Source organism: Cyanistes caeruleus, chromosome 14 (genome assembly GCF_971803275.1).
Source record: "Cyanistes caeruleus chromosome 14, bCyaCae1.hap1.1, whole genome shotgun sequence".
NCBI lineage: Eukaryota > Metazoa > Chordata > Aves > Passeriformes > Paridae > Cyanistes > Cyanistes caeruleus.
Window position 1 is genome coordinate 5,439,031 of NC_141714.1, and position 288,358 is coordinate 5,727,388.

The 288,358-nt window shown below is 40.1% G+C and overlaps 3 protein-coding genes and 4 long non-coding RNA genes across 27 annotated transcripts; 4 read left to right on the forward strand and 3 right to left on the reverse strand.

The window, feature by feature from the left end:
- Nucleotides 1-1,028: 1,028 nt before the first annotated feature.
- LRCH2 (leucine rich repeats and calponin homology domain containing 2) lies at nucleotides 1,029-41,873 on the reverse strand. Of its 4 annotated transcripts, XM_086850051.1 has the most exons (22): nucleotides 41,535-41,849; nucleotides 28,398-28,542; nucleotides 26,179-26,305; nucleotides 25,257-25,362; nucleotides 25,010-25,146; nucleotides 24,632-24,765; nucleotides 24,420-24,507; nucleotides 24,027-24,138; nucleotides 23,621-23,718; nucleotides 23,438-23,505; nucleotides 23,103-23,207; nucleotides 21,356-21,433; nucleotides 17,875-17,943; nucleotides 16,511-16,559; nucleotides 15,273-15,389; nucleotides 13,249-13,293; nucleotides 12,794-12,844; nucleotides 11,671-11,728; nucleotides 10,919-11,031; nucleotides 9,611-9,748; nucleotides 9,235-9,312; nucleotides 1,029-8,024 (listed from the first exon to the last, which is right to left on the reverse strand). In XM_086850051.1, exons 1-22 carry the CDS (start codon nucleotides 41,818-41,820, stop codon nucleotides 7,905-7,907), a joined length of 2,322 nt encoding a protein of 773 aa, XP_086706177.1. In that variant the 5' UTR covers nucleotides 41,821-41,849; the 3' UTR covers nucleotides 1,029-7,904. The 4 variants fall into 4 exon arrangements, with proteins under 4 accessions (XP_086706177.1, XP_086706179.1, XP_086706178.1 ...); XM_086850053.1 differs by lacking the exon at nucleotides 21,356-21,433 and having other exon boundaries at nucleotides 41,535-41,873; XM_086850052.1 differs by lacking the exon at nucleotides 12,794-12,844.
- Nucleotides 41,874-50,594: 8,721 nt separating this feature from the next.
- Nucleotides 50,595-62,739, forward strand: LOC111942236 (UAP56-interacting factor-like). Of its 5 annotated transcripts, none has more exons than XM_086850241.1 (9): nucleotides 50,595-50,728; nucleotides 53,036-53,179; nucleotides 56,935-57,077; nucleotides 58,365-58,489; nucleotides 59,302-59,383; nucleotides 59,817-59,860; nucleotides 59,942-60,016; nucleotides 60,660-60,771; nucleotides 61,528-62,739. In XM_086850241.1, exons 1-9 carry the CDS (start codon nucleotides 50,647-50,649, stop codon nucleotides 61,621-61,623), a joined length of 903 nt encoding a protein of 300 aa, XP_086706367.1. In that variant the 5' UTR covers nucleotides 50,595-50,646; the 3' UTR covers nucleotides 61,624-62,739. The 5 variants fall into 5 exon arrangements, with proteins under 5 accessions (XP_086706367.1, XP_086706368.1, XP_086706369.1 ...); XM_086850242.1 differs by having other exon boundaries at nucleotides 59,820-59,860; XM_086850243.1 differs by lacking the exon at nucleotides 53,036-53,179 and having other exon boundaries at nucleotides 50,627-50,728.
- A 2,086-nt stretch (nucleotides 62,740-64,825) lies between these two features.
- Nucleotides 64,826-173,545, forward strand: LOC111929355 (leucine-rich repeat and calponin homology domain-containing protein 2-like). 10 transcript variants are annotated; one of them, XM_086850890.1, is made up of 10 exons: nucleotides 64,827-65,153; nucleotides 65,965-66,002; nucleotides 67,142-67,205; nucleotides 68,159-69,273; nucleotides 70,279-91,683; nucleotides 92,282-92,385; nucleotides 99,216-99,373; nucleotides 129,316-129,379; nucleotides 147,509-155,606; nucleotides 172,304-173,545. In XM_086850890.1, the coding sequence occupies exons 1-3, from the start codon at nucleotides 64,868-64,870 to the stop codon at nucleotides 67,151-67,153; spliced, it is 336 nt and encodes a 111-aa protein (XP_086707016.1). In that variant the 5' UTR covers nucleotides 64,827-64,867; the 3' UTR covers nucleotides 67,154-67,205; nucleotides 68,159-69,273; nucleotides 70,279-91,683; nucleotides 92,282-92,385; nucleotides 99,216-99,373; nucleotides 129,316-129,379; nucleotides 147,509-155,606; nucleotides 172,304-173,545. The 10 variants fall into 10 exon arrangements, with proteins under 10 accessions (XP_086707014.1, XP_086707015.1, XP_086707013.1 ...); XM_086850892.1 differs by lacking the exons at nucleotides 70,279-91,683; nucleotides 92,282-92,385; nucleotides 99,216-99,373; ... (1 more) ...; nucleotides 147,509-155,606; nucleotides 172,304-173,545 and adding an exon at nucleotides 69,404-69,978 and having other exon boundaries at nucleotides 68,159-68,264; nucleotides 68,659-68,774; nucleotides 69,166-69,273; XM_086850893.1 differs by lacking the exons at nucleotides 70,279-91,683; nucleotides 92,282-92,385; nucleotides 99,216-99,373; ... (1 more) ...; nucleotides 147,509-155,606; nucleotides 172,304-173,545 and adding an exon at nucleotides 69,653-69,978 and having other exon boundaries at nucleotides 68,159-68,264; nucleotides 68,659-68,774; nucleotides 69,166-69,273.
- Nucleotides 173,546-175,269: 1,724 nt separating this feature from the next.
- LOC111929406 (uncharacterized) lies at nucleotides 175,270-177,161 on the reverse strand. Its single transcript, XR_002864692.2, has 2 exons — nucleotides 176,928-177,161; nucleotides 175,270-176,782 (listed from the first exon to the last, which is right to left on the reverse strand). It is a non-coding gene; the product is annotated as an uncharacterized LOC111929406 (long non-coding RNA).
- A 34,210-nt stretch (nucleotides 177,162-211,371) lies between these two features.
- LOC147650523 (uncharacterized) lies at nucleotides 211,372-212,102 on the forward strand. Its single transcript, XR_015276494.1, has 2 exons — nucleotides 211,372-211,442; nucleotides 211,548-212,102. It is a non-coding gene; the product is annotated as an uncharacterized LOC147650523 (long non-coding RNA).
- A 49,027-nt stretch (nucleotides 212,103-261,129) lies between these two features.
- LOC111929353 (uncharacterized) lies at nucleotides 261,130-269,369 on the reverse strand. 5 transcript variants are annotated; one of them, XR_015276496.1, is made up of 3 exons: nucleotides 265,889-269,369; nucleotides 262,579-262,741; nucleotides 261,130-261,299 (listed from the first exon to the last, which is right to left on the reverse strand). It is a non-coding gene; the product is annotated as an uncharacterized LOC111929353 (long non-coding RNA). The 5 variants fall into 5 exon arrangements; XR_015276498.1 differs by lacking the exon at nucleotides 261,130-261,299 and having other exon boundaries at nucleotides 262,499-262,741; nucleotides 265,889-266,069; nucleotides 268,367-268,422; XR_002864669.2 differs by lacking the exon at nucleotides 261,130-261,299 and having other exon boundaries at nucleotides 262,499-262,741; nucleotides 265,889-266,069; nucleotides 268,351-268,411.
- Nucleotides 264,177-266,939, forward strand: LOC147650524 (uncharacterized). The gene is made up of 2 exons (XR_015276499.1): nucleotides 264,177-264,329; nucleotides 264,409-266,939. It is a non-coding gene; the product is annotated as an uncharacterized LOC147650524 (long non-coding RNA).
- Nucleotides 269,370-288,358: the final 18,989 nt, after the last annotated feature.

Below are 288,358 nucleotides of genomic sequence, written 5' to 3' on the forward strand. Positions count from 1 at the left end.
GAAGAGACCAATCCCCAGCTTGGTCCTGGCTCCACCCTCCCCTCGGGGAGCTGTAGAGAGTGATAATGTCTCCCCTGAGCCTCCTTTTCTCCAGGCTGCTCCTCCTCATTCCCGAATTTCATGGGGTTCAGTTTGGAACAGAGGCTTCTGAATGTGGTATCATTGCCCTCGAACAGCCAAAAAGCCTTTTCATAAGAGGAAAGTTTTCTTCAGAGATGAAAAATGAACAACAGACTCACAGAATATTTTAACTATAAACCCCTCATTGGCAATTACAAAAAAAAATTCCAGCTGCTGAGATGCTTTTGTCAAGGAATGGTGCTCACTTCCTTTGGAACTCTGTTCCTCAGTTTCTGCTTTACAGTCCTCAAATGTACCTCATCAGAAAACAAAAGCAGCTGGGTGTGTGCACGTGCAGAACAAGGTCTCTCAGGAAAAAATGCCTCTCAAAAGAGAGTTGTTTTCAATAGTCAGGTCTAAGACTAAAATTGTCTACATTTTTAAATAATCTAAAAGAAATTAAGGTAAAAAACTTGGTCATATGAACACTCTATTAACCTACATCTGAATAACCCAATTTAACAACAGCTCCAAAACGTGGCAGTTGTGCTCCCCAATGCTGGATCAAGCAATTGATGACTGCAAAGCACACATATTATCTGTGCTATTGCCAGACACAGCCCAAGGAACAGAAGTGAAACAGATCACCTCTGTCAGGAGGAATTTCTGTGCTGGTTTAAGGTCATCATTAGCAAGACTCAAAAATCTATGGTGTTCCAAATATATATGCAAGAAGACAGGGTTCTCACAGGAAAGTGTTGAAATGTATAAAGATTGCTACAAGTGAGGGCATCTTGATGCTCATATATTCTCACCACTGTTGGTCAAAACTGAAATCCCAGCATACTTCATATGTGGATGTGTCCTACTTCCCTGAACCAGGAGTTAGCTTTTCTTTTGTTTGTCAGAGGATGTATTTCCTGACATAATGAGGCAGTCACTTATCTATCAAAATGACAACACAGACATTTGAGAGAACATACAACAAATTCTCATTATTTACTACAAATATATAAACTGAAATGAAATCAAACTGAATAACTTGACTACATGAAAATTATGAAACAGTTTGTATTTTATACATTGTGTATGTACAATGGTTTTGGAAATGTAGGTTTTATCCATGCAAATTTAATACAAAACACTATTTACAAAAAAAAAAAAAAACAACAGTAGGAACATTTTTCGAAATAAACATGTATGTTGGAAGCTCCAGCAATAATGGAAATCCTGAAAAAAGGCTTAATACAGTATAGTACAAGCAGACAATCTTCAAAAGTATGAAAGATGCGCTTTACAAGAATATGAAATGCAAAATCAATTGAAATGCACTATCAAAAATTTTGCAAGTATATACACAATTTGAGCATCTATTTTTAATGATCATTCTCCTGCTGTGCCCTCAGAACTACTTTTGCCACATTCTGCACACATTTACATGTTGACCATTTGGTTACATGGCATCTTCTGAGTTTTATAACCACAAGTTACAAAATAAAATAACTGAATACCAACTGAATGATAATCATAAAGCACATTTTCATTGTTTTAGACATTCCATAACAGTAAAAAGTATTCACATGACTCCCAATGTATTCCACCAACCCACCCTTTTTCACTACACCTGTGTGCTCCTCTTGGGAATCTCAGCCTTGCCTTGCTGCTGGTGCCAAGAGCAGCCGCAGGCAGGAACTCCCACGGCTGCAGGAATGCTTCAGGTACCACATCCCTTCAGCAAACACAGCTGCATCAACAGCTCCACGAGAAGAGCACAGTCCTGCACAGCTTCAGAATGTGTATCAATACTCAACACTCACTGCAAGCTCCCGTGCCTGGGATGGCACAACCAAACCCTACGCAAATGCAGTAATTTTGGAAATATTTCACTGGTTCACTCATTTTAAAATGAAACAAAACAAAAAAGTATCCTTGTGGCATTTCCAAATATTCTCTGTTTAACAATCTGACTTCATAAAACTATGATGGAAAAAGTTATGTTTGCCTTATTTCCTGTAACTTTGAATGAAGTGAGGAAACCCTCCTTAGTGCCAAGAATTTACTTTAAATGACTGACTTTATGTAGCAACTGAGTTACAAAACTCTGGAGGGAAAATCCGGTCTCACTGAAACCTTACAATCATAGACTTATTTAGGTTGCAAAAGATTTTAAATGGATCAAATTCAACTAAAAATTCAACACTGCCAATATCAAAACTTTTCCAAAACAATTAAATTTGCTGTCAGTCTGAGCTATTCTTTTCCTTTAGAATTTCCTAAGATACTAGAGTAGCCATGGAAAAAATGTTTGGTTTTTGCTTAAGTTTAGGATTCTAAAATGTAAAAAATATTCTGAATATTCTTTTTGGAAAATGCAATTTGCTATATATAGTTTGAACTAAAAATGATTTATTAGATGTCATTTTATGATAACTGGTATTCCTTCCCTAGAAACTGACCAAGTAGCTTGCAGCAATTTTGCTGCCCTTTGCCTCTCATGCTGAAAAAATAATGATCAAACCCAATGAGGGAACAAACTCTTCATGTAAGTACAATTTTAAGATAATATATTGCCAAAATTGTACCATGTGAAATATTTAAAGACAAATAAAGGGCATATTATTATGTAACAAACACAGAACTTCTCCTGTGCAGAACTCCTGGGAAGTATAAACTGAATCCAATTAATCACATATATTCTCTATTTAAGCAGTGAAGATCAGCAGATTTTTTTTCACAGGAAAAAAAAAAATTATCTTTATATTTTACAAAACAAACCTGTACCATAACACTGCTCATTAAGAATAGACAGTTCACCTTTCCCTCTGTCTGTAAATGAATTACACATGACCCAGTGTGTTGCATATGGAACAAACCCAGCAACACTCTTTGCATTCCCCCATGGAAGTGCTCGAGGGCCACATTAATCAGTTCAGAGCCACAGTGCAATTTTCAGTCAGAAAAGGTCAGTAGTTCCCAGAGCAAAAGCTTCCTCTGCCTCACTACACCACCCACTGCTGTTGGAAGTTAAGTATTGGCGAGTATCTATTATTGAACACTCTCAAATTATCCTTTGGTGGTTCTGCTCAGGTTGCAGCATCTCTTTAAGAGCAAGGAGGTGTTTCTGCCAGCAGTTGTCCTGCCCAGGGCTGGGCACAGGCAGTGCTCCCTGCAAGGCCATGCTTCCTGCAGCACTGGGACACAGCTGCCCAAACCAAACGGGCTCTGGAAACACAGATGGAAAATTCCTCCTTGTTCTAAACTCTACTGGAAGCTCCATGCACTCAAGAATCCTCATCCCTCAGCTACAGAACATGCCTTTCTTTACTAAGACTGAATGCTTTTCCTGGTGAAGCGATTCAATGGGAAATCAACTCAGAGCACTCTCTGCTTGGGCAAGGCTACATCGCCTTTCCCACTGCTGGTCTTAATGACAGGTTTTTAATTCCAAATTTGTGTGTGTTGGGGTGTGTTTATTTGTTTTTGCTTTTTGAGTAGAGATCCTCTAACAGAAACACAGACATTAGCCTGACTTGGTGAGAGAAAAGTGACATTTGACTTGCCAATACCAAACCACATCTCCTGTCTGCAGAAAAAACTCCCACAAGGTTGCTTTCATTTGAAATCGGTGGAATCAGCCTTTCAAATAAACATTTAAGGAATCAGCAAAAGGAAGAAGTGCCAGACCTTCATCCTTCTCTTCAGTACCAACATGACATATGAAAGTTCCATTTTAGTGAAAGCAGATGTCTTCATTTTTGTTTGGATTTGGCTAGATTTATGTCAAAATCTGAGGAGACTACCACTAAATCATTTGATATTTGAAATAGTTTTTAGTGCAGTAAAAACCTAATGGTTGTCCTCACCTACAATTTTATTGAGATAACACACCTTCCCACCTCACTTCAGTGTAATTTTTCCTACCATTTAAATACTGTTTGCTTATCAGAAGATTTTTATTAAATGAATCCACGTAACATTTTACAACTTCATTTGACTTAGCAGAGGTCACTATTTTAGTCAAGAATCTGACACTTACGTTTGCTAGTGTCAAACAAGTCACATTTGCTATGGTCTCCAGCTCAGGTGTCCCACAAATCAAAAAGGCAAGAATCTACTGAAGTCAAAGCTAAAACTTGCCTTGACTTCAGTAAAGGCTAGGATTAAAAAAAAATAAAAAATGAATCTTATAATCTATGTCAGTTGTTTATTGTTTCAAATTAATTTCTCCCTATTTTATGCTCATAGTTCTTGGTTAGATTTTGAAAGGCCTCCAGCTGCAGCGGTCTGGGTGGTTTCTGCATCCCTGGCAGTGTCCCAGTGAGCACACTGGATTAGCAATGCTGGAGAACAGATGTAAAGCATTTCTGAGAACTCTCTGGGAAGACACTACAGTTCACAACAATTATTTTCCTGTCACTGCTTTAAGACCTCACCATAGCTGGAACATTATTGCTCACGTGAAAGATCAGTCATGTGTGACATACTGCATCCAGTGACATAAAACACAGAAAAAATACACAAGGCCAGAAGCCCTGCCACTATGCTGATTCACTCTAATCTACAGTTCATGCCACATTATTGCAAAGTTTATTAGGAAAACTTAATGCATCTCCCTTCATGTTGTAAGTGAAAATGGAGTAAGTGCAACAGGAACTGACCAGGCCTCTGTTTTTAACTATCCTATCAGCTGTATCAAGTACTAAGGAATGGCATCACATTCTAAACAAAATGGAAAATGGGCATCTCAAACCCTGGAAATGTTTGGAGCAGGGATTCTGGAATCACAATAGTTCACCAGTGCCACAGAACAATTTCTTGGAAAAATTAAAGAGGAAGGCGGAAAGTGACCCAAGGTAACCAATAACAGCGATCACCAGATCTGAGAATGAACAAAAATAAATAAGATGCTGGGAAACAAAGAGAAAGAGAGAAAAGAATAGAGTATGCAAATTCTTGTACAGAGAAGACACAACTATTTCCACAGGCTACCTGGATATGAAAACTTGAAATTCAAATCTTTTTAGCATAATTTTTGAAATTGCTCTTAAAGAAATCACAATGGGTACCAAAGCCAATGTCAGCACAGCTTTGGATTGTTATTTGTAAAACCAGTTAGAGATGACAAAAAGATTCATCCAAGCACAGTGAATCTTTTCTGAGACTGCTCCTAAGGGTACTTGAAGGTTTTAATCTTTGCCATGCTAAAAGAGAAGCCTTGGAAGAATCATGATTATCCTTCCCATAAGCAAGAAGGGAGCCACAATAATTTCCAAGGAATGGCAAAGCAAGACTGTTGCTGGCAAGTCTGTGGGGAAGAACTGCAGAGTACTAAAAAACCCAAAAAAGTTGTTTTAGTAGTTTTGAATTTAAAATGAGTACATAAGTTTCATATCCAGTTTTCAACTTACTAAGGAGTCTGAAAAACCCCTAAGTAGTCAGCAGCTGCCATGCTACATCAAAGGGAATTCTTAATGTTTACACTGTGATGTAACTTAATAAAATTAGTTCAAGTAGGAAAAATGTTACCTTAAGATCAGAAAATGTTTTTAAATATGACAATGAAATAGCAGTGGAGATCAGTTTTCACTAACTGAAAGTGACAATTTATAGTCAGCACTTCCATGGCTAAGACTGAACTAGAACTTTGCTCTGGTAGTAACAACAACAGTGAAATGAAAGACAAGGACTAATTCTTTTTGAGTGGCTGGATTTAAAAATCCAATATAATAATATGCAGCAGGCAAGCATTTTGCTTAGTGAATTATAGCTTTTTCATTAGTTTTTGCATGACTTTTCAGATAGTGCCTTTAATGAAAATAGAGATGGAAGTTGTTAAAATAACCATTAAGAAGAGATACAAAAACCAATTAGAGATAGATTTGAAATACAATATTTCAAATGTCAAAGCAATCCAGTTTCCTTAAACACGTACTTATCTAACCTAAGATTTATAGCTAGGACTTTGCAAATTAATTTATACACCAGCCTCTCCATAAGGTGTGTTTTAAGACAACACCATATGAACAATAGTGGATTTAAACTATTTCATGTACACGATCTCATTTCAATGGATTTAAAAATAAGTGGTAATTTTAAACTTATCATCAGAAAAAAGTTATTTTTCCTGTCAGCTATTGCCTATAAGGACTACAGTAGAAGGAATAGACAGTACTCCTCCCTTATTATTTTATGAATTATCTTACATGGGGTCTTGATCAATTGGAAAGAACAGAATCAAATCTTGTCACATGCTTGGCAAACACATCCCTCAACTGAAAATAACTTAGCCTGAAATAGAAAGTCTGTGGCAGTCAAAACATTTTTTTAATTGAGCTACCTATTCATGAGGAACTAACTAATACAAACAGATTTACTACCGAAAGTATGAAATTATTTGCAACTTGTTTAGAGAAGAACTCAACTGTGTATGGTTTCAAAATGTTCTCGAAACACCAAGAATTTGTGCAGAAGCAAACAAAATAAATGAACTCGGGAGTTTCAAAAAACCACCACAGTGGAAATGTTTTGTTTTCACATTTATCAATTGATCTAATGTCTCAGCACAGTGACATTTGTACAAACTGACCCGTGTGCTAATGCCACACTCATGTAAATTACACAATAAACCCTGCAAACACTAAAAAATAAACACTGATACTTCCAGCTAAATTATGGATCTACCTGTTGTAAAAATGTAATGTGAGATCAGGAGCAATTACACAAAATCCTGAACATCACAGCGTAAACCTGAGATTTTGGCAGTTTTATCAAAATGTCCTAAATTACTCTGTACGAATCACTAGTCCTCATGTCTTATTCATCATGTGTATTTGTTTGTCCCAAACAAAGAAGACAACTTTGTTTTTGTCCAACAATACATTAAACCAAAAGTAATTAGGTATTATCAAATTAAATATCATAAATAAAAAGTATTTACAGTATTTTCTAATTATTAGACAACAAATAACCGATTAAATTGTGCAACAAACTTAAAACACCCAACATCAAAAATGTGAAGTGTTACTTAAATCTTCACATACTGATTTTACAAAAAAACTATTAAAATATTAAAAAATTTCCATTTTATCTATTTTAAACAAATAAATTTCAAAAATGCTTAAGACTATTAAGAATTATCAATTACACAGGCACTTCACAGGTAAACAATCTACAGTAAAACTGAAAAAAAATATTTGGCACCAACCTAGAAGACTGGAAAAACTCAATAAACTGTGTCCTTTTCTCACTGTATCCTGTTCTGTGTAATCACCAGACACTCAGACTCAATACTGGCAATGTTAGAAGTGCGTAAGTTACAATCATGAGTGCAAAAAACAAAAAAACGCAAATATTAAGCTTTCAGAGAGTGAAAGGGGATTACAAGTGATCAGTTGCTCACATTTTTACCATCATACCATCGCTACATTTTTGTCTTATCTTTAAATCAAATTATTGACTCGAAAAATTAAAGTGACGGGGAGTGTGCTTTGTACTTTCCAAAGTAATTCAAACATTTTCAATGTAAAAAAAGAAATCCAGCATTTAACTCTAACACTGAGATGTTAAATGGCAGCTTTTAACTTAACTAGAAAGAGAACCTGATGCTACCACGTTCTCTTTGTACATCCAATTACAAGAGAAAAAAGAAAGAATAGTTAAGCTCTTTTAACTGTGAACTGACTCCAAGGCTTTCACACACAGCTCCAAAGTAAGGCTCTCTACAGCATCTGGACAGATTTTAGTTTTTGATGGCTTGGGTGTTCCCATGTGGGAGGCTGAAGTGCCTCAGAGCAATCCATATCAACAGAGCAAATGGGAAGCTGTCTAGCTGCCAAGAAGTTGTGTCACATAGAAGAAAGCTGAGATACTTTCAACGCAGGCAACTCAAGCAGAGCTTGAACTGTGAGGCCAACCTTCACCAGACCCCTTTCCTCCAGAATGTGATGAGGCAAGCAAAGTCTCTCCTGCAAAAGAACACAGGACATTTAACCAGTTCCATGCCTTGTCCTCAGGGCAGGTAACAAACACATTCTCTGAAGCCACACACACGTCAGGAAGACACTTGCAGAGAAAAGACCTTTGGCATTAAATGTCACATGTGGCTCTCTACAGCAACAGAATGGGCAGAAACTTGTTATAGCTACAATCTGTATAAAGTATTAAAATACAACAATGTCAGAAGATACATAAAAGACTGCTAAATTCATAAAGTAAACTTTTTTTTCATAAGCAGAGTATGAAAAACAAGCTGGTGGGTGCTGTTGGCTCAGTGGCCTTCTTCCCCCTTCCCCTGTTGTGCAGACTTATTAGCAATCTTTCTCTTGGGATAACTTAGAAGTGCTGATAGACTCAATAATAAACCATTCTCCAAGAAAGTCATCATTCAGTCTCAAAATTCAGCACAAGCTGGACAATCTTCCCAACTGCCAGCTAGCCTTACAAGTAATTTATGAGGTAAATCTCAGCACCTCTAGCTTCTGAATGGCCTGTGGCTCCACATGAGACAGAAGCGATGGCAGAGCAGTAAACCAGCTTCTAAATCTATCTTCTAATTTTCTTCTTGCACTAAAGAAGATCAAGGGAATTTTTTGTCTCATAATATGTAGGAAATAATTGAATTTTTAGTTTTTTTCCCCTCATCAAAGGAGGTAAGAGGATAAACTTGGGCAGCAGCAGCACAAGTAATGGGCTGCAACTACAGCCATGCTAAAAAAGACAGCTAATCATTCAGGCTACAGACTTCTCTAAGTGCAGGATGTTTCCCAGGCCAATTCATTTGGCATGAATTCATGCCAAGCAAGTTGCTAAACTCAAGACTTTCAAAACATCACCCTCAAGTCCATTCCTTTGTTTAGATGACAATATATTTTATAAGGAGGTCAGTGTTATTTTTACTATTAGAAAGTAAAAACTTTTATATAGTAAAAGTAAAATACACTGTATAGTAAAAGCGCTATACAGTGTTATTTTACTATTAAGAACTGACTAGAAACCCATAAAGTTCCTCAAGTTCACTTCATAAGCCTGGAATGGAATTTCTCTTCTGATCTTCAAGTTCTCTGGTCAGTGTCATAATCACTGTTGCTCCCTAAATAAAGCTCCCCTAGCCCCCCAACTCACTATCTGCTGACATCTTCCGTGGTTATAAATAAATCAATAAAGAAATTAGTGTACCTGTGGAACGCCCAATTTTTTACAAGCATCAAGAAAGTTTTCAACATTTCTTCGGCACTTTGCCATGCTGAGTTTAGGCTGTGAAGACAGGATATTAGATCTTCCTCAGACATTTATGAAAGAGTGCTGCATACTTCTGATATAAATTCACTTACAGTTACTAAAACACAAGACACATTCTATGAAGACTCAGTATGAGAAAAATAGCTCAAACTAAACTTCTGAGCCTTGTTTAGTGCTTCTCATAGAAAAACCAAAGTGAGTAATGTAGCAAATTAATGCGGTAAACATGAGTCACAATGTTTTAGTACTGAAATTCAAAAGCTTGTTTTCGTGTAAGATGAACCAAAAATGAGATAAATGATTTATGCCTTACCACTGCTGGCGATGGGACGTGAATGCTGGCAACAGAACGTGGCCTTATATGATTGGCTAAATGGCAAAGAACCACCCCATCCATCAACGCTGCTCCAATGTCATCTGGCAAAATTACCTTCAACCTGGATTCAAGATTCTAGGAAAAAGGCCATAAGTAAGTTACCCTCAACATGAGCTGATTTTTCATTTTAAATCCAGGGTATTTTAAAGCATGGAGATGTTTAAAAGGAACGTTTTAATACTAAAGTGAAATAAACAGAATAAATGTACACTGTACTCAGTATAAACATCCTTTTCTCCTTATAGTCTCTGTGTTCCTTTTGTTTGTATTGTTGGGGTTTTCTTGTGTTTTATGTTATTATGTGAGTTTTTTTTAAATGACACAACAACATACATTGAGAAAGACATTCTATCAACAGTGACCAGAATACACAGCTCTCAAGCCCATACAATAAACTCACTGCTCATAACAGGAAAGCACAGAACTTAAGGACAGAAATGTTATGCTGAATATGTCATCAGTGCAGAATCTGTGAATTGAAACCATACAGGATTTTATGAGAAGGAGGAAAAGAAAAGGAAGGGAACACAATTGTGGGAAAGGCTATTTCACTTGTACAGATGAAAGTTAAGCTGGGGTGGCCAAGGGCCCATGCAAAACAGAGAAGGCAAACAATGATTTTTTTCCCACTCCAACAAGACTTCACTTCTCAGGAAGTGAACCAGACAAAAAAAACGTCCTTCATAGAAATGACACCACAAATCAGCATTGCCCTGAAATGCAGATTTTCTTTAGAAAATCTAAATTCTTTAGAGTTAACTATGATTTAGTTAACTCTAACTGCTAAATGCCTTGAAAACAGAACTACACAAAAAACAATTTACTGGAAATCTGAAATGCAGATCCCATTCAGTATTATAGCATTTGTAGCAACTTCCTACAATCAAAAAGCATTTGGCCATTTAGAAAACAATAATCATTTTTCTTCAGATCTCAGGTCAAACAATATCAAACACAAGCAGATTTATTGTCTCCCTAGGAAAATTTAAAACCTTGGGGAAAAAAATTAATTTCTCTTTATTTTTTAGAAAGAAAACAACCCCAACTAATTTCCAGTCGATATTTTTGTTGGACCCAAACAAGTACCAGTGCAGGCTGCTACATAAAATTCCTTAGGAAGTAATACCACTACAGGAATGCGCTTGTACAACTGCAACAATTTGGAGCCTTTAAAATGAAAGTTTAAATTGTGGTACAGGACAAACTAAATGCACTGCACCCATTTTAGTGAATGATGGTACCTACACTGCGAAGCTGTCTGATTTGCTCCCTTTCTTCCCTTAAATGTTCCATTTTCCTCCTCATAGTAAACCCAGGATCCACTGCACCATAGTCCTGGCGTGAGGCACGGCTGAAAGCTATCAAACACGAGGGAAGTCAGTCAGCACAATTCAGATCAAGAACATTCAAAAACTAAAGATCTGTAAGTGAGGATAAAAACAGGAAAAAACTCTGGAACTTTTAAGAACAAATATATACAAGAAAAGATGCTGCCTATGAAACATCTTTCAAATAAAATGCAGAGATCATTTTACTTAAGTGTAAATGAATAATTAGAAAATACGGAGACGTATCAGTAAGGGACATACAACTCCATCTGCACTTCTTCAAGAACCTCAATCTAGCTTCGAAACTACTTGAATTGTGTTTTACTTTCAATCAAGTATAAAGCCTTTGAGCCCTCAAACCTCAAGAACAATTGTGTACCATTTCCCTGTTCCTTGACAGTGACTAAGTATGCAGAAAATAAAGGAGTGGGAAGAAAAAAAAATTCAAATAAACAACTCCCCCTCCCCAAAAAAAAACCCCAAACAAATCACTCTGCAACTTGAGAAGCTTCCAATTATTTACTTGCCAAAGCAGAGCTGTCTGTGCCTTTCCCAGTACTATGCAGTGATAAGTAAATTGAGTGAACTGCTGTACTGTGACATCTGCTATGCTTACTGCCTCTTGCAGCCTGGGAAACAAACACACTGTGTTAGAGAACAGCAGCTTACCTGACCTTGGTTTGAGACCAAATGGACCATGAGTGTTACTATCTGTCCTTTCATAATCCTGTTGAAAGAGATGAAGTCAGTTTTCTTCCACTCATTAGAACAAGTAACTTTTGTTCCCATCAAGACACTGTTTAAATTATTGCCTAAGGAGAGTCCTTCTGCTTAACTGTAAAAGTCTTCTGAAGAGGACAATATAAAATAAATGGAATAAACAAAACCTTACTACATACAGATAAAACTGTCATAATGAGAATGAAAAGCAGCACCAGATTATCTAAAATCTACTGCAAAATGTTTCAAACTACTGCAAACCATTCTGTAAACAGTTTAAGACAGCTGTAAGCAGATGTAAATATTCTCCCAATGTTTAGCATCAAAACATTTCTTAGAAACATCTACTTCCAACTATGAAGAGCAGGTTTTTCTCATTTCACCATCTGAAAAAAGAAATACACTCAATATCTTGGTATGTACATGAGATACTCTTGTTTCATTCCAGTGTATTTTGTGAGATGTTTTAATTCTGCTCTCTCGGGCTCCTTACTGACACGAGGTGGAAATGTTAATAATATTTGCTTTATTTTGAGCTAAGCAGTGCAGTGCTCTCACAGTGACACTCCATGCACAGCCACTCCTGAATGAAGCTGGAAGGCTGCACCACAAAGGTGACACCCAGGACTGAGAAGGATGAAACTCCTTGAGAAGTGTCAGCACCTTTGGGTTCCTGGTGATGTGTAAAGTACTAGACCATAAACGTCAAATCCTCTCAGTGACTATGTGCCTTGAAGAACAGTCTGCCTTAGGAAGGCCTATCAAATATGGCAAATCTGATTTTTGTTTCATTAGTATTTTCATCAGGAAAGATAATAGAGACAAAGCAATATACCTTTCCTCACACCAACCAAAAAGATGAACTCCAGGGGAGATCAGAGTTGCAAAGGTAAAACAAGTGGTAGTATCTGTCTCTAGTTTCTACCTCTTTTTGAATTTTTATTATGATGAAATAACTTCTAATTGTAATTTCAAAGGAAACTAACAGCTTCATATCTTCATGAAAACCCGGTGACAGTAATGAACACAAAGAAATGTTTGTTGAATGAAAAACAAACCCACAAACTTGTACCTCAGACGACACAGGAGACTGTGGGGACACATTAGTATTATCACTGTCTTGCTAAAAAGAAATCAAAGAGATGAAATTATAAAAATGAAAATGATGATGTAACAATAAACATGAAATTATGAAACACACAAGACATGTACCATTTGTCAAGTATGCTATAAACTGGCAGCAACTAAATTTTAAAATATGCAAGGTAAGGAACCACTATTCGCTGTGTACGTCAAATATTAGTTTTACATCACCTCTGCTTGATAGGTGAATTAATTTTGCTATTACCAAAGCAAGCAAATGTCCTACTGTTCCCCAGCAGGTAATCATTATCTTTTTTTTTTTCCCCAAATAAAGAAGTATAATAGTTATTTCTGCTATGGCTTTGGAATGCAAAGTTAATTTGTTCAAAAAAGACAAGAGAAAAAATATATTTTTTAATATTTCACACAATTACTACATCTCACCTCATCATTTTCATTTCCACTTGAACTCTTCCTGGAAGACTTATACTGCAAAACACATACAATTATTATTTTAAAATGAAAGCATGAGTTTCATTTGAACTAAAAGGCTTGCTTTTACTCAGATGTTACTTATTACTGATGAAGCTGCTGAGAAAAACAAGCCATGTTACAGAAAAAAAGGAGCAAAAAAGAAACAGACCAGAAAAGGACATGACATTTCTAGGTGAGACAAGATCTTCATTAGTTGAAGAGAGAAGTGCATTTTAAAACTAAACACTTTTATAATGTGAACTCTGCATGTGACAACTGATCCAAGTGAAAAGATCTTAACAACTGCTAACACAAAACATTATTTCTTAGAAAAAATTATGCAACCTGTGAAAGCTACTTTTGTAATACGTTTTATGTGACTAAGACTGCTTACACATCAGGAGACTGACCTGACATTGTAAAAAATTAAATTAAAAATGATTAAGGTTGCCTTTAAAACTTCAAAGTCTGATCACATCCTTTTATGTATTTAAGACAATGCTTTTCCCACAGGTCTGTCTGATTTGTTGTGTGTTGCCTTCATCACTGTCCCACTTCCCTGATTATGCTAAAAGTGGAGGAAATTAAGGAGGAACTGAAGGAAAAAATTTACAAAAGGGTTATTTAAAAAAATAAACTAATTTCATTGTTTACAGATCAAGTGTACTAAAAAGTAGGAAAAGTCCCACGCAGATCAAATTAAATAGATCATCACTACAGAAGTCTAAGTCTGTGGGGTGTATGTGGCCAGGTTACTCCTCCTCATGACATGACACAAATGCAGGATAAGCAAGGGACAACTACTGGCACTAGTTTCTCACAAGAGCACTGGTACCTATTTTTTTTTTTCCTACTTTGGCATGGCAGACAGGCTCTGTTTCAGCAGCTTTTTGCCTTGGTTTTGCAAATGGAACTATGAAACAGTGTATTTTGTTACTGGTACAGGCTGTTTAATTCACTTTAGGAGACCCATCTAGAGCTGTTTGGAATGTGACTTCAGGCATCTGCTTCCACCACAGAACTCACAACTGACTGGGGTAAGTTACCAGGAACCACTTCTGTATTGGTAGCACAGCTCTTTAACTAGGCAAACAATTGAATTCTATTTTACTTCAGAAGCTTTTCTCTCTTTCTCCTCCAATGCCACAGCAAAAAAATTAATTTCAGGATGAAATCCCTGGAAAGAGGATACAACTCCATAATCTCTCCAGGGGAAAAAGAAAAAAAAAAAAAAAAAAAGCTTCTATAATCACAACAATGTATCTGAACTGTATGGCATGCTCTGATCTCCCAAGAATTTAATTTCTTTGAAGTTCCCTGGCATTTCACAAAGATATTTGATGGCAAAGATCCAAGAAACTCATAAGTGATAAATTTAATTTTAATTCAACCTAGCATTGCTCAGAACTCTCCATTTCTCTACATAGCCCGAAACAAATGTTACCCAATGCTGCTAGAAATTCCCCTCTGTTCTGCAGAAAGCAGACACTGGCACCTGCTGACTGCGGGTGCACACTACAGCAGCAAGGGAACACTGAAAATTTTCCTTCTGTAATGCAAACTAATGTCATGAGACCCAAAAGGCATACATCATTCCTAGAACCATGCTGCACAAAAAAAAAAAAAAAAGGCAATGTATATTTTCTTTGCACTAAAAATAAGTACATAAATAGCCAAATAAAAATCCCTCCAAAGAGATGGTGAAGGATCAATGATAGGATTGATTTTTGCTTTTGCCAGAAAACAATGAATTACTCTTTTATTTAAAGGATAAACAAAATCTTTGATCATTTTTTTTCTCTTGATTTTCTCGCACTCTCAAATTAACCTAAATACATACATATATATATTAATGAAAGGAGACAGGTAAAAAATTATATGTTACATTCAAATTTAAAAGCATCACAACCTTTGAGGATTTACCTTTACTTGGTTTTATAGTTTCTTCTACTCATTAAAAACAAAAGCATCACCCACTCTCATTCCCCCATTACCTTGAAATACTCTTTTCTAATTTGTTTACTTCTCCTTCTTTCTTCATTCTGCCAGATTATTGGCTGTGTTTCTGGCCAATGCTGCTCATCCACTGAATCCTTCTGGTTTTCCAGTGGCTATAATGGTCAGAAATACTTTCATGTAAAATGTAAACATACCTCTTATGTATTAGCACAAATTATTATGAACTACAATTGTTAATTGTCTGCCTGGCTCAATCTGGATTTATGACTTAAATGTTTAACAGTCTTAATGGTGATTCTGGTAGAAACCACTAATTTCTTTTCAAATTCTAAAATATATTTCACAGAAGAAAAAGAATCTGTGAAATAATTCTTCAGAAAATAACACTTTTCAGCACTGAGACTAATTTTGTAGGTAGGTTAGGAAGCTGCCAAATGCTGCCACAAATACACCAGTTCCAAGTGTGGTTAGCCACTATCACATCTTATTTCTCACTGTGGATACTCATCACACAGAGAAAGGATGGCTACAAGAAGACAGTTTGAGTATTTGTTGGCTTTTCCTATCTAAAAGATTATACTCCCCCACAAGCTAGAAGAGAAATCTCTTTTTAAAGTACTGTACTATGCAATACGTACTGAGGAGACAGGTAAAGTAGATTGATTCTTAAATAATAAAAAATATATATGACTGTCTACTTTATGAAAACTGAAAGTAGACAATCTGATTGAACTGTTTCCTACGGGTACCACAACGTTCCTGTTTCTTCTAACAAGAATAGGAGGGCATATAAAGCAATTGTAGATAACTAATAGATTAAAATAATAAGGCACTCTCTACAGTTTAATTATAATTTTGTCATATTATGCAAGCTTCTCATTATGGTATGGGAAATGAAAAACCTACAAACTTCAACTCATCTAGAAGTTGCATCTATAAACCAAACTGAACGTTATGGTGAGGCAATACCTTTATATGGAAAAACATACTAAACCCAAGAAAATAAAATTTATGTTTCGTTAGTTTTAAGACCTTAAAGCTGGTACCACATGCTTTTAAAACAAAAGGCCTCCATTACAAACAAGTCAAATTGAGACATAAGATCTCCAAAGGGTTTGTATTTTCCACCATAATTAAGACACTTTCAAGAACTATGTGTATAAGCAACCATATGAATGCATAAAAGTTTTCTGCCATAGAAACAAAATCAAGGAAACAATAACAACAAAATCACTCAAATATAAAGCCACCACATTTACATTTGAATATTTACCTGCCAGCTGTATGGGGACACTGGGGAATTCACTTCATTTGTTGAGACACTAAAAAGTAAGATGAAAGGTATTATGAAGCACACTACATTTTTGTGTACTTTAAAACAAGTTACTGAAAAACATTAAAAAAATGAACCCTTAAAAAGTGGCTTCTCCAAAGCCATCTGTATAAGATGTCACAATGTGGCTTAGAAGTATGATCACTTATCTAAAATCTGAAATCATATTTTGCTCTTCCTTAATATAACTTGACAACTTCCACATGACAGTACTTTATTCAGATAAAGCTTCTTTTGAATTTTTTAGTTTGTTTTGGATTTAAGTCTCAGACCTGCCTGTTTCATTAACAAAAAAGGAAAAGGTAAATTTAATTATTCCTCAATTACCCTATAAAAAAGAAGCCCAACAGAGGTGTACACTTGAATAGGTAACAGCAACTCATAGAGAAGAACATGTGGGAAGTAAGCAAGGCCTGGAAAGTTCCAAGTAACAGCTGTAGCATGAGTCACACAACCACAGGACATGTGTGCAGCCAGCTGTGCAAAACCACAGGTACCACTGAGAGGGGAGACAGCCAAAATAGGGTGTGTCAAGCTGAAGGAGCTGCACTGGGTCAAGATGCTCTGCTGAGTTGTAGCTGAACAGCAGAGAGCCATCTCCACCCCACTGCTGTCCAGCACCACCAGCAGTTACAGCATTTTTCTCTCCAAATTGGGGAAATTAGGGAATTTCCCAAGTCCCTAAAGACAAGGATTTGGTTATTTTTGATTATTGACGGTTTCTGGGGTTTTTTTGCTTTGTTTTGTGTGTGGGTGTTGTGTTTTCTTTTATTTTTTTTTTAATTCAAACAAAAAGCCTAAGTACAGCTCCTGCAGACAGTGGATTCGTCAGTAACACACCCTCCACAAACAATAAAGGTGTTGTAGGCTGAGCTCCCAGCAACACTTTTCCAACAGCTCTTAAGAGCAGTAAAGGACTGCCAAGGAGGAAAATTTAGATGCCTAAGCACAGCTCCAGTGCCACCCTGTGTAACACAGGATAAGAGACCTGCACAGCACCGTCACCTATGGGAGAAGGTACAGCCTTCCACACTGGAATTGGAAGTCTGAAACACAGATGAATTGCTGCCATAATCTGACCTACAAATTTGTTTCTGGATGACATCAATTTTCCTAAATGCTCAGAAAAACAGATTTTTCTTTTTTTAATCTGAAAGAAAGAAGCTCAAGAATACATTACTCTTGTAGCTTCAATTTCATCATCAGCTAAAAGCGGTATGACGAGAGATGTGACAGTAGTGACACAAACAAAAATGAATCTAATAAAAGATTGAAAGTTGTGATTCATTAAAGTATATCAATACCATTTTTCAGATTCCATTGGCTGCTTTGGCCTGCTCCTTGTGTTTACTGAAACGGAATGATTAAGAAGCCTAGAGGAAAAAAAAAACCAACAAAACATATTTAAAACAATTTTCTTAGAACATGTTACTTTCAGTGCATCACATTTCCTGTAAATGAAAAAGTTTTGAACATTAAGTGGCATCTTCCATAAAACTGTGTGTGTACACACAAAATCCAAGCCCATTCCTGCTTCCATCTGAATTAAGAGTATAATTTCCAGCTCTTGAAGTATTTCAAGTTCCTTATCTTAAGGAAGCAAAACTTGGTGGTAATTCAAACCAAAATGAAGTCTCCTCTTATTTTTCTACCTAAATAGGTACTATTTCAACTGATCTCACACCTGTGTAAAGTCATGCTGCTCTCAACACAAAAGATCCCATTGTTCACTAAAATTAGAATACAAAAGACGCTCTACCTAAAGCAGCCCAGAAAAGATCGAGACAGACTGAGCACAAAAAAGTCAGTCAGGAGGGGCAGATGAGAAGGTGACTGAGAAAGAAACACTGCAAGTGCAAAGGAAATGTAGGTAATAAGGTAAGGTGGAAAACTGTGAAACAGGCTAAGAACTAAATGAAAAATTTAACATAGAATTTAATGGACATTCCATTTTTCTAAAAGGTAAACAGCCAAAAAAGCCTAAACTTACAGAGATTCAGAATGGTGTTTTCATCTACAGCAAGCACATACTGTGTGCATGTGCACAGGAAGATGATAGGAGCTACTGTGGATGTTTTAAGTGTTAAAAACAACAAAACTATTGGTAACACTTAAAACAAAATGTTTTCAAGTAATCATCACCTTGAACTTAAGTGACGAATTCTGAACTCTTGAAGGTAGCAATATTACACTTTGACATGAAGTTCATGTGCAGAAGTGTGATGACCATGTATTTACACAGAATTATGTTGAGAACTAGAATGTATTAAGAATCAGTACACAACCAACTATTCAATGGAAGAAAGTAAATCAGTAGGCCCCTTTTTATATTTTTTCACCATTACATAGCGCAGCACGGTCATTAACTTTAAATGATTGATGATTTTTCAATCAAACTTCTCTGATGACTGTGATAACTTTGAGCTCAGTAATCTCATTTGCAGTATAAACCTCTTGTTGTGTGACCCCCAGTTTAACAGGATTATGAGAAGTTAAGCCTGTAAACCTGTAAATGTCCGTAAAAGTTAAAGCCTGTAAAAGTTAAGCCTGTAAATGTCTGCTGCACTCAGTCTATAGCATCTGCTTCCTATATTTTGTGTTCAGAAACTAAGTTTTGAGGGTGCATTCCAGAATTAATTTATACTACAGCCTGAAAAGTTTAGCCAAAAAAAGAAATATTCAGAGGATGAGTTATCAATCCAGAGTATAAACATGCTATTTTAAAGTCATTACTTTTTATAGAGAATCCCTATTTAAACTACCTTTGCCTTCAAGTGAAAGCAACAAGAAATTCAGTGAGACTTTGTAGCAAGCAACGATTATAAGTTAAAAAAAAAAAATTAGAGTCAGTTTGATGCAGCAATTGCACTAAAACTGACACTGATAGTGTAAATGCAGTGATTGTATATATCTAGGCTATTCCTTTTTTTATACTTATATGAAATGCAAGGAAAAACTATTCAAGCTATTATATATATATATATATATATATATATGTATATACACACACACTTTTCAGCTACTTTTCACCATTTCTGTGCAAAAAGTGTATAATTAATGACTGAGTTTGTGAACTAAAATTATTTGAACAAAGTATATTCTTATACTTCCTAAAACAAAACCAGTAATTTTTGAAAGTTCCTGTTTAAAAACTGAAGAATATTGATGGGGAAGTAACAGCAAGTTCAGTATCTGACATGTTGCAAGCCCAGTTATAGAAATCTCAATTTCCTGTGGAATAATGACCTTGAAAGCTTTTAACTAAGGAAAACAGTGAAGAAAATTAAGCTGAATTTACTAAATTGCAGGCAATTGGCAAAATAATTTGTTCAGCTGGAAGGGGATCTAGGGGAATCATTGCAGGCATGTTATTACTGTCTTCCAGAAAATACAATTCAAAGCAGAGTATGTAACTTGAAAGTAGAAGTAGCTCAAGTTCAAAAGTTACACTCAAGTGTGGTGGTGATGGTCCAACAATTTCAGCAACCATTGCCATTCATACTATCACTTATTAAAGCCAAAAGTTTTATTGTACAGGTCAATTATGGGGACAAATACTGATGATCTGACTGGTGAACTAGGAACTTGCACAGGATGCCTGTGCTAGAACTGCATTTAATTTCCTACTTATGATTCCTGTATATCACACCAATTCTGTTGTTACAGAGGTAGCACACAAACTAATCCTCTGCAAGCGTTCTAAAACCCAACACAATTTTTAAAATCTAAATCACTCAACACCACATATTTATATATTCTACTTCAATATAGTGCAAGCACAGCATCTACTCCAAAGTGCTTGACCAGATGAGAGAAAAAGGCAATGGCAAGACCAAAAATGATACTGGAAAATATTTTCTCAAGTTCCAGGATTTAAAGAGCAGGATCTCTTCTCAGCCACTTATACTTTCAGATTTCATGCAATGATTAATGGACACAAATGAAGTGAACAATGGTAGTGTTATTTTAAGATTAGCTATCTTCAAGTTTAGACAAGCAAGTATGACCTTGAATCTATAAAGGGTAAAAAAGACACTAGAAATCCTGTGCAGTGAGACAAAGATGATTTATTTTCAACTTGTTCCAGAGCAATCCACTGACTTCACATCTGGCTCTGCTTTGTGACTGAAGCTGTGCTCTTCTGGATTTAGACAGTTTTAGGAAATCGCTGCTGCCAGGTAAGAACCCAGACTTAATTTTGACACAAATTCAAACAGGCTCATTTGGAACCAATGAAAATTACTTAATCTAAACTAATCTACTGTCTTTTTCAAAAGACAAGGAATATCCAGACCAAGTTACAGAGCTTAAATTTATAAAGTAACAAAGTCTGAAATCACTTCATTCAACACCTACATGGCTTGAGTATAGTCTACATTATACTCCAATTTTATGTTACTGGTGTGGTTCATGTTACAAATACTTCCACCATGGGTCAAATGCAAAACAAATTGTCAAATTTGTCAATTAACAAATTATCAAAGTAACAAAAACACCAAACAAACAAAACCCCAATAAACTAAATGCTTCACTTTGCCTGAGGTACTATATCTGAGATTGTACAGTTAAAGAAAAATAAGTTTTATGTTTGGACTCAAAGTGTTCTTTGGATAACTTCCTAATTAAATGTTTTTCTTAATATTTCATCCTAAAGAATAAGATTGCACTGCAAATGGATTTTGATAACAAAATATCTTAGGCTAACTCAGCCAACCCCTTTAACTCTGTTTTCGTTCAAGAAATGGCCAAGAGCATTTCTTTTGTCCACATTTGAACTCTTTATACCTTGATGCACGTCCTGCCGCCCTGGTCCTCTGGAAGAGCTTTTCACTGAATGAAGTTCTATAGTTTAGTGGCCTTCGTCTGTATTCACATTTCATGCACACCAAAGCCAAAGACGGAAGGAGGAAGCAGGATAGGTTGATGGGAGAGGACAGGGAAGTCATTAGCACAGCAAGCAAAAGGAAAGGAGACTGTATAATACTACAAAAACATAGACTGAACAAACAGAAACGTGATTAGTAAGGAATTACTTTGTGATGCTTGACTTTCCTGAGGATTCTGATCACTGATTGACCATATTTTTCACAAATAAGCATAGAAATATCTTCACTAAATTCTAAATAATATTCTTATTGCCAGTTAAAAAACCCCATGAATTCAAAATCAGGGCTCAATTTCCTATTAGAGGAGATTTTGAGCAAAAATTCCTAGAGATTCAAAAGCAAACTTTAAAATATAAATGCTAAACTAAATGTAAAACTTAAGAACTATTAAAAGATTGCACATCTGAGTAATTCAAGACAAAGCAGAACAATTAGCAAGACTGCATTAAGACACACCAACATATGATAAGCAAAATTCAAGTTGCAGTACTTCAGAAGAGGAGTGGCTTGGCATTTCAAATGATTAGATAACAGGGACATACGCAGTAACACAAGAGCCTCATGCAACATAAATAGCCATCATATAAAAACCTAATATAAGAAAAACACCCTCATTCTCTCTTCCTTAATAGGAGAAAATTATGCATTCTTGGCCTTATTTGCAGCACTTTTGGTACTGAGAATACACCAGCATTAAGATTTCATTCTTATTTTTCCCCTTCTTCTGAACAACAACCAATTCTTGAATGCACGGCTTGGAGTTCTAAGCAAAACCTATTTTATCTTTCACATATGCACACTATTGTTACTATATTTACCTAATATAAAATGCTGGTGAATTTTTAAGATCCTGCAATTCATAATATTGGGGGTCTCAGTTTCTCTGAGCGCGTCATATGTATTTCAACCATCTTAAAAGCAAAGCATCAGAGTCTTATAATTACACAGAAATTTCAAAGAAAAGAAAACAGTATTTAAGCTGATATGAACTTACATCCATTTTTGTGGGATACTGAATGAATGGTATGAACTATTTTAGTTGATGAAGTACTATTAAATACAATTTTCACCTCTCAGAGGAGCTTACTCTTGAAGTACCTTACAGCATCTGCCTTCTTGGTAAAGGAAGAGGACAGAAACTGCTCCTACACCAGCCTGGACATTTCTGGTGTGACTCCAGATATTCCCTCCTGTTCTTCGTTTTACACAGTTGCTAATTTGTTCTATTGCATTCCTTTAACCTGCTGCTTGTTCCATGGCTCCTTTACAAAAACTTTTCTGTTGAGATGCCCATAATGAAGCAGAGAAAGGCAGGCAGTTGAAATGATGTATCTTTATACACAGATACTGTCATTTGATAAAATAATGTTCAAACCAATTTCCCCTTCAGTCCACTGGATATATTGACTGAAGGAAGTATCACCTAAATTAGCTTGTATTTGAATAAAAATAACCAGTCACAAACAATCTGTAGGGAGGTTGTGTAATTCAGACAAGAAACAAGGACAGGTGTCTTGACAGAATCTGTCACTTTAGCAGCTGGACAAAACTGTTCTCAGAATAAGCTGTCAAAAGCTTTTGGGTATAAGAGACGTTAAAGAATAAATTAATTGTAACAAAAGTTATTTTAACTAATATTGTTATACCTGTGTTTTTGTTCTTGCTGCAACAATTGAGCTGCTATTTTTCTTAAGTCAGTCACTTCTTTGAGCTCATCATCATCTTCAGCCAGCAGCTGTTCTTTCTGAAGTCTGAAAAATTAAACATTAGTGACCTGCCTGACTTCAGTGAAGCAAGACACAGAAATGGCTCATTATGGCAGTAACTAAGCAGTGCTTCCTATAAGCTTATTCTCTGTCCAAGAGGAACACCCTGTTCAATGTAAGAATTATTTCCTTCATATGCAAGGACCTTTAAAAACCCCACTATCACCCCTGCCACTACTAGTAAAACCTACTCAAAAAAGACAAAGATGATTTACCTTTTTTCATCTCCCCAGTCCTCATTTTGTTCTATTTTCTGGGATTTCTCAGGATGTTTTCCCTGCTCCTTCAACAAAACAGAAAAAAAAAAAAAAAAAAAAAAAAGTTAGAATTTAATTAAGGGTAAAGAAAAGAAAAAAATCAAGGCTACTGAACAGTTTTTCTTTTGTCAGTCTCTGTACCTTGACATAGGAGAGCAGGGGCCCAATCTGTGCATCTCCCTGGTCAGGGAGAGCTCCCTCCTCTGTGTTTGGATCAATGTAGTCAAACGCCTCCTGGTCTAGGAATGATTTATGAAGAAAAAGAAAGATATTAAAACAGTTATCTTGACCAAATGTTATTCCTGAGATAAAGAAGTACTTAAGAAACATGTCAGATAAAGATAAAACATAGAAATTGTGCCTTAAGCTAGAAATAGTGGGTTTTTTTTCTCTCAAGCCTTTTCTGCTTGTGATTACCTTGTTTTCTGAACTGATGAAAATACAATATCAACACACAATCCTATAATTTTGTGCCATTTTCTTACATTAGATTACCTATGCAAAGTATCTCTGTTACCTAAAATGACAAATGCACAGCTGCTATTACCTTTCTGTGGATCGAGTTTACTTCCCACTACGTGATTGTCATTCCTTAATGTCTGTTCCCTTGTTGATTCTGATATCTGGGAGTGAAGGCTGATTGTATCATCATCAGATGGCTGCAAAGACACTCACATTTAGTACAGAACTGACATGCAAATGGTATTATTGTATGATTTTTTCTATTCCTGTCATATCATATTAATTAGAATCAACCTTAACCAGAAAAGTTAAAGAAATACATAAATAATTTGTGTCTGACATGGCAGTCTAAGGGTTTAAACTCAACTGTACCCATTAAATGCAACTTAGTGGGATATTTCTCAAATGATATAAAATACAAAGGAAAAAGTTCTAAAAAATGAGAAATTACAAGTTTAACAGTGAGAAAAATACTTACTTCTGTAGTGGACAACCTTTTATCCCCATTATCACTTCCAATGCCAGAGTCTGGTCCATGGTTTTTATTGGGATAAAAGTCCTCCATGCTACATTAAGCAAAACAAGACACAACCCACACAAGAATGAAAGTCACAGTAGCTTCACTTTCCATAAGAAAATAAACATACTTTTCAAAATATGCTCTCTAGACTCAAAAACCTCACTACTCACCTGTCTGTGAGTGGCTGGGAGGGGATTCGTTTACCTAACGATGGAAGATCCAAAGAATCTGGTTTTTTGTCTATTCTGAGGCACGCCTGAATACTGAGGAATTTAAATATATGTACTTTGCCCTTTAAACATATCTGTTGGGAAACAGGAACAAAAAGAAGTCTTAATTACACAGCACGTCTGCTGAGAATACACCGCAAGAAATGCTGCACTGCATTTACAGCCACAACACCTCAAAAGGAGAAATACAAGAAATACAGATTAAAAAAAGCAAAAAAAAACCCAAAAACCAAAACCCCAACTTGATTGGTATAACTTAGAACAGCTTCCTCTAAGATCTTAATGTCAATTTCTGTAGTTGTGTGCTTTAATACTAACCTGTGCTGGTGGTATCTGCATTGGATTGTTATCCAAAACTATAACTTGTAAGTGACGTAACTTTCTGTAACAAATGGGAATTTCTGTAATTTTATTACAAGAAAAATCCAGCTTTACCAAGGGAAGGTCTCCTAATTCTGCATTCAGGAAAAAAAACAAAGAACATCAACAACAAAAAAGAATCAGTTATCTTCTTAACATGTTACCTAATTTGCCTACATCAATGGAAAGAAGATGAGTAGCTCACCATCTGGCAACATATGGAGATTATTTCTTCTTATGTTCAATTCTCTAAGTGACTGCAATTTTCCTATTTGCTGAGGAAGAACTTGAAGTTCATTACAGCTAATATCCTAAGAAAGATATAATTAATAAATCAACTGAACATCTTAGATGAAATTACACAGAGGAATACTGAGATCAAAACTATTATAAAGCATACTATTAAAGGAAAAGAAATCCAAGAAAAGAAATCTAACTATCCTGGCTTTTCCATGGAGAAGATGTACCATAACAGATCTTGCTGGTTTATGAAGTGATTCCAGAAATTTAATTCAAGAAGTTAAATCAATGAATGATGAAATAATGGATTTGAAACGAACACTGTAGCCTAGGAATCTGGAGTTCCTGGTGTAGTTCCCAGATCTGTCAAAAACTTCTTGTGCTATTGCTGGCAATTGACTGGCATTCTGCTCCTCTTCTAAAAATTCTTTTTCCTTAATAAACCTTGAACCAACCCATAAAACTAAAAATGTACAGACAGCAATAGCAGGCTCACCAGCTGTTTGGATACAAGCACTAGAGGGTGACAAAGCTGCATCAAGTGAACACAGGCTACAGCTATTTCTGACACTAATTTAATATTAATTTATGTAGACCAGAGTGATTAAACAATCACATAGAGTCTTTCTAGCCTTCTTATATTCTAAACAGGTATGGAATGAAACTCTCTCTACTATGTCCTTAATCATCATCAAGCATGTATTCTGGGTTTGACAAACTTGAAATATAAACCAAAAATATCAATAAAACACAGAAACTGAATTTAAATGTTGTAGTTCTATATTTAAAAATATTAATAATTTATTGTACTGAATATATAATGAATATGTAGTATATATATAGTGCTTGTAAGAGTACTTACTACAAAGATTTGCAGTTGTACTTACCAACTCCATTAGATCTCTCAACTTCCCAATTTCTTCTGGAATGGAGACCAGCTTGTTATTACTGACAACCAGAACTTTCAGTGGAAGATCAAACAGGTATTTTGGCAATGTTGACAAAAGATTTCGACTTGAAAGCAAAAAAAAGGGACAAGCAAACCTGGATTATAATATCTTTTTTATGAATATTGTAACTTTTCTCCCATCCCAGATGACTTTCTCCACCTGTAACAACTTCACCTACACTGTCCATCACAAATTCCTTATCAGATACACAGCCTATTTCAGGTATGTGAATTTTAGATCCCCATTTCACAGGACAGAATCTAATACCAAAATGTTCAGAGAAATTTGTTAAAAGAAATAATGTTTGCCACTTGCTTTTATCCTGCTGGTACCTTCAGAAGAACCACCGGATCTGACAGTCTACCAAGCCAGAATTTTATATAAAGGCTATTGCCAAACATGCCATGTTGTTGTGTCCCTCCTGAGCCACCACAAAAGACCCTAAACATTTAATTATTTTGCTGAGCAACAGGCTGGAAAGTAAGTCTTAATTAAAATGTATTTCTTCTGTGTATACCATTTTCCAGCTGCATGCACATATACTTGCTTTGTACACATAAAATACACTGCTATCCACTACTGGGTTTAAATCTATACTGAAAAAACTACCCATATTGATGGACTTCCATTGCCAGAAGCACATAATATGTTTCTGATAAGGTACATTTTAAGAAGTCATTGGAAAACAAGCTTGGTCAAATGTGATACAGAAAAAAAATTCCTGTCACATATACTTTACAAAAGTAAAAAAATAAAAATCTGTAATTGCTGTTGATTTAGGTAGAGCTAGCTCTACTTCTGCAAAAAAAAATATAGTTTTAAGCACTGATACTTGGGTTCATACTACATTAAGAAAAATACTAGAAGTTTTAGTGTCTAATTGATATGTATTCAAAGCATTGTTTTTGTAATCTAAAAATCTTGGGGTTTTTTTAAGATTTTCTCCATGATTACAGTTTACAGAACTGCAACATTACACCATAAAATGAAAGGAAATTTCTAACAATACCTTTATAAAAGCAATGTATTCATTCTGTTAAATTCTAAGTGAACAATACAGGTGAGTTATTTATACAAGTATGCATAAAGTCTCTTTTTATGTTGCATTTCAAGCAGATATGCCAGGCTTTTTTGGTTGAAGGCATGAGAAGCAAAAATATAACATGCAAGTAAACTTTTTTTGACCTGACTGTAAGAACGTGGGAATGAAGCAGTCAGTCATGTCACTTACATAGATTTCCTCTGGTTTTTCTGGGTTTTGAGTTTTTTTAGGAGCTGCCTGCTTTACTGTGAAATGCACAATACCTTTTTTCCACCGTATGAAGCCCAAATTAGAATGTGAGACCATGTGGTTTTCTCCTGCAACAAAGCACCTGAGCTAGGAAGGCAGAATTTTAGCCTGTTCTCCAGTGCTACAGCCCACACGTTCCTGCACTGTAAAACTGGTCCTTGGCCAGAAGCACAGAAATGGGGACAAAGCACTGTTTGGCAAAGGATCATCAGGAGAGTCACCTCTTGAAAGAAGTTAGAACTACACAGCATTTCTGGGTAAAGAAATGTATTCAGCACCTCAAACACCATCAAAAGAGAAATGGGATGTTGCTGAAGAAAGTTTGGCCATATTTTAGAAAATCCTGTGGTTTTGTATCAAATTAATCCCCTTTAAAATTGTGACAGAGCACGTTACTTATGTATTTGTACTCTAAGAACTGATATTTGCAGGTTTTGAGACACAGTAGGTTTTGGGAATTTAAATAGCTCTTAACTGAGAAAACTGTTTTGGATTTGATGCAGCCAATATCAGAACCAAGGAGTACTGTGGAAAGCAGGGTCAGGAGAGCTTCCTAGATTCTCTCTCCTTCCAAAGCTCATATTCATCTTCTGTTCTAGTGAGAAAATCCAACCACATGTTTTCCAAGTTTAAAATGAGCAGTACAGCAGTGAATGTAAATGATGTGCAAAATGAGCAGGACTTTCTGGACAGTAATTTATCCTCTTGATAGCAAATTTTTATAGCTGTAGTTTCTGAACACTGTCTGTCAACATAACATCAGAAACAAAGAAAACTCTGCAAACACAATGACCTGATGAAGCAAAACACCAACTCCCTAAAGAGGTAAGTTATATAAAGACCAAGACCAACCACCATTACTCACCTAATGTTAAGGTAGGTGAGCATTTGCAGATTTTTAATAGATTCTGGAATGGATTTGATGCAGTTGTGATACAAATTTAAAGTTTCCAGTGGTGCAAACAGCCAGACATCAGGAGGAATTTCAGTAAATCTGTTCTTTGAAAGATCTAGAAGCAAACAGAAAAAAATTTCCTTTTTTAGTCAAGACTTTCCCTGCAGTAAAAGGAGATAAAAGTACCCACTGTTATTCTTGTCATGCTCTTAAAAATTAAGGTGTTGAAAGAAGTGTAAAATAATTCCATTTTACCAGATGCTACTGCATATAATTAATACACAAAAGAGTCTTAAAATACTAAAAGATTATTGCTCAATATGCAATTACAACAGAAAGTAGAGGAGTGACAGGAATTCAAAAATGCATTTCCTACTACATAGTTACAGTTACAATTACACTGAATATCAATCATGATTGTCCCTCCTCTATCAAGTCTTTGTTCTGTGCAATTCTTGGCTTTCTTCCCCTTCAACTCCAGGCACAGCAGTAAACCAAGGTAAAAACTCCAAGTCATTTCTCCAGTTTGACATTTTGATGTTTGTTGTGTACCAAACATGGTACAATGTTTGATACATTGTACCATGTATCTCCAATGCTAAAACCAAGCTCTCAAAGCACCCTTACATAGTAACTGACATTCTCCAGCTACACATTAGTAACTTAGCTAAAAGGAGGATAAAGTTGCAAAACCCAATGCCACAAGTATTTCTCTATAAAAGTCAAGATGCAATTTCGCACGGCCTAAAAGCAGAAAGAGGAGGTATCTTTAAGCATGGAAACACAATTCTTGAGCTAGAGTTATTCTGACACTGCATGACTGCATTATGCAAATCTGCATGCAAGAATTATGACAAAACAGAGCATTACCAAAACGCACAACACCTCTGACTATATGAAACCTTGAAAAAAACCAGAAAATACAAATGAAATGTGACCCAAAATTCTTGGAAATTATCAGCTAAACTACCAAAACCTGTGCCATCGGAAGCCTACCAAACCACCTTGGAAGAAAGAGATATTTACTTGAGAACAACTGCCTAGTCTTATGAAAGGAACTCTGGTTGCCAACCCAAGACATTTCAAAAGGATGTGGTTTCTCAGAAATGCTGAACAAACTCTTTTAACAGAGAAGTAATACAGATCCCTTGCTATTTCAGGATTTAGTTCTCAGTTTTTAACACTCATATGGAATAAATGTTTCTGTTTAACTCCCATCAAATTATCACTGGAACAAACAGTTCTGCAAAAAGTCTAGAAAAGGGTTGGAAAATTGGCTCCAAGTCATTGTCAGGTTCAAAGAGAGCTCAACAACCTGAAGTTTAACTGACAAACCAGATATGAGCAGCATTTCCCAGGGCCAACAGTGGAATCAATATTGCTTAGCTTCTTCATCACCAACCTGGCAAACAGGATAGAATGTGCCTTCAGGAGGTGCAGACAGCACCCAGCTGGAGCGATGGAATGAGAGCCAGGACCTCACCTGGCAGACACCCAGCTTGAATAAAGGCTGACCTGTGGCAGATCCCTGCTCACACCAGTGTGAGCTGCAGGACAGAAGGGTAGAGGAAGGCTGTGCAGAGAACACCCTGTGATGCTGCTACACAACAGGCTGAGTGCAGGACACCAGGGTACTGAGCAGAGGGAATGGCCTCCAGAGCGTGCTGCAGGTGATCAGCAAACAAAATGGACTGGCACAATGAAACACCATCTTCCTGTGGAGTTATTTTTGGCAGTAGCTATAACTTTACTTCTTGAAGTCTAAAATATGTGAAATTTCATGTGCTATCTGGCTGTAACTCCATTATTTCCAAAAAACATTCTCAAGCTTAAGTATCACAAAGTCTTCCTATAAATCAGGGTATCCACTGCTGATGCAGAATTCTGCAATCTCTACCTGCAAGAGGCAGAAAAATACATTCCTGGGTTCAAGGAGTGGTATTCCTAATGAACTGTGAGAAAAATGGAATAAAGTCAACTAAAACTTTTCAACAAAACCTAAAAAGCTTATTAAAAAAATCTCCATGCTTGAGAAAGTTTTCACAACCAGTGAAGTTCATTTTCTGTTTTCCATGACATCAGTTTTCAAAATGTTGTTGAAAAATAACAGCTTTCACATGGAAGTTTTCTGCAAAACCCTTCTTAAACAAATGCTCTTGTTCTAATATTCAGCAGAGCACAACACCTGCATGCAGAAGAGATGCCCACAGTTTTATTCCTGGCTCAGTTCTAAAACCTCTACCACATGCTGAAGTCTTTGACACAAACCCATTTGGAAAAAAAAAAACCAGCTTTAAGCCTCTTCCTGATTTGGTTTCATAAGCAGCTGGAACAGTGACTGAAGACTGCTACAAAGGTCTAGTCCACAAAACAAGTGACAGAATCCCACCCCACAGCCACTGGTCCCAGGAGCAGCACTGTGGGTTGTACATGAATGAGAAGGCTCAAGGCACCAGGAAAATTTTGCTGCTGTATTTGCTTCCAGCCACACCTCAACCACACATCTTGGAAAGTCCCAGGTTAAAAACAGCTTTGCTAGATCTTCTGCATAAATAAAATCCAGAGGCAAGGCCAGACAACAAGCAGAGGATGCAGCAACTCTGCCATGGACAAGGGGTGTAATACTCCACGGGGAACATAAACCAGCTGTGGTTTCCAGACTGGCCTGACACAAATCACATCAGCACAGTCTGGCTGGAGCCCCTCAGTGCACCTCGTACAGAACCCATACAGCTGCACATCAAAATACATACCAAAGTCACTTTATTTGTGTATTACTGTAGAAACCACTTCTCTGGAGACAATGCCTTTGAAGACACTGCGGGGCAAGGATTACACCTTTTTATTATGAAACCCAGAAATTTATTAAACTAGGAAATGACACCCACTATCTCTCAACAATAAAATAAAAAAAGGCAAATGAAGGACTTCTATTCCAAGCAATTTTTCATTCCATCATTGCAAAACAGCATTAGAATAGCTCCAGGGGTTGGTTCAGATTTTTATGAAGAGAAAAATTTGAGTATCTATAGTTTTCCACAACATTCTCATATTGTACTTACGTACTTATAGCCTTTTAAAATTAAGTAAAGACAGTTTTATCCACAGAATGATTTCTACTCCAAAAATGTTTTCATAACAAACAAGAAGTCTATGAGATAGTACTGTCTATTATGCTAAGTAAAATGTAGATGTGAAACTCACACAATTTAGGTACTTTGAAGTACTTTAGGTACCTTAATACAATGGATGACCAAGAAAATACAGTCTGAAAAAAGGACGAAACTCTAGGAATAGAGTGGTCCTCTATAAACAAGACAGCTTCAATCCCACTTGCAGTGAAAGCAGGCTGCTAGCACTTGAGAATGGCTTTGTCAGGGTTAACGGACTGGAGAAGTAAGGAAAGCTGCTAAATGCAGAACCACAGATGATTTAAGTTGACAACTCCTCTAGAAGTGATTATAGGAATCCTTCACTTAACCAGTTTAGACTGGAAAACTCAGTGGGAGTGTTATGTGAGGACTAAAGAGAAGACACTACCCATGCCTGCTCATGAATCAAGGGGTATTTCAAGTCACTATCTCTGCAGGAACAAGGAAAGTGAGAAGTACACTTACTAAGGTTACTAAGGTTAAACTGAAAGAGGAACTACAAAAATATGAAGAAGTCAGTTGCCCTTTAGTTTTTTTTTGACAGAAAAAGTAAAGTCATTAGTTACTATAAGATAGTGATTTAAAAAACAATATATAGAAAGATCAAAATGAAAGAATTTTAGGAAATCAGTCTGGAAAGGAAACTATAAGAAGTGAGAAGTTATCTTGTACAAATTTAAGCCATGATCAAGAGGGAAAACAATAAGCTCAATCTGTCAGGTTACAGCAGTGTGCAGCCAGATATTTAAGTAGTATTAACTTCATTTGTTGTTTCGTTAAGTAGTATTTGACTTTGTTTTGCATTTTTCCCTATGGATGCAGTACTGCTTACTGTCAGGAATGTGCTGAAAAAACAGACTAGCATTTTATTTAAACCAGTAGAACCCCTTTTATATTCAAATATTATGTACACTACATGTTGAGTTTGAAATAAAAGGCTCAGCTAGGAAACTTACACTTGAATCTCATCTTGATATTTTAACATTTTTCATAAAAATATGATGCTGATCCAGGATGTTGGTGTTCGGCTTTTGTTTGCTCCAAAATGGTATTAAGAAACCAGATCATAAAACCCCCACATTCTTCACCCCACAAAACCCAGAACCACACTCCTAACTCATCACAGATTTTCCAAGCCAGCTAGGAAAAGCTAGCAAGGCTTTAGCCTAAACCAACCAAAGTCTAAGAACAGTTTTGACTGTAAAATTAGTCCTACAGAAGACAACTGATGCTCCAAAACAAGTGTTCAGACCTGATCTCAAAGATACTCTTTTAGCCAATCTAAATGTAAATCTGAGATCACCCCACAGAACATGGGTAAAATTCATTTGTCTGTCAGATGCAAAATGATTCTGGAGCAGAAGAAAGTAGCCTCAAATGCTACAGAAACACCTGCATGTGGCATCTCCAGGAGACACAATCTGTCAATGTCCATAAACCACTGACTAAAGAAAGCTTTGTTACATAATCAATGAAATTGGTTTGTTCATGCTAAGGGCCATTTCTGTGGTTAGTCACAGCAGACAGATCTCTCCTGCCTTGATTAGTTTCTCAACAAATTGGAGAAGAAGCCTCAGGAGAAAGGAACTCTTAAGCTTCCCAAGCTCACCTCAAATGGGATGTCCCTCCAGTATTTCCCTCAAACTCTACACATCTACTTGTAGCTTCACAGTTCCAATCTTAATGAGTGTCTAGTGTTGTTAAACGTAGAAATGCTTTAAAATTTTCTCTTCAAAGGAAAAACCTGGATAATTAAATAATAAATATCAGAATTCTTCAGACTTAATTATGTTGCAAAATGAAGTACTGAACAATCAAAATGCATCCAGATGTAGGATGATTTCCATACTGATATAAAAAGTAACCATTTCAGTTGCAAAGGAGACCAAAAATTTTGAACTTAGTGGCAAAGAATGTTCAAGAATTACAGCACCATAAATCCAAAAATCCATGTAACTGCATTTCACATACAAATCAACAATTGCTCTCCAACATTAAGAGCAATGGTGAAGGACAATACAGAGAAACTGAGCACCCATCTGCCAAAACCCTGTAGCTGACCACAAATTGTCAAGGAAAGCTACATACATTTGAAGTTTATTCTTAAAAGCTTACGTAGAAATATTTAACTTGATTTTTATCTGTTATGTATATTCAAGTCAAGTAGAAGCAGTTTATCTTCTGTTTAAAAGAAAGAAAAAACACTCCCAGGACTAGAGGTGGCTACAAGCAGCTTTTACTTTTTTTCCAGCTGGGTGTTTGACAGCATGGAATAGCTTCTGGTTTTGTGAAAGGGTATTACAAACAGATATCAAAATGGAATTTGGATTCTAGATCCAACAACTGAACATCTATGAAATACCTGCTTTATGGTTATCCCTGCCAATAAGTTTAGTTACAGACTTGATCTGTGCAGTTAAAATGACAAACAAACTGTACAGAGGCACATAATTGAGGTTTCCCATTAAGAACAGAGGAAGGGTTGTACAGGCAACCAGAAATTACATTTGACAGGTTCTGAGTTCTTGGCTTTTCATTCTAATCAGAACTTCTGAAGAAAAACAAAATCCTTTTTAAAAATACACTTTTACTACTTTAGAGACTTCAGTAAAAAAAGAAAACATCCTGTCAGACTGAGCCACAGTTCTTCCACATGAAGGAAATGTTTCTGTAACTGGAATAGACCAGTGGTTGTCTCTCACACTTCTGCTACCAGGGAGAAAGAACTGAGATCCAGCACACTGGCTCTGAAATCAAATCAGTCTTAAGAAACTCACTGCCCACCCTCACTAAACCCACTCTCCAAGTCTACACTAGGTGCACCTACACTGAACATGTCTAAATTGCCTGTTTGGTTCAAGCAACTCTTGTTTTTCATGTAAGCAGCCTCTGCTCATCAAATGCTGGTTCAAGTATGTGAGGTTTCTCCTGCAATCTGTACCAGTAGAAAACTAAACCAAAAGCTCTGACATAAATGCTGGAACAAATGAGGAGCACACTGGTGCTGGTCTGCTGCACAGTAATGCCAGTGTTGTCCATACATATCAGATTTGTTACTTGAGAGAAACACTGATTATTTATTTCAGTTGTGCAAGTCTGGGTGCTCAGGGGTATTCCACAAGTTAAGCACATCTGCTATCAAAACTTCTTACTATTTATACGTTTTAGTGAAGAAAGGAATTAGTGTTCATTGACTACAAGTTACACAGTTCTGTTAATAATCAGTATTCTATCAGCTAATGACCTCTCTCGCTTCTCACACTAACTAGCCCGTGTGCTCCGTCTCTCTTTGTTTGGTCAGTGGGTTTCTTGGGTTGGTGGTCCATCAGTCATTGTTGTGATCTCCAGAATTACCTATTATCCACTCAGAACTGATTCAGCAGAGATGCTGAGTTGGCTTTATAGGCTCCATCCTTGTCTTGGGAGTCCTGCCATCTGTCCTTGTGGCCCATAATTTTGTTCTCCCTGTGCCCACTATTAGTGTTACATCCTTCTTCCCAAGCCTTGTTAGCCGGCTCCCACATCTGACATCACTGAAGCCTATCAAGCCCTAAATCTTAAGAAGGCAATTCTTAAACCAGTAATTTTTTTTTTTTAACACCTGGACATTGCTTAGGGCTTACCTGTTAGTTGCTATTTGTTTCCCTCCTTGTCAAGCAGACTTGAAAATACACAAAGAACATTCTTTCTCAAGAAAATTTTACACAATCCACATTTTGCAACATGAGGATGAACTGAACAGATGAATTCAGGGAATTCTTGACCACATTGCAACATTAGAAAGATCCAGACATTTCCAACACAAGGTAACACAGTGCTCCAGCTCTGGAGTGTGTTCAGCTATTTTAGCACAGCATGATTTAAATGGAAAAATAAAAACCACATCACCAGGATCACTCCTCAGTCTGGCAAATGAAGGTGTAAATTCACATACCACATCAAAAGGACATAATCCATTACTTCATATCAAGGATTATCTTCCTCTCCATTACTGAAACTGTCTTGGCTCCGCAAATCTTGCAGAGTTTGAACTGGTAAGCAGAAAATCCCACTGGAAGCTTTTTTGTTTTGGCACTTCAGTATTTAGTCTAGAGTATAATTGTTAAAATGCTTTCCTACCAGAAAGAGTGAAATGCATTTTCTTGACAAGTCAGCAAGACTTCTTAAGCTGGCATATTATACAGCACAGGGCATTTTCCTCCCTCTTAAACTCACCGTCACTTACTGATTTAATTATGACAATTTCTTTTTTGACTTCAAAATTTTTTAATTCCAAATTTCTGTTTCACAGACAAGTACTTTAAGGGAAAGTAATCCTCATTTGGCAATGAAGCAAAGCCTGGGTTTGTCAAATATACACAAAATTCCCAGGACTTATATCAGCCTCTGTGTGCTCAGTAACACAAAGCTACAACCAACCTGCAGTAATCAGTGTTTACTACATGACTTATCTTTTGTGCAGATAAAATGGCTTGTCACTGGATAAAACAAGCAGAAACATTTTTGAAGCAAGCTAAACTGCTGAAAGACAAAGAACACTGGAGAACAAGGCGACTGCACTAAGATGAAAGCAGAAAAAAAACCTGAAGAAACTGGGTAAACCACTAGTCCATGATCACTGAGTGAACAGGGTCTACCAACAATTCCAGCATGTTCTCCTGAAACCTGGAGGCTGCTGCTGTAGCAACTTCAGCATCTGTTCTTATTGGCTGCTTCCTCCCTCTGACTCTGTCCTACTCATGCCAGACCTCATGGCAGCATTTAAGAACAGCCGCAGTCTTTTCTATTAGCTTAAAAATAATTCCATGGTATCTCTCATTACTGCACGCAACAACTTCAAGCAAACACTCTCAGAAACCTTTCATTCAGGTCAGTCTTTAACAGAACAAGTTCTCCTCACTACATCCTGCTTCCACCTGTGGGAACAGTGCTGAAGGGACAAATGGCAGGAATGCTTGGTTTAATACCCAGATGGTCGGGGATTTGCTCCCTGTGCGGTTACACCTGCTGCTCAGCTGCCAGTGAACCTGGGCTCACAGCTCCCTCAAGCCTTTTAACTTCACAAACCTTTTTTCAGAAGTCATACCTTGACACTTGGAAACACATTTGTAATAATCATGTCTACCAAGCACAAAACTATTTTAGTTCTATACTGGAGAATAAGACTTTATTTTTTACTTTCACCTGAAGTGTGCAACCTGTCCGGACATTCTCCTAACAAGTGGAAGAACGATGAACATCAGACAGATGTGGACTGACACAGAAAATCAGAGAACACAGAAATCTCTTCACACTGTCATGTACAACTTTCATTTCAAGGAAAAAAAAAAAAAAAAAAAAAAGATTTATCAAATAACTTCGCATTTTCTGTGGAACTCCAGCCTTCAGTCCTGTTTTAATTACTTTTTTGCTAAGGATAGATTTCAGCATTAAGTGCCAGCCTTAACTGGGACTATAAGCATGTGCTTTTAAACCCACTCCAACCAAGCAGCACAACTAAAATGGGAAAATACACTTCACCAAAAAGAGCATCTCAAAAAGCAAAAGCTAGTCCATTTTTCTTTATTGCACAAGGTTTTACAATAGAATTTGCAATCTAAATTATTTGTCACCTTTGCAAAAATAAGTAACAAGTAGAAACATATATCAAAAGAAGTTCCTTAGTTGATCAAACAAAGAAACATTAGAGATGTTGGATATTACAAAACACAAAAATAGCCGATGCAATGGCAAATATCATTTTGATGGTTGAAGATGGTAAAAAGTCAAAAAATCATACATTCCATGTTTTTGTAGGTCAGTATTTCAGATAAGACTGTAACACTAAATTTACTGGGTTTTTTAAATATTAAATTAAGACATAAGTGGTATTCTTCATAATACAATCCTTTTAGGCAGGCAAGTAGTAATAACCAGCTCCTTGAACTTCAAGTCATTGAATTGAACTTGCCCATCACACCAAGTATCCTTAACAAGGATCCTTTACATGAGCCTTCAGCTTATTTCCGCTTTGCCCAAACACTGGACAGGCTGTGAGAACACTGTGGAAATCTTCCATAATTGTTTATAAACTGCATCACTTCCAGATTTTGCATCAGATGCATTTTAGAGCATAAACACCAGCCCCTCTCCCCGAAAAACCAGAATCTGAGTTCCTCTTTTTGCTCAAATCTGAAGGAAATGCTGCTGAAGAACCACATTTTGCAATGTATTTGATTGCCAGAATGTAATCGAGATTTAGGATATACATCATATATGAATGCTAATTTTTTAGGTGAATATTGGATTTATTGCTGCTCTTCAGTTACTGCTGTTCTCAATTTAATCAACGACTCCACCAACAGAAATAATTTTATTCAGAAAGGAAAATATAATTGGTTTAGAAATGCCTACTGTAGAGGCAGAACTGCATTATAAATTAACATTCTTATGCACTTCACACTCAATATTAAACCTTGGGGGTTTAATCTGTAATCACAAGAATGACAATATACCTTAGGAGGGCCAGAGATAGGATGTAAAAAAAGTGAAAGACATGCAAGTAATGGTGACAATGGTCTCTGTAACAACACCATGCCAAGACTGGTACTGGCCATGACAGGAGGGCTCGCTCTCAAGTCATACTGGAATACACAGTGCTACTCCTCCATGCTATGAGGAGGAAGCAGGGGTGAGAAAGCAGAAATTTCAACATTCATCCATTTACAGGCAATCACTCACCTACTTATAATTGCCTGGGAGTCCCCTTAGAATTAAAAAGTGGGAATTGAAGCTGTTGTGACAAAGCCATAAACAAATAAGCCTGATGGTACTGCATTTTTCTGGATCTGTCAGTCATGCACCTTTTGTATTCATTAAATTAATTTTTTAGAAGGCACTCACTAAAAACTGGACAAATTGCTAAAGGCAGAGGTTGACTTAGGTTCCTGTGCTATATTGTCAGACTGAACTATCTTTAAAAAAATAAAACAGCAAACACACAATTCTTCAGCTAAGCAGACTGTGATTACACTGATGTGATAGACTCAATTACTTAACTGCCAGGGGGCCTAATGCTGCTCATACAGACAGAAGCAAAATTACACATAAAATTATTGGAAAATTCAAGACATCTCTTGATATCTCAAGAATTATTTTATTATTTTATTTTCTCTTCAGATGCTCATTAAAAGCAAAACAAGATCTTTTTGGGCAGCCATAAGACAAATTCAGATAAATAATAAAATAAGGATTTCCTGGCCAAAGTGCTACAAGGACAATTCACAGTTAAAAATAAACAAACAAACAAAAAGAGCTAAACAGCCAGAAAGGGTTACTATGCTTTAGACACATAATTTAAAATACAGAAAATATGCCTCAGTATTTGCAAATCAAGTATTGGCAAGCCATTATGTAAGCTAGATGCAAAATAAAATCCCAAGCTATTTTTGATAAATCAACAGAAGTTGTGCTTCAACATAGCTCTTGCTGACTTTACTGATACAAAGATAGAATATTCTGGGCTTACAGTAATACTGCAGATCCTACTGCCTAAGGGTTGGTGATATGGAAAAGAAATTGTTTAAAAACAAACTGGCCAGAGACTGTTTTTTTTTAATATTTGTTTCATGTACCACAGAATTAGATTTCTGAGTCACTGACTTGAAACAGAAAGTGAAACTCTGCAAAGATTTGTGACCCAAGGCCCCATCTCCTACATCTCAGCCTTAGCCTAGAACCTTGCTCATGGGGATATTTGCATGGGAAACAGGGACAACTGCTACAGAAATACCAGTAACTACATGACTTGTCTCTGAGGCAGCTGCTAATTCCCCATCCAACTCCAGGCCACACTGACACTATCAAGGATGTCCATGATTCCAGCAGAACACCGTTTACCCACTTGACAAAAATTTCTACAGATCAGGTCAAAATACAGACTACAGGTCTTTTGTTTACAAGCATCTTTTGAAAGATGTTTAAAATTTGTATTTCACCAGGATTCATTCATAAACCAGGATCACATAAAATCAGGATTCTCCCAAGGTGGTGCTTACATAGATGCAGATTAACTATTTCAGTACAGGATTTTAGAGCGGCAAGCAATAAGGCTATTTCTGCCAGAGACAGCCCTTAAAACATTTTCACACCACCACTCACAATAACAATTCATGCCTGATGGGAATGACTGGGCTTTACTACATCCTAAAATACAGAGACAAGATCACTGCAAACAACTCTAACTCAAATGCTCAGATTCAAAATAAATGGACAAAAAAACCTACCAAAATGCACACAGCAATAATTAGAAGCAAACAAAAAGTACAGAACCTTGATGCTCCAACTTCAGAATACAGAATCGTTTTAATAACAGACTGCTTATATGCCTACAATGCTTCTTTCTTTCAGAGTGTTTTCGTTATTAAATATCAACACAAAGCACTGACCGAAACACTGCTAAATACATTTTTGTACTACTACAAGGAAACTCCAGCTTCCATTATTTCATGGAACCTCTTCTTATTTCCAGGTACCATCATGGACAGTCTCCTATTCTAAACAATATGCCAGCTATTCATAACCCATGGGGAAAGAAAAGAAAACAACCCCCCCCTACAGCATTAATTTACTAAAACAACATTTTCAAAAGCCACCTGTATTTCTGAACAAAAGATCCTGGGCATCTCAGTAATCTTTTCGTCTAGCACATTATTTTAAATTATCCCTTTTTGGCAACTACCCCGGCAGCAAGAAGACCCACAAGCAAATGAAGATGAGCCACAATATGAGAGAACCTCCATGGAAAATGTAGCTTTGTTTTCTAGGAACCGTACACAAAAATACCTCCACATTTACTTCACCTAAAAGCCAGGGTAAATCCAGGCCCACACTCACGATATCCAAGCATTTACCAACACAGTGAACACATCAAGCTCTCCACACTCACTGCTGGATGCTCACACATCCCTCGCACCCGGCACTTGGAACCATACCCCAGGCGATACAGCTTTTACTGCAAGGGATCCGACACCTCAGAAGGTACAGGCCAACCACAATACGGAGCTCTCGTTCCCACGAGCGCGAACTCAAGCGCTCCCCTCACGCTGCTCCGGCCACAACAGCTGCAATTCCCCATCCTGAGGGCACGTACAGACCGACACAGGGGACAGACAGCCGATTCCCTGAGACCGCCTCTCTTCCCCGCAGGCACACGGACCGCAGCACCTTCCCTCCGCCGCGTAGCGAGCCCTTCTCCTCCCCGCACAGCCCGGGCACACCGACAGCGGCAGCACGGCTCCCACGACCCCGGGGGACAGCGACTTCCACAGCCCAGAACACCGAGCACCACGGTGCACGGCCGGGCGGTGCAGAGCCCTCTGCCCGCACAGCCCGGAGCCCCCGCACACACAAACACACACACGGAGCCCTGTGCCCTTCCACACTCACTCACACACACCCCTGTGCTTTCGCTCAGAGCCGCTCACACTGAGCCGCTCGCCCCCCACCTCCCCAGGCACCTCCGGCTCCCCCGCTCCGCTCGCACACAGCGGGCTCAGCGTGCCCCGCTCACAGCCCGCACCTGCACGGACGCTCGGCCCCCACTCGCGCGGCACAACCGGCCCCCAGCGCGCCCAGCGGGGCAGCCCCGACACCGCAGCCCCGCATCCTCCAGAGCCCGTCCCGGTGCCCGCAACGGAGAGCCCCGCAAACGCGGAGCCTCCCCGCTGCCCTCGCACAGCGCGGTCCCCGCTCCTCACCCAGAGCGGCCGCTCCCGTGTCACCCCCTCGGCTGCCCCCACAGCCCTCCCCTGACACCGCGGGGACCCCCCCGCTGCATCCCCGCGCCCCGCACCCGCCACCGCCCGGCCCCGGCGGCCACCACAGCGCCTACAAGCCGCCCGCCCTCAGCGCCGGCCCCGCAGCGGCCCCGCACGACGCCCAAAGCCCCGGGCCGGCACTGCCACGGCCCCCTCACCTGCTTGCGTGGTGTCGCTCAGGTCGCAGCCGCTGCCGGGGAAGTCGCGCAGCTTCCTCCCGCTCAGGCACAGGATGCCCGAGCTGCCCGCCTCCTCCAGGGCCCGCTCCAGGCTGCGCACCGTGTGCGACTGCGGCAGAGCTGCCGCGCCCCAGTGCGGCCCGGACGAGAAGGAGAGAGTGAGGTGCGCGGGGATCCCGAGCCCCGCCGCTCCGCTCCCGGGCGCCGTCCCGCTCCCGCTCCCGGTGCCGTTGTTGCCGCCACCGCCCCCCTGCCCGGCCGCCATCTTGACCGGCCCCTCCACAACAACGGCCGGGGCCGCTGCGCAGGCGCCGCGGGGCCCGCAGGGGGCGCCGCGGGATGGGGCGGGCCTTCGAGGCGCCCCTCGCCCGCGCCAACCAATCCGCGGCGGCGACGGCGCCGAGGGGCGGGGCTTCGCGGGGATGGGCGGGGGCGTTCGGCTCCTGCGTGCCCGAGGGCTCGTGTGCCGCTAGGGGGCGCTGCGGGGGTTGAGGCAGCGGGCTCGGGCTCGGGATCCTCTTGGCGACGGGGGCATGCCGGGAGCGGAGGGAGCCCGGGAGGGAGAGTCCCGCAGCCGGGACGGGAGCGGGCGAGGGCGCGGGGGACCCGTTCGGGAGGGCGCGGCTGCGGGGAGGCTTCGGAGCCGAAGGAACACGGGGAACATCGGCTCGGCAGCCTCGGCGCCGCTGCGAGCGCGGCTCTGCCCGCTGCCCTCGGCCACCGCTGGGCTCTGCCCGCTGTCCTCGGGCACCGCTGGGCCCTGCCCGCTGCTCTCGGCCACCGCTGGGCCCTGCCCGCTGCCCTCGGGCACCGCTGGGCCCTGCCCGCTGCTCTCGGCCACCGCTGGGCCCTGCCCGCTGCTCTCGGCCACCGCTGGGCCCTGCCCGCTGTCCTCGGCCACCGCTGGGCCCTGCCCGCTGTCCTCGGCCACCGCTGGGCCCTGCCCGCTGCCCTCGGGCACCGCTGGGCCCTGCCCGCTGCCCTCGGGCACCGCTGGGCCCTGCCCGCTGCTCTCGGCCACCGCTGGGCTCTCTCGGCGCTGCGGTCGCTCCTGTCCGGACACCGCACTGCATCGGCCGCGCCTCAGGCCCGGAGCTCTCCTGCGCCGGGAGCATCAGAGCCTCCGTGGCCTCTGCCTTGCAAAGCCGGCACCGGCAGAGCCGGGCACGGACTCCGGATCACCGCGTGTGGCAGCCACAAAAATCACCCAGGAATCCTCCGTGCCAGAACAAAGGCAACAAGAGCGAGCGAGCAGCTCACCCTGAAATGGGTGAAGGAACACTCACAAAAGCCCCAAAGACACGAATGCCCATAGCTCGGAATGCAAAAGGCTGGTGTGGAGACATGAATCAGAAGCCCGTTGCAAGGTCCAGGGCCCAGTTACCTCAATGAAATACTACAGAACTGCTGGGATACTGGATGGATGGATGGATGGATGGATGGATGGATGGATGGATGGATGGATGGATGGATGGATAATTGCCTCCTCTACCACATAATCAGTTCTTGTTAGGTGCTGCATATTTATCTTCTAAGAATTGCTCTGGAGTTGTGATTAGGAAATGCCAAAGAAAACCTCATAGACCCCACATTTTAATGCAATTGCAGTGTGTTTGATGAGCAGAATCTGCTTTTAAGCCTTGAACCTCCTTAAGGTCTTTGCATTCTTGAATTGGTTTGGGTTGGTTTTTTGTTTATTTTTCCATACATATGTCATGCCTAATTTGGGGATCTAAAGGAAATTCCCTCTACATGGGGTATGGAAGAGACTGGCCGTCAGCCAGCAACACGTCACTGACAGACAGCTGAGCCATTATTGATCACAAAAGGAGCAGACCTGAAATATGATGTGGCTGATGTCTGCGTGAAATCCAGTAGAACCAATCAGCCAGGATCAGAGAGCAGGTCCTGAAGAGTGAAGGGTTCAGTCCTGTGGGCAGTGCTGTGTGGATCTGTGAATCAGCCTGTCCTGGCACACAGACTGCCCTTCCAGCAAAGATCTCTGTGTGCAAAATGCAGCTGTGAGGGGGAAGGGGTCCCATTGTCACCTTCAAATACTGTGGCCATCTGCTTCCTCTGGCCTGAGCTGTGGGTACTTGTGGGGGGCTGTGGGATTCAAGCTTAAAGATGAATATCTATGTCAGTCTGCTTGGGCCAGAGCTTCTGCTCTTGCCCTGAAAAAGCCGATCATTCCCTGGATTCACAGCAAGAAAATAAAAGGCAAACCTGTATAAACACTGCTGACTGCTGCCTTTGGTTGAGGTTCCAGCCAGAGAGAATGGAGGGTGAATAAAGTCAGGCTGGTGTTGGGCCAAGTGTGTAGGATGATTTTGCCTGCAGACATGGAGCAGAAGCCATGGTCGCTCTGCATCTGGCAAGAGTGAAGCAGAGCAGGAGCCAGGACCAGCTCCAGCACATAAATTCTACTGCACGTTAGAGATACTTGCTCTGAGTTTCCAAAGCATGTGCCTGGGCACAGGGCCATCTCAGAGATGTAGGTTGGTTGTCTTCCCTCTCAGCTACATCACTTAGCCTCTCACTGTTTAGAGCACAAGTAAGACAGAGCTTAAGCTCTCTTCGTGTGAAATAGGCCTGACAAATTGCCAAAGGGTTAAAACATATTTTTTTCGCCAGAGTTCTCAGGTATGAGGGCCCTTTTTATCTTTAACCAAATACTCACTGTACACCTGCAGCTGCTCCTACAAAAAGCAAGCCAAGCTTGCTCAGTCTGCTCAGACACATTCTTACATCTTCAAGGAACTTCAAAGAAACAGAAATTTCCCATGCAGTAGGCTGGAAGCAATGGCTGAGGTTTTTCATAACAGCTCACCAAAAATTGCCAATCTGTAAACTGTCTGGAGGAAATTGCTGCCTTCTCAGGCAAAAGTTTGAAAGCTGATTCCGTGTTCCTGTAGTAGAGCAGATTTACCTGTGGGGGTCATTTATCACCTCCAGTAGCTGCAGAACCAGAACAGATGTCTGGAATGCTAAAGTCTAATTACTTTTAATTGTAATGGATTTCACATCCTTTCAACAGTTCCTTTTCCCCATGCCCTTCTTTCTCTGTCATTTCACAAGCAAGACCTAGTTACTAGTCTAGTTGCAAAAGGCTCCTCAAACCAACCTTCCTGGCAGAATGACCAGTTAGCCATAGCTCTGCCATCCCTCATTTTCTCCTATAAAACAGAGATTGTTGCATTTTTTAATTTATTATGGAAGTTGAGTACAGGAAGAGGTGGAAACACTCAGATGTTGTCATGAGACTGCACAAGACAAATATATTTTATTGCAGCCATGCTACACAGAGCTGAGTTTCAGGAGTTTGAAAATTTCTGAAAATCCCACACTTCCATGAAGAGTTTCCACTTTGAAAGTCTTTGTGGTTACCCACATCTGCTCCAGATGAGATGAGAACTCATAAAGATACGACTTCAACAAATTTCACGTTAATGCCTTGAGGAATGGGATCTAGATCAGGCTTTGATCCATCTAACTTTCAACATGGAATGCAAGATGTAGTTCCTCAGAACCCTTGCAGTGAGGCAGCCCTTGGCCCAAGCGGCGCTCAGAACAAGGCAGCGAGAGCTGTGTGCGTGTCCTGCTGCTCTGCCTGCACTGCTGCACCTCCTCCCAGCCCTGCTCAGCACCATCACTCACAGAGCCGGAGCTCCCCAGGGCACCGCCTAATGCAGAGAGCCAGACGGTGCTGTGAAATTGATTGTGACAGCAGGGACAGCAAGAGCCGAGTGCTCACGTACCTTTGTCACTCGGCAGCGTGTGCTGCAGGCTGTGTCCCAGGGCAGGCCAGCGCCGCGGTGGGGACAGCAAAGCGCAGTGACAAAGCCGAGGGGCTGCCCAGGGCGTTGTGCAGAGTGATGCTCCCCCGACACTCTACAGTGCTGGCAGGTCTCTGCCAGGCCACACAGGCTCTGGGCACCTATGGCCAAGCAACAGGGATTGTCGACGGCAGAGAGACCTTTGAAGCTTTCCATGCTCCTGAGTCAAGTACTTGAGGTAAACACAGAGCAGGGCTTTGTCAGTCTAAATTGCCATTTGCTTAGAGAAATTAAATCCTCCTGAAATGTCAGGATGGACCTTTTCTGCATCCTTTAGAGACTTCCTTTTGCTTTAAGCAATTAAATGAGAGTTTTCCTACTGTTCTTGCTGTGCTTCTTTGTAAGTACACTCAGTACTCCTCCATGGGTGAGACACTGAGGTAACACAGTCACTGTTCCTTCAACACTCCCATGATCCTGGTGCCATCTCCTTGATGCCTCTTCAAATCCTTTGTGTTTACTTTGCTTATCAGCACATGCTCTATGTGTCATGGATATTGCTTTTCTTCTTCAACACCTGCAGGTGTGCACAGCTTCCTACAGGCAGTTAAAATAATCTCCAAATACCTGAATTCAAGATTCATACTAAAGTGGCACCATCTGGCCCATTTTGAAAGTGAAGCAAGCAAATTATACATATATTCCTTCTTAGATCAAAAGGCAAATGCCATTCTATCTCTGCTAAAGGGCAGTCATTTATCTGAAACACCATTTTAAAAAGCTAGAAATAGCTCAAAATACTCCAGCATCTGATGCTTGAATAGAAAAGAAGCAAGCAGGATTCTGTCTAGCTGCCTTGGCAAACAATATGTGTTCTTAACATGTCTTTGTACAGACCACAATAAGAGAGCCGATCCATTAATGAGAATATTCCCGATACGTTTCCTGTTGGCAGCATGTGATTCATTGCACAGCTAGCAGTGCTTCATTGAGCATGAGGAAACATAGTTCTGAAGGCAGTGGGGAGGGAAGCATCCCTCCTTAAAGATGTTATTTAAATCCCCACCTATTCCAGCTACACGCACTGGAAATACCTTCTTGTGGTGCTGCATAGGCCTTTGTCCTTCACTGATCATTTTGGTGTGAATTCAGACAGGATTTGTCTTTTTATTCTATTTTGAGTAACTTGCTTGCTGTGCAGTAGCATACTTGCCTTGCTTGTTTCTTGGAGAGATTAGAAATGTAGCCTTTTTAGTGAAGGTTTACTTTAACATTGAGAGATCCCTAAAAGCAGCATAAACTGAAACTACTTCTACACGACAACAAGCAGCACGGCCACGGGTGGTGTACCTGTGGATCTCCATTGCTGGAATGTTGCTTGGCTGGTTACAGATTGCACTGAGCCTTCCAGCTCCCTGTCATCCTGTACATGTGCTTTTTTATGGGATGACTGTGGGACACTCTGCATAGTCCAGAGGTACAGCTTATGGGTGTTGTAGCAGTGGTTTTGCATGTCCCAGGCTGAGATTACAATTTTAATATGCATAGAGAGAGGAGGAGAAAAAGCCAACACCTCCTCTTTCAAAAAACTCAGTTTTGCTCTATGCAGGTTGCATCTGCTAGATTTGTAAGAAGCAAAACAAGGATTTTGTCATTATCCGTGTTTGATCTTTTTTCCCTGAGCTCAGCCACTTTATAGCATACAGTGGCTGAAGTATACACAGCAACCTTCTGCATAAAAACTGAATTATCATCATCAATACAGCTCATTCTGGGAATGGCTAACCTAAAGAAATATTGGTGTAAATAGAATTTTCTTCAAAGAGCCCGAAGAAGTGTTTGGTTTTCTTCCATCTTCTCAAGAAGATGGTTTTCAAGTGGTATCATATGGTTAAAAGGCCATGTTCAGCATCTAACAATAAAACATAAGCTATTTCGAGTGGTGGTTCACCAATTTTGGAGCAAGGTATTGTAGCTGTACTGCTACCAGTGTTCCTTGTGAAGAACTGAGAATGGTGGTGCTGGGGTTCTCATAAATTAAAAGGCCTAAATATCCCCCTTGTGAGCAAAATACAGTGTCACAAAAGTGATCAGGGTTTTGCCCCGTCGAATTAAGTGATTATTTATGCTTTGAGCAATTCTGGAAGAGGTTGGAAATCTTCCTTACCCTCAAATAAAAAATGTGTGCATGCAGATTCCAAACCTTTCCTTGACACATATTCCTACAACCACCTGAGCTTAGTTTCCAAGAAAAAACCCCAACATTTATTAGCAATTGAGTCATGTAGTTTTGGGTCCATTTCACTGAAAGTGAACAGTCATATATTTTGCAATTTTGTATTAAATTACTGTGATATGAGGTGCCCCTGGGAATAAAAGATAAAGTGACCAGCGTTAATTTTGAGTTCACAGTGTAAGATTTGTTACAACAATAAATCACCATAAGTAATTTAACATGCAGAAGATTCACTAAATCTTCTAAGAGACCAAGGACACATTTCAGATAATACAAGTGTTTGACTGCTGGCATGTGTTCCTTTCCCTCACTGAGTTTATTTTTGTTTACTTTTAATTAAAAGACTTATAGGGTTCCTTGAGGTTTCATTATATGACATGAAGAGAGCATCTGATAAATTGAAAGGCCCAGTGCTCCAAAGTAACTCTTGCTCTTTTGAAACAAGTTGATCCTGCTTGTGCCTAACAAGGGGAAGGAATAACTGGTGCCCTTGGCAGAGGTGCCCCAGTACATAAATAATTTCCCCCCCCTTTCTTTGTCTCTTTTTTTCATTGTTCATTTATTAATCTCACTTTCTAGTTGTGCAAGTCACATTCCTGATATTCCTTTTTTAGGATGCAGGGTCAAGTCTGTCTGCCAGACACCTGCAGTCCCCTCCAGTGCAGGGGGATTGTGCTTTAGAGGAGGTTCTGGCTCTTTAGGCCTTTTCACCAGCTCCAGCATGTGTCACCTACACTGTTGATGTGAGAAATTACTCCGGACTGAGACGATGGCAGTGCTGAGACATACGAAGCAAATGGGACACTTGCCAAGATGTTAAGAGGTCACAGACTGGCAGTTGAGAGATAAGAGAACATATCAGCTCATACTTCCCAGATGAAGAAATATGGCTTGGAAAGGTTTTATCATTGCCCTTAATGCTATGCACTTGAAGGAAAGCAGCTAATTAAACCTCTCAGCTGGTGAAGTGGAATTTGCTGTAAAAGCTGTGCTGTAGTTTAATGAAAAAATGTCCTTTGAATATTTTAGAAGTTGCCATTTCTAAACTCCGTCTTTGTCTTCTTTGGTCACAAATGTTTGTTTCACTAAATGTAATAAAATAGAAACACTGCTGGAAATCTCTCAGCTGTTGCTTCCAGAGTTTCTGAAGATACAAGTGTGCAAGATTTTACAGAAAGCCAGGAACGCTTTCATGACACTGACTTCAGAGTGACCAACTCCAGCTGCTGCCCTGGGTGGAAACCTGGGTTATTCAGCTCACAGTGGGCCTGTACCCAAGGAGACTCCAGACCCCTGCTGCAGTCCTTCCCTTGTGTCTCTGGACACTGCCTAGAGCCGTGCTCCAGCATCCTCCTTAGGTGCTACAAAATGATACTGCTGTAACCTCCTCTCCCAGTGTATTACTAAAAGCTGGGCTTATATGGATACATCCAGGCCTTTCCCAGCAGCTTCTCTGCATACTCGCTGAATTGCTGGGAAATCTCAAGGATTCTCTTCGGGGGAAAGCTCTTGGACTAGGGCAGCATTAGAGCCAGGGCTCCTCAGAGAACAGCGGAGCCCCCAGCACACCTTGTGTACCACAGGACACTGCAAACAAGGATCCTGGTTCCTCGCATCTCACATCAGTCTGCTTCCATGGTCATTCTGCAGTGTCACTGCAAAATACAGCAAAAAGGTTATTTGTTGCTCCCCAGCACTGTTCTATTATTTTCTTTCATGAAAGAACACCTCCCCTAAACCAACACTTTCAGAAGCACTTGATCTTTCCAAGAGCTGTACACATACCAGGAGGCAATTCTTGCCCTGATTGATCTGCGTGTAGAAATTTCTCTCCCGTTTGAAGTGTAAGGTGAAATAAAAGCCCTGTCCTGAAAACACAAAACATGCAGACATTGTTCACTATTTATGTGGCCCCTATTACATAAGTCGTGAGAAAGTTTATTTCATAGTATTTATCCTATGGAAACTTCAGAGAAAAGCATACTCCTCACTTCATGCGTGGCAGCCCTTTGGAAGAAATTGTTCTCCTATCTCATTTTTATTTTTTCACCTGTTTTTAAAAGTAGAGGAAGGTGGTTTAGCTTGCATTTTGTATCGGTGCCATGACCAATGTAACAGAGACAGAAAGATCCCCTGAAGAATCGGGGTTCTGTGGGTGATCGGGATGCTGCCCCAGGACCAATGCCAAGTGGGTGCTTCCTCCTCCGGGCACTCACAAATAGCAGAACAGACTTCAAGCACAAATACGAGCCACGAGTATCGCTGTTTGTAGTTGTCTTGTTTTTCTGGTGTTCAGAACGAAGCAATGTCATTCCGTCGTTCACATGGGTCAGAACTGACTGCTGTTGTTAAGATACATGTGCTGCCGGCACAAAACCCCGGAGGAGGAGGATTCGGGGGGAGAAGAGGACGAGTGTCAGCCCAGAGGCTGGGGAACGGTGCTTAAGGCAGAGAGAGATGGAGGGGAGACGCTGATGGAAGGGATCGCCGGGGAGGGTGCGGAGGGCAGGCAGGCAGGGCTGAGCGCAGGAGGGGGAGCAGCGCTGGCTGCAGGCGGCACAGGGGCAGCTCAGTGCGGGGACAGGGCGGCCGGGCACAGGGGCACAGGGGGACAGGGGAACAGGGCAGCCGGGCACAGGGGACAGGGCAGCCGGGCACAGGGGCCGCTCAGTGCGGGGACAGGGCAGCCGGGCACAGGGGGACAGGGCAGCCGGGCACAGGGGGACAGGAGAACAGGGGGACAGGGCAGCCGGGCACAGGGGGACAGGAGAACAGGGGAACAGGGCAGCCGGGGACAGGGGAACAGGGCAGCCGGGGCGGGGACAGGGCAGCCGGGCACAGGGGGACAGGGCAGCCGGGCACAGGGGAACAGGGCAGCCGGGCACAGGGGCACAGGGCAGCCGGGGCGGGGACAGGGCAGCCGGGCACAGGGGGACAGGGGAACAGGGCAGCCGGGCACAGGGGGACAGGGCAGCCGGGCACAGGGGCCGGAGGGGCCGGGGCAGCCGGGGCGGGCGGGGGCCGGTGCGGGGCCGGCACATTCCGGGCAGGCGCAGTGAGCGCACAGCGCTCCGGGCCCATGGAGGCGGCGGGGCCGCAGCCCGCGCCGGGCCCCGCGGCGGGGCCGCAGCCGGGGGCCGAGGAGATCGACATGTCCCTGGGTAGGTGCGGGGCGCTGCCGGGCGGCGGGGCCGGGCCCCGCGGGGGCTCCGTGCGGGCGGGGAGCCGGGGCGGCCGAGTGCGGGATGGCCCGGGCCGGGCTCGGGCCGTGCGGGGCCCCGCCGAGCGAGTGCCCGTGCCCGGGAGGCAGCGGCCGGCACCGGCGGGGGAGGCGTGTGAGGGGTCCCGGCCTCGGCGCTGGGCTGGCAGCAGCCCGGAGCTCTCGGGAGAGCGGCCCGCGGGTCCACGCAGAGCAGCCCCTGTGGCGAGGGAAGGCGAGCCATGGCCTCGCCGTGCTGCTATTTTTAGCACCGCTCCGACGCTCGCCGTTCCTTTGGCACGGGGAACGTGGACTGTGCATAAACAACCAACAACCGCCCTGTCATGAGCTCCCCAGGCCTGCATTCTGACGCACGGACGAGAGATCTTGGTGGATTATCGTGTTGGCGTCTCTGCTGTGAAAGGAAAGTTCATCAGCACCTTTTATTATTGGGTCCGCTTCCTAACTGAAGCCTTGTGTCATTTCTTCCCAGCAAAGAGCCATTTGGCAGGAACAGCGAACATTTTCCACTGCAAACTCCAACTGATCCCTTGGCATATGCACCCTTGTTTAATGTCTCTGTGAGGAGCTTTAGCAACAGTGGATCTCTCATTTTTGATTTATTTTTCTCCCATGGTACTGCACACCCTTTTTCTCTTTGCTGATGTGTGACACTACCTTTGCTTTTGCTCTCCCTTAGTGCTTCTCCCAGTCAGTCCTTCTGTGGTCCAACTCCATATTCCATCCAGAATACACCTTACTCAAGGTAGAAGAGAGCTGGAAAACAAGAGACCCCTGGTCAAGAACTTTTTCCGTCGGGTGGCTTTTCTGTGCTTTCACATACATTTGTGCTTTACATGACTTAGCAGTCACAGAAAAACTGCAGGAGTTGCTTTAAAGCTGCCCTGATAGATCTAATTCTGCCTCGAGGGCATAGATGTACCATAAATGACCTCTCAGTCTCCTCTTGCTGCCTTGTGTAGTAGTCCATTACATCGCTCTGTTAACCCCATCGTGTTTAGGGGCACAAAAGGCAGGGTAACAACTCATACCCAACAAAAAAGACTCTGAAAGGCGACAGATCAGGCACCTGAGCATTCAGCCCCTCTCATTTCCTCATGCTGTGGACAGCCCACCCTTGGATGAGTGTGGTCACCTCCGTGCAGAGCATGCAAGGATGCTTCCAAAACGCTTCAAAGCATCCTGTGCTCCAAATCACACGTCTCCCAGAGGCACATTTAGCTGAGACCATTAGCAAATTCATCCCAAGAACATGGCCCAGTATCTCCCAGCCTATTCTTTTCCTGGCAGACTTGAAAGAGAAATCACAAAAGCAGCCTGTTCTTACATCTGCTCTCGTTTCTTTTCCTCGGGCTTTGTATTCATTTGGACACAGGAGTTTCTTGATAGGAAATGACAAGGGACCAGTGCTGGAGGTCTGATAATTCATGGTAAGCACCCACTGAAAGCTGATGGTACTTTTGTCCTTTGACTTCAGAGATACATTAAGGAGCTGGAGTAGCTTCTGCCTGGGAAAGGGCCTGTTTTGGACACTTAATTTCTTGCTAATTTGTTCAAGTTAAAACATTCTGCCTGAAGCTTCACAGATGTGCCTTTATTATTTGCAAAGTATTTTCTGGAAGAATTGAGGTTAAAAGAAGAAAATGTTGGAAAATACAAATTAATGAAGAGACACCACTTTGCCTTTGCCATTCCTCTTCATCAGAGCAGCTTGAATTAAGAAGATCCTGTTGATTGCAGACCAGCTGATTGAGAATGGAGGGGCCTGAGCTGTTTCTTGATGGAGCTCCAACTTTGTGCATCCAAGTAGCTCAACAGCTGTCACATCCTCCCCCCTTTGGCCACCTTTCCTACAGCCACTCAAGTCAGACCTTCTCAAAAAAGGCCTCTGCCCAGCACTAAGCTCCTGGTGCCTCTGCAAAATAATCTTCCCTTAGGCTTGGGGGAAGCCTGCAGGATCAGATCCCTCGGTGGACAGGGTCTGAAATCTCTGGCCTGCCTGTGGTGGGAACGTGCTGGATGCTGGCACATTTGTAAATCATTTGCTGCACTCTAATCTCCAGCCCGCAGGAGCCCAGTAAATTGATCCTATACTTTCTAAGCTAAGCTTAATCTTTCATTGTCTGTCCAGCGTAGCTCACAGGACAGCGAGCTCTGTGTTTACCGTGGACAATTCTAAGCACCCAAAGAGGGAATCACTGGTGGTGGAAAGTGCAGTTTCTGTGGATTTCTCCTCATTTCGTTCTAGATGACATCATAAAGCGCCACAGGAAGGAGCAGACAGATGCCAGCGCTGCGGGCGACAGCAGAAGGCAGCAGGTCAAGAACAGGAGTTCAGCCTCGGGGTACGGGCGGCCCCAGTACCGTGCCTGGAAGCAGAGGAATTTGCAAGGTAGATGGGCACTTGAGACAGCAGAGGCCTCCCAGGCTGGAAAACGCATTTTTTAAGCAAAATTCAGTTCTTAAATCCTTCTCCTATCTAATTCCTGTGTGCGTATAAGATGTGCTCAGACCCTGATTAGGTCTTCTCCCCATAACAATGGAAAATCTGGGCCCTTTCAGAGCATAATTCATCCATTTCTCTCCTTTCCACTCTCTCATGAATTACTAATTTAAAGTGACTTAATATCTATTCTCTATTCCCCTTGGCTTTGCGTATTTTAATTATGCCTCTTCCTAATCCTCGATTTCCCAGAGCAGACTTAAATTATCCAAATTACCCCTCCAGTAACTGTATTTGATAGCTCAGTTACTGAAGGTAAATTTTCACTTTTGCCAAGCATGCTATTTTTATGGTGAGGCTTTTTTATAATACCAAGTGATCACACCTTTGTTTTGTTCCACTGGTTTTTACTTACAAACCAAAGCTACTTGATTCATGAAATGCCATCTCTATGAACTTATTTTTTTTAATTACTGCTAAGTCACTCCCTTTAAATTCTAGTGATATTTTGCAGAAATATCTTTGTGGTGTTATATTGGAATGGCAGTCACACATCAGGACAGTAGGATCACTGGGAGCAATCCTGCTTGTCTCTGCTCTGCTTCCCACCTTTGTGTTTTTGGTGTCCACCACACAGTGTCTTACTGAGGATTGTTCCAGTTCAAAACATAATGATGATAAATGCCCTTAGCAAATTGATTTTTCTGTCAAAACCCACAGGCTTTGATACTCTCCCGCACTCAAGCAATTACTACATCCAAAGGGAAATCAAATAAAATATTTTTCCCTGTTCCTTAGATGGGAGAACCTTTCTGTTAATTTATAGAATTATTTCTTGTAGTTTTAGTATTTCATAGATTTTCAGTGAGTCTGAATTCAGCCCTGCCAATTGCAGAGACTGCCATGCTGTGTGGTGCTGATTGTCAGTAGCAATTTGGGGAAGCTCAGCATGACTGGGAATTTAGCCCATAATTCATCAGGGGCGCCGTTCACTTCGGTCCCTGCTGAAATGCAGTCCTTTCTGGGCTGAGATGTGATAACCATTATCAAAATGATGATCTGAGGAGCCCAGCACTGTAATGACAGAGGAGGGGGAAGGGTATTACACTGATTAAACCAGCAAGAAGAGTGCTGCTAATCCCTCTTGGAATATGGCTTAAACCTTCTCCCTACTGGGGAAAAGATGATTTTTAATGATGAGAAATTTGAATTTCAAATCTCCTTGGAAAAAAGAGTCTGTCAGACATGGTAACTTGTGCCCAGACTGGACTGGCTGAGCAGAGGTGCTTTTTGGCCATCCCAGGTGTGCTCAGCACCAGGCTCTGAGCACAGACCCAAACATGGGATGGTGGTGGGGGGGTTGTGTTTCTGCTGACACTGTGGGGTTTTATTGAAATGCTCTTACATTATTAAATATCTGCCAGACCTTTTGCAGACATGAAGCCTCCCATGTGTCACACTTCAGGACACAGATGACAGAGCGAGGCCTTGGTCCCCAGCTGGTGTGATGGGGTCTCCCTTGCAGTCTGATGGCTCTGTCATGTGTTATTTGTGTTGGGTGAGCCATGCCTGAGTGCACTGCTGAGCACAGGCTCTCTAATAGGAACAGACTGACAGGGGCTCGATTTTCTAGGCAGGACTGCCTGCTGCAGCAGTCCCTCCCATTGCCCTGATGGAGTATCCAGGAAAGGCAGCTGAGCTCAGTCTCTTGTCCTCTCCAGGGTGTAGGAGAGCTGTGTAGCAAGGCTTGGTGGCCAGCAGGAGAGCAGCCCAGCAAATAGGCAAGAGATAGGGACAGGCCTAGGGTGGGGGTTCAAGAGAAACAAGACAGGGCAAAAACAGGCTGGGGGAATAGAAGCAGGAGAAAAAAATCAAAGGGACATTGACTATAGCAAGTCTAAATCTGGTCAAATAGATACAGTTTGCCAAAATTGAATGTTTGTCATGAGAAGAACATTTACACACCTGCATTTCTGCAATGAGAGGGCATTGTCTGCAAAGGAAATAACTGGCCCCAGAGCTTGTGAACTGCTTTGTGTTTTTGTGCACATTCCCAACCAGCACCTCTGGCCATGAGGCACGCAGCAGCCCAACATGTTGTTTGGGATCTGCTTCCCAAGGGCCCACCCTGGTGCCCTTTTGTTTTAGAGCCAGAGCAGGTCAAATGATCCCCACACGTGTTCAGGTGTAAGCAGCTCGGGCTGGTGCTGTCTGGTGTTACACCCTGAGGCTGGAGCCTTCATTCATTGTGGCATTGGTGGCCCTCACAGCAATGCCACTGCTCAGAATGCCTCAGAACCCTTCATTTCCAGTTGCTCCAAGTCAGTATAAATTGCTGCCACATAGCAGCCTATGATGCCAGATCAATATACACAGCTCACTGCTCTGTGGTTTGTGTCAGTGAGGTTCTGCTGTGAGATCCAGGGTCTGAGTGTGCTCTCACTGCCCTCTGCCATGCACAGCTCTGTGCCTGGTTTATACACCCCAGGGTGTGGGCACATCTCACTGCTGCAGCAGCTGTTGGTGGGAACGGGCTGAAGACAGAGGGGCCTGTATGCCTAAGGGACCTTGCAGCTGGGGATAGCAAAGTCTGAAGTAGCAGTGAAGGACAACACACATTTACTGCTGTTTACCCTCTGTGTGCATTGCCAAGTAGAATGTCTGGGTATAGCTAATGGAGGTGTTGGGTAGGTGTGGGGGGATCCTTCTGGATGTGCTTGAGCTCCCTGCCTCCGTACAGAGATCAGAACACAGCATGGTGGTGACTCTGTGCAAGCAAGCCCTTGACAAACTGGTGTGAAGGGCAGCCTGGTGATTCTTCAGCGCTGGGCCAAGCTTAATGGGGTGGTGACTGTGCCCAAGTGGCTCTGCTTAGGTGTTGCTTCAGGGATCTGCTGGTTTGTGAGGTAACAGAAATAAATTCCCTCTTGGCATTCCAGCTGTGAGTTTGTGATTGTTGTTGTTATGCCTGTGTCAGCTCACACAGTGACTCACTCAGAAACTTGCTGTCTCATTACGACTACAGGATTTTATTCTGTGGATTAATTAGGTTTGGAAGCACTGTGCCTCAGTCTGACAGGGCTTTCCTCTCACTCAACACTTCAGCACTTTTCAAAATCATCAGCAGGCTTAGGGGAAAAGGTGAGATGCAAGATGGACAGCAAGCGTGCGAGTATCATGAAAGAGCAGCAGGAGATGTCCCCGAGAAGTAACGGTGTGTGAAGCTAAAAGAAAATTAAAGTGTATATATATATATATATATGTATGTATATAAATAATAATTATACTATGATGTGGGCCCTCAGAGGTATTTCAGGCTGCCATGGGGTTGGCTTTGGGATGTTCAAGTCATGTGTATATCTGTATCTCAAGGCTTTTTCTGTTTCATAGTTAATTCATAGCAGTGTGAGCTCTGACAACAGATTGACACATGTCCTGATGTGGGTGTTCCTGCTTTTACGAGGAATCAGAATTGTGAAAGGTGTTTCTCTTCTGTATTCCTTCACATCAGTAATGTGTATGGCAGTCCTATATACAAGAATGCAAGAGAGACATTAGAAAAATTAATTATTTAATACGAATTTGCACCACTATTTGTGTAGATACTCCTGTATCACATTGAGTTAACATTGTAATCTCTTTACAAAACTGTAGTCATAAACTGAATTTGGAAGTATGCTAAAATAAGAGGGCTTTGTTTTTAGGACCTAACCGTTTCAGAAGAGGGTTTGGACAGCAACAATTCAATCGGAGACAATTCAGGAATACTTTGCCTGGTCGCAAGAGAAGAGCAGCTGCTGCATTCGATGGAGTGAGCCCTTTAAATCGCCAGGCATCGACTCAGGAGGTAGGGGAATAAGGAAGGTACAGCTTTTCCCAAATGTCATGTAGAAATCTGCTCAATTCTATGATCCTGGATCACTCCAAAGAGCAATCTACATAGAAAACACCATCTTTTAATGCCTGTGCACAACATTTGTATGCATAGGTGAGTGCAGACATCCATGCATATGGAATAGCAATTTTCCAGTTGGTTTTATAAGCTTCTGACTTAGCATAATTTTACTGATCGGTTCCCTTGGGTTTTGCAAAAAAACTATTTTTTAAAAATTGGTCTTGCAAGGTTTAAGAAATTTCCATAAAAATTAATTCCATGGCATCTCATCTTACTATTATCATTCAGAGGAGGTGTGTTAAGAGTCTTTGTTATCTTTGCACCCAGAGCATTTTCCAAGTTCCTGTGAAGTCAAAGGACAGACTTGGTGAATTGTCAGGCCTCTGGTTCAGAGACATACTTTCCACCAGAGACACTGATTCCCAGTACTGTGACAGAGGGTGAGAGGCAGCTGGGTTTTCCTGCACTGATGGAAATCCACTCAGTTAGGAGGTCATAGATATTCAGTAAGCTTTTTTAAAATATGCAAGTGCTGAACAAAATAGCACATTTAGTGGATGTGTTAGGGGTATAAATAAGAAAGCCCTAAACTGAGCATGCTTGTGCAAGGAGTGAGGTTATTCCTGAAAAGAAAGACCAGGATGACTCAGATATTGAATGTGGCTGGTATTTACCAAAAGTAATAAGCAGTTGCTAGGAGGCAGAATTCCACAGCTGCTTCCACTTTGTGGGAATAAACCAAGGGGGAAGAAGAATATGGAAACACAGCACAGTTAGTGGGTACTAACAGTGAAGGTAGCTGTACCACAGAAATCACCAGGCTGGAGCCTGGGGCACTTTGTGTGGAAGCTGCAGGACAGGGACTGCTGAGGAGTCCTCTGGTGTGTTTCATGCGTCAGGGTGTGGTCCAGGCAGTGCACGTGTCCAGACAAGGAAGAGCTGATGACCGAAAGGAAACCTGGGCAGGGCTGTAATGCATGGCTTCTGTGAGATTTGCTCTGTGTGTACTGATTTTTTTCTTCTTTGATTTCTGCAGCATTAGAATAAAACATTCTCCCTGGCACTTGTAGTTCCATGTCCAGGAAGTGAGACAGGCCCCCTGACTGGTTGTTGACAGCAGTGTCAGCAGCAGTCAGTGGACAGCAGAGCCTTGTGTGCTGTCCCTTGCCCTCACCCCTGTTCTTGAACCAAGATTGTGCTGCAGGTGACAACTGCTGAGGTCTCACGCTGCTCTTTCAGGGCAACAAGAAGAGCAGTGCTTTTGCCAAAAGCAGCAATGGGCAGCAGGAGGAACAGCCACAGCCATCTCCAGGCCCCAAGAGATTCAGAGCAGATGCTGCCAGCGTCCGAGCCCCAGGGAGAAGGTAAAATCTTTGGTAACTCCAGGTTATTTTGGTTTTCAGTGGTTTTCACCTGTTCAGCTCATGGGCTTCTGCTCTCTGTATGTGCCAGCTGGGAGTGGCTACAGCCATGTGCTTGTGCAGCACCAGAAAAATACCCCTGGGCATGTTAAGAAGGCACCTGGAAAGAAAATAGCCTCATGCTCATAGTTAATAATGCCAATATTAATCTGTAATTTTATTTCAGGAAGCACAGAAAATGTGACCTTTGTATTTTTATTAAAATTTGTCGCTTTGGGAAACACTTTTGAAGGGTGAAATTGCATTTATTTTCATGTAGGAAATAGAGATTCCAGCCATAAGGGATGGGCAGAGACAGGGTGTCTGTCCCAGTGAGGGGCTGCAGGAGCAGACTGTGCCCCAGGAGCTGTGAGGAAGGCAGTGTGCCAGGTGCTGGGCACTGTCTCGGTGCCTGTCTCCTTGAGATCGTTATGTTCTCCGAGCATGAAAGGAAGCAATCCTTCCTCTGCTCTGAGCAGAACAGGGGCTGAATAACATCAAGAGGTCCTTTCTGACCTGATTTTTTTCTATGATTTTCCTCCCATGTTTTTTTGCTTTTAATGAGCAAAGCTCAGAACACACAAGCTGTTGCCTCATTTGAGTGGAAAATCAAGTTCCTCTGAAATCCTTTGCTGGCAGAAAAACCTGTTGGGCTGAACTCAGTAACACACAGCCTCATTTGCTTCTTTTTAAGACCAGCTTGGGTTAGGTATTTTGGCATTAAACATTAGAGAGACCTGGTATCATCCTCACCTCTTTCTCTCCTTTGCCATCAGGCCTTTCCTGCTGAACAGGGGACCAGTGTTCCAGCAGAAGCGGGTGCAGCAGTGGTTCTACAAAGCCGGCTTCCAGAGAGGGGTCAGTATTCGAGACGTTTCCTCTGCAGTTTGCTGGTAGTGACAAACCTTCACATTTTACCAGCCTTTGCCCAGTTGCAGCTTTTCTTCCAAAAGTAACTGGGGGAGAGAGGTGGATGACCTGAACGCTGCATGTATTGGTAGGAAAGTATTTGCACGCAATTTGTAATGCAGCTTGGTATTCTGGCAGCTGGGAAGTAAATCCTGGGAGAGTGATAAAAATAAACCTTGCAGTTTATAGAGCAGCACAAGCAGGGCAAGGTAAAGCCACCCCATACACATCACTGTGCCAGTGGGAAACCCCAAATTAGCATGTTTCTTGACAACTCGCAAGGAAGGAGGTTTTCAGATATACCAAACAAAATCCTGGAAAAGAAATCTCCATTTCTGAGAGCTAATTCTTTTAAGTAATTGTTTTTAAATATATTTTACAGCAGATGGATTCTAGAGGAGAAGGGAAACCGCCAAGGATGAGAAGGTAATTGGTGAACAAAGGCACAATGCAAATGCGATGTGCTCTTTCACGCTTGCAGCTGGATAAATCTCCCTGTCTCGGCAGGTGGCAAGTGAAACCCAGCCCGGGAGCAATTCTCACGGTTTCTGTGGTTAATCCCCAGGCGGGCCAGACCAGCGCGTAAGTAAATGAGGTGATTTGTTAGGGTGGGAGCCCTACAAAAGCCATTGCAAATCCCTTTAGCATTATTGCAGCTTCACTTCTGTAATGAGTGTGCAGTGAATGGTTCAGACCCAAAATGGTTAGCAAATGATGTCTGGTTCCTTTCCCAGCATATCAGAAGGAGATAAAATCTCCTGTATTTACCTGTAATTACATGGTAATCTGTAATTACCATGCCCTCATTTGAAATGCAGAGTGAGGAGAAATGGAAGCACAGTTGTGGGAAGAGGTGACATGCTGTTTGTGGGGTGTTAGGAGAAACAGTGTACCCCAAAGGGACACCTTGTGCTTACTGTGTAAGAGGAGCTCAGAGGCTGGAAAGGGGCAGCTGAAGGACCTGGCACCCAGCTGGGGACAGGGAGAAGGGTGGGTGAGGGCACTGTGCATGTTCTGGGTGCAGAGAGCACCCCCCAATAGCCTGGATGTGACAGTCCCCAGTGCTAGAACTCTGCCTGCACTGCTGCTCTCCTGGCTGCCTTTCAGCTCTGCTGGGGGACGGGTGGAGTGTGTGAGCGTGTCCTTTACTCTGTGCTGGTTTGCAGAGGATGGGAGGTGAGCTGTCTTAGCATCCTGAGTGACTGCAGCTCTGTGCTTTCCCCAGGCCTGGATCCAAGCGCCCATTCCTGCGAAGCCAGAGACCCCCGGCACGGGTGGCCAAGCCCCAGCCCAAGGGGGTGCTGCTGAGATTCAACTTCCGTGCCATGGCCAACCAGGTAGAGGATTATCGACGGGACAGGAGGCACCTGGCTCCCCGCAGCAGCCCTGCCACTGAGCTGTTAATGTCACACTCAGGTTTCTGGGGCTGCCAGCTGGGTTTATCTAACACAACCTGGGAGGAATGTCCCGTAGCTGTGTTGGCCAGGTTGCTCACAAAACTGAAGGCACTTGAGAAGACTGTTCAGCAACTACAGACTCGGCCCAGTTTTTCCCACTCTGATGGCCTGTCTTGGCCTGTCCATGTGCTTGCTTGGAGCAGGGAGGTCCTGCTGATGAGTAGTCCTGGCCAGAGGGGACTGTTTCACTGTCAGTGCTTCCCATTCCTCAGAGACACGTGGCACCTCTGGGCTTTGCTCACTCTTTGCTTTGGTGCCCTTCTTGGTGTCACATTTTACATTGAAGTATGGTCCAAGAGCCCTGGGGCAGCTGAGAAATCCCACTCCACCTTCTTCATTGCCGGCGTTTCTTGTCTGGACGGTTTGGTTTTACCTGATGCCTTGTGCTCAAATGCCATCTGCTTGCTCCTGTTCTTGCCGAGGACGCCCTGTGTCTTGGGGCTGGGAGCTGCTTGGAGGTTTTCCAGCCACACACAGTCTGTCGAGCTCCCTGTCTCTGTGTGCTGAGTGGTTTAATTGACTAACCAGCTGTGAAACACCAGCCTGACTGATGGGCTCTAATCAATACCCCGCTACAAGTTTGGCTGTGCTTTGCCACAAGACAAGGGACTGACTCGCTCTCGCTTTCCCCTGCAGACCAGCCTGACGCTGGATGAGAGGTTCTCTGGTCTGAGGAATAAGAGGCGCTTTACAGCAGCCAGGAGCGCCGGACGGACGGTCACCATGCCTTAGGACCGCGTGCTCGTCACAGGGACTGCCTGTGACAGTCCAGGCTCCATGACAAGGGCTCAATAAAAGTTGCTAGATTCCCTTTGAGATAGCTGATTTGGCAATGTGCTGTCTCCTTCCTTACACACAGAGTGAATGAGTGATTAAGGGCAGGGATGAGGCAGGATGAGAATTTGGGCTGGAGCACAGGGCAGGTGGGGCATGGGCAGGGTGGTGGAAGGGGATGAGCAGAGATGGATTTTCTGGGACAGCTCTCTGCTGGGAAGTTGTAGGGCTAGCACCAGCTCTGTCTCCCTGCCAGGGCACTCTGTGCTAGCCAGGGTGATGGCTGATAGTAGGAGGGTGTACCACGGAGCCTTCCCTACATCATCCGCTGGGTGGGACAGGGTTTGAGGATGCTGTGCCTGCCCACGTGGGAGACAGAGGGAAGCAGGGATGCTCCAGCTGCCTACACTCCCGAGCATCCACTTAATTGCCAAACTTGTGCTTGCAGGCATCCCTGCCCAGAGGTTTGCAGTGTAAGACCACTCCACCCTGAAAACCTGTTGCTTTGCCCTGATAGTCAGGCCTGAGCACCTTGCATTTCTCTGTGGATTGCTGTGCTGTTCTGACTGCTGCTGCAGGGACGGGGTGAGACGTGCCATGCTGTGCTGCTGGAGTCACTGTCCTCAGCACAGAGCAGACAGGCTGCCCCAGCCCACATCACATTTTCCAGTGCTGATTAGTTCTGCATTAGGGTTTTTGTAGTTGCAGCTCCACCCATGCTCAAAGCAGCAGCATAATCAAACCAGCAGCAGCACTCTGATAAACATTGGCTGAAATGTTACTGAGCTGGGTTTAGACATTTGTTAGTGAAGCCCTGCATCAAACCTGAGTAACTGCTCCATTCTCTATCCACTGCTGGAACTCGGCACTGAACATGCTGGACATAGCCTGTTTCTGGGCTCTAAGGTATACTTAAAGGAAATATTTGATAGACTGCTTTACATTTTACACTGAGCATCTTTAACAAGAGACTGGACTTGGCATTGGTTTTACAGGAATGTGTGAAATGTTGTTAGTTGACAAAGACGTGATGTATGAGTCCAGTGCACTGAATAAAAAACTTGTCAAATGTCACCTCTTGTTATTTTCTTTTCCTTCAACAGTTCTTTGGTGGGTTCAGCTTCTCAGTGTGACACTGCATGGGCTGGTGCTTTGGGGGAAACTGGTCCCCATTGGTGCCTACCTGCAGGGAGTTTACTGCTTTAAAAGCTGGCTCCAAAGCAGTGTGAGGTTTTCAATAGGTATTTTGTAAAATCTTTGCTGTGATCTCTTATGCCTTGAATGTTACTGGCAAAATTATCAGAGCAGTCCTGGCTCTGAGTATGTTCAAAATTAAATGCACCCCAATGCCCAGGTTAATGAACTCTGGAGGAGACACCACCCCTTCATGCAAATAATCTGTACGTCATGGAAGTTGAAAAGTTGAGCAAGAAACACGATCACAAATAGCAGTATCCCTGATTTCAGTTGCCTCCTGGCTATAAATATGGACAGTAGATGGCAGACTCACTAGGAAAACTGAGCACTTCTATCAGGTTGTCCAGGGATGGAGCCGTTCAGTCCTGAAAGAACGTCTGAGTGGGAAACATCCTCTTGCTGTTCAGATCACACCCTGATTCTACTTGCCAAATAAATGTGTTTTAACAATCTGTACCTTATAATATTTTAACCACTCCTTAAATTAATATTGAGGGCTTAGGTGATAAAAACTGTTTTTTTTCCCGAGCTTGATTCCCTTGCAGTGCTGGGTGACTTTTTATGTAGCAGGAGATAAAACAGGCCTTGCACTGAATTCACAAGTAGACAAAATGCGTAACCATTACACTAAAAACGTACGGGGTGAGGGCACAGTGTGAGCTCAGCCCAACAGGCATGAAATACCCCTTTCTGTCACTAAGTACTGAGTACTAAGCCCACAGAATAATTGTCTCTAACAGAATTACCCCTGCTGTTGTGCACAGGGTGAGCTGCTGCACAGTGCTTGCCTATCCTTTGGGGAGGGTATTTGTGTGACACAGTTCAGCTGCTTCCTGAGCCATCGCCAGGGGCACATGTGGCCGGTGCCCATCCCGTGTCTGACAGTTCCTGTGCACTGTCCTGTGCTGGACAGGTGGCCCAGCAGTTCTGCACCTGGGGAGTGGCAGCAGCTGGCTTTGGCTGAGCTCCCGGCCAGGATGGCTAAACACGGGCTGGGGCCACTGTGAAGGCACCGCTCTGTGACCAGGAAAACTTCTACTCTGTTTTAGGCCAGGCAACACTGCCTCCAGAGTAACATCTCTGACAGTGTCTGAGAAATTTAAAAATGTAGAAGCAACTGCACAGGGTTAGAAGAGAGTCCCCACAGTGCATCCCAGGGCAGGAGGAATACCAGCAAAGGTTTGTGGCCCGGCATGGTCACTGAAATGAACCCACAATACCACTGATCTGTGTCTTTAGCCACTTTTATCACTGGATTTCACAGCACTTCGTGGAACCAAGGCAGGAGGGCAGCGGGCAGGGCCCAGCGGTGGCCGAGAGCAGCGGGCAGGGCCCAGCGGTGCCCGAGGGCAGCAGGCAGGGCCCAGCGGTGGCCGAGAGCAGCGGGCAGGGCCCAGCGGTGGCCGAGAGCAGCGGGCAGGGCCCAGCGGTGGCCGAGAGCAGCGGGCAGGGCCCAGCGGTGGCCGAGGACAGCGGACAGGGCCCAGCGGTACCCGAGGACAGCGAGCAGAGCCCAGCGGTGGCCGAGAGCAGCGGGCAGGGCCCAGCGGTGCCCGAGGACAGCGGGCAGAGCCGCGCTCGCAGCGGCGCCGAGGCTGCCGAGCCGATGTTCCCCGTGTTCCTTCGGCTCCGAAGCCTCCCCGCAGCCGCGCCCTCCCGAACGGGTCCCCCGCGCCCTCGCCCGCTCCCGTCCCGGCTGCGGGACTCTCCCTCCCGGGCTCCCTCCGCTCCCGGCATGCCCCCGTCGCCAAGAGGATCCCGAGCCCGAGCCCGCTGCCTCAACCCCCGCAGCGCCCCCTAGCGGCACACGAGCCCTCGGGCACGCAGGAGCCGAACGCCCCCGCCCATCCCCGCGAAGCCCCGCCCCTCGTCGCCGTCGCCGCCGCGGATTGGTTGGCGCGGGCGAGGGGCGCCTCGAAGGCCCGCCCCATCCCGCGGCGCCCCCTGCGGGCCCCGCGGCGCCTGCGCAGCGGCCCCGGCCGTTGTTGTGGAGGGGCCGGTCAAGATGGCGGCCGGGCAGGGGGGCGGTGGCGGCAACAACGGCACCGGGAGCGGGAGCGGGACGGCGCCCGGGAGCGGAGCGGCGGGGCTCGGGATCCCCGCGCACCTCACTCTCTCCTTCTCGTCCGGGCCGCACTGGGGCGCGGCAGCTCTGCCGCAGTCGCACACGGTGCGCAGCCTGGAGCGGGCCCTGGAGGAGGCGGGCAGCTCGGGCATCCTGTGCCTGAGCGGGAGGAAGCTGCGCGACTTCCCCGGCAGCGGCTGCGACCTGAGCGACACCACGCAAGCAGGTGAGGGGGCCGTGGCAGTGCCGGCCCGGGGCTTTGGGCGTCGTGCGGGGCCGCTGCGGGGCCGGCGCTGAGGGCGGGCGGCTTGTAGGCGCTGTGGTGGCCGCCGGGGCCGGGCGGTGGCGGGTGCGGGGCGCGGGGATGCAGCGGGGGGGTCCCCGCGGTGTCAGGGGAGGGCTGTGGGGGCAGCCGAGGGGGTGACACGGGAGCGGCCGCTCTGGGTGAGGAGCGGGGACCGCGCTGTGCGAGGGCAGCGGGGAGGCTCCGCGTTTGCGGGGCTCTCCGTTGCGGGCACCGGGACGGGCTCTGGAGGATGCGGGGCTGCGGTGTCGGGGCTGCCCCGCTGGGCGCGCTGGGGGCCGGTTGTGCCGCGCGAGTGGGGGCCGAGCGTCCGTGCAGGTGCGGGCTGTGAGCGGGGCACGCTGAGCCCGCTGTGTGCGAGCGGAGCGGGGGAGCCGGAGGTGCCTGGGGAGGTGGGGGGCGAGCGGCTCAGTGTGAGCGGCTCTGAGCGAAAGCACAGGGGTGTGTGTGAGTGAGTGTGGAAGGGCACAGGGCTCCGTGTGTGTGTTTGTGTGTGCGGGGGCTCAGGGCTGTGCGTGTCCGAGATCACCGCGCACTGCGATGCTCCATGTATTCTGGGGGAGGAGTGGTTGCTCTCCCTGTATGTGCGGCGTCGCTTTCGATGAAAGAACTCCTGCAGGGATTTTGTGAAGATAGAACTCTGTGTCTTGGGCTTGCATTGTTGCAAGGATTTTCCTACACAGACAGTTTATCTTCCTGACAGCATCTGGTTAATTTTCCCTCTCCGTTGCAGGGCACCTCATGCATGGCTACCGAGAATCTCCTCCATTGGTGAGTGGAAAGAAACCTTTGGTGTGTTGCAGTCGCATGCAGCCTGGTGGGCTGAGAGAAAGTTCCTGTCAGTCTTATTGCAGCAGCAGAAGCTAAGGGATCCCTGGCTGTTTTCTCCTTTTCTCTTGAAGAACTTTTAAACAGCTGCAAGAATGATTTTGTAGCCAGAAGACTGCGTGCTGGTTTTAGCCATTTTAGAGTATCAAATTCACAAGCATAAGTGGCAATGTCTGCTTTAGCCCACTGTTAGTTTAAACACCCCAGAATGCTATTTCTCCTTGGTGCAAATGGTTGTATAGCTGATGATAAATAAGGCCATAAATGTGATACAACTTCCTGTCTCTCTGTCTACTGTCTGTCCACAAAGCACAAAAGCTGGGTCTCCTCTAGCTCTGTCTTTCTCCAAAGAGGAGGCCAAAGAGGAGAAAGACAAGAAGGCTGGAGAGGAGGGACAAAGTGAAGTTCCCTCTGTTCTCAGAGACAATGGTGAACTTCCTACTGTTCTTGAAGATGGTGGTGAATTTCCCCCCATTCTGGAAGGTGACAGCAAAGCTCCAGCAGTGTGGATCGAGGGTGGCGAATGTCTTGTGGTGTGGGATGAGGAGTGGGAACATCCTGCAGTGCAGGAAAAAGGACAGCAAAGATCTTGCGGTGTGGGAGGAGGAGGGCAAACATCCAGTGGTGTGTAAAGAGGACGGCAAGCATCAAGCAATGTGGGAAGAGGAGGGACGACATCTCTCTGCATGGTGAAGAGCACCATGAACATCCCAGTGTTCGGGAAGAGGATGGTGAAGCACCACCATTTTGGGAAGAGGACAGCAAACCTTCCTCTGTTGAGGCATCATGGGCTGAGCATTCTGACAGCAGCATAGCCCTGCAGCCAGAGGGGAGAGGAGAGAAGTGCCTGATGCAGCTGAGTATGTCTGCTCTTTGTCTTGTCTGCCAGAGCAGGGTGTGGTGTGTGTGTGAGCATCGGCTGTATTCAGTGTTCCTCTGCAGCTGAATGTCACAGAGTAGTTTATTGCTCTTGCCCACCTGAATACAAGGGGCACAGAGCCCCAGAGAGTGGGGCTGCATTTTGGTTCTGCTGCAAGGTGGGATCTCCATCTTGCAGTGACTGCCTTTCCTGTTTCTTTCAGGGAGCACTGTGAGAGTGGGGGAGCCTGCCAAGAAACACACTGAAGCTGAGCCAGTTGGCCAAGGGTAGGTTCAAGATACTGATGTTTACACAAGCAGGGGCCAGGTATTTTGCTGGAGGGCAGTAATATCTTTTAGAGCAGGACATACTGGTGTGATCTTAATCTCTAAAAATGTGAAATGTGTCAGCTGGTGGAGACTGCCATTATTGAGGCCAAATTTATCTTAGTCCCAGGTTAGGACAGTTACACTTTAGCATTTTTTCCATCCTGCATTTCATCTTCAAAGGATACCGCAAGACCTAATTAAGGAGAAATCTTGCTTGGGATCAGTTTTGGGTTTAATTTTCAGCAAATTCATAGAGAGGGCAGGATAAATGAGAAGACATATGTCAAGAGCAAAGCCCTCCTAAACCCTACAGTTGAGTTTAGGTCTGGTGTCAGTGACAGCCCATGACTCATATTAGTAACGTATGCTGTATGCTTGCTCTTTATGCAATCCCAGACAACAGCAGTGGTACTTGAAATAATGACCAAACTCTTCCCAACTGTTTTGCTCTATTATCACAGGACCAGAATTGCTTCCTGCTTGCAAAATGTGCGTGAATATTAATAATAGTGGTGATAAACTAAGGCCACTTGAGAATGTAGGTGCAGAGAATGTCATTAGAGCTCTGTGGATAATGGATAAGAGATCACTTTTCCAGAGCTTCCAAGGCCAGATGTCTCTGGCTGTGTGTCCTGTAAGTGGCCCCTGAATGGGGAATGTCACTGAGCTCTGGTGTGCATCCCAAGGCAATTTGGCACAGCCTGGCTCCGACACTCCAGAAAGATTTGCTGCATGTTTGTTGTGGTCTCATGCCACAGCCTCTCCAGCTTTGCCTGGAGCTTGTCTGCACTGCACTCCTTGCTGGTCAAAGCAAAGTTGCTGGTGGTATAATTGTAAACTGTTCTTTCTTCTGTTGTATATTCAGGTTGTTAATTTTTACCCTTGTGTTTCTTCTTCTTTGTGTCTGCAAGCCCTGGATTTCCTTCATTTGAACCAGGTGATCCAAAGAAATCTGAAAAGCTCCAGCATCCTTCAGGGAATGGATGGCCCTGTCAAGTGCTGTAACCACTGTCAAGGGTAGGTATCCTTGGTCAGGCACAGTGTTCCCAGGATGCGGGTGTGGGGCTGCGTCCCAGTGATGACCAGTGGTGCTGGTGAGAATGCCTGGACCCTGCTGCCAGCCGAGAGCAGCTGCAACGTGCAGAGAGGTCTGGAAAAGAGCAGGGTGTCAAGAGGGGCTTGGCTTTGTGTATGTCCCTTCCAGAGGGGAGGGAGTAAGAATCTAACGCTTCAAGTGAATAAAAGCCAGTGCCTGAAATCTGAGGGTATCTTTAAGTGGCCAGTTGCATATTTCTTTGGCTCAGAGGACTTTTGCAATTGGATTCAGTAGTAAATTCGCAGACCTATAGCTGGGAATTCTTTTGATTTTTAATTCCAGCTAACTCTTGACAGTGTTTATTTTCGTCCTCAGCTGATTTTGGCTTCTGCACTCAGCTGACCCCTGAGCAGGATCATCAGACCTCCATGGTGGGCACTGCTCACTGAATGGCCCCAGAAGTTTTGATCAGTTCTCCTTATGGCCCCAAGGTAGACATCTGGTCCTTTGGGATAGTGACCCAGCAATGGGTGGAAGGAGAACCTCCTTACTTCAAACAAACTGGAAGATGTCCAAGTGTTTGCATAGGCCTGTGTGCCCAGGGTGGCTCTGCACTGGGATGAGCCACTGGATGTTTGTGCACACGATGGAAAGAATTTCCCAGAGCACTCAATGAAATTGGCTGTCAGGGCAAGCTCATTTGCATGCAGCTTGGCTGCATCAGGGTTTGTGTTTTATTGTTGGTATAGAAAAACGATCTCTGAGCAGCATCTCTGCCTGGGAGGACACTGGCCCTGGAGCCTGGGGCTCAGGACCTGGGGTTGCTTTGAGCAGCTGTGGGTGAAGGGAACTGGTGCAGTGTTGTGTTGGCTTTTCCCCCAGCTCACGCTCTGATGGGGCAGAACGGGACCCGGCATTGCTGCAGGAATTGCTCAGCGCAGCCTGGAGCTGGGTGATGAGCCGTGCTGCTCTGCCTGGGAGCTGCTGCAGGTGAGTGCAGGGCAAACAGCGGTGCAATAGTGGGGTTTTCCTGTCCGACCCCCGTCGTGTAATCTGCAGTCTTGGTGCTTTGCAAACTGAGAGCAAGCAGAATGAATCCTAGACTGGTTTGGGTTGACAGGGGCCTTTCAAGATCATCTGGACCAGCTGCCCTGCAGTGAGCAGGGCCATCTTCAAGCAGATCAGGTGGCTCAGAACCCTGCCTGACCTAACCTTGAGTGATTGCAGGGGTGAGGCACTTTCTGCATCTCTGAGCAACTTCTGTCTACTACCCCATTCTCCTTGTAAAAAAGTTTTTCTTTACATCTTATCTGAGTCTGCTGACCTTACCTTGAGTTTAAAACCACTCTCCCTTGTCCTATTGCAACAGGGCCTGTAAGGAGCTTGAGTTTGGAAAGGAACGTTTCATTCCTTTATGTTTTATGCTTTGGGCAGCATCCATTTTTAGCAGCCAAGCCTCTCTCCAGCCTGACACCTCTGATCACTGCAGCAAAGCAGTTGAGGGAGCAGCAGAGATGCAGCACTAGAAGACGCTAGTTAGAATAGTTAGTTTGTTATGGTAGTTAGGACAGCTAATTTGATATGCTAGTTACGACAGCCGGTTTGTTAAGCTAGTTAGGACAGCTAGTTTGTTATGCTAGCTAGGACAATTAGTTTTTTATGCTCGTTTTTTGAATAAAAACTCTTAAACCTCAACTCCCTTGAAGTATCCCTTCCTTATCACCCTATGATTCAGGTGACCGGGGCAATGTGAGGGGAGAGCTGAGCCCTGGCAGGGCCCAGAGCAGACTCAGCATCTGCAAAGCCAAGCTGGAAGGAAGCTTCCAGGAAGTTTGGCAAGGAGATGCGATCCCAGCATACACATTTGGTGGCCACCTGCGAGCCCAGAGAAGCATCGGTCTGAGCTCGCTGCCCGCCTCGCCACTCTCCGGGGGTCCCCGAGCAGGTGCTGCCGAAGCTCCCCAGCAGGGATCCCACTCTGTACTGGTCCTGCAGGGCTTCCTTCGGCTTCCCTGTGGCGAGACGCGTCTGCAGCTTTCGGCCCGGCTCCAGGGACGGCCCCCGACCGCCCCGGGCCCGGCTTCTCTATCGGGTGCCGGCGGCCGAGCGGTGGAGCTCGGGCCGGGGACCTCGGGAGGCGCGGGAGTGTTCGCGGCTCGTGTCCCCTATGGAGCAGCGGCGAGCCAGGCGGAGCCCCGGGACAATGGGCCAGCTCCAGATGTCATCAGCTCCGCTGGTGCCCGCCCAGCAGCGCCGCAGCCTGAGCGGCCAGAGCCGGGCGGAGGCGGGACGGCCCGGGGCGGGGAGGGAGCGGGACACCGGCAGGGACAGGACAGGAGGAGGAAGCGCAAGAATAACAGCGGGAGCGGGGCCGGAGAGTCACTGCTGATGCCTCCGCCGTGCTGCCGGAGGCCGCGGCCGTTTGTCCGCTGGTCCGAGTGTCCCTTGGTCCGTCAGTCCGGTCCCCACTGGCTGAGCCCCGGGGGCAGCACCGGCCACGCGGGGCCGCTGAGTTGGGGGGGACGCGCCAGGCTCGTCCGTGCATCATTTATGCATCATTTGAGCCTAATTAAAGACGCCGTGATTGATAATTGACAATGGATACCTGTCCCCCTTAGGTTTGAACTATCTAATGGGAGGCTAGGCTAGATACCTTTATGAGGGCCTACATACGCTGATTCACATTTTCTTGAATATAAAAATCCTTAATTGATTGTAAGAATTTTAACCGTGGTAATGCACAAACTTGCCGCAAGATGGCAAGTTATGACTGCATTAGGCACCTCATACCTCACGTCTCTAGCGAGGCAGTCACCAGGAGAAACCAAACTATGATCACTGGGATGGGGAACGAATGTTTACAAGAAGCATTTTATGAAATCTAGGTTCTTTTTCTCAAGATTAAAAATAGTTTTGAATCTATTCCTTTGCCTTTTAACTTGCTAGGGTTCTCTGACACAGGAGGGCTATTTTACACAGTAGTTTCTGGTTTGTTTGTTTTAAAAAGCAAAAATAAAAATTGAGACAAAAATTGAGATTGTGTTTCTTAAACATATGCTAAGTATTTTGGGAATTATTTGTTAAAAAGTAATGCATTTCCGTTTATTGTTTCTTTTTGTGGGAGACACACGAGTCAAAAGCTGGAGACCAGTGATTGTATTTAAGAGCAGGAATACAAGAACATTCCTACCTCTCCGTTGCTATTCCCTGTCTGATCCTTACACCATCATTCTTACCAGTGGAGGAAATCTGTTCAGTTTTGGCCAATGATGCCTCACAGGTAAAATTCTTTTAGAGAGAAATTACCCATCAAAATATGAGGTAATATTGTTGCAATAAAGCAGCTGGGACTCAGTTTCTTCATGCAAGAGAAACCAATTCTTTATTCACATAACTCATTTTATACAGTTTTTACAGACTTTGTGTTCAACTCCAATTGGTTAGTACTTTACTTGCCACTTACTCTATTGGTTAGTAAAAGGCATTTTGCTTGTCCATCAAGTCTCTTGGTTCTTTCATTGTTTACATACCTTCACTGATTCTCATGGTATAGTTTCATTGTTAAGGTGCCACTTATTTTTCTCCCTAAGAATAGATTGTTGTGCAAACAAATTCTCATTCTCGAGATTTTTTCACAGGAGAACTTAGCTAGCTGCACACAGAAGAAGTAACAAGCCAGTTGGTAATGTAGCAGAGCACTGCCTGATTTTCTAAGGCCTTTCTTTTATAACATCTTTTACCTGTCTGTAACATAATGTAATTACTGAATAAAGGCAATTATTACACATCTTACAGAGGTAATATTTCAACAGAAAGGGGGCTACATTCTACACCTTGTTAAACCAAGTCTCGATCAAAACACTTGAAATCAATTTAACAATGTCAAGGCTGTTTATCAAACCAAAACTGCTGAAAGGCAGGGCAGGGGAGAATACATGTAAAAACCTGGAACAGCAAGTGTCCAGGTTAGGAATCAAGAATGAAACCCTGGTTACATTAAAGCCTCATGGAATTCTGCCTTCAATTCCATGGCTTTCCAGATCTTACTTGCATGTAGTGTGAACCACCTCTGTCAACATTTATCCCTGGCCTGTTTGTTACTTTCTCCTCAGGTAATGTCTTTGCAGTTCATCTTGTCTGTTAGGATTTATTCTACACAACAGAAATCCCCTTAAACTGCTGAGACCAAGCTCCCCCAGCAAGGAATAACATTTTCTACACTCTGAATCTGAGTGACAGCAAGTATCACAGTACAGTGCATCCATTCACGGACATTTACATCATTTCTATCCAGCCCTTCATCTTTCAGCATCACTTAACTGACTCAGTGACTAAGCAGCACTGCCAAACCCCCGTGACAGTGACGAGCAGTGATAACCAGCCTGCTGACAGCCTTTCTCATGTGGACTTCTGGGCTTGTTTAAAGAGCATCATGAGCAATACTACACCTTTGATACAGCTCCATTGCTGCTGGCTTAGCTGAGATAAACCTTGAAGGTCAACGAAAACGTAGCTCTGTTTTTGGAATAATAGGGTGTCTGTCTGGCTTTATTCCAGTCCATGATAACTGTCAAATCAACTTCAACAGAGCCAGGGTTTTATTAAGGGCTTAACTTCAAAGGCCATAAAGCATCAACTACTCACAGGAAGTTGAGGTGTTGGTGGTCTGTCTTGCTTCCTGTGAAAAGACAGGAGAAATTAGGAGAGGCTGTGCTCTAAATTGCTAGAGAAGATAAAATTATTTATGCTCTTCATTCATAAGTTCATAATTTGTTAACTCCCTGCTTCCATGTGTTCTGGTTTCTCTTTACAGCATGAAATGCTTCACTTCTGTTTGGGTACATACAATATATATTTACAGAAATCAACAGATACAGGCCTTTCTTTCCACAGAGATTTGCAAAAGGTGCAGTTATATCTACATGTTTTATATTTAGAACACTCTGTATTCTGCCCATTTCTGAATTATTCAGTAATAGTTCTCTTTAGTTACAAGAAACAAAACCTTTATATTTATGTACAGATAGAATTCCATTAACTGTAGTTATATTTAAGCCTTTTGCAGTTAAAGACATTTAATCCCAAATGCTAAGAAAAAGTCTTTGGAGACCATTAATTTGAAAATTCGTTTACAACTTTTGAATAGGATCTGAGGATACTAACTTCCAACCCTGAGAAAACCACCTCACTTTTTATTTGAATTAAACTTTCATGGACTCAAAATCCAATTTAAATATTCATGACATATATGCTCCTTATTTAGGGAGAAATGCATGCATTAGAAGGCATATTGATTAAACTCAATGTAATTTTAATGGAAACAGGTAAACACTTGATTAGCAGCCAGTAAAAATCTGTTTTAATTTACATAAAACCTTATCTTCTCTTTGAACCCAAGGTCTAGCTCATTTAACTTTATGTTGCTTGACATAAATAATTTTAGTATTGTTATAACATTGCTAGTGACTTTCAGCAGAATCTCATCACATATTCTGACACAGGGTTTACAACTTTGATATTAAAAGAGAAGTTAAATACTAAAGGGTGAAGAAAAAGAGGTAGTTTTTGCTACATATTTAATTTTTAAATTGTTTGTGCTAAATTGCCAGTAATTGTTTTCTTGAACTTCTTGGTTCTGCAATATCTCTTGCTTTATCAGCAAGCCTGGTTTAGCACATAAGAATTGCAAATAACATATTTCCAGTAATAATGAATTCAATATGTTGCTCTCAGTAACAGCCATGCAGCAAGTGAACAATGTCAGCTAGTGAACAATGAATGTCATTGTGTGTGTGTGAACACAGACAGCGCCAGTCACAGCTGTCATTAATTTACTGCTTGTAGCAGAAATAACCTGACACCCCAAGAAAATGATTTGGCAAAAAAAGAAAACACTTCAGAGTCATCACTCAAGGTTCCAGCAGAGTTGACTGGGAAAACAGTTCTTTTTGTTTGTTTGTTTTTAGACTGAGCATTTGTGCAGTGGCATCTTTCAGTTTAGGACTCCGGATATATCAAACAAAACAATAAGTTTTAGCATCAGCTATCAAATTCTTATTTAATATGTAAGGTTCAAAATGCAGAAATGAGACAAATCTTCCTTTTTGTCAGAAATCAATATCTAATTTACCTTAGCAGTACTTCAGAAGCATTGGAAGTTATCACTAAAGCGGGTATCTGTGCTAGCTCATTCACAACTCAAAAATCTATTTTAAAGACATGTTATGCAGTATAAAATATTACACACAAATGAGCTCAAAACAACAGGAATATTTTTCATTAGCAACTCTCATCTCAGAAAGATCATCTTGTCTATGCATTAATTCCACTGCCCTTTGTGCAAATGACTTTAGATCCTGTGTGCTCTGGGTCAGTGCAGTACCAAGAGCTGAACAACAGGCCCAAGCCAAAGCTGACCTCTAGATGAACATTCCAACTAAATGTTATATATGTAGGTGTTCATTAACAAAGTATTGTTATATATGTTCACTTACTGGCAAAACATGTTCACCTTTATGTGTCTAGAAACAGGATAAGGCCACATCTGGCCTAATTAGGGTCCTTGAGCCCTGGCCAGGCTTTAGGAGAAAGCTGGCAGGAAAATTATATTAGAAATCATATCAGCTGGTTTGTTTAGCATTGTAAAAGCTGGACCACTGTCAGAGCAAAGTGGAGGAGCCTCGTGGCCTGCAAAGGTGGAGGCACTGCAGGAGTTCCCAGTTACTGGAATGGTTCTCCAGCCCTTGCCTGTGACAGCTTCCCCCCACAGCTGATGTCTCTTGGACTTGGGTGATGTATCTTCACTGGTGATGTATTTTTCTTTATCACTGTAGGCATTCTTTCGTAGCAGTGATTAGCATTGCTCAGCTTATCCCTTTGGAAATCTTTGCTCATGGTTAGGTGCCTTGCTTAGCTTATCCTTTTGTGATTCTTTGCAGTTTTACTTCATAGTAAATGCCACTGTTCCTTAAGCTGGTGTGTGTCTCTACCCTACCCACCAGCAAAACAGTCAGGGAATGCATACATGTTCCACTCAAACATTTCTGTTTGTTTCATTGTAGTGTGTTGGATTTATTACTCAGCAGTCAGCATTTTAAAGATATAATGATTTGTTACATTTTTTTTTTCACACATCCTGCAGTCATTTGACTGCATTTAACCATAGAAAAATCTAACAGTAGCTTCCAAATAGATTATGAACTATGTGGGAGATTTTTGCTCTTAACTATCACCAGTGATTTCAAAAGTAAACCCCAATAATGCAATCTTGGTTAAAACAAACTAATCTTGACTCCCCAAATTAATTTTATCAATACCTGGAGAGGAACTTACAGATTTTCCATATTTGATTCTTAAGTATGTTTTCTCTTGAAGATAAAAAATCATAACCAGCACAAGCCACAAGGTGACACTTTAGGACTACTGGAAATATATTATCATCATGGCAAAAGAAATAATTTTGACACTGGAGTGAACTGGGTCAATTATAAAGTACACAGCAAGTGTGAAATTGGTCTAGGTCTTTTCTGAAGGGGATTGATTGTTTGGCTGCAGAGGCAGGCAGCCAAATGCTGTATTGACCCACAAGAAGAAGAAAGGAACTCAGAAATTTTTTACTGAGGGGTCTGCTTTCCTGTGGTCAAAGCCATAAACCAGTTTTATTTAGGAGATGAAAAGCAAATCAGAACAGTGTGCATAACTTGAAAGTCTTGCATTTTCAAGGAGAGCACCCCCAAACTTGGCACTTAGAAGTGGCAATGTGAAATAAATGTGTGTGTAGCTGGAAATCAACTATACATTCAGCAAGTCTATAGATCACTGACACTTGTTTCAGCAGCTGCTCTCTAATACGCCACAAGTGAAAGAAACTGAGGATATCATCTTACAGTGTGCCCTGTGGACACAAGACACTGTAAGACTGTCCTGTAAGATGTCCTGTCTGCCACAAGCTACACAATCAATATTGAGCTCTAACAGCAAAGTTGTTATTACAAAAATCTTATTCAATACTAACCAATCTTTCTAGCCACCAATTCTTAGGAAATCTTTGATATAATTTCCTTAAAACCCCAACCCTTCTATAACTGATAGTGCCATAAATATTGAGCACAAAAATATACATATTTCAAAACAAGGAAACAAAAAACACCTGAGAACACATTTCCTTCATGTCTTTTCCAGACCTTTTATAGTTTCCCAAAATTATGTTCCTCAAAGATGCCAGCAAAGGCAAAATTTATACACTTGAGATAAGGTGCTCATGACATTCTAACAAAGTGCCCCAGGCTCCTCAGCTGAGCAGGAACTAGAGTTCCTCTATCACTGCTCTGCCAAGTGATCCTAGAGCTTGTCTAAGTTGAAAAAGCCAGCTGAGGTATCTTACGTAGCTTCTTGAAGAAGCGATGGACATTATTTTCCTGTTTGTTTGATGCTTACTTTCTACCAACTTGATTGTCCTGCTGAGATAGGTAAAGAGATAATAGGACTTAGGAATTCCTTGGACATTATTTTACTGTGTTAGAAAGTGTAGCAAATCTATTGCAACTATTTTTCCTAAAGTCACAGCACCTGAAGACTAAGGTGTGTAAAGGAAAAAGTCAAGACTTTTTAAAACTTCAAGCATTCATAAAAAAGCTAAAGTAAACAAGACTGACAATTAATTTTTTGGGTATGGATAAAAGCTTAAGAACATAGCAATACCACTTACTCTCTGTACATCTGACAAAAATTTATAGATTTGAAAACACTAATATTTTTTAATGTTTATTTTAGTGCATTCTTGTCTACTAGGAAAGTTTTCTTTTCCTACTGAATTTACCATTTTTCAGTCAAGAGCTACTGGTTTTCTTTTTCCTCCCATTTTCCGCAGGGAATAGGCTATCATGGCAGACTTTTGTTTATTTGTTTATGTACCTTTGCATTATTAATAAGCCCTGGGAAGTGGGTTTGTTACTTAAGCTCCCTCTGCTGGCTCTTCAGCAGCAGAAACACAACAGATGAAAGGTTTTTCACTTGCACTCCCTTTTCGTTAGTCTTAGAGCTGGGAAACTGCAGTTGCCAAAGTTAGCAATTCCTGTACAAAGGAAGTGCAGAAGACTTAGAATACTAATGTAATCAAGAGGCTACGGGAACTAGGGACAGTAGCATCATGTATAAAATATTACTTAGGTAAGTCTGTAGTCATTGCCTGCAACATTCAGCTTCAAGAGAGGCACCCACAAGCTGAGAAATGCATTTCCTTCCACCTTGCACTCTCACCTGCTTAGGATTTAAATACCAGTTGTGTTACTGACAGTCATTATTTGTCTTGTTCTTCTATTAGGCAAAGTTTTCTCAATTATGAATATTTCACTCCCACCATTTCAAAATATCACCATAGTGCACAATATATACTTTGGATATTTAGGTCTTCACAAAGACTTTATACAGACTTTGCAGTTTCTCGGAGTGAAATGAGTACAGTTGTTCACAATTTGAGAGTGCATCTTTAGAGAACAATCATATTTTCAGTTGCACATCTGCAAGCTTATTTTTACAGCTTGTGGCAAGATTTAACCTATGACCCCTTTTGGACTCTACACCCTATAGTTATCAGAAACATGACTCCCCATATTTTCAATCATTTTAGTTATTCACAGTCCCAATAAAATATAGGCACTGTCCTGCCTTGAAACCTCCAGGAACATCCTCTGTCTATGACCTTTGAGTCAGAGTCCCTCTAATTCAAGCACACCTGTTAAATGGTCTCTGGGTGGGCATGAAGTCACATTAAGCTCAACGACAGAGGAGCTCCTCGAAAGATTGAGTTTGAATTCTTTTTTTCTCCCTAGTAATTCCAAAGGGAGCCTGATATGATTAGCCTTCCATTTTAGGTATCTCATCATACTGGGCCAATCTCATGTTACTTGTCTGTTTGGCAATGAGAAAATAAGGACTAATATCCTCTCTATTCATTCTATTCATCAAATTTGATGCGATTTCAAAAGGATCAGTATTTTACCTTAACATGTACATGTAAAGGAACAAATTACATTGTTCCTTTTTCTGTGCTGTTTTTTATTAATTACTGGTTCATTATTGCAATCTCAAAAGGTAAAAAATTCTTTGTCTTCATTCCTGTAAGACCCTAATGCATGAAACAGTTTTCTTGGTTTATAAGTAAAGAAAATATAAAGAAAAAAAATCTTATTTTTCTCTGAATCCTGCACCAGCTGTTCCATCAGGACTTCAAGGAGATTACTTCCCCCCCACACTCCTCCAGGAAAATCTAAGATTCTTTTAAAAACAAAATAATATTCTAGAAGCTGCAAAGAAAAAACCCCAAGAATACTAGCTAACATTCCTCTTGATTCACAGTTTCATCACCTGATTTATATTAGCTCTGCACCTGCACTGAAAGGATCTGGAATAATTCAAAGCATATTGTTGAAGCCTGATAACTAAGCTATGACAAAAAAGCACCTTGAAGGTCCCTGCAAAAGCCAAGAAGGATTAAACAGACATATTGAAATAAATAGTGCTGTATAAGAAGCTAAAATCCATAGGAAATAAAGAATGTGGTTATTTTGGTATTTGATTTATATTTCAGTTAAGTTCATCAAAAGGACTGCCTGAAGACTTATTCTCTTGAGGAAAAGAGAAACATTCCAAGTTTGTTTCTGCCCTCAGTAAATAGTCTTTTAAGTCTTCTATGAATATTCTTTCTCTCCAGGAATTATAAGAAATGAAAACACCCTCCCCAGTTGCTTTGCTAGAAGGATAAGGCATAGACAGAGTGTTCAAAGTGCTCATTCCCTACTGTAGACAGAAATCCTGTCCCTCACCTCTTCCCTGCATCTTTTCCCCTTCTCTTCAAGGGCTATTTATACACTGTAAGCTATTTATGGCTAAACTTGTCACTTGACCAAAAGCAATGGAAGTTTTCCCATTTATTCAAAGAATGCCTAAAGGTTTACTTGGGATGGGCAAACTGGTTCCTTCCACTGTGTGGAAACACCCGTTTGACCATCCAGTAGACGAGCTAGTCTTTGTACTAAACTAATCCTAATTCCCAATGAGCCTCATGCTGGTCAATTTTTCAGTATGTGACACTTGGACCTAAGAGGTTCTTATGGATGTACCTATATTTTGACACAATCACAATATAAAGATATTTTTAAAACAATAGGCATATTGTACAGATCGTCACAGAAGGCAGGGATGCATGGGGAAGAGCAAGACAGCCTTGGCTTCAGGGCCTTCTGACATCAAAGAGCTCTGATCTTACTGCATTGCTTTTTAGAATTCCCACAACCCTGTTTTTAAGCACAGTAAACAGCTGCTGAAGCCTTTATGAACCATATGTTCAGGATGGCAAATGCTCCACTCTAAGAAAAGCCATAAATTCATTTGCATTTTTCAAAACTCCACAATCAGTTCATTCTTCACTACAGATTGTCAAATGTAAACGTCTCTTTCCAAGAATACAAATGGAATTTGTGTTTTATTGTACATTTCATGCTGATGCACAGCCTTGCATCACTTAAAGGCCTGGAGTTATGAGCACCTCGAGGTTTACTCTGGCCTGGAATCATGCATGGTGGCTTAAGGCACTCCCAGATCAATGAATATACAGTTCTTTGTACTTCCAAAGTACTCCCTCCTTCATACATGTGTGAATGTCTTATTTTTTTTCCAGCAGAAACTCAGTATTGAATTTCTTCATAAATAAGCCCTGTTTCACTGTTGTATTTAGAAATAATGATAAGGAATATTGTTTCAAACTAAGAATTTGGAGTATTTGGCTTATCAGGATACTTAAAATCGTGTGCATAAGCATGATGAATATTCATCAGTATCTAATGCAATTTCAAAGGTAGCACATGCAGTTTAAGAACCACTGCCAATGATGACCTCTTTGATTTCATTTATATTTTCTATTTTTGTTGTATATTCCTTTTCTATTCATCCTGTAAACTCTTCAGACTATGTGCAATCTCTTAATCCATCTGTACAGTGCTCAGCACGCTGCAGATTAGTGCCTAAAGTAACAGGAATGATGATTTCCAGTGGTTGCTATCTATCAGAAGCCATTTTAAGGCTTCCAGCAGAGGTCACAATTGCTCAGCAGTTCCTGGGAATGCTTTTCTGCACAGAAAACTAATTTCTGAAATCAAGGCTAGAAGATTTTACTGCATAGCTGAGACTTTGCTGCAACCAAACGTGCATTAGATTATTTATTGGTAAGGAAAAAAAAGGTTTATCTAATTAATAATTGCTTCATATTTTGGGAAGCTAATGAAGTAGCTTTGGTCTCTTAGAAAAATAATATGCCATTAAAGATAAAGTCTCTGAACGGAAGCAAACCATTTAATAGATTAACTGCATATCAGTAGTAATTTGCTTATGAAAAAGACACTTGTATTAGAGGGGATGGCTTTCATTTATGAAAAGTTAAGGGGTTCACTACTGACAATAAAAAAATACTTATAGTTTAAACTCTGCATTTTGCTAACAGCATTTTCTGGATTTCTCTAATATACCATAGGCCTACTTTGATTTATACAAAGTCAAATTCTCACTATTACTGGAAGAAAATGAATTATTTCTGCATTAGAAAGAAAGAAAAGCCCCCCAAAATTACAAAGTGAAATCAAGAAATTTCACCAGGCTTTTTTTAAAGTTAAAAAATCAAATCAAAACAGTACAGACAAGGAGATTCTAGCTGAGTCAGTGAAAGTGTTGGGATAAAGCAAGATCAGAAAGAAAAGCATCTGGTTGAAGACTAACAAGGAGTAAAATGGGGAATTAAAATGAAGGACAACGAAAAGTGAAGTAACCTGAATTGAACTAATAGTGCAGTAAATCATATAGATCACGAAGTATTTTCCTGCTAATTGACACCTGATTCTTAACCCTGCTCAAGGCTGCTGCTCACTAAAGATTTACCCATTCATGAATCCGTTGTTAGTAGACGCTCTGCTGTGATTTTTTCCCTCTGTTACCTGACCACCCTCCCTGACCATCGTTTTTCCTCTCTGTCCTCCTGCCTTCCTCTTCTGGATAACTTCCTCACCTTATAGTTTCCACTCCAATTTACCCAGTGGCTTTGCAATTCCCATCTCACCCTCTCCTGTTTTTAACAATCTGTTCAGTCCTTGAAATAATTTTTTAAATTTTAGTTATGCACAGTTCTAAAGAAAACAGCAATGTGGATATTTCTGTGTGTGTCAGTCCCCATTACAGAAGCAGAAGTAAGAGAAAGAGTGGGATACAGTTCTTGAGCAAAAGGTCACTAGAAAGTAATGAGAGCTATGGAAGCTTCAAGAAAATCCCTCCTCCCTGCATTTTATTGCAAAACAGTTAAAGAATTTGAGCAATTGAAATCTGTAGAATAGCTAGGCAGTGGAATTCATTACACCACAGTTAATTCCTTTCTTCATGTCACCACCAAAAGGCAAGCTTCAATTTTAACCCTGGCCACAAACAAAATGGTTTTGTTTTTGTTTTTGCTTTTTTCTTTTACATTTGCAAGGATGAGAATAATTACGTGCATACCTGACACAGCAAAGGTAAAGTATCTGCCAAGCTCTCTTTGATATTACAATACACTGGGGAAAAAGAAAGTCTAGCCACATTTTATTATGCATTTATTTATCAAGAATCTGTCATGCACACCTACCCTACCAGATTGCAGACTTGAAAGGTAAGAACAAAGCCTGTTTGTTTTGGGTAAAGTAATCTGCAGAATAACTCTATTGCTGTACTTAGCAAATGACTTGCATCCTCTGCAAGGGCAAGAAGGAAAAAACAAACCATCAACTCTGAGAGAATGAGATTTATTTAATCATTTTAAAGTTTCTTGAATGTAGTTTACAAAGTGATTCAGTCTGCTATTATTTATTCAGTCCTCTCCCAAGGACTATCAGATATAATAAACTGCATAAAACTGTTTGAATTTTCCTTCCATTTCCTTTATGGGTTGCTATTTGAAGTGTATACAGAAACTTCACTGTTTTTAGGTATTAATTCAATGAAAACAGAGGTAAGCCCAAATCAAACTAACTACTAACATGTTCCTGAGTCTGTAAAATACTATTAAAATTTTGAGAGAAAATACTGAAAACCACCCTGGTATGAACAGCTCTTGGACTAGTGTCTAATTGCAATTTCCAGGACAGTTCTTATGGAGCTGAATACTGAATGTAACAGAACAGGTAAAATTCATCAAGTTTTGAACACCTCTATTCATTTGTGCTTACATTTTTATTTTATAGAGAACCTTATTTTCATCTTGGAAAACTTCTACTATATTAAGCCCCCTACAGTGATGACCCTAATCTTTCTTGATAGATAAACCAGAAAATCAGCCAAAACTTATTTGGAGCTGATGATAAATGTTATTGTACAGATCATGAATGGCAGTCTTCATTCCAGTCCTAAAAGCAGCATCTTTTTGGAAGAAAACATTTCTACCACAAAATCTCTTTGGCAACAGCATATCCAGCAGAATCCAAGTTATTATTTGCTAGAGTTATTTTACATAAAAATAGAAAAATATTGCTTTTCTTTGAAAACTCTCTTAATGCTGACTTCAAATGCTAATGTCTCAGTGTGTTCATACCTATCAGTGGAGTGAAGACAAGGGAGTCTTCACTGGAACATGAGGGTGTGCTCTGATGGTGCAACAATGTTCTGACCACAGAATGATGTGTAAAAATCGAATTTTGACAAGATCTCACATCTCCCTTGAGTTCTCCCTCTCCTTGTTGCTTCCCCCAGAAGTGCAGCTTAACAGCTCTCCAGGCACTTGTTTAGATGTACAAAGTAGCCTCAGGCATGAAATGCTTCAGAATGAAGTTCTTAGCCTTCGGTACAAAGCTGTTCTTTGAGGTGTGGCCAGTACATCAGTTACTCTAGAAAAATATAAATTCTGCTTTTTTCTGCAAGTGCAAGGTTCCATCTGTGATGCAAGACCCAGGGAAATAGCTAATAAAATCAAAACCAGATATGGGAATGAGATTCCTCACACACTCCCCACTGACAGAATACACCCACACCGGGTGAATCAGATGAGTGATTCTAGCCCAGTCTCTGTGAAGCTGCATCCGAGGGAATCCAATTCTGGTCATGTTGAAAAAGCTGTAATGTGGATTCTCAAATTCAAGTAAGGAAAGAGTGCTTTATTTAGTAAGAACAGCAGCAGAGTGAGAGGAAACAACTGCACATTCACACAGCAAGTAATTCAGTGACCCTTAGACACACAGATTTTGATCTAGAAAACAATGTAAGAAAGCGAATGGATAGAATACAGGTGCTGCTTATTTCTAAAGATTAGAAGGAGAAATCTTGCTCTCAGGTAACTCCAGGCATTGCTGGCCCTGCTATTTTGAGCTGCTAAAGAAAACCCAACTGAGAGAATATGACATCTCAGTGGAAGTAGTCACTAAACCAAAAATCAGATGGAGAAGAAGAAAGAATAAACAAGCGCCTGCAGCAGTCTGGGCACAGACTAAAGGAAGTGTTACTAACATGACAGATCATTCTGCAGTGAATGTTCTTAGCAGCACATACCCCACAGAGGATGCTCATTCCCAATTGCTGTGTAATACATGGTCCCATAGGATGCAAGACAGCAGCAGGACTCCTAAAGCTCACGGTGCGCTGGGCATGGACAGCAAAGCACGCAAATTCTTGGCACATGTTCTCCACAGAGCATGGCAGTAACATAAGATGGGATGAATCATGGAGCTTATAACAGCCTGAGACCAATCACCAGTGCTGAGTTGCCTTAACCTTGGACAGAGGTTAAGTTTCAAAGCAGAAAATCTGATGGAAGCCAAGCACCACATTGTTCTTGTGCCCAGGGGAAGGTAATGCTGCCTGGAGTCAGCTGTCTAGGAGCACCACCAGTGCAGTTTTCCCTGGAGCAGAGGGGATGTGAAGGAAGTGTCCCCTGGGAAGTGGGGCAGCGGCCACAGGGACTGCCTGGGAGCGAGGGCCCTCACCCCTCTCTCTGCCTGTGGTGAGGGATTGTTTTTCTGCTGGATACCCCTGAGGGATTCTTTGGCCCTTTGGCTGGAACAGCCTGATCTGCCCGCGGCTCTTGAGTGGGAGGTGTCCGTGTGTGTGAGGAGCTTTGGGCCACCATTCCTGTCTGTGCAGTAACTGTATCCTGGGCACAGTGAACCTGGAACCTGGGAGCACCATCATGGATACATCTTTTTTGCAAGTTTTGGCCACAGAATTTGTTTGTGAATTAAAGTTTGTCCAAGTTTTTTATCTGTGTGAAGCTGTTTTCCTGTACCTCCATGACATCAGTACATAGCTCAGGTAGAGGATGACAACCCCCCCTGTTTGTTTATGTTCTTTTGCCCTGAGAAGCAATTCTGACCATGTGACATTCAGGTGCAGCAAGAACTACTGATTAATCTCTCTGATAGTCTAGATAGCTGTGATTAGCCAAATTGACTACCCAAGCCTGCTGTCTGAAAACATCTATTATTGGAACTCAGATGGAACTGAGGAGCTTATTTCTTGTAAGGGACTAGAATTGCAAGTGCATCTGCAAGTATGTGTTTGTGAGACAGACTAAAAAAAGGCTTGTTACTCACTGCAAACAGAGGAACACAGCTGAGTGGAGGAAAAAGGACCATTTCATCCTGGTGCTAAAACCCACATTCCTATTGGCTTTTTCAAATGGTGACACCTAGTTTGATTTTTTAATTAAAAAGGAAAAAGTCCATTTAAAATAGGAGATAAATCATAGTCATTCAAGACAAATGTTGAACGTTTGCTCCTAATTTTCACCTTCAGTTCCATATTCATTATCAATTATGGTGAATATGGTTGAGTGATTATACATTGAAGCCAAATTGCCAAATTCTACCCATTTCTTATGGTCAGAAGGCATGATGAGGAGCTGAAGCACTTAACCCTGAATGTTTATTATGTTTAAATACATTTATGTGCAGTGATGTCAATACACATGAAATTAGATAAATTTTGGAAAAAAAAGTTGTAAATGTGTACATACATTTGCATTTGTGTGTGTCTCTATATATAAGATATTCATACACAAAGTCACAGATGTTCTATGAAATGTCACGTGTTGTACACAGGTAGAGATACTATAAAAGAAAAGCTATATAAAATACAGTTTAGGCCCTGCTACTCTAGCTAACCAAGCATCTGCCTTTTAAGTTCCCATGTGAAAAAATCAGAGGAATGAGAATCAGTTTGCATAACAATCTGTTCTTGTAGAGAAAAATAGTTTACACCTGTAATAACAAAAGATCTGTCCCATGAGAATGCATGAAGAAAAAATGTGAACACCTGTAGGAAGAGAGAGTACACACACAAGCACCTTCTAACCAATGGATTGTGTGGCAAGAAAGTTACTAACCAGTCAAACACTGTGGGAATGCAGCTGGAGAGACATAGTACTGCTCAACTGTGACAGAAGTGCATGTGCTAACTCTAGCAGGCCACAAGCCCCTGGAAAAGAAAGCAGAACCCTGAAGCAAGAGGTAACGGTGTGCTGTGTGGTGTGCTTGCTTTGTAAGAAGTCATGCAAGACCCTACATGCCTATGTGGGTTTGTGCAAAGCTATGATTAAGCAGTGTTACTAGGAAACATAAATGTTGTTATCAGTGCTATTTTTAGCTATAGTTGAAAAGGTATATACTGAGCTTTTGGAATCAATAAATCGACTTCATGCATGCAAACCATGGAGTCCCCGTCTCTTTGATCGCCCAACAAAACACGACGTCTTTGAAATCTGTATAAATATGATCTTTACGAATAAAGAACTGGCTTTTCCTGCATGAAGAAACTGAGTCCCGTTTGCTCATTATTGCGACAGTCACACACAAAGCTCTGTGCTCAGCTGTCAGTCCAATCCCACCATTCCAAGCCGACTGCTGCAGCCCTGGGCTGTGACCATCAGCTGACCTGATGTGAACATCAGTGTGCTGATGAGGAGTCAGAGATGAGGGCAGTTATCTCTCTGTTTGCATGTTCAGTTATGTGTCTGCCAAGGCTGTGTTTTGGGCTTCATTTATTCTATTTAATCTTCCCTATTAAAGTTCAAATTGAGATCACCATCCAGATCAAGGCAGGTAATGATAAAGGGATAGCTGTGAGCATTACATGTAAAACTGGTTTTTCAGATACATGGACAAGTGAGAAAACAAAATCATTGCTTGTCTAGATAATGGATACTAATTTTAAGTTCCCAGGAGGATTCTGGAACAGTATTTGTTTTAGTAGTGCCAAAACTACGGGTAAGCAAATTCTGAAACAAGTACATTCTTAGTAACAAATCTGCAGTGAGGAGATACCTCAGTTCTGAAGAATACAGTAAAGTGGAATGACTTGCTCATAAAATCCCTTAGAAAAGCTGACCCTAGAGCAAAAATATTATTTCAGTTTACATAAACAAACAAACAAATAAATAAATAATATGAAAGAGATAAGACAGACTTAAATGGACAGTTGCATATTATTTCCACCCCCAATGTAATGCTACAATTCTCTGCTGAAGAAAATATCTACCTATCTCAGGCTGGAAAACCCTGATAATCTCTTTATGAGGAAAGCTGAAGACTGTATACGCAGCAAGGCTTAACAAGGCCATGAGTATCACAGCAGGGTAGAAAGGTAGATTGGTCTATCTGGAGCAAGACACAGAACTTATGGAAATACTGATGTGCAAAAAATTAGCTTTATTAGACTAAAATTTTAAGAATATGTAAGCAATGAAAGGATTTGAGTTGTTCTTCATAAGTGTCCTCTTTATACTGTGGCCAAACAAAAGAAAGCTTTCAATTTTAGAAGCATCTTTAACAATTATTATTTTTAACTGCATCAAAAGATAAAAATGCAAGGAAAGAAAAACATTTTAAAAACAAACATTGCAAAACATGACATCACATAATGGAAAACCTTTTATTAATTTGAAGGGTATAAACGTAAAAGCAAGAGGAACCTTTTAAAAGCTTCATTTAAAAGAAATATTTAGAATACTTCAGTAGTCATTCCACCTGAATGCTAATATAAGATGAGGGCTAAAAGCTTGTACAAAAAGGTATGTTTACTAAATGGATACATTGATCACTGAACTTTACACAGCATTAAATTTTAATGACCTTCAGTGATTTGAGAGGCCTTAGTTGTTTATGTAAGAACTGTAAAAAAACCTATGGATTTACATTTACAGACTGTTTATCTCTTCGTAAATGACAACATTTTAGAAAGAAATTGAACAAAACCAGAAAAAATTGCCTCTGATCAACGCTAATGGCCATCTTGTGTAAGTCAGTAAATACATCAAAACTGGAGTTGTAAGCTTTTTTGTCCTGCTCATCTGAGAGGGAAGGAAGCAAAACATACTTTTAACAGACTCTGTTGTTCTTGCTCTTCATTTGAAGGTCCAGCATAACTTGAAGGGCCTCATTAAGTGTCACTGGCTCAGCACTGAGTATTGAACAAACCAAGAGCATTAAAATACTCAGAGCCTCTGACTAGGACTGAGCAATCAGACAAAGCACATGGACAGAAGAGAGTGTCAAGGGCCAGAACAGTCAAAATTATTCCAATTACTAACTCAAAGCCAATTCAAAGTTTGCTGTGGAGAAATGTGGGTTCTTGATTTTCAGGGTGAATATTCCCAGACTTTACTAATTCAAAAGGTAGAACTATCTTTCTGACATAGTTGGATATGGCCACATTCCTAATTCCTCAAAACCTCTCCCACAACTAAAGAACTTGTAAGCAGTTCACTTAGCCTGGGAAGAAGAAAATTAATTTTTAGTCTGACTAATATATTGAGAAAAGAAATAATCTTACTTTGAGTATCTGCAACACTGCAGGATATTTGCACCATTCTGCTCCCCAGCTAATTTTGTTACTTATATTGTTTCTGTACATCACTTGTCCAGGGGATATACACGTGCATATCCATTTAATGTGCCAGAGCTCCCAGCTAATTATTTGAGAAAGCTAGTTCATGAAAAAAATTGAATAACAAAGAAAAGAAATAATGTGGGGTTTTTTTGTGTTTTGTTTTTCAGTTGGTTGGGGCTTTTTGGTTGTTGTTGTTTTGGGGTTTTTATAAATTAGGAGTAGTGGACAGACTAGAGACCAAAATCCTGACAATGCTGGTTTTCATTTCAGACAGTCCATACCTGAAGTGATATTAGTTCTGCCCTCTTCTACCAACACCACACTGAAGGCCACCCCTTGGTCTTCTCCGTGCTGTTTCTGGGGTGCTCCACGCAGACTGGCACTGAACAGAGCCAGCGTCTCGTACTGGCACTGTTTGGTCCAGACTTATGGGATGCTCCTTGGCTCTGGGCTGCAGATGGAAGAACGTGCTGTGTCCAAATTTATTTTTGAAATGATATCGTTGCAGTTGAACTGCTTTTTTTGTCTTGAAGTCCTTTAGACTTTAAAAGAGTAAGACCTCTTTTGTACCTCGGGCAGTCTGCAAATTACAATTAAAATTACAGCTATTGTTGAAATTGCAGATTCCAGTTGCACATGTTTTTAAAATTACACTTTAGCTGACTGTATTTAGAAGTCTTTTCAAAAATGTAGATTTTTTTAATGTACTACAATGTAATTGCTGTTTTTCAAAAGGTAAACCATCAATATAACTTTGAAAAAATAGTCTGGGGATTTAAATGCTTTTAGACTGCAGATAAATATAAGAAAAGAATGAACAGATAAATAAACTACTAGCATACTACACGAGTTATCTGATGCCAAAAAACTTACTCAAATAAACAATTCACTGAATTCAAAGAGGTTTTTTGTGGAAAGTAGTACTCTTTATAATAACAAGGGTCCAGAGATTCCTACAGCTGCTACATGCCATTTTGCAAACATTAGCATGCCCCTACCACAGACTTTAATGAGGTCCACCCACAGGAAAGCTGAATTAATGCTTTATGAAAGTAGTGTATACCCATATTTTTCTTTAATGCCCAATTTTATGATACTGAAGTGTTATCTATATTGCTACTATAGGCAATATAATGCAAATAAATATAAAAACTCAATGTGGAAATGAACAAGTTCTGTTAGATTTTTTTTAAAAAAATAATATTTCAGTAAAATGAAGTCAGTTCCTAATGAAAATAACAAAATAAAAGGCTGATGTTTGGATTAGTTTTATAATTGGACTTTAAGGCAAATATTGCAATTACTTTTCCAACAACATGCTGTGTTTTCTGGTGAAAAACTTCCCATCTTAAATATCCTTATTTAAAATCAATTCTTCTCATTTCCTCAGAGGAGGAAATTGATCTATTTAAAAATCTATGCTCAAAATGCTTTCTTGTTAATATTTCTTCTCTATTGGAAATAATAACTTTCTATCTAACCAGTAATGGAAGTTTAGATTTTACTTAAAAAAACCCAACTGTCAACTAAAATTCTTCTTCTCAATTGACCTTACCCCAGAAAACACAACTGGAATGTGAAATGTAGGCTTTCAAATCTCTAAATGGGCATTTTTGAAATTTTTGAAAGCCCCACATTGCAGAAGAGGAATGATAATTGCTATCACGGTATAGTGAATAAACAAAAGCAATATGCAATTAATTAATTGGAAAAAAAATCTGCAATATTGCTGTTGCCATGAAAATTTATTCTTGAGTAAATTTTTTATAATGCAAGGTTGTACAAAGGCTGCGTAAGAAATGTGGCTCCAGGCTACAGCCTGAGCTCTCAAGCACAGATCTTTTAAACATAGGTTCAAAGATTAACTATTTAATGTCAATATACTTCTTAAAATATCTTCTATTGCATGGAATGGCACGGCAACAAAGATGAAAATTAGCTGCATATTTCTGGAATAATATTGTTTTTTCCACCACTGCACAAACTCCTCTTTTAATAAAACAAGGATTTTAGCTAAAAGTTCACCATGACATGAACTACCTCAAACTTCAGAGCTGTTTAAATCTAAATTTAGAGGTTCTATTTTTTAAAACTATGAGAAAATAATAAATTTATGAAGTCTATGAAAACATAATGCCGTACTCTTGACTGTCTTTGCAAGATTCTGATGAGATCTAGATTTAGAACGAAAAAATCACAAATTAAATGTTTGTTGTTGTAGTGGATCACGAATTAGAACAATTTCCATGGCAACCCCTTTAGTCTTCTTTCAGGAAAGATTGCAACGTTTTGTTTGCTCCTAATTTAAAATGCAATATGTTGCCTGCAACCACATGAACAATTTCTTCAATACGTTGTGAAAAAAAATCCCCAAAACTCAAACCAAACCAGTGTCTTCAATAAGTCATGCCACAGGTGTAAAAAAAGCCCAAGAATTACACAAACCCACCATATAACTAGCAGATAACATATTTACAAAATTTATGCTTGTAGAATACGTTCTGCTTTTCATTTGGAATTTTGTTTGGGGAAGCTGGATCATGTGTGAAGAGCGAGTAAGACAAGCTCCGCTAGAGAAGGTTTGGGAGCTACCTCTCATTGCAGCAATTCAGAACACCGTCAAGCTCCTTGCTCCACCGCCGGGACCAGAACACACTTCACCCCAGCGCCTTTTCTCCACACCTCGCTCGCTGCTCAAGGTCCCGCCCGTCCCCCTCAGCACGGCAGGCCCCAAGCCCCGCCCACCTCGCCCGAAGCCCCGCCAATCCCGGCCCGCCTTTCTCTGCTCCGTCCAATCACAGCCGCCCTTTCAACCGGCCCGCCAAACTCTGCCCGCTCAGCCCCGCCCCTCAGCCCGGCTCTCCTGAGGCGCAGCTCCAGCTCCCGCCGTTGCCGCTTCTGAAGCCGGCGCGACCGCGCTATGGCAGCCCCGGCAGGTGCTGCTGGGGCCCGGGAAGGGCTGCCGGCGACTCCCGTTCATGCCGCGGCCGGGACCTCTCCCGGAGGAAGGAGAGAGTGGGGCCTGAGGGGACAGCCGGATTCGGGGCGATGAGGGGGGCGGGAACCGGCAGGCCGCGATTGGCGGGACCGGGCTGTGCCTCAGGCTGGGATTGGCTGGACCGGCGGGGCGGGGCGGGGCTGGCCGTACCGGGGGCTATAAAGGACGTGCGCGAGGGAAGGTGTCGGTGTCAGTGCACCGGGTGTTTGCACCGGCCAGCCAGCACCGGCCAGCCAGCACCGGCCAGCCAGCACCGGCCAGCCAGCACCGGCCAGCCAGTACCGGCCAGCCAGCACCGGCCAGCCAGCACCGGCCAGCCAGCACCGGGGCCTGGGCGGGCGCTGTCCCGGGGCGGTGGTGCTGGTCCTGCCCTTGGAGGACTCCAGGGGTCGCGGCCCTGACCCGCCTGCTCCGCCTTGCGGAGGAGTAGGGCAGCGGTGGCGGGGAGGCTCCTGAGTTAGAGGGCTGGGATGTGTTCCTGTGATGGTCCGGAGGTTAAAGTAATATCAAAAATAAGGGTAATCACGCTGTTTCACTTTATTATTATTTTGTTCTACTTTTATTTTCTACTACCACCACCTTATAATGTTATTTTAGCCTTCTAGTTATTATTCTATTAGTGTACTATGCTATGGCATTACTGTAATTTTACTACTTTTTTTTTTTTTCTGTTACTTGGTACACGATGCCTATTAAATAAAGGTTGTAAGGATGAAACACCTGTTGTGTTCACTAATATGCAGCCCCTGGGGCTGGAGGCAGCCCCAAAGTGATGTGGAGCTGAAATAAATCCCGTGGGGAAGAGGCTGCGGGAGATGCTTTGGGGCCTCCAGCCCCCAGGGTGGTACTGAGCGCCTGCCAGATCCCGGGGCTGTTCGGAACCACCCCCAGGGTCCGTTTTGGGTTGGGAGCCAGGGGCTGACTGGCCACTTCAGGAGCTGATTCCTTCTGGGAAGGGACTGTGGCAGGTGCAGGGAGTGGGTGTGGAGGGGAAGGTGTGTACTGGGGCTTTAGCTTTCATTTGCCACCAAAGCAGGGGACCCCTTGGGGATGGGTGTAACAGCTTATAGAGATATTCGAGGGATGACAGTGACTGATTCATGGCCTTGTCAACAGCCCTGAGGTGCAGTGAAAGCCAGGAGCAGCTTTTACCTGGAGGCAGTGGGAGGCTGAGGAGCTGGAGCTAAGGTAGCAGAGCTGGTGGCAGAGACACAAAGATGGTAGGGCTGCAGACAAAGCTATTTTATAACTGGGATAGGGACTGTAGGGTTGGGATAAAGGTGGTGGGGGTGGGAGCTGAAGTGTTGATCAGCTGCCACCATAAAGAAGATCCTTCCCTGATAGCCAGACACCTTTTCACCTGGTGGTGCTGGGAAAGAGCTGGAGCTGAAACATCAGAGATGGCGGTGAACTAAAGTTTGTGGGGCTTGAGCTGAAATCGCTGTAGGATTGCTGGATGCAAAATCACTGAAGGTCTGGGACAGGGCCTGTGGGGCTGGAGCTGAAATTTCTGTAGAGTTGGGAGAGCAGCTGTGGGGCTGGAGCCATAATGAAGATCCTTCCCTGAGAACTAGGCACTTGCCTGGCAGTGGCGGGGAAGATTTAGAGCTGGCCAGCTGAACTGGCAGTGAAATAAAGCTTGTGGAGCTTCATAGCTGAAATCACTATGGGGCTGGGACTGTGGGACTGTGATAGTGACTGTGGGGCAGGAATATGGACAGAAGGACTGGAGCTGGGATCACTGGTGCTGGGATGAAGACTGGAGCTGGGATGAAGCCTACAGGGCTGGGAGAGCAAGTGTGAGGCTGGAGCTGAAACAGCAGAGCTGGAGCCATAATAAAGATCATGCTGTGGCAACCCAGGAGCAGCTTCACCTGACAGTGTTGGAAGATGAGCTGCTGGGGCTAAAACAGCAGAGCTGGCGTTGAAAGCTTGTGGGGCTGGAGCTGGAATCACTGTAGGACTGGGATGGTCACTGGATCTGGCATAGCTGCTGTAGGGATAGAGCTTAACCATCCCTTACACATCCCTTGGCACTGCTGGAGCCAAAATGAAGATCCTGCCCTGAGAACCTGGAGCAGCCTCAACTGACAGTGGAGGGATGATGCAGAGCTGGGGCTGAAATGGCAGAGTTGGCATTGAAATAAAACTTGTGGGGCTGGAGCTGAAATCACTGTGGGACTGGGATAGCAGCTGTGGGGCTGGAGCTGAAATGCTGCAGAGCTGGTGTTGAAATAAAGCTTGTGGGACTGGAGCTGAAATCACTGGGGCTGGGATAGCAGCTTTGGGGCTTGGATAGTGACTGTGGGGCAGGAATAGGGACAGAAGGGCTGGAGCTGAAATCACCAGGATAATTAATGATTGCTGGGATGAAGACTGGAGTTGGGATGGGATGCAGCAACTGTGGGGCTGAAGTTGAAAGGTCACAGACCTGGACTGTCTGAACTGAAGATCCTGCCCTGAGAACCTGGAGCAGCTCCAACTGGATGATGAAGAGCTGGAGCTGAAATGGCGGAGCTGGCATTGAAATGAAGCTTATGGGGCTGGGATCACTGTGGGGCTGGGAGAGCAGCTGGTGATGGGGTAGCCACTGTTGAGGTGGAGACAAAACAAAGATCCTGCCCTGAGAACCTGAAACAGTTTCACTTGGTGGGAAGATGTAGACCTGGAGATGAAACAGCAGAACTGTGATGAAATAAAGCTTTATTCAGAAAAGCTTTATTCCAGGCTGGAGCTGGAATCACTGTGGCGTTTGGATAGTGTCTGGGTCTGGGATGTAGGGATGGAACTGAAACACCACAGAGCTGGAGCCAAAATGAAGATCCTACCCTGAGAACCTCTGGAGCAGCTTGGACTGGCAGTGTTGGGAAGATGCAGAGCTGGAGTGGAAACTGCAGAGCTGGCAGTGAAATAAAGCTTGGGGGCTGAAATCACTGTGGGACTGGGGTGAGAACTGTAGGACTTGGGCAGGAATATGGACAGAAGGGCTGGAGGTGAAATCGTGCTAGGACAGACTCTGGAACTGGAATTATAGGGCTGGGATAGCAAATGGAATGTCACAGAGCTGGTGCTGAAATAAAACTTGTGGGACTGGAGCTGAAATCACTGTGGGACAGGACAGAGACTGTGGGACTAGGATAGTGACCCTGGAGATGAAATTGCAGCTGTAGCAATGGGGTGGAAATGTTGCAGACCTGCTGCAGCCAAACCGAAGATCCTGCCCTGACAACCTGGAGTAGCTTCACCTACAGGAATTGCATTCCCAATACACAGCATTGGGAAATGCAGAGCTGGAGCTGAAACAGCAGAGCTGGCAGTGAAATAAGGAGGGGTGGAACTGGAATTACTGTGGGGCTGGGATGAAGACTCTGGAGCTGGGATAGGTATGCAAGGGAAGGGGAAACAGGCAAGAGAGGTGTTGGTGAGGCAGGGCATGGGAAGGCTAGGCTAGGCTAGGTTAGGTTAGGCTAGGTTAGGTTAGGTTAAGTTAGGCTAGGTTAGGCAAGCAGGTGCAGGAAGGGAAAGAGAGAGGAAGGCCAGGAAGGGACAGGGGAGCCTGGGAAACCCAAGGAAGGGTTAGGCAAGGGAAGGCAGTTCAAGGGAGGGTTAGAGAAGGCAAGGGGTTGCTAAGAAAGGTAAGGCCTTCATTTGTTGAATGTGGAGGGTGGTGTAGTGACAGGGGATGAGGAACAAAATTCAGAGGTACGTAATGCATCCCTTGCCTCAGTCCTTAATGTCAGGTCCAGTTTTCCTGAGGATACCCAGCCCCCAGAGCTGGGATGTGGGGATGGGGAGTTGAGTGAAGCCCCTGTAACCAGGGGTGGTTACTGATGTTCTCTGCCCATTGGACAAACATGAGTCTGAGGGCTCTGCTGGGATCCACCCCAGAGTAATGAGGCAGCTGGTGAGAGAACTTGCCAAACTACAGACGTAGGATGAATGCAGGAATTCGGTTTATATGTAAAGAAAATCCAAGCTCCCCTTGTTACCTGCTGCATACAGGGTACTGAAAAACATAAGGACACAAGGAAATGTAGTTATTAATGAGATTTTAATCTTACAGCCTACCTTGTAATAATGCATTTATTACAAAGTTAAAGGAATTCACTAAAATATTATCTTGTGTTCACAGTGATCAGGAGTCTAAGGTACAATTTTTGGAGTATAATGCCATTGCCTGTTACACCAGGATAACAAAAGGATGTAAACAGTTTCAGTTTCAGTATCCGTGCCTACTGCTTGAAGTAAAAACTGTACTGACTGATCTCGACATTGTCTTATTAGATAGAGACATGAGAAACTTTGCTGATATCCTACAGTTGTACAATCTCTACCAGAACACCCAAAGGCAAGGCATACACTGCTTTAAAACTACTAGTGACACAAAATCATGTTTCTCCTTAATGAAGAAAATAATATATGACTCATCCAGAATAATGGGAATATATTACGAATTCCAAAGCAAGACTTAATGCATCTCTGATCTCCAGATAATTATTTTTAATTAAAGCAAGTAAAGTGAGAGCAAATAGAGCTATAAGAGATAATTATTGAGTGAGAAATATGCCAGTCAGATATTTCTGAGCAGAATTATACGGGGATAAATTTGCCATGTTGTGTTGCCTTTTATAAGATGTTAGAAAGAACCTTACCAGCACTCATACAGACTCTAAAAAGGCCTTGAGAACTTTAAGTTCTTCCCAAATTGCATTAATGATAGGAGTTTCTCAAATATACTGAACAGCAAACAGAACTATTAATCTCAGGGGCTGACAGCATATATTTCACCCAAGATTTAACAGTGAGAGAGAAAAGGCCACCTGGACTTGTTGTGACCTTGCTGCTGCTCTGCACTTGGCTGTGGGGAAAGGGATTTCCCTTGAAGTGCAGGACTTTTTAGAAAAAAGTGCCTCCAGTTTTTTTGATAAGCAACCTCATAATAACCAGTTGGATAAAGCAGCACAGCTTTAGGCACATCACATTACTGCTCTTCTCAGGACAACTGCTCATTGTAAGGTGGCTAAATTAGAAATGTGGGCAGCTCGACACCCTCCAAGTCAAAAGGTGGCTACCAGGTTCCATAAAGGGGCTGTGTTATCTCAGGCAAAGGGATCCAGGAGTTAAATTAAAAATGTAACCCTGAGCCATTGTAGTCGCACTCATCCCAGTCATGCTGCCCTTTTCCCAGAGAGGAAAAACACCATTTCTGCTGCATTACTGTCTGCACCAAGCAACCTGTGACATTATGGTCCATGAACAGGACAGATTTCAGCTCATCTGCTGTTACTTTTAATTAGTTTGTTGTGCCAGTTTCAGTGTTTCCAACATTTCCCTATGCTTTAAGAACAAGCAGTATATTAACAGGGGTATGAGAGGGTCAAGTAGTGTTAAGTTCTACAAAATGAATCAGCAGTTCATTCAGAGAAGCCAGAACTTGCCTTGGGCTGTTTCAAACACCCTACTCATAAATACTGTGTTAACACTCATGACAAAACACTGCTAGGATTTCAAGTGTGATTCTGTATTACAGGTAGATGATGTTTTGCTGTGTCATAGCCAGTCACAGGCAACAACACTTTTAGCAAGCCTTCTTTTAAAACAAGGAGAACACTGCCCTGCAGTGAATCTCAGTTCTGATGTGCAGACTTCTAATGCTTAGCCAGTTCACACTTGTCAAATTTTGGGCCAGTATTTTTTTTCTAAATTCTCTTACATTCCCCTCTACCCTTAAAGAATGACTATGTCTTTTGCCAAAACAAACCAACTTCTTTTTTTCTCCTTTTTAAAACAGGACAGTTTTTCTACTCCTGAAAATCTCATGAACTCTGTTTCATCCTTTATTCATCACTACTCAGCATGAGTGATTGGAATTTACACAGTATCTTAGATTAGATCAGTAATTTTCTGGTAATGTTCAGCTGTAACTCACCTGCTGCTTAAACAGTAGCAATAAATTAATACAGGATATTTCACAGAGTTCATTCCAGCTATAGGCTAGGTAGGAATAAATTAAGACTCACATCAAATTCTGTATTGTAACTCTTTTAATGTTAATTACTAATATCATAATAGCAGAACACTACACTCTGTTTCTGTTTGATGTAAAGAAGATACATTTCCGAATTATTCCTATGCATCAATGATATTGCTGTTATAAGACTTCCAACTGATGGGTACATTTTGTTCTCAGTAACAGCTGTGGGGATTACTGAAGAAAAGAACAGAATCTGTCCAGATAAAGCTGTCTTGTCTTTTTGCTGCACGGTGCTGAAAAGGTTTTTTTACTAAACAAATTCAAAGCAATCTATTAAATTAGCTGTAGAATGAAATAAACCAATTATTTCATAAACACTTAGGACTAGTACTGATTGGGGCACATGAAAAAAAACGGAAAGGCTGTTGGAATATGTGGTTCAGCTGATGCCAAAATATTTCAGAGGTGGTATCTGTTCTGTTACTGGAAACATTTTTTGACAAAATAATTAGCAGTGAATGTGCCAGCAGCCTGCCAAACTCAAATTTACCCTGGTTCATGGGGTGACTGCAATGGGACTCAACAAGGGGATCTAATCCAAACGACAAAATGCTGCCCCTTAACTAAAGTCAGATATTAGCTGAGTGAAATTAAAAGAACAATATAGCATTTTCCTGCATATTTGCCCTGGTTTGTAAAATTAAAGCAACAGCTGCATGAAGCTGTTTAAGATGGAAGACCTCCTGCCTATGTGATGTATTATGCAATGCCTACAGGGCTTGTTTTAGAATTAAAATGTGGGTGGAGGGTCAAAGTGAATAGAACATAAAATAGAGACACTTTAATGAATCAGTGTAAAAATACAGTTTAACTTTATTCAAGGTACAGTGCATGAGACTGCTTTCTAAATTTCAATTTTTACTGGCTTCAAAAAGAGAAAATCACAGCAAGTACAAGGGCCGTGGTTCTCATACTAATGTGAAAACTGTGCTATTTTGGCTTTATGTAAAATAATTGTAAATGTGCTCCTGAATATCTGCTGCAGATTCTCTTTAAATGGAGATGTCAGCAAAGAGTTCAGAGATGAAGCAGGAGTAGCAGCATTTCCAAGCCCTAATGTGTTTGTAGAGAGCACAGGAATAATTTCTCTAGAACACAATAAAAGACCCTCAAGGTTAAGTCAACAGAGGAATGTGAGTGAATCACACATCAGGAATAATTTGAAATGTGGCTTCTATCTTAATTGTCACAAATGAAGAAGCAGGTTTATTTCTGTCTGCAATACTTGCATTTCCTGTACAAACATCAGTTTGAAGTTCCATCTGTTGCCAAGGATCTTTTGAAAGTGTAGGTTTCTTGCCTCATTTTTATGAGTCAGACAATGTACATTGTTGGTTTAAGCCAATTATACACAGAAATGCTTCCCAGATAAATGTTTACATTTGTAAATTTAAGTTTTGCTTTTGCAAATGGTTTCTTTTATAAGCTGAAAATTCACTTTCCAAAGCATTTATCCTAATAAAGCTTTCAATATTTCAAGTAGTCACCAAAAGCAAATAGAAATTGAGCACAATCAATGTCTGTCTGTCCATTTCATGGACACAATTATTTTGTACAGTATTTTCTAAGGTCTAAGTAGGAATGACAAAAGAAATAGCCTAAGGTACACTGTTTATTGCAATATTGAACTTAGCTGTTTCAAGAGCATATGCTGATTCCAGAAAATGTAGAGGCACACATATTCCAAAATACAAAAATGCAATATTTAAAAGCCTTCAAAAGATTAGTTAATGATCTGATTTTAGCCTCACTGGAAGATTTCACACTAGGTTAAAAGGGAATGAAATCAACAGGTTATCTAGGGCTAATAGCAATGCTACCAGAACTGCTCCTGAAACGGGTGTTCTTAATTTCATTTAGCATTTCAGAAAATCACCTGAGTAGAGCACAGTTAAACCCAAGAACACTTCTATTCCTCACTCCCCAACCAAGCCACATGTCCCATAATAACACTACTCTACTATTTATTGTTCCTATAATTATATATATCAATTTTTATTATATGTTTTGCTATAGGTTCTGCGCCCCTGGGATGGAATCAGAGGCGAGGAGCTTGGGAAGCTGAGGAAGAGGAGGCAGCAGGAGGTGTGGGAAGCAGAGGGCCCACAGCTGCCCTGTCTGGAGGGCCAGGCTGGAGGGAAGGGACCCTGGGGAAGGATCAGTCCCAAAAATGGGTGAGAGTGATTGTGAGGCTCTTGGTAGAATGATAAATTACCTGATACACTGCTGGGGAGGAAGCCTGGCTGTTGAAGCACTTTGATGTGGCTGCAGGCTGGCTCTGAGGACGTGGAGACGCTGGGATTTGCTGCTGTCCTGAGCTGTTTCCAGAACCATCTCGTAGGAGTGTATATATTATGTAAAACAATTAATCTTATTTACCAGTAAAATGATGTGGATAAATAAATCCAACAGCAGCATTAGGCCCGTCTGTATTTATTTTAACATCATCTAACTACGGTTAGTCTAAGAATTGTTGCTGCTAATTATTTTGTAATCAATCTGTGAAAGGAAGCGCTATGGGGAAATTCTTATCCATAAAGTTTTTACAGAACAGGTTATGAAAACTGTAGATGGAGGGCTTCCTTACAGCCAGACTGATTCTGCTGATGCACTGTGGTACTTTTCAGTCACAAGCTGGGGGTGGAAGTGCTATGTCTACATCAAATGGCATTGAAAGCCTTTTCCCTGCAGAATTCTCCTCGTTTCCTGCCTTTTAATTACAGAAAAGAGCATTCTTTTCCTCATGGCTGGTTTATTTTCCTATTTGTTCAGTTTTGTTTGGGTTTTTTTAACAAGTCAGGAAGGAGCTTTCTAAGTGTTAACTTGTACTGATACTTGTCATGTTCTCCTGCTGAAGTCTGCAGAAATTGTGCATTTCTTTAATTGTGGAACTCCTTTGCCTGTGACTGAGAAAAGAACACATCTGTTAGGAAAAATCCTTCTTATTTAAGCAACCAGGCATCACACATGAAACCTGTGCCACAAGGAGAACCTGATTTTTTAGGCAAATATGTTTTCAGGTGCTCTTTTCAGTGCTGGTTGTGTGTGCACTGCAGGTCATGGTAAGGGTCCTTTGTTGGTAGGGCTGAAGATGGAATTCAGACTACAGTACTGTGTTTTGAAAAGTAACATGTATTTTGGATAGGACTTGCTGAAAAATAAATTTAAATTAAATGTACCAAATTTCAGATTAAAAAGTGGTGTGTGTGTCTGAACAACAGCATGAATATACCCACTGAAGAATTTCTTTAGGAAAGGAACCACCTGCCTGTGTACTCAGGTGCCCCTTTAGATTTGTAAATTCACCACACAAAGCAGTTGCCCTGCTTATCATACACTACACTTTTTTATTTGACTAAAAGCTCTACGTGTTAGTATTTCACTGGAAGGCTAAAAAATTGGATACAATGACAAAAATTTCAAACCACAGAACTCTTTCATGAGCTATGGGAATATAGAAAAATATAAAAGCAGGTCAGGTACCAGTCTGCATTTTGAGCCATGACTGTTTAGCTTATTTTAGTGTTTTGGGGATGTTTTTGGATAATTCCTGGTCTCTGTTATTTCAAGTAACCTTCTTGCACTGCTAAAGGAAACAGACTTCACTGATACCTGACTTCAGCACCACCTTTTGAATCCCATAATCTTCTTCAATTACTCCTACTGTGTCAGGTTATAAGTGAAGCTTGTCTGGCATTGTTATTGTGAGAAAAACCAAAACAACAACAAATCCCCTTTCTGCTTTTTTTCAGCAGCATTATTGCTTTTTGTTTTCCTCCTCCATAAGATGGCCCATAAAGTGCAGGAAGTGTGCTGGCAGTCCTTGTGAGAACTCCAGAATGGGGGTTCTGGGTCTTATGAATGGATTTTCTGATGAAATTTGCTAATACATAGGCAAATATTTCAGTGAGTATTTCTGTCTCACTTGATTGCAAGGCAGGAGTTTCACATCTGTCTGGAAAAAGTTTTGTTCACTGAAGCCTCCCTGTCACCTCCTTGTTTTCCATATGCATTTATGAGGTGCTAAATCAGACTTTGGGGAATCTTAGTTGTGTTGTCTCTTGATTTCTGCTTCTGTCAGGACTATAAAGCATAGTTTTTTACTCACCTGATGCCTTCCCACCCTACAAGGGGAGCCTGCCTCTTTCCCAAGCTTAGTAATATTTCAGGGGAGCCCTGAAATTTGCTTTCAATGCCGTTAACAAAATGAATATTTCATACCAAGATGAACACAGGTTCTGAGTCTAAAATATTGTGTAGCACCAAACTTTAAATTAGGAAATTAAAATATATTTAAATTATGTTGAAGAAGGCTCTGATTAACAGCCATTAGCATTAAACTTGGCATTTTAATAAAAGCACATGACATGCTCAGAAAAAAGTCTGTATCTTCCTAGGAGCATTATTCTGTGTACATTTGTCTTCCCCTTTATGCAGTGACATGCTGAGAACCTCACAGAGAGTTTTATAAGTACCTGCACAGTCTTCCCACTGCCAGAACTGGTTTTAAAATACATGAATTTTGTGATTCTGTGGTGAGCAATGCCAAGGTAATAGGTAATTTATGATTCACTCTCTGAATCCTATCCCTGTGCAACTCATCTTGTACTTTTCTTGCTTGAAGGAAATATAATTAAGTTTTGAGTAGCCCATTGCCTTGGCAATTTGTTTGTTAGCCTGTTTAGTGACTCTGGCCCTAGAAATAGTGCACAGCACCTCCTAAACCTTGTTGTCCTGTACCTAGACCCCAATGAGGTAATGTGGACTGTGATCTACCCTTTAACTGTGGAATGGCACATGTTTCGTTCATTTAAGATTTATATTTTATGTTTACAAACATGCCTTTTAAGGTAATGACCTTTAAAAGTATATGTGCCTTTGTGAAGGTACAGATGGGAAAATTAACATTCAAGAAAGAAAAATAATCTGCAATCTTTTGTTGCCAGGTTTACCCACTTTGTGATTGTAAAATTTTATTTATGTGTTTTTAAGAAGTTGACAAATACACTCCTTGGGTGAACAAAAAGTAATGAAACCAATTCCAGAGATATAAGCTGAAATGTTGCCTGGTTTTGCTAGTGGTGAGATAACTAAGCATTAAAACTAGAGGCAGCAAAGTAAATATTTCATATTCTAAGACATTTGGTGTCAAGGAGATAAATGAAAATTCAAATGAAATCTGTTAGCAGTGTGTCAACTTCAGAAAGTCCACAAACAATAGCAAGGTGGTGTTATTTCTTTAGTTTTCTGCTTATAAAATAACATCCTTTGCAGAGCAGCTTGATATTCACATGGCTGGCTCATAGGTGGGACTATTAAATGGGAATTGGCCTACTAAGTGTTGGTGGAGTATGGCTGGTGTAAATTATTCTCTAAATACATTTTCTTGTGGAATAAAATAGAGCTCTGCATATGAACTGATCAGATTTGTTGGATATTCTTTAAAAGCAGTGCATTTTTAGGAACCACATCCCCAAACCAAAGCACTTTCCTTTAGGATACAATGTAGGTCTGAAAGGTAGGTTGAATCTTTAAGTTGAAAACTTTATATTCTCATGAAGACCTTTGTGTGGTGTACAAATAAAGCATACAGTATTTGATTGAACAATAATAATCATAATAGCAAACCAGATTAAGCAGAAAATCCCTCAAAATGAAAGAACGAACAGAAATGTTATTGCACACGTACTTTATTTAAAGATTACTATCATTATTTGTCTCTTACAAGTTTTACAGACAGAGCTTATTACAGCACAGTCTCCTGCACTGCCAAACAAAGAGATGTGAGTATAATGCATTCTTTAGGAACAGCAGTTTTGTGCATCTTGATTTAGGAGGAGAAAGTCATCTGTGTCCATGAATTATGGGGCTTTGAGTTGCTTCTCTAAAAATCTGGCTGCAAATAGAACTGGCAGTTTATTGAGGCCAGAGTGGAGTTTCTGCTGGCTGGTGATAAGAGGAGCCTGGCAGCACGGGCATCTGATAGAGGGAGGACAGACTGAATGTCAGCACCGTAATGTGAGCAATGGCAGGAAGTCACTGAAAGTAATGGTTTGCAAAAAATTTCACTTGGTTGCTTCCAGTGTGGTTCATTTTCTGCCATCTGCTCCAAGACATCAAAACAATAAGATGAAACATGCAATTATCTGCATACGTCATTTGCATAATGAGGATATAGATGTAAGTTGTCCTGTCTAACTGTTCAGCCTGGGCCAAACCAGGCTGTTTAACTTGTCAGTGACCTGTTCACACAATCTTAACGCGTGGTTGAAATATAAATCAAACTTAGATACTCAGAACTAAGTAAAGAGCTGTGCAGAGGGTAAAGAGGGACAATTTCAAACATGCCATATTTAGTTTTGGATTGATTAGATAATCCACTGTAACAACTTAATTTCCCATGCTTTAAAGTAGCTGAGAACATCTAAAACATGCACTGTGAGCCCGTGAGAGTGGGTTAAAACATAGAGGCAGAGAATTTGCCAGAAGTCCCATGCAGCATCACCAGGAAGCAAAGATCTGGGGGAAGCTGAAACTTGTCCATCAGGGTACCTGGGGCTGGGGCTGTCAGAGGTGAGGCAGCACAGATCAGCCAGTGTCAGCCAGGAAACACCTTCCTTGGGCCTTGAGTAGGCTTGCACGTATGGTCACAAGGTGTTGAGACGAAGAACGAAGGGACCACCTTGCTTTGAGATGATTTATTGCTCAAGTAGCCAGATAAGATGTCAGTTGAAGGTGTGAGATTTAGAGGAGCAACAAGTTGGCCATAGCTCAAGGTGGTCACGGGTTTCTTCTTCACACAGCAATACATAACATTTTATCCCAGTAGACAGTTGATACAAAACTCGTTTTCACTCATTAACCCATCACCTTTGCTTAAGTTTGCTGCACTGTGTCTGTCTCTTAGCCACTAAGCTGACAGGTCATGTACTCACACACACACCTTTATGACAGCTTCTAGATCCCTACCTTACTCTATAGCTCAAACTATTACGGCTCAAACCTCAAACTATTTTACTTAATATAATTTCTTACCTACTCTAGGCATATTCTTACTTATAACTATAGGAACATAAGTTTATAATTTCTCTACCCAGTGTCTGTGTACATCATTACATTAACCCAAGTTCTTTCTAAGGCTGCAGATTGAACCCTTCAGCATCTGTGGAAGTTTCTGTTTTTCCATTTCCCACATCAAGGTATTTTTATTTTGCTTGCTTGTCCACTTGCTTAAAGTGGAAAAACTTCGAGAGAACTTTATCCTTAGTGGTTGTCTAAAAAAATGACTTAAACCCCCATGGCTGCAGCTGTGGATTCAGGGAGTCAGAGAAGTGATGTTTTTAACCTTACCCTGCCTTGCTCAGGCATCACTGCACTGTCAGCTCAGCCTCGCTGCCCGAGAGTGATGCCGAGTTTGAAATGCTAGCGGTGTAGCCAGTCGATCTATAAAGAAAACACGTGGTTTTAAGATATTTTTGCTTGTTAATCTGTTCCAAAGCCGAGCGTTGTCAGGGCAGGGCGAGGCGGGGAGCTGCACCACACGGTGGCACTGAGGGCTCAGACAGTGCCGAGCATCTCTGGGTGCCAGCGCATCCTCAGCTGCGGCGTGTGCCGGGACCTGCGCTTCAGTGTCTGTAGTCGCTCTGGAGTAATGCCTTCTCTACTGATTTTGAGGGAAAAATCCTTATATTCCACCTATTTCACCATTATTATATTTTCTTTCTCTCTCTCCCCCTCTTTTTTTTTTTCTTCTTTTTTTTTTTTTTTTTTTTTTTCCTTTTAATGCTGCTTTTCTAAAAATGCTGATCAAAATAAAATGGAAAAAGTATATTTTGACCCAGTTTTCAAGGGTCAAGGTCTTCAGACCCGTATTTCCTTTGGTACCTTCTTGACTGCAGGGCTGAATAAGTTACCATCACATTTTCGTAGGGCACAATGTGTTTGAATTACTTTTTCTTGTAATTTTATTTCATATTACTGACTGGATTTCTCCCAACAAGTTCATATGGGGAACTAGAAAATAGCTTTGAATTCTTTAGTAACCTGATCTTATTTTCATCTCCAGCGTGCTTCCTTGTATTAGGATCAGAGAAGAGCTTACAACATAGCCAAGATGATCTCTTACTCTGATTGAATTGTTTGTACTTGGTCTTTAAAAATGTTTCTTTAAATAGCTGCCAGCATCCTGGGACAGCTTGTTTACAATTCTCACTTACTGAGAACTGTCTTCCCAAAATGAAAATTGTTTTTCTTGCATATTTTTTTTGTCAGTGTTTTATTGGTGTTTTTTTATTACTTCATATCTGTCATCCAAGTTACCATCCACTTTGATACACTTAGCCTTTTCCTTGCATTTTGTCTGATATCCAGGGGACTTCCCTTTTCACCATCATCTGTACCAAAAAAATCCAGGAACCTGTGGGATTCAACAATCTGCAGATTAGTGGTGCTGAGTTCCTTGCCCAAGAGCTACCCCTACAGACCTGTTGATTTAAATCTCTGGTTTTCTGATTGTAGGATCTGCTGTGTAGCCTCACCACTGGTTGTATCTGGGTTATTTTCCTATTTTATTCCCTAGTTGGTCATTTTCAACTCATTCTTTATAAACTGGCTCTCAGAGTAAACATAATTCCCTTTGCCATGCAGTTTTTTCTGTTGGGTGTGGAGAGGGCTCTGGGGAGACCTTATTGTGGCCTTTTAGTATAGAAAAGGGGCTTGTAAGAAAGAAAAGGATTTTAGCAGGGCCTGACAGAAAAATGGGGTGGAAGAGGGTAGATGACTTGGATAGAGGGATGAAATTTTTATATGATGAGAATAGGCACAGATTACTCAGAGAAGCTGCAGCAGCCCCATCATTGGAAGCGTTCAAGACCAGGTTAGAGGGGCTTTGAGAAACATGGGATAGTGAAAGATGTTCCTGTCTGTGGCAAAAAGGTTGGGCTGGAGGGGTTTTGGACTATAGTCTTTAAAAATTCCTTCCAACCCAAACCATTCTATGACTCTGTTAATATATCATCTTAATATAACCGTTGAGAGAAGCATCTATGAAAGGTTAATCTGTGTTAGATCAGTAAGAGGGTTACCAAAATGTTTATTTCTTTTCAGATATCAGGTCTCATATATTTACTTGCTATGCAGTAAGTGTAATTCATGTTTTATGGAAAATATGCACATGCATTTGGAAGATCTGCATATGTCACTGAAAAAAATCCTAAAATTAATTGCTGCAGATCAGAGCTATATCAGAGCTATAATCAGTAAAGTAACCTGAGACTGTTTTTCTGAGCTGTTTTGGAGTAGGAGAAATAATGAATTCAGTAAAGGGTTCTGATTTATATGGTGATTTTACCCCAGTCTGCTGTGGAGTCTTTAAAAAAATGTTAATTATTTTGCTGACATGAAGGAGAGACAGGAGGTTGTTTCCCATACAGGCAGGGAAGAAGTCTGAGAATGATTTGTGTCCTTCTCCACATGAAGCCTATACACCTGCCCTTGCCTGGGACTACTTGGGAAAAATTCTTCCAAGTGATCCTCTGGCTTGGCTACACAGAGGGGAAAAGGACAAAATAATGGTGTTGTTCTGAGCTAGATAAGATGCTACAATGGTCTTTTAGACCCGTGGGAGAATGGCACAGTCCTTCTTGAATGGGGCAGCCTCAAAGGGGTCTTGCTGGCATTTTGCCTCTGTTTTCTTTTCTGAGGCATTCCTCAGAAGCCTGTGGGTCTATACAGCTCTTGGATTTGGATTATGTTTGCTGTGAACTTGCAAATATTTAGAAAATACTTTTTCATAAAACACAGAGGATGTTTCTAAACTGAACTGACACATCCCAAGTTCTTACAGCTTTTACTTACCACACTTATGTTGTTTTCACATCAGAGGAGGGAAATGTTACTTCAGAAAAACATTAACGTTCTGACATTTTTTAAACCTCATAATTAATGAGGAAATTGCTAGATATTCATGTTCTAGATACATTGTACCTGGGCATCTCACAGACAACAATATCTCAAAGCTGGTTAACCATTTTATGCTGTTTTCTTTAGTGACAGGCATATTTTCAGACTTACACAGGAGCATGTCTAAGACCTGTGTGATAAGAATTAATCAGAAAGCTGAAGATTTAAGGCTTAATTATAATTCTGTTCCAAAGCAACGGACTGTGTGAACTGCTGGTACTGAACTGTACTGTGCAAACACTGCATACTGATGGAATTTGCTTGTCAACCCCAGTGGCATTTCTTTGCACTAAGCTTGTTGTTCTGTCACTCAAGTGCATCACGGGAAAAGATGAGTATCTCAGGGGAATGTGATCTGCATTTTTAAGAAGAAAGTCAACCTCAAAAGTGCCACAGAAGGACTAACACAGATTACTTTGCTCAAGAGATAGCTGGTTTATTGACTGTGAATTCTGCATGCTTCCTAGGTGATGACACACGTTTAGTTGCTAAAACTTCAGCTGAATGTCAGTTTTTGTGTTTCATTGCTGATGAAATGATTGGTTAAAGAGTGCAGTGTTATAACAGGAAACAGTCACTAAATCCAAATGATTCTCAAGACTTGCATAGCTATTCCAATATTTGTTCTCTTTTTTTTATACTGCTCAAACCTTAATTTTGTGTATAATGTTCTCCTCCCACAGGAAGAACAAGACTCATGACAGGTATTTTAGCCCAGTGTGTACAACAGCAAACTAGATAAAAACAGTCCAAGTAAATGAAGAAAGACTTGAGCAAACTTCTCTTCTACTTCCAGGTTAGAACACTAAATTATCCTCAGAATAAAGAAGAAAGGGCAAGTCGAGGTCAGGTTGTGAATGAATTGTTCAGAGGTGACAGTTGATGAGGTAAAATGATACAGCAACTTCTCAACTTGGTGAGATCAATTTTTTTAAAATCCATTGGCATTAGAAGGACAAATGTATGTCCTCGGGTGTGGGCTGCAGGGATGTAATCTGTCTTTTCAATGCACTTGATGATGAATACAAGCTTTTTTCTGGTTTTCTGCTAACAACTATTACTTGACTTTTCAAATTTACCTCAAGACTTTCTTCAATTATGTGTTTTGATGTTACACATTAGAGTTTCTAAAGAAGCAGTAGAGATGTTTTGCCTCTCAGCTATTTGTGCTGCAGAAGGGCAATTAAACTGGGAATACTTATGGTGAAGTTTTGTACCTTTGCTTTAATAGATACAACAGTGCCTGATTTTGCTTCTCTCCAACTTTATGGGAGATTGTAATTGATTTTGCTATTGGGAACAAAACTGGGCCAGGCATTTTGAGCTGTAAATATCATTGGCATTTTGAAAATGGAAGTACTGTTAAATTGCAGTGCTGACAATGGATTATCCCACATGAAGCAGGTTTCACTAAGTTTTATGTGTAGCCTAGTCATTATAATTCAAGATTTCTATGTGTGTGGGAAGCCTAATATACTATGTTTTTTACATAGTCCTGTATATATGTAAATGGAATTGTGGAACTCCCTTAATGCTTCAATAAATATGCCAAATGTCTGTAGCAACCTGCTGTTCACTGTGCCCAGATTGCTTCTTTGTAAGTAGGTATCAATCTTCAGTACTTGCAGCATTCAGCCTCTCCTGGTCCCTGATCAGGATCCATCTGTTCCACTGCATTTGGTAGTGTGGATTCTTTTATGATAGATATAGGTTTCAAAAATGTTAATCTCCAAGTGGTGCCTGATCCCTACTGGGTTGTATTTGTCAGCATAACAGCTTCAAATTGCAAAGAGAGAAAGTCATGCACTTCCAGGTAATAAAGTGTTCTGTTGCTTGGTACATTGACATAGGCAGGGCAGATATATATTTTTTTTTTTTGGTGACTTTTTTTTCCTCAGTTATAACTTTTTAAAGCTTTAAAACTACCACTTGTTTTCATTCTGATTCACTGGAATAAAGCTGAAATGTTCTTTCTATATGGATATGGAGTATTGGAAGACAAGAATGGAGGACTAGATGCACCCTGGGAAAATAATTTATTTGATTTTTAGACATAATATCTTTTTCTTTGGTCCTTACATTCCTCCAGAAATGCTGAACCATGTCTGTTAAAATGTGAAAAGTATGGGAAATCTAAAGTGACCATATGGGTAGATTACCTTTGAGGTTTTATTTTCAAATATGATTTTGCACAAATGAATTGGAGCATTGGTTCAAATTTAGAAAACATATTATAGGTGTGCAAGTGGGTAAACATACTAGTTCTGCTGGGAATAGTTTTACAAATGTATTTCTGATGTAATGCCTGCACAAAAATACAGTTTTGTTCCAGATCTGATATGCTTGTAGTAACAGAAGGCATTATCATCTGCAAATAGTCAAGTGTTATGATGTTTTTGTTATTATGTATTAAGTGATTGTGAGTTTGACACTGTTGGAATCTGTGCCTTGAGCCGAGGTTCACAGACATTAAAGTCCTTTGATGCTCTGATGGCACTGGGATGGCAGGGCTGCAGCTGCCTGGCAGCCTCTGGGTGTGAGGGACTCTCCATAAACGTGAGCATGACCAAAGGGAGCCCAAAAACAGCCCTGGGAAACAGTGCCTGACGTTTGGCCTGGCGTGAGAGTGGTTTGCAGGTAGAGCTGTTGTTGGGAAAAATGGTATTAGGAGTTACTATGGTTTGGAATTTATATGAACAGTTTTTAAAAATGAAAAGAGGTAAAGAAATTTACATGGGTGTATTTGAATGCCAGGTAAGACACATGTCTAAATATTAAAGGATGCTGGAAGATAGCATTTAGTCCTTTAGTTTAAATTAAATAACCTCAAGCATTCACTTCATGCTCTGAATGGTCATATACCTGGTCTGGATGTACTTAGCAACCCTGAGGCAATAAATTTATCCTGAAGCTTTGTAATAAACTAAGCTTTCTCTTTCAATGAATTATGCAAATCAGCATAAAATTGAAATTCTAAATTGAATATATGCTTGCATATTTTAAATGTTTTCAGGTTAAAAATGAATATTTCATACTCACATATCCCTTATAAATAACATCTAAGACTTGGTTAATAGGATACATAAAACATCTGAAAGGCACAGCAGGACTGGCATATCAATGGGAGGGACTAGCCATGAATTCTTCTGCAATTTTACAGTGCTGCACAACTTCAGAGAGGTGGAGTTGCTTCTTTGCCATTCACAGAGGGGAACTTCCTTTCCTAGCAAATGGCAAGGAATCACTACAGACACACTGAGCAGAACTGGACTTTTTGTCTGTTTAATTGGGAGCTCTTTGCATCACTAATTAACTGTTTACTCAGATCTTCAGCCTGGTGGGGCCAAGGAGAAGAAATAACTCTGCTGGGTCCTTTTTCTGCCTTTGCTGGTAGGGCTGTGTGGGTGACACGGCCTGGGCTGGTCGTGCTCTTCTCTTTGGGGTTCTTGGCACTGCAACTCCTTCAAGGCTTCTAAACATTTATTTACACTCTTATTTTTCTCACCAGTCACAAAATAATCTGATTTTCTTCATCTCCTCCACCATAAACTTCTGTTTCAGGGACTTAATATTTATTATAAATCTTTGTGCACCACTGGCATTTGAAATACCTGCTTTGGCTGATAGGTTCTGCTCTTGGGAAAATATTTCCATTTTTTAAAGTTTAGTGATAAACTTGGTATCTTTGTGGCTTTTTAAAATTGGCCAGAGTGGTAGCCTTATTTTAAAAAATATTAGGAATCTTTCAATATCAAAATGTTAGCTTTTATTTCTAGGAGAATACTAAATTCAGGAAGAAGATTTTTGATGTACATTTTTAGGCCTCTACAAATAGTTAAACTATCAAAAAAACCAGTAGGGCTAACCAGTGTTAAAAGCAGGAAAGGATGTAATTAGAACACAAAGAAAAGGAAAGCAAAACATCAACCCTCCTCCAAATTCTAGGAGTGTTCTTTTCATGCTTTCATTTTATTATCACTTTCTCTTCTACTTCATTTGAGACTAAGAAAAGTTTTTAATGTAAATTTTCAACCCCCCATCACAACCACACACTTAGATGTAATAAACACATATAATACACATAAAGAATACAGGAAAATGATTTATTTAGTGTTTTTGCTGTGATTCAGGTCAATATCTACAATCCCAGTATAGTCACAATATAGGCAAGCTGGAGGAATGCTCACTGAGACAGAAGCTGGTTGACTTTTACACCCCAGCATTGCTCAGTCCTGACTTGCAGGTTTGACCTCTGTCTGCCACAGCAGCACTTCTTGCACTTTCCTTTGAAGCACCTGGCTCTCAGGAGGAAAAGGGTCCTTCCAATTGTGCCAGTCTACTACTGCAATTCTTGCACTCCCTTTTTTACTGGGAATAGGGTCAATCTATAAATAACTTGGAAATTCTGTGCTGGTCTTAATACATGGTTAAGCATATTAAAAAAAAAAGTCCAGCTAGTATGTGGAAATTAATTTTATTTACTAGATTTCCTGTAAAGGTAGAATAGGAAACACTTTCCCCCCCCACCCCCTACCTAATAGCAAACACTGATGGCAACTGAAAAGCTCTGTATCACAAACTAATAAAATATGATATTGATAAAGAAAATAAAGAGTGGCTGTTTTTAAGAATGATTTCCCCAAAGTTAAAAATTGCAGATGCCTTTTATAGTGGTGTATAAAAAACAACTTTGAACATATTTTAGTCCTAACCTATCTCTAGAGGGAAAATGATAAAGAACCCATTAAAGATTATTCCTGAAATTCCCATGAGCTTTTTTAAAAACCTGTAATAAGGTGAGCTTGTGTGGGCTGAGTGCTTAGGTAAAGCATGCCTGAAATTTGCTTGGAACTTGGCATGGAATTCTCTTTTGATGTGGGGAATTTTCACTAATAGCACCTGGTAAAGTCACTGCACTTTGAGATGCTGGTCCTAATTTTCCCTAGCATAAAAAGAGAGAGAGAGAATCTTTTGTTTTCCTAAATACTTTGTGGGATTACAATTTTCCAAAGCAACAAACCTACTTTGTACTGCATCCACTGCTCAGACAGGCCATCTATAATGTATGAACTGATTGGTTTTTCCTCTGCCATTTTTACAGAAGCTGCTTTCTAAGCAGAAAGTTTGAAGCCAAACCATTTTCTATAGCTAAAACCAATGAGTGGAGCATGATTTGACCCCTCAAAAGTTGAGTTTTGCTTTACTTAAAATATGTTTATTTATGGAACGTTATGCATGTTCAGTTCTTAGCTATCACATAGCTACTTTATAGAGCTCCTTAAGTTTATAAATGTCCAGGTCTGGGGCACCCAACACAGAAAATTAACCTGCTGGAATGAGTCCAGAGGAGCCACTCAGATGCTCGGAGGGCTGAAGCGCCTCTGTGGTGAAGACAGGCTGAGAGTCAGAGGAGAAGGTTCTGGGGAGACCTTAGAGCACCTTCCAGCACCTAAAGGGGCCACAGCAGAGCTGGAGAGAGACTTTTGAAAAGGACAAGGGGGGATGGCCTTAAGCTGACAGAGAGAGGATTTAGATTAGATATTAGGACAAAATTTTTTCCTCTAAGGGTGGTGAGGCACTGGAAGATGTTGCAAAGAAGGGTTGTGGACTCCCCATTCCTGGCAGTGTTCAGGACCAGGCCAAAGGGGGCTTTGAACAACCTGGTGAAGGTGTCCTTGCCCATGGTGGGGGGTTGGAACCACATGTGAGGCTTCCAACCCCAAACCTTCTGTGATTCTGCATAACTGCTCAACAGCTGTACTGATGGATTTTTCCATCCTCAACACAGGACACTGCATTTGTCTTTGTTTCAGCATGAGAGTCCTGTCAGCCTGTAGCTGCAGCTTCCCAAGGTCACCAGCTGATCAAGCACTCCTCCCAGTTTGTTCCCGTAAGCCTCATCTCCGAGTCTGACAGAGTTCAACCAACAGGAAAATACAGGTCCAGTGTATATTGATGTAGATCCAGCTGCTGCAACCCTATTCTTTTTCTCAGTTGCCATGAATGCTCATAGTTCAAACCTCTGTGAGTTGCTCTTTCTCTGCAGAAACTCAGAAATTCCTGAGTTACTTTGTTCAATTTCTTCTTGATTCTGCTGATGCCAGGAGCTGTAGGATGCCTCTCTTTCCCCTGGCAGCCTGATTCAGAGAGACAGGGATGATTATGAGGTTCTCTGCTCCTTAGGGTGAGTCAGTTCATACCTACTGAAAACCCTCTAAGCTGCTTCCCTGCTTCTTCTCTTTTTCCTTGGGGCCCACAAAGTGGGAGCAGCTGCTGTGCATGCCCGGTGTGCTGCTGTGTGCTCAGCAGATATCACCCACATTGCTGTGTGAGTACACATCATTAGCAGCTCTGTGCCAGCTGATGTACATCAAAGCGAAGAATGAACTAAACCCCAGTTTCTGGTGTCACTGCAAACCTCAGCTTATCCACTCTAATATTTCCTCTTCAAAAAAAGGTGATAAAGGAGATCAGAACTTCTGTGTGATTGAAAAGTCATCGTGCACTATTCAGTTGAGCAGTGTAGCTACTGGATGTTATATCCTGGTCTTGCTGATTGAAACCACACAGCTACCCTCACTGGGCTAGTTTGTTACACTTTGGCTCTTTTAATAACAGCTTTTTTATCTCTTGCATTCAGTGGTTAATGGTATTTGTACAAGAAAAACTGTTCCTTGGTCTTCAACACAATTTTACAATACTGTGCTCATCAACACTGAAAACTCACTGTGAGTCACCGTACTTAAAAGATACTGAGATGAAGGAGTAAAACAGTAACAAATGGAAATTAAAAGTGGTAGAAGTACACAGTGTCTTTTTTAATAGCTCTGAGGGGTGATGTGGTTATGTAGTAATGAAAAGTTACAGCTTCTCATTCTTTTTTATCTGAGACAGTGAAATTGCATCTGGAACTTCGGAGCAGAGTGGAGCACCTCCACAATTCAGAGGCACTGTATTAAACCTTCCCTCCATCTCATTAGCTACTTTTTCTGTTATTTGGTAGTCTAGACAACATATTATTATATTCCTTTGGGAATTCAGGTGTGACTTCCAGAGGAATTTGAGAATTTAGGTACTGATGCTCTGAGCTCCTTTGGAAAGCTTAGGTAACTCAGAGCTCAACATTAAGAACTGGGCCATATCTTTTCCAAAGTCTATCCCAGTGCTCCAACATACCTGAGGCTAGAGCTTTGTAACCATATCACAGTGGTTCAAATTCAAAATTTAGATTCCTTCCAGAACCACATTTTTACCTCTTAGGAAAGTTTAAGAGAGTCTTGTTTTCTATCTGATTGAAAACAGGAACAGTGAAGGAACTCAAGGGAATACAGGGAATTTTTTTGTAGTTCTACAACTTAGAGTGCTACAAAACAGTAAACAGGATTTCAGAGTTGCAGGGTAATAAGAACTAACCTGCCTCTGTCTGACCAGGCCCTCATCTGGAAGGTTGCACTTTATTTCCTGGGCTTAGTTCTGGTCCCCTCACTTCAGAAAAAATGCTGAGGGGCTGGAGCTTGTCTAGAGATGGGAACAGAGCAGGGGAAGGGTTTGGAGCACCAGGAACAGCTGAGGGAGCTGGGGTGGTTGACTTCTGAAAAGGAGTCTTGGGGGGACCTCCTCGCTTCTACAAATCCTCAAAAGGAGGTTGTAAGCAGATTGGAGAGGAGCTCTTCTCCTGGATAGCAAGTGCCAAGAGCAGAGGACACTGGCACAGGGCAGCAGGTGCTGAGGAATGCACCCAGTGCAGGTGGCTGGGGACAGCTGCAGGTGGGCTCTGGGTGGGAGCCCCAGGGAAGAGGCTGGGAATTGCCTTCCTTTGGAAAAGAAAGAGCGCCTGTGGCTCATGGGACCGTGACACTCCCCCTGCTCCAGGAGATAAAAGCCCAGAGGTCGCTTTATTCAGGATCCCTCCTTGGAAGCACCAGCTTGTGTTGTTATTCTATTATTTAGTTGCATCTAGAAGAAATAATTTTAAGGATCTTGATGACTGAGACTCTGCTGTGGGAACCCAGAGCTTGAGCTGGTAAGGAAACCTGGTGTCTGTGAGTGTGGGGTGGCCGTGGTCCCAGCTCAGCAAATGCTGGCTCCTGGATACTTGGACAGGGAAGCTTCCTTACATGGGGGAGGTTTAGATTGGAAGTTAAGAAGAATTTCTTCTCTGAAAAGATGGTCAGTCATGGGAACAAGCTGCCCATGGTAGAGGTAGAATCACAGTGGCTGGAAGTGCTCAAAAGCTGTATGGATGTGGCTTTGGGGGATATGGTTTAACAGTGCTGCTGGGCTAATGGTTGGACTGGATGATCATAGAGGTCTTTTCCAGCCCTAAGAATTCTATGATTCTAAGGGTCTGTACCAGCTTGCTTTGCAGATGGTGAGTAGTGATAGGCCCACAATAAAATCGGTTTTAAATTGAGGAATTTAAGAGGCAATATAGCACTCCATAGAAAATAATTTAAAGAGCCATCAAGAAAATAAGAGAAGGGTTTCTAGGGGTTTCAATTTTCATTGTTCTTTAGTGCCTTTCCATTGGGCCATTATTCACATCTGGTGCGAAATCCAGCTCAAGGCAATTTGAATAATTACATTTGCAATTGTCTGTTATCTCAAAGGCCTCCCCTGCAGTATTCTGTTGTCAGCTTCAGCTGAGGAACTGGTGGGTTAATGAGGGAGACTGAAATACCTTCTGATCCAGACAGGTGGTATTCCCAAATCAGACAGAGCTGGCAGGACAACACAGTGAAGCTCTAGCTGCCACTGCCTGCAGCTGGAATCCTTTGGTACCCAGAGCTGCCAGTACAGAACTGCTCATGGACTCTGAGATTAGGCTATAGAAAGGGAAGCAAGGGCTTCAAAGCTACGCTGTGCTCTGAGTTTTTATAAGCAGCTTGGAGATCCTGGTATTTCTGAATATGCATGTGTTTAATCTAAACACCATATGGTTTTGCTGACCTATGCAATGTTGATATTTCTACCCTAATTTGTATGTGTTTCTCTGTGCACTGCCTGGTTTAGTTCTAGGAAAATGGTTAGAGTGCTGCTGAGTCAGTGCAGCTGGGATAATGAGTCGACCTACTTTTCCTGTCTCATTGGGACATCCATGCATTATTGGAAGAAAAAAATTAATTGCTACAGATAATCCTTTCCATGGTATATTCAATGTGGAAAATCACTTCACCTATCACTATATTTGTCCCTGAACCCAACCATAAAAGCAGCCTACAGCAATAATACTAGGAACAGCACTAGCTGAGAAAAATATTAAAGTAGTATTCATGTCTAACAACTGTGCAGCCCAAGGTCATAAAGTGAGTGCACAAAGCACCAAAGAAAGGGTGGGCTGAAGCAAACTACTTTTTGTAAACTTTGCAAAGGAATGGTGAAGAAATAGAAAGTCTTTATTCATGCAGTGTCTTTTGATACAAGCTATTCACTTTTGAAATGAGCAAGGATCAATGCAAAAAAATCTTGATTCTTGTCTACAAGTCTTTTATGTGCCAGCTTTAAGGTAAAACACTGTTCTGTTCCGTGTGTAGAAGTGTTGGAACAACTAGAATCTATTTCAGTAAATCAGGGTGACTTCCAGGTTCATGAAGTTTTATACATGTAGTTACACATGTACCACCATACTTGACTGGCCAGAACTTACCACTTTATCTGAGTTTATCTGTCTTTGTGGAGTTTTTTCAGCCATGGAACTCACCTGTGGTAGTGCTGGTAGGAGAGAGCACTGAGATATAGCATAGCTTTTTGATGATGATAGACACAGAATCAATTTGCTGTGTGCCTACTCAGATTTGTACCTAAAATAGCCCTGGGATATTTGCCAGGTCCAGGGAGCGATGTCCAGTTTCATGCAGAGGTACTGGCTGAGGTCCTAGCAGCCGTGCAGTGTATCCAGCACACCCAATGTGCTACCCCAGGGTACTTGTGCAGTCATTCCAGTTCTGGAATGAGGCTTATGGTGGAGTTAGCTGAGCTGTCCCAGCATGGTTCATCCTCACACAGTCATGAAATACCCATAACATGAGCTGTGCAGAGAGATCCCTGCATCTTGAGTACCCTGATCAGGCAAGGGAGCAATTGTGAGTTGATGTGGAACATAGCACTCTAGAAGAGAAGACATCAAAATGATTAAAAAAAAAAAAAAAAAAAAAAAAAGTGGTCAAAGCACAAGAGTTTATATGGAAATGTGGGCATGAAAATTACCTGGATAGCAGCCATTTCACTGCTGAATTCACCCTGGTACTCTGTTTTTCTAGAGCTCATAAAAAGAGTATAAATTAACAATGCCAGCTGTCTGCATGGAGCCCATTTCTGGTATTTGCTATGTAACAGTGTCTTTCCTACAAAGCTACTCAATTTTCTGTGCTGTGGGCAGAGCTCTGTGTTCCTGCAAGGCTACCAGAATATCTGCTCCTCACTTGCCAGCAGAGTCTGGCAGTAAACCCAGTGTGCCTGGCACAGGAAGATCAGTGCAGGTTTTCTTCCCTGTGTGGAACAGATTTGCCTGCTGCTCTGAATACACCTGGGCCATGTACCTCCATCCTGGGATCTGCATGGGAGAAACAGGCTGCTGCTCATCCATTCTTCTAGCAGATGTAATTTCATGGGTTTTAGCAAGTTAAAGCATCTCTGGGGCAGTTTGTGCCTGTGTGCAGTGGTCCCAGGGCTGCTGGTGTAGAATGTTGAGATACTTGTCCTTCCTGGCTCATCCCATGGTCTCTGTGAGGTTGTGTCTTTCTCCTGAAAGCCTGTACCTGGGTGAGGAGTCACAGCCTTCTCTGTTCCTATCAGTGATTCAATTTACCTGTTTTATCAGTGTGTTCTGTCTTCTCTCTGCTGGGAAAGGGGCAGAGATATGTTTCTTTATCTCCAAGGACCGCTTAACTGATGCTGCATTTCAGCACTGAATATTAAAGTCACAGAGATGGTTTATGCAGCAAAACAATAAAGTATTCATAATTCTGCCTCACATGAGAAATAAGACAACCATACAGTTTAAAATAAATCTTCAGCTAACTCTAGACATATATAAAGTTGCTCAATATTATTAGTTTTGCTCTCCACAGTCCAGTCATTTTCTTCATTCTCATCTGAGATTTCTGACTGCAATTTCTCTCTAAATGCAGCAATAGATATCCTGTTTGAATGCAATTTTGAAAATTGTGCATTTCTTTATTCTATCCCAAGTTTCAGACATATTGAAAACACGCTCTTGGACACTACTTCCTTTGGAAGATTTTAAGGATCTTACAAGAGAACCCTCTTCCCATGCTAGGATAGGACAAACTATGATGGGGAAGAAAACCACTTGTTATTCATGAGAGAAACATATTTCCAATTAAAGTATGTGCATCTAGTGAATAATTTTAGATTTCAGTATTCATCTTCTGTTGATTTCCACCCTACCAAAGCAGACATGCTCTTGCAATCCTGGAGCTGTACAATTTAGTGTATTTGGGAAATAATGCTAATATTTTTGTTTGAATTCCGTTCAAGATGTCACTTGGGCTGCATGCTGGTGGATTAACATCATAATAGGAATGAATGCACACACCAAGTGCATAAAGGAAATGACAGGTAGATACACAGAAAATGCATTTTGAGTTTTCTGAATGTGAATGGTTCACATTGTCTGAAAGTGTTGATGAACCCCCACAGACCTCTCTGAGATAGCACTTTAGAAACACAGCCAAATTCTGTGTAAGGAGAAGATTCTGAAACTGAGCCAGGTTAGGGAAATTACTTGAAGTGACATTCGGTTCTTTAGGCCTGAAGGGTATTTTTATCCTATGAGGATTTAATCTATATTATGGATGCATATGAGGAAAGAAAAGATAATTTTGGATAAAGAATGTTCATGGTGTGCTCTCCATGACTTTGATTAAATTCAGTCACCCTTCATTAAGGCTAAATCTAATTAAGGTATGTTTTTCCCCCTTATACTTTCACTGGTCTGCTTATATCTTTTAAGGTCAGTGCAAGGTGGAGTTACCCTGCTTGAATGTAAAATACTTGTACTTCCTGTCTCTTCATATATTTGCAAGAGAAATTCTTGTTTTCTTCGTTAGGTTTTGAACTTTGTCTTTATTTCTATGATATTTTTTCTTATTTGCATGTTTTTCAGTGATAGTTTGTATTTGGAAGCATTTATATTTTCGAGAGCAACTGCAATGCAGCCTGTTTAAATGCATTGCAAAGCGTTTTTGCAGTGATTGCAAAGAAAACACAGTCTAATTGTAAGATATTCCACTTATTTTTAATTGGAGTACTGGCACTACAGCTATGGTGGAGTGTAACTCTGAGGTGCTCTGATGGGTAATGTCATAATATATGCAATGAGTTTTCTTCAGTAAAGCCACGTAGAAAAGTTCCCAAACAGCTAGGGATAAATCACACCACTAGTAGTTTCTGGGCACTGTAAGACAGCATTTCCTCCTAAAGTTAGTTACTCAAAATAATAATAGGAGCATTAGGTTTGGGTCTGATCTATGCTTACTAAACATTATTGAAAATAACATAGAAATTACAGCAATGGGAAGATTTTCTTTCTTTGCCTTGATTGTTAAGAAGTGCTTTTTATTTTGGTTCTTTCACTTTTCCATGTGCATCCACTTTTCACTTTGTCTTTTTTTCCCTCAGTTTTGTAAAATGTTCCTTTAGGCCTTTCAACAGCAGTTCTGCAAGGGGATAAAACAATGTTTAAAATCTTTCTAACCATGAAACTGACCATTTGTCCAAACAAAAGGCCAATGTGTTACATTCTTTAGTGGTGCTGCCTTATTTTTAATGTTTTCATAAAAAGACCTCGTTAGTTAATGAAATTTAAAATGAAGACTATAAGTATTTAAATAACCTGATCTTTAACTTTCCCACTCTAGATACATGTTATGCCCACTTCACTAGAATTCCAGTCTCATTAAAAAATGAATTTATAATGAAGCTGAAGAAAACCTGTCATATTTGCATGACAGGTCTGTTTGCAAAGCTATCAGGAATTTGATATATTTATCACAGTAGTTCTTGCAGCTCATACTGCTACATGTATAAACCATTTTCCCAGCTCTTAGAACTACTATTAGAGTAAAACATGTTTGTGTTTCCTCTAGTTCTGTTTGTCTCTTACTAAGGAAGAAGAAGTTGTGGCATCTTGTTTTCCTTCTGTGACAGGCACCCATTCTATGTGATCTCCTTCCTGTGCCACTTTAGTTCTGCCTTGCCACAGAAAGGCAAAAGAAATCTTTTTCTCAAGAGCTTTAGACATTTTCTTGTTTACAGAAGAGTTTATAAGAGAGTACTTCAGAAAAGTCTTCTGATCATGAATCTCTTCCTGGATGCAAACTTATGTTTCTGATTGTTAAGATACTCAGAACAGTATTACTCAAAATCAGCTTCATCCATAATTTAGGTATTAATGAGACCCAAATTCCCCCCCTGTATTTTAGTGGGCTGGGTGAAGAGCTAGTTATGGAGACTGAGAGGCAGAAAAAATGTGGTGCTCTTATAGTGCATTGTCAAGAATAGAGAGATAATTTCCTGGGTAAGGAGAATCAATTGCACTGTCTGAAGCCCCATGCTGAATGACAGTGATTCTTCCAGAGCACACAGAACTGTACAATTATCATTTGTAATGTAGGGGATTAAACATTTTTCAGTTGATTATACAGTATCAAATCTTAAGGCCTTTATTTTATTACTTCAACAAGTTCCTAGTTTAAATTTGTCTTTAAAAATACAGATAATCAATTGTATGCACAGCTGGTCTTTGTAACAACCTGCTCCTTTAATGTGCTTTGCCTCTCATCCTACTTGTTCATCTCTCTACCCCTTGCATATCTCACCTTAAATTAACTTCCAAACTCCTGAGGGGTGGTAGTGAAACAGAACTTGTGTTTGTGTTTTTCAGCACCATTCAGTAAATGTAAAACTTGAAAGGGCTGTGTGTGCCCCCTGTGAAATGAGGAGGGAGAAATGACCAGGAAATACTTGATTTAAATAGGAAGGAAGGACCTGTGAGTGAATCCAAAGAGATGTTACACTGCTTAACAAAGTGTTAGCCTCTGCTGTGACTGAAGAGGGAAGTTGTGCAAGTTGTCCTGCTCAGCAGAGTAACAGGGCAGTTGATATGTTAGCTGCTGCAAGAGCTGGTATAATTTGCTGCCTGCAAGGAAAATTTTGAAGCACTAATTAAAGCTCCCTATTTTACAGTCTTTTCAATAGCTTTATTTTTAATATAAGGGTGAATGTACTAAAAACTGAAAATGCTTATCTTGACATTGTAGCTTGTATCTTTTAGAAGAGTTACATTTTGAGATTGATAAATCAACAGCTCTGCCAGCTGAAGGGGATGAGGTGTCCTGGATGGAGTGGGAAGTGCAACTTCAGGTTACACAGCAGCCACTGCAATAGAAACAAAGCTGCTTCTCCCAAAAAGCTGTTGCTGCTTTTTGAAGGTGTTGACTATCACAGTCAAACTCTTTTAGTTGTTTTGGGAAGAGGTGTTGCCTCAGAGTGATGGGTGTTTTTCAAACATGGCATATTTGAACGTGATTACCATGTTTACTTTCTTGCTGGAGAGGAGCTTAATCAAAATCAGCAAGTGTTTAGCATTCCACTATTTCATAAATTGTTGGCAGGGATTCAGAGGTCTTGCAGTGCAACTGGGAAAATTGAAGGTGTTCAAGGACTAAGAGAAGAGCAAGGATAAGTGAGCTTAGCTGTCTGCTTGAAAATGCAGAGATGTACAGGAAAGAGCAGTGGTGCCATATGGGGGCTATACCATGTAAGTATAACTGTGCTGAAATACATTCCAGAACAAATAACCCACATCTGCTTCATGATGTTTGTAGTTCAGTGTGGCCACAGCTGCATCTAGATGTTTAGAATTCTGATATTATTTTTAACTGACTAGAGCAATCTTTAAATTGGGTAAGTATGTGAGCAGATTGAATGTACCAGTCCTGTTTTACAAGGAAAACTGCTCTTCAGCTTAAAATTTTAGGGATATGTACTAGGAATATTTTACTGAATTACTATTATGTTTTATAAAACATAACAATATCCTTTTTCTGTAAAGTTTATATTAAAATATGATTTCTGTTTTCCTTCTGAAAACTTTTTGTAACTAGACAATGCAACAATAGTTGGTTTCTGTTCACACTTTTCTTATTTTTGTTTTTTAGTGAAAAATGCTACCTAATCTAGACTACTCTCATTATAATCCAAGTAGATTTTTCATTTTTTTCAGAGTATCCTCTAAAGCAAATGAAATAATGAAGGGAGCACCCTATCTGGCTGTTAAGGTCATGACTTTATACAGTGCTTTCATTAGAACAATCAGAATTTATGCTGTATTTTAAGGAGCTCTTGAGTGATATGGTTTGCAATTTAGATTAGTTTACCTCTGGATTTTCCTCTAAAGTTATATACTGTCTTCAGTTATACAAAAATCTAATAAGCAATTAATCCATTTTGCACACATCAAACCTCTAGGTGAAATGCAGTAAAGTACTTGTAATAAACCCTGTATTACACTAATGAAATAATTAAATGAAAATATCTCCTTTATATATTTCATCAGAGATTTTGTAGTGTACTTCTTTTCGCTGCATGCAGTTACTAATGGGAGAGGGGATTCCATTTTGCCACTTTTTATGAGTGGATTTTTTGTTTTACATTCTGCAAGCATGCTTTTCTTAGATTTTAATTAACAAAATATTTGAAAACTCCAGGTGAATCAGGGATGAGGTGAATATCTGATAAAACTGTGAAGTGAGAAAGTACAAACTGTTTCTCATGGAAATCAGGAGCAGCTCAGGGTGCCAATTGTCCTGTACAAAAAGGGAGTGCAAATATTCTTGTATTAAATTCAATCATTAGCCTGGAAATTCCAGCACAAAATTGTAAAGTCCTGTTCAAGGCTGGTTATGCTCACAGGTGCCAGAGCTGTGCTGTGTGACCTCTCCTCCCTGCCCTGCTGCGTTTCTTGGACAGTGGGAGATTGTTACAGGGAGAGGGGAACTCCGGCACAAATGCCTCTCTTCAGGTCGAGGATGCCAAACTCTCATCAAGTGAGGATGTGGTCTGGGAGAAATGAATGCAGAGGCCTTTGGAGATGTGTCACAAAATGCACGTGAAGAAAAGTCACAGGGGAATTGTCACAGGATGGATTTCATAACCTCAGTGGTTTAAATCTTCTAACTGCAAGACTGAGTGAGCACTCTGGTCTTTTTGATTTTGCTTTTCCAATGCACTAAGTAAATATTCTCCCAAGTCTGTAAAAATGACTTTTTTTGAGTTGGAGCCAAAAACCAGCTGAGCAAAATATTTTGCTCCACTGCTGTCTTTAAAGCAGACACAATTCAAGTGCTCAAGCAGGAGCATCCTAATCACCTGGAGAATGTCTCAGCTACTTGCAGGATTTCTTCTGCTGGACAGAAGCAGGTACAAAACCATCCCTGTCCCCACTGCTGCAGCTCTGGTGTGCATAACAGGGAGGTTATTTCTACATCAAATTCTTTTAACTCCTTTCTGGGTCCTCTCAATAATTTATTTCCAAACTTTAAACCGCTAAAAACATTCTGTGGTGCTTTCCAGTTCTGTGATCTCCTTGTGACTGGTCCCTCTGTTCCCCACACTGCAAGGTGCAGCCTTTTGCTCAGCCCTATGATGTGAGCTCGGATCACTGGCTCAGGATAATGGAAGGGCAGCCACCTCCCCTGCCTCCATCCCTCGGTCAATCCACTCTCATTCACTTGTCTTTTTATTCCTGCTGTGAGCACATTCCTCCCTCACAATACTGAAGCTATCTAGGAGCTCTCTTCATTTCATCAGCATTTCCTTTTTGTTGCCCATTTGGGTTCTGCAACTCTTCTACCTTCTAAGTCCTTTTTTTTTTTTCCCTTCTTTTTTTTAGTTCTTTTATATTGCTCTTTCTGTTTAGAATGGGATGCACTTATCAGTCCTCAGGAATACATTTTTTTTCTGTTTTCCATTATTCCCCCCAAGCTCAGAATTTGATGCTGATTGCTTTAGCCTTAGTACTTCATTGTGTTAAGCAGCTGTTCAGATTTAAGTATAAGAAGTTAAACTATTAAAATTTTAACACATGCTTTTCCCAATCACAATGGATGGTACATTTAGCTTTTTCCTGAATGGGAAGCCAAAGGCCTTGATAGGAATATAAGTTGAATTAAATCCTTAGTGAATATTGAGCGCATACCTATAATATATATGTATTTAAGGACAGGTATTTTACCTAAGTACCTTAGGTACTTTCCTAAGTATAGGTATTTTACCGTGATTTGAAGTTCTTCCCAACAAGAAACATATTCTTGTTTCTCTGATTAACTGCAGTTACTAACTTAAAAAAAAAAAAAAATAGTGCTTTTACAGATAATTAGGGGAGGGTGTTTTGCTGGTTCACTTTTCTGTTTTCTCATTAGACAGGCATCTATTCATCATTCTCAGGTTCTGTAGACAAGATTTTTCTGCTGACTTTGTACAAACATAACTTACACAGATCTGGCAGCTAAACCTTAGTTATAGCATTATTTTATTGTTGGAAGCTATCCCTGAACTGCTCTTGTTAAAGAAAGGGTGTATATATATTTACTTACCTGTCTCTTCCAGTGATGGAAGAGAGCACTTGAAAAATAAGGGCCAGAACTGTAAAACTAATGTTTAAAATTCAATTTTAAGACAGTCTTATTGAACATTATTTTTATATGTTTTGAATATAGACAATTATTATTTCCGTCCTATCCCAAATTTTTTGGAATACTGTGCTTTACTTCCCTGAAAATATTTGTTTATGGACAGCAGAAAAATCAAAATAAGTTCATACCATAGTGATAGACTTGATAAAAAATTCAAGTTGAAGAATTATCTGAAGATATTTCAGCTTGATTTGCTTTGAAAAGCTTACTTGTCTGAGTAGAATGACTGGAAAAGGGTATTGTACAGGAAAAGCCCTTTTATGAATGCCTGAAATTTTTGAAGTTATTTCTGAATAGATTGATTCATATTCAGATTAGCTTCCTGCCAGATGGAGGGAATTTACAGTAAATCAGTTCTTGGCAGGAGAGAAATAAAAAATGAACAACATCTGCTTATTTATAAAAGTTGTCCTATTCTTTTTCTAATATTGGTGGAGCACAAATTACCTACCCAAAGAAAGTTTTATGACCAATAAGCTGTGGAATGTTAAAGCTCACAGGGATGAGAAAGCATTTGTGTTTACAAAAGAGGCTGACACCAGAGCATGTTTGCAGATCATACATGGCACCTTTGCATAGCACAGCCACTGCTGCTCAGCATCTGTCTGCTGAGCTCCTGTTCCAGCACTGCCTCTTGGTGCAAGAAAAGCCTTGCAGCTCCCAGAAGTTATTTTAGGCTGTGATCTTGCAGACATGTTTCTGTAGGCAAACTCAAAGTCAAACATTCCACATCCACAGAGGAGGAAGACTCATGAGTATGCAAAAACCTTAATAGCTCCCTTTTGACCCATGCAGATGAAACTGTCCTGTGTGGTCCCATTAATATTTCTGTTCCCAAGTTCATATTTTATAAGTTGGATATTGGAGAGCTCAGATATTAGGTCAATATATTTGACTGCTCCTTTGTAATGACCTTACTGTGATGGGCGTGCCTGGGTTTTTAATAAGCAGTTTGTTTACAGTATTGACATTTTAATGTACATGTACATAAAAAGAGAAAGCTCAGGCCTTCTCAGTGTCATTGATGTCCAAGTACTGGCTCAAAGCTGCCTCAGTCAGAGGTTAGATGACTGAAGCAGGAGTTAACAGCATCCTTCTGGTATGAATAGCTCACAGTGATCCTTCAGTAATTGCAGCTCATGATCAACAAAAGCTGGAAGCGACAGGCAATGACAAGGGCACAGTCATGATATTTCCCATACATAACTTTGTTCACCAAAAAAATACCATGCTGTTCTCTACCCACATATTTCTAAGTAGAAATAGATGCAGAACAGTATTTTGTTGAAGTTTAGAGATAAGACATCCTTGGAATGTTGGTAATTAATTTTCTTTACCTCACTAACTGGCAGATTCCTGAAGGAACACCTGGGCAGAGGAGCAGAGTGGGGACAAAGGCACCACAGCAACTTGTCCATGCTCGAGGATCACTGGTGGCTGTTCACACGTTTATCAAGGGTGATCCCCAGCTGCAAGGTCACTTGAGCACTTTAAAATACTCAGCATCCTCCTGCTTCCAGCCCATTTCTCCCAGCCCTCTCCTTTCTGTGTGGTCGTGGGCTGTAGGATCTGCTGGCTCTGAGTGGATCCCTGTGCTCCTCTGTTTTTCCCCAGCTCAGGAAACCCCTGTGTGCTGCAGTTTGCTGTGGGATGCAGCTGCTCAGGATCTGGTCACCTTGGTGGATGAAGTCACAGCTCTCATGTCTTTGTGAGATTTACGTGGAATTTAATCATCTATGGCAGATTTAAGATTGAAATTTTTTCTTCTTCTCTTTTTTTGTGAAATTCTATCATCCTGACCTAGAATATCAGATGTTTTGATTCCCTCCAGTTAAAAACATAATTATGTCAGATATTTTATCAGCAAATCTACCAGGAGATATTATTGCTTTCTATTTTTCAGATGCTGCCTGTCAAAGGACTTAGAATTAGCACTCTTGTCCTTGGCCAAAAAAATGCCAAGGTAATAATCTCAATGATGATAGCCAGAAATGGCTGATGAATGAAGCCTGAAGTAATACAGTCATTAGATGACATTTTCTCTTTTCTGAATGTATAATACTGCTACTTCTTCTTGGGTAGCAGCAAAAATGTGCTAATGTAATTTGAAAATTACACTGGGAAAAATGCATATTTTCAAATAATTCCCACTTTATGTTGGTTGATATACAGAAATTGTAGGTGTTCCATAAAATGACTGTGTTTTGGAGACTAAATTTGAACTTCAAAGCGAATTAAAAGATTAGGCCATGATTAATGTTTAGCTTATTCTGTAAAATATATGCCTGAAAATATGTTAAGAAAGCAGCATTATAGAGTAGTCATTTACCATGACATTCAGTGGATTTAAATAGGTATAACACTGCAGGGTTACAGCAAGAAAAGACCATGACTATCAAAGGTGAAGCAGAAAAATTCTGTTAGGACTAAAGGCCAGCGATAATAAATAGAATATGAAGATGTTGTTACTTTAGTTTTAAATTGCTTTTTGGACTAAGGTCCTGTGTCTTTCAAGTACTTGGATAACAGGGGTGTTCCCTGTGGTGGATGCTGTAGGGAAGTGGAGCTAAGCAGGGTGTCCAGTGTTTGCAAAATATCATCTGCAACAGAACCTATTCTGCAATTTCTCCTCATAGATTTAAAGCCTAATCCTGCAGTATCCACACATACAAACCTCACAGCAACGTTTTGGGGGAATTTGCTACCTTTTAGACAAGTTAACGGGAGCTATTTCAAGTATGTGGGTGTTAAAGACAAAACCAGAAGGAGGTGGGCAGTACTTCTCCATCATGTATCAGTCCAGAGTTGCCAAGATTATTTACATTTTAGGGCAGTGGAATGAAGGGAGTAGAATAACTACCCTGGAGCACCCACTGCACCCAGAGCTGCAAGAATGTGTCTGTTGAGTTCCAGTGTGTGGCTTGGTTTGGATTTTTCCCTTTGTGTCCTATTCCCATCCTGTTTCTCATCCAGGACTTGAACTCCTGCAGACCTCTTTGTTTTCAAGAAATGTGTTGAAACAATACTTGTACTTAAATATTAGAGGTGATTGTTTTTGCCCTCCCCAGGGACAAGAGAGTTTCAAGAAGTTGGTGCAATCAGCTCCTAAGCACATTTCCACTTTCACAGTGTGTAGTTATGAACACAAAAGAAAAGGGGGAAAGCTGGGGACTTTTTGGTTAATAGGAATTATAATTTTGTGTGTGTTTCAGAACATTATATTTCTGCTGAAGACCAAGACGCTGTAGACTGTGCAGTAATTATTTTGTATTCTATCTGGGAACACAAAACACATCACTGACCTTGAGTATCTTAGCAATTGTATTCAAGAAAATGAAAATTCATTTATGCAAATAATAACGGACAATAATTAGATAACATATAATTTAATGCTTGGAAGATTTCTAAAAATTAATTTGAAGTTACTAATGGTGTAAAATGTTAATTGCTTTTCACAAATGTGTGTTTTCTTACAATTCATGTTTAAGAAGTTTAATGTATACATTGCATATGGTAGCTCAGATCTTCCTTCAGTAAAATACTGGAGCACATCAGCACTTCAATTAGAGAACATCCACTGATATCAGGGCAATTACTTACCTGAAAAATCTCTTAAAAGTGTTTTATAATAAAATTTTTTGCAGTGGCAAAAGCAAGGGACAAGGTTCTGCAGTTAAGTTTGCAACTCTCTGGCAGTCTAACCACTCTTTCAAACATTGTTTGCTTCTTCAGACTCTTCCTCCTTGGATTTGAAAGAGAAATAATGAGTAAAGCTGAGTAATGTTGGGCCATGATGAAAATTGGAACAAAGCAAGCTGCTTTTTCATGGGCTTTAACAAAAGCTTTTATTTTTAAATGGCTGCTGAATCATGTTGCTGGGCACTGCTTGGCAAACACTGGGAAGGATCCTTTGTTGCTCTTTATTGACATATGGGTTGGCTAGACATGGCTATGAACCTCTGCAATTTTGTCCTCAGTCTGCAATAGTATTTTTTTAGCCATTTTATGCAATGAGTGAAGGAACACTTGAATCCTGAGCTTTCACTACATATTCACTCACTCTCTGAAGTGTCCTGGAGGAAATTTAACTACAGGGGTATTGGGATGGGCAATGAAATTTGAACTGAAGTTAAAATAATTCTCTATTCAAAATGCAATTTTCTTAGTGCGTATTTAAAATGAAAAATGAAAGTGTTTAATTTTAAAATGGCCTGGCCCAGTGTTCAGCAGGAATGTTCTAACTAAAGGGAAAATCAGTCTGTTCCCTTTGAGGTTTTGTATTCTTTTAAACAGTAAGAATCACTGGCATTCACTAATGTTACAGAAATCAAATTCTGAGGTAACAAAAATATTTATGCCTTAAGTAAATATAGTGGAAAACTCTAAGTTCAATAAATGACACTTTTTTCTTTCCTCCTTCTTTGCTCTTAACCCTACAGGTTAATTGAGGGAATAAGCATACCATAAGTGGATGTATAAATATATGGGATGCTTTTCAACAAGGTAATTTTTCCATAATCTTACTTTTCTAGTTTGACCTAAGAATGGAAAAGTTTGCTCCTTGTGTTTTGTTAAAACTTATATTTAAAATAAGAATCAAGGTAGCTACTCTTTGCAGCCATAGAAAATTATTAATTAGCAATAATAGTAAAACAATATTTTGATCTTTCACATCCCAAAAGTATACTAGTACTAATTAACTTAAATTGATTATGTTTAGTAACAAGAGCAGAGTCAATAGTGCGAAACACTTCCATAAATATTCATGTGAATGTTAAGTGTGCCTATTTCAGGTGTCCTTGTGTCGCTTCCTGAGTTCTCTTGCACTGGCTGGGCTTTTGCCAGACTAAATGCTCACAGGAAGAAAGAGTCTTAAGACCACTTATTTTAGCACTTAAGTTTGTTTGCCATTAGAAATTCCTGCAGGAATGACTCATATTTATCTAATATTGGGACCAGTGCCTGCTTAGGAAAGTTGACATCTATTTTGAAAAAGTCCCGCACCCCCACCTGTGGTAAAAAAACCTTCCTAAGACCAGATAGGCTGTGGATGTCAGAAACAAAAGGGTCTCTCGTTTCTGATGCCATCTGGCTGACTTTAAACAAGGAATTGCCTTTTTTTCCTTTTTTCTTTGTTTTTTCCATGTCTCACCAGCAGCAACAGCAGAGTAGCTTAACCAAGAGAAAAAAAAGCTACTATTTGAAGTAACAGAATCATAATATTATAACAGAAAACAATTCTTTTTGGTACAATTTGTAACTTAATTCATAGAAACTCTCAACTGGTCTTAATATTTTCATGGTTCTGGAAGGCTTCTGTAGCCATACCAAAGTGCCATTATTGCTTTCTGCATGATCATGAACTAGACAAGTTTCATACTCATTCTACTTTCATTTTGAAAGGATGCAGTAAAAGTGTAAAAATCACAGAATGACAGAATTGTGAATGATTCAAGTGAATTTGCTTAGGAGAAAAAGATATCAATAAAATATTTAATGTTTCTCTTTAGCAGAATGACATGTATTTTAAACGTGAGAAGCTCTGTAGAAAGTGAACCACTGGTTTGTTTCCCTGTTCTTTTGCTATGAATACAATATTAAATGTTTGAATGGTTCATTGAGAAGAAAAGTGTAGAAAATGTAGACAAGAGAACTAAATACCTTAGCTGATCAAAGAGATGGGAACACAGTGTTGCAGACCCTGTGCCCTTTGGTTCCTCCAGTGCCTGCATTCAGAATCCCTCTGGGCCTCACCTCTTGGAGGGCACTGGTGAGTCAGATAAAGTGATGTAACGTGAATCTCTCCATTTAGAGAGTTTCAGAGAATTTACTGATAATAGAAACCCATCATTTGTTAATAAGTGGCATACCACACCTCAAAGAGTTTAAACACGTGTTAGAAAACTTTTAAATACTGTGGCAATTTCTGCTAACTTTACATCTTTGTATGGTAAGCCATTAATGTCCAGAAGTGGCTTTGCATTCCTGGGGAATATTTTTATTACACATTAATGGTGTAGTAGAAAAAGGCTGAACCTTCAGGAATAAGTCTGTAAGTCTGGTCTTTTAAGCAGCTGTCCCTCCTGTTGCTGTGCAGTCTTCAGCTTCTGAACTCGGGTAGAAATCACCATGAACCTCAGGAAAGGGACTAAAGTAGAGTCCTGAGAAGGATGTTGAGGCATTTACATCTGATTCTCACAGTGCATTTACAGAACAGCACCAGTCTTTCAACTGGAGTGAGGCTTCAAAGTTCTCTGAGAGAAACCAGTAAAACCTCAAAGGACAGTTGGCATCATTTTTCCACTATCTCCTAATTATACACCATTAGCTTGGAGAGCTCATAAGTCCCTTTAAAAGAGAATCTGGTGTGGCAGTAAAACTTCTTTTTTTTTCTGGTGGAAGAGATCTTTCCCACAGTATATTCAGTTCATTACTTGCTTTGAAGATAAACTTTGTGGAGTGTAAGTGGAAGAGGTTGATTTATGCCCTACCTATATCAGATTTGCAAAGAGCTTGTGCATCTGCACTCTGTAAACATTTGGAGCAACAGACAGTTTTGTTTTCTTTGTTATTGCTGTGTTACACATTGCTGCAAACACATTGCCTGTAATAAAATGTTAAAAGCTTGCCAAAATCATTAGGTTCTATACACTTATTATTAAACTGAAGAAGTGCTGCATGTTTATCACCAGCTGCTTTTCCGAATGTAGCAATGTACTAGAGAGGCAGAGTGCTGAATCCAGTAAGCCTTGAAAAGATAAAATCACTTGTCGTGTAAAGAATCACAGATTGGTAGAAATGTTTTGAATTCGGTTATGGCTTCCAACCTCAATTACTTTGAGAATTTTTCCTGTTAATTTATGGAGATGCTCAGAGACAAATATTCTTTTATGTAATTATTTTTCATTCGATGAGAAACAGAGGAAGCAAACCCAATATGGTCCAAATTTTGCATGCACAAGCCAGGTGGTAAATACACATTACTCTCAGAATACCTGCTTACCCATGAGTTTAGGAGCAGTTTATCTCTAATGACACTTCCAGACTAAGAAACACTTTCCTCTGGATGAGTAGTTTGTAATCTTGCCAGAGTGCACCTTTGGGGACCAGCCCTTTCAGATATGATGGCTCAGTGATGGTAGCACAGTTCCTGTGTCTCTAGGTAGAATAAGGAACAGCAAAATTTCTATTTACTGCTCATCCATCCGGGCCTTATGCAACCACTGGATGATGAAGTTGCACCACTCACTTCCTGCCTTACTGGAGAAAAATTATAAAGTGCAAATTTTTTGCTTTTGCATATGCTGATACAGAAGATTTTAGTGAGAAAACAAGGGGGAAAATATTTTGTTTCAGCAATAACAGGAAGGGGTCTCTGTGTAGTGACCTTTTGAGGGCCCTTCTCAGCCCATTTGTGAATGGAGGTCGTTCTGTCTGAAACTGAATGGAATCTGGTGCTCCCTAAACATGTCTGTGGATTCTTGTGCTTTGTCACTGCCCCCAGGACTGCAGCTCCTCTTTCCAAGACTGGCAGCATTGCTGCACTTGCTGGTGAGGGGGGAATCTTGAACATGAAGGCAAATTCTTGTAGAGATCAAAGGACCTGGAAACCATGATACTGCTACAGCTGAATATTGTGAATCTGGATAAATTTTTTCATGATGGGTTAGCTAAGCTGTGAATGTGGATAGTTTTCCATCTTTCTTCTTTATTTTTATACCTTTCAGCATTTTTGCTTTCCATTTAAAATTTTTCTCCTTTCCATCTCATTCCCTCTGTTTTTCTGATAGCATCTGCACTTTTCTGTGGAGTTTACCCCTTGGCTGAATTTGATGGTGAAGTAACTAAGGGCAAAGTGTTTTCTAGATTATCTGAGCTAAAAACTGCTAAAAATGAAATATGTGATGGCAACACCTTTCTATTGGTAAGGTTAGTTTAAAATGTGTTGTTGAGAAAAATCAAGGAAACTTCCCTGATAGTCCTTTATGAAGGAGTTGCTTTAAGAAGCCAAACCTCCCCTGATAAAACACAAACAACAACAAACACTCCAAAAAAAAAAAAAGGCCTTTTAAAATATTTTATATTTTCTACGTCATCAAAAGTAAAAATAAATAAAAAAAAGAAAGGATGAAAAGACAACTTAGAGGAACATTTCAAATAGACCATAGAATATCATAGCCATTGTTTGGACAATATAGAATAAAAGACTAGTAAAGCATTCTGTTATACCAAAAGACTCTCCAGGTACTTTTTGTATGCCTAATTCCATAGTTTGTATGCATTTATACTGATGTTTTAACAGAATGTCAGCTGGTGTCAGAAATAATGAAGTTTCAGAGATTGGGATTTCCAACTCTTTGCCTTCAACTTTGCTATTGTAGTGTTGTCAAGGAGCTTTTGTGTGGCATTTGTCTTTTTCTCTTTATAGTTGTTAGATTTTTCCATTTAATGCCAGCAGGAATTTAAGGTTATTGTTAAAGAGGTTCTGTAGTAGACTATGTGCTGCTATGCTGCACAGTCAACATCTGCACAGAAGTCAGATTTGTTTTTCTGCGCATCATTAAAAAGCTCCAGACTTAACACTTTTCTCCCAACTGGTTCTACGAGTTGCTGTAGTTGAATCCATGTGTAGAGTCTGCTGTGTAAAGCATTGGTCTCTTCAGAACATTTTTTTTCCATTAAGTTAATTTATTCATAAAGTATTAAATTTTTGTTAGAATAGTAATTCTGATGTTTTCCTGTGTATATGTTGTCCTGCCCTCTCACTAGAAATATTCCCAAAAAGTGTTATTATCAAAAATAAACTACTAAAGGATTCTGACCACGTTAGAGAGGGATAAGTGGTAAACTGAGGTTTTTGGAGAGCTCTTGGTGGTTTCTGAACAGTGAAATAGAAATGCATATGACAAACCATGTAGTTCCTGGTAGCTCATGAATTGCATGTTGATATTCAGTACCCTGCCAGCCTCAGGGAAGGGCAACACATCCAAAGTGGGGCTGATGCATTTCAGGGTTTATGACAATACAGCTCCATTATGTTGTTAGTGAAATTTTTTCTGAACTTTAGTCATGATTTAACTTCATCTGGCAGCTAAGCCCCCCATAGATGCTCACCCTTTTCCCCTCCACCCTACTCTACCTGCTACCACCCCTGTGGGAGGGGGAGACAGTCAGAACTGGTAAAAGCTGGAAAACTTGAGGGTTGAGATAAAGACAGCTTAACAGGTCAAGCAAAAGCCATTCAGACAAGCAATGCAAATCAAGGAATTCATTCACCACTTCCCATGTGCTCAGACACCCCCAGGAAAGCTGGGCACTATCACTCATAGTGTGACTTGGGAAGACAAATATCATCATTCCAAACTTACTTTTTCTCCCCAGCTCTGTGTGCTGGGCACGGTGCCATCTGATCTGGGATCTCCCCTGGGTCAGTTGGGGTCAGCTGTCCTGGCTGTGTCCCCTCCCAGCTCCTGGGGCACCCCCAGCCTCCTCGCTGGTTTGTGGGAAGCAGGGAAGGGCTTGACTCCCTAACCCTTGCTCAGCAATAACAAAATCATCCCTGAATTGTCAGCACTGTTTTCAGCACAATCCAAAACACAGCCCTGTACCTGCTATTATGAGGAAAATTAATTCTGCCCCAGCTAAACCTGCCACAATTTGACTTTGTAGAAATTTGACCAGAATCAATTAGAGAGTTCTTATGTCTCTGCCCATTGCAAAAGAGTAACCTGGGATCTGTCCTGATCTATTAAAGGGTATTTCAATGGAATTAATAAAATTTCCATTTACAGCCATGAATTGGGTCAAAGCCCTCTCAAATGAGTATCTCATTTTTGAAGTCAGTAGGAGTTAAGTGCTGCTTTTCACTGCCCTCAGAAATAATTTTCATGGAATAAATGTGTAGCCATAGTGGAGTGTCTGATATGCACCACAGGACCTATGTAATCATTTAATTCTTGTGCAATCAAATGATCTTACTCAGAGGTTTTTCATTTATGTTCATTGCTGGTCCAGAAACAAGAGTACACCTGACCTGACAAGTTCAACCTCTGAGCGGGAAATGTGGTTGGAAATTTTGCAGCACAAATTATCCTAAAAGCCACGCTCTTTTGCCTTCTCTACAAGTCCTAACGCTACAAATTACGAGCATCTTTCTCAAATAGATGAAATACCTGTAGCAGATTTGGTACTTGCTACCCAGGAACTTGAAAAGGCTGTGTGTGATGTCTCTGTGATTTTTTGGCACTCAAAAAATCACACCCCTTCCCTGGGCAGAGGAGCCTTTACCCCTCTCAGGAAAGACTCGTGGCTGTCTCAGGGGAGTTCTCAGGGCAGATGCTGTACTGATCCTGCTCAGCATTCCCACCTGCAGGAAATGAGCTTTGCTGGAGCTCTTAAAGCTCTGTGCTTCTCTACCTTTGAAAGCCAACACTGAGGAGCCCCAGGGTGGATAAAGCATTCTAGGACAAGTGGCTTATCACAGCTATCATGAATAATGCATCTTGGCTGCACTGAGAATGTGTAATGACACTGCTTACATTTTCAAGATATGTTTTAAAAACAGTGTATTAATAAACATAAAAGGTATTTCTCACCTCAGTGATAAAGACTACGCTGCTGCAATGCACCTTTGTGACATAAGCCATATTTCTGCAGTTAGATTTATTAGTGTGAAGAAAATTGCTCTTCTGAAAAACAAGTAATACAGACACATTATTACTGTTGCAGAAGGTGTTATTAATCCACACCCTGCCTCTCCAGTTGCACGGACTCTGTTTATTATCTGCAAAAGGAACATGGCTGTTGCTTTCTCTAGCAAATCCTGGGAGCAGCTGCTTTATCATGAGGCTTTTCCTGCTTCCTCTTCATTTTCACGGGGTACTTTAACATCTTGATGCAATTTTAGAAGGGGTTCCCTTGCTATATGTAAATAGAGGTGTATGTTAATAAAGATGCCAGAATTTTTTCTTCTAAACTTTCTTCATGGATTTAAAGAAAATAAAACCAAAATGAGAGTGTTATTGTGCATGGTACAGAGTTGGAGAGGAAGAATTAATGAGACATTTGTAAGAGCTGCCAAAGAAATAGCTTTGAAATCTCAAACAGAGGCTTAGTGCAATCAAGAAATATAAAAAATAAGTGGGGGCAGGAGCAATAACATGAGAAAATAATCCCATTTACCAGATGGTTAGGAGAAACCATTCTGGAGCAGCCTGTTGAACAGAGATAGTCCCAAACAGGTCTGGTAATCCATGTGTGTGGAACAGGAGATAGTGAAGCACCTCCTGCATTTCCACTGCAGTTCTCTGTAAGTTCAGTGGCAGATTCCTGTCCTGAATCCCCTTCTCTGCAGCTGAACTAATTACACTTCCCAGAATGTGCTCAGCATTAGTGAGGTCCTATTTGGGTAGCCTTTGTTTAAAATGCAAAGACCAGTGGAACTTGATGAGGTTCTGACAAAATGCATATTCCTGAGCAACCAACAAAGTAGTCATGCTTTAATTGGGCGTTAATTTCAGTCTTGTGCCTCCTGTAATTCAGCATGAGAAATGATTATTACTGTCATGTCCTTTCATGGTGAGGCAAATAACACTGCACATCTCTTCCACTTTTTTTTTTCATTAGATCAACTTCTTCGGTCCACCTCTTTTGTATTATTTTTATTAATCATGAGAAAGAAATAGTTTAGGGTTCAGTTCTTCTAAAGATACCTCTTGCTGCTCGTGGCCTTCTGTTTTCCAGTAGCATGTGAGTGGCTCTTGCATACCCAGTTTTCCTTCATGATTCCCACTGCCCAGACAGCAAGTCTGCCAGAGCTTAAATTAAAATGATGGGTGAGGTTGAGCCCAGGCTGGTGGGGTGCAGCTGGTAACATTTATTTACTGCAGCTGGGAGAGAATATTTCTCCACATCTCAATTTTGCTAAGTATAAAATAGACAGGATCAAAGTATTCCCAAACAAGATCCTAATGGATTTCTTTGAAGTGAAACTATCTGAATTATTTCTTTTTAGTCTTATGTGGCATAATTGTCTTAGAGAAGCAACAACTGTATGCCGTTGTAATTAAACTTAGTAATTAAACTAAGGTAACATTTTAATAAATAGTTTCTCTATTACTATGACATAGTGATTAAATAGGGTACAAACCTTATTAAGATTTGTTTTTGCTCAATAACAATGCATGTCTGTAATTGACTCTTCTTTGATCCAACGTTTCTCTAAATTACAAAGAAAAAAACTATCAGATAAAAATGAGATAGCACAGAATGTATATTTCATAATCCCTTTTGAAATGCAAATGTTAAGAAACATTTCTTACACGTTCTCAAGTTATGTTTGATATTTGTGATGATTGCCCATCGTTGCCTTCAGTTACAAGTCCACTTATCAAGGATAACCTCTGCGTTCTTCATACCATAATTGATAAATCCAATCCTTTCATTAAGATGAAATGAAGCCTTCCCTAGTAACAGTAACAGTGCCACATGATGTCTGTTAAAATTATAACAGTCAAAACAGTCAAGAGCACTATATTTTCCCCTCAAAGACACACAAAATAAATTTGTAGCAAAAACAAATGTTACCTTTTCCCTTCCCCAAGATGTTTCATTTGTTGCATGGATCTGAGGTAAGAGTAAATTAAAATAGTGTACAATAAAGTCAATCAGCTGTTTCAATAGTGATAATTTTGAGTTTAGTTCACAACATTTTTAAGAAATTTTGCTAACTTAATTTTGATGTGGCAAAAGGAATACACTTCCTTCTCCCTCACTGAAATATGTGGGAATACTACCACAGCTTGAGAAGCACCTGCATTGAGATTTGTAGCTTTACTCTTGTTCTGTGCGTGTTGGAATGAAGGAGCAGTGGACAGGCAGGCTGAGCTGTGGTGCTGCTTGCCATGTTTGTCACAGCAGGTCTGAGGCACACAGCTGTGTCTGCAGCCCTTGCAGGGCGAGGCTGGCTGATCAGGATCTGTTCTGCAGCGCGAGGTGAAAGCCCACGAGAGGTAAGTTTGATCTGACGTTTCTGGCTCCATCTGAAACTATCAGACAGGGCATGTAGAAAGGAGCCTGTGGGAATGTAAAGCTGGTGGTAGAAAGAAAAATGATCTGAACAACAGATAGTTTGTAGAATGCCACACAACTGCTAACCCAGATGGACATATTCCCAACTCCAGAATTCCTCTAAAAGGAGAAAGAATGATCACATAGCAACCAGTATTATTATTGTTTGGTTTGTACCTGGCCAATTGTGTCACCTTTGCCAGAATCACATCCAGAAGGTAAATTATAATATTTATATAGCAGAGCAGAACACACAGACTACCTTACAAAAGTGCACAGTGTAATGGAAGATTAGCCATTGACCTTACTGAAGTGCTTTATATGTCCTAATGCCTAATTTTCCTTTATTTTTTTATGGACACTTTCCCACTCATTAGCTATTTTAGTTCTATGCTCTGAAGCTCCCAGCAAGGCTTCTCATTTTGTCCAAACTGTTAATATTAATATGGTTGTGCAACTGCCCAGTGACAGCCTAGTTTGGCATCTGCTGGCAGCTGCCTATGTAAGCAAACTCATTTTGCTGCTTGCATGTGAAAAATGCCTATTGTCTGCTGCTGAAATGTCCTCTATCTGCATGCCATTCCTCTCTTTACAGATGCCATCAAATCCCTGTGGTTCTCTGAAATTCTAAGAGATGTTTTGCTCAGCTTTCCCCATCAAATCACGAGTCTGTTTTTCCCTCTGCAGTATCAGTTTTCTGTGTGATGCCTTGCTTTCTTAGAAGCTTTGGAATGAAAATGAGGACTTTAATTCTTGTCCATTCCTCAACACCTTCTGGTGAAAATGTGATATTTTTGAAGGATTGGGAAATGGCAAAATACACACAACATTTTTTTTAGCAGTTTAAACCAGAATTTGCTTCTCAGACTGCAGCTTCACATTGATTAGGTGGTAGATTTTCTAGATTAACTCCTGACCACTGAAGTAGTTTTGTTCTCTCCCATGCTGTTGGGAGATTTATTGATTTAATTGAAAGTGTTCTTGAGTTTTTCAGTTGTACATATGTCTTTTCCTCCTTAAGCTGTTCACTTTACTCATTTTTATCATCCTGTGGGCTATGACTGTTTTTTTCCCCCAGAGGTTATGAGCTAAAACAAAGGCTCAACTACTTTTCAAACATCTACTTGAAATTAACTTGGCTTTAAGTCACCCTTAACAATAGATCAATAACACCTATACCTGCCACATAGGGAAATTTCCAGGGGCAATATACAGATTAGATGCCATGAAGGTAATTTAATTTAAAGAAAACCAAAATGGGCAATTTCAACAGCGCAGTGGCATCTTTGTGTCGTATTTACTTGGAAGCCTTGTATGACTGAGATATTTTTACTTTCTCTCCTTCCAGGTATTTCTGAAAATTACTAAAGCACAACTTAATAAAACCAATGAAATATAAGGATGGTGTTACACCAGCACAAGACTCTATACTTGCTCTCTTTTTTCTGTTTTTTCCAGTGGTGGTAGGGACATAGTAAAAAAAAAACCCACTGGTTTTGTTTTAGGCCAGATAATAGAATTATCCAAAAGTTATTTGCCTTTCCTCAAAGTGATACTTCAGGTTATATAAAGGTTTGACAAATGTAATGCAGGATCTGTAGCAGCAGTCAAGAACATGTAGAAAAACACAGTTTGCTCACTGCTCTGCACTGCATTTGGAATCATACTGGCTCATTTTGAAACTCCACATTTTTGTTCTTATTATAGAAATTCTTAGCAATTTGTAGTTAGCAAAATTGCCAACTGTAATGATAAATAATAGCATATGGGAGTATGCAAATACAGCAAACACCCTTTCATTCCATATTCAGGATGATACAATTCCCATCATCTCCATTCCATTAGCATTGCAGATACAAAACTTGCTGTGCTGCCAAGAGAGTTTTGTTAAAATCAACAGAAACTGTGCAGCTGAAGTTTTAAGAAATCCTGAATTTTTCTGTTCAAACATGTTTATTTTTCACATTCCAAATGAGTCAAAGGAGGACAATTTGGATCCCCATTACCAGAGCACTTTTTACCCCCTGTAATTATGGTTCAGTTAGGTGTCCGGTTTTATTCAGACTGCAAAAATGTTTTTAGAAAATCTTATCCCTTTTCCCTCAGTTGAAAGGAAAGCAGGACAGAAACCATTTTGTTTGGTTTGGTTTTTTTCCCTGTGGTGTTTTTAATTTTTTTCTGTGGTGTATAAGTATGAAAAAATATAAGAATCTAAGGGATGGCAATAACTGGGAATGATAGTTGCAAACCTACCAAAGAATTCAAAATGGAAATTTCTGAGTAGCATTTCAATTTTTTAAATTCCTACTATTACAAAGAAATTTGAAAAAGTTTCCTATGATGTAAATGTATGTTTTTAATATGCTTTGTTAAAGACCAAAAGTGATTCAACTGGAAAATATATTTACTTGTTGGAAACTTCTGTGAAAGGAAAATTGAAGTAGAGAGAAATATGTGAAAGTTTCCAATCAATAACAATGAAATCATCTGCCAGACAGCTTCTGGTGAATCCCAAAATGAGGTTTAAAATGCTTTCACTATGGTCTCTGCCCCACTGAGGGGCTGCTGCCCTCCCTGCAGAGCCCTGGGCTCTTTTGGCCCATGGTCACAGGTTATGGGTTAAATCACCACAGAACAGCATCAGCTGAGACCCTGGAGGTGGAGTATCTGATGGGAAAGCACCTCAGTTTCCTTTCACCAGACCCAGGAATAGGGTTGGAAGGCAGGTGAAGACAATATTCTTGTGCTCACAGTGTTAAATTCTTTGGCTGTGACAGACAGCATGAAATTCAATAAATTTAGAGTCCTCTGGATGTATCTAGATCTTTTCTGTGCTTGTGTGAAGTGGCTTGGAGGCCTCATTAGGAAATCTGGGAAAAATGCTTTGTTTAAAAAGATTATCTAGTATGGATTTTTCAATGCCATATTGGCTTCTGTTTAGAGAAAAACCTTATGTAAATAAATAAGGATGAATTTCACTGATCCTGCAGAGTGTTCAAATAACCCAGGATTACTCTGGGTGCTGTCAGTGCTGTGATGCACAAAGTATGGACTGATGCTCTCCCACACTACTTTTCCAGCTGCTGTGTTTGACTCCTGTCTGACCCAGAAGCAGTGTGGTTAGAAATCATGGATTTTCTTCTGTGAATTTTCTCAGCAGGTTCTTGAAGTCAAGTGAGCATTTAGCTTCCTCAGCATTGTGCAGCAGAACCTTTCCAGGCTTCAATGTATTTGATGGGAAGAATGTTTTTTTTTTACGGGTGCCTGTCCCTCTGTGGTGTTTTTTTAATGCTGCATCACATGAGTCATCCAAAAACCCTCTGCTACAGAGGCAGAATTAGGCGGTAACTACACCCTGTAGTTACAGAATATTTATTTTCTGTTAAGTTAGTTTGGATTGCTGGGTAAATACCATCTGGTTGTGGCAATTTATTACTGTTTGCTTGTGCTGAAAACTCTTCACATTAATATTTCTATTTGAGGTAAATTCTTCAGTGTGTTTGTTGAAATAGTCTCAGTGTGAGTAACTCCCAGATCTCCATGGTGAACGTGGCTGTGTCTTTCATGAACACTTATATTGTGATCATCAGATCCTTCTGCATAGCTGCTGGCAGGTTATCTAATGAAGTACTTCTAAGAAGTTTTTTTAGTTTTCATGCCTTCTCCAGACTGTTGTTTTGTTTTGATATCATGTATAATTTGCTAGGATTTATTTCTTTTATGGAGAAGACTTCAGATTTTAATGGGGTTTCTATTAATTTGGAAATATTTCATGTACCATTGTGATTAATAGTGTCATATGTTTTCCCCCTCAATTTTTTTCTTAGTAGTCTATATGCATGCATTTGAACTCTCACACATGCACTTTTGAAATGCCTCCTAATACCAAGGAAAAAACAAGAAGGTAAAATTGATTCTTGATGCTGACTGCCTTGCCTTCACAGGGACTAGAGCTGTCCATAAACTTCTGATGTTTGCCCTATGCTGTTCACTTTGTTATTCACTTATTATGTGGATATCTGAGCAACATTTGCACTTCCAACTAAAATTACATCCCAATTGCCTGAGGCTGACCTTACAAATACTGCCTTGGCTAGATCATGGTGAACAGTGTTGATGAGTGCTTGCTACTGTGCCTCTCATCTTCAGCTCTGAAGGCAGAAATGAATTTAAAACTGAGACCTGAACTTTAACACTTTAAATTGTTGCTCTGTTTATAATGCAGGTGTATTTGGAAGAATAGCTTGAGGGATCATTCTTGGCTATGCCAGCAGACTGGGGGGTTATTAACCTCACATGGAGGAAATATTTATAGATAGCTGAGGAATGGGCTGGGCTTGGAATTTTATACTCCAGAGCAGCATGTGTGACCATAAACTTGTCATTTAAAGAATTTTCACTGCTGCTGGAATTCTTCCATTTGGAAAACTAGTTTAGTTTATGCTTGATAATCAAAAGGAAGCCTCCTAAAGGCACTTATGCAGTTTGTTGTTTCATTGGGCTACAAGTTGTCCATAGACTAAAGCCAAGAGACAGGAGAAAATTCCAGTTTCTACACTATAAAACTGTGTAACTCTCTTTTGAGTGGTGAGTTGATCAACATGGTTATTGCTGAATACTTTTAACAACTTTTCTGAAGACATCCCTGACAGCCAGAAAATTGTACACCATAGGGGGAAGAAAAAAAAAAAAAAAGCTTTAGATGATTTAATGTCAAGGACAGTATCCCACATATTTCTGAAGGTGTCAGCAAGTAACTGGCTACAAGTTCCTGTAAGGTTGCTGTGTTCCATATTGAGCATTAAAGTGGCTGCTAACTGACAGCAGCGCTTCCCTGTGCTGTTCATCAAAAAGGATTATGCAAGGCAGTGACACCTTTAGTGCAGTCAATGAAGTTTGTGAAAACATTACCTTGAAGAAACTGTTTTTCAGTGACCATTAGTGGTGCACTGAAAGTGGTTTGTGATTTGTTTTTGTTTGGAGTAAGGAATCCAGTGTCCAGGTTCACTGACTCTTCGCAAAGAGGCACTTTGTCTCAAAGACAGTAGCAGTAATTTGGAGAATGTCCTGGAAATAGTTGCCAAAACTGTAAATTGAGCTGTGGTCTGAGTGCTGAGCTGCTGCCAGTTCTGGGCACTCCTTGATGAAGATCAGTCACAGTTCTTAACTTCGCTGTTCTCCAATGTCAAATGGCTTAGCAGGAACAGAGCCTGATGGGTGTGCAACATGGCTGGATGAGATATTTTAAATAAAGGCTGGAAATCATTATTAACTGAAGAAATTATAGGTTTTTTGTCAGTCTCTCTTTTACCATAGGGATATGATAATGTGTAAAGTCATCAGAAGTGTGAACTTTAGGAGAATACCCAGGGAGACATTTATATAATATCACGGATGACATTTTTTAGATCCTTGAGAGCTGATGATTAAACAGTCTCAAACTTTGAGTTTTATGTTGCTAGAATTTTATCAGAAAGAACTGGGAATAGTGAGACCTATCTAAAGAAGAAGTCTTACTACAGTATTAGATATTTTGTGATTTTTCTCCCAAAGCCTTAAATTTTATTGAAAAATTTATATTTTGCTCAAACTGGATTAATTAATTTTTGAGAAACAGCTAGTATCTGAAAGGCAGAAATGAGTGTCATATCCCAAATGTGCAACTGGGTACAAGTCAGTGTAAAAATGGACCCACAGAACTTTCAGTGAAAGAAGATTGATTTTTCCTTCCTGCTCATGTGTTGTGAGGTGTTTTATGGTTGTCAGGCTTTACTTCTTGGGATATTCTTTCTCTGTATATGTTTCTAAGTTCTTTCCTCGGTGTTTGACTTCATCAAACTGAGCTTTCAGAAGCATGTCAATAGCAGGCACAGAACCAAGAGTATCTATCAAAAAAGCACAGGAGATTTTTATTCAAGTAAAGTCTTCAGTGAGATGTGAACAGCATGGAGAATAGCGACTTCTGAATGTGCCAATGCCATTTTAATATTGTTATTTCAAAGGTTTCTCCAAACCACAGACAAAGTTATTGCTTAGAAAGTTTATGTTCATAGTGCTAAAGGTAATTTATTTCATTTGGAAAAGATCCAAAACTTGTTTTCTAAATGGCTGTTTTGTTCTGCACAACCTACTTCCCAGTATTTTAGCTTGAATTGGACTTGAATTCAAATTAATGCCATCATATGTACTTAAAAAATTTAAAATTTTTTCTGATGTTGCAGATTATGTTGGAGTCATGGAACTCAGTATTTCACAGTGGTTGGGTATATCAGTATGTAGACCATGACATATTTCTTGCAGATGACTGCATACCATTATTTAAGAAACATACTCCAAAAGTTTATTAATTTGATAATGATTTAATAGTGGTGTTGTGAGAAGTGGCAGTTAGGCTAAAAGTAAATTATAGACAGGCATGGGTGTCTAGTAGACTTTTTTCCATCCTCTGGAATATATTTTTTTTACCATACAGTTTTTTCTGAAGAAGAGATGCTTGGCTTAACATGAAGGTTTGCCAACATTGCTTTCACTTATAAACAGGGAGAGGGACTGCAATTTGGCAACTATCAGGCTTTTTGTGACCCACTTCTTACACTTTGTATAAATAATTAAACAGCTGGTAAATAAATGTATCTGTCCTGTCTACTGCATCTTATAATGTAATATATTCTTATTATTCTCAGCTTTGTCCAAACAGAACTACATCCTGAGCTCCCTGCAATAATGGTGCTGCTGTGTTCAGTCTGAAATGGCACTAGAGAGGGACTTACAAAAACAGGATTTTCTGTCAGCTCTGCCACTGAGTTACTGTGGACAAGCAATTTTACCTCTTCACTAATCTTCAGCCTTTGTTTCTCTTGGCACAACAACTTATTATGCTCTTAAATTTGGAATGTGTTTTGACGTTCATGATAAAGTAGGGCATGGTCTGTCTGAAAAAGGGCTAATGAGCTGATGTGAGTTAAAATAAATACTCTCACCTTGTTACAGGCATGAGTGGTATAAGGGCTGGATCAGGTATTTAAAGAGGGAAAGGCTTGACCATTCTGGGTTTGTTTAGGGTTGTGGGTTTTTTCTTTTGTCTGTTTTCTCTTTTTTCTCCTTTTTTAAAAAATAATTGTGTTTTGATTCATAGTTGCTCCTCTGTGTCTTATCACCCTCTTACAGCTAAAGGTTTTCAGCTTCTCACAGCTTGTTTTTAGGAGTCCTTCCTTTTCCAAATGAACCAGAATGAGCCTGCTCAGCTGGAGGGCCGTGGTGCAGTCCAAGTGAGCTAATCTGCCATCTGCACCTTCCCTGGTGAGGAGCTGGGACTCCAGAATTCCTGGCAGAGCTGACGTGAGGCTCCAGGATCTGCTGCCCCACCTCTCTGCCTGCCTGTGCAGGGACTGCAGCTGAGAGCTCAGAATTAGCTCCTCTGGCCTTTACTCTCCTCCTGCACACATGTATCTGTTCACTAAACGTGGCTTTGGTTTTACTTATTGTAATTTTAGTATATTCATTTCTTGGTCATTGGAATGTTTGACATGGCAAAATCATCTTCCATCCAGTACTGTCAGTTAGTTAAAGAAATGTTTGCACATGGCAATAGCACTAAACAAATTAGTTGGTGAATTTTATGGATAAAATGATAAAATAATGACAGCATATTTTAGGAACATTAACCCCGTTCTAGAAAATAATTCCAATTGCAGTCTACACTGGGAAGACAGACCATCCCTGAAGTGTTACAGTCAGTTGCAGTAAATTATTACAGTAAATATTATGTGTTCTTTACAGCCATTTAATATAATCTCTGCATGTGTAAATGGATGTTATAGTTCTATAAAACCACTGTTTTTCAGCTCACATCTTCATATCTAAAAATCAAGCCATTCTCAATTAAATGTTAGGGTAAAAGAATGTATGAAGAATTCAGCTACCTTTTCTTTAGCAAGGAATTTATTACATGGGTAACCCAAATTAGTTTACTGTTTAATTAATACAAGCAATGTACAAAGAAGGGAAAGATTTTTGTAATTATTATCATGGCAAAGTAAATTATGTGCAGTTGCAGTCAGCAAACAGGCTATTGTTCACACACTGTGCCCTTGAAAATAAATTCCAGATATATCCGAAACATATGAACAAATCTGAAAGCTAATGTGGACCTGATCCAAAGGCCACTGAAGCAAATGGAAAGATTCCCACTGACTCCAATGAGCTCTGGCTGAGGGCCAGTGAAAGTAACATTCAAGTTACCGAAGAGCCAAGCTGCCAAAATGCAATTGGAAATTTTTCTTGTCCCTTGCCAGGCTCCATGGGAGAGACATCAGCTGTCTGGATTTTTGCAAGGGAAAGCATATATTTGGGATGCCCATCTAGTCCTGTAGAGGCTATTTATAAGTGCTGAGGAATCAGAGGCTGGTTGAGGTAGGAAGGGACCGGAGTGTGTCACCTGGTGCCACCTCCCTGCTCCAGCAGGGTCATCCCAGAGCTCAGGGCACAGGATTGTGTCCAGACAGATCTTGAATATCTCCAGTGAAGGAGACTCCATACCCACTCTGGGCAATCTGTTCCAGTGTGAGTTCACTGTACAGTAAATAAATTCTTTCTCATATTTACGTGGAATTCCCTGTGCATCGTTTTCTTCCTGTTGCCTCCTGATCTGTTTTTTGGCACCACCTTTTTCAGAGGCTTTTTTTTTTTCAGTACCATAAAGCACATCTCCCATTGTGCTAAAGTTTGGATGTGTTGAAATTTTATTTTTTTTGTGTCATTACTCTGTCTCATTAGCTGTGTCCTGTGACAATGATAATACCTGCAGGAGCTCACTATTAACAGGCCACAAACATGCACACCTTGCTGATGGAAATTCTTTCTAGCTGGTGCCTAATCAGCTCTGTTTTGGAAGTCAGGTGGAAAGGTTTCTGATTTCATTGTTAGTTGCACTTCTTACTTGACCATCTGCCAGGTTTGGTGATTCTGTTTTAGTAATAGCTTGTTTTGAAAAATGTATTTTCTTGGTACTAGGCAGTATTTGAAGTGGTGGTTAATTTCTGGCACCCTCTGAGCTGAAGACCTTTACTGAGAATTCAGAACTGTGGCCTCTAAGTAGTGGTTAAATAAAATGAACTCTTACTGAACCAATTTTTTGATTGGAACTATACTTTTCAGTGAGAGATGCAACACCATGTTAAATATAAACTTTGTTTACCCTGAAGAGCAAATTTTGCTTGTTATGCTAAATTATGCTAAACAGAACTATATGGAGAACCCCTTATTTAAGTCAAACTCAGACAAAATGCCAATCAAGTTTTATTCAGTTTTTGTTCTTTCTTGTGTTCTTGCAAAATGCTCACTTATGGCCAGCTATCATAATAAGATACATCACAAATATATTTATTTCAGAAAATGGAAGAAAACATGGAAAAATGGTTTCTTCAACCACACTAGAAGAAGATAAGCCATGACAGAAATATATAACAATGTTTTCATTAAAAACCTTTAGAATTGCATTATTAAATTATAGAGGGATTTTTACAATGGTTCAAGATTATCTATTTGTACCTTTTTTTCTGGCAGGTTTCTTCTCTCTGCTCAGTTCCAGTACTTATTCATCAAGGAAATCCACAATTTAGCCAGTAATATGCAGCAGTTTTCAAATCTGTGGATGACTCATGGATCACTCTTCCTTGTGGCCTACAATATCACATTGCTATGCTCTTTCCAGAGAAGTTGGAAAAGAGAATCTTTAAGACTTTATTCCTGAATTCTGCCAACAGAGCAATCTCCAGCTGTTAGGTGTGTTGAAAAATCAAACCTGAATACAATGCCAAGAGCAGAAACTTGTGTGGAATGTCCTTATATGAGAAATAAATAATACTTTAAGGTTTGCCTAGTGCTTTGAAATAAGAAATACTTCACTTACAAAAAAAGTTGCTGTAATTTGTATACAGGGTACATATTAAGTGAAGCTGGGGCTTTTTTGGATGTATTTGTATTAAGATTGGTGTGTTGACACCTCTGTAAAACAGCCATCAGTGTTTTCCATTTGGGGTTTGAGAAATCAGTCATCAGGCTGGTCTAACCACGAGTGATCCTTCTGATGAATTGGGGTCCCTGTCTACCTGCAAATGCTGCAAAGAAGAACACAGAAGCAATGGTGAGAACAGGGGGAAGCAGCAATCCCAACCCTTTGCCTGTGTATACATGAACAACCTGTATACTTAATAAAATCTTTGCTGTGCCCTGGGGCAGCTGGTTGCTAAATTGCACAATCATCAGGTACAATATGCTGATAAAGCTGTATGTGCCCTTGATTTTATTGCAGATCTTTACTGTCACACTTGTGTGCTGACTGAGTGCATAGTTTTTATCTCAAGACACAATATTTCCCATGCTTTGCATAGTTTATTTGTGAAAACATACCATTTTTGGTCCACTGTGATACTCCACACATTGAGCTGTGTATCCTGCTGGTTTAGCTACGCTGCTCATTAGCTACCATGAATGAGTAAACAAGAATTTCATCAGCAATTGAGGGGTGCACATTACTTTCATTGCAATGCTAATTTTATTTTGTAAACACAGTGCTTTTTAAAATTCACTTTTAATACTGAATATTCTTTCAGAGCTTCCGTTGGATCAGGAAGATTACATTTAAAAACAGGTCATGGAATTTAAGAGGATGTATTTGTGCTATCCTAAGTTTGAATAACACAAATTAATCAGTCATTACTGAACATCTTGCTACTTTCTTATAATTTTTGTGCAAATTGGTCTTTACTAGAGTAAGTGCACACTGCTAAATATTTGTGTGTTATCAATTAATACAGTTCTTTTCTTTCACTGAAATTAGTTATTCCTGGAACCAGGCTTAGGCATTATTGCCTTACTGAACTTGTAACAACACTGCATTTTGACTGCTTCCATTGAGTTTAAATATATGTTTCTAGTCTATGGCAAAATCCTAATTTCATTGTTCAGGTTTTAATCTGCTTTTTTTTTAAAGTAACTGCAGTTCAGCATAACTTTTCAATAAATAGCCTTACAGTTTCTTCTTCCAAAGGTTCCTATTCCATAGTGGATTTTATCTTTGTTGGCCAGCTAAGATTCAAATGTGAAAAATGAAACAAAATTGTGAAAAGAAGCTGAACTTGGGTATCAGAAAGTTGTTCCTTGTCAGGTTTTCAGTTTTACTGATCCCTTTGCCCAATTAATTGTTTCAGTATCTGAGGCATCTCCAGATCAAGAGTGAACCAGCTCTAATTCTCTCCTTGTTAACAATAAAATGTTTCATCTTGACTCAAAGTAAAGGGTTTCATTTTCTCCTTTGGCTTTCTCACAGCTGGGTTAAGAGAGATGAGAGCGCATTTGTTTGTGTATTTTAGCAAAGCTGGAAACTCTCAGCTGTTCCTGGAATTGACACAACTGCAACTTAAGCACTTGCAGCACAAGGATTTTGGCATCCTCCTTGTTAAAAATAGCTCATATGAGAGATGTATCTTGTGTGTGTTAACACAGAGGCATCAACACATCCCCCAAAAAGGGATTTTACCTGTTAGAGCTCTGTGGTTCTTGGGATGTCTGAAAGACAGCAAAGGGCAGTAAACAGAGAATGTATTGTTAAGTTGGTAAGAATGCTGATAAGCACTGCTTCTTGCTCTTTCCCTGCCTCTTCTGCAGTCCAGTAATAATTCTGCGTGTGCACTAGAAGGATTTTGACATTTGTATTATGGTCACTGTCAAGTTATTCCTCCCTCTGCCCTGAAAACACAGCCTCAAAAAGTCATTATGGTGAAATAAAGAGGCCAGAGCAGGCAGCTCTTGCTGTGCCTTCAGACAAACTCTTGCCATCTTCAGGCTGATTCATCTACTCTGAGTTACCCACTGTTTAAAAACCCACACAAGTTCTGGGTGACACAGAGAATAGAAAATATGCTAAGGTTGCTTTCCAGCTCCTTTGATTTATTTTATCTTTTTTGGCCTTGGTAAAGCAAATGTGAAGTAATCTACCTGAGAAAAACAACTGCTTGAAATGCCAAGAGCAGAGGGTATTCTAGGGCATTGAAACTCGTGTTATCACATGTGTAATTTCCACAGGAAACCTGAAGTTAAGCCTGGCAATGTATTCAAGAATAGATTTTAATAAGGCAGATGCTTTACTGACATGCACTAGTTCGAAGCTGACATAGGCAGAAAGACATGAGACATTGTTTCCCTCAGATTGCTTAGGTACAACATTTACTATTCCTGTATTTGATTTTGCACCACCATCAAATCTGCAATTACCACACTCAAAAACACTTGAAATGTTCTAGTGAATTCTATTGTCTAAAAATATGTCAACTTTGGTGTCAAATGTGAGGATTGAAGTTGTCATTTAAGCAACAGAAAAATGTCTCTGATAATTGCACATTTAAAGCAAAAGCAATAACTGAATTAATTTCACTCAGAGAAAGAGAAGATGTGATTTGATTCATATGACAACATGTTAAGTTTGATACTAATAATTTGGTTAAGACAGAATCCTACAGTCAAATTTCACAGGCCATTGAAATAGATGGTTGAGAGGACAAGTAGCTCAGCACAGTTCCTGTCACTTCTTGATTGTCAGGAGGTCTTGGTGACCTTATAAAAGGCAGAAAGTCATCCTCATTCCAAGTATTTTGGTAACTAAAACCACTTGACAATATTATGCCAGTTCCATTCCAAGAACTCATTTATTGTGATTTCCAATCACAATAAATGAGCTGTCTTCCTGGTCAGAGGAACTGTAAAATTTTGTTTGTTTCCATACCCATCAGAGCACGACAGTCTTTGCAATCATGCTGAGCTTTGAGTGGGCAGTTATTGTGCTGTATATTGATCTTGGAGTCACGATTGAATGTTGTATGAAATCAATGCCATGTGTGCAGCAGCAGCAAAACATTTGGGGATATCTGGATTAAAGTAGGACTGGATCTGTAGATGAAGTTTATGTCCATATTTACCTGTGTTTTCTCTGAAATGAATCTTTTGAAGTAGGATTTCTCTAAGTACCCTGCAGGTGAGCACCTTTCCATCCAAGTGGATTTTGGTGCAAGAAGAGACCCTCTTAATTAGACCTTAACTCTCAGCTAAGGATTCTCAAGATGGAATATTACAGTGAGGCCAACAGAACTGTCCTTGTCTAGGACAAGGGCAGTTAATTTGCTGTGACTAATTGGAAAACATATTTGCATATTAATATGCAAAATGAAAGTGCAAGCTGTGGTTTTGCCAAGCAATGGAATCATGTAAAAGATTGATGTATAAGGTAGCACATTTGAACTTTACATTACTTTGTATACTTTGTTCTATCAAAATGAGGAAAGTTGTTGAATTAGGGATGAGAGATGCCCACATTTATCAGCATAGAAAGTGAAAGGATGAACACAGATAAATTCATAAAACTTATCTATTTCTGTATTCAAGTAGTCCAGCATGAAAGAAATGAACAATAAAAAAGAACCCTTGTATAACCAGACAGCCCAGTCAAGGCCATTATCTTTACACCAAAAGGTGGATTTGAATTGCATCCATTCCTAGATTTCTGTGCAGCACAGGTAGGCAATGGGACACTACAACCAGGATGTTTTAATAAAAACCTGAGAGGTAGAGATCTTACAGTGTCTAGTCACCATTTCCTTTCCTTTTGCACTGAGGCCTCTAGAGGTAGAAAAGTAGGAGATGCATTTGAGAAGCACATTTTTTTTCTGCTAAAGCTGCTAATTTAGGCTTAGCTGAGACTCATCTGAGATGGGCACAGTTAATGAAACAGCTTTATGAAGCTGAGAAACACTATGACTTGCAATTTTCCTAAGCTCTTTTTAAGTAGGGAGAAAGAGAAGTCCTTCTGCACTTCTCATCTGGAATACTGAAATTACTTGTCCAAGACTCTCCTTGTTGTAAGAAAGAGGTAGGGATATGAAATCCTATTTGTTCTTTGAACTACTTCAGCAATATTTCCCTCCCAAATGTTTTGTTGGAGTAGGTTGCAGTTTGATGCACCGTGCCCCAGGTGCTGTTTGCTCCAGTGATGGGTGGGGATCTGTTGAAGCAGACCAAGGTGATTTCATTCAGGGAGGCATCTGCAGGTACAGAGACTGCACCAGCAATGTGTCTCCCTTCTGCTTTGATCTGCCTTGATCCAGTCCCTGATTTGTCTGTGGTTTCTGTGTCTTTGCTTTTCTGTACAGGTGCCTTTCTCCTTCACTTGCATGCTTAATAGAAAATGGATTCTTGAGGATTTCTTGTTCTCTCATGATGTACTGCCTGCACCAGGAGCTGTCTGTTTTGAATCAAAGGGTGGAATACACCACTCTGGTTTTCCTTTCCAGGCACCTGTCAATGTTCCTGTCAGCTCTAGGAACTTCCTTCTGTCTCTTATTCTGCTGACGTCTCTGCATGACAGCTCTGCCCCAGCTCTTCAGCTGCTCCCATTCTCCCCTGAGCTAATAACAGTCTTCACCAGAGGAGCAAAGAAAACTCCTCAGACCCCCAGCCACTGGTATTATTGCACGTTTTTCTGTAGCTCTGTCTCCAGGACAGCTAATGGCAGCAGACTGACATCACAGCACTGCTCTGCAAGAACTTGCAGTTCTTCCTTGGTGCCACATCTCTGTCCCAGCACCCATGGTACAATTTCACCTCTGCTATCAGCAGCCACACTGGTGCTTGTTTTCTTATTCAGATAACCTGAGAGGAGAAGAGATTGTGATGGAAAGAATGGTAATACACTGAAATATTAAATAAGATACACAAGTATATGTGTGTGTATATATAAGAAAATTATGCTCTTCTATCTTCTCTCATTCACAACCCTCCGTGTTGAATTTGGATTTGTAATGATAGTCATTGCCTTCTCTATGTGCTTAGTGCTAAAGGGCTCAGATTTCCCCCTCAAACAACCAAGATTTTTGAAAATGTTTTACAATCTAACATGTATCCTTCAATGTTTATATAGTCATTCAATTAATTCACCTGATAAGTAACTTACCTGTATTATTTATTTACTGTTATTTTTTGTCACTAAAAGATACTTGAAACAGGACACTGCTAAGGCTAAACCACTGGGTTTTTTTCTGTATTACTTAATAAATATTTGAGTCTTATGCTGTTATGCTTTGTTATCTTTAGACTTCGAGTTGGTACTTATATAGTTAGATATAGAGATGTATTTAGTTTAATGAAGGCCAGTGAAAGTGGAATTGTCCAAGGCTTGTTGGGCAAAATCCAAGGAAATAAACATTTCAAAAAATGCTACCAGGCTTTAATGGACAACCTGTTCTTCCTGCAGTCCTACAAGATTATTTCTGCACAGATTCTAATACTTTAGATAAATTTATGCCTGTGAAAACTTGTAATTTTCCATGTTTTGATCAATGTGCACATTCTGAATCCATCCTTGGTAAAGCATCCTTTGCTGAAAAGCCTATGAACTGGAAACTATTTCACTTTGAAAAACATCCAGTATATTATTAAAACCATTTCCTTTGTCATATTCCTACCCTGTTACTCACTGTTCTCTTCATAGGGGCTAATTAAACGTTATGCTGCTAATCAGTGTTGATAGATACAAAGTACTGTAATGTCTCTGGCTTTATGGATTATGCTAATGGCCATCTGCCTATTATTGATAATTTGTTCTTCAGTTACTGGAGGGGGAGGAAGGAGCTGTTTGGTTAACTGTAAAAGGAGCTATTTGGTTTATGATGCATTCAGCTGTATCACCAGTTGTCTTTAGCTATTAAAGTTACTATAACTGCAAAGAACATAGTTCTATCAAGGTCTGAATTTTCTCTAGTTGTTGTATATGAAATTTGGATGTTCAGGCAGCTAGAATACATCATGAGTGATAAGAGCTTGACGGCAATGAGCTTATTAAGTACTCAAAGTGTTCAACCAAAGGTGGATAGATACATGATTAAATTTCATACTGCAGTTGTCTAAAATGCTATTAACTACGAAGAGTAAAAGGCCATGAAAAAAACCCCACCTAAATTCTGTTACACAGAAATCTCTAACAAAATCTGTATGTATAGAGACTGCCTCAGATAACTGAGAATCTGAGCATACTCCATCGGCAGCTGGAAAATGTCAATTATAAAAATTTGGAAGCTCTGCTTAGAGAAGTAACGTGTTTTCATGTAGTGTGATTGACAGGATCAGATATTCTCCAGTATGAAACACATTGGATAACAGTCCTTTAGCTGCCTATTAAAATTTGCAAAGCCATCTCAGGTTGCACTGAACTTTTACTTCTCTGCTTTGACTGTTTTATTTCTCAACCAGAGCAGAGAGCTCTGACACACGGTAAGAACAGAGGGAGCTCTGATGCTGTCAGCAGCAGAGTTAGCTAGAAAATATCCACAGCTATTTCAAAACATGAAAATACAGTTCACTTTTCTGTGAAATTTTTTATTGCTTCTTGATGAGATACTGCAACATAAGGAAAAACTGAACTCAGAAGTTTGGAATATTTTGGCAGGAATTTTAAATATAACACACTAGAGTTTTTCAACAAAGTTTTCCCTAGAACTATTTGGGAATCATGTCAACACTTAAAAATAAAGGAAAGATTCTAAGCAGTAATCACATTAAACAGGTTACACATTTGACCTTTCTTTCTTGAGGAACTATGTAAGTGAAGCTTTTGAACAGATTAAATTTCACTTTCTTCCAAGACCTGAAATTAATCTAGAATTACTCAGTGCTGAGAAAGGGAAGCCTTCCAAAAAGAACTTAAAAATTCACTGAGGGAGACAGGATTGTTCTGTGGAAGGGGATAGTCTGACAGAATAGCAATTTTTGGCAAACACATTCAGTGGTAACCACTGGATGTTCTGTAGCTACTGCTTTTCATTTGGCTTTACAGCAGTGTGTGTGAATGGCAGATATCAGTAACAACCTCAGGACTCCTTGCAGTAACCAAAACTTCACAAAACCCAGAGTTTGTATCAGGATGCCTGTCAATGAAGGGCACCACTGAGACTTCCCCCAGGCAATCTGAAGAAACTCAGCTTGAATTCTGTGAGTGCTTTGAAGAGCCATTGAAATGCTGTATCAGTAAACTGAAGCACTGAACAGTGCAGTTTTCTCTGAATACAGTTCTTATAAACCAGGAGGGTATGAATGGCCAGATCTAGCACAAAACAAAATTATTGCCATATATGTAATTTCTTTAAAACAAACTCCAAAAATATTCTCTCGTGCAGCAGATTTCCTGTGTCTTGCTCACAAAATTATACTTCCACTAATGAACCAACCATACAACTTTGCAGAGATTTTATGTGGATTTCCAACCCCTGGTGGCACTAACAAGCTATTGAGGGCCTAATGAGCAGCACCCGGGGCCTGATGATCCTCCAGCCCTTCTAACCCTGCCCTCACTCTTTTCCCTGGCTCCTTATTTAAGCTCACTCTTTTTTATTTTGAAGAGTGGGCCCAAGATGCTGCTACTTCACCCTGTAATTGTTGTTGGATTATTTTTCTTTTTTTCTGAAATTAATTCTTAAAATTCTGTTTAGTCGTGTAGGTATCTTAGACTCCCCAGGAACTTGTAGGTAAAGTATTGTAATTTTCATTTATGCCTCATATTTGTCTACAATGGCTAAAGACAAAAACACAGTCATCAGGGATTCCCCATGAATGATGACAGGTTTGTGTCCTAACAACATACCTCTTTGCTTCCCTCAGGGTCACTCCTTAATCCAGCACATTGCTAGGACTTCCACAGAGGAAAAAACATTCTTTAGGCTACTATTCTTGTATCAACCTGCCCATTTGAAGAGTACCCTGAAAACATTATTATATGGCTCCAGAAACTGAAAAAAAAAAAAATTAAAAATAAAATATAAAATCAAGAGCCATTGTTTAATCTTATTATTGAAAGAACTGACTTTGGAAAGAACTGATCTTTGATTTTTTTTTCTTCCTATTATTTTGTCTTTTGAGTACTTTCCTGCTTGTGGAATCTTGTTTTCCTAAGCAGGTGATCTTTGTTGCAGGTGGTATTTATTACAGACCTGCTCTAGGAGGTGTTAAGTGACAATAGTGTTGCAGAGGAGTCACTGACTCAGCAGTGCTGGCACTGCTTTGCTGTTCTGCTTTGAGGAACAGATGGGAGGATAACATGGACAAGAAGCATAAACCAGGATGCTGAGTGCAGAGGCCAAAGGCAGTTGGGTCCTGCAGTAATGGATATTTATAAATCCAGGAGAATTACGTTTGTGTGTCCAGCTCTTTACAGGAACTCTGGACTATCAGGATGCACATTCCTGAGTAAAATACCCCAGCACCTGTTAAGCCCTGTTGTAAAGGATGCTATCTGTTTCTAGAAACTGCTAACAGGGAGGAGGGAAATAGCTCCTAATTGGAATTCCACAGGAACAGCTTCAAGGAGGGGAAATCCCTCCATTTGCTTCTTCAAGTGCTTAGATTGCAAACCTGGCCCACAGACCATGTGTCTGCTGGGGTGGGGAATACAGACACTCCTGAAAAAATGTTCTGGATAGCACCAAAGAAATCAGTGCTAAAAAGAAACAGCTCTGTGCTTGTGAAAAAGACCATTACCAGATGTGAAAGGCTTACTGGCATGAGAAAAAGTCAGTTCAGTGGATTTATTGTAGAAAGCTGTAGCAGATTATAATTAGAGGGATCAGAGCAGCCATGTTCTTGTGTGTTGACACTGGTGTAATGACCCTTTGTTATTAAATGTAGTAGTACTCTGAAAATAAGCCAAGTTGCAGCACATCTTTGTGAAGGTACCACACAGATGATGGGGCAGCTGCTGAACTACTTACTCAATGTTTTCATGGGGGAAATAAAAAGACACATTATGCCTAGATGAATATTTTTAATTACTTATGAGTGAAGTGGGCTACATCTGTTTTCTGTAGCTGTATAAGGAGTGTCAAATAAAAGACTGCAAAGTTTGCAGTCCCCTGTGCAATTGAGCATCCTGGGGGATTGGATAAGGCAGTCAAGAGAAATTCAGTGCTTAAACTAAAGGAGAGTCACAGGAGAATAGACATAAAAGCATTGTAGATGGCAAATTGATCTTGACATGCAGCATCTTTTGTCCAAACCCAGTGCATTTCTTTGGATACTCATGAAGGAAAATAAATGTTGAGTAATTGACTTGAAAGCAATTTGTGCTGGGAATGATTTTTTTTTTTTTGTGAAATGTAGCCTTGAAAGGACTTCACCACTTGTCAAGGAACAAATAATGCTTTCATTGACCAGCTGGCAGTAGAGTTTAAAAGCAGTCGAAGAAAAGGGAATGTTTTTAGCAATTTGTTGGTATAGGGACCCCATGACTTGTGTTTATCACAGAAAACAAGTTGCTGGCTTTTAAATGAGGCAACACTTCATATGACAGAAGTGTGGCTTTAGTGCAGTTAAGCCATAGGTTAAACATTCATGGGTTGTTTAAATCTAATGAAAAAAAAATACATCCATGCTGTTTTTAAGAGTATGCTCCTGTGATGCCTAATTTCTGTGCCAGCCAGCATTGTCTGTGAGAAACTGAGCAGCTCATTGGAAACACATCCCTCTGATTCACATCTCTGTGTTTCATCCTGCACTGTTTGTTCACAGTCATCTCAGTTCACCTGTTTGCCCTCTCAGGGGGTAGCAGCAGCAAACAAATCTTGTCCTGCACATTGCAGATTTGACTGCAGTTCCACAGGGCAGCCTGTGGTAGAGGAGCCTGCTTTCTTACCACTGCTCAGAATATTGTAAACCAGACCTTCAGGATACCATGGGTTTTTAAAAAATCTTCCTTGGTCTTACAAAACGATCTTGGTGCTTTGGGCTTGTTTTCTGCTGTGGTCAGGGTAGGCTTGTGGCTGTTTGGCTTTGGGGTGCTGAGCTACGGTCTTGTATGCACAAGCATTGAATTTGATAGGGGTTCTTGATGTCTGTTCTGGCTGAAGAGGAGCAAGGCTGCAGAAGCTGCAAGGAATGTGATGCTGAGGATGCTGAACTGAGGCATGTGGAGATATTTTTTGCCATGGCCAGATCACATATCTCAGTGTAGTTCTTAAGTTGATTGCAGGACCACCAGAAGATAAATTTATTTAACTGCTGTAAACATTACACTACCAGTAAGTAATAAACTTACTAGGGAATGTTGTATTTTGCTATGCCTTGTTTTGTACCAAGGGTTGAGGAGAATGTGTGTAAACCCAGAGGATGTCAGTGAAAAATAACAGATGACTCCTTAGACTGAAGTTTTCTGTGATGGAAAGGCTGAGGTGTCACACCTTTGCAGCAGTGAAACCTATTGATCCTGAGAGGATACAGCACTTTACCATGGTCAGCATAACAATTCCCAAATTCCTGGATTCTCCTGAAACACAATGAGGAAGGAAATCACACTGTGCACATTTACACAACAGCACCTTAGGAGGAGAGACCCCTCATTTGGTAATCAAGAGGGACACAGCTGTGTTAAACAGTGGCTACCAGAAAAAGAAATTATCCAAATACAATTTGATGGCAGACATGGAAATCTGCCAAAGTTTAAAGGATTCCTTGTGCAGAGTTAGATACTTGCCCTTTTTTCCATGTAGCCTCCTTCTGTTTAAGAAAAGCATTTCATATGTAACGTGATCTTTTTTCCTTTATCACATTTTTTGTGTGGTAACCTGTTACCGCTGAAGATCAATGGATCACACGGACACAGGTTGAGGCGTGGCAAAGAAAGAGCAGAGTTTATTTTTCCCCCCAGGATTTATAGGCTTCTGACCATGGCCAGGGATTGGATGGTCAGGATAACACTTTCCCACTGCTCTGGCCATGAGAGATGCTCATCACAAGACGTGTAACAGAAAGAATGTACACATACCTATGTTTGCAGTTACTGTCCTGGGAAAGTCCTTAGAAAACTATGTTAGCAAGCTCAGAAGCTGAGTTTTCAGGGTGACAGTAACCCAAACACACTTGAGTGTTTAGCTCTGATTTTGATGGGAATTTGATGCAGCTTGAAGTTAAGTGCATGTGCTTTACTGAGGAATGACCTTAGGGAAAGTCCTGATCATCTGCCTCGTCTGTAATCAGCCTGCTGATCCACAGAGGGCAAAACTGGTGGACAGGGTGCAGAAAGCAGAAAGCAGTGCTGGGCTAAACTGGCCAAGCCTAAGGGAACACGTAGAGAGCCACCTAAGGAGTTGGAAGCAGAAAAATCCCTTCCAATGCAGAGCTGGATTATGAAGAAATTCATTACCAATTTTATCTGATATCAGCAGAAACAGACTGGGGTTGCAAGAGCAAAGCCAGCTGTGCAGCTTCCTGAAGTTTTGTAATCTGTGGCAATGCCTGAAGAGTTTTCTTCTCAGTTGAGTGACCAAGTTGTACATCAGCAGCTGGTCACTAAGAACGTGTGGTCTTGGCTGCCGTGTCTGTGTGCCAGCAGGGATGTGACCACGTCACCACTGACTAGAGGAGCTCAACCTTGGAAACACTTTAATTATGTACAGTTCTTCAGGTTTCAATTAGTAATCGCTCTGGCTTGGGCCTGCTCTAATAAAACATCTCACAGTTCAACCTCAGAAGACTTTTTTAAGTGGAGGATCCCATCTTGGTCAATGCTAATCTATTAGCACTGTATGAACAAAATTCAGTTAAACTTTTCTTGCTGCTCTTCTTGATCAGAGGTTTTGCTGAGGTGTTGCAGCTGAAGGCTCCAGCAGAAAATTATGTCCCTTTCAAGTCTTGTGTTGGTACTTAATCTTTATTACTTTATCTGGAAATTTCATCACTTACCACGTTGACTTTTTTAAAGGTGGACAATGTTAAAAGCTTAGGATGCAAACAGAAAATATAATGATGTCAGTATGATCTTAATTTCTAAGTAAGTGTACAGAAAGGAAAACCAATGCAATAAATCTGTGTCTGACCTGAAATGACTTCCTCTTTTAAAAACCTTAAATACTGTTTTGCACAAGACAGCTGCACAAATCTTTGGGCAGAAAAGTGAAGAACAACCTGAAAACCACAGGGGGCATGTTAGGCAGACTGAATGTAATCAGCTAAAATGGGATTTGGCTAGGACAGCAGAATTAATTCAAGAATGTTGTGTGTGGGTTGAATGGGCAGAAGAGGTGAGGGTGGTGCTGGATGTCCCAGGGCAGTGAGGACAGGCAGGCAGGACACTGCACTGGGCAGGAGCACGGGCTCAGGACTGGCTCACAGGGGAAAGGCACTGTCTTCTCTGATTTGTGCTGAAGTGTGGTAGCTCAAAGCTACATGAGAAGCAGTTTTTGAACTGTTTTGAGAGTGATGCTTTTCTGGTCTGCTTCCTCTGCACCAGTAAGAGAGGGCAACCCACGATGAAGCAGGGAGATTCCAGTAGGTGAGGTATATAACTGGAAATGAGAATACCTTGGTTGTTCTTTATTGCTAGGCCTTGGGGTAAAAAGGTGCTTAAACCTGGTGATTTACTTTGCCTGCCCAGAAAATAGGATAACAGCATTTTCATATTAAAAACAATCTGAGGCTTAATTCCTTGCAAGGTGGTGTGATATTTTGGAAGAAATTTTTCTAAAATGGTAAGTAAACCAGTCCTGTTGAAGATTGAATGTTTTAGCTTCACTCAAGCTGTGAAGTGGTAGTGTCCACAGGGAGCTAAAGCACACACTGGGAAACTGCTGATGTATTCATTTTGATTTCTGGAAGCATTTAATGAGGGACCTACTGGTGAAATGAGAAAGAAGTGAAGTTCAGACCTCTAGAACGTAATTTTTCCTGAACTATTGTTGGAGATAATATTAAAATCTATCCTATTTTTTTTAACCAACATCTCAGAGCTAGAGTTAACTTCAGAAACAGAAATATTATATTTTGTATTTGTATTTTCCTTCTCCTTATTGAATCGTACCTTGGTGAGATTGCATGGGCCCAAAATTTGGTAAATCACAGAAAAGATTCAGAGAAATCTTATTTTTTTCTTCCAAAATTCCTCTCCAGAGGAGCAAGGCAGAAAATGAAGTCACTATAATTCCATTTATCCTGTGATTCAAATCTTTTGCAATTCCTGTGTTACACTATAAATTTTAGAATCAGGGCTACAGGGTTTTTTTTAGCATTCTTTCTGCATATGATTGGGCATGGCTCTGCCTTAGTGTAGGGATTAGGGCATGAAATTAGTGCCTTATTTCTCTTTTCTGCATGTGGGTTTCAGGCTTTTTCTGTTTTGTTCAGAGCAGTAGCTCAAAGGGATTTACTCTGCTGCTTTTGCTGGGCACCAGCAGAGCCTGTCAGAGCAGCAGAGCATCTCTGACATTCAACACACTTTCTAGGATGCTTTAGTGGACATGGCTAAAATGAAATAAAAATTCATGCTTTTCTAGGGAGCTCCTTCATGTTAAAGCCAAAGAAGAGAATTTTTTTTCTTTCCTTCTATAGGTAATGGATCACACATTCAGCCAGATAGAATGAACCCTTGTCAAGTATGTGGTTATGGTTAAGGTGCTGTCATTCTGTTGAAGCATACAGCAAAGTCAATCAATTACATGTTAGCATTAAAGAAAATTTAAATCTTCTCTGTAATGCAGCTTATCTGTTTTCTCTGTTAGCCTCAGGACTTAACCACCTGGCAGGTACTTATCTATTGTGTCTGAACTTGTACCCTAACAATTATTCTAATTTCCAAAATATCATTTCATCTTATCTACTCTTGTAGTTTTCTATTTAGTAATAAGATTTTGTCAGAATATCTACAGAAGAGCTCTTTTTCCTCCCACACTAATTCTTGCCACTTCACAAGCTCTACTTCATCTGCTCCATGAACAATTGCTTCTAAATGCATTGAAGTGCTTTTTGCAGTTTGTTTATAGCACTGAAATACAGGTGTTTGTCCTCCATGGAGAAGCAGGATAATGTTTGGTTTAGAAAATAAGACATACTTAATTTTTTTTTTAAACAATTGACTCTGTGTTAAACTTTTGTTGTTTGATTTTAAAAGAGAGGACTTGGTGTCTTAAGGGGAATGTGTAGCTGAGAAGATGAATGTATCAGTAAGAATTTGAACCCAATCAGATATGAGCAATTAATAAAATGATACTTTTTCCCCTGTAAGATCTATTAACTGCACAGCAAATGTGAAGCAAGCAGTCACTATGGCAGGTCTTTTCAATCAGATAGAAATGAAATACAAAAAGGTCGTGCAGGTTGCTCAGCTGAGGCAGTGCTTTCTCCTATTGTAAACCAGCGAGGGCTGTGTCAGGTTTGACATATGAGCATGGGTCAGGTGCACTTTTTTTGGCCTTAAAAAAAAAAAAGGAGAAATCAGGGTCTCCAGAAAGAGTAGAGATAGGGTATTATATGTGGGGAAATAGAAATCCTGGGCGTGGGATTGGTACATTGTGTCTCTTACTGGGTTTATTCAAGTAGCTGAGCAGCTTGAGGCAATATGGAAGAAATAAAAGCTTGACAAAACAGTGCTAAAATAGGTCTAAGAGGAGCAGAGAAAGTGACAGGTGAAGAGAGTAACCAGACTGCCAGAAAATGTTTCAAACCAAGTGTATTTGTTTTTTGGTTTTCAAAACTGAGTTTCTTGAAGACACAGGATCCAGGGCAGGTTATTGTGCAGTTCCTGGGGGTAGGAGAAGGGAAAGATGAAGTGAGACTTTTTGTGCATTGCTCGTGTGGGAGGAGGCCAGCCCTCTGCTGGTGTATCAGCCTGGAAATGAATCTCTGCTGGCAAAGATTTCTCTCAGTGTAGAAGCAGAGAAAATAAAATTTCATATGCCTTATCACTGAAAAAGCATTGTGAGCCAGAAAAGGGGTATTCTTAAAGAATGTTAAGAATTCTTAAAAATGGTTGTTGAACTTTCTGCATACCTGGAAGATGCCTTTTTACTGAGCTGAATGTGGAATAATGTCTACATAGAAAGAAAACCACACCAAAACAAACAATACATTATATTTTCAATCTGTCCCACCTTCCACTAACAGCTATCCATGGACGGGCTGAGACAGAAGCCATATAATAGAGCACAAAATATTACCCACAAGGGTATATAAAGTTATTTGTTGTAGGTTTGGATGCTATTTGGCTCCCAGGCAGTTGAGGTGAGTCTGTGACTAAAGGATCTCACACATTTCTGTGCCCACCAGGCAGTACCAGAACCAGAGACTGACCCATCTGTGACAATTTTGAGTGTATTTTGAAATCTTTACAGGATTAAGGAATTTTTCAAACATATATGAGGATTTATACTGAAACTTTATGAATCTATATGAAAAATAAACTGTTTTCCAAGATTTTAGTACTCCTGTTCCTAGATGCTTTTGACGAGCAGTCTGAAGTGTTTTGAGATGAAGTGAATAATTTTATTTTGATAAATCCCCTGTGGTAAGTGTTCTGAAGCAGAGAGAAATACAGTAGTAAAGAACTGTTGATGGAAAACACAAAGAGCAGTGAGAAGATGGATGGACTGAAGTTGGAAACAAGGCTAGATAAATCTAAGGTAATTTAAAGGAATTAAGAGCATATAGTAAAATTGACAGATGAGTGATATGAAAACCAGATTGGAGTTCAATGCTGAGAAGACATGGCATTGTGGATAACTGATAATAAGGAGTGTAATATGCCTGGTGAAGCATGGCAGAAGGAAAGGTTTTATTTCTGTGATTTGATCTTGGTGTTTATTAAGACAGTGTAATTTGACAAACTCAGTTGGAGAAAGGACAATAAAAATAGAGCAGCAAGGGGCCAGAGAGGAGGAGAACACAGAGTTTATGAAAAGCAGAAGCAGCCAGGAGAAGAAGCTTCCTGACACCTCTGGGGCTCCTAAGCTCAGAAGCAGGCTGGCTGATGATGTCCCCAGGGTCTCAGGCCTGCAGGGAAGAGCTTTCTAGAGACAGGAAAGGTAACAGTCCCCAGGGATAGAGTTGTTTTCCTCAGCCTCTCCAAGGACTCAGGCTGTTCTGAGGTGATTGGCTTGGAGCTGGTTCTGTATCTGGGCAAAAATATGTGATATTCCTTAAACTGCTGTCATGAAAAGCATGCTTTAAAAATTCAGGAGCCTGGCATGAATAGAAGCAGCTATCTGGACTGCTTGGTTCCATGATCTATTTCAAACATACTTGACAGTGAGGCACACTATGAATGTTCTCAGGCTTTTCCCCTAATAATTTTTGATGCCATCACCTTATTTATATAGCTGAGGTTGGCAGCTCATATGTTTCCATGAAAATGCTGTAGAAAGTGTCAGGAAAAAAATAGTATAATTCAGTTTAAAAAGGCAATTAATCAAGAGACTTGAATCTTCTGTAAATGAGGCTTCTTTAGTTCAAGTGCTCAGGAAATTTTTTCCCTACTAAATTTTAACATATAAGGCATTTTTTTGTTAAAAATGGAATAAAACAAGGAAGAAAACATTGGACTGAAATTGGTCACCCCTCTGAAAAACCCTTGACTTTTGACATGCCAAAGGCAAAGCAGGCAGAACAGAACAACTGCAGTCTGAATAAACTCGAGGTTACCCATGCTGGGTTAACAGAGACAGAGATATTCCCAGTAGGACATGGTTGTTTTCCTTCTCAACCGTCTCAGCAAGTCATGAACCTGAAAGAGAACTCCTAGGGAGAGCTCATTTTTCAGGCATTCTGCAATTGTCATCTTTTCACTTTTATATATGCTGTAGAAGTGTTCTACAGTAGAAAAAAACCTGAAGAGCAGCTTTTGAAGTGCAAGGACAAATCAATCAATTAAAAGCTGTTATGAAGATAAGAGCAATGCTGCCTGCCTTTCATGGTATCTTTGTTCAGCACCTAAAAGTGAAAGGTTCAGATCTAACTAGTCTCAGGCACAGTAATTTGAATTTATAGGTGTTTGTGGCTTAGCAGATGATGTGGAATCTGTCCATAGATACAATTTGAAAGGAATCCTCAGAGGTTTCAGCACAAAAATGTGTTTGGAGAAACTGCCTTTGTACTCCATGACAAAAGTGATTGTGTGCAACCAGCTCTTAATTCCAGTTTTGACAAATTGGCTTGATTTGTCTTGCTAAGTGCATTAAAAGATGGCCATTAAAGAATTTGGAAACATAGGATGTGTTTCAATGTAAATAAACATTGAAGTTATTGTGTTTCTAAGTTGCTGAAAAATAAAGTAAGCACAAATAAGTGAATAGTGTACTTTTAGTATCAGGATTTGCTGCCTTTACTGTGATTACCTTTCAACAGAAAATTGGAGAAGAAGAAACAAAAAACATACATGCAGAGTTCTTTTTGTACTGGCCTCCTTGGTTATTGCCAAGCATTTTCTGCACAGATTAGAAAAGGAAAAAGTTCTAACTAATTTTCTTTTCATATTTTAATGCCATAGGACATGTATTTAGTATAGTTTAGAAATGGGTTTGAAGAACAAAAGCAAAAAAATAAGTGTTCATGATCGTACTTGTGAAAGTTACAAATAGGCACAAACCTGTCTCTTTGAAGCTGAGAAACCTGGCAATTAATATGCAACAAGGTTGTTTTTATTAAAAAAACCTTTAAGCCAGGCTTCTAAGCAAATTCTAAATTTGGAATACTTAATTTTTCAAGGGGCTTCAGTTTCAGAAGCTCTATAAGAATACAGTCTGCTCTCTTCTGAGAGCACTTTTTCAGTGACATGCTTGCATGATCCAGATGTTTGCACCTGTGCATTTTGTGGAACCAGCTGATTTGCACCATTTATTTCCCATTTTTGCATCTGCTGGTGCTAATAGGTTTTTTCATCCCCAGCTTGCAGGAGAGCACCTCCATTCCTCTGGGGGTGACCTAGCAGAGCAGGGGTCTGTGAAATGTGGTGACCAGGAGCTGCATCACTCCTTGGCAGCGCTGGGGCCCCGAAAGGCAGCACATTTTCATGAACTTCTCCCACACCTGTAACTGCTCTTGGCAGAGAACTCATTTGCTGGGGCGTGTGCTAAGAATGAAATCCCATCAGCACAAACCCATCCTCCTCATCTGAAAGCTTCAATAAATCCTTTTTGTGGACTTCAGGTTAATTATGATTAATTATGGTTAATTAATGATTGATGTAGAGAATACCCAGTGTTGGTTTTCTGTGATTTTTTTTTTTCAGCCACAAGTTTTCTGCAGGAAACTTCAGGATTTCTCACATGGAGGTGGAAATATTCATTCTTCTATGGGTTTTCTGTGGCAAGGCTAGCTGTTTTTATTTTCAAACTAGCCTACAGCAGGACACACCCTGTGCAATATCACTGGGTGCCTTTTCAGCTTCTGCCTGTTGTCATTTCAAAAAGCAGGGTAGGAGGGGAGTATATTAAATTTGCCTATCAAATTACCCAGGTTTGCCTCTTGCCCTTAAACAGACAACATGCTGAGTTTGTGATGCCATCAGAGACTTTAAATTCAAGCATCTTATTCAATTGCCTCAAAGCATTACTGTGGAATGAACAGGTTGAGAAAGAATTAGTTCCTTAAATTCAGCTGTCTCCAAAAAAAACAAACAAATTTAAGGCACCATAAATATATTGGTTCTTCAGTCAGCAGCAAGATGAAGCCCCTCATTTCTTTTCTCTGGTGTGATTTATCCCATCATGAGGGGATATATCAAATTAGAAAACTATCACAGGATTTTACTAATCCATGGAGAAGAGAGGCAGAGTGGAGATGAGTCATGTACAACCCACCTTAATTCTGCATTTTGATAGTTCACACTTCACAAAACAGCAACAGATTCTAGATAATATAATTGTCATAGCCTTTCTTTCAGGAATTTTTAGGTAATTATGGATGAGTGTACACCATAACCCCTGTTTAGGAGAAGTCACTGGCATGTGATACTTGCCCTGGCATTAGTGAGAAGGGGAATTCAAGCAGATCTTTCCCCTTGTGGAATGCCTTAGGCTGGCCAAAGCCTTGGAGTGATGATACCCAGTGAAAACAGCTTCAACCTCGTCACTACAGTACCACAGCAGGCAATGATGAGGTGGGCTTTGAAACACATCGAATTTTAGGATGATTTTTTTTGCCACTCTATTAAATTTTATCTGTCTGGGACTGCTTAAAGATTAGATCAAGAAGCAAATAAATATTAGACAATAAGAGCATGCTAAAAAAACCCTTGAAGTACTCTAAATATATTGAAGTTTTGAGTCACTTAAGTTTTTGGCCATACTTTTTCCTATTTTGAATAGCTAGATGACTGCATTTGATCTGATTCCCATGTTTTGCTATCATCATTTTCTGGTCACAGAGTTGTGGAATTATTTGTTAGAGATGGATGTCTGGAGACCAATTAGTTGCTCAAAACTGAATTGACTTATCAATTTAACGAGAATTTTGACTTTCTTGATCCTATTTTTGACACAAATGCAGAGCAGGTTCCATATGTGTCCTTTTCTCTAACAAAACAGTGGCAAACTTCCTTATTGTTACAGGAAGCATTTAAAAAACACAGTAAAAACAGTTCTGTGATTTTAAAAAAAATAGTTTTTCTTTATTTTTTAGGTCCCTTCAAACTTGTCTTGTTATTATTCCTGAATTTTTTTTTCCTGTTCACCTCAAGCTTCCTTGGCTTGTGAACAAGAGCTTCTAAGAAGCAAGAAAATGGGAACTTTTTTTTCTGTTAAGAGTTTTCTGAGTCCCCACTTCTTCAATAGCTGTAGAAGGAGGGTTCTGCTTTTCCTGGTAGCAAATGCTGTTTCAACACTGATATTCTGAAATAAGGTAGTTATTCATGGTGACATACATAAAAAAAAGAAAATAAAAAAATTCCATATTTCACAGGCCCAACAAATGGCATATGAATGTGACTCCTGAGAATAAAATCAAACTTTATATGCTTCTGAAGAAGTTCTTTTCTGTTCTGACTTAGAAACTTAGCCCTGAACTTATAATTGCTGGTTTATGCTGGCTCACATAAAAATGTACAGAAAAAGCATTCCAGGACTCAAGGGGTTAGAGAAATACCTAAAATACAAGCCTGAGATACAAAGAAAACTAGAGATAGTAGTGGCTTTAGTTATCTGCTTGTTGCAGGATATTATGGAACTGAGACAAATACTATATTCAAATGAGAGTTATTTTATTAACTGGTTAAACGAATTAAAACTTCACCAACATTAGAACACAGATCCATGGTGCCAAATGGAATTGGTACTACCTCAATGACTCAAGAATTCCCCAGATTTTAGAAAAGGTGCTCAGCTGATCTGTAGGTTATGTTAAAAACAGATTTTCAGTTGTACCTCCATATCTTTAGCCACAGAACAATGGAGTCCTATTTCATGGGAGTATCCAGTCAGTTTTAAATACATTTACCAAGGCTTGGAACAGAAAACCTGCCTAGGGGTGAGCACTCCATTCTTTTTGCTCCCAGTGAGATTAAATCTGGCTCTTCTGACTGTTTCCATGCATGCTTTTTTTTTTTTACTAGTGGTTTTCTGAATATTAACACTGTTAGAAATATAATAACAGAAATATCTGTTGGGGTTTTTTAAAAATCTTTATCCAATCTGATTTCTCTGCTAAACTGCTTCTGCTTTCCCTCACTTGAGTGTGTTGGTTTAGTGGCAACTTGTTAATGAAGTTGAAATGATTCAGTGATATCAAGAGGAGAGAGAAAATATCTTTATGAGGATTATATATTTTTCACCTACTAAGGATGGATGTAGTACCCAAGTTAGACTTAAGCCCTTATTTCAATGATTTGCTACTTTGTAATAAGATGATAGCAAACAGCAAAATACAACCTAGATTCAATCTTGTCTAAAGTAAATTTTTCTTACAGTGCATCTACTTGGATTGTACCTTGAACTCCATCCAGACAGGTTGAACTGACAATTTGGTATCAAGTCCTTTTAAGTGTGGGTAATGTCTGTGAACAGCATGGTGATATTGAGTCCTAGTCACTTTTTGTACTTCCCTATCTGTAAAAAGACAGAAATAAATTATTAGTTAGAGCTAGAAAGAAGAATGAACTAATTTTGTTCATAACTTCATATTCACAAAAGATAAGAGAAAATTAATGCATTAGTATTTTTTTAAAAGAAGTTGTTCATCTTATTCTCTCCATTTTGTCTTTCTGGTTTCAAGTCTATCTGCACATAACAGATACACAGAACAGCACTTGAATGTGAACTACATCTTAGAACAAATAGCTATTTATGTTTATTCCTAATTCCTATCATTGTGTGCAATTGAAGTGCAATTTATATAACAGCTCACAGTTACAGATGTGACAGGAGAGACACTGTAATATTTGTGATAGTGTGGGGAAAACTGCCTTTACATTCTTTAAATTTTTTTCTAAAACTATGCTTTTAAGTTTTATTTTTTCAGACTTCACTTTATTGAAAAATTGATCACCCACACATCTGGTAATGCATTTCCTTCTGTGAAACACTTGGTTCAGTGGTTGTCATGTGTGGAGGGTACTGATGTCTTCTGGTGCTGTTGCACCTGTTTTACAAAGGAGAGAAGGATGATCTCCAGTGATTTCTTTTTTCCTTTTTAATGTGATTGACAAGTTTCTCCCTTGGTTTTGTAGTGGTCCAACCATTTCACTTCACCCCCTGTAACGTTCAAAAGCTTTTACCAGCTTATCCCTTGCATCAGATACAGCTGGCACACTTGAGGTGCTCTCCCAAATGGGTACAGACAAGTTGTGGCTAAAATGTGATGGCTCTCTGCTTTGCTTGTTCTGCTTCTACAAAAATAACCAGGTATGCTCAGCCCAGGTGCCTTCAAATGAGTTTTCTTTAGTAGTTAAGTGACAGAATAACACATTAGCATTTCAGCGAGGCGCTTGGTGATTCATTTTCTTCTTGAAACTTCTTAATTTGCATATATCATATTGTTCTTTTCACTGAAATTAAAGTTGTGGAGAGACAGGAATTTATATTTCAATTGATGTGTTTATTCATACTGTATTACATGCTTGGCTCTTTTTCTTCTACCTTCTTGGTATAATAAATGGTTTATTTTCACAGTTCTGCTGGTTTTATTTTTTTAAATGTTTCAAGGTGTCTGCAAAGTGATTCTGAATTTTGATCCTTTGAGATCTCCAATTCATTCCAGACCTGACAGTCTGAATTCTGAAAGTTTGGGTGTATTTCTGCATTCCCAAAACTGAGCTGCAGCACCTGTGCATGGCTTGGGAGGAGAAATTCAGAGTTTAGGACAACAGAGAGAAACCTGCTGCACACAGAGGACAAAAGATTTTGACATAATTCCTCTTGAGCTCCAGCTGCATCCATAGGCTTCAAGAGAGTTGCAGTGTTTTAACTAAGGCTACTGCCAAAATAGCAAAGTAATCTACAGCTGGTACATGTTCTTTGTAGGGAGAGTTTTGTGTCTCTACAATGCACAGATTTAGAAAGAATTTCACTTACTGATCCCCCCTCCCAATCCTCCTTCATTTCATGTTCTTTTCCTTCCCAAGCTCCAAGTTTTTGGGGGTTTTTAGGCCCTTCCCACTGGACTAGATAATGCCAATTAACTTTATGAGCATTCCCAGGGGGATTTTTGATTTGTATTTTCCCCCCAGCTATCTTCCTAGACAGTGAGCCAGTCTTCAAAGCTGCTGAGAGCTGGGAGTTCCCTGTAGAACAGGGAAACAACTGGGGAGTTTAGCACCCTTTGAAGGCAGGGCTGAGTGTTTATCTCCTCTGTTTGATCAGTGGGCTCCTTCTGTCAGGATTACACTGATATTGGCTGGTAACACTGGCTTGGCTCTGAACCCAGCATAACACAGCCAAATTTTACTTCCCTGGGTTTGCCTGCCTGCTTTCTTCTCTGAGCTTTCTCTGTAGATCAAACTCTCCTGAGCTAAAAAGCTGAGCTAGCTAAATCCCCCCAGTAGTTTCATTCAGGATTTTGTTATGACTCATGGGACTTGAAAAAATGAAAAACAAACAAAAAAATGAGCTTTTCCTGAAATGCTATTCCCTGAGTGACCTCTTTCACCTCTCACAAAAAAGGTGCAGAGATAAAGGAGATTTTAGGCTGACTATACAAAAATCTGAATTAGAGAAAAAATATTTTATTCTTCTAACTCTTCTTCAAAGAGGCTGACTGACCTGCTTAAAGAAGAGGATATCCTCATCTATAGAGTAAGGAGACTGAGTAACAGAATCATTTGTTACTAGATAATAAATGGTGTGCTTTCTTTTCCAGCCATGTTTGGGTGTGTACTGGTTGAGCTGTACATTTAGGGGGTTGTCCTTGCTATTTTTAGAAACAGGTGCAAAACATCTGCAAAAAGCCTGTGTGAAATCTCAGGTTTATTGTTGCTCCAGCCTCCTGCCGGCAGGATAGTCAGTTCTCCTGGGGCTGACTGGCATCCTGGACTGCTCATTATAGAGAACCTCCACTACATCAAAACACAATTTTTTTTGCCAACTTTGTGAAAAATGTGGATCAAACATATGCCTGCTAAGCCTTCTGAGGCTTCTTTCAATGCAGAGCCCCACTGGGGAAGTCCAGTCTGCTGCTTCAGTGGTGCTCAGGGTGACAGAGGCAGCGCAGCAGCTCCTCTGCCAGCTGTGGTGGATGTGAACAGGCTGCCTCTGTCCCACTGATTCCTGTTTTTCCCAGCAGTTCCTTGGACGAATTCTCTTCTTTCTCTGACACTGACTGGGTAAACAAACATGCAGCTCTGGGATTATAGCTAAAAGAGGAGGAATCAAAAACCTGCCCTGTGCTATATATACTTTCCTCCTGAGGAGGCATAGCTTGTCCTCAGCTCTCACTGGGAATTCTGTTCTTGTAGTAGGAAATGGGCAGTTTTACCTGCATGAGCCTTTGGCAAGGTGGAGGAGGAACTGCAGACATATTTTGCTTCTTGCTTTTAAAACAGCTGGCCACATAATCTAGAAATTTCAGCTACAAGATGTATTTTTCTTTTAAATGGCCAAATTTAGCCAGTTGCAGGACTTGGCAGGCTGCAGGAGCTGGGAGGACAGAACTGTGCTCTGTGCAGTATCCTGTCTCTTGTGAAGGTACAGAGGCTCTGTGGGAAGGGGAGGTGGTTGGCTGGAGGTGTCTGACTTCAGACATCACAAACCCAAGCACACCTGGTTTTCCATCCCTTGCTGCTCCTGCCCCAGCTAAACCCCTCTTGTCACGGTGCCCTCTCTTTTCCCTTGCATTTCCCCCTCAGCATCCCAGCTGTCCTGCTGGGAGCATCAGCATGCCCATGTCTGCTTTGCAAAATAAGAGTGGGAAAGCATTAGGGGCTCCAGACCCTCTGTAAGGTCTGGGTCTGAGCATGAACAGGCTCCACCACTGTCTTTTCTGGAACTTCTCATCAGCAATGTATAAAAATATATATAAATAAATCCATAAAAGTTGAAGCTTTCTTCCTTATTTTGCCCCACTGCCTCTTCTCCCCAGATTTAAGATGAAGAATCAGCAAAGAGAACGATGGGAGCCTTAGGCAAAGTGCTGTGGAGATGAGATTGGAAAGGAAGAAAAAGAAAGCTGAAAACTTTCAGCACAGTCTGTCAGCCTTGGGCATGGAATAGGAACCTAACAGGACTGGAAAGACTTCACCAGTGACTAATGATTGTGTCCTTCTCTGCAAACCCTTTGTAATATCTGCTGCAAATTATGTTTTCATAGTTAAATAAGTACATGGGGCAACTGAATGTGCTTTCTGAATTGTCTTTGTAGATGCCCTGCCTGTATTTTTTTCCCTTGCCTGTGCTGGACAGGTTCAGCACAGCTGTTAAACTGTGGCCATGTGGGACCCACTGTAACCCAAACCTTAGATATATTTTTCTCTTTAAAGAAACCTTATAGGCAGGCCAGCCTCAGGGTGAGCTGTGAAAATATAAATGGCTAAAGTAAGAAGTATTTCCAACTAAGGCCATAGTAATAAAATAATTATAGCTGGTATTGGTTGAGTTAAACTGCTGACTAAAGCTGTGCTGCATCAAGGTGCTGTGACAGCAGAATATCAAACTCCTGCCTTTAAAATAAGCCCACTTTGTAGCTTCTGGACCATATTCACTGGTGTGTCACTTCTGCTTATACTGGTGTGAAATTAATTATAAGCAAGCATTTATTGCAGTATGGTAGAACAGGACAACTGTGTCTTCATTTATTACCATGTCACTGAGACAGCAAATAAAGCCCAATTCTTCCCTGATGGAGATGTGCAGAAAATGCCCTGGAAGTCTCTGAAGGAGTTCTTACAGGTCTGAATGCATTAAAGAAGTGAGTTAGAGGATGCTGTTTGCTTTTTTCCTTGGAGATCATGCTGTATAATTGCAATGTGGTCCTTCTGGAAAGCTCCTATGATCTGGTTACAGCACCACTGTGGTGTTCCCTGCTTAAAGAGTGTCTGACCCAATATGAGACTGAAAAACTGGGGTGAGAAGTGCATGGCTAAGCATAAGTAAAGAAATGGATCATTTTTCTTATCATATGATTTTATGTGTAAACTATTTGCCCAAAGCATAAGAAATATATTTTTTTTTAGTATCTAGTCTAGTGTGTGTCTAGTGTGAAAATGAGATTTTAAAGACTGCATGTTTACTTTAGGGGTATTGTGCAATATTAATTCATTGAACATTACTTGTGTATTGTTATAGGGTAAAAAAAGGCAAATAAAGCACCACAAACTCATTGAAACATGAATATTCAATAGCTTCTTTTCACCTGAATATACTTGAATATAAATACATAAATTCCCAAAAACAAGCTCTCCCCCAAATTACCCTTGAAACATTGTTACCTCTTTCAAATCTATTCATTAGGTAGCCCAAGAAATATATAAGCAAGCTGTTCTGTTTCATGGTGCTTACTTTTTGCTTCTTTGGCCTTACAAACAGTTTTACTGGAGCAGAAGAGGGAAACCAGGAGGGAAACCTGTATTTTATACTGTGATAATATGATCTGGTAGGTTCTCAAATGCAATACATATGCAAATCAGCAGCTCTTGAAATTATTTCAGCCACTTTTAGAATTACATCAGGGAGAACAACATAAAGAAACTTGCCCAGATTCACTGCACTTATTAGGAAATGCCTCAGAAACCTCCCTGGTGAAATGCAAATGAGATTCATAAGTCAATACAGGGATGCAACAGAACCAGCTCTGTGAAGATCAACTTCCCAGAGACATCCTGACAGCATTAACGTCCCTCTTTTAACTTCTTGCATTATAAATTCACAAGTCTCAAATCTGTTGTATGTTATGAATTTGTAAATTGAAACCATGACCTTTTTAACTTAAAGCAGCAAAACCCACACAGGGAAGCAGATCTTTAATAGGGAGAGCAACTGGGAAGTAGCACAGCCATGAAAATAAAAGTATGACATGGTTTGTCTTCTCCTTCCAGAGGAAACCCCACCATATTTTAAGCATAACTTTAGATTTTTTAGGTTTTTTATTGTGTTGATTTCCAACTTTCATGACAGATGACTGTCAAATGAGGTTATGGCCAATAACTGGCATTCTGCTGCAGGCTCAAATGAAATGTTAACAAGGCTCTGACGTGGCTCAGTCCCTTTATTTAGCAAAGAGAGAGCAGCCTTTCTCTGCCTACCAAGAGCTAACAGCCAGTTGCCAAGATCAGTCTGAGCTGGTTATTAGAGCAGCAGTTTTGCTTTTGTTCCCAGGAAAATCTGTCTCTGCATAACACACTGACAACAGCAGACAATCAGGAAAGCCGATGTAGTTAGATTTAAAATCAGTGCACATCATGTGTTTATAGAATCTCTGAGAGCTTTTTATCTAATTATTTACTCTATGTGCACAGCCAAAGGAGGAGTAGAAAGGGATATATAATACAATACCAGATTTTTTTTTCCTACTGCAATTAAGTTGCAGAAGTAATCGGGTAAAAGGGTTTTCTTTCTCTTTGCCTGGGTAGAAAAGTTGAGGTGGGATGAAAGGTGATGTAAGATTTCTTTATGAACCCTGTGTTCACCCTCTATGCCTACACTTAAGCACTGAATCTTGTGTAGTGGGTTGCAGTATTTTCAATATCTTTCATGTAACTAAGAAAGAGTAATGGTTATCTCATGTTTTCATCTGAAACCTTGTTGAAGAGAGTTCAAGTTATGGGTATATTGTGGCTTGTAGATACTCGAATGTTTTCCAGAATGGCTGCTGCACTTTTTCTTTAAACATATTTTCCTTTCTGTTTCTATCTGCTTGCTGCTTTCTCTTGACTTTAAACTGCAAATTTTTGGGGAGCAATTAATGCATTTCTTTGTGCAGATGCAACCAGTACACAGCAATCAGTCTGCTGGCTTTGGGGCTCTGAGAAACAGTCAGCTTTAGCTGATAATTACTAAAGCAAATAACACTAGGGGTGGAGAGATGAAGCTCCAACAAAATTGGGTTAAAGACGTGAGAAGGAAAGAAAAGAGAATTAAACTGAGAGATGAAACCCATAGGCTGGGTAGGTGACCTTCTACCACGTGCTGCAGCAGTACACAGCTGTGGAAATAATTGACATAGTTACAGGAGAGTCAGACTAATGTAATGATTAAACAAATCAGAACTCATGCTAGCCAGAGTCTGGATTGCTGTGTATTATCTCACAGCCTTTCTCTGCTGCTGGGAGGGCTGGAGGATGGATGTGGAGAAAAGGACATGGCCAGACCTTTATTGGTTTAAATAACATAACATTTATTCCCTTGAGCTGTCTCAGCTCTGCTAATGCTGAGTTAATTTAATGTTGCTGTGGACACCCTGGTGTTCTGATCTTTGTTGTAGGTGACAAAAGTATTATCTTTAAACTATTTGGAAGAGTGAATGATTTCTGTGTGCATTCTTCTAGGTAAAGTATTTCAATACAAGTTAGCATCAAATATGGGTAGTTACCCCTTAAATTCTCTTAGAACATAATCTGTGGCTTATTATTATTCCTCTAAAGACAGAAGAAAGGATGCTTCATTGCTATTACTGTGCTTACTATGTATAAAATACCCACATACACTGAATTACTCAAATGTAAGCCTCTGGTTCTGGAAACAAATATTTTCTGACTAAGGAAAAGACAAAATACAATAGATTTTGATAGATAAATTAGTATCTTTGTGCAAGGGTGTTTGAATATACAAGATTTCCTTTTAAAATACCATCTTACTGTGAGATTTTTTTTGGTTGAATAGGTCTTTTTCATCCCCCAAAGGATTAGCTTAACTTGTACTTTAGGATAGACTTTTTCTTGGCAGGGATGCACTTTTTCCTGATTCCTAGTATCAATTATGTAGTTTTGAGATGTATTCTGGAATTAAAGGGCATTTAGCACCTCATATATTCTGTGATGTGTGTTGTTCAGTAGAGTGTAGCTTCTGGAACAATGTCACCTTGATTGCAAGAAATAGTTTGAAAATAAGATTTCTGAATGTGCAGAAATCCATAAGGAAGACTAAGAAATCCTTGTGAAATCTGAGCCAAAATGTGTATTTTAAACAGTGTACAATTACAAATACAATTACTCACACGGCACATTTAATTTGATTTTTAGATTTGGAGAGACCAGGTAAGTTTGGCTGATTTACTTTAAGGAAAACAAATAATGACTCCTAAGAGGAAGTGCAGAACAATGTTGGAGGACACTTCAGGTTGTCTACCAGCAGACAAGCTGGAAAGCTCTGTGCCCATTTAACAAAGTGAATGTACACACTGGAAATCCTTCTGGCAGAGATCCTGTCTGCTCCTGTAAAGCATTCTGTGTAGCAGTGGGTCTGTGCTACCCAAATGCCAGCAGGGCCAGTAGAAACAACAAGAAAACCTCTCTTATTTTGGGTGAGAATCCATCAAGGGAATCCAACAAGAATGAGAAGAAATGATGTGTGAACAGAGAGCTTTTGATGAGTCACTGTTCCGAGGAGTCTGCCAAGCCATTTCAAACTGTGGAAGAGAAGGAATAAAGAGCCCTTAGAGAGATGGAGCAGAGCCACAACAGGCGGGGTCTCCAAATAAACACCAAAAACTGCAAGGATTCCTCCAAGTCAGGCAGGGAAAGGGGATTTATTGGTTTAAATAATGTAACAACCTGAGAGCTGTTGATGTGCTGTGTGGGAGAGAGGTATTGGCTGTACCAGGAGAAGCAGTGAATCCCAGCTCCTTGGAGAGGCACAGGGATGGGGTCCTGCAGCGTTCTGGGCTTGTAGCATCCAGCACAGGAGCAGAAACTGGGCCTCTTCCTTGTGTGGGACAGTGCTGTCTTTTGTAATCAATTCCAGCTATGCAAAGAGCCAAAATCCTTTGGGCCTGTGAGAGCCAGAGCTGTTTGTACCCTGGTTATCAAAGTTACCATCAGGTTCTTCTGATTAAAAAGTTAATCAGAGAAAGCAATGAGAAGCCAAGACAAGCCCTGAAACTCTCCTTGTTCCAGGCCAGGTGTTGTGCCTTGCAACACTCAGAAATTTCCCCAGGCTGCCCAAGGAGGGGGGAACCTTCCCATAGCCAAAAAGCCTGGGTTTGTGCATCAGAATGGCACAAGGACTAAAGATTTTCATTCTCCCACTTATCAATAGGCAGAATCTGAAGTAAAACAGGTCTTGCAAAGAGTTCCACTCTCTACTGACAATAGTGCTGCGTGGAATTGGCCTCTGACTGCAGATCTAAGGACTGAAATTCACATAGAGTGACTTAACAAATTTAAGAAAAAATTATAATTTCTTTTTTGAATTTCTATAGAAGAACTGGATTCTTCTTGATTAATTTAGATTTTTTCTGGCACTTTTTTTTTTTTTTTTTGGTTTTTTTTTTTGTGTTTTTTTTTGTTTTTTTTGTTTTTTAAGGGGGGGGTGTGACTTTTTCTGGGCAGATTCAAACTCCAAATATTAAAAGTGCAAATTATTTTCCTTTCTGATTAAAATTTTAAGGAAATTAGATTTATGCACACATCGGTTCTTTTAAATATAAACTCAATAATATTAAAGGTGCAACCTCCACATGAGGAAATCAATAATAACAATTTAACAACACTACATTTTTCTCTTCTCTGACATGCATGCTTTCTAATTACAAAAGTATGGTTTTTATGCTATAGAAGAAGAGTAATTGAAGGAACTACTAATGTATGCATGATGTTTGATAGGAGTTTTGTATCAAACTATATAGTTTGATAAGGAGTTTTGATTAAAATGAAGTGTGGCAAGGGAGGAAAATGGATTGCCAGATGATACTCAGTAAGCAAAGTTCTGCAGTTCTAAGAAGGAGGATGAACTAAGGGAATTTTTGAATAGAGAATATGTGGATGAAGGCTTTGATTTTTGCATAAGATGTGTGTGTTTTAGGGGTGTTAGTTGTCCCCAGAGCACTGGTCCAAACAAGGCTGTAGGACTGTAGCTCCTTGTGGATCTGATACAGAGAGCAGAGCTGCAGATTTTGACTCTTCATAGGCTCAAGTGTCTCTTCTCCCAGTGATTCTGTGATTCTGAGTTGGTGAAATGGGTGTGAACATGTCTTTAAGAACTTCCTCTGAGCTCTCAGAATATTAGGAAGTCTCTGTTCTTGAGACCCTTATTTCAGATGATTAAAAATAAAAATAAAAATAAAAATAAAACAACTGCTAGTGCTTTCTGACACTGCCTTAGGGCAGTAGCTGTGTATGGGTTTGGAAAAGAACCCATAACAAATTATACACATTGGTAAGAATTACTCATTGAAATTCACTCCAACTCAGGGATCCAGGAGCATCAACTGCAAAATCAAGCAAACTGGCTACTGAGCAAAACAAAGCAAAACTTGAAAGAAAAGTATTTGCCTGTTGGAAGTTGGACCTTGTGCAAGCAGGTGGCTTGATGCAGAGTGAATAACTAATCAACAGAAGATTTAGTCTTTGAGGCTGTTTCCCATTAGAGCTTTCCTGTGTAAGCACTTATTGGCTGACCTCAAATAAAGTTATTTCATCCCTTTGAAATAACAGCTTACTTGCAGGGCATTTTATCCCCAGGTGACTGGTGTAATCACAAATTAATAAATCATGTATGTATCATGTAGATTTGCTTGTATTGCAGTATTAAGAGTCTTTAAAAGTATAATGCTTTTATTAGTGTGCAGGAAGGGCTTTGTGGGAGAGAAACTGAGGTGGTGAGTAACTAAAAAAGATGAGAAATGACAGAGTAAAATGTCTGCTGGACACATGGATAGAAAAATGATCATGCTCATAATATTATCATCTACCCTTAGCAGCAGTGAGAAAGTTACTTGTGCTTACAAATGTAAAGACTGAATATAGGAAAACAAAAATAAGTAATACAAGCTTGCATGTGATGTCACCTGGTAGTTTTGAGAGTGTCTTCTGCAACTTTTTCCAGGGAGTTGGATTACATTTATTTCAACTTTGGTGTCACTAAGAGCTAAACCTCAGTCTATGGGTTTCAAAGTCCCTCCAAGCAGAAATGTGTAATGTTTTGTCAGGCAACAATGCTGTCCCCTCCACCTCTGCTTGGAGCTGAAGGTAACAGATAGGAAATAAGAAATGGAGAGAAGGAAACTATAGAATTGCTTAATGTAAGAAAGGGCTTTTAACACAGTAAAAGTAAAAAACATATAAGGGTATGTTCCCTGGAAGCCAACACCCTTAGCTCTCTTGGGAGCTTGCACACCCACAAACAATAAAAAGTAAACTATGCTTATGGACAAAAAAAAAATCTGATTTCAAAAGTCTGTTATTCCAGAGATGGACAAAATCGTTTGAGTGCTCATAAGCCAACATAATTTATATATGGATTATGAATTTGGGCACTAAGTTAAACAGCAAAATTATATAAACCTTATTCTAAACCGCTTCAGAAGTTCAGTGCAGACTTAAACAGTTCCATTACACTTGTCTTGGAGGGAAATAGAAGAATGAAACCCTAATCTAAGATCTGATTTTAGCCAAAATCATTTCATAACCACTGGGTTTAACATTTTTGAAGGCAGTTTGATTTTTTTTTCCAAGAACATGATCTCTTATTTTTTAAGCAGTATGACTTTTCCTCTTAAGAAAATAATAAAGCCTGCAGCAATCTAGTTTTAGAAGCTGCTATAAAGAATATAGTTGAAGAGTTTCTCTGAACTCTCTACATTATAGGTGACAAAGCTATGGGTTATATTTCTGATTACACCTTACCCTGTCTGTGGAATGGTTTAGTGCTCTTCCTGCTTGGACACTGTCTCCACGCATCCCCAAACATGATACTCAGCCTCAACATACACTTGAACCTCTATAATTATTTAATAGAAGCAATTACTCATCACTTTGAAATTTTTCTACCTGTAAGCCTTCTACCTCACTGAGCAGGATGTAATTATGTCAGTAAAACCAGCAGCACTATAAATCTTTTGCTTTAAAACAATTTGCTTCGAACAGATATTTTAGTGTTTTAACAGAAATGCAAAAAGAGCCAGGTCTGTTTGTAACTTTGTTACCCAGAGCCAGCCTGACACTGCTGAGCATTAGGTAATGTTAGCAAAAAGGAGGCAGTGCCTACACATCTTATGCTAGCTGCTGCACTTTAGAGAAAAACAAATATCAGTTTACAAAAGCAAATATCTGCAGAACAAAGAGCAAAAGCTGAAATTCCCACTTGGCAATGCTGGTAAATAACAGCAAAAGCGTTTCAGAGCTGTTGCAATGCCAGTGCTGGAGTGCAGCAGGGCAAAGAGGTCTGCAGGTGTGACACACCTGTCCGTGCACCCCTCTGGCCAGTGTGCTGCTGCATGGCACCACAGATTTCTGCAGGTGCTCACTGCCCAGCCCAGCCTTCAGTGTGTTTTCAGTACAGAAACCTCTGTTTTTGATACCCACATACTCTTACTTTCCTTGGATAGCATTAAAGGATAGGAGAAAATCATCAGAAGTTGTCACATCTGTATGAAATAACTCTAAGCTTACTACAGGAATCTTGACTTCTTTCTTTCTTTTTTCTTTTTTTTTTTTTTTTTTTTAACCAGACTGTTACCATCATCTTTTCCTCATGACTCTTTTTGTGTATTTTTGCATTCTGTGAGCTTTGGTGTATATCTTGGATTGTTGATTGTTATAATGTAATACATAGAAAAATGTAAAATTGCAGAAAAAAAAGGGGAAGGACTTTGAAGTTTTTTTTCTTACCTTTTAATGTGTTCCCACTGCACATAAGATAAAAGCAGCCAAAAATATTTCTACACCCAGTTGCTTTGTAGAGTTTGCTTGATCCTCAAGAGAAAAAAAAAAAGCTTCTGTACTAGGTCCTTTACTCCTTTTTAGGGAATGAAATAAAATTTTTCTAGGATAATCAAAAAATAGACACTTTCTAATAGACTGAACATGATCTTGAGGAGTCCAAGCATTGCTTTTTTTTTGTTAATACAAGGCAGAATGCAAAGTTTAAGTGTACAAGTGAGCTGCCCTGAATCTAATTTTCAGGCTACCTGACCAGTAGTTCTTCCTTTGCACATTATGATGGTCTAACAAGACTTGGATCAGCACCTCCTACATTCCATTCTTTTGTGTCTTCTAATGTATGTGTGTGTGTATATATATATATTTATGCATGTTTGGTCTTTTTACTGAGATAAAGAGTTCAAAAATTACATTAATCCTGTACTTTTGCAGTGTGCTGGGGAGCAAAAGTAAAGGCATTTCTGCTGCTTCCTTCCATTCCCTGCATAAGAAAGATGAGTGATGTCAGAAGGTGTAGAAAGACCATGAGTAATTTGATTAAGGAACTGAATTTAAATATGGTCTGTGAGTGTGCTGTTATGAGTATTTGGGATCTGGGTTTTTAATGCAGTAGAATGGCAGACTCTGTGGCATGTTTTATTTCTCTGCTCCCTCCAAACTGGTGATGGGAATCATTAGATTTCCTAGGATTTCTTATTAAGACTGCAAGTTTCACTGACTTTCATGAACTGATCGATTTACCTGAAACTAACATAACACCTTATTGGCACCATAATGCTCTTATTTGTATTTACCAATTAAAAAAAATATAATAAAAAATAATAGGTAGAGGAGTTGGCTTTGTGCCATGATCTCTTCCCTGGGATGATGTTCCAACCACCACCAGAGGGTGAAGAAACCCTTCTTAATGTCCAAAGTAAACGTCCCCTCACACAGCTTCAGCCATTCCCTTGGGTTCTGTCCTTGTCACCTGAGAGAAGAGATCAGTGACCGCTCCTCTGATTCCCCTCACGAGGAAGCTGCAGACTGTGGTGAGGTCTGTCTTCAATCTCCTCCTCTCCAGACTTAATAAGCCAAGTCACCTCACCCTTTCTCATATGGTCTCCTCTAGATCCTTCACTACTTTTGTAGCCTCCTTTGGATGCTCTGTAATAGCTTTATATCCTTTTATTGTGGCCCTAGGACTTGAGGTGAGGCTGCCCCACCGGGAGCAGAGCCGGACAATCCCTCCCTTTTCTGTCAGGTGATGTTGTCCCTGCTGCACCCCAGGCCAGAGCTGTCCCCCAGGACACCTCTGGGCTTTGTGTCCAACTTCACCCTGCCCAGGACCCCAGGCCCCTCTTGCAGCTGCCCCCCAGCCTCTCGTTCCCCAGGCTGTCCGTGAGTCAGTCCGTGGATGTCACCATTGGGAACGCTGTGGAGCTGGAAATTACCCTGTCCTGGTAAGTGCTTGAATTGGAAACACAGATACAGATATCTCAAGCAACCTTGCCACTTCTATAATTGCTGTTAAATTCACAACTTAACGGACAGAAGCTCAATTTATATTTCATTATTATGCTGTGATACTCTGAATATTTTTTTTTTCCTCTTACAAATATATAACTAAATCTTTCTTAACTGCATTTGTCTTAATTCCATTACTCAAGTTCTCACAATAACTGAGTTTTCAGGAAACATTCGCTGATATATTACTTAATAGTTAGTTCTTTGTAACCTTTTATATTTTTTACATTTTTCAGCCACTATTTTATTGTGCCTTAAAATAAAAGCAAAGCTTAAAACCCATGATTTTCAGCCAGAGAGAATATTGAAATGAAAGCACATATAAGAAGGATCTAATTACAACACGCAAAAATAGAATGCTGCAAATCCTTCATTTTTAAAGAACTTTGTTTTGGATTGAAATTTAATCAAATTGCACTTTGAGTGTTTGAGTTCAAACAGAGAGGAAGGCTCAGAGTATTAACCCAGATCCTATAAACCCTTTCTCCTGTGATAAGTCCTTCTTCACCTGAGCAGTCTGACTGATGTCAGTGGCTCGAGTGCTCATCAGCCTCGAGTGATGGAGCACAGTTCCCAGGGAAATGAGCCTTTGCAGCTTTGGCAGAGCACGTTATGGCCACATAATGTGCCTGCATCAGTCTTCTGCTCTCTACATGACACAGGGAAAAGTTTCCATGGCCAGTGCAGACTCTGGCAGTCTGGAAGGATTAAAAGCAGTGATTGATTTGTCTGGGGGATGCCCAGGCTGAAAACAGTGCAGTGAAAGGATCTGATGAGTCCCACCAGGTATTCAACCACAAAATAGGAATGGGAGTGGTTTGGGGAGCATCCACTAAGAAGAGCCCACAAACCCAATAAACTAACACCTAAGGAATATGATTCATTCAGCTTTTCACAGTCATTCCAGAGAGACTGGCAGACAGAAAAAGAGAGAGAGAAATGGGAAAAAAATAGCTGTATAACAGAACAAGTCACAAATGCCAAGTGTAAATAGGGACAGATTTTTTAAGCAGTTATTGATTCTTCTGCCTTTTCCTTCTGCTTTGACTGATACCTTCTATTCCCTCATACCACACAAAATTATTCATTTCTCATTTTTCTTACAGCAATTTTTCCATTTTCTTTGGTACTTAATGCATGACCCCTCAGGTTTCAACACAGCTTCCACTTGTCCTTCAGAAGGGGCTGCTCCTGCCTTGCCCCCAAGTAATTAGTTGACTAAACCTGAGCCAATTGTGGGGAGCAGGAAGGAAACATGAACTGCGTGTTTTATTATTCAGACATTGCCTGCATCCCATATGCATGTTGCTTGTCAATGTTCTGCACAAGGAATGAAAACAATTCAGGTAAATAATCTGGTCAGAGGTTGCTTAACTTCAGTGAGAGATGGGGGATAAAAACTTCAGTGAGAGATGGGGGATAAAAATATGGAGCAAGAAAGCAGGGAAGATTAAATGAAAGAGTAGATTCAGGGGGAAATTCTGCAAATATGTTTTGTTCTTGTTTCTGCTTTTTATTCTTTTATTGAAATAAGAATGATGATACATTTAATTTCACTCTGAAGCTCCTTGTACTATATGCAGAGGGTGCATCTTGGGGTTGTTTTGCTCTCTTTTAATGTCATTCAATTGAAATACTGTTTTGAAGTGGAGAGTGTAAAGCTCAATCTGAAATGTCTCAAATTTCCTCCCCCATATGTTCAATGAAATAATTCAGTAAATTTATCTGAATTCAATTTTTTTCAAGTGTCTTTATGTTCAAAAATTATATTCAGCATCAAAATACCCAAGTATAGTAAAATATGTAGTTAGAAAACACAAATAATTTATAGCTAAGTACAATCCTAATGTTCATGCAATATTTCTAGTGTACTAGAACATAGTACAAATGCCTAAATGAGATGAATCACCCTGAAAAAACTGAACTGAAAAATTGCTTTAACCTTTTTGAAACAATGCATTTTGACATTTCCAAAATGAAACAAGAGCCAAGATTTCACGTAGACTTTTCCCACTGAAGCTGTCATAAAAATCAACAAGTTCTCATGACGCATTTTGAAGGAGAATGTATTATGTTTTCAAGTTAGAAAATGGTACTGCAGTTAACCAGTATTTTTGTTACTTGATTCTACTGCTGAAGAGATCTGGGGACTGAGAGCATGGGCCTTGCTTGTCCTTTAGCTGGGTTTTTTTGGCAGGTATTTTTTGGAACTCTTTTTCACCTTTAGTCGTTGAAATTCTGACGTCCAAGTCTACTTTACAGCAAGGACAACTAATCTGAGACAACTGCAGCAGGTCCAAACAACCACTACCCCCCCAGAATGCAGTGCTATGATGGTTATACAGAGCAATTATACATCAGTCTTGTAAATTTTAAATTTTATCCATGATATTCCTCTTCTATGCTCATTTGATGAGCACGGGCTAGAGAGGCATTTTTGAGGAGTGATCACCTATCAGTCTGAACTCTGAACCAGAGACACTGGTACTGCACTTCTGCTCCACAGCTGGTTCCAGATCCCCAGATGACTTTTCATGGAGGGAAGTTGAATCAGGTTTGTTTGTTATTATTTTTTTTTATTAGTAAGGGAACTTGATGAAAGATTTTGCTTTTAAGAGATTACTCTTTATGCCATTTGCAGCCATGTACTGATGTCCAAGTTACAATTGACAGTAACTTTCAACTCCCCTGTAAAAAGTGGCACTGTGGTTGTTTCCCTTTGTCTTCCTTTTTTTTAAATCACAGTAACTTGCTCTTGCAGTCAGATCCAAGTCTGAGAGAACACAACTGGAAATGATTCTTTACTTGTCTAAAGCAGAAGTCCTGCCACTGCAACAAATGCAGTCACATTATGGCAAGACTGGCTGATCTGCTAAATCCCAGAGTGGAGCTGTACCGTGAGGAGGATGACATGTGGCTTTTCAGAGATGAACCTGGATAATAAATCTCATATTGGTTACATCTCAGCAGAGGAATGAAAGTGGTTACAAAGCGGGTCCTAATTGAACAGAGTGGCTGCTTTTCATCTCTGAAGAGATCAACTGCTGTTTCACACACATACATTTTATTTCTGGTGACTTTGACAAAAATAATTTAAAGAATATTTTTTTTAAGACTTCCCGCAAGATTTCATTTTATGAGAAAGACCCAACAACAAAACCAAAGCCCCCATCAGCTGCGTCATGTGTAATAAAGTAGCAGACCAAGGAAGGCACTCTGGATCAAATCCAAAGCCCATTTTAATGAATTCACCTTTTTCCCTTGACTTCTCTTAAGTCTCAGGAGCTCTTGCTGAAGGAAAAACTTGAGGATACTTACTATTGTATAGAACTTAAATATATATATATATATATTTTTTTTTTTCCCTTATTTCTTGTTAAGTTTTCTAGTTATTTTGGATGGAGCTATGACTCTCTTACTGAAGAAGGCGTTTTAGGCTGGGAAAGGACAAGGTGGTAAACTTCCGAAAGGCAGATCAATGATGTGAATGTTTTTCATGCAGAAACACACTTTTGGAACTGAGAGATGAATGATTTGGTGTGGGAACTATTCATAATAGACCTCAAACCTTTCAAGATGTGTAATTTTTGGATATGGCATTCCTGAAAAGGAAATTAAAGGTAGCAAGTGATTCAACTGTCTGTCAGTGATGATTCAGGTTGGAGGAAGGTGAATGACACTGTCATGTTGAACCCTGTTTCATACACTAATTGTGAGCTGCAATGAGAACAGTGGAGTGGGAGATCACCTCTGTACACAGCAGATTTCAATTTATATTGACATGCTGCATTTGCTCCCTGCATGTGGGTCTGCAAAAGGGTCACAGAAACCTGGGCAGAGAGAAGAGCTTTTAAAATCACATGACAGAAAAACAAAGAAGCTAGTTGCTAAATTTATTCAGATTTACCAAGCAGGTGTCGTGTCCCCCTAACCCTGCTTGTGCCAGTGGTCATGGGGGAGCAGCTGGGGCTGCCCTCCTGCCTAAAATTGTGAGATGAGACCACACTGAACTGCTGAGCTTTGACTGCAGTCAGTTCCTCTCACACACGTGCAGGCAGACAAACATTCTCCCTCTTTACGCTTAGATCTTGTTACTGATCCATAATGCTGCCTCATCTGCTTGTGATGACCATTTGCTGCTGCAGTGTGTCTTTTTAAATTCAGTTTGTGTGCTGAAAAATTCCCAGACAGGTGCACAGATGTCATCCAGGTACTTCTATAGGCATTACATTTCTGTCTTTTATGTACTGTGGTGGAAAATATGCCATGAGCAGTTTTACACAGGTATTTAACTTTTTAAAGGGAACAATTGTAATAATAATTTTTGCTGGCATAGATTTGAAAACATTTTTCCAAGGGTGTTTTAAACTGATGACTTGACTTCTGTCAATAAGGAAAATCAGACATTGGAGAGACTGTAGGAATGGCCTAAGAGCCAACAGGAATCTGCTATTCCAAAGAACCAAAAGAGTTAACATTCAGAAGCCTGGATGATATAAATTTTTATAACTCTGATGAAGTCATCTGTGTCCATTTCTACTGACTAGGAAGAGAATATTGAGCTCCAGAGTATTGATGCAAACTTCAGTTTGCTCTAATAATAACTCCAACATTAACTATAACACAGCCCTCTCATGCCCTGTCTGTAAAACAACTAACTTTAAAACTGCTCTCAAAGTTTTTTACTGAGTTCTTTTTTAAAAATGTAACAAAAGTAAGAATTTCTGGTACTTGATATTTTCCTTTGGTGGGAAGCTAATTTACAGTAACCAAAGGAGGAAAAAAGTGATTAAGCCTGAAACTTTGCTTACATGATCAACCAAGGAACAAAGTGCGAGGTTTCTTAGATCCCACTTTCCTCTCCAGGTGTGCTCCAGTGTGGAGTGCCTATGCTGGACCTATATTTGATTTTGTTATGCAAAAGACCACTGTATAGTCATAATTTCATTCCACTCTTCCCATATCAAGTATACTATAGACAATATAAATGTCTACATGTGGGACTGACTATGGAAAGCTGCTTTGTTGGGGGAAAAATAGGAGCTCCACACATTTGGAATTTGTAAATAGGTATGATGGGCTGAGTTGCTGCTCATCCACTCTCAGCAGAAAATGCCTGGTTTTTACCCATTTGACATATGCAGTGCAAGGAAACACTCTCCACTTTGCAATACATTTAGGGAAAAGCATCCTTTAATGCTGTGGCTGTGAGATTGATTAAATCTTTTCTAGAATCCATATTAATGAATGACTTCTCTCCATGGATCGCTGTGCTGGAAGATGGGAAAGGCTGACACTTTTCCTGCTTGGCTGGTACTGTTCTATTATTGTTATTGCTTCTTAGTGTCACACTTTGCCTGGCATGTGGCATCACCTCTCTCTGCTTTGTAGAGCTGAGGCTCACTAGAGGGGAGACTGGAGATATTCAGGACTATATTATGGCTGTTCTAATCCTTTTGTTGAGAGTCTCTGCTCTGCCAGTCTTCTTCCCACTTTCACACTTACCCAGTTGGTTGCTTACCTTTTACTTTGGAGTATTTTCTTAACGGTTATTGCTTTGTGGATGATAATTGATTTTTAGTTCTTGCAGGTACCAGTACTCCCACAGCAGATGATGCAGACAGATGAGCATACCTTTCCTGGGTTTCTCCCATCAGAGAACCACATATAGAATTTATCTGACGATGAAGAAAAATTGAAAACTTTACCTAGGAAAAGAAAAAAAAGAATGTCCTGGGCTTTTTTACTGATAGAAAACTTCCAGTCTGCTATGTGAAATGAGTTTTGTTAGACCTGTCTCTCTCAAACAGCTCAGTGCAGCAGGAGGGAACTCTTAGTGGTCAATCTGGCAGTGAAAATTCTCCTTCAGCTGCTGTCTCTCAGGTCCTCTTTCTTGCTGAAGTTCAAGGTTTATTTAAGGATCTCTGACCCTGCATCTGGGGTCTCTTTGCTCTGTGGTAGTGTTTAGTTGTCTGGTCTCAGCCATAAGGAGCTGTTCAGGCAGTTTCTCCCTTTTTAATCTTTTATTAACAACCAGTGAGTCTGACTTCATCTGACCTTTCTGCTTGTCTTTATTTATCTGCCAAACATCAGCCCAGCTCCCTCAGTGAGTCTTGGAGCCGTTTTGAGGAATCCTGGGAAGAGCTGGTTGGGATCACTTTCTCTTTTGGATGCCTTCTTTGGAGCTTCTCTTAAGTTTTCAGAGGAATGCCTCAACACAGGCAAACTGTCCATGGGCAGGGATTTTGTCTGCTGCCATGGGCATCCTGAAGTCTCCACCTGCTGAAACGTTTGAGGTTTCTTAACTCATCGCTCTGAAATGACGCTGTAATGAAGAATTGTTCCCCTGGCTACATTATACCCCAAAGGACAGATTTTATAAAGCTTTGCAAGAACATGGAAGGGTTAAGCTTCAGGTCTGTCCTTGTCTCTCTCAGCCCAGTGCTGATCAGCTGTCTCTGTGTAGCTGCAGATTTAACTCACAAAGGCTTTGTTTTGCCTCAGCTCTTTGCTGGCCCTTGGCTGTGCTGCTGGGAGCAGACAGCCCCACTCCTGCACTGGGGCCCTGGCCAAGGCTCAGGATGGAAACATCCCTCTCACCTGCAGCACCCTGCTGACCTGATTTGGGTTCTGGAGGCTGGGCTGCAAGTCAGTAATTGTAGCCAGCCTCTCCACACTGCCCTGAGCTGCAGCCACCAAACCGTGCTCATTGTCTCCCAGTGCCACTCGGTAATCGTTGGAGAATAAATCCATTAGAAGACCTTTTGGGTATGAGAATTATAATTTTGCAAAACAGCAATCACTACAAGCATTACCCTTTAGCTGCTGACAGCAAAGTTCAAAAATCTCATTGTGTGCTGCTTTCGCAGCACCTGATAAAGGTTAATAAAATGGAGGTTTAAAAGGCAGTGTTTCTAAATTCTTTATGCTCAGAAAGGATGATTCTCATTTTATTGGATTGATTTAACCCATTCCATTCATATGGTAACTTCACAACTTTCAAATTCCTTCCTGCATCACATGGAACTGTAAAATCTAGGCTGTCACAGCCAGCAGAGAGGAGATTGCACTGTCTGAAGTGAGCTGATGTCTGTAAATATCATTGCAAGATAAGATTTGTGCAGTGGCCTCTGGAGAATGGCACATCTGCTTCACTGAATTATTGATGTTAATTCAGAACTGGATCCTATACAACATTTCAAGTGGGAATTCTTAATGCAGTGGAGGATTAAGATTTTGTAGTTTATTATTCTCCCATGTCTTGAGCATTCTAATCTGTGGTATCAGACAAAGATGTGTTGCAACAGGAAGAATTTTAGAATTCTTTGATTTAAGTTGGCTCTGCTGTTTAGAGTTAGTGCTAATTTCATGTCAGTTTGTGCCTCCTGCCCCATTTCTCAGTAGTAAGGCATGATGAGACAGGCTGTGTGCATTTTTACAGGTTGCCTTAATTTTACATACTCCTCAAATGTGTACTTTGAGATTATTCTGTGCCTTTTATGTAAAAAGAGAAATGTATATATCTTGAGTTTGTGGTACTACACTGAGTTCTGCTGATTTAAGACAAAAAATAATGACTTGTTAAATTGGGCCAATTATATTTAAAATCGAGTTCCTTTTTTGGCTCTGCAGTTTCTAGAGATGAGCCTGATCTGAATCACTGCTCCAGAAGCAGGTTCACAGCTGATTTCTTTTGTTTTTATTGTGGGCCATACCAAAGCACCAAGGATATTTAGGATAAGATTACTGAGAATCCATTTTTGGTTGCTTTGTTCATTGTATTCACAAAGGTTTCACATGTGAGACAAGACTGTAAATAAGAGCCTTTAAGCTTAAATCAATGATAGTGGTAATCAGTGATAAACCACAGAAGTGGTTGTTAATACTGACTTCAAAGTTGATAAGACACACGAGACCATTTAAATTTTTACATCAAGTTCTACTTGAGATGTCTTGATTAATATTTGTGTTGGAACAGAATTAGGACAGGAGTTGGGTGGCTGTGGTACCTGTGCAGTTTGTGCACCATAATTATCACCTGTTAATTATTCATGTTGTATGGCCCATCCAAATCCATCGACTTCTCCTAAAGCAATGGCTCAGATGAAAAGTGGCTGCTCTGCCTTTGAGAACCCACAAGTGTCCTGCCTTTTATTAAAAAATATCCTCTGGCCACTGTTTGGGATGAACTCTTGCACACTGGGTTGAAATGATCAGGGCACTTCCCAAGAATTAGGATTGGGGTGGGGCTGTGGACTCGATGAAGAAAGAGCTTTCAGAGGTGGTTTGACTGGCAATTTCAGTTCTCTAGAGCATTCCTAATATCATAACACACTTTTTGGGGTGGATTTAATGGCAAAACAACAAGGATTTGCATTGAACAATGACTTCCATCTGTGCCCTCTTAAAGTTCTGAAGATGATTCACTGTAAAGTTATTATCATGCCCCTTTACAAGATGAGTGCAGAGATGGACAGACACATTAAGCAACTTGCACAGGAATGTAAAGTGAGTGAAGAATTCCTAAGGAAGCCTATTGTACTGAATTTTGACCTGCAGTCTTACCAGTAGACTTTACTGCTCTGATGTAGCTTTGACAAAAATTAATTATTTTATTATCTATATTTATCTTTATAGATTATTATTATTGTAATTATATATTAATATGACTATATTATTTATGTATTCTATTTATTGTCTTTTTGGTAAAACATGAGGTACTAAGCTTCACCAAATGGAGAAGTTAATAAATATGGAAGAATTTAAACTTGATATCTGTCTTATTAAGATTAAAATAAGAAATAAACCTGTCAGATACTGTCATCAGTAGCATATGGGATTTCAGGTATAATAGCAGCAAAATGTAATAATAATAATAAAATGCAGTCAAAGCATTCTGGCAATGAATGAATGCTCTTGCTTGTAACAATTTTCAGGAAAATTTACATTTTTAAGACCTGTTCCTTTATTGTTTCAGCCTGCTTGCACTAGCATAGGAGGAGCTGACATTTCAAATAATTACTGCAGTAACAAACAATGGGAGCATTTATCACAATATGCCAATTAATATTTGGAGGCTATTCAGCACATTTAATGAAGGCTGAAGATAATTACCCTTGTTGTATATCTCAATGTCCTCCACATCCCTGCCCCAAACACTGCTTTGATCTTTAAGATTATTTTTCTTTAATGTAATGGGTTTGGTTTTACCAAACTTGGGGACTTTTGATGCATAAATGAGGTATCTAATGGTGCAGATCAGTTCATGCTTGGAGATAAACGTGCATACAATGAGCAGGTGCCAAAAGGGGGAAGCTGTTACCACATCGTTGCATAATTTGAGTGATTTATGTGTTGAAATGATGGCATCTATACATGCTGCTTTTCTGATGCTGTTGTGTTGAGTGCACAACTTAATGGCATTTGATTCTTTCAATTTATAGTCTCTCATCTCGTTTATGTTTGCTATCAAAAGGATAATTTGTAAAGCAAATGTTCTGTTGACCTGAATTGGCAAAAGCATTTTTCAATCTGCCAATTTTTCCATTTAAATGAAAAAGAATTAAATTTATTAGCCTATAACTTTCTCTTTCCTTTAATGATGGGTTTATCATTCTATTTAGCATTTGCTCAGACAGAGGAGTAACTTTTTAAGACCAGAAGTGTGAAATATTTACATATGCTTTTAACCTGATGTCAACAAAAATTGTAGATCAGGTTGATTTCTTTTGGTTATGGCTTATCAGAGCAAGAATAAGACATGGGTGATACCACAGCAGGAATTTATCTTGTTTCAGACACATGGCAAAACCCAGCTGTGGCTGATCCAAGTAGGGATCAGCCCTAACTGAGCTGAGGAGTAAAGGGGAGATAAACACATCTCTCTCCTGGATGCTGCACAGGACCTGTCAAACCTTAACTGTGGTGGTTTATTTAAGCCTGACTTAAGTTATGGCTGACTGATGTGAATTTCCAGGTGTTCCAGTTTGTTTCCTGTGGTTTGTTTGCAGCCTCTCTACCTCTATGGTTCTGCTGAAGAGCTACAGTTCCCTGGAGTGACACTGTCATAGATTTTCTTGTATCAGTGCATTAGTGTTTGCCATGAGTCGTTTGTAGCATAAATGTTTTCTTTGTGACTTTTTCTGGCTCTAGACATCTTAAGAGCACTGTACAGCAGTTAAAAAAAAAAAAAAAAAGAATGGAAAGTTTGTTGGAAATAAGGCAGATTAATAATATAATTTGGAATTAATTCATCAGAGAGGAGAATATTTTTAATATGGCAGGACATAAAGTGTAATGCTAAGTGGTGAAAAGATGTATTTTTCTTGACTTTAATTGCTAATATTATTGAAAGCAAGCCAACAGATGCATCAAAGACTTTATCCAAACAGACAAGTCCTGCACAAAAGTACTTTTATATATGAAGATGGCATCTTTTTTGTTTTAAATGAAATATGAGAGATGTTTTGGGTCATGAATAATAATTCCAAGGAACAAAAGCCAGTGGGGGAAGTATTAACATGAAAAAATGAAGCGGTGCTGAGTGTTCCTGAATGGTGATAGATTGTGCTGTCTCTTCCTGCATCACTCTCTGCTTCCCACTGTCCTGAAAAACACTTATCTGATTTTGCTCATGTAGACCCTTACCTGAACTTCTTTATTCCCGGAGGAAGCAATCAGTGAAATTGCACACACATTTCTGCTTCTCTTCCCTTCCATCTCCTATGATATTTTCATGGGTTTATGCTTCTGTATTTCTGCTTCAGACCGAGCTGATATGCTGCTTAGGTTTTTCCAAATCCATTCAGACATTCCAAGTGATCTTTTTCAGTCATGCTTTGCAAGTTCCCACAGTGGATGAATTCCAGGCAATGTCTGCTTAGCACAGTGTCCAGCTGCTGCTGCAAAGTCATCCAACAAGGGTTTGTGTGTCACTGACCTGATAAATGTTTCTGCAACTTCCCTGAAAACTTTTTTCTTCTCCTTTCCTGTGATTTTTCTCCCTTCTGACTTTCTGTAATTTACAGATGATAAACAAATGTTGTAATATCAGGCTTTGTTCGCATATTCTTAAATTAGAATTAACCTATGGATTCTGAGGTGTTGAATTAAACTCAGCTCTGTTGAAAATGGTTGTTATTCTAACAAAGTAAATTTAAATTGTGGTTGTATTTCATGTGTTCCTGACAGAAGCCTGAATTTGATATGATACCCAATCCAAACAGGAATGACTGGCACTGATGGTGCAAATACAAGACAGAAGCAGGTCTGGTACAGATCCCTCTGGCTGTGACAGGGCTACATCCACAGTGCTGGTTTTTTGTCAAGTGACTGGAAGATGGATGGGACACCAAGTGTTAATAACAGAACCTCTGTAGACTGCAAAGAACTGCAAACTTCAGCTTTCAAAAGCAATGTTTGAAATTGTTTTTAAAAGGAAAAGAAGGCTGTAAATTTCAGACTGGAATATGAGGTCTTGCTGAAATGTAATTGTGGATAACTGCAAACACCTATAGGAAAACATGAATAAATCTGCAATAGAAACAGGTTACACATTTCAGGTTTGTGGTATAACTCAAATAATAACCTGTTTTTGTTAGGAAGGGTAAGAGAGGACAGGTCCCTGTTTAAATTTTATTCTGTTGAATCTGAAACTCTCTGGAATACACTGCCCCAGAAAGTCTAGCATTTAAATACATAAATCCATGGAGTACTTTCAGAGAGGTTGCTTGACAACCAGAAGGCAGAAGCTGGTGCCCACAGGGGCTGTAAGAGAAGATTCTGTGCTGGCTCAGCTCCCTTTTCAGTGCTAGTGTTTAGATAAATAAAAACATTTATAGCCAGAAATATTATCACCCTAAAGAGGCCCACAGTCAAATGCTCTGACTACAGCAATCACAATAACATGATAAAGAAGTACCAGAAGTTACACTTTTCCAGTAAAATACTGGGTTGTAGTCACTTTATACAGAAGATTCTGTTTTAAAGATTGCTATAGGACTTTTTAGGAGATCATACCTTAAATCAAACACTCAGATTTTTTTCATTTATTTAGTCTAACCCATCACAAGATTAGAAACAAAATATTAATATCTTTGCATTTAACATTCAGTGTGGAAATAACAAACACTTCTGAAACAGGTTGCATTCAAGAGACACGATGCTGTTAGAGAGCTGGCAGGTTAACCCTGTGCTTCTGTGTTCTGTGTTTTAGTCTCAGCCATGAGCCTAAATTCCTTTCAGAATCTTTCAGATTCCTTTCAGAATCTTCAGTTATAATCACTCAAGTCACTAATAAAATAGCATAAATTCAGAATAATTTGTTTTCAAAACGTGGCTATATGAAGAAACTAATGTTAAACACATTTCATGCTAAGAATAAAAACAGCCTAGATTTTTTGCTTTTGCTTTTTTTTTTTTTACACATGGGAGCCTATCTCCTCTTGTCCAGGTAGATGTGTCATCTCTCAAAGTAGTTTCTGGAACTGCTTTCCATGAAGTGTGGGTGTAAAAGCACACCAGATCCCAAGTCAAGGTTGGAGATGAAAGCTGTCCATAATTAAGTCACTATTTGTTTAACTTATCTGCTCAGTCCTCCAAATTTGGGCTGAGCTGCATATTTAAAACTTATTGTAAAACATAAAGAATAATGGTTTCCCTTGAAGCAGAGCAATATGTAATGGAATATTTTTATACAAAATCTCTTTCAATGTACTTTTCTCTGTCCCTAGGAAAAGAACACTGGAACTGTGGGTTTTTAAAAACCTTTGTGCATAGGTGCCCAGGGTCTCAATTAATTTGACCATATAACCATATCAAGGAACGAATAGGGAAAAATATCCTTAAAAAGTGTCAGTAGAAGGCAACACAATGAGAAAAGGCTCTGTTTTAATGGTTTCTGCATGGGATATAGGTAGCTTCCTCTAAATGCCTGTTTCCCTGACATGAGACACAGAGTATGTTCCTGACTTGAGGGACTTTCTGGGTGCACAGAACCCATGGGGAGAATCTGGGTCTTTGCACTCCTTTCTTTTAGGGCTCTGTGGCAAATATTGGCTCATTTCCCCTGTCATTAGGTATGCAGTAAAAATGATACATGTGTGCCTTGAAATTTCATTCCATTCCCCTATTTGCTGCCATCATTGAGAGAACACTCAGATGCTGTTCCCTGTTCCCTTAGGCTGCTACATTCGTTCACCCTGGAACACGATTTTTTTCCCGTTCCTGTTTAGTTATCAGCCTAAACTCCCAGCCTGTGGTAATGAAAAGTTATGGGGAGAGAAAGATGTGCATAAAGAAATGTAGGACTGGAGATTAAACTCCCTATTGTAATTCATGTTATGCTAATGAGGCACATAAGATCATTCAGAGCAGGGTAATGCGGTGATAATACCAAGGAACCAACATAATTTACTATGGGGAGCCTTTACTTAATACATCATATTTCAGCAAGAAACTTAATAAAAGGAAGCTTAACACATAAATACCACCAAGAAGCGTAGAAGATAATGCAGCATTTGATCAGACTAATACATAAACACTAGTGTGAAACCTAATTTCCAACAAGTTACCCAGGAATCAAAACACATTGCCTATTGTTGCTGCTGAAGCAGTAGCTTAATAACTAAGGATACCAGAAGAGGCACAATAAGCATTTCCTATTATTTATATTCCCCAGCTGCCTATAATGACCATATAACTTAATATTTGATTGAATGGTCTGGATATGAAAGCTGTTTCCCTTGCAAATTAATCCCAGCCCTCAGCTGCAGTACAGCAAGGAGTGTTACCATGGTACTGTCGGGAGGCTTATCCCATGACATTTCCCCCTGGTTTTATTGATGCTTCCCTTTTAAAGCCATTCAGTTTCATTGACTAATAAATATATATTGTGCCATCACATGTTTTGACTCCTATTCCATCAAAGGTCAAAAAACACCGTTGTTGGCTTGTTATTTGTTATTATTACCATTATGAGAGTGTTTAATATCTCTTTGAAAACCTGCAATGTCCATTTGAATGAGATTTCATCATATTGGTATGGTCCCTGCAGAAGTCTTTCAAACCTGTGGCAGAGAAAGGGTGGGAAAAGAAAGTGAAAAGACGTAATGAGGTGATAGTGACATGATTTAAGAGTTCTGACTCACTGGCTGGGGTCCATGTTTCTCTTCTGCCTTATGTCTGGAAGCTGTGACCTTGCATGTGGGAATAGCGTTGATCTGGAGAGGTGTCACCTGTGTAAATTGTTGCAGAGAAGTGCCAGAATTGATTGATCTTTTTTTTCCCTTTTTCCTCCTCTAGGTGTTTTCATTTTGGTGACTTTCCAAAACCAAAGTTAAATGAAGATTAAAAACCTTGCCAGGTTGTTTGCTGTCTCACAAGTGAGAATCCTGACCTCTGAAGCTGATGGGCTCAGGCCATCAGCCTGGTGGGACAATGTCTCCCAGCTAAAGACAGGAGGGCTCTCTAACAAATCCTGGCTTTACAGCAGTTTACCCTGAAAACTCTAAAAACCTGACTATAATTCAGGGATCACAATCATTTAGATTCTGCTGAAGATCTGGAAACTTCTGGGAGTTTTGTTTTGGGATTTCTTACATCCATATATAAACTTGATGATTAACTCCATACTCTGGGACTCTTGATTCAGCCACTGATTCCAAAGCTTGTACATTTTTAAATCCAACCAAAGCCAAATTTGGTCTGTCAGGGAGCCAGAGCACACAGCTTCTAGTGCTGTCATGGGGTCAGATGAATCTCATTCTTTGTCTTAAGGCCTTCTAACCATCCTAAGATCATTTATTCCAACAAAATCAGCGTCCTTTCAGAAATCCACTATTTCAGGAACATTTTCCAGAATGATCAGGACTCAAGTGGGCTGAATCCAAGATGTGTCCTGCATGGAGGGAGGTCAGGTGGAGAGGCTGGAAAGGAGATGTAACACTCAGCTCATACTGTGTGTAACATAAAGTATTTCAGCCTGAGCTGGTAATTTTTAACTTCTCCACATGTCTCTAGAGCTGGTGGAGTGCTGTCTGCTCATCTCACAGCTGCTCTCCTCACACAATTCGGCCTCAGCCCAGTCTCCAATCTGCCCACAGGTTTTAGAGGGGAGACCCAGGGGACTCCTGATGTGGCCAGAATTGGACTGGCTGCCTGAAGCTCAAGGTGTGCATGTCAGAGATGAAATTTCTGTTGTCTTGCCCTCATTAAATATCATTCCAGGTGAAGACAGTCCTATGTATTCATGCATTATATAGACTATCAAAAAATCATTTTGGGGATTTTTTTTTTGGCCTGATTTCCAGTCAGTTGTGGAAAAATAACAACAGTTGGTCAATATTCAATATTTAAATGTGATTAATTATGTCAACTTATATCCCAGTATCAGTAAAACACTAATAATACAATCATTAATCTATTTCTAGTTCCTTGTGTGAGAAATGTAACACCCAATGACTTTTTTCGAGCATCCCTATTTTTCCAAATCACAGGAATTTTTATTTTTTTCTGGGACTGTGTGCATATAACATTCTTTTACTTTCACATTTGTAAGTAAAAATTGATTCAGGGAAAAAAGGGTCTGTTTTCAACAATCTGCCAGTTGAAGTCTCTGTGTATACCTTGCAATGGGTAACATGAAATGACACTGAACTAATTTATGCTAGGTTAATCCATCAGTTATCATCTCAGGGAACTGTGATAGGTCTGATTTTGATCCCTAATTATACTAGATTAAGTAAAAATGATACATTGAAGGTTATTTTTGTGAAAGAACTATCAGCCACAATGTACAGCATCTGTTATAAAACAGAAGGTAAAATTCAGAGCTGCTAATGAGATCTGCAAACTAACCTGCCATTTCAAGGTCCTTTATATTCATAAGTTTGTAAAAATGACATGTTCAGTTTTTGAGTACATAGTGTTACACAGTCCTGAAAACTCATTTGTATTTACTCCATGCTATTTATTAATGCATGTAAGTAAAAAAATATAATTGGCATTTCATATGATACATACTAAATATTATAGACAACATTACACCAAAATAGGATTTTTAGGAAAATTATCAACATTAAACAGAGAATCAAGGCAAATATTTTCATGCCTTTTTAAAAAAAATAAAAAACATCGTATGTTTAAATTTATTATTTGTGTGGTGATAGCTATTTACATGGGACAAGCAGACAGCAGATAATATTTATGAAATATTTCTCTCAGTGTCCATAAAATCTGGATTTTAATGGTAAAAAATAACAACAAAACTCCAACAAAACCAAACACAACCGCTCCCCCAAAAAAGTAACAGAGAAAAGAGTTTCTCATGAGTATAATTTATTTTCCAGTGCAGATTTTCTCTGATTCTGATTCCAGGATTATTCCTCACAGAGCTTGTCTTTATAGAGCAGGAAAGCCAGCGTTCTCTGCAGTGGGAATGTGAGGTTTGGCTGTGGCTGCCTCCCTCACCTGCCCCGAGTCCCTCCAGCCAGGGGCTCAGGCAGCAGCTGGAGTCCCTCTGGTGCCCCACAGCTCATCACTGCCAGCCCGTGCCATGGCTCTCTCCAGCTCCCACTCCCTGTCCTGCCCCATCCCCTGGCCCTGGAGCAGCTGCTCCCACCTCCCTGTGCTCCAAGGGACCCTCAACAGCCTCACTCAGCCCTGTTTTGGGATGTGCTCCTCTGCAGGATGTCCTGGACCCTGCAAGAGAAGGAATTCGATGCCTCTGGCAAATCTTTTGGGGAGAGTTCCAAACCCATTGAAGTGAATGGAAGAATCTCTGACTCACTGGGTTTGAATCACATCCACACACTCCTGCTGACAAATGTTTTAAAATCTGACTGTGGGGACTTAGCTATCCAACTGAGATAGTTTCAAAACTATATTTAAATTTACTCTCTTAGTGCAGAGGAGAGTCTCACCCTTCACAGCTTCCTAAGGCTTTGCACTGACAAGGGACCTGACAGATTGGTTTGTGCCCAGGCCCTCAGCTTTGCTTGGCTGCCACATTCCCACAAGAGTCTACTTGGAAATTAAAGCTCAGGCCTGAACAAAATCAGAGGGTCATACAGGAGAGAAGTGGCAGAAGGTTGGGATGTGGTGATGCCCCAGTGTGTGAAACAATAACTGCTATCAGTAAAAAGGCTTTCTCCTGCCAAAGGTGTCTCTTCACTCAAGTAGATGGATTTTAATGTGTTGCTGTAAATGAAATAACTCAGTAGCCTCAGCTGGACAGAATTTGGCCCATTGGCAATGTTAAACAATATTTTTTGGCATGTAAATACCAGGCATTTTGTAATATCTCCTTTAATTAGTTTTGTAAGTTTAGTTCTGCTTCAGCTTTCACTGATGTAAAGGTTTTCTTTCTTCTTCCTATACATTTTTCCTCGATCTTAACACAGGATTCTTCTTGTCTTTTCATTGTTTTCCCTTGGCACACTAATCAGGCTGCCAGGCCACTCTGTCTCAGCAGGGCCAGCCCCCTGTGCTGCACTCCAGTGCTTTGCCCTGTGCCTGTCCCAGAGCTCTTTAGATGTTTTGCTTTGACTTTGTGTTAAGGCATCTTCAAGAAACCTGTTTGACTATGGAGAAAAAGGCATGCAATGAGGCATCAATAAAGGGACAAAGATCAGGTACCCTGAGGAGGTAGAACATCAATAAAAAAGAAGGAATGAATGCCTCTGAGGAAGATAAAGCAGTGTGATTCACAGCTCTGGAGAATGCTAGACAGGCATGAAATGTTTGTAAGGTAAATAATAGCCCAAGATCAAAAAAAGTAAACAAAAGCAGATGAAGCACAGTATCAAACAAAATTTAAATAAATCATTAGAAGAAAAACCTATTTCTTGAACCATAGGACACTAACCAGCATTTAATTAAAATTGTGTGTTTGATCTTCTCATGTGATTAGTTTTGCATTACCCTGCCATTTATTTTGGTGATATTGAGACCAAAGGGGCTGGTGTCCTGGGCTGAACAAGATTTAAATAACAGGACTTGTGCTGAGGTTAGTGAAAAAAACTTTGATTTACTTCAGTGGAACCATCAACTTTGTCTATTCTTAGACCCAGAAAGCAATTTTTACTTGACACCTGCTGTTTTATATCTCACTTTCTCTCTCACTTAACGCTGTAGCTGCAAACACAGGGACTGGAGCTGTGCCTAATGCCCTGCTGGGGGAATCCTTGACCCCTTTTGTAGGCAGGGCTGCCTTTGGATGGACAGATAAAATCTAGTCCAGAGGACTGTGCAAAAAAATATTCAGAGAAAACCTTGGCCATTGGTCATCTTTCCTCAGGCTTCATAAGGAAGAAAATTAAAGTAGCCCATGTTAGTGTACAGCTGGAAAAATAACTTTCCATAAAAATAATAGCTTTTGATCTTTTCAGTAATATGTGGTGATTTTTTAGAAAGAGAAGTATCTAGAGAAATTTTTTCACATTTGCTCTTCAGGTTACATCTGAAATGGGCAGTATTAAGTAGGCCAAAGACCTTTATATAAGTCATTGTTTGTCCACATTAAAACAGAAGACTGTCCACTTCATATTACCTACAGGATGATCTTCATTTGTATTATCAAAACATTCAGATGATTTCTTAGGTAACAAGTGCAGGAATTGCTTTTTATGTAGCAAATGTTTTACAAATATTGATAGTGTTTTAGCCCTAGGGCTTGGCTAGCGCGTTATAGATGAGAAGAAAAAAGCAAGTAAAAGGAAAAACATAGTAATGTTTATTCTACAAAGTCAAATAAGTGATTTAGTGATTGGTAAGACCCCTATAAATCACTGCAGACTGTGTTTTCAGCAAGCTTCTGAAAATGAATCTGCTCTCCTGTTTAACATAGCCAGGCCTGCCCAGAGCACTGGCCTGACATAAATCAGCTCTGGTCATACCCTGACTGCTGTGAAATGCAAGTCTTGATTCTCAGATTGCCAGATCCTTCCCTTAGGGAAGAAAGCTGAGTGCTGTGGAGAAGATATTCCAAAAAAGCAGCTCAGATCTGGTTTGTAAAACCCTTGCAGGAGAGAACAGATCTATCACCAACCTTTCTATGTGTTATACAGCATACTTGGTGCTGATGATATCATGAAAAAAGGTGGTGTTAGGTCCCAAGGGAGTCATGGGCATGTTTTTATGAGGATTTTTATTAATTTAGTACCTAATAAAAAAAAAAAAAAGAAGCAAAACAGAAAGCCTATATGTAGACAAGCAACACCGGCACTCTTGAAACAGAAGATAGAAATTGCATTTTTACGACACAGCTCCCATCTTTTCATTTTCTTGTAGATTTGTAAACCACAGGCCCTGTCCCAGCTAGGAGTGTCAGGAGGTAAAGGGCAGAAAGCTCGAGCTGCTTTTTGCTTAGTGGAATCAGTCAGGTGTCTCTGGGTAGCACAGCAGTGCAGTGCCAGGTGACAGACAATATTCTCTTGGATTAAACACCATTTTTGTAACTGCAACCGAGTATCTGTTTCTCAGTTTCTCTAACACTTGCTCGAGGTATATTACCCATATAATTAAGCATGATTAAGTGATAATTGCAGTCTTTTTGCAAAGTAATTCCATGGCTGTTTATGCTTTGCAAAAAGTACATGGCATTCCTTTTGCACGTGTGAAGGAAAAACGCTAAATGTTAAAGAAGTAGCTAAGGAATAATTGCCATACATTTACAAAGGAATTACTGGGTAGCATGATAATGCCTGAGACTGAATATGGTACTACACAAATTTCTGTCAAGATGCAATTGTATTTTCAAAATGGCATTACTTCTGTATTATTTCAGAAAAAGAAAAAAAGAAGTCATGGTAAATGGAAACATCTGTATTTGGTTATGGGTGATAAATTATTTAAGTAAGCTACTATGTTCTTTTATTTATAAAAGCCCTTCTGTCAGTACTACAGAAACCCCTTTTTACACCTAATTCTGGAGACACACAAAGGACACACCGAGGCTCTTTTGCTTTGTTATTTCTTCTTTTGAGCAAGGATTATACAGCAAGCAAAGGGGAAGAAGGTCTGTACCACACGGTGTCACTTTTTATGTTAGAAAAAAATCATCATAAACACTGGCTTCATCTGCATTAATTTCTTAGTTTGGATCCAGGGTGCACCTGTGAAGTAAATTTTCCCAGCTGCTGCTGAGGAACCTCCTGGCCTCTTCATGTGAGCTTTGGAGTGAAACTGTGTGCTGGTGCTTCCTAAAATCTCATTCCTTTCTGGAGGGCATTTCAAAGGAAAACATATCTCCTTTAAATCTGAGGGAAACAATCACAAAGTAAACTTAGAAGCAGAATTTCTTTGATGTAGATTTGGATATTTATCACTGTGATTGATATTTTCTTTGGGATAATGGCAGTTTTTGGGTAAAGGATTGTTTGCTTCATCTTCGGGAACACGCTGCTCTCTGCAAGTAGTTTGTATTTAGGGCATCCTTGTGCCTTATTTCACAAGTATTTAAATGTAGGCTTGATTAGGCTGATAATTAATTTTAATTTAATCAACTATAAATAGTTTTGGTCATAGAGCATCTTAGCATAGGGCTGAGCCCTGGGGTTGTATGGCTTGGAGAAATCTCAGTGCTGATCTTATCGATGTTGGTATCTATTTCAAGGGGACTGCAAGGAAGAAGGGCTCAGGCTCCTCACAGACAGGACAAGAGGCAATGGGCACAGACTGAAACACCTAAAATTTTTGTGAATCTGAGAAAATTATTCTTTTATTGTGAGGAAAGTCAAACACTGGAATGAGTTGGCAAGAGAGGCTTCAGTTTCTGTCCTCATACCAAACTATGCTTTGGGGTGTCTTGTTGCAAAATCTTCCTGGAAAATGGTGCAGAATGCACAGGTTGGTGCTCTCCTATCCTGCATATTTCCTTTTAGGTTTCTTTTGCAATGAAGGAGGCTCAGACACTTTCTTCTCTCGTGCTTCTGTCTACTGATATCACATTTTCCTGTAAGATTTCTTCGCTTGGAAGGGATGTCAAAAAAATTTACAGAAACCAAGATGAGTATTAAATACAAAAAGTCTCTGGAGGTGAGATATTCTGTGCATATCCTGCCATAGTCAAATGAAACATTGCCACTCAGGTGCCTAAATCAACTAATTAATCCATACTATATTAATTATGATGATGAAAAGGTAATAATAGCTTATTGGCCTAAAAACAAATGCAAGTGAATGAGAGAGATTTTCAAGGCTGGCTGGTGGCCCCAATCCAACATACTCCAAAAATCTGCTGGAAGTACCAAGCAGTGCCCACCTGAGCTGTGCCTGCAGGCAAAACCAAAACCATTAATTTTTGGGGCCATTTTCAAAGGCAATGAAAAGAATTGTCATCATTCTCTTGGTAACTAAAGATTGTGTTAGTCTTCACGAAACATTTATACAAGAGTTTCACCATTTTTGTCTTTGTGTGACATTTATGAGTTCCTCAAATGTTCTTATAAACATGTACTTTTATAAACATATTTCACAGAAGAAAAATTACAGTATTGGACAATGCACATTTGTCTGGAACATTTACAAATTTCAGTCTCTGGTGAACTCCGTGTTTATAGCTTTAGACAAGACTGACAATGTTGTAGTGATTAAGAGAGATTTCTGTGTTGGATTTGATTACTGTGGCAGCAAAGCGTATCTGCAAGTGACAGAGTCAAATGTATCTCAGCCAGAACAGAAGGGATGTTAAATCTGGGATGCCCCTGTTGGTTTGCCTTTCCTTCTTTCTGTTTATCTCAGCAAATTATAGTCCTGCAGAGACTAGTTTGGATCTGAAGCTTAACCTACATTCCCTTAACATCTGTTCCTAAGGAGTAAAAACATATGAATTTGTATATGCTGATTCATTTTCAAAGGGAGACACTTCCCATGAAAAGCATTTCCACTGAAACATAATCCAAACACTTGCTAAAAGACAAAAATGAATAATATAAACAAGGATGAGATGAAAAAAAAGAAAAAAAAAAGTGTTGCAGGGATTTTCACAGTAATTTTTCTTTTCAAAGCCAGTTCAGGTAAACAAACACAAAGGTAACCAATGTAATGCATAAAAAAGGAACTAAAGAAATTCTTGAAAATAAAACTCCAATGGGAGAAGAAACTGAGTGGAGAAGCATAGGATTTGTCTTTTCACAATCGAAAATAATAAACTGGGAAGGGAATAATGGTAAAATGTAAATTCTGAAAGTTAAAGCGACTCTATAGGAAGAGAGTATTGCCATGGTGGAAAGTAATCAGCCTAAGGGCATAAGAAAATCATCCTTGATTTAAATAAATTTTATAAATAATACTGACATACTTCATATAGGTTGTGACAAGACTAGATAGGCTTACAGAGAAGCAAATTTGTCTAGGATAATAAAAATAAAAGCATTATGACAAATTTTCATCCCAGGACAATTTAAACTCTTGTGCTGCAGGGCATCAGACAGATAACCCAATGATAGAGAATCCAGCCTAGGAACAAAACAGCCACTATAATAAATGCAAAACTGGATATTCTGGACCATTATGGGTTATATCTTTGTTGTCACCGTAATGCAGAAGCAAGCGGCAAATATTTGTACTTTTGTTTATTTGAATTTTTGTCCAAAATCTCCGTACACAGGGGAGATCATCTTACGTCATTGGGGAGTTGGGGACTTGCTTGCTCTTTCAGCTGGGGATGTGGCTTCTGTTTTTAAGAACTGCATTTTCCTTCACATCTGCTGTCTTTATGTTCGAGTTTCTGGTAGCTGGGGAAGCTCTATCCGCACGTCACAGCTGGCGACACAGAGACAGCGTTCAAAGTTGCTTTTTTCCTTTTGAATGTGAAAAGAAAATGATATCTCTCTGCCAAGTGGGAGGTGGAGAGCAGGCTGCAGGAGGGGCTGTGCTGCTGCTGCTGCAGGGAGCACTTTGTTAAGCAGCTCCAGATGCAGGGCAGCAGTGTTGAGTGTTGTAGAGACCCCTCAAGTGCCACGCACTCACAGCCACGGGGATAATGTGCTGCTCTTCCCAGGACATCCATTAATGCTTGCTACTTCCAACTTTTCTTAGACTTTCTTAGCCTGGGAAGAAGGAAGGGATGGAGAGAAGGTGTTTTAACATTTGGTTTTATTTATTATCCTGCTCTGATTTGATTGGTAATAAATGAATTTTCCCCAAAGAAACCATTTTTACTCCTGGTGGTGATTGCTGAGTGATCTCTCCCTGTCCTTATCTCAACCCATAAGTCTTTAATTGCATTTGCTCTGTCCCCATCCAGCTGAGGAGAGATGGAGAGGCTCAGTGGGCACTTGGCATCCAGCCTTGGTCAACCCACTTCTTTTAGTGGGAGAAGGACATCCTTAATTTCCCGAGATGTCTTCCAATCAGAATTTTTCTGTGATTCTAAAACTGAAATTACTGAAAAATTAACTTATCTCTGTTTTTAAGTACTGGGCCACAGACTTGAGTTCACTGGCTTTGTACCAATGTAACTGCTTTAAACATCTTCTTGCAAAAGCAGTGTCACAAAATGGACAACCTGGCATCTTTTCCAGACTTTAGTTTGTCTCCAGATCACTGAGGATGTATAACTAGAATGTACAATTATACCTGTCCAGGCAGCCTGGGTCTATGCAGACAGCAGGATTTTCTGTTTCCTGGAGTATTTCAGTTTCTTAAGGGCAACTAATGGTTCTGGCAATGAATCTGACCTGCCCTGAATGCTGACACAGACAGAAGTGAAATGTTTGCTGTTAGCAGCCAGAGACATTATCTTAATTCAAGTGACTTTCTCCTTGGCTTCCTAGTGATTCCCAATCAATATTTTTTTGGCAAGTTACTTTATTTACTGTATATGTATTTAATACTTGTTTATGGAGGTATTTTTCAGTGCCTTTTGATAAAGCTCTACTTTTTCTTAAATATGTGTAATTCCTCTTAAATTCCCACTTTTATGATAAAATGAAAGTTTTATTATGGAGCAGGGTTCTTGCTTTTCTACATAACCTCGAGCAAATCTGTGGAGAGGTTCCAGTAAAATGAGAATATAATCCCTTTCTTTCTGAAAGTAATTCAGGTTTTCTGGTGAACACCACATGAGAAATAAGCAGAGCTTGTTATCAGAGTTCATGGGAGGGAAGATGCCCCATCTGTGCCCCTCTGCAGCACCAGGGCAATCTGCTGATGCCACTCATTTCTCTAATCTGTAAATGTGCTTCTGTTGGCTGGACCTTTCTCAAATATATTTATGCATACTGTAAATAGAACTGGAAACTCCTTGTTGAGCTCTTCCCTCACTATTCTGTATTCTCTTTCATTCATATTGCTTGAGCAAGTAAATTTAGCCTTGCATGTCTTCTCCAGCAGACACAAAAGACAGGATTTGTTTACTTTTTTGTAGATACAAAGCATACCCATGGAATTTGAAATTTTATTTATTTTTCCATTGTCCCTTTCCTCCTTTAAAATGTACCTAGTAGTTCCTTTTTCTTCCTTTTACTTTTATCTAAGGAATATGAATATCCTGATGTTGCATGTTAATTTATCCTGGCATGTAATGATTGCTGTAATATAATCCACTGAAAGCTCAGATATGTACATTTGTACCTAGTCTGGTGCTATATTGGATGTCCAGTGAATTTATCCAAGCAGCTGCAAGTAGTGAAGCTCTTTGCCAAGCTTGTCTCCTTCAATAAAAAAAATAATGAGCATGAAAATTCCTTCATTGTCTGGGAACTTACTTCTGTTCAAGGAACCGCTTTTTACAGTGAAATTAATGGAATATTAAAGGTTCCTCCAGCTTCATAGCACATCAGTTGAACGAGCTAGCACATACTTATTATCATCTTGATGTTTTACAAGCCATTTCATGCCTTAGTTCAAAGAAGTTAAGATGCCTTTTCCTCACAGGAAGTGAGAAAAATATTACAATTTTGCAGTGAGTTATTTTAAGGTCAGCTTGTGGAAAACTAAATGAACTGGCAGTTGCAGTTCCCAACAGATGGCAGATAAAGTGACTAAGATTGGAAGATCTGCTTTAAGGATTCTGTTCATGTTTCCATTGTTTTGCAGATGGTTTGTGAAACACCCGACAGCTACACTTAAAACAACAGTATTAATCAAAGTTGCAAAGTTTTCTCTCTGAAATTTCTTCTTGTTTGGGTGCTAAATAATACCAACAAAACAGGAAATATTCTGTACCCTTTCTCCCTCTCCACCACACTCTGCCATGCCCCAGGTTTGTGCTGCCTTGTTGAGGTCCCCAGCTCTGCCTTTGGCCACAGCTCCTGTGCTGCATTTCTGAGACACTAATTGCTCTCTGTTGTAATATCTTGCTTTTCTCTCATATTCTTATTGCTGACTTCCTCTCCTACATTTTTTAATGGGTTTCTTTTTCCAACTACACGTCTAACTTGGCAGATGTGGGGAGACCTCATTTTCTCCAGAAGTATTGCCTTCTTCTCTTTCTTCACCACATGTCCAATATTACAAGTTACCCTGTTAGGAGTAGTTATTGATTCCCTCCTGCTCATTTGTGTTGTCTGCAATTGTGTTGACCCTCAATTCCTTTACATTTTTCTTCTTCTCTTTGGAAACTCTTCCATTGGTTATGCCCATTCTTGTTGATTTTATGGTCTTACCCTTTGTTAGAAAGTGTGTTTTATCATAAATAACAGAGAAACAAAAATAAAATATTACACAGATTCTCTCAAATTCAGTCCTTCCACTGCTCATTCTGCTTTCCTAGCAATGCCTCAAAGCCTTGCCCATGCCTTTCAGACCTTCTCTCTTTGCATCTATTTTACCATTTCCCTGCTAAAATTAAGAATTAAAATGAAATCCTCTTTGTGCATATATTACTTTTTATTAATAGTTAAATTAATTTTTTTAGCAATTAAGTTGACATATGTAGGCAAAACTTGTCTGGTTTTGGACAGAGATGTTTCCTTGACAGGGAAGTTCTTTTTGGTAATTTCTTATGAGGCTGAAAGTAGCTGTTTATTAACAAGAGTGATTTCTTGTAGCAAAAATAAATAGTCTGTTACTGTTTGGTCACCTCCCAAACCATAATATTTCCAAAATACATGAGCAGGCTCTGAGTTTTGGCAGTTCCTGCTACTTACCCATAATGGACTATTAGATTGAAAGCTAAGCCAAGTAAATTTCCTCTCAGCTTAACTTTTCTTCTGGCAAATGCTTAATTTGTATGGTGTTTGCATTATAGCAATAAAGTCACAATATTCACTTAGGTTTAATGATTTATAGCAGAAGCTTATTTTTTATTTAGTCAAAACAAAATTCCTCACTGCAGAGAGAATGCAAGTGGAAATTCACCTACCTTAACTGCTTTTCAGCTCGATAAAAGATCTGTGAGAATTCCATATGAAGAGTTTTTGAGATGTGAATGAGACTGAGAAATGTAAATGAAGGAGGATGAAAAGCAGCTCAGATGAAATGAGGTGAAAGAAGAGAAAGAAAAGTGAGAAAGTAAAAAAAAAAATTGCAAACCCAAATGTGACTGAGACTGGCGAAGAGGAAGAAGGGAAGCCCATGAGAATTCATTCAAGATTAATTGGAGAAACTGTTAAAACTTGGAGTACAATTTTTGCAGCATGTGTTAATCTGTCAACAAAGTGGGGAGAGAGCCAGCAGGAAGGAGGTCCTGGGAAACTCCAAGTAAAGCCTGAGCTGCCACTGAAAGAGGAATGACTTGCAGGCTCAATCTGCTCCCTGTTCCAGAACATCAGGAAGGACAGTTTTTAAATTTAATTTTGAAGAGAGAAGGCTCCATGTTTCAATATCCTGGGTACTTCAAGGTGGAAGTTCAGTTAAAACAACACTTGGAATGGATGAAAAAAAAATCCAAGTATGGTTCTTTGACTTAGGAGTCAAACTGATGAAAATGATATTAAAAGGACACTAGCTAAATGTTCAGCTTTCCTTAACAGTCTTCAGAAGAAAAGGAGCATTTATGAGACTTCTCATCAGCTTTACAGAATGTGAAGCTGAGCACTCATTCAAATGTCCTGGGAGGAGCAGAAAGTGATAGGAACATGCCCAAGGACTTGTTAGGAATGGCTGGCAGAGCTGATGCTTATATAGAAAAGGAAGGGTTTGGGTCTGAACAGGTTTAAGATGATAAACAGAAATTTAATGGATATTAACAGCTAATATCCTCAGTAAGTGCAGCCAGGGTAAGCTGAGGGTTTACACTGAGATTTCTTAGAAGAGAGGGTGGCTCTTAAGTAAGGATGGACACTTCTTATTCTTTGAGAAACAAGCAGTGAAACAACTGAAGATAAAGCAGACATAAATTATATTGGTTTGCTTTGCTCTTCTAAACACTGATTTAAACAGTTACCCATAAAAGGGTTGTCAAGGCTGGAAAGTCTTCCAAGTGGCCAGTGCCAGAGCAAGCACTGGAATGGGACCACAAAGGTACCAATGGCTGAAGAGGATACATTCTGAAATCTTGTCTGAAGATTGTGAACTAGAAGCAAAGTTTTCAGAAATTCAAACAACTTGAAATGCACTTTTTCACCTAAATAAAGTTAATTCTGCTAAAAGTCTGAATAGAAGAAGCCAAGACTGGTGCCAGTGGAGATAACTTAAACTGTGTGGCACATAATTGTGTTACGTGGGTGAATGAAACCGAGCTCTTGAAATTTCAAGCAGGTGCTGCTTGCAAGCTGCAGCTGGTGAAGGCCATGTGTGGGTTTGGAAACACCTGGGCTAAACAAAAGTGCCATGTCCTGAAAGCTCCAGGTAATGAAGAGCTGGGACACAAAAGTGGCAAGCTGATCACTTGTGCTTCTGCTTTTGGACTGGTTGGGACGTTCAGAGGCTTGGAGCTTGGGAAAGAAGGTGAAGGTCTGGACTGGAGGAAAGATCTTGGGAGTGGGGGAGGATCCTGGACATCTGAGAGATTTGTGGAGATGAATGTTGGAGGATGTCCAGAGGTCTTGACTGGTAATGCCTTGTCTGGGAATTTCCCATTCCTAATACACAGAACGTTAGTAACTACATACATAACTTTTCCAAATAATTAAGAATAAACAAAAGAGAAGATACTTTCAAAACATGGATGTCATGAAATATACTGACATCCTGAAGCACATTACATGGTGAAACCCAATAACAAATAACAGAAAATCAAGAGCAAAGTCTTGATTTGGATAGATGGGGTTTTTTTAATGTCATTTGGATTTTTTTTTTTCATTTAGCTCTATAGATGTGAATTTGAAAGGGATGTGAAATGGTAAAGAATTGCTGGTGAAAACATGTAGAGTATTTAAATGGAGAAGCTAACTATTGAAAATAACTCTTCTGGTAATAGGGGAAAAGTGGCTTGCAGTTCACATCTTTGTGCTTGACAGGTCATGTTACCCAGGAGAAGCCTTTTGCTTTAGAGTATTTGTGGGTGGAATCATGTGGCTTAGAATTTGCTGCTGTAATCTTCTCCTCAACCCTTCCTGTGGTTTTTGGATTTTCATGGAATAAATTAATATTCCTTAATAATCAAAGTTATTATTTTAATTTTGGAGAATTCAAGATAGGTTTTTAGAAAATGTAAACAAGACAACAAAGGCCCAACCAAAGTGTGAGATGTATGCTGCAAAAACATTCTGTATGAGAGTAAATGAAGAACAGGAGGGGAACTTATGCTGTTCTTATGAGTCACTACTGGGGGGACTGAATAGCTAATGAAATATTGGTAAATTGGTATATTAATAAATATTATTATTAAGAAATATTGTTATTAATAAATATTGTTAGTATATCAACAAAATACATTTTGATTTCCTTTGGGGGATAAAATTTCTGTATGAATCTGACCTTTTTCTCACTGCTGTTACTTTCTTAGCTTTGTAGCAGCAAAAAAGGAGAAAATGGCTGGACAACAGACATGAGATGTTGCATTAATATGTGAATATGGTAGGCATTTGAAATAGATTAATGAGGAAAGTACTGTGTACAAATAACATTCCACAAAGGGGTTTATGTTTAGATCTGACCTTGTCTGTCTTTGCTCCTTTGCAGTGTAACACCCAGAAGGGTTTGAGCAATGAGTACAAATGCTGCTGCTGTCTTGTTCTTGCTGCCTGAGATTTGTTGCTAATGGCCTGACTCATTAGAACCCACTCCTACAAAGATGGACTCAGAAAGTCTGCAAAATAAAATAGGCTGCCAAAAGCTACCCAGGTGTAAATACATCAAAATATTAAGTGCCAAATTGCAGCTACAGTTTGTTTTACCCACCTGCCTTTATATTTTCCCAAGGTCTCTTGAAGCTGATTTTGGAAAATACTGAAGTAATCTGAGCTAAAATGCTTACATCAAAGGATCTCTCTTATTTCCTGCTCTCTTATTTCCCTAATTGACATTGCTGTGATAACAGAGCTTTATATTTAACAAGAAGCAAACTCTGCTTTCCTAGGTCTTCATTCTCTGTATTTTCTATTATTCTATATTCATATTCTATGTATCCTTAGCACAACCTCTCCCCTTGTCAGAGAGCCAGGCTTCAACTCCCACCTCTGTATGGATGTGTGTACATGTAACCCATCAAGGCAACAAAAATTTTTGTAATTGCAATCACCATGACTTGATATTTTTACAGAATCATTAGGAAAATGGAGCTTTTTGGTAACTAAAGGTGCATATTGATTTGAAAATTCAAGACTCTTCTTTAGGATGATATGCCTGGAAGTGGAAGGACCATGTACTTGTTAATTTATAATGCCTCTGACAGTTTTCTCTGTGGATTAGGCTCAGAATTGTCAGTCTGAGTCACAAATGGAAGGTGGAATAAAGCTTATTTGCCCACAGAGTATCTGTATGCATAAAGAGAGATTCCTGTGATCATTCAGGAACTTAAAATTAGGTAAAGCATTAAACTAAATGAAAATTCTCAACACTGTGTGCTAGCCATCATGAAATAAGAACCCAGGATCTCTTGCTGTGCAGCCTCTGCAGGAATCTGCTGAAAGGCACACACAGAATGCAACAACTACTAAACAAGCCTCATTTTTTTTTTAGTTCAGATAAGGAGTTAATCTCCTTAAACTCTTAAAAAATCACAAGGAATTAAATTACTGTTTTACACCTGACATGCAGCCCCTCCTGTCTCTCTTGCAGTTAAGCTCAGGAACAAATATCCAGGCTCCATCTAGAGCTGATGTGTGTTTAAGTGCCAGTCTACCCTGGAACCTTTAGGAAGAGAGAGCTTGGTAATACAAAAAAAACCAAACCAAAACAAAAAAGTTTGTTTGCTTGAATTAATTGTGGGGAAATTTGATTAATTTTTATGCCTGTAAATATGCTGGTAGAGCATGAAGAGTAGAAGATTCCTTGAAAAGTTCACAGAGCATTGATTAGCCTTTATACATTATGCAAAATTAATCCAAAAATCAGAGAGGAAGAAAGCATAAAAAAAAAAATCCCCTCACTAAACAAACTATACTGAAAGAAGAGTTCAGTTGCTTGAGACATTTATTATAGGGAAGTTTTCTGACCTGAAGATGAAGAATAAGGATGGAAAAACTGAAAAAAACCACCAACTTGATAGTCAGTGAAACTTTCCCTTTGAAACCAGAAATGCAACAAAGAAGAGTTGACAACAAGGGACACTCAGAGAAATTAAAATTTGTAGAAAACCCCCCCAACCAACAAACCACTTATTTAAGCGATAGAAATTATTGGTAGTCACTGGACTATTTAATCCAATGACATAATCAAATCTTCTTAATTTAGAGCCTGTAAAATATTAATAAACTATAAATTCAGATTGGTTAAAACTTACAATTTATGTGGTATAAAATCATCAGAAACATGGTGAGACCAACGCGTAAATATTTCCCATAAAATATTTTATTATTTTAATATAACCTTTCCACTTCAATATTGAAAGTAAAAGCAACTTTTTTTTTTTTTTTTTTTAATGACAGATAACATAACCCCAAATCTGCCTTTTAAGTGGATTTCATGAGAGTTTACTGCAAAGTACTGTCCCTTCTCAGAAATCAGTGAAAACCTGTTCACAAAACACTGCTAAAAATGGAAATGTTGGGTCATTCTTTCTTCATTATTTTATGAGGACAAGTAAATGAGAGAAGTGCATTATTAGCCACAACAATAATGTTTAAAGGAGTAAAATATTCATCACATCTCTATTTCTGATTCAATGGAGAATGTAATACTAAATTAGGGTAAGTGTGGGAAGGGTGGTGCCCCATTTGCAAGTGCAAATGCAGTAGAATGAGAGGAATTGATATATATATAAAAGCATTTAGTTGATTTAACTGAATATTTCCCAAAGCTTGCAAATTGGGAGATTTTACACTCCAAACTTAAGAAGGGAGTCAGCAAAGCATTGTTCAGCCTTTAAGGATAATCTGTCACATGAATCAGGAAAGCCCTTGAGCTGATAATATTGCCATTTTTCCTTTTGACAGTACTAAAGCAGCTTATGAATTTCCCTGACCATTCCCTTAATCCTTCCCTGAAATCATTAACTCTCTGTAACATCCCAGTGTGGTGCCTTAAAACAGAATATGTAGAAAAATATATCAGCTCACCATATTGACAGAGGCTGAAGAAGAAAATTTTGATCCACTTCACTGAGGGTTTCTTTTTAAATTCATTTGTTTTTCATGTGATGGAAATGTTGCAAATGAATGAAGCAGGATTGCATTTCCAAAGATTCCATATTGCCCATCTTGCATTCACAATAAATAGGATCACAGAGGGCGTAGGATGTGAGGAAATTTAGCCCCAAATATAGGTTAAACACCCCTGTTGTTTGTGCAAGGTGTTTTTTATTCTTTTTAATCCAAAAGATTTTCTTATGGTTGCATAAACAGAAAATTCTAGATCTTCAGGCACTGAAGGGCAGAGACATCTTGGACAGAAACCCATGCAAAATCCAAAAGCCACCCAACTACTGCCTCATTTATACCCACACAGAGTAAAGGAATTAGAAAGTTTGAGTTACATTGTACTGAAATATCAGCAATCTGGAAGGACAACTGTAAAATTTGCTCTCAAATTCATCAGTAGCTTTTTAACTTTCAGTAAGAACCACCAAGTGAAGGCTGTACCCCAGAACTTTATTCTGCAGCCGACTTTATTCAGGTTCACTGAGCTCCATGAGCTGCTTCCATGAAAAGAGAGCTGGGAAATGGGGCTGTATTTTACCAGATTATCCCAATTAATAATTTATAGTTACCTGGGAGCTGAATGAAGTATCACAATAGAAATGATGGATATATTTGTAACTAAAGACAGAAGTGGGATTTCCAGCCTGTGTTAAAGTCACAGCCCAGATCAGGTTGTGTCCAGGCCCTGTATTGTTCAGGTTGGTTATGACAGCGTGGTTCTGTGACCCAGAGTGCTGCACAGCTCTCCTGGCCTCAGCACTGCCTAGAAAAGCTCCCTTATCTTTGGATTGTACTTGGTCTTGTTTAAAAAGACCTAAATCTACGTTCAGTGCTTGGAAATTAAACAATATTGCCGCAGCACTTTGCGTTTGTTTAAGCACTGAGATTTTTGGGATTTTTTTGCCAAATGTTTGTGGGATTTAGCTGTATAAAATCCATTAGTATTGACAGTAATTGGAGGCTGTGTAGCTGGATCTCTTAATCATCTTTCACTTAATTTAAGCATAGAATCATAGAATATACAGAGTTGGAAGGGACCTCATTCTCCCCTCTTCTGATGCAAATAATTACTTGGGAAAAAGAAGTGATAAATAGCAGATAACAGCCTCTCTATACTGATGAGTGCAGCAGGTGGTAGTGTATTTTCATAATGGCCTGTTCAGGTTTCATATCCATAAACAGATCTTTAAATTACCAAACAAAATTTCATAACATAGGAAGGCTATCAGCACCCACATTCAAATCAGTAATTAGGTAGGGCTTGCTTTTCTCTACCTCCCTCAGCAGCATTGTTGCAAAGAATACACACTTAAAAAGAAAAAAAAATAAAGAAAAAAAAGGTATAAGAAAACGACATACAGTTACTATGGTTATCACAGTTTTAATGGAACTATTTGAAGGATATTTATCCTTGACATTTTGAAAGTGAAGTTCAGTCAGTTGTGCAGAAGGGAATACAAATGTATGCATTCATCCTGACTTAAAAGAATCTTCTGCTTCATTTTTTTTTTAAACTATGCATAGCCATGAATCCCAGTCTTGGGGTTTTTTAAAGAATTTATTTACCCATCCATGCTGCTTTTCAAAATAAACATGAAATTCATCATCAAAAAAAGCTATTTTGTTGCCCAAGTTTGTATTGCTGATAATGACAAAGAAAGAAAGAAAGAATCCCCACAGAACTCTAGAGAAGACAATTTCTCTAGCTCTGCTTTTCATTTAATGCTTCTTTAATAGGATATAAGTTTTACAAAATGGGTTGTTTTTTCACTGGTGATAAATCATCTTGGAAGTTCACAACCACTTATCCAAACTGCTATTAAGCTTCCTTCAATGCATCTGCAACCAAGAGCATCTGTATTTTATAAATGTTGTTTACAGACTCTTCTGTGAGAACTCACTGTTGAAAAACACTATATGCTGATCAGGCAGATGTTGCAGTATCAAACACTTCATAAATCAGAAATCAGACTCAGTTTCTGCAGACCTGGAAACCACTGCAGCAATTATTGCAATTGCTGCATCAGTGTAGCAGTTATTGTAATAATTTAAAACATCACAGCACTGAAACTTGATGTGTGTTATTGGGTTTGTGTGGCAAGATTTTGGTACCTTGGGGGAGTTACCTGGGGTGGCTTCTGTGAGAAGGTGCCAGAGATAATCCCCAAACCTGACAGCTCCAGTGCCAGCTCCAGGATGGACCTGCCCTGGCCAAGGCTGAGCCCAGCAGTGCTGGCAGCTCCTCGGAAAGTGCTTGGGAAGGAAGAACAGTCAAAACAGCAGCTGCAGCCAGAGAAGTGAGCAAGAATACGTGAGAGAAACAGCCCTGCAGACTCAGGTCAGTGCAGGAGGGGCAGGAGATGCTCCAGGGGCCAGAGCAGAGGTTCCCCTGCAGCCCCTGGTGCTGCCCTTGGAGAGGCAGGTGTGCCCCTGCAGCACCTGGGGGTCCATGGGGAGCAGGGATCCAGCTGCAGCCCAGGGAGGAGCAGGGATGTGCCCAGAGGAGGCTCCATGGGGAGCCCAGCCTGGAGCAGGGTCCTGGCAGGACCTGTGAGACTGTGCAGAGAGGAGCCCAGCCTGGAGCAGGGTCCTGGCAGGACCTGTGAGGCTGTGCAGAGAGGAGCCCAGCCTGGAGCAGGGTCCTGGCAGGACCTGTGAGGCTGTGCAGAGAGGAGCCCAGCCTGGAGCAGGGTCCTGGCAGGACCTGTGAGGCTGTGCAGAGAGGAGCCCAGCATGGAGCAGGGTCCTGGCAGGACCTGTGGGAGACTCTTGCTGAGGCTGCCTGTGCCCAAAAAGCTGCACAGGTGAATGAAGTTGGTGAAGGCGTGCAGGCCATTGGAAGGATTCAGGGAAGCTCATGGAAGCCTGTCTCCCATCACAGTGACCCCATGCTGGCCACAGGAGGAGTGTGAGGAGTCCCCAGAGCAGAAACAACGTGTGACAAGCTGATCACAGTCCCCTGAGCCACCGAGGGAAAGGAGTGAGGGAAAACTGGGAGTGAAATTGAGTCTGGGAAAAAGGGAGGGATGAGGGGGATGTATATTAAGGTTTGTTTTCATTTTTTATTATCCTACTGTGATTAGATTGGTAATAAATTAAATGAATTTTCTCCCAAGTTGATTCTCATGCCAGTAGTTGTTGATTGCACACCCTGACCTTATCTCAACCCTTGAGCTTTCCCTCACAATTTTCTCTCGCCTGTCCAGATGAGGAGTGATAGAAGAGCTTAGTCCAGTGATAGGGCACAGCCCAGCCAAGGTCAACTCCCCACAGTGTGAGGATGAGAAAAACATTCCCAGCGGGAAATGTCCCCTCTCTGTGCAAATAGGATACTTCCAAGTTAATATTCTCTGTGTGTTAGTGGTGTGGTCAAGGAAAGAGTTTGTAGCATTTAAACAGGTTGTGACAAAGAATCTTCTTATTGGAATAACTGGGCCAGAGTGAGACAAAACTGGGAGACCTGACAAGTTACAGTAGGAGAGTACCAGTTAGATGGAAAAATGTCTCAAAATCTGTCACAGAAATTAGGCTTTGGATGCCCAAGACATCTGACATTATTTTTATTTCATCTGATATTTGTGCAATGACTTGGTATCATGCTTTGGGGTATTCATAGGTTATTAATAGATAATAATGAAATAAAGTCTAAAGATCTGAACTGCTATGTATTGTCTCAAGTAGAAAATAGAGTAATTTTTCATGCATTCTTTATTACTTAGCATTGTCCACTAAAATTTAGAAGTAGACTGATAGGACTATGTGCTTTGCACTCTCAGGGCACATTAATGATACACAATCTCACTCTAATTGGATCCTCCACAATGTAGTTTTCTTCACAGATGGAAAACTACTCAAGAGTATTTTGAAGGTGTCCCAATGGCAGAGTGGGGAGAAAAAGCCTGTCTTTTCTTGATAAGATGCATCTGCACATTCTGTCTCATGTTCTGGTTTGTACTTTAATTCTTTCTTTTAAAATAACTATTTATTTATGTACTTCTGCCCAGGGGAGGTGTAGAAGAATGGAAGCAAAATCCAAAGGTCCTGTCCCACAGACATCTGCTTTACATAAGTCTATTCAGAATTTAAAACCAGTTAAATTTTTCTCCACTGTCATGTCTGAAGACACTTCCAGAACTCATTTCTGTTAGAAACTGATTTCCAGCACACAGTTACTTGTGGTGAGCTCATTTGCCTTTTTTTTTTTCTGGTGCAAAGATTGCCCTTAAGCTTAAATAGACCTTTTCTCCTGACTCCCTTTCCTGTCACTTACACTTCAGTGAGTGATCACAGCTTCTCTCAAGGTTCATCACAAACCAGCAAGTTGCTTGTCATGGCTTTTTACAGAGAGTATATTTTTAGTTTCAGTCCATGAAGGATTATTTAATTCCTTCAGTACCAAGCTCTCAAACACATGTGACTTTCATTCCTGCCAGCATTTTGCAGTGGTCAGAGAGTAGATCTGGGGGAAAAACTAACTGACTGCACTTGGTTTTTTTCCCTTTAAATGCTGAAAGTCCCTTCTCAGTATTAACTAGAACCACCATTATTTTATAAAGAGGACTTGGCTTTGTGCTTGCAATCTGTGGGCCTCCTCACAAAGGACTGAAAACCAACATTCTTGAGACGCTTTTTGCAAAATTCTTTTGCAGAAACCCATCCTCTGGGCCACAAATAGAAGTGCAAACATGTGAAGGACAGGACATGGGAGGGAGAAAGGATTCCAGAGGTCCTGCAGGAGGTCCTGAAGATCTGACCACAGCTAAATTAGTCTGTTTTCTCCTGTCTTTGTCAGGCCTCAGGCACCGTGGTGGGAGAAACTGGTGTGCTGCTTTAAGAGAAATTAAATACTGGTTTCTTTTTTTTGGTTTTTTTTCCCCAGTTACCTTGTATTCCTGTCTGCTGACCTGGTGTAGGAGTTCCAGTGTCTTGTTTCAGTCAGCATCAGTGAGGTGTCTGAAGCTGGGTGAACTCTCATGTTTTTCGAGATAGCTGTACAAGCAGAAATGTTGGGGCTCTGTACAACTTCTATTGCTTGAGGGTTGCAGTGAATTTGGCATATACCAAAAATATTTAAATTTCTTAGATGTTTGATTGATTTAACCCCTGAAAAGAAAATTAAAAGCTATTTATATATTTCATAAAAACTTGTTGGATGGTTCAAAGTCTGTCATGAGCTTATGAATTATTATATCCAGTAATAGGTTCTGCTGTGCTGAGGGAGATGCAGGCGTGTGGTCTTTGTCTGGTTTGCTAAATGCTTCATTATTCCTCCCAGCTGGAGTTTTACTGTGCATGTGTTTGTTTCCTGTACTGCATTATAAAAGAATATGCTGCTATGGAGTTATGGCAGCAAGTGGGCAGCACACATGCTCTATGTGTGAGTCATTTTTGTCCAGAGACAAAACGTGTGGACAACAGATTCAGATTGAATATACAATCTTCATTAACTTTTATTTGTAATAGATGATGCTTGTGGTACATTGCAACAGCAGAAGGTGCATACATCAGACTGGCAGAAACCAGCTCTAAAATGAGTATTGCATTCATCTGTGCTCACCTGTGGCACATAACTCATGCAGTGTCTTGACAGGACTATAAAAATCCATGATTTCACCACCTGCGTGTGAGGACTGTCTGCATGACGAAAGGGGTGGAGATTTAGGTATGGGAGTTGTTTTTCAGTGGCTTTTGGGAAGCAAAGGTTACAAGTAGATACTGAGTTTTTCAAGTAGATCTGAAAAGGCTACATAAATAGCCTCCTCTCATTTCCCAGACAACACAATGTGATCTTCACTAGTGCTTGTAGCACTGGAAATGCCTTTGTCCGAGGATGCTTGAATACTTTATGAAGTGTATCTCATGGTAATTAATGTGTAAATTCTACCCTGTCTCTGAAAATAAATGCTGATGGCCTTGATCTTCAATTACTGCAGAAATTTTTTGAGTCAGAGACCTAAATAATGTTTCTAAGTTTGTTTTTTTCCTTGTTTACCTGTCGTAGATCTCTCTTGCTTTTCTTTAGGGCTCCTTTTCATTGCTGAAGCTAAATTAATTATGCAATATCCTATAGTAAATCTGCAAAGATTTGAGAAGTCCCTAGCTTCCCCACATTCAGTCCCTCTTTATCACCATCATTCCTGTTTTGGATGGTCTTTGAGTGTGTTTATCTTTCCAGAGATTAAGGCCAGAGCCCAGGTGCCTGTGTTGAGCCTGGCCTAGATGAGCCTGGCTCTGTTTAAGTGGAGCTGGTGGAAGTCAGTTGTGGCAGGGCATGTGTTTGCAGCTGGAAAAAGGCTTTGTAAGGCTTCAGGGCTAGGTCCTGAGAAAAACCTGTTTCCATGGGAGCTGGTTCAAGAGCCAGAAGAGCACAAAACCACAGACCTGTGTTGCAAAGCAGAGGGGCTGCTGAGCATTCTCCCAGTTGGAGCTTCTATGGGGCAGTGTAACTTGGTACCTGATGTAATAATTCATCCCCAAACCTGCAAATATGTGTGAGCCTGTTAGTCCAATGGCATTAATCACATACATTAGTTGGTGCTCCTGGGGGTAGACAGAAGTACAAAAGCTGCACTGGCTTTGGCTGGGATGGAGTTAACATTTACTATGGGGCTGTTTTGGGCTTGTGTTGAAAACAGCACTGATAATGCAGGGATGTTTTATTTCCTGCTGAGCAGTGCTTGCACAGGGAAAAAGCCTTTCTGCCTCTCACAGTGCGCCAGCATCGAGGAGGCTGGGGCATAAAAAGCTGAGAGGTGACAACAGCCAGGACAGCTGACCCCAGCTGGCCAAAGGGATACCCAGACCATATGGCATCATGCTCAGCATATAAAGGCGGGGAAAACAGAAGGAAGGTGGGGTGGGGAATGATTGGAGTGATGGTATTTGTCATGCTGAGTCACTCTTACACGTGCTGGAGCCCTGCTGAACACCTGCCTGCCCATGGGAAGTAATGAATTAATTGCTTGCTTTACTTTGCTTGAGTGAAAGGCACTTGTTTTACCTAACAAACTGTCTTTATCTCAAGTTTTCCTACTTTTACCCTTTCAGTTCTCTCCCCCATCTCGCTGGTGGGGGAGTGAGAGAATGGCTGTGTGGGGCTGAGCTGCCATGATAAAATTCTGCATACCTATGGATTAATGTGGTGGATTTACAGATCACTGTGTCTGTTTGAGGACTGACAGTAAATCTCACAGGCAGTTGACCTGACAGCCACAAATATATCAGATGAAAGATTTACTGTAAATCAAAGTAACAATTTCACATTTTGCAGTTGCTTAAGGCTGGTAACTCAACTGATAGTCACGGTAGGAATGAGAAAAAGAGAATATCTCTCTGGGTAGCACTGTTGAGGAGTACACCTGGTGCAGGTGAGCAGCTGCAGGGAGAGCTCCTGCTGGAGCTCTGGGCTGGGGGAAAGAGCCAGAGCCCCAGGCAGGGGCCAGGAACTGCTGGCATTTTGCAGAAGAAAGGAGACCTGTGGTGCTGGCCAGGTGAGCACATCACACAGGCCAGGAGCAGAGGGCTCAGCAGAAGAGCCCAGACTATGTGTGAAAATGGATTATGAGGGTGCAAGAGCCCAAGGATTCAGGGTCTCTCCCTGGAGGCACCAGCTGGAGATGGTTTTGTGTTTCTGCTCAGTGAACAAATTGCTTTAAGGACGCCGGGGTCTGGCACTCAGCTATGGGAAGCCTGAGGTTGAGCTGGTAGGGAAAACTTACAGCATTCACACTGATCTCAGTTATTTCTGAGACTTTTAGTCCTGTGCTGCAGTTCTAGACTGAGTATCCTAAACTCCAGGTTTAATTGGATCCAGCTTGGAAAAGACACTATTTATTTAATGTACACTTTGCAATGTATACGTGTTTCACCCAATAAATCATTAAGGGAGTCTAAGCTAAAAATAGCACTTACTAAATGTAAAAATACATTATTTAAGGTTTCTGTTACTTATCTAGCAGGTGTGAAGAGCTGTGACTTTTAGGTTAGTAGTCAGTGTTGCTGGTGTGAAAGAATCCTTTGTATCAAAGGGCCAGCTGTTGGACTAGCCACGATTTGAGTATCATGCTTGGTATAATTATATGTATCAGAAAATCAGTGTGGCTAATATTTTGCCTTCTATTTAAAAGAAGCATTTTTCATGAAATACAATTACACCCAGACTATTCTAGATGTAAATTAGTTTTGCTGGAACATGCACAAAGGATGACATTCACTCTCAGATCTGTGGTTCCCTGATGGCTCATTGTATGTAGACATTAACACCAATAAAGGCCACAGTCACTACTTTAGATCAGACACCCTCTGAGGTGGAAATCCCCTCCTGCAGAGGGTATGGTCCTGAGCTTGGAAACTGCAGCATTTTGGTAACTTTTTATCTGACTCCAGCACAGATGTGGCAAAACAAATTGTAATTTCTCAGAAGCAAGAATTTCTATGGTGATCATAACAAACAGGCTGGAGAGATGTGCCTTCTCTTTCAACAGAGTTCTTAGATGAAATGAGTTTCAGAAATCCCAGGAAATGGAATACCCACTTAAAAGTGTTATAACTTTTTTTATATATGTATAAAACTTCTGAATTGGCATCCACAAGGCTTCTATTTTATTTCAGCCTTTTTGTGAAACCATACACAATTTCTTATTAAAACAGAATCAATGCTTGAATTTATTCTAAATTATATCCACACTAGGTAAACTGACATAGCAAGTGCTTGTGAATTTAAAAGCTTAACAAAAAATATCACAAGCATGTCATTTGGCTTCTCCCTGAGTGCATCTTGCTAGAAGGAGACAAGAGAAAAAGAAGCTTGGGGCTTCCTGAGGAAATATAGCCTTTAGTTTGGTATAGGTTGCTGTAAATAGTACATTGGAAGTATTAGGGACTCTGAGAGTATTCTAGAATGCTGTAAGCCCTAGGCTTGAAATAAAGGCATGAGATGTGAAACTGTTTGGTATATGAATAATTTTTACTGCAGAATCCAAGAAAGAGATGGCAATGTATGATGCCTTCAGTCATTCTCCAGTGCATTCATTTATTCTTATTACTCCAAGGTGGAAGACAGCAGATATACAGTGCAGGATGCAGAGATGAGGAGCCCTGCTGCTGCAGAGGATTTACAATGCCACTGCAATGCATTGGCTGTGCTGCCTGCACTGCAGCACCTCTCTCAGTCAGCAGTGCTGGGATCAGACTTCAAAAAAATACTTGTGCAGAGAGCTGGAGATTTAACTTTCTGCCTCTTGGGAAGATGGAAGGTGCAGGAAGCCTTTGACCCTTTTATTAAAGGAGGAACTCACAGGTATCATTCCTCAGTGTAAGAAATTCTGTGTTGGAGAGAGGCTGCATTAAAAAGCACCTACTGTGTCAAGTATTGAATGTGTCACTCCCAGCTCCTGCTGAGGGTGTTTACATAACCTCATGTCTATGAAAGCAGCTTTCTATTTAAGCACCTTTGCATTCTTCTCTTCCTGGGCCAGGAATAGATTTATGCCTTAAAGGCTGCTCCCTCATGGGCAGGCTGCCAGCGTCTTTGAGGGACTCCCAAAGCAGCGAAGAGATGTGGTCACTCATGGTCACCCTCCTGACATTCACATTTCTTAAGTTACTCAAAAAGAAACTGCAGTTCAGCACAGAGGCTTCTACAGGGTGGTCTTACCCAAACTAGCACCATGGTTATGGAAGATTTTCTCCAAATTTTAAGAAGTAGGCAAAGTGTGCAAGTTTTCTTCCCCTGGAGGAGAATCTCTCCTGATAATTGATGAAGAGAAATTTCCTTTAAGGTGAAAATGAAGTAAGTAGGGGAAAAAAACTTACAGAACTTAAAGGAAAACATATTACTCATTCTTTCTAATTTTCTTCAATAACCTAGGTGCTTTTAATAAAATTTCTGAAACCATAATTCATCATAAGCTGGTTTATGTTGCTAGCCTTGGTAGAGTGAACCTGATTTTTCTAGGAGTGTGATTAATAATTTTACTTCTTCTGCCTATTTATGGTTTACCATGAGGTCAATCAATTCCTTAGCTTTCTCCTCTAAGTTCATACCAGATGTATGATTGAAGATGTAAATGTGCTATCACTTATAATCCTTGTTTTAAATCTCTGGTATAATATGTACTTGGGCTCTTGTTCAAATGGAATCACTTGCAAAACCTGGAAGTAATAATTTTAATAATTTAAAATTAGCCAGTCCTGCAGTTAGAAATTCTGATCACATCAAATTTGGGCACCTTATGAAAAATGTAACAGCATGGAAATTGTACTTTGTGTCCTGGTGGCTGACTGTCCTTTGCTAGTGCCTTTGTTAAACACAAATTAATTTCACCTATAGGCAGCAAAAGTTCAGAAATGCAGCAGGTGGAAAACATCTGTTTTTTATGGGAAGGAGTGCAGAAGGGAGTTCTGTGCAGTTTGCTGTTCTTTAGCATGATTGAGGAATTCCAGCACTGTTTCCAATTTGCCAATTTCTGTCTTGCCAATTTGTTCTGATCATCTCTTTACCCCCTCAGGCACTTCCATGGCAGCTTTGGCTAAATCCCACCAGAATTCTCCAGCCTCTCCTGAAATGCTGGAATTCCCTTTGCAGGCAATCTTTCAGTGACAAAGTGACTTTAGTTCAGTGTTTAGTTAGTGTTCGTGTGCAGTCATCCTGTGTTTGAAGCTAATATGGCTCCAAAGTATTTAAAGTTGGCTCTAAAGCATTTAAGTTGGGATTAGGACAAATATGGAGTAAAGTGGGAACAGCAAAACAGGCAGACCCTTTACAGGTTATATGTGTGACAGCTGCATTGGTCAGTTTAGGGGAACAACCTTGTGAATAAAGGTAAAAAGGAAATAAAATATCAGAGCACAGCTGGTAGTACATTCGTGTCTGTAATGGTGTCACTCTAGTTTGGTGATAATATTTTCACTGTCTTTTTCAAAATAAGGAAAAGAAAAAATGTGCATATATTCTTTTTTAATTTATGAAGAATACTCTTGATGTAAATTGCAGTAGCTTTAGTGATCTCTGTCTCTCATCAACATTACCACAGTGTATAATGTAATAATGTTTTTAAGGCTCAATCATTTTTTTTTCTAGTTTTTCTTGCCACAATAAGGTCCATATCACTTCCTCCTGCCCACAGTCTGAACATCTCAGTGGCTGAATGAATAGGAAAATGGGAGTTATTAGTCATGGAAAAATAAAACCACCTGTAGTCCTTGCTTGAAGAAGCAATTACAATAATCTATTTCTATTGTCATAGTTTTGCTGCAAACATGAAAACAAATGGGGCTACTTGAAATTGAATAATGTTCTTAGTAATTTATGGTGACAGTCATTGTTATTACAAAGCCAATGCAGACTAAGAAAAAAAATATCAGCTAGAGATGGAATGGGTGCTTTGCAAATAAATTATGCAATATGAAATTGACAGTTTTCACTGGTTTTGATCACCACAAATGTTTTTCCCCTACATTCTATTTTGCTCCTAAGTACCGTAGAAATCTCGAATTAACCATGTTGTTTATGCCATTGAAGATAATTTGGTATATGTATGTATATGTGTCTAGATATACATGCAGCCATAAGTTAAAAGCCCTGGCTATTCAACAGATTATTATCTTTAATCACTAAATCATCCCTGTGTTTTGCAGGGCTGTGCAGCCTGAATATATTTTCATCACAGTGTTTATTTGCATTATACCCCAGAATCCATTTCAGGGAGATTGAAACTGTAAAAGTGAGCTACGCATTTCTCTGAATGCAGCTTCACTGTAGAATGAACTTTAAAGATAATTTTCCCAACTTGGCATGTATTCAAATGCTTTATTTACTTGTTTTACATCAGACTGCTTAGAATAATGCAGTAAAAATTCTTACTTTTTTTAAAGAGGACTATATACTTCAACATCTAAGGAAATGTAAGAGCAAGATTTTCTTAAAAACTCTATCAAAACCTAACAGATACTGCAAGCTGCATCCTTTGGTATTTCTATTAGAAATGTGATGTTTCAGTATTTTTTTTTAAATGGAAAACAATTTGAAAACATTGGTCCTCAGGTAGCATTTGTGTTTCTGACAATGCATGATTTGCTGCATTCCCTTCCTGCTCAAACACAGTTTATGGTGTTATGGTGAGCAATTTCCAAAACGGAAAATCTGATGGCTGCTTGGCCTTGATTCCAGATGTGATGTTTCAGATATAATAAAGGCAAGGCAAAAATGACTGCACAGTTTTCATGGCTTCAACAAAAGAATTTTAGCTGTACAGACATACTCAACACTTCAAAACCATTTGCATATTTTTTGGCCAGAGGTCTGAGGATGTGGAGGAGCTGGATTAGTGTAATAAACCATTGTGCTCCAAGTTCCCAGTCAACAGTAAATTGTTTTATAAAAAATGAAGTGCAGTAAAAGAGCGTTCATGAGAAATGTGTTTCAAGAGATTCTGCTTCAGAGTCTTTAGAGAAGATTAAAGGACTCTGCTCTCTGTGCTTTAAGGAGGAAATGTGTGTTTATTAACACTAAACAGAGCTCTGGGTCTCAGAGTGTACCTGGCTGCTCGTGTCCCACGCCTGCTACTCAGTCAACAGAAGTGCAGCATTTGAACCATTTTGCTTTTTCTAGAGGCTGTAGGTGCTTGTGAGACCCACAAAATTCTGCTGTTGGCTTGAGCCTTGCTGAGGCTGCAGCAGTGCAGAGTGACAGCTCAGACACTGCAAGGAGAGAAAAGGGCTCCCTGCAGGTGGCTGAGACACTTCCAGAGTCCTGTGTGCTGCCTGTCCACCCAGCTGGGGTGGCCCAAGGTGTAGGATGGCACTCCCCACCTCCAAACCCTTGCCACGGTGTTTCACTGCTCCAGACCTGCTCCTGGACGTGTGGCATCAGGGAAAGAGCCAGCTGATGCAGAATCTGGCCCCAGCATGGTCTCACAGCCATGCCATGGGCAGGGCAGATGTTGCTGCTTTGCCCAATTCCAATATTGTTTCATAAGATTCCTTAAAAAAAAAAAAAAAAAAAAAAAAAAGTGAATAGCTGTGGAAGAGTGAAATATTCTTTCTCAAAATTGCACAAAATTACTGAAAGGAAACATGCTGCCCCTGCAGTTTTTCTGTTCTGTCATTAAATTCAGCTTATTGCTTCCACATCACAACACTGGGAAATCAGTTCCCACATTTGGTAAAGAACAAGCCACGGGCTGTAACAGCCCAGGGAGGAGACACTAAGAATAGTTCTCTAGTTCTCTCAATAGGCAATTTTCTTTCATATGTGTTGCATCTACAGAGGCTTTCATTAACAAAACCCATTTCCTTATGGTTTCACAGCCATCTCTGATATTTTTAGCACTGAGTGTTTGGTAAAAGGTCCATAAAGGCTATTTTAGACTCCTGAAACTTGCAGTACTGTGCATCTGATGTTTGTGAGGTAATGGCTCTAGCAAAGCATTCTAACATATCTGAAGATTTCTCCTTTGGGTTTTAACTGTTTTTATAATATGGTAACTAAGCAATAATGTCTATAATCCCTGGACATTATTCCTTCAGCAGTGTATTAAAGCACAGAACATAACTGAGAGAAGTTGTGGGTAAATGAGACTGAAGAAATCATGAAAAGATTTACTGAAAGCCAATTCCAAATGCCTCTAATATGTGGGCAAAGTATAAAAGTGCCCAAGCTGCATTTACTCATTCCTAATTTAATAGGCTAATTCCATTTTGTTTGCTAACAAATGGGATTGGATATTCAAAACTCCAGCAGCAATTTTGACAACTATTAATTTTGGGGCTCTGAAATAAAATTGCAAAGGATCTAAGAATCATGACCTGAGGATATATGTATCTTTTCTGATTTGCTTTTACATGAACATTTATTACTAACAACTACACATTTACTTTTAAATTAGTCTTACAAGGAATTTGACAGGGTATTTGCTGTGGGAAGGTGTCATTACTACATTGACTGCAGTGTCAGTTAATTCCAGGCTGGAAGTTGCTTAATTTTTTTCCCCATTTGGTTTCTATGGAGTGCTTTGCCTTACACTAAGTGCACCTTAGTTTGTGTAAGCAAAAAGTTAGAAAAATGAATAATAAATTTATTTGGTGTATTTATTCATTCTTTTTAAGTGCCTTTCCATCAGCTCACACCTAATAAAGGAGATGAAGTTGGTTTAGATGGACAGTATCATTCCATTCAAGGCACTGACATTTCAGATTCAAATCTTATTTTTATGAAACCTGCTGCACAGGGATCACTTGAACATGAGTTTGGTGCCTCGTTGAGTTCATTTTATGTTAATGCACAGAAATTTCTTTTTGATCATCTGGTTTTCTAAAATCATGTATTACTGCTTTTCCTCATCTGCAGCCTTTCTTTCCTCACTACGATGCCTGATGTTGAGCAGAGCAGGCTCTTGTGGAAACAATTAGAAAACTCTGGGATTTTTGTTGTTGCAGCTGGAGTTCTTTGTTTCCCTGGTCAAATGTTTTTACAGAGCAGATGTAACAATCAGCCTCTTGCTGTTTGGTTACCAGCACAGCTGCCCCTGCAGGTCTCTAGTCAGACAAGTTATAATATTAATATGCACTTATGGACCTTTTTGTCACCAGGCTTGTACTGTGCTGTAAGGGAAGTTGGCCCTTCTTGGCTTTCCTGGTGCTGTGGATCCCAAAGCCTTCTCTTTTATTTAGCCACTAATACATGAAAATTCAACAGATCCAGAGGGATTATAATATAATCCTTGTGGGTCCTTCCTTCTCCTAGGGAATAAATAAACTCATGAACATTTCAAACTAAATAAAGAGAAATGTTACAGATTGCAAATTGCTGAGCTGGCACAAATCCTGTTGGATCAGTATGTTAAACACTGTGTGCCTGAAGTTGTGATGTAAATTAATATTGGAGCATTAATGGAAAAAATTCAGTTGTTCTGATGTCATGAAGTGTTTCATCCCTGAAACCTGAGTGGAATTTGGAAATACCCCATCTTTTGAGAATGAAACTGTGTGGATTTAAATAAGTGAAAGTACAGTGTTGGGATAAGCACGAAGCTTTGAAAAAAGTGCCTTAGATGCAATTTATAAGGAGGAGGTGGCTCCTGTGTTTGAGTTTCATCACATAAGGAAAGTTATGCCCCTCTATTCAGTACTGCAAAGATACAAAATCTACTAGTTTGGGAGGCACCATAGCTTACTCTCCCTTGCTCCTCTAAGCATTTGCTTGGGTATAGAAGATGGAGTAAGACACTTTAGCAGGAGCATTGGAAAGCCTCAGAAAAGCAACATTTCTTTTGCTTGACCCTCATTGCTGTGGATATGTACGGTCCAGCCTACTGCCAGGAACTACTAGAATTACTCATATCTTAGAAATTCTAACTGAAACATTGTCTTGGAAAACCAACTCTTCTGCTTTTTTTTTCTTTTTCTTTTTTTTTTGAATAAATTATGAGCTTATTTGTTTATTTATTCACACTGTTACCTCTTCTTAACAGTGTAATAGCTACTAGGAGTAACTTTGATCTTAGTAGTTATCTGTTTGCAAGATTTACTTTTTTTTTAATACTGAGAATTCACCACAGTTACAGGAAAATTAGATATACAGTGGCTCTACTTAGTAAGAAATTATTCAACTTTAATGAAAGTGAAACATTAGCTAGCTTTGATGAGCTACTACTGCATATTGCATGTTGTTTTGCTTCATAAATAAATCCTTTTGCATTCATAGTTGTAAGTGAAAATTTCTGAAATACATATTCAGATAATTAACAATTAAAGATTTCCTTTTTCCTTTCTTCTCCTTAACAATATTTTAAACAAGAAGCCCTTGGCAAAAAGAGAGAAACATCAGTGCTCTAAGCCTGTAAAAACTCATGAACTTTCAGTTTTATCTGCTATGAAAAAAACCAAGTCGAGATAAGGATTAAGTAAAGGACTTGGTTCAAATCCCATTGAGGTCCCTAGAAACACCTTTACAGAGAGCAGTAGATTTGAATCAAATCTCTGCACACCCACATTAAAGTTTTAGGCTTTATCCTGTCAGCATGGTATTCCCATATATTCCAAATAAAGTCTGCACTGGCAGTGAAATGACCTCCAAAACTATTTTGTTTTCACAAAACTATTTTTTACTCAAGATAATCCTATGGCCTTCAAAAAGATGGATGTTTGGTGCAGGCACAAATTTTGTGGAAGATCATTCCACTCTTGAAATCCCCCAAACCAAGTTTGTTTCATAATCTTCTCATAGTCTCATATACGAGTTTTACTTTGGGCGTAAAGATGAGTTTTTGCATATATTTGCTCTAAGGTCTAGATATGTGACCATGTGATTCTACCATAGTTTTTCCTTCTTTTTGTTCTTCCTTGAAAATTTGCACATTGGATGCAAGATTCCTACAGAATTTGTAGGAATTCCTGCATCCCTGTTCCAGCACAGGTGACAGCTCACTCTGAGTTTCATTAAACCAGATGGGATGATCAGTGTGTGGTAGTGGAATATTCTTGTATTTGGTAAACTGTGATATCTTAGATTGCTGTAGGCTCTTCCAACTATGATTGGAAAGATGCTGTAAAATTGCTAATTCACCTTATAGGATTTATTTTGTGCCAATTGGTTGCAATTATTTTTTTATCTAATGCATGTATTGGTGCAGTGCTTCCTCTATATGGATTTGAACTGATGTACTAAACACAGAAAATGAGAAACAGATGTTGGTGTTGCTGCTTTAATTTCATTGATGTATCTGAAAATGCTTCAAACTTTGTGAGGAAAAATGGATTAATTAAGTGGTTATTTTTACCACATAGCATGTGATCTTTTGTATTAGGGTATTATTAAAAGTATAACTAATGTAAGGATATTTCAAGAAGTAGAATTTCAGAACCAGATTAGAAAGGTTGGATGATTCTGGATGTTCTGTTCCACTTATTATGAACCAAATCTGGTTTTCCTACACTTTTATCAGTGTACCTTGAAATGCTTTGATAGAATCCAGATGTAAAGTTCTGTGCAGCACTTGGTCAAGACTCAGCAGAAAAATTTCTACACAGCAGTAGCTGCTCAACAGCTCTGGGACATCTTTTCCTGTCAGTGCCTGCTTCTCCCAGCTTGTAGAAAGGTTAATATAGGTAATATGAAGATTAAGGGCCCAGTGAATTACACCCCTTATGAAATTGTTTAAGGAAGCCTAACAGGGAGATTAGTTTAACTTCAAAGGGATCCGACAAAGAAACACAAAATTTCGGAGGTCTCACTACTTTGGCTGGCTGAGAAAGCAAAGCTGCACGGGTTAAAATCCTGCTGCTCTGTGCAGAGCTGCAGATTCTGCCTGACAAAGTACACCAGCCAGAAACCCACCCAATCAGCCTTGCAGAAAAAGGCTTTGCTCTGTTCAGACCCACAGCACCTCAACCTCAATCTACAGCACAAAGATTGATGCAAATCCTTGCTGTGCATGTTGGTATATTTGGCTGTTAACAAGCACTTTCAGAGTGTGCCACTCTTTTATTTCCATTGCACATCCTTTTTGGATGTCTGTGGTCCTTTGTAAATGTCTTTTGCCTTCCTGTGAAGCAGGATGCCTGTTCTGTTGCAAATCAACTTGACTAAACTGAAGTACTACTGCACTTCCTATAATATTAGCCATTATTTTGTCTCCTCTGCTGCCTTCTCTTCCCTAGAACTGTTTTCTCAGTGTATAATTAGTATTTTTCTAGATTAATCAAGCAGCTATACTTTGCTGTGGAGCTGTTTGAGAGGAGGTTTTTGATGTGAATGAGCTGTGTGTATGAATTATTGAAGAAACAATTTCACTTGTTTCCTTTACCAGAGTGATTTTTAATGATGCTGCCTTTAAGAGGGGTTTCACTTTCTCTACCTGAGTTGGTTTTGCTGTGCTTTAATCCATGCAAACTGAGCAATAAAGGCAGAATGTCATATATTATTTCAAAGTCCTGAATAAAAGCTATGTGAATCTTCCAGCTATCAAGAACAGTTTTGTTTTTTTCTTAAGTAATCAAAACAAATTTAGCTTCTACTTATTTTTTTTTTTCCTGGGAATAATATTTGCTAAGTAGTATAAATAGTGCTTATGAGATTAATTTTATCCTGTGAGAAAAGGAAATTCTCCTTTTTAGAGGGATATTGTCAGACTGAATTTATACTCTGCTTCTAAATATTCTAAAGATGAAAAGCAAGTTAGGAATGTAACACCACCATGAATTGAAAGTAGGATTCTTCCTCTTTTTGAGTCATCCTGAAAAGGGGTAAGCAATATGTGAGGGTTTGAGGAGAACTTAAAATGGAGCTTCCAGACTGTTCACCTTTTGGAAATTGTTTTTCATGGATAGGGTGATTAATACACATTGGAGGTTTTGCAAACAGTGTTTTGTGACTGGAAACCCACAGACTCAAGATTCAGCTTAGCTCTGAATGTTGAAGGGTTTTAGATGTCTCTGTTAGTTAGCAAGAGGACAGATCTGAGGAAATACCATTTGAGGAGACAAAAGCAAGAGATATCCTGAGATGCATTCTGAAAATGTATTGAGATGCAGAGCCTCCTCTCTGACCTGTCAAGCAAAAGTCTTAAACATCATTTTGTACCATAGTTATTTAAACATTCCCTTAAAGGCAATTCAAATGAAATGCTGAAAGGAGCTGATTGTGGTCAGATTATCATTTTCTCAGTTCCTTGATTTTTCTTCATATCAGTGTTACATCTTTCAGTGGTAGTTTATCTCTTGTTTTTCTACTTAGTCTGTCAGAATTGTTCTGCTTTTGCATATAATGGAACAGGGCTTTGGACCTACTTTTGCATTGAGAGAACAAATTTAAGAGCGACATTTTACCAAGACTAAAATTGCACCCAGTAATGAAACCCAACTGAAATGTGACTCAGCTTCTGACTGATTTACACCTGCAACTCAATGCTGTTTAATTAGAGGTATGAGTGTCTGGAACTGCACCTGTGTGTGAATTACAGATGCAGATACGTGTTTGCCTGCAGAAGAGGAGGCAAACTGGTGAAATTACAGCATTTGAGCTCTGAGGCATATATAGTGATGATATCTGGAGGATGTTTGGATTGCTTTTCCCAGATCTCAAAGCAAAATATTTTACATTTATGAGCTTTGTGTGCTTCAAACTGGATTAAGATCCTGAATGGATACTTGTCCTTTAGAAAATCTGAACAACACTCTCACTTTTTTTGTGAAGAGCAGGATATGCAGCAGTGCCTTGTCTCCAGCTGGTGTTATATGTCCCCCTTTGCCCATGTTCAGCCTGCACAAGCACAGAATCCAGATGATTTACAGAAGACCAGGTCAGCCTATGAATTCTCCTATGTGGTCTCATAGCCCAAAAGCTCTCAATTTTCATTAATATCATGGGTTTGTCCTTTAGCTTTTCTGTCACTGCTTTACCTTTTTTTTAAATCTTGGCATATTGTTTTCAGCTGACATAACCTGCAGCTCCTTCCTGGAGTCTTTTCCACAGAGTGTGCCCAAGCTGTGGTGTGAGCAGCAAAGTGAGAAACAGCTCTTCCATGGACACTGCAACGAAAATGCTTGGCTGCCTGCATGGCTGTGACAGTCACTCATTAAATCCTCATAAAATTATCCATTCCTTCAAGGTTTGTCTCAGAATAGATGACAAAAAACAAGCAAGTATAGCTAATTTGATTGCAAGTAATAACTCTGTAAATTAAGATGTAATTTTGGGGGTTTTTTTAATTGCAGAGGAAAACCCCAATTCAGCAGACCACTGATACTTGAGATTCCTTTATAAAAATCTGGATTCACTGACCATCTCTGCCCATTTCTAACACAGAAACCTGGCCTGATGTGATTGAAGGTTGGCAGTAGGATAATTTTGAACAGACTTGGAAAACAAGTGGATAATGTACAAGTACTGTGCAGGTTGAAATGTGTAACTGCTGATGTTTTTTCTGTCAACTTCTGAGTCAGTGTCTCTCAGTAAGTGAATGACTTGGCAAATGCTGATTCCATGGTGGCACTGTCTGTACACTTCTTAGTGCACCCAACAGGAATTTTTCATTTCATGCATCATTTATAATTTGCTGCAACGACTGAGAAGTCTCTCTCTATGTGTGTGCATATATAAACACACACCTTTTTTTAAGAGGAAGAAAATATGCCTTGTCAGCCTTCTCCAAGCTGTCAGCCTTTTCCTGTCTGTAAAATCTGATGCCATAAATTATATCGGTGCAAGTTTCTACGTGCACTTACCTCGGGAGGAGATGGGAAAGAACAATAAAGTAGTTGATGAAATTTGGGCAGTTAATTATGAGATTTGTTAGAGCATTTCAGTAACATCCCATCTGTTGCCCAATTGCATCCAGAATTAATTTAGTCCTGAAAATGGAGAAGCCTTGAGAAAATTGAGATCCTGAGGACTGACTCTGTTAACAAGGGTATCCCTGTCTCCAGAGCTTTTCATGTGGTGTTCCATTGCAGAAGGACCAACTTGAAAATGCTTTTACATTAATATTGCAAAAAGTTGGATGGTGGGCTCTTTCTGATTATGTTTTAGTTTGATTATTAAATCACTGATATTTCAAACTCGCTTGTGTACTTGATTTCTGCTCAAATCATATGAGAAAATGTCTCTTTGATCATAATAAAAGATACTTATCGTGACTGTTTCTGTAGTCCTTCAGACATGTTGGTGCACTGCAGGGGATTTTATCATTATCTGTACATTTGATAGGTAAATAGAATAGATTTCTGTACTTCTAAGTAGGTTTCTCTACTGGAATACAATTAATATGGGAAAAAAATGACCAAATGACAAAAAATGGTGTTATATACTCCTTTAGGCTCCCCAGAATGTTAACTGAAAGAGCAGTTTGTTTATTTGTATTTGTACTTTCCAAATCTAACAAAGTCCTGAAGTTTTAGTTGCTTGCTAAAATCAATTGCAGATTTTACCATGAATTAAAATGAACTATTTTATTAGTGGAAATAATCCTTCATATTGACAAATGTCAAAATAAGAATGCTTAAGGTGCAAGAGCAGTTCATGCCATGAAATACAGATGTTTTCCCAGTTGGTAAGTACAGATAAATCTCAGTGAACAAGAAAAGATATTGATACAGGCAGGAATGGTGGTGTGAATGCCCAAGTCAGATCCAACGAAGTCTTGACTTCACATTGCTCTTAAGGTTTGCTCTGATCCTCCCGAGAGCCATCAAGGGAACAACAAGGACACATTGTCTTCCCTTCTTGGTCCAATGATTGCTAAAGTTGTCTGCTCACTAGAAAATTTTGTTTGAGGAAAACACCCTCAGCTGTTTTACTGATTTAGAGAAGATGAAGGGTTTTCTCAGAACTGTGTGTGGCCAGCTGCTCCTTTCTTTGATTCTCTGCTCATGCTCCATCAGAAGATTTTATCAATTATCTCCCTTTTTTCTGTTCTTGTTCACCTGGTTAGAGTTGCCTTGACCCTCATGGCTGCCTACCTTTGGTTGCTCTCTGGAAATGCCTTCTGAGCAAGTTTGCTGTCATTTACTGCATGAGCTGCTCTTCCATGCTCAATGTTTCTTCTCATCTGGCTGAGACATGTGACGGTGTACCCATAAAACTGGGTGGAAGCTGACCTGGGCCGAGGTGATGGAGCTGGGAGGTGAAGGGGCACAGATGGAATCCTTGTGTGATCTGCTCTGGGTCAGCCCCTCTGACACTGGCAGCTGAAATCCAGCCCTTCTCCAGCTCCCATAGTGCAGGAGCTACAGACTGCTGACATACAGAGGCATCAGCTAATTTCTTTCTTTCTTAACTGCTTCTTAGGTATTGCCCTAAGAGAATGAAACCAAGACAGCTTTTGCCCTTGCTGCCTGTTTGGCTGTCTCTCTCTTCTTTTCTCTCATTTTCTTCTGCTAAGAAAAAAAAAAAAAAAAGAGATCATTGAATATTCCAGTGCAGAAAGGGCTGAAAACTCCCTTTTATTCTACATGGAAGAAAAAATATCCCATTGACTATATGCAAAAAAAGAGGCTTTGATCAGACAAAAAGACAAAGAAAAATCCTCAGGCATCTAGAAAACTCACCTTGAAACTGGGAACTCCAGTGCAGCACACAGAAGCACCTTCTCTTCATCAAACCCTTCCTGCAGTCACAGTACTGAGGGAGTGTGCAGCCACGAGCACAGCTTTTCTGGGGGCAAACAAGTGGTTTTTTGCCAGTAGTAACATATAACCCTACACTTACTCATCCCAAAATTCTGTTTGACTTCAGTTTTAATAAGACAGAAAAAATGTATAGACATATTGTAATCACTTCTACTTCATTATGGCTTTTGTTGAATGACAAAGATAACTCAGTTAATATGTTTTACTCTCAAAAGAAAGTGTACTGTAATCAATATTTCAGATGTGTCAAACTTAGGAGAGCTATGGTTCTTGTTTAGAAAACATGAGGCAATATTGGAGAAATTAAATTAAATTGCTCAGCGATTTAGCTTTTTTATAATGGCAGTAGAACAACTCAGGCTTTAAAAGGTTCCATAAAGAGTGCTATGTTTTTCCAGCACTATTATAATTAAGGTTGATGGATTGCTAGGGAGGAAAAGAATAGTGAATTTGCTGCATAATTTCTAGAGTTTGGATAGAAACTGAAAAACATTTAAAGACCTACACATGGACAAAGCAGGCCAGGCAGCTCTTTTTCCACTACATAAATCCTTCTTGGCCTTTGAAAAGAAATATAAATAATCCTCTAAGAATTTTTCATGTTACTTTTCTCCGAACTTGAGGTTGAACCATCCATTTGCTTTAGCACACCTCTGGTGCTGCCACTTGCTTGGGTGTGCTGTGTTTGAGGTTTTGAGGGTGAGGGAAACCTCCTGAGCTGTTGTCAGGGAGAGATGTGGCTTCAGAGAACTGGCAGTAAAGCTTCATTTATGCTCCCCACCATATTTTTATTGGAAATTTCCCCACTCAATTTTCAAGTGTGATCTCTCCCCTGTTGTTTCACGGTTATAAAGCAAAATAAAGGAGTCAAAAGAATGTGCTCCAAAATGTCACCTAACTACAAGCCAGTTTTTTTAGTGCAACAAATTTACTCAAAGTTTGTGTGGATTTAGGTCAATTCCATGGGATTCTCAAACATTCTTAGAAGATAAATATTTGTTCTTCTGAACCTGCACAAGGCTGGGAGAATTACTGCATACACACATTCAGCAGTGAGTTTTCTGCTTGAGCTTTGGTTTGTTAGTGCTTTTGGCTGGAACAAAACTACTTCTGTACTTTGTGTGCATTTCAAAGCATTTTGCTCTAGATCCTGATGAGTCCTCAAGAACAAATAGTCTGACATCAGTGATATTTAGCACATCTAGGAAGTTTTTTGCTTTCCCAGGTGATTTTCAGCTTGTTCTGAGGTGTTAGCCATACATTTATGGCCAGGGCTATCCTTGAAGAAGGGAAAACACTGTATTTTTGTCTTTAAAAAGTGTGTTTTTCCCCCTCTTCATTTTCCAGTAGTAAAACTGCTATTGTATAAGGCTTTAGAGTTAGATTTGTAGGAAGAGACATTTATGTGATCTGGTATGTCTGTAGTGCTAGTACAAGACTCTGAAATGGATATAAATAAAATATGTATAAACCTGCAGCATTTTAGTTTTTATGAATTATTCCATTCCATTGTGCTTAGTTTTGTTAGGAATATACAGATGAGAGAACCATAGAAGTGCATGACTAAAAGTATCTAAAAGTGGTGTATCCCCATGTATGGAAATAGAAACACCTCATGGACATTTCTGCTAAGCAGGTATGAATTTAAGTCAGATATTGATGACTATGTAGAACTGCCAGGGATTTTTCACCAGTGAAAAAGTCAGTTGTGACTTTCCAAGAATGCAGATACATGCATTTATTGTCATATTCCACAATTAGACCTGCTGAGAATAGAAAGAGCTGCAGAGGGGAAGAATTTGTTCAATACCTATTACCTGTACTACTGCTATGTTTTAGCAATGTGAACATTTTATTTTATATAAGAGTGCTCTTCTATTTTGAAAAAACTCATAAATCAAATCATGTGCATATTAAACAACTTTTAATAGCACTGACATCAGTGCAATTCATCAGGTCCGAATTCCATATGTGCCAATTCATCAAAACAACAATCCTGTCAGGTACTGTCCTGCTAAATAATCATTTCTGCATCCAGCCTTTCTGAAGGGCTTGAGAGGTGCCCTGATGATTCATTAGTGCTAATGTTGGGTTAAACCTTTTGTGATCTTCAACAGAATTGTAGCTCATTGGGTCATTTCTATATTTTTTAACCTTTGCAAGAGCAAAATTTACACATTTTGTTTCATTTATTACTGACAAATTGAAAGGGAATTACTTGTAGGATCATCTTGTCATCATCTTGTATTGACAAATGTCATGCTGTTCATCTGTGAATTCCTTTCTCTATAATAATAGTAAATATTTAATAGTAATTTTTGGAAACTTAGTTAATTTTTTTTCTTACGTGCTTAGGTCAGTGACATAGGATTTAGGAAATGGAGTTTCAAGTTTGAGACAGACACTTAAAATGCTTAGTAAATAAGCCCTTTCAACACAAACCATTCTAAGATAATAATGGATTTTAAATATTATCTAATTCCAACTCTGTTGGAATGGGGGTTTAATATGCTGACAACACCTTTTTCCTGAAATATAATTTTTTTCAGTGGAAAAAATACTAAACTACTCTGGTAGAATGTGGTTTGGGAAAGGCATGTAAATAAATAAGATATGTAAGAGATGCTCAGCTCCTAGTGAATTGGAATTAATTGGGCAAGCTAAGTATTTTCTACTAGTTGGTGCTTCAATAAATTGAAGCATGGGGATATGAAATGTGCTTGAGAGAACTCATCAAACTGCAAGTGGTACCTTCAAATCCTGAAAAGCTGTGAGAGTGAACCATGTCCATCTAACATACAGAACTACTCCAACAATGGTGGTTTTTTTTTGTTTTTTGTATTCTTAAAAATTATCTCCAATAATCCAAGTATTTAAAAGAAATAGAATATCTGGCTTTGCTCTTTCAAATAAAAATATTTATTTTCTATTCCGAATATGTTAAGGCTTATTTATTCTGTGAGATCACTAAAAGGAAATTCAGATAGGAAACTCCTGCTTCATTTCATAAAACAAATATTTTGTTTTTGAAGTATGGGGAAATGTTCCTGCCGCTCCTTTTGTTTTTTAACTTTGTGAATTTGATTGGAATGCCTGAAAGATGTTAATGTTGCCAAAAATGCATTTCTGAGTCAAAGGGTGAGGAATGCCTGTGGGGTGGCACTGCACCAGATCTCGGATGGGTCCTTCACAAGCTCACTTCGTGCATCAGGCCTGTTTCTGTCAGTGGGGAACAATTAGCAATTAATTGGCACAGGACAGCCACTGACAGCTGTTCTCTGTTGTGATGGAGCGCGGGTGTTCAGGGAGCCCTGCCCTCTCTGCAGCCTCACAGCTCCTGCTCATCCTTCCTCCGGTCATCCCTGGTCATCCCTGGTGATCCCTGGTCATTCCCAGTCATTCCAGGTCATCCCTGGTCATCCCTGGTGATCCCTGGTGATCCCTGGTCATTCCAGGTCATCCCTGGTTATCCCTGGTCATCCCTGGTGATCCCTGGTCATTCCAGGTCATCCCTGGTCATCCCTGGTCATTCCCAGTCATCCCTGGTCATCCCTGGTTATCCCTGGTCATCCCTGGTCATCCCCAGTCATTCCAGGTCATCTCTGGTCATTCCTGATCATCTCTGATCATCCCCAGTCATCCCTGGTGATTCCTGATCATCCCTGGTGATCTCTGGTTATCCCTGGTTATTTCTGGTTATCCCTGGTGATCCCAGGTCATCCCTGGTCACCCCTGGTCCCACACTTGGGAGCAAAATCAGATTTCCTGCAGCGATTGAGAAAACTCTGCAGCATGCACAGCAGCACACAGGCAATTAAAACCATCTTCATCCAATTGCAGGTGACATTTTCATGAGCTCAACAGCTTCTGGGCTTTGATTAGGAAATGACTACTGGAAAAAGAAAGGTCATGTCATCTCATAGTGCTCCTACAGATGTGGCACTTATTGTGCTTTTATTTTTTCAGCCTGCCTTAATAATCACATGGCAGCTATCAAAGTTTTGTCATTTAAGACATTATTTGGGTAAGTGGTGGGGTACTTCTAGTGACATCAAAGGAAGATTTTGTGGTGGGGCTGTCTAGACTAAAATTCATGAATATAGATTTTTATGGACACTACATATAGTGGACATTATATAAAGTATTTATATAAAAAACCCCTATCATTTTGTATTTTTAATTCCTACCTCTGTTCAAAAGGCATTTTTACTGAACACTGATTTAACTGCATGTAAAATATAGCAAATCTCGAATATAAGAACAATATAAACATAAATAAGTTGAGACAGGTACAAAAGGATCATGTCTCTGTAGCTTTGTTTGTATTTATTAAAATCAGAGTTGGGAATCACCCATCACATTGATCAATAATGTGGAAGTGTGATGTTTTTCATTAGTTGCAGCTTTATAAAACTGGAAGCTTTTTCTGCTGCTTCCTCATCCAAATTCTGATTTAAGATTTGTAATGAGGAGCTCACAGGAACAGTTGTTACCGAGTTCTGAGCACAAGAGTATTGTTCTATTACCCCTTCCAGTTAGGAAATATTTCATCTCAAAGCCCTCTGCAGCTGCTAATTATTCAGCACATCTCTGGGAAGCAGTTTAGCACCGATCCCAATTTACATCCGAGGCAACAGACCCTGCTCAGATCCTGACTCTGAGCTGCTCAGCAGGAATTCCAGTCAGATCCTGAGTGATTCTTCCCACCACAGGGGAGGCAGCTGCTGTCCTGCCTCCCAAAGCCAAAAATTAAATCAGGATGGGGATTTGAACTTTGGGCTCCTGCAAATGCTGATTTTGTTCTGCAGCTCCTTGGCTATTCAGGTCTGGCACACACTCATAGAAGCTGCTCTAATTCAAATAAATAATTAAATATTAATTAGAGCAGAGGCAGGCAGCCACAGCCAAGCAGTTTGGTGTGAATACACCCACATTTTCTTGTCTAGAAAATGTATTTCAAGTAGGAAGCTTTCTTTTGCATTAAAAAGCAGTCTGATTACCTAAATATAAATGAAAACCTATATGAAATCTCTACAAAAAAACCCAGGGACAAATAAAACAAGAGGAAAACAGTATTTGTAGTTCATTTCTGATCACCTGTAAAGCACCTGTAACACTGTTTTCAGAGTTCCAGGTTCCTGATGTAAATTTACTAAATCCAAGAGAAGGCAGTGTGAAGAGCAGCAAAATACATGACAAGCCACTGAAAAGGGGAGCAGCTGAGGAGCAGTACTGGAGGAATAATTTGTGACTTTTCTGTAGCGCTTGTTTGGGGCTTTAAGCGAATTATGTTGACTGCTTTTGGTAGCTGACAGCTTGAACAAAGGGTAAATGAGAAAACAGACTTCTAGAAAATAGTCAATAAGAAGTATTTCTTCCAAAAAAATTTACTTCTTTACTCAAACTAATCTGTTTTGATATATTTTGTTTGGATTTTTGCTTTATTATTTTCTAGTTGTGTTCCAAAGAAATGCCAGCTGCTGTGCAGTGTTAGGTTTTGCAGGGAGCAGGAGGTTTTGTCCAGAGAGGGAAATCCAGAGAGCATCCCAGTGCAGGCTCCATCTCTGGCAGGTGACTCCTCTCTGAGCAGGCGGGCGCTGGGAGCTCCAGAGCTCCCTGACTGAGCAGCAGCAGAGGGATCTGCGGTGATATTCTGCCATTTACTCCTTCCAAAGCACCCTTTCATCGTCTTTGGAGGGAAAAGTAAGTCTGATTAATTTCCCATTTTGCAAGGAGTTTTAGAGCTGTCACCCTCTTCTGTTGTGGTATCTTGAAAATTGAAGAGTTTAAGGATTTTGCTTGAAACTGGTTTTCACCTAGGAAGGCAACGTAATTCTTTCTCAAAAAATACAAAGGAATATCATTAATTGAACACAAAATATTGAAACCAAACCATCACATGAGTCATCATAGATTTTTTTCCTAATTTCAGACTATGAAATATTATTAACTTGTAATGTTTTCTTTGCCCTCTTAGATGGGGGGTGAGTGGGACAAGGAACTTAAAGCTTTTCACAGTTTCCAAGAAATGTAAAACTTTCTAATAACTTTCAGCTTATTTCAGACAAGCAAGAGCTCCTTATTTGCTGATTAATTCAGCAGTGGGAACAGCCCAGGGTTCATCTCCTGTAACTTTGAACAGAATTGAAGTACATTTGAAGTACTTAGAGAGAGAGTTTGGGGATAGCAAGCACAGATTTGCAGCCTCGGTGGAGTGCTGAGGTTAGATGGGGCTGGAGCAGACTCTCCTTTTCCTCTTGCCTAGGCAGACACAGCAGTGGGGATGGAGGCAGCACTTTCAAATCCAACCTCAGTGGTACCAAACTGTGAAGGATGAGACTTCAAGGCAGAGCTAAACTTGCTGTGGGAATGAGGAGCCTGGGCCATTTCACTGTCACTAGATTTCTCAGTTGATCTGTAGCACAACTGAAAGACTGCAGTTGTTCTGCAGTTGGGTTTTTTGCTTATTAATCCTGGGTACTTACAAGCTTACTGAAACTTCTGTGCATATCATGAAGTATTTCTCCAAAATACTGCATGTGCTTAAAGCAGATGAGGTCTCAGACCTTTTATACCACGGTGCCAGAGCAGTGCTTCATTTACATGCTAAGCTAACTGAAAATGGAAATAATTCTCCATGTGGCTGGTTCAACAATCCCAAGTTGTTTTACACCCTGTTCAAAAAAGAAAAAGAAGATTATTGACTACTGAAGTTGTGGAAATCTCAGAAAAGATGCCTGTGTGAGAAAGTGTAACTTATCACAAAGGCTGCATATTTCTCCTCCTTGAATGCAAACACACATTCATGTTCTGTGTCTCATTGCTGTATAACTTTTAACAATGCCAGATAATGTGTTGTTTATTTTCCAGCATAGCATTAAGCATTTCCATTAGAGCTGGGCAAGCAGGAAAAACAGTGGTACTTTGTAGATTAATTTAACACTAAATTTTAAAACTCCTGAATATTTACCTGACTGATACCAAGGAGACAAATTTTGAATGGTTTATGGAAACAAACAGTGATAGCGTGGGTGTTTATAAAGTTCTTCCTGGAGATGATGACATTTCAGTTACTGCTTTTGTTGTAGGTTCATTTTGCAAACTTTGTTTTAACTCTTCTCATACCTGCTGTCTCTTTCACACAGACAGCAATTCTTTTTTTTTCACTCTGTACTTCCCATAAAAATAAACCCCTATTACCCCACTTCCCCCCAAAAAAACAACTTCCAAGTATTTGTTTCTGGCTAAATCCATATTCTCCCCAGGATCTCACAAAACCTTTTGTCTCTTTGTACAGCTTCTGTGATGGTCTCAGCATCTCTGATTCAGCTCATAGTCCACTCTGAATAAATTTTGTAAGGGAGTCTGACCATTTCAGCTTTAGAGTAGAGTAGATTTGGGTGTCACACTTTATCCTGGTACTGTAAAATAACCTGCAGCAAACATTCCTAGCTCAGAAAGCAGCTTGGAGCTAGTCCAGAGGCAAACAGTGAAATCTGGGCCTGTTCTTTCTGAAGACTGGTTTGTTTTTAAGCTCTTTGGTGCAATTTTGATTGTCCATGGATATGATAACCACTAATTTGTGGGGTTTATCCAAGAAAATGGGTGGCTTGGTTATTTTTCCCTGTCTATTTGTGCAAGAGGATGTAATAATTTCATTGATTCAAAACACCAAGTGTTCAGCTCACTCCCCTGAGTGTCATTTAATAATCCACCAGGACAAACAGGGGTGTTCACCTCTGGACAAATGCTCCATCATTTATCCTATGGTGCCAGTCTCTCTGCAGTGATAAAATCATTTAATAGCTGCCCTCTTCAAGCAGGTAGGCTTTTAACAGTCCATGGGCTGCTGGCATGAATTTGGCATTTCTATTTCATGTATAGTTTCATCCTCCATGATTGGTCTTATCAACCCCTTGTCCTGTGGAGAGAAATCTCTTCAGCTGAAGCTTTGATCGTCTTATTTGTCCAAATTTGCACTTCTGTCAGACTCTTGGCTGCAGCTCTATATTTCATATGTGAGGCTGTTATGATCCATTTAAATGCCTATGGGGATCTCAACAAGCTTTTTGAAAAGATTAATGACTTAGCTGTGGTTTTTATGATAGTGTTTCCAGAGAAATGCCTGCATACCTAATAAGGTTATTTCTACAAGCCAAAATTTGCATTGCTTACCATAAAAGACAAATAGATGGAGTTTAACTACGAAACATCTGAAGGTTTACTGCCCATTTTTTATCATTTGGAAATCACTTTTGCAGAAGAATAGGTAGACAAGTAAGGGAAAAAGGAAATAAGAAATGCAAGAGCTTTAAAATGACAGCAGAGGAAGGATAAGGGATGTGAGGAATTCTGTATTTTTGCATCTTTTACCATATGGATACACCTTTGTAAGGCTGTTATTGCCGACAGTCATGTTTGTATTTGGACGTGACTCTTAATAGGAGTAATTGAAATTAGTGTTGGAGCTTGCATAACATTTATTCAAGATTTATGTGAGTGGTTATAAAAAGATTAACTGAATCATTAGCTAAATTGCGTTTCCTAATGAAATCACCAAACAGCAGGCTGGAAGGAGAGGTTATGTTTGTGCTTTTGTTAAACTCTTGACCTAGCAGAGTACAAGTTTTAAAGTGCATTTGAAACTTCTGTGTTAAACCATTTAATGGGTGTTTGTTAAAAGTTTATCAAACACCAGGAATCCCATGCCACATGCCACAGCTGTTTTTGGCTAAAATTTGGCTAATATCTTCTGCTTTTTAAAATGTGAAGAGTTGGCCTGGCATAAATCATCTCCATTTATTGTGAAGTCGAATGACTGAGTGTGACAATGCTTTCATTTCTGAGTGTACTTTGTTAAGATCAGATTTCTGGTCCTTCCTTTCTCTAGATTTGTCTCTTTTGTGTTACATATATGGAGAGCCAATAATTTAAATGTGATTTTTTTTCTTTTCAAATTGTGGTAAGCTTAATAGGTAGTTTGTATTCTAGCACTCTTTTAACCCATTCTACAGGTGTATTTCTGTAGGAATTGTAGACAAACCTGAAATTTGAAATTTTAAAATTGAAAATATAGCATAAAAGGAAACTTACAAGGGAAAATAATAATTTTAAACACTGTCATCATGTATTGCCATCACCTTAAGTCTATGTAAATGTAAGTGAAATCTCTCCTCCTAAATGAATGTGTTAGAAAAAATGCCTGCATTTGCAAATAAATGCAGAAGAAGAAATCTTGATTGTTCAGATATAAAACAGAGCTGAACAGATGCATGATTCTGTGCCATATATTGCTTTTTTTTCTAAACAGACATTTCTTTTTATAAAATATATAGTGACTTTTACTGTAATTTCCTTGCTGCCTCATAAGAAAAATTGAGAAATGATAATATTAGCTACTGAGGACATCTTCCAATATTTGCAGAGCAAATCTGTTTGGAACACAACATGTTGTTTGACTTTAGATGCTATACATCTGTTGTTTGATTTGCTGTTAGAAACATTAGATAGTAGAGAGAAGAGAATTATGATTATAGGCTCTCTGGTGATGTTGGAAGCCGCTTTTCACACATGCTGACTGTGCTGGGTTAAGAGTCTGTCAGAGGATGAGCAGACAAACAGGAAGACAGCTCTGCCTGGAGCTGTGGAGCCCTGCTAACTCCATAAGCTGCTCCAGTTCTTGGGCAGAAAACATCTGTACAGCCTGCAGAGTGCCAGCAGCCCTGTGCACGGCCAGGGCATCACCTGGTGGGAAGTGATGGCTGAGACTCCTTGGAGCCCTTGCTAAGTGCCACAGGTGTCACCCCTGCCCTGCACAGGACACTGCAGACCTGGACACTGGGCTGAGGAAAGGGCTTCAATCCTGTCCAGGATTCTCCAGCCTGTTTCCCACTGCTGCCAATCACTGTGTTGATTGGTTCTGTGTGCTGGGAGTTTCCTGGCAGCTGTCCCACTGTGGATATGAAATTCTGCTAAGTTCTGTGGAAAGCAAACTTCCTTTCTTCTGACAGCTATTGAGTAAAAGACTTTCTCTGAAGGTCCCTGACCTGAGAATTTTCACATAATCTTTGATGCTTCCATCAGCTGGAAGAGAGATGATTTTTCAAGGCAGATATTTTCCCATTTTAGTCTTATAGGGATTATTTTAGGATGGCCAGGGCTTCCTTTAGTTTTATATGTGGCTGTATGCACATGATTTTCTAATTAGGGTCCTTAGCATAGATTTCAATCTGAGTGCTAAACTGCACATGGTAAAAAACTGTATTATTCACCAGGATGGTGGCAAAGTCACACAAACTCGAATATACAGCTACTTATACGAGCATTATATCAGGCTACATTTCTAATTATTCTGATCTGTAATTTTGTTGAGAGAATTTCTCTGCTGAAACACTGTAAATTTACAAAAATAAAAGGAGGAGTGAACAGATTCACTTCTCAGAGTCTGGTGAGTAAATTAGGAGTATTTGGTGTTAAACCTATTACTTTATTTACCTTTGGGGGAAGCAAGAACAAGGAAAAGACTAAAACTGTTTTCCTAATTCCTAATACTTTCTTAGTTGTGTGTTTCTCCTTCAGGGTTACCATGGTGATAAGAGTAATGTTAAGGTCTAGCTAGGCAGGTACTGCATTAGGCTAAAATCATTTATCCTTCTTTTCATCTGCAAAATGCATGGCCAGGAGATGAATGGCATCATTTAGAGCACTCACCCCTCTGACAGGCTGCTCTAAGCTCAGCCCTAAGAATGCACATTTAAGCATGAAGTTTTGCAGGCCTAAGTTGTACTGCAAAAGGAGGCTGGCTTTAAAAAATGTATCCAAAATCATAAATATATTGCTGGAATCAATAATAAAATTCAGGAGCAGAAACAATAAAAGCCTCAGCTCTACCCTATCTACTCAAAAAGAAAGAGACAGGCAGAGGATGCTGAATGGTTTCTTTTTTCAGTGATTTGGAAACTGTTACTTACTTCAATGCCTCATTAGCTCTGCAAGGCAGGGCTCTCCCAGCTGCTCAGGCTGTTTCACAGGCTTAATGCTAACTCTGATGAAGTTGCCCTGTTGTGTTGTTTGGCTCAGGTGTCTGTCCTCAGCTTTCCCTGATCCACTGACTGTTCTGAGCAATGCTGCTGATCTGCCACAGAGGAACCACAACCCCACACTCCCATGAAGATCAGCATTGAGAAGACTTCAAATTACGTTGGTTTTTTTTTTGTTTGTTTGTTTGTTTGGGTTTTTTTTTGCCCCACCCTGTGCTTCAGGGCAGTCATTTTTCTCTGCATCAAGAAGGTGTTTATCCCAGTCTCAAAGATCTTCAGAAGACACCTACAGCAACCTTACAGCTCCAGGCTGGAATTCATTCTTCCTGTTTTGACTTCCTCTTTGAATATAACTCTTAATTTAACGTAATATGCACATATATCATTAATACCAAGCATTTGTATCAAATTAGAGTGTATAATGTGGTTCTTCCAGCACCCTTCTTCCCAACCCCCCCCCAAACAAATTAGTAAGTCATATTTTAATTTTACTCTCAAGTAAACTGTGAGGTTTGTAGATTCATGAGGTTCTTTATTTAATTGTTGAAAAACTAATTGCATTTATTCCTCTTAAGCAAAAGTAGAAAAATATTATCTTTTGGTCTCCTTCCTAGGTTTGTTTATTTATGGCAGATGCAGCTAATTGATATTTCTAATGTTTTTTATGCCGTAAGTAGATTACCTAATGCCAACTATTTAATTTCCAGTATCTCACATTTTCTTAGTTAGGCTCATCAACATATTTTTACATTAATTATTTAACTGCCATTTTCAGTCTTTTCAGTCAGCCTCACTTGTGCCTACTCAGGGCACAATTAGTCACTGCATTATTACAGAATTAAACCAGTTTAAGTGAATAAAAAGAAATTTGCACATTTTGAACACAGCTACATTTTGTTGTGATATTTTTAGCCTGAAGATTGGCTTTTAATTTCACATTAGGACATTTTCATGTTTCAAAATGGGATAGCCAAGGCTTCTGCAGTTGCTTTCTTATTTTAGGTCCTGAATTGCTTTTACATGTTAACTTCCACTTGACTCTTGAACCCCCGTCTCATCCACCAATAGCAAAAGACAATAGAGAAAATAAAACACTTCTGAAGTACTGCTAAGGGATGGAATAAATCAATTAATACACTGAAATGCGGTGTATCCACTGCCCTTGTTCCTGTTGCAAGCACAAAATACGTAACTAATGCTTTTTTCTATAAATGCCAATTCATACCTATTCTGAGTCACAACAGGTGCTGGGCTACAACCACCACTGACCCAAATATTTTTTATTTCAAATAGTATTTATGAATATTTGATTCAATACTTAACACTGATAATTTTGGAAAGAATTGTGTATCAGAGGCTGAGAGGGTGAAATGCTTTAAAATCTCTGTTTGAGGCACAGTTAAGGTTTTGTTCTGTGTTCTTGAGTCCTAGTTATTGCTGGAATACTGATCAGAACAGATGGTAAATTTATAAACAAGAATATCTTGTTGCAACTTGAAAATAAAAAAATAAAATATGGCCATGTTATTTTCTAAGTATTTTTGAGACCAGGAGCACACTAAAGAAAATCAACATTCAAGAAAAATGTTTTAATCTTGGGGAAGAGCAGTGCCTCGTCAGGAAACAGGTCAGCTCTCCTTTTCAACTTTTAATAGGATTGTGAAATTAAAGGGGGCTTATTTCATTACCCTTGTTCATCTTTCTTATCTGCATTTCTTTTTGCTCTTTTGCAAAGCAAGCTTTGACTCTTTTGGGATATTAACCTTGATTATGCAGCAAGAGATATCTTTCGCATTCTTAATTAACCATTAGGCGTGTACTTTGATCAAAAATATCAATAAACAAGTTAGAAATATTACAGGATTTCTAATGTGTTTCTCAGGTTTTATATTTCATTATAAAGTTTTCCTTAAATGTGAGAATGAAAGGCTTGATAGTGAACATGAAAGAAAGTTACCCTAAAATATGTGAGGATTTTCCTTTTTATTCCCAGATGATGAAGTGTTTCTTTGAGTAATGTCACAAAGAAATAATGCCATTATTGGAAAAATTTCAGTATATTTCCAATTTGTTATGCTTAAATTATCAATAACCACCATGTGAGACCTTCTCAAGTACATATTTCTCCTAATTTGTTGTTTTGGCCTCATGCAAAGGGTAAATCTTCCTTCATGAGGGCATATTCCTTTTATTGATGCAGTCCTGGTGAGCTGCTCCTTGGTTTTCCATCCACCTTCTTCCACAGGGAAAGTCAGTGAAACTTCTGTCAGTGTATTGCTCTGGAGCTTTCTGAAGGAAGAGTCAGTGAAAGAGCAGATAACAAATGCTAATGAAGAGTCTCTTGGGAGGCTGCCAGCCCTTCCTGGCTTTCTCCTGCCCCCTGAAGTCAGGGGGGTGAGCACTGAGTTCCCAGGACCCTGAAGGAGGGCTGACATTAAAGCTGCACCATTTAGCACTGGAAGTGTGTGTGCCAGTTTCATTCCCAAAATCTCACTTAATGGTGAAGCTGCTTCGGCACAGAGGATGGCTCTGACTTCCCTTTTGGTTGCAGGATCTGCTGCTTTCTTCTTCAGAAATTTAAAATTTTTCAGCCTCAACCTAAAGCTTGACCTTGCAATACTTTACTGACACAAACAGTCTCGATCATTAAAGCAAGGCTGTTTGTGTGTATAATTATAGCTCATATGAGAAGAGATATGCAAGACTAACCTTTAAAACAGGTTCTCTTGGCTATCATAACTGAAGAAAAAAAATGCTTTCCTTTTTAATTTAGGTGGTAAATCTAGCAAATAATTTACAGTATGAATGAATTACTTTTCTGAAAAACAAAACTTAATTGTCACAATTAGAAAACATATTATTCTGAGTATAAAGTGCTTCCTTCATTAAAAGTTTAGTAAGGCTATTTGATGCTGTAAAAGCACTCATTGTGTGTCAGCAGCACCCACATTAACCCAGCAGACTGAAACTGCTCAATCCATTGACTCAATGGGCTGTGAAATCCATTCTCTCCATAAGCCTTGACACTGGACCTCAGTCTAGTGGATCCTCAGTGGATTGAGGCTCCCATGATGAGTTACCAGGTGCATGATATCCTAATAAGGCCTTTCTTAGGCCCTGACATGACAGATATAGAGTACCTACTCTAATTTTCTCATTTTTCAAGGTTCTTCAGTTTAATGTATATTGGCTAGTTACAGCAGTTATATTTAGGGGTCATTTCAATGCTGTCCAAGCTTCACGTGAAATTTTCCGAAGTGCTTTATTTTATTTTTTTCAACTTTTGAAGCTAGATTGAATTTTCAGTAGACATTTTGGGGGACAGACAGTGCTCATTGCCAATGGCTAGTGTAGATTTTACATCCTCCACCACCCTTCTGTCAGCAGCTCCTGTCTCTGCAGGACTGGTGCACAACCACAGAATGATTGGATGGGTCCAATTCACACTTCAGAGTGAGGCTGTTTAATTGACACTGCTGGGTGAGGTGGTTTAAATGGATGAACTGTGACCTTGAACTGTGCAGGATCAGGGAACAATGTATGTCCCACTCTGATATACACTTCCTATGGCTCTGGCTTTGTTTTTCCTTGTTGCTCCTCTCCCATTTGAAAGGGTACAGAGAATTACTAGAAAGCTCTCCAGTTCTTTCTGCCTTCCTGCTGGGGTGGATGCTATCTACTGTGGTACAAAAATCATCCAAAGAATTTCATTTGAAAGCCAGGAAGATATAAAATCTTTCAAAAGTCAGATCTTTACATTTCAGCTTCAGAATTACTGACAACTTTAGGTTACAGGCTGGGAGGGTAGAAAAGGTTTTAAGTTTAAGTGGGATGAGGCATTCTCTGCTGCACTCTGATTCTGCCTGGGCATTCAAAATACATTTAAAACTGCTGGCATAGGGAAGGGCAGATGTTAACTTGGATTTGCCTTTTATCTCCTTCAGTCACTTGTTATCCTCTGGGTTTCATCAGTCTTTATTAGGATCATGCTGGCAAAGTTCTTGAGATCCCAGAAGGGAGCTGCTGCGGCAGGGAGCTCTTCCCACTATTTCCAGAGTGTGTTTCTGCTACTCTGAGTTTTGAATTGGAGCACAGCCCGTGAAACCAGACCTGGGTCAGGTCCTTCAGTGCAGCTGAGACAGCATCGACCCCAATGGGCTCCTGTGCTGCACCTTCATGGGCTGGCCCAGCCCAGAGCTGAGTCTGTTCCCCCTCTCTGTGGAGCTCCTCTGACACCTGAGAGCAGGCAATAGTCAAAGTCCATCTCTACACAGAGTTTTAGCTCTTTCTTCACAGAATTAAGAAGAGTAATTTATATTTTTCAACAACTATATGGCTCCCAAAGGCAAAACCTTTTAAATCGAGATATGACCAGGATATGAAACGCTGCAGGAAGCTGGCCCTCAGAGATAATGAAACTCTGTGTTTTTGTGTTAATTGATGCAGCAGGAAAGTGGCCATTTGTACATATGCCTGCTGCTAACCTTCTACCCTGGGGGATAATCATTTATAATCAGCTCAACCAGTTCCTTGTCAATAAACAAGTTAGAGAACTTTTCAAAAGTATGCTGCCATTATGATGATTTTGCTGTGAGCCAAGTTTATCTATAGAGTTAAAAAATTATAAAAAACTCCATGAGACAGACCAGATAAGTATCTCTAGAGAGATGAGTCCTGATTGCTAACTTTTCTACAGCATCTCCATACCCATGGAGACTACAGCTTTATAATATGAAAAGTAGCAGATAAAGAGGCAGCTTGCAGTAGAGATTGAAGATTATTTTATTAATTTAAAAATTATAATGTCTTAAATTTTATCTGCTTAAAATTGAATGACTCAAACCATGGTGCATTGAAGTATTAACAAGATTTCAATTAAACTTTGCCACGGTGTTCTTACTCAGTTCTTCTTTCCACTACCAGGCAGGAGAAACCCCTTTTATAATACACCTGTAAATGTTGGACCCCAACTGCCATATTATAATGTGATGATAATATAATACAAATTCTGCAAAATATCTGTAATTAAGTATTTGTAAGGCTTGATAAAGGCACCTCTAGTAGTATATAGTTTTAAATCTATATGGAAGTTATTTCTTAGCAATCATACTATTCTAGTAGTAATTTGTATTTAATATTATACTGTCTATTTTGATTATTTTTCATAATAAGGTACAGCAGGATTAGTTATCAGATGATTCTTCATTTGCATAAACGAGCTCCTTGAATTTCTGAATTTGGAAGCATCTCAGAACCTCGTGTTTAAAAACAAGTAGTCCAAAGTACCAGGAAACATGTAAAGGAAAATATTCCCTGGTATGTGGGGTAATTTGAAGCAGAATTTGTGAATCATCATCTTCAGCAGATTCATGTACTGGACGTGAAAGAAATGAAATACTTGACAGAGGGCATATAGTGGTAAGTATTTCCAGAATGCCCATTTTAAGTTGATCATCAAAGTGTTCACCTTTTTTGAACACTTGCTTTAACCAACCAGTGTTCCTAATTATCTGTGTGTGTTCATTACATTTTTTATTTATATATATACACACATGTACATAGGCACATATATATGCATATGTGACAGCACGTATGCTTTTGTATATTAAATTAGGTATTCATGTACATATTACATGTAGGGCATGGACACATTACATTTCTCAGTGTATAATTAGCAGCATTGGAAATTTTTATGCAAAGTGACTTATCTGTTGTGCAATAGCCAAATTTTAGACCCTGAGAATTTTCCACATCTCTCCTTTAAGTCTGAGCAACAGTTTCACACAGATCACTTGTTAATTAGAGGTGCCACCTTCTTCCTGAGGTAATTTATAGAGGCTGGCAGTCATTCTAATACCCAGCATATCCCCACAGCTGCTGGAACTCAGTGGCCTGCAAACAGCAGTGGTGAAAATGTGTAAATCTGTGTAATGTACTTGTGTCATTTGCCACACAGTATAGTTAGCAGAAGGAAAACATTAATTTAAAATCTATTATACTTGAAGATTTCACTGTTAAATGACCACTCTACCTCAAGGTCAGGTGCTGGAAGAATCTAACAATGTGAAATACTCCCTGTTCTTTATTTGGGTATAATTTTTCTCTTTTCTTCTGGCATTATTATTCAGATTTTAGGAGCACAAGATACAGAATAGAACTATATTTGTATACACACCCACATATCTATAAATTATACTATAAAATGTATGTGTTTGTCTACATGTCTGAGGAGTTAGGCTTCATACACATACATCCTTACTGTTGAATGGAGGGCAGGTCTGCCCCTTACACTTTGAATTCTGCCCTGTGTGATTAGCATTGATCTTTATGTGCAGTTTCAGGGTCAGTAAACTCCCTAACTTAAGGTCTCCATAAACAAACCCGCCTAAATCCCAATGTTTAAAATGCTTCAGAGGAGTGCTAGTTCTACAGTGGCTTCTGTAAACTTGTATTTTGTCTGGATGATTGAAGTTCACAAGGTATTAATAAAAGGTGACAATGTAACCTCACAGCTACTCCTATTTAAATTCATGTGTTGAGGCTCATCTGCCCGATGTGGACAGCCAGCCCCATTCCTGTGAATGCTCCTCTTGCTAATCTCAGGGACCTTGATCAATGATTTCTGCAGAAGAAAATCATTAAAGGTTTAGGGAGGAATCAGACTTTGTTGCTATTTCCCCTGCATTGCTATCTCAACATCTCCTTGTCAGGCTCTGTGTAATAGGACGGGGAAAGGGTTTGTTCTTCTCACTCATGTCCGGCAGATCCCTTTAAGTTTTCCCTGAGATATTGTCTTTCTTGCTCTGTTAAATCTCTAAGTCACTGATCTAACCTGATGGAACCAAATTTCCCGTGGAAAAGCACAGCTAGGAAAAGCTCCCTTCTGAAAATCAAATCCTTGACTGTGCAAGGTGAATTCAAAAGATAAAATCTCATGGTTAGTGCACTGCATTAGGATTAGGAAAACCAAGTTTTTCTGGTCAGATCTGTGCTCCCTTCAAAATGCCTTCGGGTCAGACCCTTAAATATATGTGAGTCTATTTTTTGCTAACACTGGAGTTTATGCACGCAAGATGCAAATTCTTGAAACCAAATGGTGCAGTGGGTTTTTTGTTGATTTTTTAAAAAAATATTTTGTTGTCCAGTAAATCAGAATAACAGGAGCTTATCCTAGAAATAATTCTGCTCCTACCCTTGTAGAGGTGTTATGACCAGAATTATGTTCAAATTGGAGAGATCAACAGAGAAAATCAGTCAGTCTGGGGAGGATGCACATGCAAATAGCTGTAAGTTAGGTACCTTGACCAGGTTCCTCTTCTGAATGACAGGGAGCAAACCTGTCATTAATTATTCTGAATTGCTCAATTCGTTCACTCTCTTTAATTTAGAAGATGGCAGTAGTTGATGTAAATGTTTAAAGATTTCCAACTGGGTAGAAATGGCCTTGAGATTTTTTTTAAGAGGTCTCAGGGACAGCAGATACCTTTCTGAAACAACACAATGCTAGGAGAGGTTTCTAAAGTTTAAATAAATATCTAACCTCAAGAGTTTATCATCCAAACTGAAGTTACAAACTTCTCTGCATTCATTAGTGTTTTGTAGCTGTGTTTGATCATCCAATGTTCGAATTAAGGATTTCTTGTCACAGCAGAAGCTTGCAGTCTGGGAACATGGTCCAGAGGAAGCGGAGCATGACTAAAACTCTGGCAGACAGATTATTGGCTGCTGGTGGCAGGAGGAAGTCTCTAAACTAAGAACCCTCAATAAACAGAGACAGCCTGTACGTGGCTGGGGCCAGGAGACTGAAAGCTCCTGAACCTCAGCTGGTGGCAGGAGTTAAAGCCTAAGAGCTACAGCTGAATGTTTCTTTCCTCAGACCATGGATTTTTGATCCTGATGCACAGCAGCTAAAATAAATCCTGGAATAGGCAATCAGCTCATGATTGCATGCCTGCTGGAGACCTCAATCAGGTCTGTAGGAATCAGCCAATGGTGATGGATGGTTATGTGCCTTCTCTGCGGGATCTAAACCGCGGTGCCACCAAACAACCTGCTTCAATCCCCTCCAAATCAGGGAGTGTCGCTCGTGTCAGCATTTGCCTGCTGGTCTGTAGCAGCTTTTGGTGGTGCTGAAAGTAGTTCTGCCTCACTCAAAAAAAAAAGGAAATAGAGGCGAAAAGGAAATAGAGGAGAAATTCTTCTGTGCCTGGTGTCTTGACTTACTGAGGAGGCATTTGGGAGAGCAGTGAGTGAAGGGAAGGAGACTGCAGGAATTTTTGGCTGAGCCAGTGCTGTGGAAACCCAAGGGTTTTGATACAGTCCTAAGAACACATTTTAGTAATTTGTACAGATAAGCTGTTCCATTTTTACTGTAATGGTAGATGGCAACAAAATGCAACAACTGTTAAATTTCAGGGCCAAACTCTTGATAGTTTTCTTGTTCTTCTGGGAGTTTTGAAGCACCTCAAAATAAGAGTATTTTATTATAGCTGACAAGGGGCAGCACAGGATGAAAATTCTCCTTAGGCTTTTATATACAACAAGATATACTGATTAAAAAATCTGCAATGAATCAGTCATCTAAATGAACTGAGCTTGCTATCAGTCTGCAGGAGTTGCAGTAACTGTGCTTTAGCCTCACCTTTCTCTAGGAAGATTCAGCCACTTCTCCCTCCCTTGTGTGCCATGGGCTCTGGGATGCTGGGCCACAGACCACACCATCCCAGGCAATGTTGGCCTCAGTAAACTGAGTCTGTGATCACTAGCAAGTGCCCACTTGTGAGAGGTTCAGTGCTAGCCCTGACACAAATCAGAAAGTAAAATATATTTCAGCCTCATACCCATAAAACATTGCTGCTGACCTCCTGGTCTTACATGTAAGAAATCAATGCTGGCTTCATTAATCTGGAAATGGTTGTGTTTTGCCATTTCCTGAAGTCCCTATGAAAGTTTTATGCCAAGAGAAGGTGGTGCTCTGCTTGTAATTGAATTCCTGGTGAATTATTTAATTCAAAATGTCTTAGAGTTAAGCAGTCCATAAACTACATTTTCCAAACTGATCCTTCAAAACAGAACGTCTGTAGATTGCATACAAATGCAAATCTGTCTGCAGAACAAGTAATGGCACAAACACTTGGACAAATGCATCTTCCTAGATGTGTTGGAGGGAATTTGCATAGGGAATTGGACAACAAATATAGACAGAAAACAATCTTTCACATCATTAGTAATAGACACTTTCTGTGTTTTGTGATTTTAGTCAGATTGTGAGTCTGCATAATTAGGAAGAGATTTGCAAAGATATGAAATAAACAAAATAAATTAGGCGAAGAAACAAAAATGGAAAAGTAACATTCTTGATTTAAATAATAATTTTTTCTCATAGTTTGGCTAATTTACTGAGGCAAATTAAATGATAAACATATTATGCTGATTTCTTATGTACTAGATTTTTTTTCTTCTGGGATTTGCTAAATGTTTGTGTATTCCTGTCCTGCAGCATACAGAAATATTTAAGAATATGCTGCAGCACTGACATCTTTCCTGTTACTGTTATTTATCATTTACATTGCAAAAACACCTATTTCTTGTCCTCTGATACAGATGCAGGTAATGTTTCAAGTTCAGCCTCTAATAAAAATATAGAACCCAAAGAGAATTTTATGAAAATTGAGGTGTTGCAACCACTTATTTTTGCTTATCACCAGCCCTCTTTCTTTGGAAAACAAACCATACAGTTTTCAGCTTGCAAGCAAGATGCAGACAGCCTCTGTTGTGGCAGATTGCCTCCAAAAAGTTGGCCTTGGGCTGGCTCAACACCTTTGATAATCAGTAGCAGTCTCAGTTTACTCCACATGGAGACATGTCTGTTTTAGTTGAGTTTGAATGTTTGTTCAATTATTTCTTGTAGTTTATTCTGGGCTCGTACTCCACAGATTTATATGTGTGTCCTTGAGTCAGTCATTCCTGCTGTCCAGGCAATGTAAAAACAGCAGTTAAAGGTTGTTTTGCTACATTAGAAAAAATTCTCAGTGGCACAGGAGCCTGTTTGGCTGTGGGTAGTCATGGAGCTCAGCACACCCAGGGTGAGCCTGGACAATCAAAATATAAAGGAAACAGCAAAGATCCTCAATTGGTTTTGGCATTTGTACTTTGTGTTGTTGGCAGACTCCTTTGTGATGGGTTTTATTCCATAGTTCTTCCATTTTAGTTTGGCTTTTTCTTTGGTGAGTTTTGGTGTTTTTGTGGGGGTATTTCTGCAATGTTGAGAGGGACTTTTGCATTTTTAGTGTTTCTCTTATGTAACATGACTTTTCTTGCTTGTGTTATGGCATGCTTTTTCATTGTGCTGTTATCTTGGCATTTTTTGTGCATTTTTGGCTTTTTTTGTGAAATCAGTTTGTAATTTTGTTTTTTTTTTATTTTTTACTTCTAGTTTGTCTTCTGCAGTTTTGCAAATTATATAGATTTTTAGATTTTTCACATTTGTTTTCATTTGGACTTTTTTGGGGTGGAGCTTTTCTGCTGAAATTCTAGAAGGGAGGGTTTACTATTATTTGTACTTAATTTCCTGAATTTTGGAACTTATATTTCTTATTGCATTTTCCTTTCCTGTTTAAAGATATTAGAAATCTTTTCCCCTTTTAGTTATATATATATAATATATATATATGGATTTGATTTAGCATTTAATAGTATTTTTCATTATTTGACAGATTTGGTGGTGGTTTGGGGCATCTTTAGCATGTTTTCAGCATTTTGATAGTTTTCTTCCTTGACATTTGCTGTCATTTTTGAGGAATTTACTAGTGGATTTGGAACTTCTTTATATTGTTTTGGTGGGGTTTTTTTTTTTTTTTTCATTTTTTATGTGTTACTTTTACCATTTCAGGGTATATTTCATCAATCTGGGCTATTTTTTGTCAGTTTTTTTTACCTGCCATGTCTTTGCCATCTTGGCAGTGCAGATGATAATTATTTGGGAGACAGTGCTGAAGGCCCCTGTGAGGCAGCACTGTGGGGCCACTTCTCTGGGACTGGCCAACACCCCTTCTGCAGTTCAGCCTTTGGAGAGGAACTAAAACCAATTGTCATGCAAGTAAAGTGATGCTGGATTCTTTTCTGACACAAAAAAATAACATGAACGGAACCTGTATGCAATTCCTTTTAAACCCCTCAAAAAGGTGCCTTGAAATCTGAGAGCATCCCAGCCCTATTAAGTGCTTTTGGAAGGCTCTGGAGCACACACAGTGGGAAGTAAAATATTCTTCTGGGCTCAAAGGTGTCTCATCTCATCACAAATCTATGGGCCCAGATGGGATCCATCCTAGGGTGATGAGAGAGATGGCACATGAGCTTGTGAAGCCGCTCTCCATCATTTATGGACAGTCTTGGCTCACTGGGGAGGTTCCAGATGACTGGAACCCATTCACAAAAAGGGTGGAAGGAGGATCCTAGTAATTACAGACCAGTCAGCCTGACCTCAGTACCTGGTGAGGTAAAGGAGCAGTTTGTATTGAGTGCCAGCATGCAGCACTTACAGGATGGCCAGGGTATCAGACCAAGCCAGCATGGGTTTAGGAGGGGTAGGTTGTGTTTGACCAACCTGGTCTTCTTTTATGACCAGGTGACCCGCCTGGTGGATGCAGGAAAGGCTGTGGATGTTGTCTATTTGGACTTCAGCAAGGCCTTTGACACTGTCTCCCACAGCACACTCCTGGAAAAGCTGGCAGCCCATGGCTTGGACAGGAGCACTCCTTGCTGGGTTAGGAACCAGCTGGATGGCCAGAGAGTGGTGGTGAATGGTGCTGCATCCAGCTGGCAGCCAGTCACCAATGGTGTCCCTCAGGGGTCTGTGCTGGGGCCAGTTCTGTTCAATATTTTTATTGATGACATGGATGAGGGCATTGAGTCCTTCATTAGTAAATTTGCAGATGACACTAAGCTGGGAGAGCGTGTTGATGTGTTGGAAGGCAGGAGGGCTCTGCAGAGAGACCAGTAATGGTTGGATGGATGGCAGAGTCTGATGGGATAAAGTTTAATAAGTCCAAGTGCTGGGTCCTGCATTTTGGCCACAATAATCCCCTGCAGTGCTACAGGCTGGGGATGGTGTGGCTGGACAGTGCCCAGGCAGAAAGGGACCTGGGGGTGCTGGTGACAGCAGCTGAACACGGGCCAGCAGTGCCCTGGTGGCCAAGAAGGCCAATGGCCCCTGGCCTGGATCAGGAATGGTGTGGCCAGCAGGAGCAGGGAGATCATTCTCCCCCTGTACTCGGCACTGGTGAGGCTGAACCTCGAGTGCTGAGTCCAGTTCTGGGCCCCTCAGTTTGGGAAGGACATTGAGACACTTCAGTGTGTCCAGAGGAGGCAGCGAGGCTGGTGAGGGGCTGGGAACACAAACCCTGTGAGGAAAGGCTGAGGGAGCTGGGGGTGTTTAGCCTGGAGAAAAGGAGACTCAGAGGTGACCTTACCACTCTCTACAACTTCCTGAAAGGTGTTTGTACTATTGTGGGGGTCAGACTTTTCCCCCAGGAAACAACTGACAGAACCAGAGGACACAATCCTAAACTGCACCAAGGGAAGTTTGGGTTAGAAAGAAATTCTTCACTGAAAGAGTGATTGTGAGCTGGAATTGCCTGCCCAGGGAGGTGGTGGAGTCACTATCCCTGGATGTTTTTAAAGAAAGACTGGACATGGCACTCGGTGCCATGGTTTAGTTGTTGAGGTGTTAGGTCATAGGTTGGACTAAATGATCTTAAAAGGTCTTTTCCAACCTAGCTCATTCTGTGATTCATCTCTCATGTGGCTCTCAGAAGATGTTTTTTCTCTCTACCCTCTCTCAGCCACAGTGTCCTGCCTGAGTGCCTAAAATGCTTGGAAATGCTTGGAAAAATTCTGTGGAGTGTCTGCAACAGTCACACAATGAGTACTGACACTTCTGGCATGAATTTCTCAAGCCACAGGAGGAGTTTTGCCCCTGTAAAAGTGCCTGCTTTTAGTCTGTCTTGTTGTCCCATAGACACTAGAGGAGCTGCACTGATGTGCTCTCATGCATGACATCCATTTGGCTGGGAGGCTCCCTGGGACTGTACAGCTCCTGTGGAAACCAGGGGTTTTTACAGGAAAGCTTTGTCTGTCGGGCTGATAATAGCTTTTACAATTTGTGCTGCAGCGCTGCCCAGAGGGTCATAATCTGACAGGGCACTCTGTGCCAGGCAGTGCTCAGGCACGGTGGAGATACATTTACAATTAAATTAAGCTGGTTAAAGATGGGAACCTCTCTTGCATGCACAGCAGAGAGAAGGGTTCTCCGAAACCAGCTGGGATTGCCCATTTCTCTTACCCATTAGCCCAATTTTCAGTATCAATGCACAAATGGTCACAAGAGAGGCGGGCTTGGGACCCCAGGCGGGGATGACTCTGTCATTTGAGTGTGAAGTTCAAGCAGCACAGATGTGAAATGCTTTAGGATCCCAAACCAAGGGCCTGATCTTGAATGTAAACCTGCCCAATAGGAGGTGGGAAGTATACTGAAGGTCCATGGAGCTCAATATTTGAGCCCTCTTGGTGAAGAAATCCATCTGCACCATCTGGATAGGGTCTGTCTGCACTGTCCCCTGCCACAGATCCCAGTGGCCATCAGCCCCCTCGCTGTGAGGGATTGTGGCAAGTGTGAACTCTGATGCCCTGAAGGGACAGTCCTTGATGTCCAAGCTGCATTTCCAGTGGGATGGCAGAATGCAGCCTGAGTTTCCAAATCTTAATTAAATGCCCAGTGAACTAGAACCACACAATAGCAGCTGAGGATGATGCAGGTTTATTCTCTTTTTTGTTTAGCTATCTAAATGACAGATAGGAGCTGCAATTCTCTAAGGGCATGTGGTAACTAAATGACAACGTGAGACATCCTTCTGTTGCAGAACAGTTGCCCACAAAAATTCACCCACGACTTCACCGATTGTTTTGGAGAGCTAGATGAACACATAATAATTCATTAATAACATGAAATCATAGTTAGAATCCTTTATGACCCACTGAGTTTAACCACTGGGTGTTGCATTCATGCCCTAGCAATTTATTTAATAATGTTTTCCCACCTTGAAGCTCACTGTATCATCTCAAATCATCTGTTTGATATGGTTGTTTCAATCGCTCAGCGTCTCTTGGTGTAATTTAACATTTTCATTAGATCAGTAAAAGAAAGAATTTAAGGATTTTTGTGTTTCAAAAGCTTGATGTGTATCATGGTGGGAATCAGGTAGGAATTACTATTGTTTAATGAATACTTTATGGATTCTGTAAAGTAATTACATAGTGTAATTAAATTATTTGAAATTCAGTTTCTAACTTTGTTTCTTGAATAGACTTAATTTGATCTTTGGGTAGGGAATAAGTTTCTTTCAGCTAAGCCCTCTGTAGGCAGAATAGAGAATATGTCATTTGCACATAGGTGGCTTGGGACTTCATGGGAAAGAAAACCAAAGAGCTTCCTTGTTTTGATCTATTCTCTGTTTGATGGCTTGTGTTCAGCATGGGGAAGCTACATAATTGCCATCAACTACTCACTAAATTAGCTTATTTGAAAAATTTTCCTAGAGTTTATTCTGCAGCTGTTAACAGTAGACTTGGAGGGAAACAATGCTTGTGCTCAGTTTCACAGCAGGAGTTTCCGTTTACCTCAGCCACGCAAGGACATGCTCCTGCAGACAATTCTCCAGGTATGGGGATTCAGCATAAGCTAAATATTTGCAGAGGCTGATCAATTAGCTCTTACTGAGGCAAACTGACATGGAACTCAGTGACCACTTGGTTATTAATGTAGCACTTATTATTTGGCCACTTCTGGCCCTTTTTTCATCCTCTTTTTGGGAGAATTCAAGCAGAGACTTAAATAATTCAAAGATTCTCAATATTTTTGTTAATTTTACTGGGTGAAAAGTAAATGATTTCTATCTTGGATTACGTCTGAGTCTTTCCTGTTGGATAGCAGGCCTTCTCAAGGACATCAATTTTCTTTTGCAGCAATTCCATTACAATTCCTTAGAGGACCCTGTTGTGCCACAGACAACAGCCTCTGGCCCAGAAGGTCACACAGACCACTGGACCTCTGCACTAGTTCTGTGACTGGCTTAAATGGTTATGAAAATTAACCAGCTCTGTATTTACTGTCTTTTAAGGTAAAAGAAAACTTTATTTAGGAAACCCAGAATAGGAGCTCAGGAAATTACGTAATTGAAAGTCCCTACTCACAGAATTAAAGCATGGGCACAGGTTTGGAAATGGAATTAAACATATGCTCCAATGTTTTAGAATTTCCTTCTTTTCCTGCGTGGAATTATGAGTCAGCTCTGAGTCCTCACAGTGTGAAGTGTTTGAATCTGAAGTCTCGGTTCAGGTCCATCCTCTCACTGTGCTTAGAAGTAAATAAAAAAGTTTTCATGACTTATTGAAATGGTTAGGAGGTCTGAGCCAGCAGTTAAACAGTCAAGGTCTGAGTAGATCACAAAATGTCAGAGAATGAACTGCATTTCTGAAGGATGGAACCAGCAGCAGAGGGTATTCACTCTCTGAGGAGCTGACCAGTTATTTACTGCAAAGCCTACACCTTCACTTCCAGAAAAAGGAGTGCATTTGAAACACTTCAATATAAACAGCCCAGCTTTTTCATGGAAAATTAAATAATCACGCTTTAAGGGAAGATGGCTTCTTTCATTTTTTTTACCTTTTTTTTTTTTTTTTCTTTAAGAGTTTTAAGTAGGCAGCCCAAATGAATATGTTCTCTAATTCAAGTCTTAAAAATGAGACTTTGCTCAAGATGGACCATAAGAGAATGCAACCTGCCAGCTTAATTAAGTTTCTGGAAAGCTTCTGGGCAAAATTAATATATGTGGATGAAAGCCAAAATCAGCCTGAGTGAACAGATTTTAGCTAGCACACCACAACTCTGAGAAACATAGGGACCTTAAAGTATGCAGCCTAGCAATATTAATTACAGTGGTTAGAGAACTGTCTATCCTTTTTGTGGATGCCAATCTGCATTTATTGTTGTTTATGTCCAAGCCAATATGGTTATCAGAACAATCTTAGAGTTAAATTAAAAAATTAGAAAATGATTTGCCATCATTTTCTGCTTCAAACTCTTATTAAACAGCAGTTGATGAAAATAGAAAGCTAGATTTACTCAAATAGCCTGAGTGTAAAACTGAATTAGTTCATAATGCAGTAAAGGCCTGTGATATTAATGTCCTTTATGAACATGAACTCCTAACTTGGCCTTTATCGTTCACTAGAAAAGGATCTCTGCATTAAACACTTAGTCTTGTCAGCAGGCACTGTTCCAGAACATTTGGAGCCTTTAGCAGCACTTTGCGTAGGCTGCATTCACTTGCCACAAAGAGAAGAAAACACAAAATTTTCTGCTCTTTGATCCCCTAGTTCTTCATGTCCATGCTTTGCCATGGTGATAGCTCTACTGCAGTTCTGTGTACTCCACTGCTTTAATTTGCAGCATTGAAATGGAGGTAATGTGGCAAAGATAGGTCACATAACCACAGAATCTGTGAGTTGGAAGGGACCCACAAGATCATAGAGTTCAACCCCTGGCCCTGCACAGGACAGCCCCAAGACTCACACCCTGTGCCTAAGAGTATTGTCCAAATGTTTCCTGAGCTCTGCCAGGCCTGGTGCTGTGAGCACTGCCCTGGGAGCCTGCGTTATCTCAGCAGAATCAGAGAGCTCATCCTGATGTCTTTGCTGAAACCAGACCCCACTTCCTGCAGAGAGAATCACCCCAGGAAGAAGGTCAGGATCAGAACACATTTGTCTGTTGCATATTTCCAGCATGTCATAGGGCAGCTCTAGTGAGCAACCATGGGAAAATGCATACACTGAAAACACAGGATTGCACTGTGTTATATGCACATGGGGGTAATCTGAGAGAAACCGATTAAGTCATGTCAATGCAGAACATTCTGGTGTTTTAACTGCCCCTCTGAAGGAAGGTGAATATTGCCAATCTCCTGTTCTATGAAATGTTTCCTTTTCTGTGAAAAGGGCTTTCACAAAAGCTCTGCTTCTCAGTGTACAGTGGCCTAGGGATGCTCTGAAATGCTGCCTTGCTGAGACTGCTTTCACCAAACCTCTCCTGGAAAGGTGAAGAGGCCTTTGAGTGACACCCCCATGGAACTTCTCCAGAGTATTTTTGATGATGAAGGTCACTTAGAAAATTTCTTTGAAAACATCTTGGTAGCAGAAATTGTATTTTTTTCCGCTTTTCCTTTGAATTGTGGCTACCAGTAAGAACTTGGCAGCCGTCAAATTCGAAACAGTAACAGATTGACCCAATTTTCTCCTGTTATCAGTAGGCTGTAGTGTTTAAAAGGTAACCACCCATGAATGGCCTGCTCCTGACAATTCTGCCCTGTCACCCAGCAGTGGCAGAGCCTTGTTCAACTGAACCAGGTAGTTTCAAAACAGTAGAAAACTGGAACCTGCTTTCCTATCTGATATAGTGCTTGCTTGGATTTTCTAACATCTTAGTAATGGGCTCTTAAGTACTCACTGTCTGACAAATGAACACAATAGAATCACAAAAATTTCCTTTCCTTACAACATTATGCTGAAAGTATGGGCCCAATTGACCACTCTGACAGTTCAGCAGATTTAGTGGTGCCAAATTGTTCTGCAACTGACACAGAGAAATTTTGCTCAGATTTATAGCTGAACAGTAAAAAGGCTTCAAATAGGTTTTGAAGCAACAAAGATATATTTTCCTTTCAAAGCCTTGTATCACCTTCTGGAGTACAAAGGTAATACCTGCACATCATGTCAGATCCCTCTCGCTTCTTCTGGGCATTAGTGTATCAATTGTTATGAATAATATAGGAAGGATACCTGTTTTCAAAGAAGTCTATAACAAAACTCCTACTGATTTCAAAAGGAAAGTCCTCTCCCTAGGCTCAGAACAACCAGCTATGGCAGTACCCTGCCTACAGAATTTACTAACACATTTACAAATGTATATGCACAAATACCAAACCCGTGACATTAATAATAATGTGAAAAAAGAGAGCCTGGTATCTCATAATTTCTAATCGAATTTCGTTAAGATTAGTGGCACTTTATTTTCCTTGTGTTCATGTCACAGTTGGTTTTAAATCATGTCTGTTATGTAGTCTGACAATTTTTCATGCGACTATCTTCCAGGAAGTAGTATAACTGAGCAGTAAACTATTAGCAAAACAGGTGTTGATCTATATAGAGTTACATGTAAAAATATGCTCTAAATCTGGTTATTTAGATACTTTGCTTTTAATTTGAGACTCTTTTTAAGAGCAGAAAGAATTTTCAACTTGGTCTCTTCTCACTATGCTGTATTTTAAGTTTTTTTTTGATTAGTGAAACTTGTATGTGGCATTTCATAACAGCCTACGTAAAAAACATGTAACCTCAAGACATAGGGGCAAATTAATTTAGACAAAGTGGAATAATTTATCCCTGAGGTAAGTTGGTGGCAGTAAGCCAGTCACTGATTTGGACCACCATGTCTTCTATAGCTTACTTGGAAGCTGTTTCCCTTTGGAGCTGGTTTAGTCCAGGTTGTGTGAAGTGCCCTTGGGATAACTGCTCTCTGCAGGTTTTGAGGCTCGTGGTCCATAATTCAGCTCCAGTAATGTTCAGGATTACGGCTTTTGCATGGGAGATTTTACTAACTGGTTGAGACAGCTCCACTGTTCTTAATCCTTGTGAATATAAATGGATATAAATATTAGGGAATACATTCTGCAGGGAGAAATAGGCTTCAGGCACAACAGTCACAGTTATAAAGTATTAGCAGTCTTCATGAGAGAAATGGTTCTCATTTTTTACGTACACTATTTGTGTGCTTCCTCTTCCTTTGAAGTTAATTTTGCCTTTGATTTAAATGAGAACTCTATGGAACATAGACAATTTTATAGACAATTTCAGCCAACACTTTTTCACATTTCCTTGCTTCATGCTAACAACTCTGAGCTTCCAACACTTTGAGCAAGCCCTGTAACATTTCTTTCTCCATCTCTTGGAAGCATCATTTATGCTCAGTGGCTTATATGCAGTTGGATGCACGCCTTTAATGGTCCATGTCTGAAAGTTCTGAATTTTGGACACAGCTTAGATTCCTGCCATGTTTTTAGCCCCAGGAAATTGAAATGCTGAAATTCAGAATAGCCAGACATTATTCTAAATGCACTTCTAAGGTGATGATAGAGCTCATATTGTTTCTCTGGAAAGCACTGATGTTTCTACTCAGTCAGAAAAGATTAAATATTGCCTAATAGTTGTAAAGTTCTCTGAAGGTGAAATGTGCTATACAAATGATACATTATTTATAATACTACTACAATACGCCTCAAGAAATAATCATGGAGCTTAATAAGAAATTAATTTCCCCTAGATTTTTTTTTTTCAACATCCCATAAAAGTTAATAGAAAATTACAGTCCTGTACTCAGAATCTAACATAATGATGCTAAAGACCTATAGGAAGGACATACTGCTCCCTTTACAAAATCGTATTTAAAAGTTCCTATAGAATCTTACAAGTTTCATCTCCATTAAAGTCTATAGGATTTAGTCTGCGGGGTTTTTTTTGGTTTTTTTTTGGCTCTTGTTTATTTTGTTTTTCAATATACAAAATGAGAGTTTGTTTTTCATGTGCTGTATCTGTTTTTCATGTGCTTTCTGAAATTGCCAAACCAAAATATTAATGGATTCTTATGGTCTACAGAACAGCAGTATTTGCAATCAGACTTCTACAGACAAGAGATTTCATTTTACCTGTCATTTCTGGCACATCAAGAGCTGTTACAATGTGTTTAAAATGCATTTACATGGGGTTAGTTAACACAAATTATTTGTAGAACCTTTGATGCCAGTGTTGCTTAGTGGCATTTTGCTAGTCAGCATTAGTCTCACATTTTCACGAAGCATAAAAGCCAATATATGATTTTTTTTTGCTATAATCTCCATTTTTCTATGTCTTCTCTTTTTGTATATGTTTCTATTTTATGATTCCTTGACTGTTTTCTCCACTTCTACTTCTTAATATGAAAATAATTTATCAACAAAATGTAATATTGAGAAAACCTTTTATTACATTTGTAAAAAAAATCCAAGGCAGTAAAATATCACATAGAAGATACTGTTTTAGCAAAGTTTCATCTTCAGGACTGACTTCATGTTGATTTGCTCTGACAGATTTGCTTTTCTTTAACCAACCCCAAATTACATTTGAAATTCAAGGAATTGGCTGAGTAGAATTAGGAGGAGCTACTTTACATTTCTTATGAAGTTGAGGGACTACTAAGCATTACTTCATTAATTTCAGTTCCTTGTGAAAAGTCACCAGCCTTGAGACTGTTGTCACAGCAAAGAATTTGAGACGTACAAATACTCAGAATACCCTGTGGAGAGAGAGTTTCTATACTTTGCTTTTATGGATGTGTGGGGGTCTACCACCACTTCTTTTGCCCAGCTTCAAATAATTGAACTTTACCCTCAGTAACCACTTCCCCAGAGCTGTGGTGCAACAAGGCCTGAGAGCGAGAAAAGGGAAAACAAAAATAGTCAAAGCAGCTTTCATTTAGGTAAGAATGAGCCTTTGGAAATAAGGAATGTGTTGTGGAATTTACAGATTAACTAATCCTGGCATTTGCCAGTCAGTACAAAGAGCCCTGTCTCCAGAAGGGAGGAATGAGCCTGTCACAAGGCGTTTCCAAAGGCTGTGAGGAGTCTGGCCAGAGGGACACGGTGGGAGCAGGGCTCTGCCCGGGCTGAGCTGAAGTGTAGGCCGTGCTCAGCTTCTCATGCAAGGCAGGCTCTGCCTCAGGCAGGATGAGCCTGTGAGGGTGTTCTAAACCAGGCCGGTTTGGGTTTTTTTCACTGAAAAGTAAACTCGTTTATTAAAACAAACCACGAACGGCTGAAAGCGAGGCCCTGGGATAAGCCCAGAAGACAACACCAACAGATCAGATAAACAAGAAACCTGGTACAGCTCGCACCCCACCGCGGCTGGGCGCTCCTCAGGACCCGAGCTCCGTCAGAACAGCGAGCGGACGGTTCAAACAGCCTTTATCCCCTCGGGGGGGCTGGGATTGGTGCCTCCTTCAATCCTGCTGCTGATTGGCTCGCTGTCAGGCTGCCAGGCCCCTCATTGGTCTGTACGGACAAACATCCTGAGCCAATCATTGCCGATTCTCTCCGCTTCATTGCTCGGTCTTTCCTCCAATCAAACTTGGAGGTGCTGCCTTCCTCCATGACATTGCTTTTCTAGAACATTCCTCCTATTCAAATTACCTCCCTCCTCCCACATGGACCCAACCAGCCATTACATCCTCTTATTCTTTGTACGTTACACGACTGCCAAACCATAGTACCTTGTAACCTCAGCCACCAGAAATTAGTTCATTTATAACATTAACCACCAGAATTTAGTTCATTTATAACATTAACCACCAGAAATTAGTTAATTTGTAAGAGGGGCACAGCAGTGAGCACAAAGAAAGCCTGCATCCTCCTGTGGGTGCTGTCTGGAGCTGCTCAGGGCAGGGAGCTGGTGCCTGAAGGGCAGTGGGCTCTCAGGAGGAGACCAGAAAGGGCACAAGTGGTGCAGGGAGATCTGGAGCAGCCTGTGGGCAGCATCCTCACACCCTGCTCTGTCCCCTCCCTGCGAGGGTGTGAAAAACGAGGTTCACATAATTTTTATAGAATTTAAAAGTTTAATAAAAAAACAATTAGGAGAAAAAAATAAAGTATACAGATACGGCCGGGTGTCTCTGCATTCAGCCAAGAGAGCACACCTTATTAACAAAGGATTGTCCCTTAAAAACAGAACCCTACTACATATCCATAAATTCCCATACATATTCATACATTCTTCTTAGGATCTTTGGTGTTCTTCTGTTTAGTTTTCTCTTGCCCCCTTCCCAATAGATCAATCTTCTTGGCACCATTGAGATTTACATTCTCTGATACCAGGAATGCAATAAATTCCTCCCCCCAGCGTTCTGGTCTCTTCTGTCTTCATCTGGATAAGATAGTTTACAAATGCAGGAGTTCTCTAGCCATTTTTTCCTTAGTCTTTGGGTTATACAAACAAAAGCAGTTTTTATTTTAATACTATGCCATAGCCTAACATATATGTATTATACTACTATTTCTAAATTTCATCAATAACAGAAATAAAGAAAACTATATTAATAAAACAAAATTTCTCATTCTTATATACATAACATTCATTTTAATATTTGCAAAAAGCCAACAATATAAAATGTATCTATAACAAGGGGGAGTATGGAGGAAAGAGACAGCTGTCCTCTGACTGCTGAGTAAAGCCACAATATTAAATATCTTTATTAAGACAAGATTTTCCAAAAAATTTGGTTTTTGACCAGTCAAAATTGTTATGTTTCCTGATCTTTCTCTGCAGCAGGCTCGTGGGCAGCTGAAATTCATTCACAGATTTTAATCTCAAGGAAATAAAATCATTTTTTCTTTAGAGAAACACTCTTTGGCCCGTGTTTCCTTTATTCTTTTACTTTAAGTTACGATTTTGCTTATTGCGTATTCCTACAATTCCTTCAGTCTTATTTAATTTCTCATGTGTAATTTAGGAAAATCTCTCATATGCAAATAATGTAACAAGTGCAAGACAAAACATGACTTGTGCCATTATTGAAAGGCCTTGTCAGTCAAGAATGCTTGTGCTTTTATTTTTTTTCTGAAAGAGCTGCACTACAACAACAATTTTGTAATTTTCAACAGGGAGAGATTTTTCTTTACAGAAGCAGCTGGGAAACCAGATGGAACGTCTCTGCTTCTTTTTTTTTTTTTTTTTTGTTTTTTTTTCTTCCTTCTTGCTTTAACTAAGTTCTCTGCCATTATAGTTGGTTCCTTTCCTTGAGAAAAAGATGTGGCTGTTTGTTATATTTCAGCGTGAGAATTGAACACTTCCTCCTCTTTTAGAAATTCCTGTTGTGCTGCAGAGCTTCTGGGTCAATGCTGAGTTTGTTCACCTTTTGGAACAAATGCAGTGTTCCATGTGATACCAGATGGTCACAGAGGATGTGTGTAGGAAAAAATGGGAGTCAAATTTTGATTGAAGAATACTCCAGATTGACCTTTTTTTAGAATAGGCTCTGAGTCAAGAAGTATATCCCGAGCCTTTACCTGAAATAAAATGATATCTCTCTCTCTTCGAACCATTTTGTGGCTTAGAAGATGTGATCTGACTTGTTCCACTTGGCTCCTTCAGCTCCCTAGCAAAACAGAGGGAATTGCATTTCAAGAGTATGCTCTCATTCAAATAGTTTCCACATTTTCTGTCTGCAGAACTAGCACACCATTTTCAGTCTGAGCCACAATTTAAAGTTTATTTTTCTTTTTGATGGTACCAGTTCAGTCGTAAGCCTTTCATTTTCCCCCTTTGATATGTCAGTGACAATTTGGAAAACAATAGTGTGTGTATACACTTACCTGTGCTGGTGAAGCTAAATAGTACCAAAGTCTCAATAGTGAGTATTTGTGTCTTATTTAGAGCTTCAGGTATTTCTGGCTCTGATATTTCTAACTTGGATTTGTTGAATCCCTCTTTTCAGTCTTAATGGGCCACATCTGTAAACATGCAGTTTCCTGATAGAAGTGCCTCCACTGCTGTGCTGGTTTTACATTAATTGATACTGGTGAGGAGGGAAGAAGCCACTCACGGAAATGAGCCAACTGTAAAGTCAAACTGAGAAAAATCTTCCTTCAGAATCTTAAAATTTGATCAAAGTGTAGAAGATGAGAAGTTACTGCTTAAATAATTTAAACTCTATTCTTCTATTGATACAGTTCTGCAAGAAACAGACATTTCTGGTAGTCTTTCATTTAAGATGTTTTCCCCTGTGGAACTCTTAATTGTGCAACCTGTGAGGACGTGATTTTGCTGATTTTGATTCAGCTCATATAATTTATTCTTCATAGCAGAGGATAGCTCCCATAATTTTGAAGAAGCAGTATGAAAGAGCATCCTCACTTCACATCTTGCAGTGCTATTCAGGAGGGATCCTTTCAGAAGATATTCACTCCTCTTTGCCTGAGGCATCAATCTTAAAAGTAAATTAATAAACAAATATAAAAGTAAATTAATAAAAAAATATTTATTGTATCTCAATAATTAGCTTTAATTATCATAGTCACACAAATTCTCATGTCCCTTTTCAAGCAACACTATCACCTTCTCTGGCCTTTTAACTGCTATCCTGTTAAGTATTATGTCAACCCTTACAAGTTATTCCAAGACCTCCTCTTTTACTAATGGGTTATTTTCTGACATCACCATGACACTGACACAAAATAGCCACCAGTGCATTCAGCTGTGATCTCAGCAGATGGAGCAGGGGTGGTTAGGTTAGTGGCTGATTTCTGTGTCCCTGCGAAGAGCTTTGGAAAATACCCCCTTCCATTTTGTTGATCAGTTTTTGATTCCATCATTTCAATCCTCATTTCTGGGTGATTAACCCCGTGAACTGATGTGCCAGTGTGGCTATGCCAGGTGCTTTGTGAATGTGAGGGTGCTTGTGGTAAGCACCGCTTGCTGTCTGTGGAGATCTGACATTTCTGTAGGACAGTGCCACAGGTGGGACAAAACTGGGACATTTGGAAGGTCTCCATTTGTTCTGCATTTCCACACAAAATTGGATGTGAGGGGCAGCATGCTTCGAGCAGGGTGTGGGACTGTCCTGCAGCTCCTGAGACACCCCAGGGGTGGCTCCTGTTAGACCCTTCCCTCAAGGGAGCATTGCTTTTGACCATTAACTCCTTAGCAGAAAACAATGCAAAAACTCATTCCATGCCATCAAGGACACCACTCTATCCAGAGTCAGAGCATGATGCTTTTTCTTGAACTTGACAGAACTGAATCAAAAGCTCATTCACTGTTGGTTAATCTTGCATCTTTGTCCACTGAAGTCAGTATCCTCTCCCCTTTCACCAAGGCCATCAATGTTTCAGCTGCCTGGAAACATGCCAGGCTGTGTTATCTCTTTTTTTTAATATTTTTTTTTTATTTTGCTGTGGAAGGTGCAGATGGCAGGATATTTATTTAGCTTGACTGATTTAAGAGGGTGCAATATAGGACATAGGGCTTTCAGTTTTGCTGTTTCAAAGGCAGAGAGCGAAACAGCAGAGATGCTGTTCTGCTAGTCAAGGCAACTTACCAAATACCATCCGAAGATAAAAGGATTGCTGACATATTTGAGCAGAACAATATGTCTTGGCATTGCTCCTTGCCCCTTGTTTAAGAGCCAGATGGTAAATGTTCCCTTGCCAGGGTTCTATGTAGAAAACAGGCGAGTTATTTTGCTAAGGAAATGGCAGGCATGTCAGAATCAATAGCCTTGGAAAGCTCACAGTACGTGCCTCCTCCTGACAGATCGAGGGAAGCCGAGAGAGCGGTGAGCTGGAGCAAGGCACTCACAGCGAGAGGTGATTTTGTTCTGCAAGCAGGGCAATTTCCTAACGACGCATTACACGCTTCTGCCTTCTGTTTAGTGCTCAGAAGGAACCGCTGGAAAGTTGATCACAGCGCTTCAAACGTCTGTGGAGTGTCTGCAGGCTCACAAGGCAGAGGCAGTTTGGCATTGCTCGCACCTGGCTTGGGGATGGAGAGCAGCTTTTCACGGCTCTGCTGCTGCCTGCAAAGCTGCTGGTTGTTTCCGTGGTTTATGGAGGTGTAATGGTCAGACCCATGGAGAAAGATTCAGCCGTACCTGTCTGAACTCGATGATTTTGACATGAGATCAACAGCTTCACTGCAGGTCAGGAAAAAAGTGCCAAGGGCAGCCCAGCTTATAAGAACTTCCCCCTTGTGTTGTACAAAAGGAAACACAGGAAAGGTGGAATAAACCAAAGTGTAGAGGTAGAGCTGACATTTACTATGGCCAGTGGACAAACACTGCATTGGGAATTATCCATGCTTTCCCCACTAATATAAACACCTGATAGATTTACGTTGGCTCCGATCTGAAATTTAACCAACTTCTTTAAAAGAAATTACAGAGTCCCATAAAGCAAAAGAATAATGGATGGAAATGGTTTACATGCTTGGAAGGAAATTGGAGAGTACTTAAATGTGATAAAGCATTGTGAAATGATTTACAGGATTGTTTTTGGGTGGGAACATTTTAAATCATTTGTGTTCTTATAGGATAATTAAACAGCTTACAGGACATGGTCTTTTCAGAGTGACTGGTCTGACTGCAGTTCTCTATTACTGGATTTAGAAATATATTTCAGCTCTGTTCTTGGCCATGGAGAACATTTTTAACAGCCTGTTTAAATATGGAAGCAAATGAGAAGATATATACTAGGTGCCAGGCTCTCAGCCATCCTAGCCAGGGTTAGAAGTAAAACAGTCTTGCAAACAGGAGTGTGGAATTAATTTAAAGAGATTTACCAACTCAAGAAATTAGACAGAGGGATTTAATTAAAGTCAGAGGAGATGAGAGGTAGCTATATTAATCTTGGAGGTTGGATTAGTTGATGAATGGAGCCCTTTTGTCTGTTCTTAGTTGATATTAATTTCTGGTGCTGTACTCATTTTTTATAGATTTATGCCATGTATATTAAAAAAATCCTACTGCTTGGGTTGGTTAAACACCTATCATTTCACCTACTTTGTTTTTTAATATATTCTGTTAATGGTTTATGATTGTCATCTAAGTTACAAGATAACCTTACCAGTCCTTTACCTTAAATGACCCTTTTTTCAACAGAAAGCCTTTTTAAAATCATTCACCAAATGGAAAATATCAAGCATCAAATATAAAAGCATGTAATCAAAAAAACTCAACCTTTTAAAAATTCAAATAAGAAAACTAAGAAACCAATCATACCAGTACTTCAAAGAAAATTCAGTCACCTCAATACCTCCATATGAAGTGAATCATATAAAAAAACCAGCAGGATTTAAAAATTTGTTTGGAATCTAAACGAGTCCTCAGGAACCCAGGATCAAGTCTCCTTGAAAACAAGCCTTGGATGTATCAAATTTATTAATATTTCCTGTGGAGTCAGGTGTCATTGTATGCCCTTGACAATGCAATTCCATTTCCAGGAAAAAAAAAATAAATCTATCTTTATTTCTTTTAGAGGTGGTTGTATCTGTCCCTGATGGGCAACCATAAAGGTGTCATTCGACCACAGACTTCAAAAAAATACATAGCAGCAGTATGTTCTTTAATTTTGTAGGCTTCTTATCCATGATGAATGTATTTCATTTCTGGAACAGGAGATGGACAACTGTAAAGATATTATTAAATGAATGAAATCAATTAATAAATACCCAAAGTCCAGAAGTTGTCAGGAAAAGAGCAAGAGACAAAAAACTGGGAACAAATCAGATCATAAGTTACGTGCTGCCTAAAGAAGCAGAAATACTGTAAGTTGGAACCATGACTGTGACACAAAGAGATTACAAACTAGTAATTCATATTAAAAATTGTCCCTGTCAAGGTCCTTTAACAAATCTTTCTGAATACGCTCTGTTTCTTATATATAGTAATATTTTTGTACTTTTTATTAGTACTTTCACTGCTTGCTAAGGACTTAAACATCTAAGAATATTTTTTAATGGGATTTTTCCAGATGGTGCTCTAAATTTGTGCTTCTGTATGTTCCATGTTGTCACAGTTAAACAGAAGGCACATACGGGTTTCTGAGACTGGTATGTTAATTTTTCAGTATTGCTATTTATATTTCAAACATAGTTAGATGTGCAAAGCTTATGCTGACATTTGTGTATGTGTACACACACTAATTACTACAATTTCTCAAGGTCAAGTAGAGCTCATGTCAATTTGGAGTGATATTTCCCATCCTTCTACCATCTCTGGCTTTACCAGAGGGGTAAAGCTAAAGGCAAGAAGGTCAAGCTTCTGTTAAAACTAGCAACTCTTCTTGGCACATACTTACATATGCAGAATATATTGCAAATTTACCTTCCTTCCCTAATACTTCTAAATGTGTTTTTGGTGGCACAGCATGGTCAAGAATTATGATTATTTCTTAGACTCCATTTCCAAACTTCTCAGTGACTGGCAGCAGTGAAATGCAGTAAGTGGGAACAGGAATATTCTTCTTTTCTGCCATTTGTTCCTTTCTCTTTGCCACCTTTGCTTTGTTAGCTTTATGCTTATCAACGCCCAAAGAAGGTTTTAAAGCATAAACATACCGAATTTAGGGGAATATTGATACGGTGTTAAGCAATGGATTTCATGTGGTAACTCCCACTCAGGCATTAGAGAGCAGTTGGAATGAACAGATTTTTCAGCTGGGACAGAGGCTGTAGCCTTGGAGATTCTCTGCTTCAGCAGCTCCCAAAGTTCCTGCCATTTTCCCAAAGGATCTGATTGCAGTGGCAAGTTAAGCACCACTTAGCGAGACAGCCCACAGCCTGCCACTTCCATTTCATACCTCAGGGTTTTGCCATCAGGTGCACACAGAGCGCTTTGAGTGCTGCTACCATTGGGTGCTGATGCACATGGGAGGATCTGTTAAGGGAGATTTCATTTGAACTCTGAGCTCTCCAGCGAGAACATTGCACGAGCTGCTTGATTGCAAGTGATAGGAAATGTGCTACATCCGCATTTATTTTATTTTGTTTTGTTTTGCTTTATTTTTGGTGCTGAAAGGGGCTTAGCCATTAGGTCTGGGGTATTGCAGAGCAGTCTGAGCTTTTAGGCAGCTCCATGAGGTGTGAGGACTGTGCCTTCCTGGAGCGATGTTGGAGTGTGTTTAATGGACAGGAATAGATGACAAGGAAGATTCAGTAACAGGCCAAAGGATTTTGGAGTAAATTATGTGAAAAAGTAACTTTTTCCCCCCTGCAAGATACCTACTCTGTTTTACATGTGCTAATAGAATCAGCAACCTTCAAAGTAAAGGAGAGGTTAAGGACAGTACTTTGAAAGCCTGACTGGATTTGTGTTTCTGGACTCAGGTAACTATCCAGGCAAAGAGCTTATTTTAAAAAAAATAATTTTAAAAGTAAATTTTTCAAAGTGTGCTATATCTGCCTAGGAGAAGAAGCCAGTTCTCTTGTCTGCCTTTAAATCTCTTTGCTCCTATTTCTGGAACCAGAAATTATGCTTAATTGCCGGTGATGAAGTATGGCTGGCATCATTTTGCTTTTCATAAATGGATGACTTGGGTTCATTTTGTTCTGAGAATTGTCCTTCCTCAGCCATTGTGTTAAAGCTTGGAGAATGAGGTGATAAAAAGTGATATTAAACATATTTTAAAATCCTCCAGACTGAGGTGAGAGACTGTGCTGTGGAGACTGTGGTGTAAATGTAAGACTTGGACAGACTTAGCCACAGCTTGGGAAATGTGTACTCAGAGAAAAGTTACTGCTTTACTAGTAAGAAACTACACTAGCAGAAGTCTATATTCAGAAGGGGAAGCAGTAATTTTACTAATCAAAGTACTGCCAAAAATCTTAAGGCTAAAGCTCAAGAGCTGCTGTCACTGCCCAGAATTATATATTAAACTTGAATATAAGACACAGAAATAAAAAGTATTCTTCTAGCTTCTATCTTTGCATTTTCTGGGTCTGAAGCAGTAAATCTCAGCTTGAATAGAATTGTTAAAGAGGAGAAAGGAAAAGACAGTAGTGTTCCTAGAGAATGCAGGGAATAAGAATTAATCTTCTTTGACTAATATATTTAGCTGCAACATTAATTTCTCTTACAATGCAAATCTGTGTAACAACTGCTATCTCTTGTACTGTAACTTATTCTGAATTTTATCTTTCTAGTGGACTTTACAAGCTATAAGCCACTTTTCAGAGAATTTGAGCCTCTGTACCCAGCAGAAACACAATCAGCAATCAAGGCTGGGCTCCAAGATATTAATGAATACTACTATTAACACTAGCAAACATTTCCCAGTATATTAATCTATCCCTGAAGTCCAGGATGTCCTGGGAAACAAGGACAGGAACTTCTTAGGCTGAAAGATGGGTAGCAGAATATAGCTTACTAAATATTAATTGGTGTAGTAACAGTACACTATTCACTTTCCTACTTCAGGGCCTCATTTGCCATGGCCTTAACACAGAGACAGGGATGTGGGCTATGCATGATTCATGGCAGATATTTATTTATAGCCCTGGCAATTGTCAAGGTGCCATTTGAATGTTGTATGAACACTAATCCTCATTTAGCGTGTGTATTTTCTCTCTGCATCTGTCTACCCTTAAGGTGTGATTTTCGAGCAAATTTTGCCTCTCTGGTGTCTTTGGGAGCACAGAGGAAATGTCGTGTTGCAATCTCACATGAGGTGATAACTGCTATGAGATAATTTCTTAAATGTCTGTGATTTTTCATGTGAAATTGAGGCTCACACCTAACAGAGCAGCCTTTTATAACATAAAGCTCTTGAAAATTGCACCATGTGAATAAGAATATCACTGGTCATAATAAAGGCTGTAATTCTAATTCTAGGCAGGTAATTCACAGGATTGTTTAAATATTCATTATGCATAGGCCTAAAATGTCAGTACATAGTCTTAAAATTCCACTACTTGGGCTTTTAAGGTCCTAATTAAAACAACTATATGATGATATCTTCTCTTCCTGTATTTAGCATATTCCTACACTATATTTGCAGTAAACTGTTTCAGGCTATAAGAAAGGTGAAAGGCTCTTGTTGTTTCCAGACAGCATTTTGTAAAACCTGTATTGTTGCTGAATGAGGAATATGTAGCAGTGGCAACTTGCTTTTTTCCTTGGGCATGTTATGCATTTCCTTCAGTAATTTCTTATTAACTTTTAAAGCCACCTTAACTTGGAAGAGAAGCACTGTGCTTCACGTTGGCTTGAAAACATATGAAAGAAAGAAAGAAAAGAAAAAAAAATATTTTACTGTTAGCTGTGTATTCTCTCTTCATTGATGCAGGATGAGACTGGGGTGGCAGAAGCAGTACATATACATATAAAGTATCTTATCCCTGCTAGGCAAAGTCTGGGGCTTTGTAGCATCACAAAGGACCGTCACTGTCCTGACAACAATTTGAAGATTTTCCTCTGGGATGACTGCATTTAAAAATGAACTCAAAGCATTGTAGACTTCAAAAAGAGCCTCAGAGACTTAGTCTATGACAGAGCAAGTCCCATTTGGCATTCACAAACAACGTTTGTGGGTTTTGAGGACCTGCCATGCCATCCTAAGGGAGTAGTAAAGCTTCCAGGGAATGGTGCAGGGAAGGAGGCTGAGGTAATGTGTGAAGGACAACACTGCCATACTAAAAATGTATTTCAGAAAAACAAGCTAACAAAATTGCCTGAAAAATGTTCTTTTCAACTATTTCAAAATATTTGTCTTTTAATTAGCTCAGAATTCATTATCTCAACTAGTCTGTCATCCAGGCAGCTCCCAAGCTGTTTGGAGCACAGTCCTGGCAGTGGGGCACTGTGCAGTTGTTCCTCTCTTGGCTCTGAGGAGCTGCCCCAGGTCTGGGCATCCCAGTGCAGTCCTGGGATAACTCAGGTGTGGGGAGGAGGCTGCTCTCCTCACAGCTGCTCTCTGCTGCAATAAAAGCTGGCAGCTTGTTTGGGTGTCTCTATCTCAGTGTGATTCCCACATCCTCCCATCCTGGATGCTTCTGTGGTCATAGCCAGAGCTGTAAGTCAGGGTGGGGATGAATCAGTATAGTCTGTAGAAATCCACAGCCTTTTTCTGTGTGGTAAACAAACGTGTATTTCTGGGCTTGGACCTCAGATACTTTCAGAGTAGTCAGATATATTTGGGTCATTTATTTGAATTCTTAGGATGAGAGCTGAACTGGGATTTTGAACCATCTGAAAGCTGTTTAATGCCTATCATCTCAAACCACTCCTGCTCCTTGCTGAACCCATCCAGCACAGCATCTCTGCTGGATTTGCACTCCTCCTACACATATAAATTTGGTCCTGAGAAGAAGGAGAGCAGAGGGATACGATTTACTGTAGAATGTCTTCAAGCAGTTACACTGCAGGAGAGTTCTTTGTGGCTATGCAGGTGATTTGCTGTGCCATTCACGGGTGTAATTCCCAGCCCCTCCTGCTGCATTCCCTCTGTGCTGTACTCATCACAGGGAGGCTCCAGGTCTGTGGTCAGAGGTGACACTTGACTTCTGTGATTTGGTTTTGTGGAGTACAGCACACGTTGCAGCACCTGTTTAATAGTCCATCTATGACTTTGGGCAAAAGAAAAAAGTAATTTGTAGCTTAAAAAGGGCAATTCTGAAGCAAGCCAAGCATAAGGAATCCAACCCTTATGGCTGCTGCAGTACACTGCAAAGTTCCATCAGGCAGCAATGTTGGTCCCTGGTGCTGGAAGAGTTGGTAATGGAAATGTGCAATTCTGCTAAGAGCTGTTACAATCTGTTAAAAATCATTCTTGCTATTTGAGAGACTAAATACAAATTTAGAGACTATCATTATGCTTTTGGGTTTTTTTCCCCCTCACACTTATTTTGCTGTGAGTTCTTCATTGTTATGTCCAACAGTGAACTTTGATATGGTTTAAATTTTCAGTCACATAACAACAGTTAAAAGTTGGCTTTTAATGAAAAATAATCATGAAACCTGAGGGAAGCACATAGTTAATAAAGTGACATTTTATACAGCCAGTGATTAGGAAAAAAACACAAACAGCTTGGGAGGGATTAACTGCGCACTCATCTCCATTGGGAAGTCCATTTCTGAACCTGTAAATTAATATTTGATTTAATATTTAATTGAACGATTTAATATTTTTGTGCCCTTCTCCTTAACCACACCCATCTTTTTGTCCAGAGGATGCCTTTGTTTTCTGTGCCTCAGCCTCAGCAGTGACTGTAGGTATGATTATGTCCTCCAAATCTGTCCAGTATAAATACTATTTGATAGAAATCCAGACATGTAACAAAACATGTGTAGAGCTAATGACAGAAGTAATGCAGGTCACTGAGTATTCTATGATTTCTTGCCAAAACATTTACTCAATTTTAAGAGTCAGCATATACTTCTACCATAATGATTTAGCCATCAGTGGAGTGGTGATCAGCAGTTACCCAGTCTGATTCCATTCCCAGTAAATCATGAGGAAAAGGGCCAGATGTGAATCTTACACGTGAGGTCAGGACCAAACAGTTTCCATATTTAACTATGGAGAAATCCATCATGCCTCACTTTAGTCAAGGAAGACCAAACATGAATGATGAGGAGGGATAATTGAGAAGTCAGCAAAAGTCATCATAAATTCTACACCAATCAGTATTCCCAGAAGTCAGCATGGTCAGCTAAAGGAAATGTGCCTTTGAGAAGGTGAATCAGTCTCTATCAGTGCTGTCACTTGTCCACCGCGGGAGATGGCTGCTGAACACGGGAGAGGTGGGTAATAAATGTTGTTAATATAAGATTTGTGTAAGTACACGTTTTAAAAAGCCATTTTGGTCAAAATTATTGTTATGTGCCAGTTGGCATTTAGATGCTGATGGAAGCCCTCCTGTAAGGGTGAGATTCCTCTGTGCTGCCCAGGAGCTTTGCTGGCAGAGCCCTCCCTGGGTGCCAGTTTTCTGAGCGAGCTGAGTCCCCTAAAAATGGGCTGAATCAACCCTGTTGTGATGTGAGGCCCAGGGCATGAGCTGGAGGGTCTCTTCCTGGGTGAGACCAAAAGAGGAAAGAAACCCTATTTTTCCTCTGTGTTCTGAGCATGGCAGGTGGAGATTTGTGTCTGAGTGACAGATAAGCACAAGCCTGGTTCCTCACCTGTCTTCTCTCTGAGTAACAGAACTGCTTGACACTTAGTGATGGCTGATTTATTAACTCAGTTTGACCTGCGTTTATTGAGTTAGCACAAGCAAAATAACATCTGCCAGCTTCTGCCACTGTCAATGAAAGTTAATGTTTTAATGTGGGTACCTGAACCACAAACATCCTAAATCTTTCAATTTCAAGACTAGCCCATGCCTGAAAATTAAACTATTCCTTATTATACATGGATTGTTTTGCCATTTTAATTTAAATATATTTATGTATAAATGCAGCATCTAGTTCTATTCATAGTGTCTTTAAAAACATATATATGCAGCTTGGTACAGAATTGCAAAGCTGTTGATAGCAAGCAGTACAAATATTTACAATCCAAATGAGCAGGAAAAACATGTGCTGTTATGTTAACTTACCATTGGAAGCGTGTCACGCATGGCTAAACAACTGAGCATTGAAAGCTGAGAAAATGCTAAATGGTGCTGATCAAAAAAAAAGAAATAAAAAAAGAAAAGGTCCCTAAAGGCCAAGGACTCAAACAGATTTATTCCATGAAAAATACAATCTGTTTTCGGACCCTTGTTCATCAGCAGACCTAATCTCTAAATCAGTAAGACTTAAATAATTATTTTTATTTAAAACAGCACCCTAAATGTTTCAGCTGTGTTCAGCCATATGGAAGTACAGTGTTTAGAGACATCAGTCACTTCATGTATTCCACAAGGGAGAAGGACAGAGCAGAGAACACCAGCCAAACACGGGATCATGGGAGAAGATTGGTGCCGTGCATCGCATCACACGTGACGCTAAATCAACAGAGTTAGTTCTAGAAAAGGCACTGGACTGTGAGACAGTTCTGGATTTCATTGCCCTCTCTCCTACCAGTAGAACTGAGTTCTTTGATTTTCTGCAGTTTTTTTCTTCCCAGTCCCTCTCTGTTTTGCAAAGCCTCTGACACCGAGTGTGTGTGAGCTTTTCCAAGCCAAACTGGAACCAGATTCCCAGCAGGGCTGTTGGTGCTGCTGCATTTCTGTGTTACAGGAATTATCTTCTGCTGAAATAACACTGTCCTACCGTCCCCAGTCCTAATGAAAACTCTGCAAATTGGTTTTTAGTGAGTATTACTTGTAATAAAAATGAAAATCGAGTTTAGTTTGGAGTACTGCTGGTAAAAATAATGATTAATGGCACCCCACAGGAACACGGAAATGAAGAAAAGTTTTGGTAAATATTCCAAAATTAAGGTGACATATCTGCAAACCACAGCTGGTAATCGGTTGCTGAGATTTTCATAGCTGTCCTGGATAAATAATACAAGTCTTCTCTGTGTGTTTACTCTGCATTTCTAAACTGGTCTGCATGCCCTTACTCACTGTAGCAGAAAAGGGTGCATCCTAAAAGATAATTAAGTTTCTCTTCAATTGTTTAGCAAATAGACATGAGAGGCAGCTGGGACCATTGCCTATTTCATAGGTTAAAAATGTACAAATATATACAGTAAGAGGTTTTGACCTCTTAAACAGGGGATGTGATTTGTTGGTCCCTTCCCTCAAAAATAAAAATCTTATTTTCTAGAACCATGAAAAAACACTGAAATAAAGGATGTATTCTATTATAATGTCATGTATTGTAATATAGGAACATTTAAAACATCTTTCTTTTGGTTTGACAGAATTTACTAGAGATATAACAAAATGAAAAGCATTTACCAAAATCTCAAAAAAAACCCCAATTTCCTTTCTGAGCTCTAGATAGACTTTTTTCTGTGTTTGACTGAAAAGAGAACTTGTCATATTTAGGTATTGAAAAATCAAATCCAATTCTCATTCTCTGCTCCATAACAGATGATTAATATATTGTTGCATAGAACCATGATGCTCAGCTTCCATGTTACAATGCCATTACTTTTCCTCTATTGCAGAATACCAAGAAGCTGTAGTTGTCTGTCTGAATGTAGCTGAGGCTTTCTGGCATCCAGTGTCAAGTTTTTTGTGTGATAAATCTGCCATTTTTAGAGAGCCTGAGTAAGGTTGCTATATCTCATTTCAAATGTTTAAATGTTTTATTTAAACTCAAACCTACAAGGTAAAGAGGAAAACCAGAGATGGTGTGAGCTGAAGTGCTGCATAGCCAGAATGAAAAACAGTGAGGAAAACAGAGCTCAGAAAGGTTAAGGTAAAGGTTAGTAACACATTACATATGCTTTTCTTGTATACTATAATGTTTCCTTTAACTAGAAAAACTTAGGAGTATGCTTAAAGCAAATCCCCTGGGAAAATGAAGAGTTCAAATCATAAGGAATGGGCATTATCATGAACTGACATTCTGTAATAAAAACTAAGGTGATTTTTATTTCATTGTTATTTTTCAGTAAACAAAATGTCAGATGCATAAATGTCCCCTGTTCTGACACCAGGAACTCACCTCGCTAGTACTGCACATGGCCACAGAGGAAAATCAGAACAGGCCAAGATCTCTAAAACCAGCTCTGCTTCTTTGAGTGAGCCACAGTGCCAATTCGGTGACAAAAAGTGCACACAAACACCCTTACTTTTCAGAATGTCTCCTTCCAGAAAAAGATGTATTTTCACTTTTTGAATATTTTGAGGCAAATTTGACTGCCTTTTTTTTTTTTTTTTTCCTCTGTGTTGAACAAATAGGTGTTTTCTGTATATGTGGCTTAAAAAATTTGTGATGGGCTCCACATTTGGAAGTATGTTGTACATTCCAGCTGGTGTCACTGAACTCTAAATCTATTGCTATTGTGTTTATGAGTGCTAATGGGTTATGGTTTAATTAGCAATGACCTGTCATCTGCACAGTGTATAGGTGTGATGTGCCTGACTTAGCATGAAAAAGCACTGAGGTTACTGCTGCATAAAGTAATTTCAAGTTCCATACCTTGGTCGGGGTAGATATGTTGTGTTATCAAGTTGTCAGAACTGCTAGATGGTTTCATTTATTTTCTTTGTGGTATCTGAAAGTCATGCCTGCGTCTGCTGTTATGGCTCAGTTTCTGCATAGCTCTTTAATTTGTAGAGGTCTCATTGACAGCAAGAAAAATTAATACTGGAGCCGGTGGAATACATAATGTGTGCCTGCAAAATGGTGTCTCATCACATCTAAACAAAGTTGGGAAGGTGAGGGGAGGCATTATAATTCCCCAGGATAACTGGATTGGAGAATGCAAATGTTCATGGTTAAAATAAGAGCAATGTTACCCTCAGTGCTACAATAAGGTTTCACATAAACTTTGTGTTAAAACTGTGCTCGTAGGAGGAATTTGGATGTATTTAAGACATTATGCATCCGAGGTCTGTTTGATTAAGATTTAAATGTGTATGTGAGAACCTGATAAATGTGAGTCCCGTGTGACTGGAGGGAGTGAAGGACAGTATAAAAATGAGAAAACAAAATAGATAAATACTGAAATGAATAATGTAGTACTTTGAAGAAGCCAAGAAAGTGAGAAAAATATATGAAATGTCTCTCAAAAGGCAATGGTATTGTATTTCTTTCAAGGCAGGGAAAAACAGGGTTTGAAATTACAGCAATGATATTCAGCAAATGTTTGTTGGAATATCAAAATATTTGTATGAAACTAGATTTGGGTTGGTTGATTAAAAAGGTATTTTCAACAAAGTCTTAAATAAACCTCTCCACAACCTATTGGAATGGATGGGGAAACATAATCACAGAGTAGGAAATTTGCCCATGACCCCTGAAAGGGTAAGAGAAAGTGCAGAGAGTCCAGGTACCACTGCTTGCCTTGGCCATTCCCTTTGAGAGTGCACATCCCTGCTTGCTAGGGATCCTGAAGTTCTTGTTGGCAAATCTTTGGCAAAGTTGAGGTTTTTTAGTGGGGCATGTAGTGATGGCTTCTGTTGACAGCATGCTAGAATAATTGGATTAAGAGGATAAAAACAATACTTATTCTCAATTTCCATTGAATAAATATTTCCAAAACCTGCCCAAGGTATTGCTCCATCTGATTCCACTTGGCATTTTGAAACACATTTTGTTTAATGTGTTTAGTATAGATTTACAACATAAAGCCAAAAGCAGAAGTGAGACTAAACAGGTACGTAATTCATACCTCTTTCTGCCACGTAGGCTGTGCCCTTCGGCTCAGAATTGATTTCAGTGTGGAGAATCTGAACTGTGCTCTATGTGTGACAGTGCATTGGGAAACCCAAAAGTTGCTTGAAAATGTGCTCATATCAAAACAATCTGGAAGTTTCCTAAGAAGATCGTGTAAACACTTATATAATGGCTTATTTTAAATTTTGTGCTTATTTATTTATTTTAAAAAGCAATGCAACTCACTGTATTCAAATCAGTTTTCCTCAAAGCCCTCATTCAGGAATAATATATAGCAAATTAAAAAAAAATTAGAATGATTTAATGATTTCATAGTTTTCCCACTTGGTTTATTTGCTCAAAGAAAAAAAAATACTAAAAATAATGTGCTTCTGAATTCCAAGACTTTTAACTTTGGACTCCATGGCCTGTCTCCCTCTAGAACTAAATTACAACTGCATATATATAGCAAAATTACTTATCAGTGTTTGCATAGCACTTCTCATTCAGAAGGATCCACAAGTACTCAATAACCTTGAAAAATTATAATACAAACTACACCAAGGCATACTTTCCCCATCATTGAAATGCAGGCAGGACACTGCTCTTGACAGAACAATCTCTGCTCTGATATGGTGCATCCTGCATTCCTGTGTTATTGTAGGCTGCTCTGGGGAGGGCATGCACAGAATGGCAAATAAAGCATTGTACTTCGTATGTAATTTTTTATTTGGGGTTGATAAATATAAATATTGCGAAGCTTTTTCTGTCATAAGCTTTCTATACTGTAATCATTTCCTCTGCTTGACTGGAATATTAAGTGTTTGGCTGGAAGTATTGTAGGCCATTTGCAGTGGCTGTTCAGTTAGATACAGACCTGATTTTCACCTGGTTAATTCCCCCCTTCAGCCACAAGCAAACACTTGTGCAGATTAATGAGAGTTGTCTGTCACCTTTCTCTGAAGTACTAAAGACTTGGTTTATAAAGTGAAATTGTATGAGTTGAATTTGGTGGCTATAGATGAAGCATCTTCTAATTTTAGTGATTCCTAGAATTAGGAGTTCAGTGTGAACTTGAAATGTTCTTATTAATATGAGTGGACTGATGAGACAGTGAATGTCATGTGGTAGTTGGAGTTTGTCCATTGTTCTGAGAAGGTAACAATCCAAATAGATGGACACTGAAGTAAATAAGTCAGAATTTTAGCTAGGTTGCATTCAGCTAATTTTTTGATGTGTGTGATGGGTTTATTTTTGTTTACCACTTCCTCCTCCTGTGTTTCCATAATCTCTGTGCAATTGTGGAGTTAATTTTTCCTATGCTCACTCCAAGGAAAAGTAATGCAGGAGAAATAAGACAGGCATCAGTGACAGACAGTGTCAACTCCTTTCAGACATCAATCATCTCTTCCAAGTACCTCAGAGACAGCAGGCTTTGAGTGAGCAGCAGCACTTCATTATTTTCTTCACTTCCCATGGAGTTTCCCCTGGTTAAACAAGTCCAGAAATCAGAGTCCAAATGGACATTTGCACCCTTCCTGAGGGCTTGACTTGCCTCCTTGGTGAGCAGCCTCTCTTTGGTAAGCTGAGCCCCGAGGGTTTGTACGTGGCAACACACAAGTGTAAAAATAAATGCAAACTGTGTCTGTGCTCTGAGGCACTTTGCAATTACCTGGGGGCTACAAGACCACAGGAACCATCTTCTATTACAATTGCTCCCTCTGGGAGTTTTTAAGAAAGGTGCTGCATGTTTGGAATTCTCAGCATGTCCAGCTTTCACCAAACTATCTGAGGCTTCATTTAAGCAAGGGCGTTTCAGAATTCAGTTTTATGTATCTCACTAAAGGTGTTAGAAATGCCTTTGGACCATGCCTTGGAAGTGGTATGGGACTTGCAGTTTTTAATTCCGTTCTTTGCTTTGCTGAATCACCCTGTCTGACCCTGGGCAAGTCTCCAAACCTCTCTGGGTTGGATTTATCCCACCTAACTTCTGATATTTAATGAGACACAAAGCAGTCCTGCTGCTGCCTAAGGCTTCCTGAATAATTAATGGACAAACATGTGGCATTTCTACATAGCTGTACATAGCTCTTCCCCTTGAATAAAGAAAAAGCTTCAAGCTTCTGTTCTCTTAGCTAAGGTGTTGCAGTTTGTCTAGATTTGTGTGGGATGAAACCACTGAATTTTTGCTTTTTCTCCTATCTGTAAAACGAAGACTGCTTGCTTTTTCTCCTGTTTTCTCATCCTATTTCCTCTCTCAGCAAGTATTGTCTGTAACAATACAGGTCTATTCAAATGCAGCTTTGATTTCCATTTTCTAAATTCAGTAGTTGGGCCCTTTCGTTGCTGTAATAATACAAATAATAACAGAAGCTCTCCCTATTTCTGCTTTGCAGTCAGATTTCATTTCCTCTGCCAAACTATGGGGCTATCTAATTTGCATTAACACAGGGCAGCCGTTAATGATTTTGGAATTAAATGTGACCCCTTCTTTCCAGATTAAAGTCAGTGTATATTCCTGGCAGGACTCTGTGATAGGGATCTGCCCAGGAGGATGATTGGCATGTGCATTATGTGGAAATTCTCCTGTTCTGTGGGTGCTGCTTCCCCCCCTGTTAAGCATCCTTCAGTCACTGGTCAAACTAAGCCTCTATTGCTGCTGCATTTTAATGCTTTTTACTGGGTGCTGAGTGTTGAGGGCTTTCAGAAGTTCCTAAGAACATATTGCCTGCCTGTATACACTTTGCTCTTATGGAAATACATCAAATGAGTGAAGCAGGCTAAATGTTGAGTTCAGAAGTACACATACCCCTCAATTCTAGCTAGAGGTAGTTAGTGATTTGTCTTTCGGAGTTCTGATTCTGAAATTACCTGATCTATTTTTTCATTAATTCAGTTTTATTAGATTTTTCTCTATCAATTTAGGTACAAGAGTCTCCAGAACTTGCCCACGCTTATTATACCTAAAAGCTCAAAATCCCAACAGGAATTTTCTGGTAACACAACAAAAGTTTTCCTTTTCAAACATCAACTTTCCTCAACAAATTGATCCAAACTATGTGATTCTAAATGTTTTGTTATTGCCACCTTGTGCTTTTCTTTTCTCCCAGTTTTTACAAGGAGACTGTAAGGCCATGGCTC

Excerpts from the sequence above, each read along its gene's own strand:
- LRCH2 (XM_086850051.1), bottom strand. The coding sequence starts at position 41,820 with ATGGCGGCCGGGCAGGGGGGCGGTGGCGGCAACAACGGCACCGGGAGC. Across the intron at positions 23,506-23,620 it reads CCCTGCTCTCCTATGTCAAG|GAGCAGGGAAAACATCCTGA; the intron begins GTACAGAGACTG and ends GTTTTGTTGAAG. Across the intron at positions 11,729-12,793 it reads AGTCTCCTGTGTCGTCTGAG|GATTATGAAAGGACAGATAG; the intron begins GTACAAGTTTGT and ends CTCTTTCAACAG.
- LOC111942236 (XM_086850241.1), top strand. The coding sequence starts at position 50,647 with ATGGAGGCGGCGGGGCCGCAGCCCGCGCCGGGCCCCGCGGCGGGGCCG. Across the intron at positions 58,490-59,301 it reads GTCCGAGCCCCAGGGAGAAG|GCCTTTCCTGCTGAACAGGG; the intron begins GTAAAATCTTTG and ends CTTTGCCATCAG. Across the intron at positions 59,861-59,941 it reads AAACCGCCAAGGATGAGAAG|GTGGCAAGTGAAACCCAGCC; the intron begins GTAATTGGTGAA and ends CTGTCTCGGCAG.
- LOC111929355 (XM_086850883.1), top strand. The coding sequence starts at position 64,868 with ATGGCGGCCGGGCAGGGGGGCGGTGGCGGCAACAACGGCACCGGGAGC. Across the intron at positions 65,154-65,964 it reads GAGCGACACCACGCAAGCAG|GGCACCTCATGCATGGCTAC; the intron begins GTGAGGGGGCCG and ends TCTCCGTTGCAG.